This window comes from Chiroxiphia lanceolata, chromosome 2, assembly GCF_009829145.1.
Source record: "Chiroxiphia lanceolata isolate bChiLan1 chromosome 2, bChiLan1.pri, whole genome shotgun sequence".
In the NCBI taxonomy this organism is placed as follows: Eukaryota; Metazoa; Chordata; class Aves; order Passeriformes; family Pipridae; genus Chiroxiphia; species Chiroxiphia lanceolata.
The window spans coordinates 52,461,869-52,750,226 of record NC_045638.1 but is presented as its reverse complement, the minus strand read 5'-3'; the positions used below and the strand labels follow the sequence as shown (position 1 = coordinate 52,750,226).

Sequence of the window (288,358 nt, the reverse complement as noted above, 5' to 3'; positions counted from 1 at the left end):
CATTAGAGACTACAACACAAGGAGCTTTCACTGTCCTCATTTTCACATGGAACTCTGAAAGGAGACTTCCTGTTATTCTCAGTTCAGGCAGTTTTATACAGTTTTATACAGTTTTACACAGTTTTACACCTGTTATACAAGTGTTTTAGAGGAATAGGCATGTCCCATTTTCCTGATAGATAAACACACACACACAGACTTCCATCCAAAGATGAAAACATCAGTCAGGAGTCATTCGCTCTGTTGTTGTCATCTTCATTCTCTCTTCTCAAGTCCTTCCTCCAATAGCTGTTTTTTTTCCCTGTCTCATAGATGTGCGATTGCAGCTGAGCTGAGAGAACACTTGAGAGGAGTTTATGCTTTCTTCAATCTTACTTCTTCCTTCAATTTTTTTAGCATCTACAGGAAAGAGGAATAAAAAACCAGGGAAGCTAGTATCTGTCAGAAAGGAAAACCTACAGAAGGCCCTAAAAGGCCTTAAGAGACCTGGAGATAATGGCAAGGTCTCTATATCTCTGAATTTTCTAAGATGTATGCTCATCTGAGGCCAAGCTCTCCCACTAGTCTCTGGCAGAGAGACAAAGTTAGTGTTCTTCAACCAGCAGGTCATGTTATAGCTTCTCTATACTCATAGGCCAGTATTGAATTACCACTTCTGCTTTAATGTTGAAAATATTTCTTCAAAAACATTTTGATTAAAAGTTAAGTTCAAGTGAAAACAAAACCCATAGCTTCATAAGATAAGCAGTAACATATTTCTAACATATTTCTAAGAGAAAGAATAGAAGATGATTCAAAATAAAAAAAGAATCCTTCTGTTTTCCTGTCTAGAAATGCACAGGAATTTGGAAACATCAGTGTGAGGCTTTTCAGACAGCAATACGGTGCTTTATTTCAAATTGTAGAGGGTTGTATTTCTAGAAAATTAATTTCTCATTTTTACCACCATTATTAGTAAGCTGACAGCTATGGTGTCTGCATCAGTCACCTCTGAATCTTAATAACTTCTGTTTTCACCTACATTTCTACAGCTATGCCACAAGATATTTGCAAATACTAGTGATAAATATTTTAGGATGACCCAGCAATATCTCTAGGAGTTCAGAAAAGCTTTTATTCACCTTAAGTGGACCCCAAGTTCTAGGGAAAAATAAATAAACAAACAAGGGTACAAATTTGAGAACTAATACATATTAAAAAAAAAAAATGAAAACAAAAAAGAGGTTATTCACAGTCACTTTGATGTGACATTGTTACTTGGCTCAAAAATTTACCCAAACTGTTCTGAATATAGTATGAGGCCGACATGGACTTTGATTTCATCACTGGCCACACCTGCCATATTTTAGATAGTTGACATTTTTGCATTTTTATCTATTCTAAAATAATTAAAAAAAACCAAAACCCAAAGGATATGTTAATCTATATGAATAGCAATATTGTGTGGGCTGAATTGTCAGGTGTGTTGAAAATTTGCTGTACTACCATACCCAAAGGGTAGTGATCAATGACTCAACATATGACTGGTATCTAGTAACAAGCAAAGTATCCCAGGGGTCAATACTGGGGCTCATATTTTTCAACATCTTCATTAACAACGGGGATGATGACACAGATTGCACCCTCAGCAAATCTGCAGACAACACTGAATTTAAAGAGAATGGCTGAAATGAATGGCTGAGCTTTGGTCCAGAGGCACTTTGAGAAACCTGAGGGCTGGACCAACAAAAAGCTCATGATGCTCATCAAGGAAACTGCCAAGCTGCAAGCACAGCAGCCCAATGGACAGATCCACAGGTATCTACTGTTGAGTTAGTTTACAGAAGACACCACTAATACAAGCCAGCAGCAGGTTCACAAGCAAGGTGCATGAAGAGGAGCGTGCCCTGCAGCGGGCCCCTCTGTGTAGTGCAGATAAGGCTGAACCCTGAATGAAGTGTTCAGTGTGTGCCCACAGATCCAGAGTGACATGCTGATATGGTTTGAAGCTGGCTCCCTGCCAAGTCTCCAAACCTTACCACCATAAGTCCCCCCCCCCAAACCTCAGGGAGAAGAGGGAGAAAAACAACCAACTAAGAAAACCCGAAACGAGAGAGACAGCTAAAGTGATGTATATAAATATATTTACACTTATGTTACTATTGAAATATATACAATTTAAAATATATAGAATTTCACAAGGGAAGGGGAAGGGGGAAGGGAAAGGGAACAATACCAAAATAAAATATATGTATATATATATATATCCCAATCAGTAGCCCGAGATCTAGTAACAAAAGAGTTAGCAAAGAAAATATCCCACCACTCTCCTTGGGACAACCGAGAGTCGCTCCGGGACGATCACCGGCAACCTCCACCTCCCAAGGTCGACAAGGCCTTACCAGGCCTCGCTCCCCAACACGACAGACTCAACAGCAGGGAACCTGCACCTCCAAGCCGCCGGAAGGAAAGAGAGCGAAGACCTCTCCTCCTTTCTTCTTATAATCTGGCTTATGTAAAAATCGTAGGGAATACTGGGTAAATCTGGACCCTTCCTTGGTTACAAACTGGTCACCAAGGAAGGCCTAGCCCAAACCACCACACATGCGGAAACTGAAGAAAGATTTCCAGGTGGAAGCAGAGGTCTATGAAGATGGTCAGGGACTTACAGCTTACAGTTTTTGAAGAGAGAATGGGGTGGGCTTGTTTATTTTGTGAAGAAGAGACTAAAGGAGGATCAAACAGTAACCCACAATTGCCTGAGGTAGTTAGGAAGACAAGGAAGCCAAACTCTTCTGTCAGTGGCAGACAGTAACAAAGGCCAAGGGCCACAGGTTGTGGATTGTGAGTTTCCAGATGGGCATTAAGGAAAAAACTTTTTGTAGAGGGAACATGATGCCCAGAGTAGCTGTGGTCTTCAGCGCTCAGTGAGGCGTAGTCCTGGAGCACTTGGATTTACATTGGATGACTGCTCTCTTCCAATCAACAGGTTTGTGACTCTCACAGTTGTTTCTGTGACCACTGAAAGTGCGCATCAGCAATTTTTTAATCTGTATTTAACTATTAAACATAAGAATGTCTGTTAAAATTGAGGGGGATGGGAATAAGGACAGAAAACATTTGCTCGCACTGTCATGTCCGTCTGGAGCAAGATATTTCTATTCTCTGTGTCAATAATCTAGGGTCTCTGCAGGGACCATAGGCACAAGTCTACATGCACAACACATATGCACATCTGAGGAGGTCTCATGTAATACTCTTAGTCACAAGGAAGACATGGGAGTTCAAAATGAACAAACCAACTAGGACAACGAGGATAGAAACAGCAAGCTGACAAGGATCAAAGGCAGAAAACCCTTTGCACACCCTAAGGCTTGCAAAAAAAGCCATTCATAGCACACAGGAAGCAGGAAACCACAGACACATGTACACAGAAATCCCTTTCTGAGCAGGTTAGATTGAATGAGGATAATCATTTTAAGTTCCCAAATCGCCTGACTCCATATGGGGCTATCAAAAGCATTTTCAGTTTTATTCAAATCAATATTTTTTTCTGTAAAAATCTATGTGGAAAAGGGAAGCAAGAGTAGAGGAAGATGCAGTTAGTGAGCCCTGCGGAAGCCATCACAAGGATGGCTGTAGGAACTCAAGATGGTTGACTTTAGAAGCTAAGCCATGCCAAACAACTTGCAGATAAGGGGTACTAAAAATAGCTAGAGAAAAATTCTAGGTTTGCACATGGATTAAGAAAACTGCTGTTGCATTATTTTTTGCAATTATAATCTTTCTTTTCCCGAGTCTCCTACCTAAAAGCATAACAGTCAGTCTTCTAAACATACCTTTCCTTCATTTTTCCCTAACTTGTACTAGAGAGAAAAGTGACCCTAAGGGAAAATTCAGTGAGCCTCTGTCTTATAATGCATGTAAGCAACAGACAAATGCAGGTACACTTGAGGTGAGTCTGCAAAGAGTTAGTGTGGGAAAGCATGCTGTGGAATTTTGGGGAGGAAGTACCCTTCAACCAAAAACCCTGCCTGTTAAAAGCAAAAACTGAGGCACTCTCTGCAGACCCATAATGTGACCAGTGAAAATTTATTAAAAAATCACCTTTCCAAAGATGTTTGTTGTAAACCTGGCCTTCTAATATAATCAGAACACCTAGGATATTTGTTCATAATCTCCATGTTCTCCATCTTGATTTTCTTAGAAAATAATTTTAACATTTTCCTTTTTGAAAAAGAAACGTGTATCAGCATATCTTTACCGAGGACTTTCTTTCAGATTTCCAGAAGGGCCACTAAGTAGGATAAACAGAGGTTTATCAGGAGCAATCTGAGATATACAGACTTCTCCCAGAAGCACTAGCCAATGCAACTTGCATCCCCAGATCACATGCCACAGCCATTGTCCAGTTATATGATACCTATAACTGAATGGGGGCCATTATAAGTCCTCAAGAAACTAACTTTGCCTTAATCAAAAGCCAGATTGCTCTTCCTCTCAGCAGTACATCCTCATGGCATTTTTTGTCATGTTTCAAAGAAAAACTGACGCTGAATATACAGCAAAATATCCAAATCATAAGAAAGTTTCCTGTCACAACCCAGTGATTCTTAATTGGAATACCCACATGATTTTGGGTAAAATACCTGGGAGTAAGTGTAAACAATACATTACCATCACTGTCTTGCAGGCAGATCAGAAAATCCTGCTGCAATTTAGCTAATGTCAGGTTTCTTAGATGAACAATCTAAATTCTCCAGATAACTTTCCCATTAGAGGAATGGTGTTGCAAATCTATGTAACTGAATGAGGTTATTCAAGAAGCACCACATTTTGATAACAAAATCCTTTGTGATGATTACCTAATAGCCAGCATTTGTTCAAACACTTTTAATAGACCCTTTTTATCACATGCAAAAAGAATTTCAATGCTAGTTCAGTCTCCTGTTTCATTCTGTCATGAATCACTTCGTAGAGACATTTAGAAGTCAATAATCTACTGTAGCTTTGATGACAGGTGATTAATTTCTACATTTTAGAGACATAATAAGATTTAGCAATAAAAAGGCCTTGAAGTAACCTACCAAACAGCTTTAATCTCAGCCTTGGGACTGTTGCTAAATATGAACGCTTGTACACAAATGTAGATGATTTAAGTTAGTAGGGTTTATTGCAGACTTCTTGCCTTTTCATATTAATCTTGCTTTACAATCAGGCCATCTATACAATCAGTTTATACTGAATATTGTTTCTAATGCAGTACTTGGGGGAGGAAAGTAAGATTATTTACCCACAAGGGCTATATTCTACTGAAAACTAGTTATACATGCTTTCCATTATGCAGCTTACCAACACTCTTTGTGTGGCAAGGTTAGATGAGTAAAAAAAAAATTAGCAGACACACACAACTAGTCAGTACCTGCCTGCACAACCACGCAGAGCCCTCGGGGCTCAATCCATCACTCAATGAAACTGGTGGGAGTATTTTGTTAACATCAGTTGGCAGATCACTTTAACAGACATACTTGAATAAAAGAAGAAAATTCCAAGGTCTCCAGACATGTTCGGGTAGTAAATATGGAATACCTATATAGATCCTGATCTGACTTTTCTGAGCTTTTCCAAACATTGTCTGGATTCTCTTCTTTCAAAAGTGGGTTTATGCTAAAAACAGTATCTGGAAAAACTGAAAAATTACTATCTTAAAACCTCTCTTCTATGTTTTTTTTTATACATATTCAGGTATGCTTAATTTTTCTACTCAAATACTTCAGTCTGAAACCTTTCCACATAAAACACTAAACCTTCACTGAAATTCCCTTAGCCAGGAACCTCAAGATAAATTCACAGAATGGTTCTATGGGCTCCTTCTCTTGAGGAGAAGACACTGCTGTAGCAGCTACCGTAGAAAATCCATTTGCTAATGCCAAACTGTGAAGACTTTCTTAAACTCAATGGGGGGCCAACGTGTCTAGCCTACGTTACTATTTACTTGTGATCATATGTTTTTCTTTGTAAAAATAGACTAACAAAAAGCACAGAGAGTTCTAGTAGCTGGGCAGATAGAGCAAGACAATGAGTTCCTTTGTCTTTTTTGCAGTGTCCTAACTTCAGAGTGAACAGTCCCTGGGAAAAAGGTGACAGAGGAACTGAATTTCTCACATCTGAGGGCAGTGCTAAAATGCTGAAGGATATTTAAGGTATTGTGCTGCTCCTGCTCTGTGTTTTGTGAAGGGCAAAATGTTAGCAAAGAAGGAATGGGTTCTACTTCTCTCAGTATCTTAACGCATTTGGGGATGGATGAAGTAGAAGGGCAGAACTTCCACTCCTGAAGAAATGACACCCTCAGACATCATCTAAGCAAGCCCTAAAGATGGAAAAACTAAAAAAAAACCTAAAAAATAAAATTAAAAAAAAAATTAAAAAAAATCAAAACAAAACACGTGACAGAAGCAAAGGCAGAAAGGCAGCAATAACACCTCCTTCCTGTCAGCAGACTTTGGGAAGGAGGAACAGAGGCCTCAGCAATAATGACAAATGGTGTTTTATCAAAGACAAATGGTGGCAATATTGCATTTCACTAGCATCTATTAAGAAGCCATTTGAATTTTAAACTCATTTAAACTAAAGGAGATTTCAATGTCAGGAGATGTGGATAAAGATGTTTAAGACAAGTGCTAGGTGTGGGGGTAATTGAAAGGTTGGAAGGCGTGGGTGACAGGAACTGGTGATGGTGGTGGCGAATATGAAAGCAAGAATTCTGTGTGAGGGTATGGGTGGTAATTTTTGGCTAAATATAAGTTGATATCTCTGAGAGTTTCATGTTCTATCCATATTCCAAACCTGCATGAATGTAAGACATGAATGTATATGTTTTCTTCCTTTCCCACTGGAAGAACTCCTTAGGCACCTTTGTTGGAAAGGAGTTACAGTATACTCTGAGTAGGTCCCTGTTCTAGATGATCAGGAACAAGGACACTTTAGCCAAATATATCTCTCAGGCTTCTTTACAAACTTCAGGATTGAAGACTTATTCTTTTATTTTCTTCATTTTTCCTATTAAGTAACAGGAATGAAAATTCAGAAAATTCTGTTCATAAGATCTTGAATATAAGAACCTAACATTTAAGAAGTCCTGATTATCACAAAAGTTGTACAAAAAAGAAAATTAATATTTTTCAGACCTATAGAAGAATACTTGGAATAGCAAAGGTAGATAATGTGGGAAACAGAAGGAAAACAAGTATACGTGATTAGAATCTGAAGGCAAAGAAAACTCAAACTATGATTAAAGTCGATGTTGAGATATGACATAAAGGAGGGAAAAATGAGAATCAGAGCTCTCCAAACACGATGAAAGAAACAGAGGTCCTCTACAAATTTATGATGCGTAAGGGCCTAGCAGTTCTCACAAATACAGAATATACTTATTAATTTCAGTATTTTGGAATATAATTTTTAAACTTCAGATTTTCCAGTCTTTGTATCTCAGTAGGGGAAAGAGCTGATTCTCTATGTAAAGTAGCAAAATTGTGTGTGAGGACAAACACATATTGAGGAAATGAATCATAACAAGAGACTGGACATTTGAGGCAGATTAGATATATCAGATGGCAAATGGCAGACTGAGGTACCACAGTGGAGCTGTCTTTGCTGCAGAGCACGAGAAGAGTTATGACATTTATGCATTTTCATTTCTACAGGTGGGGATCTCAAATCATTCTGTGGGGTAGCCTCCTAGTATCTCTAATATGGTCCTGCTGTGGCATACAGTTGATATACTTCTGACTTGTCAAAAAAAAGGCACAAAACACACTTAAATCTCTTCATGGCCCTAGCATGAGACATTAAGTTTGAGCTGCTTGTAAATCTAACAGTTATTTCAGGATGTTATGTCCCAAATAACACATTGTATTTTCAGTTTCAAAAATTAATTTTTCTTTATAAACTATGATCTTTAATTCTCATGTATATTTCTTATTTTGAAGCAAATTATTTGAACTACTGTGCAAGGGCATTTCTTGTCAATTACTCTGCTGAATCAAATAATTTATGATAAAATTTGACCAAACATTCATTTTTTTAGATCTAAGGGATTGAATCCTGTCTCTGATCAGGTAAAAGAAGAAATAAAATGGCCTTTTTAGCCGTTAAAAATTCAACATATCATACCATTTTAAAATCTCTCCTTTTTCTGAAAGAAAATTACTAACCACATAAAATAACCCAACAGCTTGGTGGTTAAAGAATTTTCAAAGGAATTATAGCAGTTTCTGAAATTCTAATCTGCACCTTAACCCAGTGACCTTTTTTTCAGAGGAACATCCTACCTACTCTGCCCACTGTCAAGAGTTAGTAGTTTCTTTCACAAAAGTTTTGTGAATCTTCCACAGTTGATATTGTTGGTATGAGGACTATGATGCAAACATGTGTTTGTCACAAACAACTATTATTTCCTTTTTCTTTTACAGAAAAAAAAATTGAAAAAAAAAAATAAATTCCCAATTCTTCCTCAGCCCAAGGATGTAAGCAATGTATTAATAAATGTTCTAGTTATGACAGGTAAACCTGTTCTGTCCATGTTTTCTCCAACATGACTGTAAATCTCACTGTGTTTCTACATTTATAGTCTAGTTGCTTTTAAATAGACTATATCCCAAATATTTTAAGACATATGTGAAAATAAATGTTATTTAGATCTCCCCATTTAACCTTTCTACTCATATCTCTGCCCAGTAAAATAAGATGAAAATTTTGCTGGGTAAGAACTGTCTGGATGGCTGGGACCCAAGCGTTGTGGTGAATGCAGTCATGTCCAGCTGGCAAACAGTCATCAGTGGGTGTTCCCCAGGGCTCAGTATTGGGGATGGTTCTGTTTAACATCTTTATCAACAATCTGGATAAGGGGATTGAGTGCACCTTCAGTCCGTTTGCAGACAACACCAAGCTGGGCAGGAGTGTTGATCTACTGGAGGGTAGGAAGGCTCTGCAGAGGGATCTGGACAGGCTGGATTGATGGACCGAGGCTGCTCTTGGATCACAACAACCCCCTGCAGCACTACAGGTTTGGGGCAGAGTGGCTGGAAAGCTGGATGTTGGAAAGGAACCTGGGGATGCTGGTTGACAGCAACTGAACATGAGCCATCAGTGTGCCCAGGTGACCAACAAGGGCAGAAATAATGTGGCCAGTGATTGTCCCCCTGTACTTGAACTGATGAGGCTGCACGTTGAATCCTGTGTCCAGTTCTGGGTCCCTCACTACAAGAAGGACATTGGGGTGTGGAAGTGTGTCCAGAGAAGGGCAATGGAGCTGGTGAAGGGTCTGGAGCACGAGTCTTATGAGGAGTGGTTGAAGGAGCTGGGGTTGTTTAGCCTGGAGAAAAGGAGACTCAGAGGTGATTTTGTCACTCTCTACAACTACCTGAAATGAGGCTGTAGTGAGGTGGGGATCATCCTCTTCTGCTTTGTCTCAAGTGAAAGGATGAGAGGAAATGGCCTCAAGTTGCACCAGAGGAGATTTAGATTAGATATCAGGAAAAATTTCTTCATGTAATGGTTGTCAGGCATTGAAACGTAGGGCAGTGATCAAATCACCATCCCTGGAGATACTTCAAAGACATGTATATGTGGCACTTGGGGCATGGTTTAGTGGTGGATTTGGCAGTGCTGGGTTACTGGCTGGACTCAACCATCTTGAAGGTCTTTTCCAACCTAAACAATTCTAGGTTTTGATGAAAAGACTTGAAGATCATCCTGAAGACATGATGCACTAAAGCATGATTTGCTAGCTTTTTCAACATATGGGTTCAAACAAAGAGCAGCAGAACAGCATGTTGTAAGGTAAACATATGTAGGTATTCTTCCCAAGAATGCCAAGGCAGTGGAAGGATTAAAAGAAAGGTTTATTTCAGGACCACTTTTTTACAATATGGTGCATCAGGCCTTCAGGGGCAAAAGGCAAGTTCCTGCCCCCTCAGGGCCCCTTTTATCCTCTCTATTTCTCCTCCACCTTTCCAAGATCTCTGTACATGTCTCTTAGGGCTATCTCTCTCCTCTCACGTACCAGAGAGAGGCTGAGAACTTCTCGTGCTATGCAGGGGGTGAAGGGAAAGTATTGAAACTGCCTTAGAGAAAGAGTTACCATTTAGTCAGAAAGCCTTCCTAGCAAAAACCGAGTTCCTAACTTTACAATACAAACTCTTCTGGAGCTGTATCTATCCCTACAATGTGAAGGAAAACATGGGCTTCTGTGAAAAGAAAATGCAAGTCCTCCATCAAGAAAAGCACACAAGGTGAACTACATAGCAGACTGGTATCTACTCCAAAATGCACAGCAAATGTGATAGAAAGCACTGATCACAAAGGCACAGGTTCCTTGCATGCTATGCTCAGCATCTCCAAACTAACTCCAGCGTCACCCTTGACTGTACGAATCACAGATAAGTGCATTGTTCAAAATGAATGACATGGCTGAAACTGGAGCTAAAGTGCAATGAGATACCAATTACAGAATATGTTTTTTTGGATTGGATTCTTTAACATGGGTGTTTACACATCCAACATACCAACTTGCCTACATGAGCAAACTTTTTCAAACAACTTCATACTTAGTTTACTGCCATCTACCATCCCTTGATCTCCTTGAATATTATTTGCCAGGGGCTAAGTATTGGCTGAGTTGATTAAATGGCAAAGCTCCCACAGAATTCAGCATTCTCAGGTTTTTATCCAAACTGTCTTCTTATCCATGCATTTTACATTATTTCTTTTTATATTTCAAACTACTTTTTACAAGATTAGTTTAATTTTATTTCCTGTTGATACTCGAACCACTATAATGTCTTTTGGCTTTATCACCTGTACATTCTAATTTTCATGTCATCTCAATTTAGTATTATCTGTGAAATCTTTGTATTTTCATACCTTTAGAAGCATCAGAAGTAAAAGCTTAAAAAAACATTATTGTAAGGGCTATAACATATCATATGTGCATATCAATAGTAAATTGCAAAGAAACAACTAAACTTGTTAAAGTTGGACTTCTAGAATGAAGTCCATTCTAGTCCATAGTAAAATAATTTTAATTTTCAGTTAGATATATTAGCAGGCTGAGTCCATCACTGGGCTAAGCAGGAGAATAGAAATTTGGTATGCTGAGAAATTGCTATATGAAGAAGCTTAATACATACATCTGCTGCTGAAGCAAATGACAGTAGCTTCTCTGCAGGCCAAGTCTAGAAAAGCTAATGTTAGCAAGATGTGCAAGACTAAATAACAGGCATCAGGGTCATGCAACTTATTAAAATCAGTATTTTAAAAACTGCTTGCTTTAAACATTTACCTTGACATTGTAGATTATCTTTAATACCAAGACAGCTCTTGTTCAGTTGACCTCTATTTGAAGCAGCTAAATCCCAGATATATGATTGATTTTTGGTCTTCTCTATTCAAAGAAAAATATGAAGCAAAAATAAAGCTTCAATATATTTAAAATTTATGCTTGCAGAGACAGACTCTGGTGGAATTCATATAACTTCCTTTTGTGCTGAACAAGACAAGAAGGTTTGGCAAGATATATTTTAAGGGGACCTTCACCAACAGATAGCCTAGATGGTTATAATTAGCAATTTACCCCATTTCAACTATGTTTCATACAATTCACAGTCTCAGGGTTCTTTTTGACTTGGTGGCACTATTTAAACTGCTGATGTCCTCTGTAATACCTACTTTTGAGATAATGATATCCTGTTTGTAATTGTTGTCAAAGTTAACATGAACAGAGAAACTTAGGCTTCATGCAGAAATCTCTTAATTTAGTAATAAGAATTAATGACATAAAAATACTTTAATTTCAAATCATTAATCTTCCAGTACTGCTCTCAGAATTTGGACACCCTGGGAATCTAAAAGAAAAGCACAAACATTTCATACCCCTTATAAACACGTAGTTGTCCAAAACCTGAAGTTTCTCTAGGTATCAAGTAGCAGTACAACAAAATGCTTACTAAAAAGCTAACCCACAAGAACAAAAATTGTCAACCATGAATAACTGAAAGGTCCATTGTCTTCCCTTTACAGTCAGTTCAAATGATTCAAGCAAAACAATTTCCATGAGTGCAAAAGAAAAGCAAGCAACCTAAAAATCTCAGTATGGTATTTTAACAAAGTTTACTTTTTTCTCTTTTGGTGACTATTGAGCTCTTGATGCTTACTAATAAAACGTCAGTAATATCAGCACTAAAGTTTCGTTTTACCTGTCAGCAGATAAGTAACAGTTTAGTAATGCCTCAGGGTGATTGATGGCCAAGTAACAAAGAAATAGCTAGTACTATAAACCCTATTTACAACATGTAAGAAGAACCTTGAAAAGATAATACTATGGATTAACTTTGTGTTATTTTCTATACCTGTTATAAAATTTGTCACGGGGTCTTTAATTGCCTCATTTTCCATTTTTTATGGTCTTTGTCATGACAATAAGTTTTCACATAATTCACCGTCTGCTAGATTGCTTCAAACTGTGCAGCAGAAGTCTGAATGCATTGGAGATGCTTTAGCATGATCATCCAGCTTTTCAACCCTTGTTCACCTAGTTATAAAACTTGTGAAAGAAGAGTGATAGAAAATTTTATGCCCTCTAAATGAGCAGCCATTCCCCACCTGTTATTTTCACAATTTTACTTCTTCTCTTTCCCTTGGCTGTCCACTCAAGGACTACCTAATTCAATGGCAGAGGACTCAGACATGTCCAGGCCCCTTTGTAGTGCCAGTGAACCCCACATTTTTCACTGCAGTCTCCAGAACTCTGGGGTTTTCTAGTGATTCCATATTCCCCTTAAAGAAAGCTAAAGGAAGGGAAATCATGAAACAGGTTAGAAGATAAGTAAGATCCATAAACCTCATTTTTTCTCTCATATATTATAATTTTTAAGTCAGTTCCAAGTTGTTTTGGGATCTGATTTATGATTTTTTAAATGCCCATGGCTGGCAGTGTGGATGGTTATTGAAAAAGTTTGATATAAGATACTCAAAATCTTATGTTCCAGGAAAGACATTGATGGTTCCTGGTGCAGCCTCAGGAAAGCTTCCTTAGAGTGCATCTGGCAAAGTTCATGGTAAATGTTTTCTTCCCTCTCCAGCTGGCTCAGTGACTCCATTTCATCCTAAAAAGTTGTAGCTTGGCCTCAATTATTCACATTTGTCATATTTTGCCTACATTACAGCAATGTGATATTTGGACATAAAGACTTCAACACCTACGTCCAAAGGGAATGTAACAATACGTGTCACACATTACTGATGTTATACAGTTCACTGCAAACACATTTTATTTTTCTACAGCTCCCTACTGTATTGTTCAGACTTCAGCATACTAGAATATCATGCAAAGCGAAAGGATGAAGATAGTTTTTCTTTGGTATAATAGAACTTTCAAACTTCCTTCAACGTGAGTAGAACTTCACTCTTCAGAAGTCTTCTGGCAGTTCCACAACCATAAAACAGCATCCACAGAAAGAAGAACCACAACAGATTTCACATTGTTCAGTCAAATGTAAGTTCAGAAATCTTACATGGAATTCAGCCTGTGCAGAGATGGCAATGATGCAATGTAATAGTTCTTTTGGGAAATGACCAAAAACGTAGGTCACACCAGCAGGAAAAAATGCTTTACTGTCTGTAGCCAGTGCACTTATTAACTCTCAAGAGAATTTAAGTTCCACAATTTCCACTTCTGAGGAAAAACTGCAAATACGAAAGCAACATTTGTATTTCCAGCGAGCAAGCTCATTAGTGCTCAGTGAACAAATATCAGCTTCATTAAGAAGAAAAGTAATAATAATAATAGTAATAATAATAATAATAATCCATAAAAAAGAGCAGAATACAGATGATCACCTGACTCTTGCTGCATGTTTACACAGGAAAGGAAGGAGCCAATGTCATTCCTTCCTCTCCTATGCTGGCTAGTATGATGAGTAGTTAAGTCAGTGATGAGGAGGGAGGTGAGGTGCAGATGGAATGGATGGAAATTAGACATTTAACTGCAAGTATTATGTCTCATTCTCATTACTCATTATTTTTAGCAGTGTAGAGCCACCTTTTAAAGCACTTTTAAAGAGCAGAATGATATAAAAGCAAAAGAGCCTATGTTCCACAGTACAATAAAAAGTGAGCTTTCAAAAGAGTCACAGATACTGAGAAAATAGGTCTTCATGGTATACACGTGTCATGTGTACAGGTATCCATGACTATTACCTTGTGCCCGGTGTCCAACACCTGAAGTGTGCCCTGTGCTAGGTGATATGACTGAGCTGCATGGCTTGTGGCACTGCCCAGCCCTAGAGTCCAGATCTTTCCAGTGGCATGATGCAGGAGAGAGTTGAGCAACAATTTTAGCACAGCGAAGTGTTCTACCTCAGAACATCTGCAGTTGGGTTCCTTTGGATGAATAAAGTGGAAATGTCAAGATCTTAAATCACCTTCTGCTAAAATGGAACTCTGTGGAGGAATTTGTAGGATCGAAAGGCAAATGGAAAGAAAATAAACAATATTTGGGTGCCAAGAAAAGATTAGGAAATTCCTTCAAAAGGAGGAAGGGAAAGAAGGTTCCTCAGCTTTTGTCCTTACCCTGCGACTCCTAAGATTTGCATGATAAACTTGGATGTTACAAAAGAGACAGAATCCTCAGCATGACAGGCAGTAACATACATAAATTTGATCTCCCAAGAGCTGACTTTGGGGAAACATTGCCACATCTATATCTCATCTATGATCACTGTAGAAACTTCACTCAGTGTTCCCAGATAAAAAGTAGCAACCCAGGATCATTATAAAGGAAAAAAAAAAAAGAAATCCTGAAGATAATAAAGTATGCACTCATGTGTTCCATTCTTGAATATTCAAAAGCAAATTGGAAAACAAACATATATAGACTTTGTTTTAATTTATATTTAGCATATTTAGCATTCTTAGGCTTTCCTGGCAATGTGTACTAAGCAGTAGTTTATCAAGCCAGTTATTCAACAAGAAAATCCCTTATCTTGAACACTACCTCAACTTATTAGTTCATTATTTTGTTCCCAGAAAGAATGTGGGAATTTTAGTTTGTTGTGCATTTCATGCTAACCATACAGTAATAGGTCTGTTTAATGGAGGGGGAAAAAAACACAAGGAAAATATATTTAAAATGATACAATGAAGCATTGTTCCCTTAGTGTCATTGAACATGGGCCAACTATACCATTTGGGGTAAATACAGAGCTCTGACATTTAACTCTGATATTCCAGACTGATGTTTTCAAGGAGTCACATGCTCAGTAACTGCAGCACATTTACAATTGTCTTTGAAGTTTTAATCTCAGTTCATGCTACTAAATCACCATGAAGGTTTATTTTTAACTTGTTATATAAAATGTTAAAAAAAAAAATTCAAGGAAACATTTTCATGTATGAAATATGTCAAGTTGAAAGCTGCTAATTGTGTAACTTCAGTATAGTGGGGGGGTTTTAAGTTGGCTTCTTGAATTTTTATGCAAGAGAAAAAGAGTTTCTTGGTGTTTAGCAGTTTTCAGATTTTATTTTTAAGTTGTTTTAAGAAAAGAAGAATTTTAAATGTATCTATTGTGAAATATAAATAAGACTAGAACAAATTATCCCACTAAGCCTAATTTTCTCAATAAAGTTCTGAAAAAAAAATTATAGTGAAACTATAAAGAGAAAGGATAATGTACTATTACTGAATTGCTAACACATTCCAATATTTCAGTATTTATTTTAGAAAACCCGTTTTACTTAACATCATATACACCTCAGACAAACGAATTTCGCTTGGGATTGCTGTGGGAACAGGGTCTGAACAAAGCAAAACTAGTTGTAACCTGCTGTGACAAGAATTACTGTGTGTTGCTATCCAAACATGACGACATTTAATGCTTCCATTGAACTTCTGTAATGTGCAGTCATCAGTGCTGAAACTTCTCACATCCTCTGCCTCCCACTCATCTCTGCTTGGCATGGCTCTTCCTCTTCATCTCTAACCTCACTAAAGAGTGTTTACAGTCAGTATTGAGAATTTTCTTTCAAATCCATGTTAGATCTCTAGAATTGTCCTCTGCTGAAACTTCTTTCCCTGTGGCTTCGGTTTCCTCACTGGTGAAGGTCACATTCAACCTTTGTTTACTCGTCAAACATCTTCAAATCAAGTCTTCCTTTGATCATCCAGACAGTGTGCTGTTATAGTCCTTTTATTTCTTTGGTAGTCTTTCTGTTTGTTATGGTTTTGGGGTTTTTTTTTGTCTCTAGAGTCTCTCATTCAGCCTCTAACTTCGCGGGTGTAGAATGGTTAGGGTCCCTGCTCCCCTAACTTTAAGAAAATCTCAGGCACAAATGTGAATTCAGTGAGGAGGTGTATGCAGTTAAATCACAGCCAGCATATCTGGCCAGTAAAACTGATTTTCCTCTTTTCAGCACCACTTTCTAAGTTTCTAAGCCCTGTTCAGCAGAGCTAATACATTCTTATTTTTTTTTTGCTATTCCTTTTCAGCATCTATGGGCAGTAGCTTAGCCTAGATCCCAAATATCATGCTTATCACTCTGGTTGAAGTTATACTTAAATTTTGTAGATTTTCTATGTATATCTTCTTAATGACATGGCCTTTCTTACATATTCAAACAATTAGGAAATTTTGCCCAGAGTTTCATCATCTTGTTCTTTGATTATGGCAACATTTCATGACAAATGCAAGCCTCCCATTTATCTAGGCTGTTGTTTAGACCATATCACCTCTTTTTTAGAAATTCTTCCCCTAACAATATCATTTACTACCCAGGCCCTTCATGATCTAGCCACTCCACTATTTTTTCCCTCTGTGTTTCAGAGTGTCAGCTCCCAGCACTAGCCAGTGAACAGTGCCCATGCCCATCATTCAACTGTTGCATCCTCAAACACTTTCTTTTGTGCTAACCTTCATGCTTGGGAGCTCTCCATAAACATCCATCTTCAAATCCATTTATGCAAGGCCTATGAAAGACCTGGCAGCAGTTAGGTTGGTAGCGCTGGCAACTTCTCATCACACTGAGTTATACTTTCCTTCTACTCTCTCATCTGTCTATATCAATCTGCTGTGGTTTTTTAGTTTTGTTTCAGAACCTGATATATTCATCACCAACTTTTTGTTCTGATTTTATCCAGCACCTAGCAAAACTAGGACATGGCTCATGGCACTGGTTTATAGTAATTCAGATGATGGGGAAAGAACACAGCTTTTTCACCTCTATGAGAACAAGTTGAAGTTTTATTTCATGCATTGTCTATGAGATTATAAGCATCCTATTTTCAGATTACAGGACGCACATGCTAACATCCCCAAGGGATGGAAAACAGATTAAAGCTTCTGTCTCTCAATCCAGCTTTGTATCTTGATAAACCATCCTACTTGTTAAATTCGTAGCTTTAATGAAAGCTGTAAGATACCAAATGATGCTAATTGAGATGAACGATTGTATTAGACGCTGAGGAATGGGCTCAAAGGTCTCCATCTCAGCAGAGTAGCATTGTGCCCTATTATCATATTATCATACTGTTGAGCAGCAGTTTCCACTGAGTTTGGTGGCAAAACAAACTCTACAGAAACAGGATTTCTCTGAGATAAGCTTTGTTCAAGAGCACCACCTGAAGTAGAATCATCAGATTTATTTCACAGTTGATTAGGTCAAATTCTTTCAATGGATATCAGCATCTGCAGGTTGTAATGAAAATAAAAGTTCTGACATATCAAAGATAATGATAGAAACATTCCTTCTCAATCAGGATTTGTAACAGAGCATAAGCAGGCCCTTGAGAACCTCAGGAATCAACTGGCCTCAGGCAATATAAATGCTGGAACATGAATCCACTTATCACACTCAGAAATTACTTGTTTCAGCATAGAGCAGTGGGTTTGGATCCAGAAATTTACTGAAGGTCTCAAAGGGAAAAAGTATACAACTGTATGTAAATGTAGGACCTTTCTATAGGCCCAGAAAGTAAAACAACCCCAAAGGACTGAGTTGTCCCTTCCCCATCAGATTTAACATTGATTTTAACCTAGACTGATCTGTTTTCTTTTTACTATTTTGAAATACAAGATCCCATGAAGATATGGGCAGCCCTAGGTATTACACGAGAGACAGAAGAGAGAGCAGCAAATAGAGTACATCAGTTATTTCTAACAAGTGCATCAGGCTACTTCCTTGTTACAAAGAGATTCAACAAGATTAAAGTTAACTGCAGTTTCCCAAACAGTTTGATCAAAGCTGCAGCATTAACTTACTGTTTTCCTCATTTTTGCCTAAAAACTAAGAGCATTTTGCAAATAACTTATGAACAAAGTTAATTGCATTTCGAAGTTCTATTAACATGCAGTTTACCCTGAAATTTGAGGATGCAAATGCTTAGCTTTACTTTTCATATTCTAAGGATATGAAACAAAATGGAACATCTGTGAGAACAGGAATTTTCCATTTGAATTTTGAATATGAAAAATACAATCATGTCAGGCAAGGAAATGGGCTAATAAAGTACTCTTAGCACGGTATTTTCATTCAGGAGTTTATATCCCTTAGAAAGGTAGACCTAAATAGATGTAAATCAGATGAAGTTAATTATGAGGGAAAAGGGCCAGAAAGTTAGGAGAAGAAGAAGAAATATAATTAGTTTGACAGCAATGGCTGCCAGAAACAGCTTGCAAATCATGGAACTATGCAGGGATGAAAAGTTGAGCCTAAATTATGGTGAGACTGGGTCTCTCTAAATCACTGGGGAGCAAAATTATTTCAGTAGACCTTTAATTTTCAGTTATTGAAAGTCAACATCATGGCAAATAGCTGCAATGTTTTACAGCAGATCATCATGAAAGTATTTTATTTTTCATTTCCCAAAAATGCACGAAATTTTCGAACACAGGTGAAAATCAATCATCTCACCAATCACATAAAAAGCAGCTTCCTTCTCAAGTGAGGTATGGATTCACAGGATAATGAAGGAGATGCACAAAGTCATCTGCACGGAATATCTTGCACTTGTAGTGCCTTTAGCCAGGCGCTCCCAAATGCTGGACCAGTCATGAAGATGTATTACTTTAGCAAAGGTAGCAGCAGAACAATGAGGAAGGAATATTCATTAAAACAAGCAACCTCTTTCAACCCCCTAAGCCCATGCCCTACAATCCTACTCCGATGTCATTTTCTGAAGAGAGAATTTCCTTCTTGATCAGGTAACTGTGGGCTCCAGCACTAAAATAAGCAATAGCAACCTGATAAAGTTTTTGCAGTACCACATAGGACAAAATTCCTCCTGCTTTGCATGTTCTCCCTATCTATAACTATGTCTCTAGTCCCCAAAACAGTAATAAATACTGAGTATGAGGGTGAGACTCAAGTTCTGCTTTTTTCCAAAGCCTATAGACTGGGGAATGAGATGTTGGAAAGCAGCACTGTGGAAACGGACCTGGGGGTCCTGGTCGATGGCAAGTAGAATATGAGTCAGCAGTGCCCTGGTAGCCAGGAGGGCCAACCGTGTCCTGGGGATCATCAGGCAAAGCATCAGCAGACAGTTGCGGGAGGGGATTGTGCCGCTCTGCTCTGCACTGGTGCAGCCTCACCTTGAATATTGTGTGTAGTTTTGGGCAATATCAGAAAGATATGAAGCTATTAGAGAGCATCCAAATAAGGGCAACAAAGATGGTGAAGAGTTTGGAGGGGAAACCATATGAGGAGTGTCTGAGGTCACTTAGTCTGTTCAGCCTGGAGGAGACTGAGGGGAGACATCACTGCAGTTACAACTTCCTCATGAGGGGAAGAGGAGGGGCAGACACTGATCTCTTCTCTGTGGTGACCAGTGACAGGACCTGAGGGAATGGCCTGAAGTTATGTCAGGGAGGTTTAGGTTGGATATTGGGAAAAGGTTCTTCATCCAGAGGGTGGCTGTGTCCTGGAACAGGATCCCCAGGGAAGTGGTCACAGCACCAAGCCTGCCAGAGTTCAAGAGCTTGGATGATAGTCTCAGGCACGTGGTATGACTCTTGTGGATGGTCCTGTGCAGGACTAGGGGTTGGACTTGATGATCCTTGTGAGTCCCTTCCAACTCAGAATATTCTGTGGTTTTTCTGTGAAGTCTGCAAGCATTGACTGTTTGGAGCCCAAAATCTTTCCTGAGAACATGTACCAGTATTTTGCAAAAATTTCCTTTGGGTATCCAACCAGTGAAAAAGCTGAAGATAGAAATGCTGTCCACCTTCAAGATTCAGCTTTGACCCAGAGAATGTGAATTTACTCCGCTACTGCATAAAACGGGGCCAATACAAAAGCTCAAAAATTTTCCCATGAGTTTCCATACTGTCTGTTACCAAATACTCTGGCTCCTTCCAGACTCTAACAAGGATTGTTCTCAAGGAAAACACATAGAAATATCTGCAAGGAAGCATTTTCCAGTACTATTTTGGCTATAGTCACTCTTCCTTAGAGGTAGAGAATAAAGAATATGCCAAAGTATTTTAGCATTTTGGGATGTTTCAAACACTACTAGGGAGCTGAATCTTGTGCATCTTAGACATGTTAGCCCGCCAAAATATCCCTGGCTTTCTCTAGGACAACTTCTCAAGCCAAGTTGAAAGCTAAGCCTTTGTATTTGCTTAGTCCTTTACCAGATTGGTTGACCAGATTGGTATGACAATGCCAACAGAGTTTGGAGACATATATACTGTCCAGATTGGAAAAAAGTGACCTTCAGATGTCTTTGATCAACCTTAACATGAAAACAATTCCCAGTTACTATGAGATTGGATTCATATGAGTTTTGACTTGCAACTAGAACTGTGCAAATTATTTTCACTCAGTTGGCTCAGTCTCCAATTTTTTATCCTCCTAAATCTCTTTTTTTAAAACTTCTTTTTTATTTTTTTAATAGTAACAAATTCTTATTCCAAAAATTTGAAACATAAAAATTATTTTGTTCAAATTATGCATATTTTGAAAGATAATGTCTCCTTTTCCTGAATTCGACATTATTTTCAGAAAAGTACATTTATTGTATTATTAAAGATAATACAGCAAAAACAAAATGTCTGCTGGTAATTCTCAGGCACTGTCAATTCCATGAGCATGATTTCTTTATATTATTACTGTCAGTGACACCATTTTTACATTAATAATCAACCCACAAAGAATCAGATATTACAGATTTTTTAGACAGAAAAATAGAGAAGGAAAAATTAAGTATTTGTCTTTCAGCCTATGTACAAAACTCAAGAGAGGCTCAGAAATCTGCCTCAAAACTTGTTGCTTGTATACAGAAATGACCATTCTTCTTCAAAATATATATTGGAACCTCAAAGCTGGAGAATTTGTTTTCACAATCTGTAGTAAATATATTTCCTAGCAACCAAATCAGGATGGTAATGAACATTAAAGGTCACAGGATAATCTTTTGTCTTGTTTTAACTCCAAGTAGAGAGTTCTAAAGCTGCTGCTTTTTTGTTGGTTTTTGTTTGGTTGGATTTTGTTGTTGTTCTTTTCTTAATGAAAGCCCAAAAATGTGCACAAAAGAAATTTGGTGAACAAAAGCAGATGAAGAATTGTTAGGATGTCCAAAAGCAAAATAACAGGACAACGGTGGCAAAACTTATTGCTGTCTACTAAGTCCCTTCCCTTAACTGAAATTTTACAGTGTTTTAGTTCCCATGCTACTTTATGTAAAAATATGAAGGTTGACCTTAACTAGATCACACTCTTTGAGACTCTAAATCCCTCCATCGGATATAAGGACTCTTCAAAGAGGATAACCCTAATGCAAAATGAGATTATTCTGGACCCAGTTCAAGGGAATGAGCCAAGCATGATTAGCACCATAAGGCTGCACCTCCAGAACATCTTGTACAAACAGTATTAGAAATATTAAGTCAGGAAGACACAATGTGTACAAGGAAATACAAGCACAGTGATTTTAGGGAAGCTGACACTGATCGGAATTAAGTACTACAGAACACACTGATTCAAATTTCATAACAGTGTTACAGATATGCATAATAAAATTCCATAGGTCAAATCTACTTCCACAGATTTGGAAATGCCTACAAAAACAACACAAAAAAAAAAACAACCAGGAGAGGAGAATTAATCACCAATAATGCTGAAAAGACAAAAGTTCTCAACAATTTCTTCACCTCTGTCTTTAACAGCACTGTTGGGTCCCCAGCTTTTAGGACAGAAACTCAGGTTGATGCAACCACAAACCCACTGTCAGCGAAGGAAGAGTTGGTTTGTGAACTGTCCCAAGAGCTTTACCCCTACAAATTGATTGGCCCTGATGTTGTCCACCCAAAAGTGTTAAGAGACCTGGTTGATGTCATTGTGAGGACACTTTCCATAATATTTGAAAAGTTGTGGAGGTAGGACAATTGGAAGAAGACTAAGGTCACCTCCATTTACAAGAAGGGCTTAAAGGAGGATCTAGGAACTTATAGTATGGTCTTATTTCGGTCCTAAGGAATGTTATGGAACAAATCCTCTTGGGGGCTATCCAAAGTCAAGTGAAGCACATAATTGAGAAAAGTTGGAATGGATTCACCAAGGGCAAATCGTGCTCAACAAATCAGATCACTTTCTATGACAGAGTAACCTGATGGGTTGATTTGGGGTGAACAGTGAACATTGTCTACCTGGATTTGTCCAAGGTTTTCAATATGATTTCCCACAGTCTCCTCCTGGAGAAACTAATGCGTGAGGGTCTAGACAAGTGGTCTGTGTGGTGGGTGGGAACTGGCTGACAGGCTGCACCCAGAGGGTAGTGGCAAATACCTCCTTTTCATAACATAATCAATTATCAGTGTGCAGAGAGAAATAGCTGTAGAGAAAATTTCATCTTCGTCTCAGATACCTACAACATGTGGAGAGACATTGTCCCAGGAACTTTTGTCCGTGGACTGTGGAGGGAGTCAACATTACTTGCTTAGGCTGGGCAAGTTGGCTGGGACAGCCTCAGACTCTGAAAACTGTGGTTTATAACACATATGCCCTTTCCTCTATGCCTTCTACTGGCTAGAAATGTTACCCACATACAGCTTGCAGCCACACTGACCTTTCGTACCTTCTATGATTCCTGGCCTCCACCAGTGACTGCTGTAACACATGCAAACGACAACCTTTACACAGAAGCTACCAGAACCTCTACTTTTATGTGTCTTCCTCCTCCACTTCTTACAAAATTATGCAATGTCAACATATATATTTACCTGAAGCAAACCTATTAAAAATTAACGTTGTTTCACCTGTTGAATGAAAAATATTTATCACATTAAATGTTTAAATAGGCAGTGAAATTAAGTTCAACATTTATACTAAGATGTTTTTAAAGCTTCAAACACAAACAATCATAATAAAAAATGTTCTTGTTTAATCTACAAAATAAGTACATTTGATTTTAATTATCTGGATAATGACCAAGCAAGTACATCAGGCACATCTCTTCTAAGAGATAATGAAAGGAACAGAGGAGCAAACAATATCCCTGAGAATAGACCAACACGTTCTGACTCTAAAGATGACTCCAGTAATGAAAATCTGCCTGTTGCAAATGACTCATCTTCTGAGGACCGCACTGAAGATGTTGAAAATCGGGATGATGCATGTGAAAATAAAATTATCAATATGAAGATGAGGAACAGCAGTCTATCACTGAAGAGCTGTTTGATAATAATGAAACTGAGGAAACAGCTAGCAGTACAGAAACAAATGAAAGCAGAGTAAATGTCAGCGATTATAGTGAATCAGTAACTATTTCTTTACGTGAAAGTCGAAGAGATAGAAAACAGTGAGGAAATATACTAGACAGTGATGTTTCTGACTCAGTAATGAACTAAAAGGATTAAAAAGGTTAAACTATAAACAAACAAACAAGTAAATAAAAAACTTTGTTGATGAATGAAGGCTGCTAACACACTGCAGTCAGATCTAAGCAGCAATGCAGTGACATTATTACTATACCCAGATGTTGACAGGGTCTGAAAAGGGTGAATCAACTTGAAGTGTAGGTTCTTAGGCCCTCTTGAGATATGGCTCTTCGTCTTCACTGATATTAAGATTCATATTGACTATACAAGGAAATAATTTTCTGCTTATCTTAGGCTTCACATTAGCTGATAACACTAGCAGCAGTACTGATGAAAATGTACCTGATGTAACACTACCACAGGAAACTAATGATCATAATGAATCCACTTGCTGCTGAAGTACAAGGATGTAAGAACATACATCTGTTTACTAACACAACCAAACAAATAAAACCTAAAAGTAGATTTTTTTAAAATCCAAACAAGTGTTTTCATCACCAGTATCTTCCTTCTTGATAGATTTACTTATAGTCCTTCTTTTTCCCTCTTTAAATAATTTTTATTAATAATCTTTATAAACATTCATCTGTTTCTACCCCTCATTGACATATCACCAGAGAGATTACCAAAGACTTTCAGTTTCTATTAGCTTTATCTAATTGTCATTGTGTGATGGCTAAAGATAATCAGTGGATAACTGGTATAAAATATCGGTTCCTGAAGCAGTTAATGCTCTGTCAGACCTCTATTTAGAAGTTTTTAACTTGACCATAAATTGCCGTCTTCATCTGATTTCTAACTAGAAATATTATTTACAATATTCTGTTAAAGACTTTTAAGAACCAAAACAACTCAAAATTGTTCCTAAACTTTTAACCAAATGTGCCCTTCATAATTTCATAGTAGGTGTTGCTTTTTCTTTCTAAGCTTAATCACAGTGTTAAAGTGTTGGGCCATAGTTTAATTTTTAAACAACAGTAGAAAAAACAATACTAAAAGGAAGTTTTCTTCCACACAACACAAAACTAAATTATGAAACTCGTATGTTTTAGAAGCCACATCAAAACAAAACCACAGTAAAACAAAATAGGTTTAAAAGCAATTACATAAAAACATGAAAGAAAAGTGTTTTAGAACAGTAAATCATTAATCTTGCAGCTAAAAGCAGCAACTGAAGATGCAACGCATTCACAGCACACTGTGCTAATGGTTATCTATTGAAACTGTATAGACACCAAAGAGAATTCGTTCTTGTTTTAAAGTAAGAATTTTATCTCCAGGCGGAAAGAGGTTGATAGACATATTTTTTTTTTTTGAGAGGAAAGAGAAGATCTTTAGACCTGAACACGGTTTAGATAGGAAAGTCGAGGATGTGACTCAGCATAAGAAAATAATGCACTAACAGTTGAAAGGGTCAAGGAAGGCCAGAACACTAAAGTTGTAATTGAGGATGTGTCTAAAAGTGACTGAAACAGGAAAGACAACCAGGAGAGTGGAACTAATTTAAAAGCTAAGCCCATGAAGATGGTCAGAAAAAGTAGAGATGAACAAAAGTTACAGTTACAGGTGTAAACAATGCCACTGAACATAAAAGAGAAATAATGTGAGTAAAGGAACCATGTGGCATTCAACAGGTTTATGTATAGAGAAGGGAGACAAATGTTTGCTGAGACAGTTGTACAGGCAGTTGATTCCAGACACTGTTACTTCTCCAGTAGAATGAAGAGGATGGAAAAAATAGAAATGGCTAGTAGAAGCCACATGGAGATTTCAAGAAGATGATGAAAATCTATGGATGACAACAAATCTGTGAGGCCAAGACCAAAGACCATATAAACAGAGAATTTGAACAGGTTATAAAATAAGACAGAGAAGAGATAAGAAACATTGCTAGAAGAAAAAGAGGAAAACTAAAATGAAGGGAGAGACGTGTAAAACCAAAAGTCCAAGGAGGAAATATCTAACCTGTGATGACTGCTTTGACTCACCCCCTCCTCAAATAATGAAAAGATTTATGAGGTAGCTATCAGCTTCTTTACTCTGCCGTCTGAAGTTCTGAGGGAGAAAATAAGTATTAGTTTTTACCTTTCCCTTAAAAATATCACCAAGCAAATAGGATCAGGACAAAACTCTCAATTAAATTTTCCAAAATCTGTATGAATCACATGAGAATGCAAAAATAACAGATTCACTCTTCCTGGAGAAGCAGAGTTAAAAAAAAAAAAAAGATACAGAACTCTCATGTTTAGCAAAAGCAATGATGTAAATTGATGTTACCTGGTTACTGTGTGGTAAAGCATATTATATTTCAGAGTATTATCTGTATCATAATTCAGGTCAAAGAACACATTTAAGGCATCTTTTATGATTCTTGGGCAAACTTAGATGAATAAAGAATGAATTGAGTAGTTTTTGATACTACAGATGTGTAAAAATCAAAGGAAAAGAGTTTCCATTCACTCCTTTGAGCTTTCAGAATGCCTTTAGGTCTTTCCATTAGAAGACAGAAGTCCCTTACAAGTATCAGAAAACAATATTCCTTTGGGAGCAATTTGATATCTCTAATACAGTTACCCTTTTAAAAAAAAAAAAAGACTTTACTGATAAAAAAATTTGATGCATAAATTCTCAAGACAAAAAAAAACATTTTAGATCTCCTAGCTTTGCAAAGTCAAGCACACGAGAAGTGTGTTTTATTTGAAATAATACAAATTATCTTACATTATCTAACCATCTTGGCTGTGTAACCAAGCACTCCAAGGACTTGTCTGACTATTACAGAGGTAAGAATAGAACAGAAGAATTGCCAGTGCTATCCCACGGTTTTACAGAATACAAGCAGACAAAAAACACTCATGACACTGTTGAACACTGCTATTTAAACTAAATCCTCTTTCATATACAGAGGACTACTGCAACAACTGCAAAGCAACCCACATTTAGTATGTCTTTAAATATAACCAATATATGTATCAAGAAAGACGCCTCAGTTCAGTAGTGCTAATGCAGCTGTTTTTAAGACTAAAAGGGACAAGGTAGGTCACTAACATTAAGTGCCCACAGCTGTGAGCAGCAGTCACTGGATTCAAGGAAGTCTACTGAGCACCTATTTCAAAACCACCACACTCAAGAGGCTGCAGAACAGGTCCCTTCCCCATGTCATAAACTGTAAAACTAAAATGCAATCCAAGTTATAACGTGTCTAAGGGAGTTCTAGGCCTCTCCAAAGAGCAGAGTCATGGCCAATTTACCTACCTACATCCTCCTAGATACCTGGCCACACAACTTGCACAGAGAGGTACAAAACAACCCATATTTCACTGAAATGTGGTTCCCGAGACAAAAAAAAAAAAAATCAATTATTATTTTTAAATCTAGTAGTTGATTTAGTCCTAAATATTTTAAAGAGGCACACAGTCCAAGTACAGAAGATATTTTAAAGACCTTATAAGAACAAGTATGCTCTGCTCTACAGCTGTGATAGAGTTTTAGATTGCATTAAAAAATAAATTTTAAAGTTTAAAACTTAAAAAAAGCTTTCCTCTAGTAAGTTACTGTTATTGCTTAGTACCTGCTTTGCAGGTACCCAAGATGATGATTGTCTTCAGGAAAAAGAAGGAAGACTCTGCTAAGATTCCTCAGCAGACATGTAACACTATTACTACTGTCTCATTTTCATCTTTATTTTCCTTCATTTACTCCACAACAGTAGGATAGTTTTTTTCTGTCCTGAAATGTAAGAAGGAACCTTCTGAAGGTACTTTGTTAAGAACAGCTAATTCAACATTGCAGCTTTGCCTCCTCAGGCTTGGTACTGTTAAAGGTATTTATCTCAACCAACTTTAGCTATCTAAAATTTAAATTTCTCTCCTGAAGTGGATATCCAGCATCTTCTCAATAACTATAAGGAAGAAAAGCATATTCATAGGGTAAGCCACCCTAAAATAAATGCATAGGACAGATAAAGAAGGGGACTCTTTGAAACTAATCTTTAGGAGGACAAAATTTTTGGCCATTGCATGCGTAGTGCTGGATACTGGTGACTTGCAGGGCATTTCCAAATTTGAAGGAGGTGGGGGACAAAGGGGAGTAATCTGTTGTCTTGCTCTGTCATATGATTTCATTCAGACATGTACACACACATATGTACATAGAAACACAGAGTAGCTAATTGCACTCAGCAAATACAAGACTGCCAATGACTTTGACCACAATTTTTCAGCAAATACATTACCAGGGAAAGATTAGAGAATTGCTGTAACTGAATTTGTTTGGAATTAACACCTGACTTTTGAACACCTATGAAAAACTCTGCAGCCTCACTGAATGTCAGTGAGGCACCACTTACCGTGAGGTGTCACCTTCCTCCTCTCTTACCCTTCACAGTTAAAGCTGTGCTCCCTCTCCCCTCATGACCTAAGACCAGTTGTTAGAAAAACAAATCTTGGCAAATACAGGTAACCTTAGCATTCCCAGATCCAGTACTGAGTGTTGGATGGACACAGAGAGTGCTGGTGGGTGCTGTTCTGCGATGAGTGGCTGTACAGAGCATTTATAAATGCCTTTCTCTTCCTTCCATGTTTTTCCTTTGTATTTCCTTTTCTTTCCCTTTCTTTCCTTTTATTTCTCTCTCCCCCTCAGTTCCCATTGGAAGTTTGACATCAAATGACTGAGAATCTAAGTATGAAAACCTTAGTGCTGCTCCTTATTTAACTGCTGCCACCAAGACCACTGAAGTAGAATAGGAAGGGAAACAGTAATTTCCCCTTCGAAGCTTTGCTTTAGTGGTCCTGCCATGACAGCACTTCAAAGAGAAGCTGTTCCTTCCCTTCCCAGGCCAACTTCCACCCTCAGCAATTCTACAGAGCAGCTGGGCTCATTAAAGCCCTAACAGCACAGGAAATGGCACAAAGAACTAAATGAAGTTAAGCACTTAATTTATTTATTTTGATGTATGAATTAAACAACACTGTCATAAATCTGGTAGCAAATCCTGGCCACATCAGAAAAAGAAGCCAGCAAACATTTCCGAGGGAAAACTGAAAGTCCTTTTAGTTCTCCAGATAATAGTTTTTCTTTGGCAAACTCCATTCCAAACTCTACTTTACAACAGACTGATTTAGATCAAGGCAAAACTACAAAGAGGAAAATCCCTATGGAGAAGAGCCCAGACACTTTTTAAAACAACTGGATTCCAAAGCTGGACAATAAGCTAACAAAAGGATGCTACCTCTTTAAATAGTAGTTTTAACTCATCTCTCTCTAATTATTCATGTAAATTAAATTCTACAAGTGAAGAAAAATTCATAAAAGTCATACTTATTCATCTCAGAGGGAGATCCAGCATATGAATAGTGCCCATAACCTCGGAAGGTGAAATGTAGAAAATACCACAGGCAACTCCCACCTCAAGTTAACTGAACCAAAAAAGGGAGAATCCTGATGTGAAGGAGACTTGAAGGAGATCCTCCCTAATCACTTCTTAATAGACTTACAGTCCTGACAGAGGAAACAAATCAGGAATTCTGAGGACATGTAATTGTTAATCACTAGCATTCACTATCAAATTTAGTAAGAACTTAGAAGCACAGACAATGAACTTTATCACACGGAAAAATAAGGCTTATTGCTACGGGTATTCACAGACTTCTATAACGTACTAAAGCAAAACCTCCAGCCATGACAATGCCATTGTACTTCCATAGTTATTTATTTGCCTCCAGTGAAGAGAGGGTGGAAAAATCATTATCAGTTGTAATCAATATATTTCATGAGCAATTTTTTTTTCTGTAGGATTTAGCAATACTAGATTTATAGTTCTAACCTGTTCAAAATACTTATTAGACTTTCAGAAGATGAAACAGACTGAGCTTCCCTGGGAAACAAAAAGAAGACAATGAAAAAGAAATTGAATTAATAGCTCTTACCACATCACCACACCCTGTATTAATGAGCATTGTGTCAGAATGACATTGCAGCTTGGAAAGCTGACATTTAATATTTTTTTTTTCATATTTGGTCTCCTAGAAAAAGAACAGTGGAGTTTGCAAACAGGATAGTAGAAATCAGTTAGAATGTCTGTGGAATAAACCATGCAATATGACACAAAAATGGTCAAAAGTAGGAGGAAAACTATAATAAGGATAATTAGATATGTGTTTATTCAATGCCAAGCCAACAGACCCATACATGACTCCTTTTCGTTAAACCTGCCTGTCCAGAGGCATGAAAGCATACCACACTGGGATTTTCTGTGCTCAGAAAAGCTACACTATCAGAAGTGGTGCAACCCTGGTGAGGTTTCCAAATCATGTATGGCTTGTTGTTTTATTCCACTAAGCCTTTCCAATATAAATAGAGCTTATGCTGACAAAAGAGTTCTTTACTTACTAAAACTTCCTAAGCCAGGTCTTCAAACAGGAGCTCTATCAGTGAATGCAGGGGGTTTTTTCTTCATTATTGTCACTGACTAGGCTTCACCTTCTGTCAAAATGGAAATACTGTGAAAAGTAAAATGCCATTGTGGCAAGCACAAAATACAAGCCAAAATTTCTAGTATAGCCCTCACCCTAGTGAAATGGGTGAATACAATCAGAGTATATCCGTACCTGTATACAAGCACAGCTTTACTCTTTACAGAATGAAAAGTTCTTGTACAGAATTTACATATCCATATCCATATCTATAATCTGTATCTATATCTAATCTATATCTATCTATCTAGCTCACTATTCTGTACACATATGCATATAAACACACACATTTACCAAATGTGTATCTGCTAGTGTATACATAGTTAAGTTGCATTAGCGTAAGTATAGTAACACAAAATATAGATGACCCCTCCACCAGGCAAAGAGCAACACAGATTTCAAGGGGAAGTGGAGCCTCGTGCGGTACCAGAATTACAATGTTAGTCTGAGATGAAAGTTCCTAGAAACAGCTTTCCCTGTAATTGGGCCAGTTACTGGTTCCCCTTCAGTGAGTTTGCTGACAGGAGCCCCTATCCTCAGAAGGTTTGCTGCCTACAATATCCTACTTCAGCCTCTCCCTGCATCTAATTGCTGGCTTTCTTGCATTGCAGATGGAAAGGCTGATTGCCAGGTGTGAGGGATGGGATGGATTTTTCCCATACCAACAAACTGCTCTGTGTAGTTTGGGGTTTTCTTTTCTACATTCTACTGGTCTGGTTTTGTTGGTATTTAAGTGAGCATTCCTGAAACCTTGGGCAGCTCTACTGTGTTAGAAGGCTGGAAGGGCCCAAAGGGCTTTTCATCCCAGTAAGACAGCAGCAGGCGAATCCTGGGCATATATATATATATATATATAGCAGGACAAGGAATGTGTTTCTGCACCTTAACTGGTTCTTGTCTCACTGTGTCTTCTGTCCCAGCAGAGTCCTTTGTGATGGATAAGAGGAGGTATGGCTATTACTATATACCAAATTAGAACTTATTACTCCCATGTGAAATCCAATTTTGCCAGAAGCATTAGCTAGTTTAACTCCAGGGAGATTAACAGCTGTTAAATACAGCTATAGCATCCCCATTTAGCCAAGTAGCACATCTCTTAACCTGGTACAGACTTGGGGCTGGCTCTGCTCACATAGCAGCTCCTTAATAACACATTTCTTCTGGAATTTCAGAGGATATTGAAGGTTTTTCTGTGACCCTGCTGTTCTGAACTAATTTCTGGAAGGTTTATTTAGCTGTTCTGTTCCACAGAGCTGGGAAGTATAACTCTATACAAGGACAGGTAGGTCATGCAGGAGAATAACCCACCCTGTGGAGTCTGGGTGCTTGCTGTTCTTGGAGTCTTGCAGAAGCTTGTACAAAATCCTCCAAAGATTGCAAGTGAAATGCTGAAATTCCCCTCCCCATGATTGATAGATTTAACAGGCTCTCCCAAATTCATTTAGAACCAGCTAAACCTATCCAGTAGTAACAACATTAATGTGTCATACTTTCCCAGCACAGAAATAAACAGTATTTCTGAGAGGTCAACAAGGTAGAAAACTATTTTCTAGCAGTAAAATATTAAATTATGTCTGTTGCAACAGTTAGCCACAAAACTTCAAAAAATTTTCTCCAATTATTCCACATATCTTAAGTTTCTATTCCAGGGATTTATTCTGGTATAGTTAGACGATACATCAAAACTGGCCTTACAGATCAAAACTAGTTACAAACTTAACTATGAAGAGACTAGTATGTTTCCATAGTTAGCCCATCAAACAGGGAATGTACTTGTCAGCTAGTGAATGCATATACAATTATTCAGCAACGTTTAAAGGAGCAAAGGAATAAACATGATCAAAGAGCATCCAAGAATTAGGGATATATCATTTTAATCTCTGAAAATTGCACTACACATCAAATGCATGACAAATAGAATAAATAACAGACAAATCTGATTTATAAAGTTTGAATACCACCTAGGGGTTATGGTAACATCATGCAGCAAAAAAAAAATGCAGAATTTAAGAGTAAATATCACCTTCAAAATTCACCAATTTTTATTTTCTGTACTGCTGAAAATACATTTAAATGGATCTTGAAATCATGTCTTTCATGCATCCCCAGCTCCTATATGTGTTTTTCATTAACTGTTCATATCCCACAGATTGAGTTTCTAAGCCTTTGAAGGAAGTGTTTAAGCATCGGCAATAACCTATCCTGGTAACTATAATTACTTGGTTTTCTCCACACTCCTTCATGCATATTTTTAGTTGATTATAAAACTATAGTTATTCTTCCTTATCGCTGAAACTGAGCAGAGCTCCTAACAGACTCTTTAGGTACGTGTAAAACATGGGAAAAGTATGAGTGATTTCTGCTCTATGTTTGATCATACGGTTTTCAAACCTCACAACACTCATCTGCTCCAAGTGCTCATACCTCTGCGCAGGTGAGATAAGCCAGCGCAGTCTCCGTGGGTCCGTTTCCTTGCAGCTACACTGTTTCCTGGCTCATGGCACGCAGTATCAGCCTCTGGCATCTCCACGGATATGAAAGACTCACACAACAATTCTCCTTGTTATCAGGTGTTTGGATCTTGAGCTGTTCGATTGAATTACATCAACCATGGTGTATTTACACCAGTAGGATATCAAGACATTTGGGTATTTCTTTGACTTACAGAAATCTAGAAGGAACAAAGAAAGCAATCCTCGATGCAGCTCAGTTCAAAAGCAAAAAACACTGGCACACTTTTTGTGTTTGTTGCTGTGTATGTTAAAGCAAAATAACCAGCAGACAAAAAGCATGTCTAGGCTCTGCCTCAATTTTCTGTTTCATGCTAAGATTAAGATGTGGCTGTCACTTGTCCCTACTCTCACTTTATGCAGGATGAACCAGCTCAAAACCTGTTGGCAGAGTGAATATGCTGCTGTCTTTGAAGAAGGAGATCCATGAAGCCAGAAAGGACAATGTAGGTGAGACAACAGGATAAGACAGTGCAGCTTCTGTACAGTGCCATTAACAGAGTTTTACACATAACGCTATTTACAGACCCAAAGTCCTGTCCTTGCATATTTTATGTGAAGCTTCTGTGCAGCAAGACTGCAAATAAACATTCATATAAATAAAAGCCTAACATTAAAGAAGAAAGATGCTGGCATATCACTGTGTAAAGGATATCTGGCTCTCCTAACTAATGCAGCACTGAAATGGGACCTCAACTCACCTTTCAGGTGAATCTTCATAAACCCCTTACATCCACAAAAAAAAAAAAAGAAAAGAAAATTCCAGGCACAGACTCTACTTTTTTTTTTTTTAAAACAAGACCACTGAAAATTACAGACAATAGAAATTAAAGGGTTGATAGACCACTATCGTCCTTGCCCACTGGCAGGATATGTTATTTTCTTCAGGCTTGCACCTTGGCCAACAGCCTTTCTACTTCAGCAACTGTGTCTTTCCAGGTCCCTGAGAGAAATCTGGGGGAGTTTCCCCACTTCAGTGCTTTGGCTGCTTGTCAACTTCCTGCTTTCTGTGGGCACTCACCATACCCAGTACCCCACCAGTTCCACCCCCGTGGTGCCTCTCGATCCCTGCCTGCCAGCAGCAACACCTGTGAAAGTTTTCCCAGAACTTGCTCCCAGGGATGAGCCAAGGTCTCCCTGTTCTTTACACAGTACCCCACAACTCCCATGCATCCACCAAAATAAAGGAAAGAAATGCCTTCTTTTTGGCTGCCTTTCTTGGCTATCTCTTTAAAAGGAAGATGACATACATTGATGAAAAACTAGCCAGCAAAAGCATCAGCCAGGTGCCATCTATCACCGGTCTCCCTATCCTCAAGTAGCTGACAACTCAGCTTTATTCCCTCTCCTGCCCCGTAGCTCACCGTGTGTCTCGAAGCTCTCTGAAAACAGGTATTGATCCAAGCTGTTGCAAGGATAGAGCCTTTTGAGTAGCTCTGTGCCATCATTTTTCCTGAAGACCTGTTAATGCAGAAAGACTGGGTCAGCTGAGACTGAGCCTGGACTTAACCTGGGCAGGTGCAGGAGTGGCAGTGCCTGCCCCAGCTGAATACACCCAGGACACTCTCTCTGCAGGCTTACTGGCATGAAACATTTGCTTTCTACAAAGGTGTATTTTTTATTGCTCAGCCACTCTCAACCAGATTAAGGTTTTTTTATTACCTTCATCAACTTACTGTCACTTTCAATTTTACTGACTCATATTTAAGAACAATGCTAATTATTTTAATGTGCTTGCTGTAAATCTAGCCTATGCTAAGAGCTATAATGCAAATCATTTGCAATCTGAATCTTGAATTATAATTGAAAACAAATGCTTTGTATTATTTGTACTGCCATACTGTTCACAAACCAACAAGGATTGGGATGTGACTATAAGAATTACATCAAACACATAAAAAGATTGGCTTCCCATCTCTAATTAAAAAAAAAAATATTAACAAACGGATTGAGATTACAACAGGTCTTGTTGTTTCAGACATCTCTTCTAACAGACATGCAACATTAAACAAGGAAAGGGAAAAACCATCAACATAAAACAGTTAATACAGATAATTATCCTGGTGGTTTGGGTTTTTTCCCAAATAAATATAGATAATGTAGAACTAACAGGTCTTAGTATCAACTCCCTTTTGAGGTGCAGGGGCACAGGCAGCAGGCACTTTATAAACATTTCAGAAAATGCACTTCAAAAACTTTTCTGAAAAGACAAAGCTCTTGAATTTAGGAAAAAAAAATCCATTCTCTTCAGATTCTCCAGAAGCATTTAATCTAGGCTTTTATTTTTAAACTTTAAAGTTTTAAATAAAAAATATTAGTCCCTGGGTTAAAAAGAGATAAAAGGACTAAAATCTGCCTTCTAAAGACAAAGATATTACAGAAAATTTGTGGAGAGATTAATAATGTGTGCCTTTACTACATGTTAAAATGAGATATCAGTGACACCAAGTCACAAAACGGTCATAAGACAAGATCTTTGTATGATGATTTAGGGTTTGGGTTACAGAAACAAACGGTTGGAAAAAAAATCTATAGAATGTTAAACCAGCAAGAAAGAGTAGTCAAGAATAAATATGTGGCTATGGACAGGATTTTACCGTCTGCTGAGGAATTAAATACAAGAAACCAGTATCACAGGTGTTCTACTGTCCCTACTCTTGGCCTCATCCAACTGAGGATTTCACAGCCATGGCTTGGTCCAGAATGCTGGTGCTTGCTGTTATTATTTTTTTCACACATTTTGATTTAAAGACTCATTTTCAGTAACGCACAGGGAACCACAGCTAGGCCATTCTCTTCCGAGGCTGTTTATAGTGTGTCAGTCTGTACCTCTTAGACTACGGAGACCTGATGATATTAACTAACAGAGAAACAACCTGCTTACTGTCATGCAATAAGCTTATGTGATAAAAGAAATCAAACCCAAGACCCTCATCCTCAGCCTTTGTGCCAATAATAAGTAGCACTTTGATATGTAAAACAATAAAACAGTATTTCTCTACTTGTCACAATTACTAAGGGACATACTTTTGGGTAGGGATTGCTTCTATACAGCTGATTATCATTCCTAAGCATGTGTGATCTATTGTGATGAGATCAATATTACAAGGAATTTCTTCTTCTGCTGTTCACATTATTTTTGGTGAAAAGTTTTTTGAAAATATTTAAATCTTCTTTTGAAACTACGGCTTAACTTTCCATCCTGCACTTACAGCCCTAAATCTGGAAGACAATCTCTACCTTGCTTACAGGTATCTCAGATAAAGAAATTTCAAACAAATGTCTGTACCGTGTCCTTAAACACATAGATTCAGTGAGCAACTCATTTGATTCAGATTTGCAGACACTGGGACCTCAGAGACAAGCTCACTCCCTGAAGAGTGAAGGGAAAGAATAAGCAAGATGTCCTGTAGAAATAATATGGAAAAGCTTTTGGGGTTTTAGTGCCAGATTTATTGTATTGGTATGGTTCAAGGTGTCTTTTCATGCCAGGCTGACAACGGCACCAATATTCACTTTCACAAATACAGAAGAAGTGTCGGGGCATAGTCAATCGAGTTTACTGTTGGTAAATCCTGTTTAAACTGAGTATTGACATCAAATATTTTCTTATCATCCTGATCAAGGATGATCAAGGATGATCAAGAAGGGGGACACCTGAAATGCAAACCTAAATCTCCCCAAATGCAGGCTGCCTAGCATATTAGCTTTCCCTATAAAGCTCTACCACATCAAAGAAGTGTTTTTGACAAGGTATCTCTAGCAAGTTTGCTATTCCTCATGGCTAAAAACTGTAGTGCCCTCATAAAATTTGCTGTCTTGTCTAACTAATCTTACCCTATAGAACAGTTGAGGTCAGTTGCTGTGTCCTCGATGCAGCCTTAGAAGAGATGAAGCAATAACCTCTCTTCCCTCATTCCTTCCTCCTCTACTCTCTTTTCTGTTTTCACTACTCATGAGTACAAGGGTATATATGGTTTGTTATATCCACTGTACAGCAGAGTCTCCTTTTGTTTCTTTACTGCACAATCAATCAGCCTGTGAAAATAATTCTGCTTCTAGACCAACACAAAATTACTAGAGTAATTAATCTTGTTTCAAATTCTGACCATCTGTACAGAATCTCAAAAGACAGGTGCTTAAAATTATCTTTGAGAATACCTGTGGAAAAATACTGATCATCCAGCTATTTGCATACCTACCACATTAAACACAGAGAGGGGGAGCTTTGAAAATTCTGGCATAGATTTCAATGCTCTCTGCAATAATCTTAGATAAATTGCATTCTGCCTGTGCTTCAAAACCCCACTTCAAACACTTGTGCCAGCAAAATGCTGCCATTTTAATTCTGAGCAGTGGATCACCTGCTGAGTCCAATGTTAGGTCTAAAATTTTCTGTCATTTAAAAGCAGTCTTCTGACTTAAATATAAAATCAGTGGCTTACACATTGAATCATTATAAATTTCTTGCACCTTTTAAATCAATCAGTCAAGCTTACAAAGCAATGATTTAGAGAATCATAGCTCTGAGGCTTTGAGGCCTTTTTGTGCAAAAGCAATAAAAGTAAACCATTTTGTAGCTTTTAGGAATAGTGGTTAGTTTCCTTTTTCCTTCCCAAGGAGTATCCAGTTTTGAATAAGCAGGTTTACCACACTATTCAGTAAAAAATGCATTACTTAATTTTATTTCTAAACTCTAACAGAGAGAATAACACCAAAACATAATTTTTGTTCTGATTAAACGTAAAACTTGGTCTAAAATGATCCTTTACTCATAAGATAAATTATTTTCTGGCTAATCATGAAGACTGAAAATTCTAAATGCTTTTCAGTGGAAGGATAGCCAAAGAATTGCTGCACTGGTGGCAAAAGTAGTGCTACCTTGAATTAAGGATGCTTAGCATTTTCCATAAATACAACACTGTTTTCATCTGCTCATAACTTTGGCAGAGCTGAATCATGAAACTGCAATTTTCTATGCCTCTGCCTGGTTATAGCATGTTTGTTGGAGAAGAAGCAGCAATTCAGCAAAGGACTTCAGAAGTTTGCAAGAACAAGATTAGAGAAAATTTTTTATTCATGAAAACAGTATTTGACTCCATACATCTTCCACAAATTTTCCCATTTGGCTAAGGACCATTGGCCATCATTGTATTTTTTAGTTGCCTTCATAACCCCTTGTGTTGGATGAAAAATACATCTTTGTGACAAGTGGTGTAGTGTCTGATTTGCTCTGTCTGCTTACTTTTGCCTGTGCTTATACATATATATATATATACACTTATGTGTCTACATTGTTTATATATGTGTGTGTATATGTGTAGGTAAACACATATATAAATAATATATATGTATGTGTGTATATCGCTTTTTCTTTCCATCATCTCTACTCTGGATGAGGTGAAACTTCTGGAAAGAAAGGGCTGCATCTTTCCAGAGAATGAGATTTCTTTCCTGGGGAAGTTTTTGAAGCCGTTAAAGATGGGAAGACATAGGTATATTGAGAGTGGGCTGGGAGGTTCCTGAAGGAGTAAAGGACCTGATTGCAGTGAGGAGGGTGAGGGAAGCCACATCTGAGCTTTAGGGGTGACAGAAGGCAGGATAATTTTCATTACCAGAGGATCTGCATGGAATTTCTGTAGCCTTATGAGGAAATTAGTCTTGCCACTCTGGAAAGCCAGAATGGGGAAAACTAAGAATCAAACCAGAAAGACATAATACAGAGAGTGATATTTGGTTTTGACTTTATTATTATTATTATTTGGTGCCACTGAATATACTAGCTAAGGACAGAATTTTTTCTCGGGCTATCATTATATATTTAACCAAACCAAGCTTTACAAACTGGAAGCCCAAAGATGCATCCTGCCACTCTTGCTGCTCTGCAAGCTTGCTACGCAAGGGTCCAATGGAGTCCAGGTCTTGTTGCCCTCTATGTCCAAAGGCTGGAGCCCTTGCCCTAGTCTGGGATCTGCATCTGTCCCTCAGCTGCTGGTAGATCTATCAGCTTCTCAACTAGGTGCCCAGCTGATTCTCTGTAACACAAAAGAAGGAAGAGAGAGACTTTAGGGATCTGTGAGTCATTTTCCTCCTCTCAGCAGCACAAAGCGCCTTTGGCTGTGGACCTGGAGGTCTGTGCTCACATAGAGCATCCACATCCCTCACTCACTAGTGTGTTTCAAGAGAGAAAGAGGCACTGATAACAAAACATCACAGATAATTGCTTGATATTTGCTGTGATTTTTCCTGATGTGGGGTTGGTAATGGTGTGAGGAAACCATCACAGTGCAGGAGAAGCCACACACGATCAGCACAATATTCCATCTGTTTGAGTCATCTGCCTTTGATAGCATCTACCGCTGGTTAAATCAAGACATAATCTCACTAACAGGCAGCGACAAAATTTCCCCTGGAAAATAAGTTTTCCTGCCATCTCTGATGACTTGTACTTTAAACTATAAAATGGATAGGGACAGAATTATTTTATCGAACACAACAGCGCATATAGTCATTTTGTACAACTGTACTTTTAAGTTATACTCTTGCAACAAATGCCAGGTCCTTGGCTCCTGTCGACTTTTACAATAATGTGTTTCATATATTAATTATGCATTGTATAACAGAACATTTCCTTTGATCCATTTTAAATGTTGCTCTCTGACTGCATGGAGAGCTCCTTAGTCCTTGTGCAGTGCCAGGCAGGGGAGCAGCCAGCCCCCTCACCTGCACTTCTCTTGGCTTCAGTGAGACTGGGAAGTGCTCAGTCCCCCTGAAAACAAAAGGCTAATTGAGTGACTTCTTGTGCATTAAGGAGCCCAAACTTACACATTCTATGTTAAAACAATTCAGCAATTAAGCATAATCCATGATTTTCTTTTGCAATGACTGAGCCACTCCTGATTTCACATCAGTCAGTAGGTATTCTTGCTATTGTTTCAATGGTGTTTAAGTTATGTATGAAATTTATCATGCAAGCAATATAAAATCTATTTTTTACATAATGACCCTAAGACAAATTGTCTATAATTGATGGAAAGAAGATCTCCACATTTGATCATCTTCAGATTGGACCTATGGTTCATTTTGTTCCTAATATATACTTTTTTCCAGCAAATTTTACTTGTAATTCTCTGAGCTTTGTGCCTTTCTGCCTATCGTACTGCATTAACATAATTTTATTGATTTATATTTCTCATTCGTGTTAAACCGAAAAAAATTAAGAGCTTGCAGCAAATTAAATTCAGGTAGATATAACATCATAGGAGCAGTGTTTGAATAGAAACATGAATCAGGTAATAAATAGCTCTCTTTGATCATTGTTTTTAAAATCTCTTGAACCATACTTTGATTAGTTCTATTTAATATTTAACATCTGGTTAGTCAATTTCAATCTGCAACGACTGCTGGTGGAAAAATTCTATACTGACTAAATACATTTATAATACTACAAAGCTGACGTGTAATTGATTTTAGTTCCCATAAAAGGATTATGTTAACTTTTCTTAATCCATATATTAGGGTTTTGTGAAGTCCAGTGAATTCACACTAGGCAATCTAAGTATTTATTCCTCATCGATATTTTATGTAAAAAGGATAGGACTATATTTTAGCCTAAGTATTGCTTGCTAGTTTTTTCTCTGGAAAACAGCTAAAATGCAGAAAAGTGCTGCTGTAGCATTGGTGCAGTGAGGGACTGTTTGGTGTTCTCTGGCTTTATATTAGCCAAACAGAATCCTGCTGTACTGAAATTTGTCATAGCTGTAAACTACCAAAGATTGTTTCTCCATACACTACAGGAGTTGATAGATGTATTTTTTTTCATTTCCATAATTGAGCATAAAGTATGAAATTCTAACCTAGTTAAAGGCTTGATTTAGCCAGCATAGTATTTCAGACTGATGTGAGCTTAGGAAGCCATGAAAACTGCCAATAGCCACTGCTGCCCAAGTTAACTTAGGAAACTTGGTAATCTTGTTTATCTCCAGCCTAACAGAGTAAGTACTATATTAATATTAAATTTAAAGCCTTTATATGTCTTAAATAAATGCAGAATTCATAAAAAACAGGTCTTTACCTGTGTGAGGAGAGTTTATTTTATGAAAATTTCCCTGTTTAATTGATCAAGATCGTGTGCAGTGCTGTACGCAACAGTAATTAGAAGCATGAGATCAGGCAGTGCTGGTTGATAAGGACTACATTTCCTCTTTTGCCACAGAAAATCCATCCCTGATCTAGAACAGTAAATCAAAAAGGGCTTAATCCAAACATTGGCCCTAAAGTGAAGAATGAAACAATATCCATTCCACTACTTACTATTGGGTCAGGAACAAACACTTTGCTCCAGGGCCAAGTGCCAGGGACCACTTAACAGACACCCCTTCACAAGAAATTGTCTTAGAGAGAGGTGGTTGATGTAGTCTAATTTAGAGTGGGGGGCAACAGTGTGTTTATCACAGTAGTATCCACACAATTTTCAAGACTGATGCTCATTGATCATTCTGCTACACGAAATTCACATTACTCTTTCTTTCATTGTAATACTAAATAAATCACGGCAGCTTAAAATTACTGATCAAAATTATAAACACTTCTACCATTTCTGGGAACAAATGGAACTCCACGCAGTGTTTTTTCTCCTTACACTAGCTGTACTGCAGCAAATTTTAATTCTATTGCTCATAAAGTATCCCATCATATTTGTCTAGCTATTCCTTTAGGTTAAGACTAGCTCAAAGAAGTGTTATTCTGAGAGATTTGGTGAAGACGAACTTGGAAATGTGAATTGTGGGAAATATGAACCAGGATGTCAGTTCAGGCAAGGTGTACCTTTGACCCTTAGAAGCAAGGATGTCCATATGACTTTGTTGACTTTACTGGTATGTATTTGAGTACATATAGACTTTCAAGCACTAGATAGTGGTCTTGTGCCTCCTTCTCTTGGACTTAGGCACCTATTTTCCAACACAGCCCTTCAAAAGGCAGTAGATTTTTTTTTTAGTCTTGCACCTCGCCCTGTGTGTTCCTCATGGGAAAGAACCAGACATCATCTTGCAATCAAAAAATGAATTTCTGAGGCAGAAAATTACTAAGCGATAAGGATAATCCAAAAATTAGTGTCTCCTACAACCATAGCTCCTATTTTATGTTTCCATAAATTATTTTCCTCCGTTCTTTTATCTTCACTAGAATACAGATTTACTACATAATAGTAAAATTTATATGAACTAATAGGCAACTGCACTTTAAACTACTTGTTGATGTGAGTCTTCCCTCCCCCTCAAACTACTCATACTAATAAAAAAGGCAAGTCTTTCACTTTGGTTTGTCCAGGTCATCCAGAAAATCCCTCTGTTTTACACATAAACAACAATTTACACATTTGAGCCATACACACAAATGAGTATCGTACAGAGAAAAGATGAAAATGTCCGTTCCATTATGTCAGCTGTTGGCTACAGTCCAACACAAGGGCTTTTATATGTGATACACAAAATTTACCTTATTTGCAGTATTAAAAACACTTGAGCAACACTGAGGTATTTGGTTTGGAACTAGGACACTTCAGCCTTGAAAATAGTGGTTAATAATGGAAAGAGTTTATTCCTTAGCAGCAATGCTACATTGCTAGCTCTGAACACTTCTTTTTCAAAGTTACCATATGGTATATAAATGATACATGACTTTGGGGTGTATTTCCATGAAAAAAAAACTAGTCCAGCCTCTGTTCTACCTCTGAAACATCATCCCTTTATATATCTAGACAACTGAAATATAAATATATGACTAAATGTCCCTGTACATTGTTTGCCCAGTAGTGTTATCCTTTTCACAAGTCCTTGGTATAAGGTATGGACAAATTTCTACTGTTTTTACAGAACTCCTCCAAATAGTAAGTTTGAACAGATCCAATGTGGTTGATGCGTAAGGTAGCCAAGATCAATGCAAAAAGTCTTTCACCCACTGGTGTGGAACAACAGCCCCTGAACTGATAGAAAACCCCTAGGAGGGATATTTAAATCTTAAGTAAGTGGTCAGGTAAGTGCCTGCAGAAGCAAAAGGACAGATAACATATTTGGTATGCTAATAGAAACCTATTTACTGGAGGAAGTGACAAAACCATCAATCAAATCAGAAAGGGCTATTAAGAACCGTTAACTCCCTTTCATATGAGCAATGATTTCCATTGGGAAGTAAATAAATATTCATGACAGGGAGCAGTGAGAGAAATTTCACCAAAATTACACTCTGGCAAGGTTTCCACATTAGACAAATCTTTCGGAGAGACAGTTGGAAGACAGTTGGAAGAGCATGTTGGAAGGAGATTGAGTATTTAGAGAACTCTACACACAAGTCCCCAAAAAATCTATTTCTGTAATCTCTTTTCCTTCCTTGGAAATCTGTTGTAGATGTTGTATTTCAATATCTCCCACTAAGCTATCCAAAATTGAGTTTTTTAAGGATTTAAAGACCATTAATATCATTAGAAGGCTCCACCCCCTCATGCTTGTTTTGGTATCTTCTCAGAAATACCTTTTTATTATTCCAAAGATAAAAAATCTTGCAAAAGTTAATAGCAGATCCTGATATTCCACAACATTTGAAGACAAAGCTTGAGCTTTTTATGCAGATAATTCTGCCTACAGAGCTCTGAATTTAATACACAGTAAAAAAGGTTATTATGCATTTACAATATCTCAGAACCAGTTTGGAAAACAAACACTTGCTGGCTTTCCCTTTATTTATGTAAGAAAGAAATAAATGTTTGACTCCTATTTTCTCCTTTTAGGTTGACACATGGAAAGGCAAATTCTAGCTTCATATATCCCTACTCCACCTGTTCAGGAAAGGAGCATTTTTGTCCTTTTCTAAGAAAAAAAAAATCAATGCAAGTTAATAAATATAACAGCTCACATTGCATTAGTGCATTAGTAATGTAGCCTGAAATGAAATAACCTACTTACAAATATGGCAGCCTTCCACGCCAAGTTTCAACCTTGAGCAAATTTTTATAGTTAAGTTATGAACCTCTAAAATGATGACCTGTTCTTAATATACTATCTTAAATGTCTCCATCTTTACCATTTTCTTTTTTTTATCAATTAAGGGATATTTTTCAGATATCTTTGCAGAGCAGTTGCTAGCAGGGAGTTTGCTGATAAGAATAAATGCCTATGTCTTGTCTCAGTGCGTGGAAGAGATTTTTGCATAGAGAAGTGGAATATTTTGTCTGAGACATTGAGTGGAAAGAGGAAAAGGATACCCTGGCACATTTCCTTAAAAGCCATCTCCTCCTTTATCAAGGTTGCATGTCAAAATCACAGGAGGAAAAGATTTCTTCACTCCTTTATGTTGAAAGGGTTAGCAATTTGAGGAATGAAGATGACTTTTTTTTTTCTGTGAAGACTCACTGACCTTGTAAAGGGTTTGGGGGACGTTTTATTTTGCATATTTTCCTTCCTAGATGCATTGTAGTGGTCCAGATGTAGGTCTCTAAGACTGGTACTGAAAAGGTGAAAATATCTGTAAAACTTACCTGTAAAATTTAACTTCATCTTGTTGCTGGTGTGTAGCAAGGGTCAGGGACTTGAAAAGGACTAATGTAAGATTAAGGAAAAAGGTGGTGATTTTTATAGACTGAAGGGAAAAAAGTTCAATACCAAGGATCCAACTCCATTTAGTCACTCAAGTTAGGCACCAAGAGCCACCTCAAATGCCCCTAAGAAAGCTTACAGAGATGACCAGTATGATAAAAAATTTATGGAAAGCCCAAGGTGGATTGACAGCTGAAGACAGGAGAAAAGCCAGGCTACCTCATGGGACAGCAGTCTCATGCTCCAGCAGATAAGTTTTGCTTGTAGGGTAGGATTCAGTTTGAGATCAGATCTTCTATACGTCAGTGTCTATGTTTAGGTTCTCTACCTAAGTGAGGAGTTTAGTCTAATTGTCAATATCCAATACCATTTGAACTGCCTATGTGTTGGAAGAACCAGCTGCTGTTCCAGAAGTGTTCAGGTCTCCCTTGGGTCCCATGTCACACCTGCCAGTCCTATGTGTATAACAGGGATGTCTTAAAAGGCACAAGATGCCTCTTTTCGGACAATTGACTGATATCCTACATGTCTGAGCTCTTTTTACAGTCTGTACAAGTATAGTCTATAGAAACTAGAGAGCTATTTAGTTTGCTCTGAAATGGACATGCTAGGGGAAATTCATTTGCCCAAAGAAAGGCACTTGCAGCCATTTCAGAGGTCCTCATGAATCTGAGACATCCTCACAGGGCTGGTAGACATGATACAGAATTTTTGGGAAACTTATGGCCTCCTGGGGAAGCAACTGGAATTAGATGAAATCCCCCAGAGTGTCTGATATGACAGCATAAACCTATTTTTAGGCATGAATCTCACCAAAAGCCTTCTTTGAGTCAGTGGTAGCCTAGACGCCATACCCTGTGGACACCATACAGCGTGGCTCACCTGCTCATTCATAGGCAACCCTTCACTTTTGGGGTCTCCTAGGCATGCTGAACATTGACACAGGGAGTCAGAAATTACACAGAACCTATGGGAAACCCACATCCATCTGCCACTGCTACTTGAGTCCAAATTCTCAGGTAAATGCTGGAATATCTCAGGTAAATGCACGCCTGTGTGTGAGCAGCTGATCCTGGTCCTAAATATCTACAGGCTGTTAAGGACTTCTGGGGGGGGGAAGGCAGCTAAGGGGGGGGAGGTGTTTGTTTGTTTCTTTGTTGTTTTTTGTTATTTTTTAAATATCTACAAGAATAAAGGCAAGGTAAGAATAGGGGAACTGATTCTTAGTATCAAGAATCACCCTGAATACTGACTATATGCTAGGGAGACTATGCAATGGAAGTTCAAGAAAATCTCTGCCTCTCAGATGTGGAGGTGAAGAGACATTAACTGCAGCACTTTCAGTGAAGTTGAAAATTACTCTAAGTGCATCTACCCATTTTAAAACTTCAGTCTCAAGTGTCTGCTTTATTTTTTGTGTGCATCCTAGGCAGTAATTGACATTCACATAGGATATTTAGTCATGTTCAGCTGTGGCAACTGCACAAAACACTGCAAATCTGATTTGGATGACAGTCTAACACCAATTTCACTGTAGTTCTGACACAGCATCATCACACCTCAGTGAAAAACTGCACCATGCATTCAAGTCCTTAAAGGTATGAACCAAAGCACATGAATTTGCATACAGTGGTATCATCAGCTCTGGCCCTAAAACTGGCATTATTTCCAAATTGACCCTCAATTTACTGGTCATTAGCAAAATTACAGTCACAGTACGGTTACCAAATATATAATGTATCTGTATGTAATTACATTACTGCAGTTCATCTCATCCTAATGGACAAACAGGCAGAATCAAGTGCTACCACTTGATCTCCTTTGCATCCATTTCTGTTTCGTAAAAAGGTGTTGTATCAAACACCGTGTAATTGCTAAATCATTATTTGGAGGAAGGTACCCAGTCTCATGCCCATTGTCCTTATGAATGTGCACTTTCAGGCAAGGGACAGAGTTACTCTAAGCTGGCTAAACATCAATACCGTGACACAAAACAGCATTTTTTATCGTGATGCTGCATTAAACTAGCATAAAAAGTTCTTTACATTTCATTGAATAATATCTCATGAAAGCTCTCAAAAATAAAATGGTATTTTATGACATCACTAGTCATCTACAATTCCTTCATTCTAAAACCAGTAATATGTGGGCTTCAGGGAATTAGAGCTAATGCTGCTGTGTGATTCTGAAGGTTATGCCTAATGATTGTGGTTGCTAACTATTTCTGTTCTTTCCACACTGACAATCTACATCAAGACGAGAGCTGACTCGCTGGTCAAAGTCAGCCACATTCGCCCTTTGACCACTCTACAGTTCAGCCTTTTTTGTTATGGAAGCTGTGAGATGTGATTAGATTGTTGCTTCTCATAATATAAACAAAAAATGTATAGCTATCAAAACCCTTCATCTTCATTCAAAGATCTGAAAAATATTATAGTTACTGTCAGGTTTTAATAATGCAGATTTTTGGACCTTTCTTTGCAAATATCTACCTTTGAAAATATAAATATACACAGATGTAGACCAACTTATCAGAGTTGAAGTTTATCTCAGTTTTTACAGACATGGCAATAAACTTTTGAATTTTATGTGCTTTTAAAGATCAGTATTTTCAGGACCTTTAGAAATAAAAGAAAAGGAAGTGTTTGGAGTGAAACTATAAAAGCTGTCAGAGTAAGAGATATAAAATTAAATCTACAATTTTGTAACAAGATCAAAAGGGACCAACCTGGCCAGAAAATATAACAATAGAAATTCAGTAATTTTTTCCTATCTGATCATATTAAAATATATCTAAAAACTAGTGTAGAGAGATTTAGTTGCATAGGCAAGTCAATCAATAACTACTTCTTGCATCCCTGAGTGCTGCCTGAGAATGCTATCCATGTAAAAACCACTTAGGTTCCTAACAGATGAGAATTTGTGACCATATTACATGGATGGAATCTATTTGTTTTTACAACCAAAGAGATTATTCTCTGTCTGGATTTAGCCCAACCCAGGATAAATCCAATCTTTTTAATTGTTTGATTATCAGAATTTATATTCCCAATATAACTTAAAATGCCACTTTATGATCTTTCTTGATGTTGGCTTAGGGAAATATTTTCTATGTAAGTGTTTACTCACTAATTTTAATAACTGCAAAATGAATCATGTATTAGTCAAAACACAGGGTGAAGATAATTTCTGTATGTTCAGAGTACCTAGCTGTCCAGACTATATTGGCTACAGCCCCTTTATGAGCTTCTTTAGGAACCTAATAGAACATTTCAGTGGTTTGGATCACTGGGTGTATCTGTAGTCATTCTTGTCCCCTCTGAGTTGTAAAGCCCAAACTCAGTCACCTGTTTCTGAGTAGGAATGTGTGGGCACCACTGGAGCTCAGCTTTCCCACCTGGCTCAACATCTCTACTCTTGCCATAAGATAAAATCAGTCTGGAGAAGAACTGAAATATCCTACAGGAGGGACTGGGTGACCTTCAGTTCTGGAATACAAGAAATGGGTTGAAATGGATTACTGTAAAAAAATGGAAGGTCGGGTAACTAAGAACTAGTAACAAGAATTTGGATTATGAGTTGGGAGCTTACAAATTAGAAATGACAGAGGAGAAAGAACAGGATATGTCAGTCAATCACAGAATGCTTATATGTGTTTAAGCTGCAAAAAGCCAGTTCCTAGAGAGTATCAGGGAAGGTATATCTATCAGATATAGGAAAATATTAATGTCGTCAAGCACAATTCACATTTCACCTGGAATACTGTGTGTAACTCTGTTTGTTCAGGAAAGATGAATTCAAATGGGGAAAAAAGGTCTAGAGAAAGGCCAATAAAATAGTCAGGGAAATCAGAAGGAGTGACCTTCATGTCAGCAGCAGTTCTCCCAGCAGTAGCCCAGCCATGTGCTGTTCCTGACTATGTATCACTGCCCACTCTCGTCCGAGGACTTGGATTCCCAGACCTACCATCTTAGCTCCTGGACAATTCACCGAGGGAAAAGAACAGGGTTAGGATGTCTAACATGGATGTAGCCCATGTACATGATTTCAACTGGGGGGAAGTTGAAAGATCTCTCCTATTCTTCTGAGTACTGAGCTTTTGGAGTTGCCTTCTTAGAGAAAGAGTGAGGGCGTAATTTTTACTGGTTTCCAAGGGCACTATGGTAGGAGAACAATTAATATTACATGGCACAGAGCCCTTAAAAGCAAGGAGATGGACAGAGGACTGTCAGTGTGCCTTCCAGTCCTGTGTTCTTTTATGAGTTCCATACTTGTTTCTATGTATACGAAAGACTTCAGAGATTTATGTCATTTTTTATCTTTACTGCATTAAAAAAAAAAAAGTAATAGCACAGATCTAGAAGAGAAATATTCCTCCAAAGGAAGAAGAATGGATTCATAAAGCTTGGCAAATTACAGGCGTTGACAAATTAACTCTCTGGCTAAGAGATCAATATCAAGATTGTGCTGCAACTTGGGCTCCATTCCATGTGTCCCACAAAAGGCTAAACCCCCTGCTAAACTGTTCCTTTTTATTGTCATTTTAAATAAATGAATGACAATTTTTTCATTCAGAGGACCTAGGAGTAGCTAGTTGATATTTAGATCTCTCCTTTTGTATCTCACACAGAACACATAAATGTGTGCACACACATGGGTGTTTATATGTGTGAAAAAGATGTATAAAGTTGAATTAGTATTTATTATTTTAATGAGAATAATCCCCATGGTGCAGAACTGCTATTCTACTGAAAAGGCAACTGCTGTGTACTAGTTTATCTAAGAAATTTCAGTGATCATATTTATGAAAGCAATGTAGAAAAAAACAACATTTCAAAGAAGAAGTAGAAAGAGGTTGAGAAATGGTGCATTGAACTTGCCAGGGTTTGGCCCAGTATGTCCCCACAGGTTTTTCAGGCCAATTTCAGCTTGCCAGAAGATGTTCCATTCTTGTCCACATCAGAGTTTCCTAGCATATATATCTATATATTTTTGCACCAATGTAATTCCTGTGTTTCGCTTGGCCAAGACATTCTACCACTACTGGAATAATGTCCATCATTAAAAAGCAAAGTTCCCCACAGACCCCATACCCTGAAGAGAAGAATCAGAAGTCACCATTTTAGCAAATGGATAGAAAAAGAAGATCCATATGTGATAGTAGCCTTCAGATTCTTTGGATGGTTAGTATTTTAAGACAGTCATAAACTCAGCCTCACTGGCCTGTTAAAGAAGAATATGGCTGTCTTGCAGCACCAAAGCAGTGCAAAATGGATAGAGCACATCAGTGAAAATGGTCCCAGATGTCTTAAATAATAAAATAATATACTAAATGCTTTGCACTGCTAATGTGCCTCGTGCACACAGATCTCAAGGCACCTTACAGACATTAATGAATTAAGTCCTGTAAAGTGGGTAAGTATTATCCATATTATGCCCAAGGGGAAACTGAGAAACAAAGATGTAAGATGATGGTCCAGGAAGTCTGTGACAGGGGTGGGAATAGAACCAAGGTCTCCTGGTCCCCTCTTCAGGGCTGGAGCAACAAAATGCTCTCTAAATTCATCTGTCAGCTATTTTTTTTAAGTAAATTTAGTCCTTTTGAAATTGACAGCCCCAAACACTGAAGTACTCTTTTAAACCACAGTACAAGTACATCACCAGCACTGGCTGAGCACATCTTTTCCATGCTGTCTCAGTAATAAGCATCAACTGCACTTCTTTGGAGACTATGGGGTGCTCCTTTTGCATCCTTCCCATTCAGCTCTTAGATGTCCCAGTAGAGTTTATTGAACTACATTCAAGGTAGAGCTTGTTCAATGTGAGCTCGTAATAATAGCTGGTGACAAGTTGTTATTCAAACTGAGGACTGAGAGTGATACATTGTCACTTTTATACACTGTCCAGCCCACATTTAGCAGGGCAGATTTTTGCTCAAAAATCATATGTCAAATGCCTCAAAACTCACTAATATTATTAAGAAATTGGACAGTGGAGTTTATTTGTATCATCAAAACTTTGAACTCTATCACAACTAGCAACTAAATTAATGCCAGTTTTACTGGCACTGTCACAGAATCATTCAGGCATTAAGAGATCTCAGGATGTCTCTGGTCCAAGCACCTGCTGTTAGCCTCCATCGCTTCCAGGGTACAACGCTAGCTCAAGTTTAGCCCCCTTGCTCAGCAGAAACCTCAGCAATGGGGTAGATAGTGATTGAAGCTCTACTTGATGCATTTTGACTGTTTCAAATCTGTTGTGTTTCTACACAATGTTTCTGTGTTCTCATGTGCACCCTGTTCTCACTAACCCTGCCTGTCATACTGCCATACTGCCTTTTGCACTGCATCAGCCAAACCAGTCTCCTGATACATCCACCAGCTTTCCTGGGCATCTGAGCGGCCCATTCTTGAGCCTGAAGATGGTTGCTCTCAAAGACATGCCAGCTTTCCTAAGCTCCTTTTTCCCTTAAGGTTGCCTCCTACAGAATCTCACCTATTGCTTTTCTGAGAAAACCAAAGTCTGGCCACTCTGAGCCCATGGTCTGTTCTCTGCTGCTTACCTTCCTTGCTCCCTTTAAGATGTTGTAGAACACTGTTTAATAGCAGCTACACCAAAGACTACCATTGATTGTCACACCCCCTACCAGTTATTCCAGCAGGGCAGCACTTCACTTAGCATCTGTGTTAAAGTGGCTCCAGAAATCTCTTGGATTGCTTCTTTTCTACTTGTAAATTTTTGCAAGTCAAGTGATTAGGGTTCCTGAGTTTTCTGGGAGGCATTTTATAGGTACATTGGAGATGAGGCAAGTAGTGTCCCAAACTAACAGCACAGACCTTGCGATTTGGGACTTGAATTTACAACCCTCCTTCTCAAAACCAATTCTAATTAGCAATATGGTATTTTTCAAAATGAGATTAATTAACTAATGGCACCATTTCTTCAGAGGTGATACTGACACATTATCATTCAAAAGCTTTACATTTAAACTAGATACTTTCTGAAAAAAAATCATTAGCTATCAAAAACTTACAAGTTTAACATAGAAGCCACTTGGAAAAATTTTAAAGCATCTATTTTGTCAGACAAGCTTGCTTCAGATTCAAAGTTTATAAGTATGTCGCATTACCTGGAAAACCCACTCAACTCACGCATAAGCCACAAGGCACTCACAAGAAAAATTAGTCTTTGCTGAGCTAGGTTGGATTAAAATCAGTGACCTATAGGTAGAAAGCTTTGTACATCATTAGTGATTCCCCAGGGTAGCCCGGTAAACACTAATGTTATGCCTTCTAGAATGAAGCTTGTTTTCTGGAAAGATAAGCTTATTAATTCATTTTTTGACCTTTATTGAGCACTCAGGCAAGGTTGTCCACCCTCTGGACACAAAGATAATATCCACTGCATACATTGCTCTCAATGCCACACACGTTCTACAATTAAATATTTCAACCTCTTCCTAAACAATCCACTTCCATTAAGTAGTAAACAAGCACTGCAAAACCAAAAAAATTAGCCTAGATTGCTTCCAGAGTATGTATCACAAGTTATAAGTTCAGTCAATTTTGCAAGGAATTTGTATTAATTTCTGTGGGGTTTGTACATAGACACACCAAAACATTCTTGGAGTCATGGAAGATTTCACATTTTCAGTCTTGAGAGGCACTGTAACTGCATGGAGAGCTAGGAAAGAGAGCAGTAGCCTGATGCTTTCTCAGGAACCATCACTTCCTAGAAATATTACCAGACTCTGGATCTTGGTTCTTCGTGTTGCTAAACCCTCAGAACAGATTTTTCTATGGTTTTGGCCCAGGCCAAACAAATTTCTTCCAGACATTCCCAGGCATAATTTAGGAGCTAGCAAGTATCAAGGACCATGATTAAGTGGTAGCAATTTATATGTGGCTACCCTGGAGTGTAAAGATTTTAACAACATAGATGCCAGCCATTCCTTGTCAATTAGTCTTGGTGCCAGAGAGTAGTCCTAAAAATACTTAAAGTTTACCATTTTAGATCTGGTCTTGCAAAGACATAACACAGACTTCTCTTTTAAGGTTGCTGGAGTATTTAAAAGGCAATAGAATGAATATGGGACATTTTTGCTTTCTTTGGAAACAAATTGAGGACTAAGGATTGTAGATTTCACAGGCAAGCTTGATCATCTATAAAAATAAAACTCCAAGATTTGCATTTAAAACCATAAGTGATCATGGTGCTTCTTTAGGCACCATGGTCCACTCTGTTAACAAAAAGCTATGTAAACAGTGTGTGCTAAGAAAACACAATAAATGGTTTATTCCATTTGATATTAATTGCAGTACAATAAACAGCATGTGAGTCTGCCATAGTACAAGATGCACTGTTTATAGATTTAATTCAGTGACATTATCAAACTGTTATTTTTCTTATTTGTCAAATGTGTGAGCGATAGTTACCTAGAAAGATATTTAATAATAAAGATTATGGAGGACACAGAATTGAGTGAAAAAAAATCTCTTGGCTTGGAGCTCAGTGCAAGTCAACCTTGTGTGCAAGTTAAGGAATGAGAAAGAGGCATTTTCATCCAGAATCGATTATCAGAAATGATCCCACAGTCGTGGCCAAAATCACATTGCTCACAATAAGTTAAAAATACCTGGCTATTCTTTTAAGTGCCTATAGTTTTAGATTTAAGGGGGGAAAAAAAGTGTTCAAGTTCAATACAAGGAAGGAAGACTCCATCTTACTATGGCCTCTGCATTGCCCTACTTTCTTCTTGTCAATATCCTTTGTCCATGTCCCATAGCACCTTCCATGCCCATTTTGGTGCCTCTTCTCCTTAAATGTTTCTTTTCTTCGCTCTTCAGCACTCCTGTTTTCCCTTATCATTTCTCTACCTGCTCTTTTCTGTCATCCTTCTTTGTACTTAAGTCCAAGATTCAATAACAGATCTTCTCCCTCTTCCTCCTTTTACCTTGAAACAAAATGTCAATTTATACAAGCTAAGAAACTAGGCTCAGAACTTTAAAATTGTTCCTGTAATTTTTTCCTCTGAAATTATGTATAACACACAATGCAAAATTCCAGGGACACTGGCCAGAGGTGTAGGTAGTGAAATTGGTCTTGGACAGGAGGATAATTTCTGACGTAGTTACTCATAGTGACTGCAGTTTCATAATATATAGCTGGCTCCAGAAGTAAATGTCAGAAAAATAATTCTGTGACTATTTGCAAAATTACATACAGTTTAAATTGACTTCACATACTTCTTATATATTCATGGAAACCAAATACGAGTTAACAAGACTAATGCAGGTTTTTCTGCATTAATGCTTGAGGAAGAGGAGGTTTAAGCTAATATTAAGGATGTGAACATCTAAAGCACGCAGAATATTCTCTAGAGTTACTGTGTCAAGTGCGTAGACCGGTAAATGCAGAATTAGTAAACTGGCATATGGAATACATTGATTGCTTTTACATAACATAATACAACTTAAAACAAATGGTCAGTGTTCTTATAAATCTTTGCTAGTGCTTTTCCACAAAGACAATTAAATAATATAACAGCACCTTTCACTGCTACAAGCATGCAGTCACGAGCAACGGCTTTGTGATGAAAGAACATCACATTTTAATTCTTCAGACAGACACTAATTTTTAGTGGTCTACTTTCCTGTAAGAATGACACTTCGAACAAGTTAGCAGTAAGACCAAAAATGGAAAGTTTTCTGAAGTTTTTAGTCTTTCATACTTGATGACAGATTCAAAATCCTAGTGCTATTTTCAAGCCATCCTTTTGTATCTAGGACACAGCAGCCAACAGAGGAAAATATTACCATGATCAGTCTGTGCTGTAAAACACAATCTGATTTTAGTCATAAACTCACTGAAAACCTTTCCTAGATGATTCAATAAGACCTTTCAAATCACCTAGAATATTAAGCAAGTTGAAAAATATATCTTTGAAGAAGCTGCAATGCAAATATTCCAAAAGAAAAAAATTAAGCAATATCCACAAATAAAACGAGTCACTGAAAAATCGTTTGCTTAATTCTAATTAACAGTGTTTCTGTCAGCTCATATACAACTGGGTAGGCAGCGAATTATATTGATGCAGACAGGATTCCTGCTTTCAGTAAGAAATTATTCCTGTACCGTTAGCTAAAAATAAAAAGAGACATTCCTTTGTTTAGTTCTGGTTATTTCTCTATCAGAAATACACTGGAATAAGGAAAGTTGTTTTTACCATAGCACGGAGGCAGAAAGAACAGGAAAATGTAAGGCAACTGTTCTCTTATCTTCATGTACATCAATTGCATGTTATAAATTCCCTGCTGTTTGAGCACAGACAGAATCTCAAATGCACATATACTCTTGCTATTAGAAAGTATAAACCAAATAGTGATAAACAGTGACTATTTGTTGTTTAGATTTATTTTCTGAGTAATATAACTGGGTGGGAAAAAAACCAAGCTAGTATTGAAGGATGTATCATTTTTAATCTCAGTGCTTTGGCTACTGCCAACATCAGATAGCGTGTCATATTGCAATAATTCAAGGATCTCTCTATTAGTTTCTCTGAGCCTTTAAAGTAAACGAAGCTGTTACCACGGGAAATGTTAGGAACAGTCTCTAATTCTCCTCAGGACTGGGACTTAAATTTATTTTAAGGAGAAATTAAAGGTAAACTGTAGTTAACTTACATGCATTAATCTTTTTAGCCATTATTTTTTGATACACTGTCCAGTTGTGAGGATTCTTTCTTTTCAATGTCTGCAATAAGAATTACTGTTTCTTCCTTCTGCAGTTCAGATGTATTAGCAGCAGCGTATTTCAACCACGAGCTACTACCCAACTTTGGGAAGTGATATTCTCTAATTGCCCATCTCCAGCACTTACATGTACACGGTACTCAGAAAGGGTTAAGTGTTTGAATCCTCCGGAACAGTGTTTCCTAAAGAACAATAGAAAAATCATTAGTGTGTTAACAGAAACAATACCATACTTTTCTCTCTATTGTTTAACCTTTTGTCCACGTTACAAATATCTCAGTGTAGTTCTTATCTTTGACCTTGAGGGACTGTAGCTTTATCAGTGCTTCCGTTTAGATCACAGATGACCTTCAGCTGATATCATTGAGCCCTGACCTGCCTCAGTGATCTGCTCGCACAGAATACATATGCTGAACAGTGCTGGTGTGTGCAGTAGGGGTAAGTGAATTATTTACAAAAATTTGAGTTGACACCTTTTATCAAATGTGGAAAGATGAAGACAAAACAGCTGCTATTGCTGTCGTAAGCAATCTGCTGGTGATTGAATAAAAGTGTCAAGAAAATGGCTGCTTGATGGCCTTTTGTTCTCTCTCATCCAGCTTGATGTTAGTTTGAGCTGTCAGTTAGGAATCACGGCACAGTGATTTATCAATAGGCTGAGTGACCTTCCCGTGCAGGCGGTGCTACCGTGGGCAGACAGCACCCTCTGCTGCGGGCGGCGATCCCGCCGGCCGGCACCGCTTCCCAGAGGGAACGGGAATCTGAAATCATAGTCGCCTTCTCTTCTCTTTTTCTTTCCTTTTTTTTCTTTCTTCTTAATTTTCTGCCTGTGCTTCGTTTTTATCGTGTCTCGAAAGCTTAGCTGTGAACGCTTAAAAAAAAAAAAAAAAAAAGAAGGCGCTACAAACTGCACTACGGATTCCCAGGCTTTCTTCCTAACCAAAAAGGAAAGTACCAAGTGAATCAGTCACTGCTATTCGGGCAAAACAAACTTGCTGCAATTAGACAATGGGAAGGGGAAAGGCAGCGGCTCTCAGACAAGGCCACTTTGTGACGCGTATTTGAATCGTGCTGTTATCTCGCACCAGGTAATTCGCGCGTTACTCCCATTTATTCCAAAGCTCCGTATTTTGAAGCTGTATTTGCTCGCAAATAATGTCACGTAATAAAGTACTGACTCTCATGAAGTCACACTTAGTCGAACTTCCGTAACTAAAGAGGCTCTCGGGGTGCTTTACGCAATACACTTCTCTGCAACAAGCTGGTCCCCTTTCCACCCAGCGCGCCAGCTGGGAGCATCTTTCTCCTCTCACCGACCTCCCAGTGGCAGCTGATCCCAGCGGGGGTTTTGAACTTTTAGCACATCAGCCTGTGCTGGGTCTCCCCCCGCAGCAATGCCCCTGTCCGCCGCTCCCCGAGGGCCGCCCCGCACCCAAGGGAGCGGGGGCAGCGCCGGCGGCGGTGCGAGTCCAGGTGCGGGGTCCGGCCACGGGCAGCCTGAGCGCAGCCAGACCTGGCACCGTCTGCCTGTCGCTGCTGCGGTGGGCTCTGCCGATGCTGCCAGACCCCACCATACCTGCAGCTGGAGGGTGCTTTACACCCACGATTGATATTATCTAGTAATGGTTATTAGCAGCTTTCAAAGACATTCTCATAACAAATTGCTTTCTGGACCAGTTCTCTCTCTTCCAGCTTCTTTTCGTGTGTTTCTGTTAAGATTAAATTTTACTCAGTTTTTCCGTCACAGATTCATAGATTCACAGAATATTCTGAGTTGGAAGGGACACTAAATAATCTTCCTCTCTCACACTTTGTGGGACTGATATTCTTGTCCTGCACAGGACAGTGTAAGTTCCTTCCTTCGTTTCTGGAGAACTGATTTTTACTGCAGTTATCAGCTAACACAGCAATTTTTGATACTCTGAATATATTTTTTTTAATTATTATTAAGGCTAAAGTAATGACCAATATTTTTTCTTGAGGACTCTGCTTTTCCCATACACATGCATGCACACACAAGTCACCCTGGTTTTTTCCTAGCAGTGGATTAAAAGGAGAATTAGTGACTCAGGAGGACAAGTGTATATTTTCTCTATACATGCAGGGTTTAAAAGTAATTCTGTGGAAAAAGTTTTCCTTAAAAACTGCTGTGATAAAACAATGATTAAACACCCCAGCATCTGTCACTGCTGAGAAACAAGGTTTTTTGATTTTTCTGTCTTTTATTAGTTTTGCACAGCAGGGTCATTTTTTTTTTCTTAATGAAATAATTTATTTAATTGCTTCCTTTTAGGACCCAGACGTTAAACCTGCTCACAGACAAGGAGTCTGATTCAGCACTGTAGCTGAAGTGTAGTGAAGTTTTGTGAATTTTGTGTGTATTCATCCATGCCAGATCCTGTGGTTAGATCCATGCAGCAAGAAACTTTCACTGACACAAGGACCCAGACTCCAGGGCAGCACCAAAGAAATTTCATTTGGTCAAAGAGAGACATCCTCTTGGTGGCACACCAATGAAGATGACTAGTTGGCTGATGAGAATGATACAGTTCAAAGGATATCCTTGGAAATCCATTTTGTGTCCTAAATTGATGGAGTGCTAGAAAGAAAAGAAATATTTTATTTACAAAAAGACATGAATTTCTAGGTCTCTGTCTAAGGGAAGTGTAGTCAGTGGCTGAATAAAGGGTTCACATTCATGTAATTTTTATCAATGCTTTTCTGAAAAAAGCCACCTTTTTCAATTTATTTTTCATAGCAGTTTCGCTCATTTTCCCTGCCTTGGTTTCATGGGCATTGTTTCCTTTCCATTACTATCGAGTCAGAGCCAATGCTCTGAAATAGTACAGTTAACCACTGCTAGTCTGACAGAAGCGAATTCAGAATAATGGCCAACGTTTTCTAGGGAGACAATGTGTCTTGGTTGAAGCAGTTTTTGTGCTCACAACATGGCTACCAGCTCAGTGCTGAGAAACACCTTGCGGGCTTGGATGAAGGTTACCGAACTGCAAGTTGTGCGTAGGTCTTAAAAGCAAAGTTCTTTAGATCATGAGAGCCTGTAATAGGACATAAATGGACATTTCATCTATAAAATGCCTGCTCATACACTGTCCTCACACCACAGCTAATGCATCAAAACCTGAAATGGGTTCTATGTGACAATTTATTTCCCTGGTTACAGAAAATAATGTCTTGTAATATCAGTAGATTTTCTGTAGTACTTATGTGTTCTATTAAGATGTCTTGACAACCTGTATTGTGAGCTTTATTATCAGTTTATATTATTTCAATAAAAACTGTTATTATAGTTTGTATTTTCTTGTGTTCAAATGTTTATTCATTTAATTTTCTTGTTGCTTATGTGCTTACTTTATTTCTCTCAAACTTAATAGCTGGGAAAAAAACGTGTGTTGAATGCTGTAGTTAGAAAAGTCAGCAAAAGTATAGAGGGCATGCCTTTAGTGTTTATGATCATTTTCATAGGGATAGTGTTCATATTTCTAATGAAGATATTGGTTATTTGCATAAAACAGACATAGCAGATTCCATTGAAGGATCTGAAATAATTTTGAAAGCATTCAATGAGCACAGCTTCCTGAGGAGATAGGGACTTTTTAGATGTCACAGTGGTTCTGTCTATTAAGAATGCTACCCAGAACTTCTCCAATCAAGACACTGTTTTGCTTGTAAGAGCAAACTTAATTTTTAGGGTGACAATTTTGGTGCCAAAGCATCTTTTTCTCACCCTTGCTGTGCTTTATTCCTCCCCTTTTAAGACTCACATCTTCCACATGCAGAGGTACAGTTCTAGGGCTGTGGGGAAACTCCTCCATTGTCTTTGGGATATGATATAGATGTTCTTAAAGAACATCTGAAATGCATTTCACCCCTGGACTGGGGAACTACATGAGACTTCCCATTATCTCTTGCAGACTGAGTCTGTTGTTCATGACTGTAAGACACAGCCTGCAGGGACATGGTACAGCAGTTTAGAAGCAGAGTGAAGGGAGGACTGTTTCAAGCACAGTCCCAAGCAGACATTTCTGGGGGTATTTACAGAGCAATCAAAGTCCAATTTACCTTGCAGTGGGGATTTTCACCCCCAGTAAGTCTACCTCAAATTCGAGTGAATTTCAAATCCCTGAAACTATGTAAAAAATGCTTTTAAGATAAAGATTTGTCAGATTAATTCCTGAGAGATTCTATCCATGTCAGACATGTTCCATCACAACTGAAAATGTTTTTTCTTGCAACTGGAACTGGAATACAAGCTATCTAAATGTAGGTATCTACACTGCAGCTATTCCTATGTAAATAAGTCTCTTGGAAGGAAACAAGGAGACATATGGGATAAGGACCATGGGAAAAATTATTTGCAGGGAGACTGAGCGGATCTGGAGACAGAGAGCTTGGCAGGCAGCTCAGGAAAAGAGTTTCAACAGGAAGCTGGATGGTGGAAAAATGGAATTCACTCACCTGTTGTTGAAAATCCTGAGGGAAAGACACTGAGCATGATTGGTGGAGAAAATGGAGACCTGGTGCTAGAATTATGTGGAAAAGTGCAGCTTTGAGGAAGGGGGTAACTAAAGTACACATTTAGTGTGAAGCCATGCATGGATTGTGTCCAGAAGTACAGTCCTCCTAGAGAGCGTCAGGAAACCCAATACTCCCAGGTCTGCTGAGAGCCAATATCTGTGAAAACCACCACACTGCCCCCACAAGACATCTGCATTGTGAAACTATCTTTATTTGTATGCCCCACATAACTCACAATGTATTCAGTGAAGAGGATGAATCTGCTGCGCTAACAAGACAAACACAGTAATCTAGTATTCCTACCCATTAACTCAGGTGGCTAATGTTTTTGTGATTGATGTCCACCATCCAGAAAGCACTACTGATGGCTGTTCATACGACATAAAATGACATTTGTGCATGGGATTATTTTTCAGTTTATTGTCTTAGAAATAAGCCAAAATGTGGTGAAAGAACTTTACAAAACTCTGTCACTCAAAAACTGTGAAACATCAAACATAAGGTTGCCTCTGAGAACTCTAATTTACCCCTGAATTTTAAGCAGTCTTTAAATGGGTATCATCACAGTCTATTTTTTCCCCTGTTTTATTCAGTTCATGTTAAGATTAACGCTCAGTCAACAAATAGGTATTGAATATTATTGCCTCCTCACTGTTCAGCATATGGCCCAAGGTCTTGTTGCACACCATTCAAATTCTACTCTGAACATAGAATTATTTGTTTCCCCAAGGGCTTCTTTATAAAACTTTCCTAAATATTTCCTAGAGAGTAATGAGTTAACTTCTTAACACCTCTGGAAGATTCCCATTTTACAGTTGGGAATGATGGCACAAAGGATGTGGGGCCCAAAGTATTCACTAGTTTGCAACGTTCAGTTTAAGAACAACAGAACCAAGTATTTATGAGCATGTAGCATTCTACAATAAAATTACAATTTACCTCAATTTCAGCTGCGAGTGCTTATTGCTTCTGTAAACCAGACTCCAGACACCCATAACACAAAAACCACACAATTATTGACCACCTGTTCAGTGACTTGCCAAGCATCCCATAGGAATTCCCTGACAGATGCACAGATAGGGTAAAATTCCCTACGGTTGCATTCAGCTCCCTTAACCATGACACCTTCTTTCCTTTTTTTGCTATCTCTTATCTTGGCCACTATGCATGGGATTGTTTCATCAAATTTGAACCACCTAAAAGTTGGCCCTGAGCTGGTTGTCATGCCTCTCTGTTGACAACAGGGAGATTGGTGGAATCACTAAACTTCAGTAAGCATAAATGGGATGGGAGAGTAGGTGTCCGTCTTTTCCAACTGACTACAGAGAGATTCCAGAGTAGCTTAAGAATAAGCACCCCACATTTAGAAGGCTAATTTATGGTAAAATAAATCCTTCCCAGTATTAATTTATTTTCTGTAAGAAAATAAATATACAGCACCATTCTTCACAAAAAAATCTGGTAAATATCTGGTGGCCAGGTTCACTCTTTTAACTAAATATGGCAAAAATTATGAAGATGGAGCATATAAATAAAAATAGTCTCATAATGCATATGTCCAGTCAGGGTAAATTAAACCATAATCCCAGCTTTATATCAGTCTATGCAGCTTCTGAAAGTATAATCACATTGGTTTTCAGCATTGGTTCAGCGTTGCAAGTAAAACCCTGCTTAACTCAGGCAGGGCATGTCCTTGTCTCAGTCCTCTTTGTTATTTCTAATACACGTTACTGCCTGTATTACCACATTTTGTGATAACATGTTCTGTATCTTAACAGAGGGTGAAATTTTCAATCCACAGAGAGTCAGTTCAAACTCAAAGCCCAGGTCCAATTCTTTACTAAAGGCTATATGACCAGCAACCCTTAGATCAAATAGGATCACTGAGCTTGAATCCAGATTCTGGGAGAGTCTAGCAAATCAGTTCTTTCATAAGTGACTATGTTCTCTGTCTAACTAATAGAGAGAAACAGATGGTTTAAAAGACCTCCATAAAGTAACTCTGCCTACCTAAATCTAGGCATCTGGATCTTACCCCTGGAGTATGAGTCTTAGAATAACAAAAAGCAAAGTGCTTGACCCAGCCTTCTCCAAGCAAAAATCATCTTGAGCCTCTGATCTTAACAAAAACACTGAAATGTGCCAATAAATTCTGATGCTTTGGAAAAGCTGACGCAAGATGCCATAAAATGCCAAAAAAGTCACAAAAATCAGTAGAGAAGCCAGTATAGCCTTGATAAGAGATTACAGCTGAATATTTGGCATGAAAGAACTATCCAACTCGAACAAAAGTAAATGTGTACTGCTTATTTGTCATTATCACTCCTCTACATGGATTTTGCATCTTGGACAATTTACAGTTGCTATATCAAGTGTCTTACTCAGCTTTATATATTGCCTTTGTAATTTTACTGATATGAAATCATAGGGTGTTCTCCAACAGCAAGATCTTAGAGCACTGGCACAGATGTAGCAGAAAAGCAAGCTTAGTTCTGCTGGTTTGAACACCTGGTGCATCTCCAGATATCCACAACCAACTGTGCAACAACCAGGTGCACAATATCAACTACACACCTGAGGTGTATTAACTGTAGAAAGTGGCAGACTGCAGCTGCTGCTATCTCTTGTGGCAAAGAACGTGTGCTCATATCCCCAAAATAAGAATAATTGAGCAGAGCAAAAAAGGTAGGAATGCTGGTATAGTGTTCAGAGTGGGTTCCAGCTGAGTATATGCAAACATAATGAACAGAAAAACTCATCAATTTCTCACTAATGAATCTCCCAGGCTGACTCTTCATATATCAGATCTGTACAAAACTTCATCAAATGCAGGAAGAGAGACAGGTAGGTCTTGTCAGGATTTACAAAAGACACAGGAATACAGCTCATATCCAACATAGCATTGTCTCAGTGTGCTCCATTTATTTTTTCTAAGATGTTGTTCAAAAAGGTGCAGCCAGAGTCATCCATTTCATGGGTTAAAAAAGTTAATCTTTTCCTAACTACAATATTTTTTCTTTCATATTGTCTTCAATCTCTGTGTCTTCAGTTTGCAGGGATAGTTGTCTGCTTTAAATCTCATGTACCTATGCATCATGACTTCTTCATAAAAGGAATGTAGAATGTTGAATAATATGTAAATTTTATGTTGTAATGAATTGGGTCCTAAGATCTTTAAAGGTCAGACACCTGATATAATACATCATGTTCTTTAATATCAACTACAAAATAACCGTAATAAATTTTGCCACTACCATATCCTCACACACTGTTACCCACAAAGAAGCACCAAAGGAAATGTGTCATTTGTCAAAACATGTAGGGAAGGTGACGTGTGTACAAGTAATTTTAAAAGTACTGCTAAGGTTAAGCATAGTTATACAAGTTACAAGGTTGACTTTTGAGAGAAGTAACACATTGTCAATGAGCCTGTTGCTTAAATTCCCTAAAATATTCATAAAACCACAAGGTTATTTCTTTTACAGTGAATTCACATCTAATTAAATTCCTGTGTATTAAAACTAGGTAGCAGAAGCTAGCGTATGGCAAATTGAAATTATTGCTGTTGATGTAGAATTAACAAAACAAGAAGCTGTAACTAGCAAAACTAGTAAGCTGTAACAAACAAAACCAGTTTATTTTGTCACAAATTCAGTAAAGCCTGTAAGACCACTCTTTAGGCCCAAAAGTTAAACATGTTTAAATACCTTGTTGATCAGGAAAGTCATAGACACATGTTTCAATTTAAGCACATCCTTAAATGTTTAATATAAGAGGTACTGAGTGGTTAAGCTCAATAGGCATTTCCTTAGCAGACTATATCCTAGCAATATCAATGCTAACGGGGGGAGAGATGGACAAAAATGTGAAGTATACACCAGAATTTGCATACCGTGATGATGGTACCCTAGACTCCTTGGGCACACCATAGTGTCAAAAGGATAGGACAAGCACAAAAAAAAGTATGTGGTTCTCTGAAAAGGTTTGACAAAAATAGTATGTGAGATAATTTACTGCTTCTTCACAGTCTGCACAGGTAGACAGCAAAGCCAAGGACAAGCAGTACAAATATTCGCTGCTTTCTTCTCTCGCCCAATTTGTGCCTACATTCCTGTCTTTGAAATGTGAAGGCAGTGAACCGGTTACAAGCTATGTGAGTGGTGAAATCATGAAACTGTACTTTACAGAAATAATAAAAAATAGGAAGTGCCCCTGAACTTCTCAAAGATAGCAAAAGGAAACTCAGGATCATGTCAGCACAAGAAAAGATGTGTCCAGCCATAGGTAATGCCACGGAGAAGGTTTTGACACTTAACTAGAGGGAACTTCTTTCTAAGTCTAAAAAGGGTTTGCGGCTATACTATCTTCACCATCCTGCAATTCTAACAATATGGCATGCATTCCTGGTCTTCTTGTATGAGTCTCCTTGTATGGGTAATCTTTGTCCCACTGACACAGGGTAGGATTGAGTAAGATTTTGTGTCACATTCACTCAGATTTAGCCACAAGCAATGTGGTATCTACTTGAGAGCTAGGTGTCCATGTTCCAGTTATAGTCAACAGAAAGGTTCAGGGCTTGATTTATTTGCATATGTGGCAGCTTCTGCTGTCACCTGAGTCACTCTAAAGCATCCCAGTGAACCTCATGTTGCTACTTCAGGTCTCACCTCAAACGGAGCTGGGCATGTATGCATGAGGCATGAATGGTGCAAGTGACTATACTGTGAGCTTAAACACCTCATGAACACCTCATGTCTGTGATGTAGACATATACATCTAGATAACAGTCTCAGGGTGACTCCCACATTTGCTATTCCTTTGATAAGACCTAGTTAGCCGAGATCAAACTGTCCATCCCTTATAAATAATGGCCTCCAAACAGACTGTTTGTTGCTGGGAACATCTAGAAGTCAACATTCCAGGCAGGAGTGGTGAATGAAGAGGCGTGATTTCAGCCCTAATGAACGATTGCTTTCGCATTAAGCAAAAATGATGACAAGCTCTTGAACAGCTAAAGCTAGGAGGAATGATTGTGATGCTTAATCTTATGCAATTCTTTGTTGTCACTAGTACTGTTATAATTGATACTATTTCTCTGGTTCTATGGAGTTATAGTCATAGTCAATGGCAGAAAAATAGTCCCAGAAGAGAAAGCCCCTATAAACAGAAAGCGTAGATGGAAGGTTCCGTTTGGCCCTCTTGCAGCAGGAACAGATAGGCTTGAACAGAAACAGCATGAGAAACAGGGAAAAATCAATGAGATTTCACAGTCTGTATATTAGGCAGATTATACTTACCTACCTTGTAAAAGTCTTTGGAAAATTACTGTTCAAGCTTGTGCAGCATTTTACAGGGGATGAAATGTGCAAATTGTTACTTTTATACATATTTCCTAAGATACAGTCTTCTTTTGATACCAGCACATAACCATCATGTATTAAAGAAATAAGAGATTCCCCATTACTGTAAAACAGATGTATAATACAGGGTTAGCACCTGAAGACTATAATTCTAATTTTTCCATTTCATAAAGAAGACTTAATTCATAAATGTTAATGACACTGGGGAGTAACCGTCTTTTCCCTGGAGAAAGATTAGACCTTATGTCATATTGTATACTATTGGACTCAGTTTCAACCCGAGTTTTATCATCATGTACATTTGATGATTTTTTTAGAGTTGATTATATTCCACTTACGGAAAACATTTTCACTTACTTGAAAATTTTGTATTACAATATACATGACATAAACATAAATTTTTAACCAATAACATTTCTGTTAAGGCATTGCAGTTCACTCTCAAAGAGTGTATGTATACAACATATTTTTTTACTCGCTAGTGTTGTTTACCACAATGTGTGATGCACAATCTTCTAAAACTGTTTCCTAGATTTTAAATTAATTCTAATATAGGTTTATCAGTTCCTTGTTATGGTGCAGAACTTATATTAAATTCTGTGATCCATAAAATCTTTTTTTGAATGACACATAGTTTAGTTTTTCATTTAGAGGCTATAAAAGTGTTCACAAAAGTTATGTTGGAAAAAAAATGATTGAAAGTGCTAAAACACTGTACAGAATATAAAATCCTTTCATAGACTTTTTATGACACATGAAACATGAGTCTTAAAGGTTTAATGTTACTGACTTTTATACAAGGCTTTTTAATTCTTGATTCCAGTTATGGTTCTGCAAATGAACTGTGACATTAAAAAGAATCAGGCTGGAACTGCCTTAGCTCTCTCTCTAGATGAGTTTCTCCTGGCCATGAAGGGTTCACATAATCTGCCCCACCCTTCCCACATCTGGTTAGCACTAACTCACTACAGCAGCAGCCAAGTGTAAATCCTGCATTGCACTAAATCTGCTTGACACAACGCATCCTACTCAAATTTGTCATTTAGCTTAGGTGGGCTTATAAATTGTTAAGAAGGGTGAAGTGCTACTTAATTTCCCTTTCTCTTAATATTTAATAGTGTGCTACAACAATTGGGCACGTGATTTAATTGACTGAGTAGAGAACCAGCACTGATACATACTCCAAATCAAGAGAGACAAAACCAGTTATTCCATTATTTGCATAGGAGCGAAGAAGCTCATTCTATGGGGACAGCTGGAGGAACAGGTTCTTCCACCTTCTAACAGATAAAGGAAGACAAGTATTCATACACAGACCACTCTCCCAGCACAGCAGATTTTTCAGACCCTCCAAAGGAGTACTGTCACACATTTTTCCAGGAACTTCTATAGGTGGATCCGTCACTAGAAGACAATTATATGTGATATGCTCCCAGCCAAATGTAGACATGAGCAGGTTGGAGGGGTTCCCCAGCACATCAAGTGACCTGCAATACATATATCACATTAGGGACTGCTAATGGGAGAAGGAACTGCAGTTTTACTCTCCTTCAACACAGTTCTGCACAGGTACCTTGGATAATCCCATTTTGCCTGAAAAGCAGATCAGCTCCATTGGCCCAAGGATTTAGGGAGGGTTGAGAGTGTCTGAACCTGGGTTTTGTTTAATGTGGACATTTGCAGCTTACTGGTTCAACATGTATATCTGAGCAAGTTTTCTATACAAAATGAATAGAAAGAAAAGGGTATGACTAATCCCACCCTGAAATAAGTATTTTACACCACTAGAATGCCTATTTCTCTCCACTGAGTATAGAAGCAGCTAGGATGATGAGGTCAGGTGTAGATTTACATATTGGTACATAAAAGGGATCTTGGCCTTTGAGTCACTTCAACCTGACAGTAGCCAGTTGAGAGAACAGTGCAGTAGCAGACTGTGCCCAGGCAAGGGCTGAGTCTTACAATTATTCTGTTTGCATCTGATACTGTTTGCACCTCTACAACTAAAATCCCTTTGCCTCAAACACAATATGCCTGTCTCTACTTCTTAGTGAGAAGAGCCCTTGGCTCATGCAGAACTCTGCCCAGCTATCATTAGAGATAGAGAGCAAGTCAACATGGTTCCTTATTTGCACAAGTGGACAAGACAGGTGATTCCAAACTACGCTTAAATCCAAGCTCCAAACCTCTTTGGTTTACTTGTACTGGTACAGTCAAAAGTTGCAGGTGAAGAGAGATAAGATTATTCTAGGTTCTTCCTTCATTATTGTGTATGTAAGTTGTTGCAGCCTGTAATTTGTGATTGGTTGGGAGATTGTAAATTCTATGCATTATTCATTTCTTTAAGTATTATGTATTATGTCTCATATATGCAAACTCTGCTTTCCTATTGGTTATCATTTGGTGCATTGCACCAGTTATCCATATATGGTTAAAATTTTCATGCTCCGCTTTAACTCCACCTTTTGTTCTGGCACCTTCCTACCCCACATTATATAAGGCGGGAGCCATTTTATGTAAAAGCTTTTTCCTTGCCTACCTTTGATCTGTTCAGTTGCACCCTTTTTACTGCTCACCCTACAATAAAGCTGTCTTACCAATTCCACCCAAGAAGTTGTGGATGTGCTTATTTAACCAGTGTTCCCACAATAAGTCTCAATACAATTCCAGACAACATAGAAGATTAAGACTGAGTTTTTAAGGACAGTGCTCTGGTGCACTTTATTAAATAATGCTGTATACCTGGAAAACAGCCCATCACTAAATTGTTATGGTTTCTATCACTGCAATACATACAAATTCTGACCATAGCCTAGGTTCATATAGGCTATGTACTAGGCTATTTCCAAGAAAGAATAAAAAAGGAAAACTTTGATTCAGATAAAGCACTGTTACACAATAACTTTTAGGGGAGTACATTAAAAATCCTGTTGTTCAGTTGCTAAGACTTAGAAAACACAAAAATAATACCAAACTTTTTGGTTTTACCTATGTTTGTCAGAGAAGTAAACCTCAACTGCTGTTACTATGTAGTAAACCTGGATTAAAATACAGATACTTCTAGCATTTTCACTTAATACTGCAGCCACTGCTCTGCATTGTGTTTCCCACATTTTACAAACCTAGTCAAAAAGCAAGAGTAAAAAAAGTCACAAATATTTCACTAAAATGTTTCTTTTCCTTTTTCTCCAAGATACTTTTTTGTGTGCGCACTTACTTCTGCTATCCATGATTGTACAGTAAAAAATCTTTCAAAGTCTTCTATAAAATCAATTTCCAATCACATTTTTACAATCACATTATTAGTTTCTATTTAAAAATTATATCTAATATGTTACTATCTCAGAGTAGAAGAAAATGTATATACATCCAAGTTAAGAAGTTACCAACATCCTGATGGTCCTTTACCCTGTCATGTGCTTTAGCTTGCTAGTTGGTGCAAATGAGAAGAAGGTATGATTGGCTGGGGCTCAGTACCAATTTACTTTTGGTTTGATGGAATCAAAATATTTGCTGTAGATTCTCATGCTTGCTTTATACTTTATTACAAAATTATTATAGCTGTAATATGCACACTTAACCAATTTCAGTGTATGCCATACTTTAATTAGTGGATAGGAATCTCATGATTCTCTACAGGGTTCAAAAACCTCAATAAAAGTTTGCTAGCTTTTTTTTTTTTTTATCCAATTACCAAGTGGCAAAACCACATTTATATCAAAAGTTAATAGTGCATGATTGTGAAGCAGCAATCTAGTTCATGAACACTGTGTCCAGAAAATGCTATGGGCAATGTGATTCAGCTGCTGATGAAGAAAAATCCAATGCTGTTACCACAGTACATTGACCTATTCCAAACTAATTTCATAATTCCAAGTTTTGCATTAGTTGCTCTTGAAGATTTGACAAGCATATTTAGGGCAGAAAGAAAAAATGTTTACATTGTACATCAACATTAGCAACCAAACTTTATTTTCATTTTGATTTTTTAGGGGGTTTTTTTTAGATTTTCTCTAGAGAACATGCTTGAGTTGTGCTTGTGGGAAGAAATATATTTTTACAGTGTGAAGAAGAAGAAAAGAAAAATAAAGCTGTAAAGTGCTATAAAAAGCTGTCTGCTACAGGAGGAGTATTTCTCTCCTGACAGAAAAGCTCCATGTTCTTCTTCCAAAACCCTTTACTAAACTCAGAAACATTGATCCAGACATTTCTATTGCTTCCTTGCTCCACAGGTTGATTACATACTTCATGAAAACTCAGAACTGTTGTAAATTTTCAAACAAGAGAAATCATAGTGCTTATCTACACTGTAGCAGAATGGCATTTTCACTTTGCTTATAACTTTCCCACCCACCACTTCCATTCAGTCTAAGAACAGATTAAAATATTAAGTAATGTCAAATTGTAATGCAATGTAAATACAAATTAAAAGTAATGGCTTGCTCTCAAATAGCTCTAAAAGCAACCTTTTATTTTAGTAATTGGAAGAGTCCTTTTCCATGAAGTGCTGCAAAAAGTGTCAAAATTGTGATGAAAGAACCAAGGTCAAAACCTGGATGTTGTTGTTGTTGTTGTCAGTGCTTGGATATCAATTCCATTTAAAATACAACAGACAAGGTTTAGTCCCTGGTATAACTTTGCACTTTATCACTTTCAGGTACTCAGCTTGTGGCCTATTTGAAGTGCAGGAATACTGGAAAGGGGGGGTGTTTTCTTACAGTGGGTTATCTCACTGTGGGTTATCTCACTGTCTCCCTTTTCTCCTTACTCTTTCTCCAGGACTTTGCCACTTCAACATAGCCTTTTGGAGCTTCTTTCTATCCATTGAGTCAGAATGAACCCAAAAGTCAAAGCTGCATTTTTCTTTTTCCTTTTTTTTCTTCAATGTTGTTTTAATACATGACTGCTGAGGTGAGAAAATTATGCTTTCTCAAGTATTTTGATGAAGGGAACGTTAGAATTAAAAGAGCACCTAGACAGAATCATCTTTTGGGCATATGTGTTTATGAAAGAAGAAGGGATTTTTTTCATCCAAAAATCAAAAATACAAGAATCAAAATAATGGTTAACTACAGTAACAATGTTGAAAGCAATTGTAACCAGCAGGACTATATGAGAGAGACTGGAGCAGGACAAAAGATGTTTTCTTAAGCTATTGAATTAAGGTAGTGATAAAGGATAGGAGGAAGAGTGAAAAGATGCAGAACTACAAGATATCACAGAAATTTCTTTGTATTGAAAGAAGGAAGCTAACTCCTCGCCAAAATTCAGTAGAAGTGCCTAACCTGGATCAGTGCTGAAAACAAATAACCCAGAAAGAGTGACAGAGATGTAAAGCAGAGCAAGAGAGAATCAATGTTACAGGAAAGTAGGAATAACAGCCCTAGTAAGGAAAGCAGAGCTAGAGTTGTTAAGTCCAGCTGTTTGCTGTCCCAGTGTAGGTACTTGCTACTGGCTCCTATGCTTTCAGAATTCATTTTCGTTCTGTGTTCTTTTCTTGAAAGTTGCTTTTACCTCTTATTTACATTTTCTGCTTGTCCCTAAAATGCTTTTCAGGATATACAATCTTTTCTGTTAGATTAGGATGTTTTTCAAGATGTCTCCCCACATTCTTTGCATATAAGCTCTAATTTATGTATTTTTAGCTAAAGGAAATTCCAAGTCTCCTGTAGATGTAGATGACTTCGTTACCCTACTTGAAATTGCTCAACTTTGTCTTTTTTTTTTTAAATTAATATACCCAGCTACAGATATACTTCCATTGAATTCAATTTTAATCAAATTGTGATTGCTTGATCCAAGACCAGCTCTTCTATGATGTTTTCATTTTTCACTGAAAGAAAGTCTAAACTAGCACCATCTCTTAGTTCAGGAACAGTCGGTTAAAAAAAATCTGCTAGTATAGCAGTAAGTATCTAAATCCAATATAACAGATATGAAAACATCATCTCACACTCAGGTAAATATATGTTAGACATTACTAATAGCACTGTTGTGATCCCTTATTGTCCCACACTGTTCTTAATAAAAGATGAGCAGGGCCTTAGATGAAATTAGCAGATCAAAGGACATTTGTTTCCTTATAATTAATAGTTAAATTGCAGAACATTTAGACATAAGAATTTTGTGGATGCTTAATTGTTACCTGGGTTCAAATTGCAAAGGGACAAACTAATGAATAAAATATCAAAGTCTAACAAGTAAAAGATATGACTGTTACGCCCAAAAGTCCCTGAGCTGCAAAGGTATGCTGGGTATGTATCACTGCACGTACTTTTCTAGGCACTTGCTGTTGTCTGTGTTGGGACTGGGCTAATGGGAATTCTGTTTCAGTGTGATATAGTCATTCTTATATTGCTATTAGCACCACTCTGTTTAGTACAACTTGGCTTTGTCGTGTATTGGGAAAAAAAACTAACTCACGATGAATGAACTTATAATACTTTCCTTCTCTCTTACTTCAGTAGAGCATTGCACACAACTCAAAACAGAAGCCCTATACCAAGACTTCCTTTATCTTTGTTTTTTTTATAATTGTGGATCAAATTCTTTCTTTTCCCTGGAAGCACTCTCTCCAGGGATCTTCAAAGACATATATGCTTCATGTTGGAGGCTGAACCAGAAGGGTTGCAGCTGTAGGAGCCAGCTAACAGAGGCAAAGAATTTCTTTCCCTTGACTCTGCACCATTTACTATGCCTCCTCAATATTAATATTTTTCTAGATGGATACTTACATGCATCATTTCAAATGTTTAACAACCCCCCCAATATATTATTAAATATGGGGCCTGTGAAAAGCTGCTATTGACTAGTAGGATTTGAATCTTGTCCATGGTGTTGATCTATTCTGCCTGCAGAGGGAATTAAATTAATGTCAAAGTCTCCTGCCCAATACATATCTACATCCACAAAATGGAAAGCATCTTGATTCTTGCAATAGTGGCACCAAGCTGACTAAAATAATATCCTTTTCACTGCCATTATACTAACACAATATAATTGGGGAATTGCTAGAGTCCCTATATTTAATTTTAGTGCCTCTGCAAATGATCCTAATAGCCTAATGGCTAGATGCTGCTGTTGCTAATGCTGTTCAATTGACTAGGTTTCAAAGTGTATCAATGAGTCTTTTAAGTATCCACTAGAGCTGTAAGGTTTCAGATTACAGCTCTTAAACTATATGTGATCTCTAATGAAAAAAGAGGAAAAAAAGGAATTGATAAAGCAAGCTAAGCCAGCAAAGTCAGCAAAAATTGTGCAGGCGATCTAACTCCACTCTATAACCATGTGAGCATAGAAATTACATTTGGTCAGTAAATAATACACCTGGGAAAGTAAGCAACACTGCAAATAATAATCCATTTTTTAATAATTAAATCTTAGCTAGGTCCTTATTTGGTCACAATGATATTTTTTTTTCACAGAGCTATAAGTATAATCATGGGATTTGTAAAAAAAAAATGCCTTGTAGCTTTTTAGAAAATTAACACATATCTAGTATTGATCTTGATTTGTGCAAGTTAAAACAAGTCTCCTTGGGTAAAATATTCTTAAAGTCAATAATAGGCTGTAATCTCATGTGACACTAATGAAATAACACAAATGACAATTCATTTTTGTTTGCTTGTCTCCTCTTTAATGGATTGATAAATTTTGTTAAAGAAAAAAAGAAAACTAGATCTTGGTGCATAGTAGGCATATTTCTAAAACAGTTGATTGATTTTTTGAGTCATTTTTGAAGAAACAATCAATCTCAAGAATTCTTTCCTGAAACATATTTTAATGGCTGTTGATGTATGTTGTGCATAACACAAACACCCAAAATGCAGCGCTGAAGGTCTTAATCCAGCAAACACTTTACACTTGCCTCCCCCAAGCATTTGATTTCTCCAAACATACAAGCAGCTCCAGCTAGGCACAGCTGATTTCACAGATTTCAAGTTAAGCATATGTGTTTATAGATTCTAGCTTAAAAGAAGCTGAGATGTTACAGGAAACAATTCTGTCATGATCAGAGTTTCTCTCTGCGCAATGCCAGCTGTATTTATTTCAAATTACCTCAAATTAAAATTGCAGCTATTACCCTTTCTCAAGAGGCTGTATTTTGCAGCCTCTCAGAAAGAGAATAGGGAATGGTGAAAGTGCTGTCACAATAGTGCTAAGAACTACATGTATTTACTGAGACAAACAGAACAAATGTGAAACTATTCTTCTGCCAAAGACAATATTCCATCTCCTCAGTTATGGGAGAGGGAGAGAGAAAAATAAGCTAATTTACTCCACCTGTACAAATTGCTAAAAGGAAGTAGGGTTTCAAGGTGCTGAGATGCTTTTGAATTTTGTTGGTTAGGGCAAATATTTTCACAGGAGTAATCTTAGTAGTCTCAGCTGATATTTTGATGTTCACATAGCAAAGCTAAGAGCTCACTATATGGCAGAAAAAATAAAGTCTGAATGGGGAAATGGCACCAACCTATCTTTTCAGAGTGGAGGTGGATTTGAAAGAGCATTCACCAGCTGTGAGAGAGTTCTGCAAGTAGCACAACTGAAATTCTGTATTTGCACTAAAACATAGAGTTCCCATAGAAGGAATCTGATTTCTGAAAGAGAAAAGTCCACACTGAAATGGAAAAGTTCAGCTTCCCCCAGTGGTACATGCTCTTCCTCATCAAGAAATATTTAAACATTTCTTGAACAGGGGACAAACAGTCTCAATACATAACCACGATAATGCAATTCTGATTTTTTTTTAGAAAAAGGAACCAAAAAAACATTTACTGGACCAGAGTGTAAAGTGCTGTTGAATGCAGTAGAAATATTCACAGAATTGATCTATGAATAAACCAGCTACCCTTCTGCCCTGACAACTCCAGACACCTAGTTTCCTACGACCTTGTATCTGTGCTGTCCTTATCCCACAATTCCCAAGATTTAGACGTGACCCAACAGCACTGAACAGAAAATGAGCTAAACAAAGCAAAGCTATTTCCTCTTTTAAACAGAGCCTCCTTATTTTTTTCTTTAAACACTTAATTTCTAGGAAAAATTCCCTGCCCTACAGATTTTCTAGAGCAGGAAGAATATTGTCAGTGCCTGACAATTTTTTAATAAAAAGAAGGAATTGCTGCAAATAAACAATAAATTCATTACAAAATCAGAGTACTGCCAGTTTTTTAGTTTACTGCTTCTGAAGTCTAAGAAATCCTTTCTAGTTAACAAAAGCAAATACAATTTTTTTATGTAAACCATATCAATCTAACAAATTACACACCCCAAATCTCCTGTTTAAACCAGGTAAATTCACTAGCTAAACAAGTTTTCAGTGTTACTCCTCTGCTGTATAAAGATCTGTTCCTGAGACAGATTAACCTATATCCCTTCTGCTATCTGTAGGTATGCATTCACTATCTTCCTACCTCTTCAAGATTCAATTTAAAGAAACATTACTTGAATTACATTACCTATTAGGTCTTTCATTTTGTTTTTACCTTAAACAGCCCCGCTGCTAGTCTTAAGCTCCTAGAAATTCCATCTGGCCTCCCACCGTTCATTAAAACAAACACTGCCTATTTTATTATTTGCAGTCCTGCCATCCCTCTGCTGAAACAAAAGGGTAGATTGTCTGCTGCATGAGACACCTGGAAGGTGCACAAAGTACAAAGGCCAGAATTCAAAGGAGTTCCCAGTCTATTCAACAAGCAATTACTTCTGCTTCTGATGGGAGACTGTCATCTTCAAACACAAGGCATTCTTTGGAAAGATTAGTCCAAATTACATTTTATTACATTGGCCTGCTTGGACGGCCTAAACTTCATCTCATTCTTATTCTAATGGAATTCAATCAAGGGTATTAATATATTGTTTATGACATGTTTGGAGTTCTTGTGTTATCAGCATACATTCATGAGAGGAGCTTCAAACAGTATCAGATAACAGTGAGCTGTATGTTGGATGTTGTACAGCACAGGGGATTTTATCATCTTGTTGAACCAGTGGCAGTGATTAAATTAAACTGTCTGAACAAAGCTTTTGCATGTCAGGCTGTTGAATGGCAAAATGAGAGAGTGACACACTTCAAAGATCAAGGAGAGAGAGAGTTGAAAAATTACGTAACTTCTTATTTAATATACTGAATAACTGAACCATTGGCTGCCTGAGCTTTTACTAGAAAATAATCAGAACAAAACATTTCATGCATCCTAGCACTAATACACCGCGTGTGAATGCCAAGGTGCATACGATGTTCTCGTATCATTGTTCTCTCATCTCTGTGAGCATCATACTGAATCTCACCAGTTTTTCCCTGCCATGCTTTCAAAAAACTTTCAGAAAATTCGATTTATACCAATTTCTCCGACAGTTTAGTTTTCATATTTGTGAGGTCCAGAGGCAAAACTCTTAGATCTTCTCTAAAATGAGCAATACCAACATGCAAAATTTCATAGGCATGGGTAGGACTTTTTATAGGAATAAAAAGTGTTCATTAAAGCAAAGGCTAAAATATCCAGATCCCAGGTTCTTGAAATGCAAGCTGGCCCATATTACCTTTTAAGAAAAAAAAAAAGTGCTGATATGGAAAGACTGGTTGAAAGAAAAACCAAATTAATGGCCTACATACTATTGTCCCAGACTGTGTGGTTTCTGAAAATAACTACTTGAGACAAATTTCATTTGTATATGTGAGAGTTTTAATGTGTGCGGCATGATTTACAGTAGAGCATACAGCTTGCTGATATTTTTGGTATGAGCTCAGATATCTTCCTTCTACCAAGTCTTATGTAAACAAATCCTGCTACCATTTAATCTATTACACTGCAATGTCCATAAAAAATGACTTTCTTCTAAAATCCCAAATAAGGGAGTCCTAGATTTAAAATAAATAGGCTGAACCAAAAGGCAATTTCTGTTTACAAGGTTTAGCTGAATCTTCACAGAGGATGGATTATTGGCTGGGTATTCATTTTTTAAAATATTCATTGCTAGCATAAGTCAAGTTTTAAGAAACATCGGAATGATTTTCTTTCAGTTCTATGCAGAACCCCGAATAGGTCTTGACCTTGTCCACAATGTTAACATAATAAGAATCATCATTTCTTATCAATAATAATTTCATCTGATTACTTTACTTTGCACATTTAAACAAGCTTTACTATGCTTTCTGCATAAATAAATAAATTTCCTTTATTTATACAGCAAGATTAATTTGTTTTCATGTGCAAAAATGAAAGCGTTTTTATTTTTGCCAGAGCCGTGACTTAAAAGCTATCCTCTTCAAAACTTCCAGTGTTTTCATTTGATAGTAATATTCTTCCTTTTTGTAGAGCCATAGTGCAATGACATCCATTAACATTCAAAACTATAGAACACTTTCAAATTTAAATCAACTTGAGATGGTACAGTAGCAGAAATGGAGCCTGTGGGAAACAATTTTGAGAATAAACAGAGGACCAATCCATTAGAACACTGGTGGTACATATGTGTGCATACATGTTTGTATTTCATTGCAGCTCTATGAATAAATCAAGATTTAATATTTATGGTAAACAAGTTAAATAATAGACGTTTTGGTGCACTACAGTGCTCATGCAATAGTACAAAGACATCTAATTATCTGGTGTAGATTTAAGTACACATGTGTGTGTGCTTTTTTAAGAAAAAAACACACAATAACATAAACAGAAATATTTGTTTATGTTAGGCATTTCAGGAATATCAACCTATGCCGAATTTCAACTATATGTAGAATTCTTATTTTTTTTTAATCTTTCTCTGTTTTTGTCATTAAATAGCACTGCATATAAGAAAACTTTATAATCAAGTAACATGAAAAGTTGTACTTGCTCAGAAAATGTAATTGCTTAATTTTCTTTGCAAAAAGTAAATACCACATATTCGCTACTTTTAAGGCACAGGCAATCTAACCAAAATAATTAAACCATTTTACTAAATATCAAGTCTATTTTACTATTTTTCCAGGCCATATTTCAATTTATTTTTTCAAATAATTATACTTAAAATGCCTACATATCTAAAATGCCTATAAAAATGCTGGCTTTAGTATCATGCAAGTTCCTAAATTTGCTGAGATGAGCAGCATTATAGTGGAAGGAATTAAAGAGCTCTTCTCTTTAATTTCAGTTCTGCTACTAGAGAAGACCAAAAAATGGGTCTCATTATTCATGTGCACATTCATGTAAGACAATGAGAATGTGACCCAGGTTGTATACCAAGTTACTACATCCCCCTGTGTTGTAGGTTTTTTCAATCTATAGACTAGATTAAAAAGGCATAGTACTATGTTCACAGGTAACATATCTTTTATTGTTGCTAAGCATATGTATATATGCACAGCGCTTTGGGGCTTTATTCTTTTGCTTGCCTGATACAGGTGTAATTCACTAGTAAGGAGAGTGAAAGCATTGAATAGCCATCAGATTATAATAATAGTTTAGAATTTCCTCTGGCATCTTTTAGTTCCTATGTGATTTATGGAGACTTACCAAATCAGGTAACTTTCAGATGTTTGTAGTATAAGGTCCTCAGCATGTGAACATTTATTCATACAACCAATTCCACTGCACTCAGCAATATATGAGCAATGGTAGTTGTGCCTCCACAAATGAAATTCATCTGATCAATAATAAAAGGCTGTGTCTAGTTTAATCTAGATAATTAGCAGATTAATATATTTTGCTTTATCCACAAAACAAGTTAGACTGTGCCCCAAAATTGCCTCTCCACCAACAAACAAACATGCCTAAGGCAACCAGCTCAGCAGTAGACCTCATTAAGGCAAATGTGAAGTTAGACAAGGTGAATCTCCAAGCTAAATATATCCAAAGTCAGGTTATAGCATGAGGGAAGCAGGTCTCCATGTCAAACTATTGAAGTGCATGGGAATTCTTCTGTAACTTGTAAAAAAATAAATATCTTCAAGACAGAACTGTAATCCAAAGCAGGAATAAGATTAATGCTTTCATGGGCTATATAGGTAGGAAAGAATACATTGAGACATTCATTCCTTGTCATCAACTTTTCTTAAATGGGTTCACTTAAAATAATTGTAGTTTATGAATTATGTTCTCATCAGCAAAAATCATGCTGTGTTCCTAGACCTAAAATAAAACAGTGTTGTGCTTTGGTGGTATTATTCCCCACGGAAATGTTTCAGGAAAAATGACATTTCGTCTTCATTCCCTATATTGCTAAAGACTTCCAAACCCTAGATAGAGTCTGGGGAAAGCTGCTTGTGAATTTCTTTCCTTACCGTGCTATTCCATACAAAGTCATGCAGACACAGGATTAAATAGTTCCATATTCCATATTATAAGTGGAAACAGCAAACAGTGGAGTCTTGTTTGTCTAGAAAAAGCCTCATTTAGAAGAGAACTTTACAACATGACTCTGCAGCTAGAGGACACATTGCAACTAGAATGCTTAAGGAGTCCATTCCCATTCCTAATATCTAGGAATATATAAATTATTCCTAAACACAGATATTACAAGTGTTAGCACATCAATATAAAGCAAAGAAAAAGGCAGTTTAAAGTGTGCAAAAGGAGCTAGGCAACATTTTACTGCCTAAACTATATGCTTGCATTAATACTTGTGGTCAGAAACCATCATCAAGCATCAGTGCATGCCGGGTCATACAGGAAGGAAGCACTATTCTAACTGGCAGCCATAGCATGGATCAAAAGGCCAGAGTGATATGCTAATTTGGTTTAAGATGAATAAGCATGTCAGCCACAGCATTTTATGTAAAACAGAACTTGTGAAGTTTTACAATCAGGTAGGCACCAGAAAGGAATTACAGTAATCCACCTGGAGGTGACAGAATTACTATATATGGATTAAAATTTCAGCCGTGGCCTGAGAAAATATTATCCCCAACCCAGCAACAGCAAGCACATAAATGAGGAAAAGGTGTAGTGAGGACAGCATGTAAATGACCGCTAAAGAACACAAAGAGTAAAGTGACTATGATTACCTTTGGCAAGGGATACAGGGGAAAATATGTCTACAGACCAACAACACATTTGGTTGGTCTGTAGAAATCCATTTAAGTACTTCCATGTGTCTTTTATCTCCACAGTATCTGAAACACTTTTATACCTTTACCTGAAGGCTCTTATTCACCAATGCATTTAAACTGGCAATTTGAGATACATGCAGGAGAGCCAGAAAACTCTAGCTGGTGCCTAGCAAGAGAGAGGATCACTCCTACTAACTCGCAGCACAGGGCTGCAATAGGTGTTAGCTCCTGAATGCTCCTGAGAGGATTTTTCTTTTTCATATATAGTTTGACACTGATCTGTTCTGATAACAGTTCTTACTTCTTTGCATGCAAACACCATTGAGTAAAGGAGATCCAGCAAAATTACTGGTGTGCAACATGGCTGCCTACTTAAAAATGGAAAGTCACACTGACAGCATCCGGTGAACTTGGACTGAGGTGGCTATGAAAAAGCCTACAGAAGCAATTAAAATATTTGTTTAACATTCCACCTTAAACATTTGCACTCCAGCAAATACTTGTACAAGACTTGCAGCACTGGTTAGGCCTCTCACCTTTCAGTGAGAGAAATGGTACTCTACGCTGCTTACAGGGTGTTTATTTTGGACAGAGCTTTAAAACCTGAAGTTTGTGTTAAATGTATATACTAATGTTCCTGTGCTTCACTTTGCATGAGCAAGGAATTGCTGGGTGTCAATATAGCAAATAATTTTTCCTTAGGGAATTATGCTGAATATGGTGTGAATCTACTCTAAAACATAGATATATATACGACATCTGAAATACAAAGGTAATACAATTTGATAAATATGGATATAATTTGGTTTTCCTCAGCTGGGATAAGTTACATGTGGACAGGTGTTCTTTGGGGACATTCCTCATGAAACTGATCATCCTTATTCTATTGAATGCCAACAGGTACTTTAACACAGAAAACATTATCGCACATTCAGTGTCAAGTAGTTCAATGTTGTTCAACCAGGTGCTAAATAAGTGTCAAATACTAGGCTCCACACTTGGAATATGTGAGTTATAAACTAAAGATTAAGCAGGTATATTTCCCATGTAGATAACCGGGCATAAACCTTGTACTGCGTGGCAAACAGATAAACAAATAAGGCTTAAGTGTACAGGACCTAAACAAGTTGAGCTAGATTCACAGCTTTACTAACACATGAAAATAATTTTATAGGAAATACGCAACACAAACCCTCCAAAGCAGCAGGTATTGCTGCAATGGTATTCCATATATTCCTGCAAATTTTATGTTTTATTTGAATTTACTACAACTAGTAGTTCGATAAGCAAATGAGCATAAGAGATGTATGAGCCTCCTTACACAGTCTTGTAGTTTTTTAGTCACTGTCATTGTCAGTTCTCTGTCTTGCTACTCTTCTCTGTGTGTCAGATTTGAAATTGGCTTATGAACTTTTTCAGAACTTCATCAGAAGCTGCATTACACTAAAATAACTGTATCATCCCCCTTTTTCTTCTTGATTTTGATGATGAAACATTATAAATGTTCCTACCTTTCTGTCAGAAAAACGAATAACAGAATGTTTTCCCTCACATTTTAGTAGTTCAGGATGCTTTAAATGTTGCTAGGCTGTGTAGGAGCTGCTTAAGCTTCTCACTCTCCAATGGACGACTCTTACTTTCAAGAAACCTTTTGGACAACCAAAGAACATCATAGTCTTGGCCACCCCTTAGGCCACCTGGTTCTTGTGAGGTTTGTAGTCTGAGCACACGTTCAGCTTGTTCATAGGCAAAACCTGTGGACTACTGCAAAGCTTGTGAGAAAACATTTAGCTTGTGATAGTTTTAGGCTATGGGAAAAATAAACAAACAACAACAAAGTATATCTTTTAAGACCTTTTTTACGTAGTCTCCTCTAGACAAAAGAATCAACAAGACACTTGCAACAGTGCCATCTGGTGACTCCTGTACAGTCAGCCCTAACAAGAGTATTCATTTTAAACAGCTACAAGTTTGTAGCACAAAAGATACCCACAATAATTAGGAATGCCTTAATTCTCATTTTAACCAGTAAAAAAAATAATAGCATTTTCCTCCTTGTATACTGTCTGGGGTCAGGGAAGTGCTCTGACTACTTCCTATGGTACAAACGGGAGCTAAAAGAGCAAGACATAATTGTAGAAAATAGAAATATTAAAATATTACATCATATATTAGTATACACATACTATATACTACAATATATATATACTACAGTATACATATACTACAAAGGAGCTAGTTATGTACAGTTAAAGAAAACAGTGGCATTAAGCAAAACTTAAGCAAAAGAATTTCAGTCTAGTGTTCTGTATTTAAAAATCTGGAGAAATAAGATAATTCTTGAATTAGCACTAATATTGTACCATTCTTTTGAAAGGGAAACTGTGATGACTCAGGTAACTTAAGGCCAGTAAGCATCACAAAAGAGCCAGGAAAAATTAATGGAAAGGCTAATAAGCTGATGTGGGATTCAATTAATACAAAATTAAAGGAATGAATGTAATTAATGATGGTCAACATGGTTTTGTAGAAAATAGGTCTTGTTAAATAAAACTTACTTCATTCTTTGATGGGATTATTAATTTGGTTTATAATCAAGTCACCACTCTATCTGTAACTGCATGCTTTTGGACTTTCATGACTTACGACTTTAGAAATCCTGACGGCCTTTTATTTTTTTTTAAATGGCTTACACAATCCCAATAAAAGCTCCTTTCATGGGCTTGAGAAATGGCTAAACCATCCAAAATTCAGTTTCCAAAAGCAAAGACACTGTTGAGACTTGATTTTAATAAGGACAGGACACATACACAAGAACACGTTGTGGCCATATTGTATAATGAAAGATCACACACAAGCAGTACTACCCATCCTGATTTTAGCAGGGTGCTGCAAGGTTCAGTAGCTGAGCTGACACTTTGTCACGGATAACCTGGAACTAAATGAAAAAATTGTTGCTGATACAGTTTGTAGTTCACACAAAAGCTGGCAGAGTGGTAAATGTAAAGACAAGACAGACAGAAAGAGGGACTTTGATCTGTTCAGTGAAGTGGACCAATCCAAATTAAATTCATTTTAATGCAGACATATGAAAAGCTAAACAAATAGCAATAAGTCGGACCATCCTTGAAAAGTGGAGGACCAAGTTCTGCAAAACAGTAACTCCAGAAAGGACCTAAGGGATTACTGAGGAAGCATAAAGAAAAGGGAATCATGAGTGTGATACTGGAGCAAAACAGTGAATAGGACAGGCCGATCTTATCTCCACACAGCACAGGTGAGATTGCTATCAGACAGAAGGAAAGAAGGAAAAAAAAACCCCACAGGCTGCAGAGAAGACCAGAATGAGCACTGGAGAGAAAAACAAAAGTGTTTTACAGAAAGGAAAATCCTTTCAGCTTATCAAAAGGAAGATAGTGTGGTGACTTGATTATAATAGCTCCCTCAGGAGAAAATCCCACAGACTAAAGGGTTCTTTAGTTAAGAAGGAAAAAGCAGAACAAGCAGCTGCGTACTGAGCTTGAGCCAGATAAATTAAAACAAGAAATAAGGCTCACAAAGTTTAATAGTGGAGATGATTAACTATGGAACAAACCAACAAAGGAAGCAGTGGATACACTATCTCTATTAATGTCTTCAACTAAAGAATAAATGTCTTGTTGGATATGCTTTATCTAAACACAAGTTATTGAACTCAACAGAGAGGTTGTTGGGTGAAATTCAAAGGCTTGTGAAATACAGGAAGTCAGAGTAGGTGATCTAATGGGAATATTTGCAAAGACTAATCTTAGCCTCAGGATACTAGTCTCCTTGGGTTACCTTTTCAGTCAATAGAGTTTCCTTTAGACAGCAATTCAGAATAACTTTAGTGCTCTATTTGCCCCTCTCCACCAAGAGCTTGCCTCTTTCCACTGACTGCAGAGAAAAACAGAGGTTAAAGGATAGTTGAAATAATCTGGACTTTGTTTTTCTTTTTTCCACTAAAATACCACCATCATAAACTATAAAACTGCAATTTTATTAAATATTTGGAAAAGGGCTTAGTGGGTGAACTGTGGAGAGTAGCAGACTGGGGATGGGGACAGCTCTCTTTTCACTAATTAACCCTTGATAACCTCATCCAACTATGTTGGGAGCTACACCTTCTCCAAAAGATTATCTTCTACGGAGAGAGGCTGAAGATTAATATGGAACTTCTACCTTACCCCCTTAAATATCCTACTTTAGGAAATCTCCATCCTACCTCCATTCCCGTCTCATTTTGGAGACCACAGAGAAACAAGAGATTCAGAACCATATTTAGTGGGCAGAAATGAGCTCCTGGACAGAGGGCAGGTGAGAGTATTCATCCTGCCTCTACCTTCTATTTTCACTACTGGAAACAATAAGAGTTATTTTAATTCTTATGTAATCCACCAGATCTAATAAATGTGACTATTTATTTGGTATTTATTTTAAACTGTGATGCCTACTGTGGTACTCATACATCCATTGGTATATCCTCACCAAGGGAGGTATATCTTCCTATGCTACAGTTAGTCTATGTGCCACCCTTACCTTGATTGTGCCTTCTTGTCTTAAACACTGCAGATTGCTGACTAACTGCCAGGATGTACATAACATGAAAAGAGAAAAGCTAAAGTGGCTACTAACTACAAAGGGTGACAAAACTTCCTTCGGTGCAGTTTCTAAGACAGTTTGTGTAAATCTTATCGCTGTGAATGAAAGGAAAAAGACACCAGTACAGATTTGCTATACTGAAAACTGTCTTTGCTGTGGCCATTTTACTACTGGTATATTCCATATTAGTAAAATTTAAATGCATAAAATACAACATGTTAAGTGCTTAAACCTCAGTTCTCTCTTTTGTGAGCCAAAATCTTGCAATCGGTAGCACACATTTTTATTCTTCCTTCTAGTTTTAAAATGTTTTAAAAATAAATCAAAAGGTTAAATTGCAACAATCCTTCATTAAACTGGAAATTGATCCTAAAATACTATTTATTAGAATCCATGCAAAACTAACAGAGGGATATTTTACAGCGCTGCAGCAGTGGTTGCAAATCTTTGCCTGCCATCTAGTGGAATATGCAACAGTTTCCAGTAATGTTTCTATTTATTCTCTTATTTTGTGTTTTGCAAATATAGGAAGTGCATTAAAAAAAATTACTGAAGTAAACATGAAAAGCATGATAGTAGTACCCTCTTCATAAAATTATTAAGCAACAAACTCTAATTGCTGCGCAGACAAAAGAGTAATTTTTGTGGATACCAAGTTCTGTAACAGCTGATTATCCCAGAACCTGGGATAAAATAAGACAAGCTGAAAATAAGGCAAAGCGCTGCCCAAAATTTTTTTCCTACAGATTTTTTGCTAAACCTACAAACAGATGCCAAAAGTGACTTGGACACATCATAGGACAGTAATAACAAAAAGCAAATAAAAGTTGTATTTTAGACAAATGAAGAATATCTCTGATACGTGATCTCTCTCCACACAACACTGGCATACATGTGCCAACGCATTGGATACCTACACTGCACACTATAACATAAATAAAGAAGTTTGTACACCAGGACACAGAGCAGATTCAGGCATGCAGGATATTGCACAACTCCAGTTTCTCTGAGAGTTGGGCACATATTAGGACCAATCAAAGTAATTCTATCAGAACTGTTTCCAGGAGAAAAAGCACTCACCAAGAAAACTATTATTGAATACTGCCTAATTATCTTGGGGAAATATTGTAGAAATTACCCCCTCTAATAAGAGAATTAAAATTAAAGGGAGAGGAAAATGGTGAATTGTGGCAGATGTAGTTGGCAGAAGACCAAGCTCACAGTAAAGACATAGAACAACAAATTACAACACTATACTGAAGGAAAATCTCTGGAGTTTTAGTAAAATAGTTTTCTTTTTTACTTTAATTATTGTTATTTTTTAATATTTATATGAAGGAAAACAAGCTATTCTAACTACACTGTTGGGCCACTTGAAAGCTAAAGGATTTGCCCAAACAAAATCACGTCTTTGTCCTCCATCCAGCCACAGTTAAGATGGACAATGACCATATCCTCTGTCGGTTTATGTGCTGTATTGCTATTCTCACTAACTTCTGTAAAACTTCACAGAGTGCAAGTAAATGCTGAGTTTGGCCCAACATGTCGAAAAATGCATGGCTGCTGTAAAGTCATCTTATCAGATCAAATAGGCAGCCACAGATTGACAGAACCTGAGGGAATGGCCTGAAGTTGTGTCAGGGAAGGTTTAGGTTAGATATGAGAAAAAGGTTCTTCACCCAGAGGGTGGTTGGGTGCTGGAAGAGGCTCCTCAGGGAAGTGGTCACAGCACCAAGCTGACAGAGTTCAAGAAGCATTTAGGTGATACTCTCAGGCACATGGTGTGACTCTTGGGGATGGTCCTGTGCAGGGCCAGGAGTTGGACTCAATGATCCTTGTGGGTCCCTTCCAACTCAGTATGTTCTGTGATTCTGTGACAAAGAGTTGTAGCAGTAAATCTGCAGTATATGAGAAAACTGTTGTTTAAACATGTTTCAAAATGGCTTTTTGTAGTCTCTTTGCAAACACATGCTTCTTCTTCCCAACACCCCCCACAGCAACTGTTATCTCCCATGCAGGAGTGTCCTGGGAAGATGTCCTGGTCTTCTCATTGGACCTTGTTAACCCCTTCCTGTGATTGGGTGTTCCTGTAAACCCCTTGAGACTTGTAATTGGTTACTCTGTGAATCCTCCTAACCCTATAAATGTAATCCCCCCAACAATAAACTCTCTCTTCAAAGAGTGGCAGCTTTATTACTGGTATCATGCTTAGGAGTGAAATGCATAGCTAAAAATACCATGCTAAAAATGTAGGCCAGATTATCAGTCTGCATATGTGCCAGTTATTTTTCTGCCTTCAATATGAGTGCTATCAGCACAGCACATAGGAGTAAATAGCTGTGTGTGTACCTTGATGAGTTGTTCTATGCCTGAGAGTGGTTTTACTTGAACAGTGAAGCTAAACAGAACACTCACTTTCAAATTAGAAAAGCACTTGCTCTGAAAAGAGCCTGTTTTACTTCAGTCTGTATTTCTTTATATACAATATCCTATACAATTCAACTTGTACCCTGTATTCTCCCTAAGAGAATAGTGAGGTTCCTCTTTGTATGTCCTAGGAAATGATTGTTCAGATATTTTTGTTTGTATCTTTACTTCAAAATAACCACCTGCTGCTTACAATAGGCTTTGAGTTCAATGCAAGGTCACTGGTCACAAGAATTATTTTTATATTTTTCTGTCCTTCATTAGCTGTCCCCTCCCAAAATTATAATACATCCTGTTCACAATCATATGCCCCTATAAACTGGCTTGAGAACAAAACCAGGGTATGTAACAAGCAGCTTTCCAAGCAGGCAAGATGAAACATCGTAAGGAGCTTTCCTGGTAGCCCAGAAAAGAGGTACAAACCGAGAGCTGATGATTCAGCTCCTTGAAGTTGCATCCTCACAAGTTATGCCAACAGGCAGTGATGGCAGAAGGGGTTGGTGAACCTGTCTTACCAGTGCCAGCTTCAGTGCCGAATGCCAAGGCAATGTGACACCCTAAGTCTCTCTTTCCTGTATCTCCTGTCCATTAAATAGGAAGATAACAGTTGGTGTCTTCAAACATACCAATTTTGGATCTGGTGTACAAATAAAATAGTCATAATACATTCAAGATGGGATGTCCCTCACCCTCCTCAGACCTCCTTCCCTACTAAGGGTTCCTCCCAGCTGTCCCTAAGGGTTCCTTAGGGAACCACAGTATGGCTGGGCACCACCTCCTCCACTCCTTCATTTTCTATCTCCTTCACTGAAAGTTAAACGTGAGTGTTAAACTTCCGCTTGCCTACATAATGACACCACTGAGCTCTTTCAGAGATCCATTTTCATGAGCTGGTCTCTCCTTACATGTAAAAATTGGAGGTGAGAAAATAAGAATATTTATAAAGTGACAATAAAATGCCTAGACTTAATACATTCCAGATTTCCAGTTTAGATAATTAATAGTTGTGGTGTTTGGTTTTTTTGATCAGGTAATGTTTAAATATCTCAGAAAGCAGGCTTCCATTTATCTCACTGACAGAAACATCACTTGTATTCATACTAAATATTCCTAATTTTCTTCACATTACTTTTACTTAGAGCTGTTCTACATTGCCCTTCATGGACTCTGCAGTCAGAGGGAACCGCTACAGCCAGTGTTCCTGACACCCTTTAGAGAGGTATTGTAGACTTTGCACAAGAAACTGTATTAAAGCATGTCTTTTAGAACTATTGATTTTAACAACATCAAGCAGTAGCCAGTTTGCAATGTCAAAGTTTACTTACCTTCGCTCCTGGAAAGTTGTGCCATATTTTTAAAGTAATGGGTCTGGTATGTTTTCCCTGTCAGGTTAAAAAGATGTAGCCACAAGACTCCCTTTATGTTCAAGGCCATAACTAGGGTCATTATGCCTCTTCTCAACTTCTCTTTGAGAACCTGCACACTCCTAAGTTCTTTGAGAACTCATCAGGCTTGTTCTCCAGTTCTAAAAGAGCTTTATGGCTTCATTTAAGTTATCCTTGGACTTTCCTGCAGTATAAACAGTGGGTCTAGAAGCAGTGAACAGGACTATGGTTTTACTTCACTATTTCTACTTGACAAACCTATTTCCTATATATAAAAGGAACCATTTCCACAACTTCACAAAAACCTCACAGTAAAGCAGCTGTTCAGAATGCTTAAAAAAATCCTTCTCAAATTACCATTTTTCAAGTACTGAGACTTTGCTTTTAACATTTTTTAAAGGTTTTTTTTTTCAAATCTCAATCCCAAGGTAACATGACACCAAAACAACACGGTACATTTGTGCTTTTACTGAATGATGCCAATGGTGTTTAAAGTGAAAATTGTCCTGCATAAACTGGAACATACATCGACACAATCACAGAATCATAAAGGTTGGAAAAGACCTTTAAGATGAAGTCCAACCATCAACCCAGCAGCACTGCCACATTCACCACTAAACAACGTCCTGAAGTGCCATATCCACCCGTTTTGTGAACACTTCCAGGAATGGTGACTTCCCTGGGCACTCTGTTCCAATGCTTTAAAGCCCTTTCTGTGAAGAAATTTATCCTAACACCTAATCGAAACCACCCCTGGCACAACTTGAGGCCATTTCCTCTCCTCCTGTCTCTTTGTTACGTGACATTTTTTTGTCTTTCATTCTTTGCTGATGAAATCTCAAGTTCACCAGTTAGATGTTTGCTACTGCTGATGCTAGGTGACTGGTCTGCAATTCTGTTCTTGCTCTTGCACTTTTAAATGTTGAAATTACTTTGACATTCTTTGAAATACTGTTTCCAAACTTTAATTAAAAACTAGTATTTGTGGCTCAAAGAGCTGAATCCCTAATACTAAAGCCATGCCTACATCCCTAGCTCAGATCACAGAGAGTAATACAAAGCTCCACTGCTCAGCATTAGATCTCTTTAAAGCAGGTTGTCTACAGCCATACTAATTACCACCTTGTCACATGGGTCACTGCTGATTCTTAGGTTATTGTAATTTTTTTTGCCTTTTCTTTTAATTTAAAGTATATCAAATAATAAGGACTGCAGCATTTCTACAGCATGAAACTACGAGCATGTAAAAGCAGATGACTGTGTTTGAAGGTGAAGTGTTGGGGAAGAACAGGACCTGGTACACAGCCTGCTGGGAGCCGCCCCTGGAGTAAAGTATGAAACAGCAACAGCATACAAGTTAAACTCAGAAGGAACTAGTCATTTGAATCAAAAAGTGAGTCTAGGATTGAACCAGTATTTACTTACCCAGAGAACAGCAGGTGGGAAAGAACATTAGCTAACGTATATATACACCTTTCATGCATATAGACCTATTAGGGCAAGTGTCTTGGCCTAATCACCATTCAGGGTTTTTTTTGTTAACACATTTTTTTGGTTAACATGATTTTCTATGAAAAACTCCCTAATGTTACAATGGAGACTTCAGGATCATATGTTTATCTTCTTTTCTAGTACTAGCAATCTCATGTGAAGTTATTTTCTTACTTAAGTTTGTATTTCTAAAATGTAAAATTACAAGTGTCAGCAATCCAGGTAGTTATCAAGCATTCCATGCTCTCTGCATGATTGGATTCACAGCTGTGCTTAAGTTCTCAGAGCTTTGCTATATGTGACACTAAAGATACTTGGTGTAAGAATGAGAACCTGTAAGTGGTAGGCAGGACTGCATTTTATTCATGATCACTGAAAAAGAATGAGAATAAACAGTTCTTGCCCTAGGTCACCAGTGGTCCTTTGCAGGGTCTTCACTGGGTTGTGTGCTGCATGACTTAACCTCAAAAAAGGGACAAAGCAACAAAATTTCCCAGTTATAAAGTTAGTGAGGGTAGCAAGACTACTAGCAAACTGTGATGAACTGTAGAAACACACATAAGACTGATTAGGAAAGAAAATGGCCCGTGCATTTCAGCATAGACAAAAAATTATACACGTGTACTTTCACATATGAAAAAATAGCCTCTGAGCCTAACATTCCACTCAAGAGTGTTAACAATAGATAATGCCATGGAAAGAGCACAACATTTGGTTCATATTAAAAAAGCAAGTCAAATATCAGGAATTACTAGGAAAGGAATAAAGAACAAGAAAGTAAACAAACAGGCCAGTACTCAACTGCATGGTTAATGTTGCATGCAGTTTCGGTTCCCTTCTCAGAAAATAATATGAGACCCAGAAAAGTTTCAATGGACAGTAAATACAGAAGCTATTCTATGCCTTTGGTCACCCAGTAAGTATTTTAGCTAGTGCATTTCAGTTCAGAAGAGGAAATTTAAAAGTGACTGTAACATATCTGGAGAACATTGACTGGCACAGACATGGTAGATACAAGTTTACTATGCAGGGCATATTAAATTAAGCTAGTTCAAAATAAACAAGAAGTGGTAATTCTTTATGCAACAGACATGAATTGATAAAGGCTGCTGTTATTCGGGAAGCATATATAGTCCAAAGGAAACCGGACAAGTACTGGAAAATCGAGCATTGAGAGTTACTAGATAGACAAACCATATGATGTTCAGGAAAGCCTGGAAGACACTTAGAAGCTAGAACACAGAAGAAAAATAACCAAATGTGCTTCTATTGTTCTTACCCTTTCTCAGGCAGCTGCTTTTGACTACAAAAGAAACTACTGTGTTAGAAAAAAACAACTTTGGTCAGGACCTGTATAGCTATTCCTGTGTTTATCTTCAAGAGTTTCAAGAACATGTAAGTAAGGAGCACAGAGAAAAAGCACGTGCTGTTTGCTTGGCTTCTTAGTTAAACGTAGTAGAAGGTAGTGCGTGTTAGAAATATAGACAAGACTTCTCAGTCATCAGTGCTAAGTCTGAGCATTCATGTTCACATAATGGGGATGCTATTAAATGACAGACTTACCTTACAGCAGTAAATATTTCCAATGTGAAACTTCCTACTAGAGGGATTTTCTTTATTTCTTATCAGGAAGAAGAAACGAACACTTACTGTATTTGTTCTGGATGGTACCCCAAACCAAAACCCAGCAGGAGTTCTCTTACACCAGTTTTGAGAAACAACATGTTCTCCCTTAAGTATATTAACTAATATTAAGTAACCAATATTACCATTTAGTTCCATGTAATAATAGCAATAATGCATTTTTAGTTTTATAGACATCAAATTGAGGTTTCACATGTCAAAGACATGCCCTGCTTCTATAATTCTGCATGACAAATGGTCCACCAGAAAGTGTCTAAATGCATAAAAACTGTAAGCTTACTGATGGCAAAATGGTAGATGCAATTGGCAAAATGGTAGATGCAATTGGCAAAATGGTAGATGCAATTTACTGGACAGATCAAGAATTATATATATATATAATTTGTATAACTACATATCTTCTCATATTGCAATTGCAAGCTCTTTTTAAGCATTTCAATGACACAGAACCCAAACCAAAATCAAGCTAACAAGCTAGAAAACCCCCTGGAAATACATAAATGCAAAGTAGTCAATAGAGTGGCATTCAAGGGAAGTCATCACAATTTCCTGAATTACTCAAAGATCTGGTAATGAAGGAAAAGGAAATGCACCAGAAGAAATATGCATCCTAATAAAATGTCATTATTATTTTGGGCACATTTGATATAGTTTACTGAAAACTTTCAGGGTTTAAGTTACACAGGGTAATCTCACAGGTTTAGATGTGCCTCCTGAGAACAACAAGAATGCTCCACATGTCTTTTCTCTTTTTTGACATGTAGCCCTGAGTTTAGAGAAAATTAAGTAAAGAGCTAATTGCTAATTTGTGCTGATCTGACCTGGTGTCTTCATGATGTTTTACTGACTTTTCAGATTTCCTAAGATGAACTTCATTGTTGATATATTTTTATACTAAGGATATCTTACTGTTTAAAAAAAAAAAAAATGCACCCAATATTCAAGTCATGAACACTTAAAACCCTTTGTAAATTGGTGCTGTGAGTGTGCAAAATGACACTATTTATAAGTTCCTCAGCTTGGTTATCCAGAAGCTTTTATAGCATCCTCTTGCAATGATTTTTTGGACACTCTAACTGGAAATAAAAGTAAGTGATTCAGTGTAATATAAATATTTTTCTATTCTCCCTAGCAGCAATTTGAAGTATTTAGCCTCCTTGATTGCTTTTTGTAGAGCTATGACCTAGAGTGCATATGCTGTAAACTTTCAGAGTAGAAAGAACTTTTTAATCTCTGCACAAATATAACTTTTGGTTTAACAAGGATTCCAGGTTCATTTCCAAATGTGCTTCACTCTATTAACACTGGAGTTAATAGAGTTAACTGGAGTTAAAAGCTGCAGGTGAAGAATACACAAGAAACCACTTTCTTACAAAGTAGAATTTCTAGATGAAAGGATATTTACTGGAAATTAAGACTTCTTCTGGCACCAGTGAAGATTCCTAGTTCTAAACGAGAAGACAATTCTATACCAACTGACTGTTTAAGTCTCATTGATACCCATGAACCAAATCTGATGCTTCTCATTTATGCTTTGACTAAGAAATAACATACAGACTTAATATTTTTAGATCTAGTAGTTGGAACAAATGTAACAAATGTAGCATTTAATCTCCATAAAACATCCCACGTCATCTAGAATTTAAATTTACATACATTTCTGCATGGATAACTGAAGTACCTTTGTTACCTAAGTGAAACACTTTTCCCAGCAATTTGAAACAAAATCAAAAAGACAATTCATTACCTATATTATCAAAAATGCTTTACTTCTTATTTTCAAATTGATACTTAAATGACTGGCCTTGCTCTAATTAAAATAAAGTCAGTCTAGGCTTCATTCCTCTATGGTCCATAAAGCAAGGCTAAAATTGTACACGTAGTTTTTCATCAAAGCAAGAGATAAAACCCAGGATATACTAGCACTTCCAAAGGATGCATTAACAAAGCTGCATTCATTATAACAATATACATTGGTACGTGCTACTAAATTCAACAGACGTACAGTATCTGGCATGATTTTAAAAGTACTGGATGCCAAGGAAGAGCAATTGCACTATATTCACAAACAGTTCACAAAAATACCATGTAATGATATTACTGGTGAACTTATTAAAAAATTTTTCAAAGCTATTATATGCACCATTCTTTTGAATAATATTACAGAAATATTCTGAAACCTTTGCATGCACACTTATTTCATTTTTGTCTGAATAGTGGCAATCTTCAGAGCTCCTGTTAAGTTTATCTTGGCATTCTTCTCATGCAGAAATCTTTGCCCATATTAGCCTGTCATATTTTCAGCAGCCTAGAAGCAGAAAAAACATTTATTGCAAGTCACCAAAAGAGACATCATATATTAAATTTAATCTTTTCTTGTAACTATTTTAATTTTCCTAGAACTAAAAAAAAAACAAACCAAAAACCCTAAAAATGAAGAACTACTTATGAACATTTCTTTAATGAATACTCTTTTTTAAAAAAATAATGCTGTCGACTGCCACTATCCTTTTCTAAAATAGCCGCTCCTGTTTGCTCGTGTTAAATTTTATGTCCTGTATCTGAGCAACTTGTATCCTGTACATTTTACCCTAATGCTTTCAAGGAGTGCTCAAATGCATGAAAATGTTTACCTCTGGAGTTTACTACTTGATATAATTTGTGGTAATTATTATTCCCACTCATACAGATAAGCTATTGACACAAAACTTAGAAGAATTACACTAACTATAATTGTATAAATCACACTACCAATTATTTCATTAAGAACATTAGTATTTTTTATTACTGAATAACTCAACCCAACCAACAAGGCCCATTGTTGAAGACTGACATTGGAAAATTTTAGCCAGTTATGGGACAAAAAGTCAAAAGATAGCAAGAGGAATGCTACATCAGTAAAAGCAAATGAAAAAGTAAAACAGCCCTGAATTACTGAAATATGCATAGTTAAATTCATATGTATGCATGCATTTAAGCACAAATATAAAATATGCATGAGCATGAGTATAGAAAAATGTTAAGTTAAAAATAAAGTATGCAGTCTTCTAGAATAGAAGCAAGATATAGGTTTCCCCTCCACCTCCCAGAAATAAACAAGTAGAAGATCCACTAGAAAACAATTGTGATTGTGATGTTTAGGTGCACCATAAAGAATGAAAATCCTTTAAAAGTCAAGTGAGGATTTGTTTTTAAACCATTGTTACCCTCTACTAGTTAAACAGCAGGTAAATGCTAATATATGAAAAGCCTTATATATACACACATCATGAAATCCCCTCTTGCTGGTCTTTGGAAAGGTTCAAAGCACAGGTTAATGTGGTGAAAGCAATATGTGAAGATTACACTACCAAGCTGCACGTACCCATTTACAACTACTGCCGCGTACTGTTAAGTCTGAGGTTATAGAAATGAGGTCATATTGGTTAAAGGAGAAAGTAGCAATCTATTTGTGATATGATGCAGATGAGGGGGCAAATAGTGACTACAAATGCCCAGAATAAAAACCTGTGGGGTTTGGTTGTGGTTTTCGGGGGTTTTTTTGTTTTGTTTTGGTTTTTTTTGTTTGGTTGGTTTTTTGTTTGTTTTGGTTTGTTTTGGGTTTTTTTGTTTGTTTTTTCGTTTGTTTGCTTTTTTTATTTTTTCCCCCTCAAAAGAGTTAAACTATTTTATTTGTACCATTTCCAGCATCATGTTTAATTCAGTTGTATTTCATTGTCTTTTCCATGGAACAGTTAATTTCCTTGATTTAAACATGAATCATATCTTAAAGTACAATTTACAAATTGAAGAATAGCAAGTTGCACGTACATCCAACTCTTAAAAACAAATTTATAGGCTTTTTAAACAAAAGCATTACCTTTAGAGCTTCTGTAGCCTTGCGTAGTTCTTTAATAACAGATGACAATGCTTCTGGATTGATCCCTTGTTCACAAAGCCGCACACAAATAGACAATGTTTCCATATCCAAGCCAGTGTTTAATATTCTTGAAATCTCAAACAGAACTGCAACAGAAAAAATGAAAGCACTTTGGTCCCTACAGACTATGAAATTTCAATTATCAAAATCCTTATTCATCAACATTTAACTTCTACAGTAGAGTGTGAACATGGCAGCTGCCCATTGCAGTCTGAACTTCAAAAACAGCATTCATGTTCAGCTTTCCAGCACAAGCTAAAAGCTACAGCTTCCAACATAAACACCATGCTTTTCAGGTTCAGGAAACTTATTACTGGATAATGGGTTTTGAAAAGGTAAAAAAAAATAAGTGCAGAATTCAACAATTAACATGCTTACCAATTATGTAAAAGGTAGGCTATAAAAATACTGTACTTTTGAACTCCAGATACTGATGATGCCCTGCTGAAATGGACTGGGAAGCACATTGTTAAAGCTTTTATAGAGAACATCAGCAGTTTTCTAGCCACCTTCTTCCACAACTAAATCTGGCTTTAGGTCTAACATTAACACAAGTTTAATGATAAGCAATATTACTCAATTTTTATGTGTCCTGAATCAAGAGCAGCGCCCCACGTCTGTATGAGACCTTCCAGAGAAGGAGATTCCAGTCAGTTTTGTTAAAAATAGGTATCTCTCTCGTTCCTTCCTAAGTTTCTCTGGAAGGCCCCTTTTCTTTGATTCTCATAAACAGTTTGTCCCAGATGCAACAGAACAACTCACTGAGATTTTATTTCTGGTTTTTACAGTAACCTCCATCCTGAAGCTAAGCCCCAATACAGATTAATTTTGTACAGGTGTTACTCACGCAGTTTCTGTAACCAAACCTCCCCCAAGCTAGGGAAAAGTGAAGTACAAGGTCTTTCTCACCATGTAAAAGCATCATGGCAAGTGACTACTGTCCATTTGACAACTATGAAAATATTACTTGGTATACCAGTGACATCCTGCAGCGCACCCTCAGAGTCACACTTACCCAAGACAACCTAATGTATCCAGTCAGTTCCATTGAAGCCAAAGGGAAAAAAATCTCTACATGTTAAAATATTCTTGAAGCCCACACAAGTAGGTTGGATTAAGAATATGAACACGTTTAAGACATGAAAGCAGCCTGTCAGTCCAAAGTCCTATCTACAAGCCAGGAGGAGGAGAACTTTCATCCTTCTCCACCTAAAGACATTCTTTTTCATGCTGGCTTGAAAGCAAACCACTCCAAACACATTATACATGCATGCCCTGTCCATACAAAAGCATCTTCAACTAACAAACTGATGCAGTTGCAATAAAATGACATTGAACGTTCAAGAGCTACAGAACTAAGGACTGAAAACTTCCCAGACAGAAACAATTCTTACTTTTTTTAACCATTTAAAATCTATCAAAAATTTTACTAAGCATGTGACATATTTGAAAGCAGAGCAGTAAATATAACTGAAGAGAAGTTCCAATTTCTATGTCAGCAAGAACTGTGGTCACTAGTTGGGGCAGTGTCTTTGGCAGAGATATGTTGCAGTTTCTCCACAGTTCCGAGCTCTTAGCTCTGCAGAGAACAACCACTAAATATCTATGTCTATCCTAGATAAAAGATATACATTTTTACATGGGGAGCCTGGGCTCCTAAATCTGAAGATCAGTGCACTTTCCATATCTGTTCTCAAAAGCCTTTCTTTGTCTTTAAATCCACATATCATTCCTCCTGCCCAAAACATTCCTGCACAAATGGAGAGAATGGTAGTCAAGAACTTAAACTCTCTGTCCTTCCCAAACAAATCTCTCTCTGTCTGCACAAATTAGTCTTAACCTCTTGCAGCATCAGAGGAGCCGTAATTCTGCTAGTCCTGCCTTGCCTCCAGTAGCAGGTCAGAGAGTGAAGATCACTGGCTGAAATCCTAATTTTTACACCAGCTCAACTGGTGAAAGTCTTTGCTAAGAAACCCTTATGTAACTTCAAGAGAAGGGAAGATCCTGAGAAAATAACAAATGTAAAGCAACACCCCCTCGGATGTTCTCCTTAGCCTCTACACCCTCTAGGGTATTTCCAGAGAAAGTCTTTAAGAACACTCAGGGGATTTCTTGGCAGCTTTCCACTCTGCATATAAGGCCTAGGCCTAGGTATTTCATAGAATTTCAGAGTCTCACACTACACTAAGAAACAACTCCAGGATATACCAGCTTTGATTCCTCATAGTAAGGCCAGAAGAGTAAGTGAACACCTGACCTTTACTCACCTGCTCACGTTTCTTGGCTTATAAAACTCCAAAATATTTCCCAGCACTCCCAGTGCCACTACTCCCACGTTCCTCATCCCATAACAGTTTTGGGTTTTTTTTTGCGTCAGAAACTATTCTAATTCTGTAACACTGACGACTGTTCTCAAAGCTTTTTCACTACACTGTTTTGTTTCATTTGTTTGTTTTTTTATTTACTTTACTTTTGTTTTCTGACTTGAGCCATCTAGGAGAAGGAGGGTTCAGATCAGTTCAGGTACTGGTAGGGTTGGTCCTGCCTTTCCCTTCCACATACTTCGTTTCTCCCGGCTTAAATCCAAGACGCACAGAGCCAGGTAGCATAATTTGCCTTATCCGGTACAAATAACGAGAAAGTAGAGTAAATATATACGTACATTTAGAAACACTAAAACCCAACAGTATTCTCCATTAAGTACTTAGCTATCTAAAGATCCCCAAGAAAAGCCACTCGACGTCTAAATTCACTCGCACTACGCGGGTGTTTAAAGCGTTTCACACACTATGAATAACACGAACCAAAAAAGACATTGCTACGCGCTGCATCTTCCAGCAGCCGCAACCCGCACCCCTCTTCCCAGGAGAGGCGCCCGAGGCGTTCGCTTTCTCCTCCATCCTGACTAGGCGGAATCGAAGCTCTGGAGCTGCTTCTTAGCGTTGTTTCTTGGCCGCCGCCTCGTGTGCGTGCCCCTTCCCCACTTCTCTCACGTACCGTCCATGGTCTCCCGGACCGCGTTCAGGCTGGCGGCGTTGCTCGCCATGGCGACCCCGCACCGCCCTCACATCCCCTCCCCCGGAACCGGAACGCGCCCCAGCTCCGACCCCACGTGAGACTCCATGACAGCGGCACGGCCGGGAGGGCGGGCTTTCTTTCGAATTCGTGCAGCGGCACCCCTGACGATTGGCCCGTTCGAGAGAGAAGGAGCTCTGCCATTGGTCCGACGACGGAGGCCACGCGCCGTGATTGGTCAGAACGACCGGACGGGGCGGGGCTGTTTAAAGGGCCGCCCGGCGCGGCGGGGGCGGGAGCGGCGAGTGGTGCCTGATGAGCGAGCGAGCGGCGCGGCGGCAGCGGCCGGGTAACGGTGGCAGGTGTCTGTGCCCCCGACCTCGGCACCCGCGGCATCGCCCCCTCGGCACCCGGGGACTGGGAGAGCGGCTTGGCGCAGTGGCACCATCCCGGGGAGAAGAGTGAGAAGGGGCTAAGCGGGGACCCTCACGCGGGGCTCCCGTCCTGTTCGCCGCCGCGGGGGCGCGGGAGGTGCCCTGCAGCGGGAGGGAGCGGTGCCGCCCCCCGAAGCCCTCGAGGGCCGGGGTAGGCCCGGCCAGGCCAGTTGGGGCGGGGGAGGGTGGTCGGTTTTAGCGCCTGGGCCAAGCGGGACCTGCTCGGGGCGTTATTGCTGCCCCGGCCCGCGGGCGGCACCGCGCGTCCCCCTTCCCGCCGTCCGAGGTCCTCCCGCGGGCAGGGGATGCTGGACTGCTCCGGTGTGGAGGAAGGAGGGCGGGCGGGGAGAGAGAGAGAACCCCTCCTTATTCCCGAAGCCCCTGAGTGCCCGCACTTGGTGCGTGAGCTGCCCTCCAGCAACGTGTTTGGCTTCCTGACCGTTCTGTTTCTTCTAGTGGTTGTTCGTGGGTGGTTTTTTTGGTTGCTTGTTCTTTTGGTATTTGTTTGTTTGGTCTTTTTTTTAATTCCCTTTTTCATGCCCCTTCTTTTAGGTTCTGTTTATGTTTAATTGTTTATAGCAGCCTGATTTATCGGCTTTATGCTAGTAGGTCCAAGCCAAAGCTAACTTCGGTTTTGTTAGTCCTTTAAATGCTTCTGGCACCTTAAAGCAATTGATTGTCTCTTTCTAAAGCCTTCAACATGACCCTAAAATGTCAAAATTATGATTTCATTATTTCCCTTAATTTTTCATCTCCCTCTCTCTTTTTCAGGTGTAGCTTAGTGTTATGGGTGATACAGAAGAAGGTAAAATGCAGATAGCACCAGAAACTCCAGGACGAGTTGCAATCCTGAATCCATTTGAAAGTCCCAGTGATTATTACACTCTTCAGGAGCAGATTGTCTCCAGTCCTTCGGTCTTTAAGTCAACAAAATCCTCATCAGTAAGATCTAGTCTTTAGTTGTTTAACTATATATATGGAACGTTAATATTTTCAAATGCATTTAAAAGGATATTTTTTTAGTGTACTTCAATGTATATACTGGTAGCATTTGGAGTTTCTTCTCTTTACAGAAATATGCTGCTTTTAATACTAATATTGTTGCTTAGTCTTCCTACATTTCTAAATTTATCTAATTTAGTCCTTAGATATTAAGTGATTGAGTGCTAAAAAAGCCCCAGTTCCTAAATAATAAAACTTAGTTGCATTTCTGCTATGAGCTGTTTGTGCATTCAAATTATTGATTTTGTGTATATATAACTTGTTGTTGCAAATTACATTTTGGTTTTCAGTTGAAATTATTTGCTGGTAAGCAGTAGAGAAGATACTATGCTAATGAAATAAAAAGACTTGGTAGATAATTTTTCAAATGTATTTGAACAGTTCTTGCTAATTGTTAAATAAAGGGGTGAAGCTGCTTTATTTCTGACTTGGGTTTTGTTGTGCACTATGCACGGCATTATGAGAGGGACTTTGCAAGATGCATATGAGGTTGCAACTCTTCAGTCTTTGACATGGGAGGTGAAAGGAAGACTGCTCTTTTATTGGATAACATGGTTTAGGTACAGACACTGGGTGTTCATGGAACTACAATTTGGATTGTGGCAAGCTAGAAATGACTAAATTTTATACCAAGTTATGTATCTTTAGTGGATCTGTCCTCAGAAATTGAGAAGAAACTGACACCTCAGATTGTAAATATTAGCTATAACTTTCCATTTAATATTATCTTATAAATCACTGTAATACCACTACCAGGGTAAGAAGCTTGACTGACTTAATAATTTTCTTTTAAAAGTAGGTACTTTAAATAGAAACTCTTTTGATTGTTCGAAACTATATGGAAGCGGTGATTGTGTTGTTCCATTGAGATTAGTCCTGTAGTTCTATTTTTATCTTTTTAGAATAGTAAGCGTTAAGATGCCTGTTCCTTTTTTTTTTCAGACACCAGGAAAATTTAGATGGTCTATTGATCAGCTTGCTCTAATAAATCCTGTGGAAATTGACTCAGAAGATGTTCGACGCCAAGCGATGTATTTGAGCCATGCTAGGTAACTTTGCAATCTGTTTTTATGCAATTAACTTAGCATTGATACTAGAACACTGTTCTTTTGCTTTATTAACATTTCAGCATAGCATTAAAGACTTTTTATTGAAATCTTTTAACATAAATTTTTACACGTCTGTGATGTGGATATAATATTTAAATGAGGTTTCCTTGCTGTTCCTTCTTTTCGATGTTAAGAACCGCTGATCCACTCTGATTACAGTTTGAAAGACAGTCAGATAAAAGGAGTCAATGGAAGCAAGAAAATGTCTTGCCGGTGATTGTTACCAGGCTACCTCTTCTGTTCCTTGTTACAGCACAGTTTATCTTCTCTCAGTATTCCTCCTGCAGAAGGGTAGAGCTGGGAAAGCTACCTAGGGAAGCCAGCACTCCCTTTCAAAGGTATAGATTAGACTTAACGTGAAGGAGGGGGGACCAATGCTAGTTACTTGAAGTAGTCTGGGGACCTTATCTCAACTTTTCCCTTTCTTTGAAAATAGCTTTCGTGGGGAAAATGAGTAGGTAAAATAAGCTTGGTATTTGGAGTTTATCTTGAGGATAATTTTACATACCAGTAGTACAGAAGAACATGTCAAGTGAAGGTAGTCAAGGGAGGCCATTGTGGTGAACCCTGTAGACACTCGTGTATCTTTTTCAGATAAACTTCCACAAAGAATTGCACCTCGTGGCACGAAGCATCGTAGTAATAGGATAATAAACCAATCTTCCGTCCTGTCTAAATCAGGTCGCTCAGATCTAAGGGGCATCTAACTCCTCTCCAAGCAACCTGTTCCAGTGTTTCAACACCCTCCTCCTAAAAAATACTGTGAAATAGACTTACTGTTCTTAGTGTCTGATTGAACCTACATCTCTCTTTTTGAATAGGAAGAGCTGTAGAAGGAGTATAACTGTCCTCAGCTGTATCTGTGAATCACCGTGTCCTACTGTCAATGTTTTTGTTCCTAATAGCCTGGCCTTTCCTGGCCTTCCTCTAGCAGCCAGTAGGTTTCAGTCTCTAATGCTTTTTATATGTTATAAAGCCTTAAGCCTTATGTTTTTTAGGGAGTCAGTAACACTGTTTCTGGAAGCCTATTTGGACACACACAAACGGGCTTTAATCTAGATGGTTTAGGTGACAATTCCAATGATGATTAGTGACATGGCCTACAGATATGTGTTGTCTCAGTGGATCCTTTTAATCTGTCCCACTGTTTCATACCCACTGTGATTTTTTTTTTTAAGTCATTTCCTGTGACTAGAAAGAGGCTGGTTTGACTATGGGTAGATTTGCTGTGTCCATGCTTGCATGTTTTGGTGTAGTACAGATGGAGGTTGTTATTTCTGATGGCTGCAAGCTGTACATGGTTAAATGCATATCTGTATATGAGTGTGTGTGTGTAGGATTTTGCATGAAAACTTAATTTAGATTTCATAAATACAGTTTTATGGAAACAAAAGTGTCATAACTACAGCTCTTGATGTTAAAAGTTCGTGATAAAAGAATTGAGTTTTTGAAGCCCATGCATAATGTTACATGCGCTATATACTCTTGTTAAAAGAGTAATTAATTTATAATGCTTGTTATCAAGTAATTTTCTGAATTAATTGCAAACAACCACAAGCATAGGTAATTCCATGTATAACTATTTCAAATTGTGAAATCTCTATAATGTAGTAAAACAGTCTGAGGAGCAGCACAGTGTAAAAGCTTGGAAAAGTCTGAGTATGTATCACATATAGACTTGATTTTGTGTAGTATTACTGTTTCCATAAACTGGGCATCATCTATGTGCTGTCAGTTTATTAAACTGCTTATAAGATGTTTAGGAGAATGCTTTTGTGGCAGACTTGTTGGTGAAAAATAGTCTGTCAATAGCTGAGCAGACACACTGACACAGTCTTGTCCACAAACTTTCCCCTTCCTTTTTTATTTCTACTGATAGAAGTTGAATGTTTCTAAATTGGATGCTATGCTATTATTCGTTAATTATTAAAAGATATCTGTCTGCATCGTGCATACTTTGTGTCACAGTTGCAAGTGCTGTGTTGCTTGAAGTTGCATACAAGACTGGCTTGGTTTTATTCTTGTTAAATACATATGACAGTTTCACTTTGTTGTTTTCCTGGAGTTATGCACTGAAGAAAAAAGGTCCTCTTTTGCACTAACCAGTACTTTTAGTGGGAGCTGTTTTCCCAGTTCCTCTGTTTGCGTATTGTCATCCACTATGCATAAATATACAGTGATTGTATGCTTATTCTTTTTTGGTACAGTAGCTGAATTTTGTGCAAGTATCTTCATAGAACTGTCACTTTAGCATCATCTAGGTAGACATAATTGAAGATGGTGTGCCCAAGCACTGTAGATACATTCAAAGTGTGATAAGCATGAAAGAACAAACTGTGAAAGAGAATTTATGTATTAGGCACATCTGTGTGTGTTTGCTTAGCTAATGATCTTGTGTTGCCTGACTGATTTCTAAAATTATTCAAGGTTAATTCAAGTATACAATTTGTATATGAAACCATTATGCAGTTCTGCTAAGACAATGATGGACATTTGTAAGCTTCAAAAAATTTTACCATAAATTCCATAGTAGTAACTGAGTGAGACTAGGAGGTGACCATTAGAGGAAATATAAATATGGAATCTCACACATCATGGCTGAAGTAACTACAATATTTTTTTAAAAGATAGGTTAAAAGCTGCATAAGAGAATGTGTTCATTGTTAGAAACTGAAATATGACATTATATTCTAAACTGAAGAAAATATGGCAGACTATCTATTTGGCAGAGAGAACTCTGCTGGGAAAGTGGGCTGTGTCAGGAATTTGAGTTTGCAAATTCCAGGAGTGTCTTCAGTTGCCTTTCAGTTCCTTGTAGCCCAGTTTTTTATTCTGCCTGGTTTTATAGTGTAAGACTAATCTCACTATAGCTAATAGTAAAATCTATTTATATGACATTATTTTGGAAGATCAGTTGTGACTGAGTTTTTGTCTAGACTTGCTGATACAAGGATTAAATAGATGATTTGCAAATGTGTACTTATAAATGGTACAGATCTTTTTCAAATGAACTGCAAATTGCATTTATATTTCTAAATTTATAGTATAAAATGATTGTGCATAATAGTAAAAACAATCTTACAATTTAGGGTTTAGTGCAATTTCATTTGTAAAGTTCCTCTTGAGCATCTATAAATTATTATATGGTTGGACTTTACATTTTTTCTTACTTATGTGATGGTTTTGATAATTGAGTCGTCTTTCATTTGTTACTTAGAACTGATAAGGAGACTGAAGACAGAAGGCAAAAAGCTATTGAGGAGGTAATAAAACTTTGTGCTGTCAAATATTGTTTTGTTTTTTTGTCCAAAAAAGGTCCACATATATTATAGGATTTCAAAACCTATTATATTTCAGTAATAAAGTGATTTTGCATCCTCATCCGTTGTAGTTGGAATCCACATGTTGTTTTTCTTCCCATCCTTTTTCACACACCTGTGGGCCAAAACAACAGATTTTTTTCTTTCATGTAGCTTGGCGAGTGGTGATGTAGCTGTAAGCTAACTTATGAATAGTTGACTTCAGGTTACAAATAATGATTGAGCATTTGGGGGGTTACAGTAGCCGTTAGTGGTTTATTGCATTTTTAAAAATATTGCAGAATTTTGTGATTTCTTTTGTTCCTTCCAAAGTCTGCTTAGTTGGATGTACGACTTTATTGGGGTAGCTTGTATATATTTCCATCCATTTTTCGTTTTGTTTTTTACTATCCATTTGTATAGCAGAGAAAGACAAGTGTTTCAAATCTTCACTATAGAAATCTTAAATATAATTTCAATTTAAGAAAGGTAAAATAAGGCTCTGGTAAGCAAGTCTGTCAGTTTCTGTCTCTACAAACAAAATATATATTTTATGATTCCATCAAGGTGCTGTGTAGTTGACCTGCAGCTAAGATGTTCTGTTGTTCTAAATCTGCATTAAAAAGGGTATTTCTTGTTTGTGAGGCATAACCTAATGGATTCTGCAGCTGAACAGCTTGAAACCATGTCTCTTATAAAAATTATGTCTTTAATAGTTGTGTTTCAAGCTGAGTTTTTTTCATTTACTTTGAGTCTTGCATTTATTGTGAAAACAAGATTTGTTTCTTGAAGCTATGTAATAGTCTTCATCTCCTCAGCATCAGGGTGTTCCATAGTGAAACTGTGATGATAGATACAATTTCTGGTTCAAAGAAAAAGACTGAAATGCCAGTAACTCATAAATGTTTCACTGCTAACCAATTTGGCCAAATACATTAATAATGTTGCCAAAAAGCCTTGGATTATCACTTTTGCTGCAGTGGCTCTTTATCACTTCTGTGAAATAGCTCAGTTGTCAAAATACAACTTGACAAACTGAAAATTTGTAAAGAATTATTTTAAACTACTGTGCAACAAGTGAGGCAGTGACAGTTCAAATTTTTAAATGAGTAATTATTTTTAAATGAAACTTCAGTTTTCACTCTGAAAGATCTGCAGTGCTATGTGTCGTAAAGAATATGGGGGTCTTCGACTTATTTTTTTCTTTAATCTCTCTGAGCCTGAAATAATCAAATAAATTCTGCAGTTTTTCTCGTTCAGGGTACTGATCTAAATTTAAGTTGAGAATCACCAATTTTTTAAAAGTGCTGAGATGCTTATTTTTATTCTGCTCTAGTTTTTCACAAAAAGGCTCATAGTTCCTTCTCCTTGGATTGAACATGAAGGCAAACAAGTTTCTCAATTTAATTCAACTAAATGTAAGTTGCTTTTGTGTGTCTGTCCAAAATAGTTTATCTTTTGGAGAAATTATCAAACATAATTTGTTTCGATCTTAATTTAAATTTTAAGAACTGGTGATAAAATATGGCACAACCGATAGATTTTCAGCTGTTCTCTCCAAGTGCTCTCTTTAAGAATTATTTATTAATCAAGTCTTGTATAGTTTTTCCTTTTTATTATTTTTGGTTCTTGTTCTTAAATCTTTTTACTTTAATAAGCTTGTTTTTAACCAGTTTAATTTGCATACAGAATTGCACTGTTGATACTCGTAATAGCCAAGTCTTCTACTTTGCTTTTTATTTCTGATATTTGCATGTCCTCCTTATTCTGACTGCTTTCCTCACCATATAAGCATATGGGAAATGGAGTTCCATTTTTTTTTTTACCCTTGCTGCATAAATTCCTGTTGTTGTCTTAGTGTCGTGCTAACTCCTAGTCACTGCTCGTGGGTTTCCTAAGTTCATTATGGTTATGCCCATGTGAGATTTTATTCTTAATGCTGTTGTTACTGAAGTTTGTATATAACCAGCAGAATACATAGTAAATGGACTACAAGCTGGACATATGTCAGATATAAAATATTGTTGGGTAGGAAATTCTTAAATAAGTGGTGATTTTTCAAGATTTGGAAAAGCCTAAACTTAAATGTTTTTTATCAAGGAGATGCAGCTTGTGGATAGTGTATTTTTAATTGTCAGTTGTAAGATCATCATTTTCTGAGCAGACAGCATGAGCCACAATCTGAGATCTGGAAAAGTGAACAGTAAAGGAAGATGGTCTAATGTGTTCTTTAGCTGTATAAAAAACCTGAAATATTTCTTCGCCTCAAGTCCAGACTGAGTGATTTTATAGAAATGTTGTTCTACTTGAACACAGCCTGTTTAGCTAAGTGTAAACTAGTTTGTTTTAAATCTCTCTAATGTAGAGAAGGCTGCTGGAGACAAAGGTCTGAGCAACGCTGATGGTATTTCACTATGCTTTGTTTGAATAGAAAGGTGCTGAAATTCTCTTAATCAGCTATAATGGTAACCTTTTTTCAGTACATCTTTTTAATCTCTTCCAAACTTTGATGCAAAAGTTTTGTTTAGTTGTATTAAATGTTCTAACTCTATATGCAGTGCATGCTTAAATTTAAGTTCTTCTATGTTTTACAGCCATTGATCTAAATAACATTTCTCCGATTGGAAGACAGCTCAGCTTGCAGCCTGGAAAGAGCAATGGTGAGTAAAAGGCAATGTCTGAAATTAGAAGCTTTCTCTGAAGCAAAATAACCCATTTTAAATGGCTGTTTAATTTAAAAGGGGAATTATTTGTTTGTTAATATTCCTGTAGAAATAGTTTTTCTTGACCTGAATGATATTATTAATTTTAATGTCCATTTCTTAAAGTAATTTAATTCTGTTATACTCTCTGGTGTTTTTTCTGAAGTAAAAAATGAAGTCCCCTGTAAGACTGTGGGGCGCATTTTTTCCAACTCAGTGTATGCACTTTTTCTGAATTAAGAGGTGAATGTAAGCCTCAGGTTTATGGGTAAATTACAGTTTCAAGAAACTTCTAATGTGTTGGATTGTTAAGGGTTAGAGAATCTTGATTATTTTCTATGCCAAATAAATAGCAGAAAGCTTAATACATCTTTTAAACTGTATCATTTTAGATAAATAGGTAGTGTTTTTCCCCAGGGTAATTTGATGATTTTTCTCCCATTTCCTTTTGAATCCTTCCTTTCTTCAGAGACCTCTTTCCTCAGTTAACATAAAAGCCTCTAGAGAGGCATTCTTACAACACCTGGGTTTTTTATCTCTAGGCCTAATGTGCTGCATACAGTGTTGTCAAATCAGAATCACAGCTTTAATTAACACTTTTCCTTATTGCAGCTGTAATTTAAATAGCTCAATTGTGGTGCAGTTTGAAAGTGAATGTCTCTACAGTTTTAGTAAAAGGTCACTAAGCTAATTTTGTTGGTTTTATTCATTGCAGCTGCTTGTCAGACGGTACTGTCTTTGCCAGTGGATATTAATTTAGAGAAAATACTAGGTATGTCATGCAATATCTGTATTTATGAATGTCTAAATGTTTGCTAGGTGTTTTTGTCTTATGAAATACTGAGAACCAAATGAATGAACGAGTTTTAAGTATGTGTTCTAAATGGTCAGTGTGTTGCACAGGACGTGACTTAAATGATATGATTTGAGTGTGGACATAAAGACAGAGAAGGAGGGATATGGAGGACAACTGGAAATTGTTCAGTCTGGAGGATACTGAGGGGAGACCTCATTGCAGTGTACAGCTTCGTCATAAAGGGAAGCAGAGGGGCAGGCACTGATCTCTTCTTTGCGATGACCAGTGACAGGACCTGAGGGAATGGCCTAAGTTTTGTCAGGGGAGGTTTAGGTTGGATATTAGAACAAGGTTCTTTACCCAGAGGATGGTTAGGCACTGGAACAGGCTCCTCAGGGAAGTGGTCACAGCACCAAGCCTGCCAGAGTTCAAGAAGTGTTTGGATGATACTTTCAGGGACATGGTGTGACTCTTGGGGATGGTCCTGTGCAGGGCCAGGAGTTGGACTTGATGATCCTTGTGGGTCCCTTCCAACTCCGGATATTCTATGATTCTATGAAATTGATTAACAGTTAACAAATGCATAAAAGGTAGTAAGCAGAAGATAACTCCTGCCTCCCCCAAACAGAGCAGTTACTTAACTCAGCAGAGCTGTTTGACTTACAGATGACTGGTTGTGAGACTCATAGCCCAACCTTACCTTGAATAAAGCTGTGCTGTAACCCTGCCTTTAATTTAACTGAAACCATGGTGGTGACTAGAAGTTGTGTGGTAGCAAAAAAGCCATGACTGCTGAGTGAGGATGCAACAGAGGCAACAGTCCAAATTAACTCTCTGATTATAAATGCTACGTGAAGCAATTGCTGCCACCTTCTCAAGCTTCTCAGGCTAGAAAGGCCTGTTCTTACTGCTCGTATGGGAACAGTGGGTACAACCAGCTCAGGGGGTTTCATCTGCGTGCAGCTATCCCAGTATTGAATTTCACAACCCTGACTGTGGGTCATCAAAATTAAAATGGAAAAACGATACCATATCTGTTGCCTTTGTTTTTTGTCTTAACAAATGCTTCCATCAACACATAATTTTTGAGTTCATTAAAAATTTCTTCTACAAGGAATATCCAGTTAGAATAGAGCAAGAGGAAAAAAGTAAAATAATCTGGTAAGTTTTAGCGTATTTTAATGGGTCTCAGTTAACCTCTGTATAATTTCCTACTGTAAGCTGATAACTGCTTGGACTTTCTTCAAGTTGAAACTGGTTTGCCTCTGGATGTATTATGAAGACCATTTAAACACCTGGGAGACCTGAAAAAGAGTTTAGTTTTTCTTGGGTAGTAAAATAATCATTTTTGCACTTTTGCAACTCAGATGTGAGGAACTGGGAAAAGACCAATAAGTAGATGCTAGCCTATATATATACTTTTTTTTTTTTAAATCAGACCCTAGTATTAAGCAATGATAAGCAGAAGTGGAACCTTTGTGGACAGAGTGAACTTTTTGTAGTGGTAACAAGCAATCCTTTGGGATAGGTACCTAATTGGATTAATGATTTGCTGCATTGGTAAATTGGATTAAATGCTTTAATTTAGTTATATATCTCTCTGTAGTAAGATTTTTTTTTTCCTGTGTTCTTATTGGAAGCAACTTTTTCCTGTGATTTCTAGGTGAATATTTTAGAACTGAAGAATTTGCAGATCAGTCTCAGGAAAATCTAAGCTCTTCATCACTCAGAAGAAAGCTGTTTTTAGAGGAAAATGGAAGTGTATCTGCATGTTTGTCCCCTTCTCTGCATAGTCCATGTAGTAGTCAGCCACTTGGAGTGCTTTGTTCAATAGAATTATCTCCAGTCCGGTGCAGAAGCCCTCTGGACACATCTAGTTCAGTAAGTGGCCTGTTTTGTGGGCTGGATGGGATGCACTTTATGAGGGAGTAGGTGCTAGACTTAAGGATGGTGGTTTGTTTTTTTTTTTCCAAATTCAGAAAAAACTGTGTGAACTACAAGTATTGAAAGAATATATTACTGACTTTTTATTATTGGTATTATTGGAAGACATGAATTGTGGATCTTTGAATGCAGGGCTAAATGTACTTTTTTTTCTTTTCCGTTGACCGGAGTTTTCAGATGAATAGACATTTATTAGAACACAGAACATAATGACTGTTCTTTAATTGAAACAAAGTAAACCTTATTCCCGGGTGGACATAGCACAGCGGAACTGGTTTAGGTGATATGGTTTCATCTGTTTGGTGGCTGAAGTGCATGGGAAAAAACTACCCTAGGAATAGTGTGGCTTAAAAAAAAAGTTTACTGTGGTAACCTAGTAAAGAATTCCTATAACAGAATAGTAGTCATGTTCTTGCAGTATAATGCTCTTTTCTTAAGGAGAAATAGTTTCATGTTTTGCCTGCTGCTGAAGTAAGTAATTCAGAAAATATGGATTACATTAAAATATAAATAGTGGCTGACTTTCATCAGCATTGATATGAGCAAGAAATTTAGATCAGATACTTGACTAGATACACAGAGTTCTTAAATCTAATGGATAGAGTAGGCCTAGCTGGTATTATGTGACAGTTTGAGTCCATTGCTGTCTTCTCCTGTGTGGAGGCATAAGGTCCAGGTAAAGAGCTGCACTGAAATATTTAAGCTAAAGTAATGATAGAGATTGTCGCTGTAGAGAAGTAGTCTTTCTCAGTGCTACCATATTAAACTTTTGAATCAGAACACTTTGGAACACTTTTTATATATACATATTAACCAAAGTTAATGTTATGAAAATATGCTGTGTGGTTTTGATTTTTTTTTTTCTTCTTTTTTTTTTTTTTCTGAAGGGCCAGTTTTCTTCAAGTCCTATTCAGGGAGGAACAAGAGCTTATAGTCTGGGAAGTATAACCAGTCCCACATTTTCAGAGGGGTCTCCTGCACGTACTGGTTCTCCTACTTTTTCACCAATTGCTTTTCACATAAGAAAAACGCCACTCTCAGGTATGGTTTAAGTGTATATGTGTTATTCTTTCTTGAGTCATATATTTTTATTATAAAAATTTTTTATTATAAAAACTGCTGAATTCTTAAGGGAACCTGTTTCTGTTAGAAGACAAGTTATTATGCTTGGCAGACCAGCAGTCTCCTCCTATATGACACATTTACTGTTTAGCAGTGAAATATGTGAGACAATGAAATGTATATGCTTACAAAAAATCAACTAGGGAAAATATTTTAGAAGCAGACATTGAGACCTTATGGGAATGAAAAAAGTTAGAAGTGTTAATCTAGTGTGGGAGGGAGTTTAAAGCCACATGTCTGAACTGTCACAGTTCTGACTTGGCCCAACCTGAAGCATTTTAATGTCAATGGACAAAGAATGTTGAGATTCAGTTTTCAGATCATGCAGTCATGAAGATTATTTGAAATGAAACTGATTAATGAAGAAGTCACAAACATTTTGTGTCTTTGTTGCTCTAGAAAATGTCAGTATTTCATGCTGTGTCCATAACCTGGAAAGACTTTAACGCCACGTTTATGCGTGATTTTGATGTTATGAGCCTTTTGGTATTTAACACCATTATCTGTGGAGATTGCATATGTGTTTTCTCACTTGTTTGATCATCTTAAACTTTATTGCTGCCAAAAATTAAATACCTATAGAATATATGTATTGATACTTGTTTGGGAAAAACCCACAGAACCAGCCTTCACACATTTTCCTTTGAATACTGTGTAGTATTGACATTTGAAAATAGAAGGTCTCCAGTGCAGTAAACCGTGTCACAGAAAACAAATTTGGTGGTAAAAATGGGAAAGAAACTTGCCTTTACCATGATAGTTAAAATGTGCTGCTGGTTTGTTTGGTGTTTGGGGTTGTTCGTTTGATTTGGCTGGGAGACCGAGGTCAGTGAAATGCTATTTAGTTGGCTATAAATGATTCAGTGGACTGTAGGCCCTTGAGGATGATGAATTTTTTCTATTAGATATTATGTGGAATTTAGCTTTGTTGGTTTTTTTACAGACCAAAGAAAATTTACATTTCGTTCTCCAGATATTCCTTCTTCATCAAATAGAATGACACCGCCAAGTACAAGAAGTCCTTACATAGATGGTTGTTCTCCAATTAAAAATTGCTCTCCTATGAGGCTTGGAGCTTGTAGAGGGACTGCCCAGTATCAGACTTCTGTCATTAGAATACCAATTGCAGTTGAGACTCATGATGAGGATGAGGAAGACAAGGAAAATGCTTCTCCAGCAGAAGCTCGGTTCCCAGAAATGGATAATGGAATAAACTTATGTCAGGAAGACAGTGATACTTTTGCACATGGTACACATCTTGTGGTAGCAACTGTGTCTATTGCACCAGATCACTCAGAAGCTTGTCATCAAAGGTTGTCATCATTTCAGGATATAGAAGGCTTAAAAGAAAATAATACTGTAGATATGGCTGACGCAGCTGAAGTGTCAGAGGAAAACACTTGGATAAAAGAAACAATTGGCAATAGCAATACACCAATGACCAGCTTTATGACAGGCATTACTTTCAGTATTGAAAGCTCTCGGATGTGCATGTCACCTCTTGCCGAAAGCAGTGCAATTCCTTGTGACAACAGTAGTATTCAGGTAAAAATAAAATTTTTTTTTTGCTTCTCTGTAAAACTGAGCTGGACATAATAACTTTGAATACATATATTATTCTGGAAGTAATTATTATTTTCTTGTATTGGTTGTGGCATGCTGGTGGTATCATGACTTTTATCGCTTCCCTCCCATCCCGTCTTTGCTCTCAGTGGAGTCAGCAGAGCAATTACAAATTATTTTTGTGTAGCTCTCTACAGCAATACATTTAACTTAATCCAAGCTAATTCTGACAAACCTGCTTACAATTTGCTTTTGTTGTTAACTGATTGTAGTTGGTTTGTTGGATTAAGTTGTGTTAATCAAATAAATCATATCAAGTGTCTGAGGGATTTATTGGTATTACAATTACAGTACATTTTTCAAGCCCTGCTTCTTGATTTCAGGTGGACAGTGGTTACAACACACAGACTTATGGAAACAGCATTATGGATACTGCGGGGGCTGAAAACAGCTGCAGAGAAAATGATGTGAATACTGTAGTTTTTCAGAATAAATCTCAGATGCTTAGAACAAAGGTAGGAGTTAAATTGTGATACAAAAGTGAGAGGCTTCCCATCTAAAGCATCCATTCCCCATTTTGTTTGGTTCCAGGGAGCCTGAGGGGAGAGACAGTGAGGTGATATTAAAGATGTTAATATAGCGTCATTTCAAGTATGTCGAAAACGGAGAATAAACGCAGGAAAAATTATCTTAAGGTGGCGATAAAATTAATGTGTTTTATGACAAAGGCAGGTTTTTTCAGAGGAAACTGAGATATATATGTGAATGGTAGTTGTGAGGCTGCTCATGGCTTCAGATGTATTGGAGTCTGTCTCTTATTTTTGTTTCTGTTGTTCTTGCTGCTTTCTTTTATTGCTAAATTTTTAAATGTGTGCCTGTGGAGAAGGACATTTTTGGGGGAAAATTGTCCGCTGCTGACTTTCATAAACTCATCACTAAGTTTCTTACACCATACCTAGCATGCTGACTTGGTGAGGAACTTCCTGCTTGGGTACAGCACAAGTGCTTTGATGACCTATCTGATAAAAAACCTACAAAAGACAATACATATCTAGCAAGACTCCTAAACCAATAATATTGTGACTGATCAGAAGGAGTTCTACTTCTTGCAGAGAATTGGAAGCAAGGCTGTTTTCTTTGGAGAAGAGAGCAAAGATCATCTCCTCTCACTTAGTAATTATGGTATTATGGTCTTACAAACTTAGTAGTTTATAGTCTGCGACTTAGTGTTGTTTACAGCCCTTTAAGGGGAGACAATACTGACCCTTAGTATCAAATTATAAAAAAAATCCTCAAGTAGGCCCATTCAGCCCTGACTTCACTTCTGTATCTGACATGCTAATAGCCAACTCTCTGCCAAGGTGAAGTACAGACTGATGGCGTCTTACAGACCATCGACATCAAGTTCTGAACTCTGCTCATTTAAGACTAGGATAAATGTGCCCTTACAAAATTAAAAGGAGATGGATATTTTATCTTTAACATCTAAAAATATACATCTACTCTGAAGTCTTGCCCCAGTCACCCTGTTGGACGTGGATTAGATGTGTGAATGTACTTCCCAGAAAAAATTGTATAGTATCAAACCTGACCTAGAGGGACTCACCAATGTTATGCAGCTTTCTTTTCCCACTATTAGTCTTTCAGTTGCTAGATCCTGACTAAGCCCAATTTTGCATTTCAGATTAGTATTTAAGTATGAAAGCATTAAGTACTTCATTCAACTCTCACAAGAGAGAGAACCTCCAGAGAATGGAAATAAAAAAGCACAGACACTGCTGGCTGAAAGAATTGAGTCTGGCTCATTCAGAGCATGTGAGCTCTGAAAGGAGGTGGTTTTTGCTGACAGCATGTTTCAAAGATCTGTGCAGAGAAAACGTATTATTTCATTTCTTTCTCATTTCAGAAGGGGAGAGGTGGTACTTAAGGTACTTATTGTACTTGAGATTTTTAGATAGTAGGTTTGGATCTTATTTCTTATGGAGAATTTCTGTGAAAATGGTTTTAAAATTAACTTTTCCTTATTGATCTAGGAGTGTTCTGTTTTAAGCCATAAGGACAATCAGTTGCTGAGAGCTAAATCTCCAGAGACGCAATCCTGTTTCCAAAAGGCAAAAACACATACTACAATATTTGGAAAAAATGCAACTTGCAACATTTCTGCTTGGAAACATAAAAATGAAAATCAAGGTCAGGGATTTCACAAAACTGGTATGTAGTTTTTCTGATGGAGAATTTAAGTTGTGTTGTCTAATAAATTTTTATACATATGATCTCAGTTACCTGGATTATACCTACCTTTTTGCTTTGTTAATGCAAATGTAATAAATTGTCTGTTATATATTAAGGGAGTTTTTAAATAATGTGGGATTTTTCAGGTCTTATGAACAAATTTATTGGTATTATTAAGTGATCCTTTTTTGAAAATTAAGGTGTCTAGAGTTAGTACAGAGAAACAATACTTTTTTTTCAGAATTGTGTTCCTTCTGTGATTAGGGTAGATTCCATGAGGAACCTTGTCTTGAAAGTTTGGACATAGCTTCAACTTCCAGATGGGTATTTTAGATAGATTGAGCAAACCTAGGATAACTTGCATAGGAACAAATGTAACTGCAAAAACATTTTAAGATTTGTCCCTCCTAAAAGCATGAGGGACATTTTTTTTGTGGGGGAGAGAAAAAGGAAAGGAATATTAATTTTGATTTGGATTGCTTGTCCCCAGTCAGATTTATTGTGTGGCTTCATGAATACTAGCACTGGTACCAAGAGTGAGTCACTGAACAGAAATGAACTGCTGGGGGTGTGATGAGAGCAAACCCCAAAGTTTAGTTCTTTCAGTAATACAAAATAAGCTTTATGTCAAAAGCGGCTATTTAGCAGTTCTCTGAACAGCTTTTAGCTTGGTTTGACAGAAGGCTGCCTACCTGTCAGTTAGATTTACCATGTACTCGAGTAAAATGTATTATTGGTTATTTAAAATTAAATTGTAGTGTTGTTGCTTTAGTAATTGTATTAGTACTAACCTTGGAGCTGATCACCTGACTCCACCAGTGTCTCCTAAGAACACTTGTGTCCAAATTGATGCTCCAGTACACTTCGGAAGGAACCTAAGAAGGTGCACTAAGATTAATTGGTCTCAGTACATCCCTAAGAGAATGGTGCAGCCTTTCTTCTATCAAAGTAAACCATTACACTTTTACTTCTCTCTTATGTGTAATTTCCAGTATTGTTATGTTGCTTACAGAAATTACCAAAATATTTATATAAACCCTTAAAAATATAATTAACTTCTGCATGCCACTTATTTCAGAAAGTATTAATATAAACAAACCCTTGATGCTTTCAAGAAAATCATTGATGATTAAGTAATGAATTGAGGAGGGTCTAGAATCCCAGGAGGGTCTAGAATCCCAGAACTCCCTTTGTCTAATCAAATCAGATTTGGTTACATTTGATTGGATTTGTTTAAAAGAACCTTCTGGCATTTATAAATGTGAACGGCGAAAAAAAAAATCCATGTGGTAATCTTCTAGTCCTAGTGACTAAGAGGGGAAGAAGACATAAGGGAAGTACTGAGATTTCCGAGCTCTGTTTATGTAGAGCTCTGCAGTACATTTGTTGGGTTAATAAAAATCATAAGTCCGTTCTAATATGTATTCCAGGTGAAGTAGTCTGTCTTTCTTTCTTAGCAAGGATGTTCAGTCCCAGGGTGCTGGATGGCTGCTTTCTGTTCTATTCCACAACCCACAGAAAAGCTTGTACCAAAGTGATAGGTGGTGGCTGATGAGTAGCTATTGGCACACTAAGCCTGAAACCATTGGTCACACCTAAATTTGAAGGCAAAAGACAGCATTTTTTAAAACTCCTACTGTGAGCAGAATTGCATGGCATTAATATCAACATGTTAGACCTGAGACTTGCGTGTGTTGTTTGAATAGAACAGTTCTTGAAATATTTTCATTGATAATTCACCAATGAAGGCTTTCTGAAAAACATACTTAAGAAAAAGGGAAGCTTCTATACACAGCACTTGGTTTTACTTCTCACATTGCAGAAATAAATATAAAAAAATTTACTTTAGTTTTCTAACCAGCAACCATGATGTGCATTATATTTACTTCTGTAGCACTTTAATCACTATTTCTGTAATGCATATTGGATTTACAGTAATTGAATCTAGCATCCTAAATTATCCATTTCATGATCTTCAGCCAGTCCTCTACTAAAAGCTGGAAATACGCAGACTTGGTAACTTTTAGGGGATGAATTTTGTTAAAAGTAGGAAATGAACAATATACTTCATTGTATATGAACTTTATACAACAGAGCCTTCAAAATGTTCTTAGCTTGTAAGTTTTGTCACTCAAAAGCAGGACATAACTTGTCTAAGGTTTATAAGTTATGTATGAGCTTGTGTCTTTTCTGTTTCTCATGATAGTTTTCTTTAGCAATAATCAATTGAAAGGAGGAATTTCAGATTTCTGGACTGTACACAGGATTTATTTTTGCAACTATGATTACTAAAAATAGTACTGTTAATTTAAAGAATTTAAGAAGCAAATTATCTTTTTCTGAACTGTTCTGCATTATATATGTAATTAGGAATGGGTTATATTTTTTTAAATATTTTTTTTGAATTTTTAATAATATGTTCAATGATTGGAGGCTTTTGAAGTATTCACAAATAAAAAATCTATCATTAAAATATTTAATTTCACCCTGTATGAGTACGTTCTTAAAGGTCAGGGAAAAGTAACAGCAGAAGTGTGTGAATGGGAGAAGTAATTAAGGATCCCCCCAAGTAAATTGCCTGTATTTTCTGTCCTGTTTTGTAGTCTTCAGTTAGATGGGAAATATTTATTTTATGAAAACATGCATATTTTTTTATTGTGTTTTGTACAACAGATTTGGAGAAGAAACCTACTGTGCAAATTACCATGGAAATAACTTGACCATTCTGTTTCTGTAGTTGTTCTTAATGCATTGGTTGGCACACATTGCACAAAACGGTCATTGTTTACATTAAATTAATTTCAGTAGTTTTAATGAGAGTCCTTTAACATGTCTAATTGTAAATTGAGTAGAGGAACAGAATAAAGACATCTCTTTCATACCTATGTTGTTCAATTACTTCTTTCAGTTCGGAGGTGCTAAAGAGAATGCACTGAAGAGACAGACTTCTGTCAAGCTCTCAAATGGCCTTAAGGCTGTTAAAAAGAAACCCTACATTCATTCTTTCACTTTGCAGAAACATTTATTTTCACCCACAAGACAAAGGTGTAGATAATAGCTGGTTTTAAAAATACTGTTCTGCATACATAGTCATAAAAAAGTTGCTTTAAAAATTTTTTACAGATTATTAAAATACGTATTTAAAAACTAGTTTCTTGCATTTTGCCCATAGGGAAAAATAAGTAAATGCAAATAATTGTGTGACTTCTTGTTAACTTTTATATTCAGCTATTTTTGTAGCTTCTTTTTCTTTTTCTCTGGTTCATTCTCACTGCTTGCCTCTGTAGATGGATTTGCAGACACATCCATTCCTAGTATCTACAGTAAGGGGGAAAAAAAAAGAAGTCAAAACATTTTTTACTCAATTTTTTTCTATCCTGGTAAAACTTGAGTTTACTTGTACAAACTTTTACATACAGGGCGTCAACATCAGAACCTTTTGATTTAGAAAATCATCTGCTACAAGACAGTGTGGGAATCAGAACTGGGAAAAGATCAAATTTACAGAGCAAGACTATAGACTGGACCCAGAGATGTGTTTCTGTCTGTGAGACAGTATTTAAGTGGCTGGAACCTTTGGATGGACACAAAGGGAATGATCACTGCATGTGCATCTTATTCCTATATTCCTTTCTAACTAGAAAGGAAGACTAGTAACTGATATTTAGGATGATGGAGTATTTTGGATTAACCAGTACAGCCAATCGTGGATCAAGGGATAACCTCAAATTACAGCATTTATTTTGTTGTAGAGTAAGGACCTTCCCAGAAATTAGAACAAGTAGAATGGAAGAACAGGGGAAAAATACCCAAACCATCAGCTTGTATTAGTCTTACTTTGTGTCTGTTTTAAAAGTGTGTCCCTTGGACTGGAGTCACAGCTGCAGGAATGTTCCTGAGTCATGCCCCTAGCAGTAGCTCTGTTGGTGAGCTTCGTTGGTGAGCACAAACAAGGGGCAGCTCAGAAAGCGAATGCACAACAGAATACAACGGATCCTTTCTATTACAAATTTCATTATCTACTCCCAGTTTTTAAAAGCACAAGGATTAGTTTCAACTCAGTCCAGTCTGGGGAGGATGAACAGATGGAGAGCAGCCCTACCAAGAAGGACTTGGGGGTGCTGGTGGATGAGAGGCTGGACCATGAGCTGGCTATGTGTGCTTGCAACTCAGAAAGGCAGTTGTATCCTGGGCTGCATTGAAAGCAGAGTGGTCAGCAGGACAAGGGAGGTGATTTTGCCTCTCTACTCATCTCTGGTGAGATCCCATCTGGAGCACTGCATCCAGCTCTGGGGGGCCCATCACAGGAAAGACATGTTGAAATGAATACATAGGAGGGAAACCAAGATGATTAGAGGAATGGAGCACCTCTCCTATGAGGAAAGGCTGGGAGAATGGGGATTGCCCAGCCTGCAGAAGAGAAGGCTCCAGGTAGACCTTTGAGCAGCCTTCCAGTACCTGAAGGGAGCTACAAGAAGGCTGGAGAGGGACTTTTCACAAGAGCTTGTAGTGACAGGAGAAGTGGGAAGGGTTTTAAGTGGGCAGGTTTAGATTAGCTATTAGGAACAAATTCTTTACTGTGAGAGTGGTGAGACGCTGGAACAGGTTTCCTAGAGAAGCTGTAAATGCCCCATCCCTGGAGGTGTTCAAGGCCAGGTTGGATGGGGCCTTTGAGCAACCTGGTCCATTGGAAGGTGTCCCTGCCCATGGCAAGGGGGTTGAAACTAGATGATCTTTTAAGGTCCCTTCCAACCCAAACCATTCTATGGTTCAAGATAATAAAAGAGCTCAAAGATCAGAATATTTACATGCATTTGGAAACATGATTTCTCAAAGAAAAAAGAAATAATAATGTTTGACTGTATAAACAACAAGGAGCTCTTGCATATTTTGGGTTGTCTTTTTCCTCTGTGATTAGGGCTACTCAATTACTGCAACCATATGTTTACAAAGAAAGTCACATGTAACTTTAAGTGCACAATCTTGTAATGTCTTGCAAAATACTTAACAGGCCTAAGGTGTGAGACCAAGTGAAAAGCCCAGTGTCCCAGGTGCACTAATAAGCTGGAATTGAAAAGTCTTAAGCCAGAGGCAGTCACTAGGACATTACAGTTCTTACAACATTATCAAGAGAAAATTTTTATATTGTGGGAGTTGTAGGACAGAACTGCCATGACAGCCAGCAATTATACAGAGTTAACTTCTGAGCCACCCATCACACTGCAATTCACTGGAGCAAAAAGATCATATTGAGTTTTGGCAGATTTTCAAAGAGAGATTTGATTACAGAACAGTGAAATTCAAGATACTACTTCAGCAAATCATCACCTTTCCCATCAACAGAAATATCCCAATGGGCCCAGAACAGAAATTTAATTTAGATGCCTCTATTCTTTTCAACAGCCAGTGAAAGCAGACCTGTGTTCTACCGAGAGTGGATATGAAGCAATCATCACAAGCTCCTGCTAAATTGTTTTTCTTCTGGTTAAATTTCAATTTTACCACATGACAATTTTGTAACGTTACTGAAGGGTAATATGGTGCTGTGAATTTTGTGCCTTACCTTCGGTTCTACCAAGACCATCCGCATTTTCTGATGTTGGATGTTGGAATCATCTAACGTAATGTTCACTTTAACTTTATCAAATACATGTAATGTTGTGTCTTCCACAGTAAGTGATGGTACCTGAAAGTTTATATTTTGTATAAATACTTGCAATGTCTTATGTTTTTATAGAAATAAATATTTTTGTAGGAAAATTCAATCTTACATGTAAATAAAAATGGTCACAAATTAGTGCCACAATATCTGGTATACATAATTAGATATCAACAGTATCACAGAAACCACTGTCAGAACCTCTTTATTTAGATTTACAAATACTATAGCAGCACTACTACTATGGATTAATAAACTTGCATTTAGAAAAACCTCTTGTACCCTTCTAAATCCAACTACAATACACTTTAGTCATTCTGCTCAATTACCAAATAAAAAAATAAAGGTATTTAAGAACAAACCTTAAGAATAATAAGAACACACCTCATTGTTGTAATCCAGTTTTGGTGTTGGTTTGTCTTTTTCTTCAAAGAAGACTGTTCCTTCTAACCCATACTTAGGGATCAGAACCACAATTGCATTTTTTCTTACAAATAATATATATGCATCTTCATTTACTACTCCCTTGGTTTTGAAGAATAACTGTAACAAAAGTAAAATACAGAAATAAGAAAAAAAAACACTAGAACATTCTCTTCTGAATTACAGATATACTGCCTTAGAAAAATAAAACATTCAAATACCAATCTATACTTAATGAGAATTACACAGCATATATTGAAGGCAGATTTAAAAAAAAAAACATAAACCATTTATAACATTACTGTAGTATTAAGCATTCACCATCTTTATAAAAAACACAAAACCAAAAGACCTCTTCAAGATGCCATTATTCCAAATTTTTCAGAACAAGCAATGTAGCCTTTAAGCTTTTCCTCAAAGAAGCATCCCTCAGCCTTGATCATTTCTGCAGACCTGCTTGGTTTTGCACTATAAAGTACCAGGGTTCCCCCCCTTCCTTTAAAATCAACGTGAATGTCCATGGTTAACCCTGTAACATCTCAGGACTACTTACCTGTGTATGGAATGCAACAGATGCTCTTTGTGCATATTGTGCCATTTTATGTCGGTAATTGAGATTTTTACACATATCTGCTAGTTTATGTTTATCTGTCAGTTCTGGGTAAGTACTGTCTGCTCCTATGGCCACTGCCAAAAGCCGATGCACTATAATATCAGCATACCTGCAGAGATGAGGTTAAACGATCAATGACATAGCAAAACATATTTTTTGAAAATTAAAAAGTTTCTGAATATAAGTTTGTTTTTGTGAATCTTACAGATCTAAAAGTTTTTGTAATAATGACAGTGTGATGGCAACTCCCTGAATCAATCTTTGCTGACCAAAGATGCACTGCAGAGCCAGAATGAACTATACTGTTTTCTATATTGTGTCAATAGAACCTGTATTGTTGAATGCTTATAAAGAAGAAACAAAGTTTTATTTTTGGATTAAAGAATGTTTCACCATGGCATCTTAAACTAATCCCTCTCGCCTTTGTCATGAACTAGACAAATTTAGCGTAGGATAGTATTACAATGCCATTGATCTGCAAAACATAATCCCATTTGAACTTCTTAGTACATAACTTTTATTAGAACCTCAGCAAGGAACTTTTATTTAACACATCTAGTAGGAATTAAAATTACTATTTGGACCCTAGAAGTTCCCCAAATTATCCACATAGGAATTTTAATCCGCATGTAAAGACATTTCACTTGAGATGTTTCTAAGGAGCAAAAGATGATAACAGTTATTTTCCTCAAAACTCTGATAATTCTTGGTTAGAATTAAAAAAACAACCTACTTTTCAAAGTACGATTTCATTACAAGGCAACAGCTACAAAAGCAAGTTTCTAATTAGCAGTGTTTTCATATGTAAAGTACAGTCTCCTCAAAATTTAAACACAGCTTCCATCTAAAAAGTGAATAGGCAAACTCTGCCTCAGTATCTGGTTGAGATTAATGCTAACTGACCCCAAAGTGCATTCCTATGACAGAGATCTGTATTAGGGATATATTTCTATTACTTTTATGGGTCTTTTAAAAAAATGTACTAAATCTTAAGAGTTGTGGACAATAAATTTGGGAGCTTACATGAAGATGGATCATGATCTAAGCCACTGCTGTTTCAACTGAAATCTAACACTGAACAGAAACAGTACTTTGTTTCAAACAGAACACCACAATTTAAAATAGAATTTCTTCACAAATAAATAACTTCTTTTTGTTCTCTGAAGCTTCTGTAAAATAAAAGTACCTTCTAATAGGTGAGGTAAAGTGGGTATAAATAGGTGAAGCTAAGCCATAGTGATGAAAATCATTATCCATTCCAGAGCAGAAATAAACAGCTTGCATCATGCAACGAGTGGTCAGAATTCGCAACAGTGTATTTAGGTAGGGGAATGTAGGAGATTCAGCTTTGTCTAGTGATTCAGCTAAAGCCTTTGCTGAATCTGTCTTGATTTCCAAATTCTGAAACAAGAGAAGAAGAAATATAATAAAGGTCAGGTATTACTAGCAAATGTTAAGAGTATAAGCAGAAATGCAACAGCTACATCCATGGTAATCTTAGCAACTGGCACAGGTATCACACCTAATAACATAATGGAATGCAACTATTACAAAAATAAAAATCTACCCACGCACAGGTCCCTCCCTCATTCTTACTAGCGTTCTGTGCAAAAAATGAAATGTCATTAGCCTAGGAATTCAGAAAATACATCAATTCTCAATGAAAAAACACTGTATGCCAATATTACAAAGTTGCTTTTCTCCCCAAATAAATCAGAAGGAATATAATCCCCTCCATATTTATGCCACACAGAGATTTTCATCCAAGCACAAGGTAACTGACTTTGTTGTATTTCCTCCGCAAAATTATTATAAAAGTGATTTGTAAAACTAGTACTGTATGACAATTTGCTCCCCGTTTGCCAGTGTTCTCCGATAAAAATTCAGATAGTGTGAAAATATAGCGCATTTTAGATTTTCAGAAACACAAAGCAAGTTTCATCACAAGATCAGTTGAATGCTCTTTCCTTCGTGTACACCACTGACAACAAAGTATGATCCAGTGATCAAATTATGCCTGTATTTTGGTAAAATAATTGCATATTTAAAAAGTATAAATACAGCATATTAATACCTAATTGTGATGGCTGTGTCAAAAGTAGTGAAAACAACATTTTGGTTTATTTAAAAGAATGTTTATCTATGCACAGAAATTTACCTTTCCAATAAAACAGTACTTTAAAAATAATTTTCAGAGCACAAATGAAATCATTATCATTATTCCAATTTTATGCCAGTGGAAAATTAAATGGGCGAGGTTTCGGCTTGTCACACTGAGAGATTTTGGGAGTTTCTCTCTTGCCCTTAGGAAACCAGAAAAAAGGGGTGAGGAAAGAGTTGAAGGGAAAGTAAATATGGATGCACATCACAGTATCTACAAGTTAAAAGTTTAGCTCGAATAAAAGATCCTGAAACTGAAAAAATATTTTTTTTTTTGTTCAGACTTGTTTCAGGCTAAATAAACCTTTAGCTGATCTAAGGAGAAGATGGAAACCATAAACACATTTTCTTACTTCCTGACTTTGAGAGAAACATATTCGACTTGACTGACCAATTTTTAAGTAAATCAATAATGTATATGATCCAAAGCCAAAAACTGGCTCAAAAATCACACGTGACTTGGAGAGGAGAAACATTCACAGCATACAAGTGTTACAATACAAGACTTCAGAGAGTGATTTACTTTCTTAACCTAAGAAAGGGTTTAAAAAACTCAAGAGTCTTCCTTTCATCTAGAGGTACAATCATCTTGCTACAAGTATCAGCACTTTCAAAGGGTAACTGATACACTTTCAAAATACTGCTTTCCAACCCTTACTCTTGGATAAGTGGCCAACCAGAGAGAAAACATGGCTTTTCATAAGGCTTTTCATAATGAATTCACTTAATTAACATGGTAAAAACTTGCCTTGGACTTGGCAGCCTTCACAAGGATGTCATAATTTGATGGGGGAGGAGCAGGATGTTTCCGGAGCAAGGCAAACTCTGGGAACTCATCATAAATTTTTTGTGCTACAGAAATGTTGGCAAGCAACATAAACTCTTCAACCATGGAATTTGTTTCTCTATCGTGATAAAATATTTTATATTGTTAGAAAGGCATTAAATTATACATTTGAGTGCCTAATGAAGAAACATTTCACAATCCTAACAATATTTTATAATATTAACTAGTGGTTTTGATCATTTATACCCTTAGGCAAGCAATTCCAAGACTAAAAACATAACACTTATTAAGTTTCAAATATCGAGTCAGAAAAAACCTGAAATACTCTAAAATATCAAATTAAAGAAAAATGCTCTTTAAAAGGCCTGAAAAGGCCAACAGGTAAGCCTCTTGATTTCTTCCTAAGAGTACTGTCAAAATACTGCACCATTTTGCACACCAAAAAGTTGTGACTATACAGAACCTAGTGTAGATTTTAGCACAGAAACTAAGTAGTAGTATGTGAGACAGTATTTTATCTTCAGAAATTGAATCAATAGTCCTGTTACTAGAACTCCTCTGTAAAATTGTAGCACTGCATATGTGCCATAACTGCTCAGTTGTTCGTGAAGTTTCAGTAATCTCTAACTTGCAAGTTCTAATTTCTCTCCTTTGTTACTACCAGTAGAAAAGCACCACAGAGAAGCCAGTGGGATGCAGAGTTTGAAACTTAGTGCTCTGTTGAATCAGTACTAAATACACCAGTTCATATATGAAGAATACAGTTCAAAACTTGCTAAACAAGTAGTGGAGTACAGGAATTCTCTTCCAAGGATCAGCTTGCTCAGTGAAGTTGTCGATGTCCCATCCCTGGAAATATTCAAGGCCAGGTTGGGTGGGGCCTTGAGCAACCTGGTTTAGTGGAAGGTGTCCCTGCCCATGGCAGGAGAGTTGGAACTAGATGATCTTTAAAGGTCTCTTCCAACCCAAATCATCCTCTCATTCTATGACTGTCCTGCACTATTATAGGAACTTTGTACACTATTAACTGAACGTTTCTACTTAAACATGTCTTTAAATCAATCCCTACCCTGAATTAACTAATAAATAAAATGCATACTTGAGCTCCTTAGTCTGCAGATCAATAGGATCATGAGTCTCACTGTCCATGTGGAAACGAACTTCTGGTGACGAAAGTGTTAAGGCTCTGGAAGACAGTAAGTGGTATTAATGAATTACAGTAAAGCAGACAGAGCAGCTGAGCTGCAAGCCTGTACACAACATCTGAGTTTATCATGAAACTATAATTTAAAATTAGCAGAAATTGTGCAATTAATGTTCAAATTTGCAGAAACTGTCATGCTGATACATACCATAGTAGCTCCTAAAATTTCAAATGCTACTCCTCTGGTTGTGTTTTTATAATGACTTTAAGAGATCTATATTGCCTGATCTTGTGAAGAAAAAGTTAACATTTCAAGTTTATATTTTTGGGGAAATGAAGATAAGCATTTTTATGCAAATCAAAATTGGGACAAATACTTCTCTTTTATAAGATTTTTCACTAGAAAAATGGATACAGGACCATCATACATTTTAACTACAAAAAAAGTCAGAAAAAAAAGCAGGGAAAAAGGTAATAGGTACACTGCTTGGTTTACCCATTCTCGATTCTTTTCTTCTTCAGAATTTTTGCTAATTTGTTTAGTCCACGAAGGCTGGTAGTAATCTCATCATTCATAGTTGCTGAATCAATTCTCATCTGTGCTTCGGCATATGTAAGAGAAGCCTTGAAGAGGTTAAAAAAGGAGAGACATCAAGACACATAATTGAATACATAGTTCTGTCTTGCAGAAAGTGCAGCTTCCTGTCAAAGTTGGTTAGCAATAATATAAAGCTAAATGCCTGTCATCCTCAAAGAATAGTGGACAAATGAGGACAGATCTATGCAAGATGTTAAGAAATACCATGCATTTTATTGTTTTTTATGCTGATCAGAGATGTATTTTATACATCAGAGATCTAATTCTCAGAAATGTATTAAATATTTACAGTATTTAACTGAATCCACGGTATTTAACTAAAAATATAACTAGCTGGTATATATCCACCATGTCCTATATAGATCATATACCAAGTAACCATACACAAAAACATTGCAGCATTAGAGGCTTAAAAGAGGGCAAAATATAATATTTTCTTTATTTTTAGGATTCCACCATAATTTTGTAAGTCTAAGAAAATATAAATGAATAAGCAGAAAGAAAACTTATATTATCAAGTTTGTTGATCATTGTTTTTATAATACAGCTTTCAGCTTTTTTTCAGAAGTGTAATAATATTTATGTGACTAACCTTGGAATTAATAATGCTCTTTGTAAATCTGGTTTTTAGAATTTCAGCCTTGTGGTTCATCTCCCAAATACATGAAAATGCAAGTCTATAAGAGGAAGAAGGAGAGGAAAATCTGTTAAAATCCATACATAAACACATGTAGTTTCTTGTCAGGATCAAATTATGGATCATATGCATATACCTGTCCACATTAGATCTCAGGGAGCATAAGTTGGAACTAAGTAGCTCTGGAACCATATCAATCCTCTGTAAAGTAAAGAATAAAAATCATAAGTAGTTAAAAGTATATATTTTAACTTACTGATTTTTAATACTGAAAGCTTAGAGGTAATAGCGACTTTTTTTTTCTATGAAAGCTCAGATTTCTGAAAGAAAAGTATGCTACATTAAGGAAATCCATTCCAAGATCCATTTAAATTATCTTTTTTTTTTTAGTAACTGTTATTTCTGAAAAAATATTGTGGTCTGTAAGAAATAAGATAAACAGGACCAAGTTTACAGTGTTAACGAATGCAAATCATAGGAAACATCAGAGATTTAGCTATTATGAAAAAAACCCACAATGGAAAAGGCAAACCCAGGCCAATTCTGCAATTGCAGATTAGTATTAAAACAGTATTCCAGTTTCAGAGCCACATGTCAATAATGCTTCAAACAGGAGTTGAAAGGGATATTCTCCAGATAATGGATTTTAAAAGATAAAAAGGAGAAAAAAATGTCTTAGACAAATTAAGTGCAGCCTGAAGGAGTCTGCTTTTTTTTTTCCTCAATTCAGAATGTGTCTACTCCCAAGAAGTAAAAGGGGAAAGCAATGAAAATCCAACCACTTAATAGCACCAAAAGCTGTAGAAAACAATTACTTTTTCACACAGATATACTGTTGTTCCTCTTTTTACTGACTCCTCATCCAAAGCATTTCCTGGGCGAATGAAATGACTGACATCTGCAATATGTACACCGACCTGGAAAACAAGCATCCCGTTATGCATCTCATGAAACAGAAAGAGTTCTCAAAGAAACTTTCTCAAGTTTTTATTTACAACCCAACTTATTCATTGCCAGTTCCCTTCAGCAGCTCCTGTATTTACTAATAGGAATAGTTAAATCCTATCATACAGATATTAGAAAGGGAATAGTTGCAGCAATTATTCATAATAAGACGTGTACATTTAGGGGGAAGTTATATTCATTACCAATGCAACTCCTCTTTGCCTGGGGGCTCAAATAACCTCTCATTTTCTTCAAGGCTCACTATAAAGTTCTTACCTTCCATTTTGGCACACCCTGCTATTACAATTCTGAATTCCAAAAGGAAGACAATCTGACTAAATTAGATATAACGGGGTAGAGAGCTGGTGTTGAGCCTGTAGCTTTTTAATGCCTTTTTTTTTAAAATAAAATAATCATACCATAGGCATTATAGCAGTACCTTAGCTTTTTTTTTTCTGACAGTTTCTTATTCTAATAAGGATAAATATCCTTGTTTATAATACTTACCTAAAGCAGTAAAGACATTTTATGTTAATTTCCCATGACATACGAGGATAAACCAGGGTGAATTTAGAAGACACTAAATTCCCACACTGATGTAATGAAAATCAACTCCCTTTCTTTATTGCAATCTTGCAGCTGTGCAAACATCAGTACTTTATTATAACAGATCTGGAGCTTTGCTTATGTCATATACTATTCTATAGTCCTGTCATATATTATTCTACTCTATTACAATTACTGCGCTGTTTGCAAAATAAAGGAAGAAGTAAATGATTGGCTTGATACAATACCTCTATATTTCCATTTTCTATTTCTCTGCAATGTAATGCATCATCAATATCCGTACAGCCAGGAGGATCAACACTACAAACATTCAGATGCCTTAAGTCCTCCCTGTGTTTCATATCCTGAAATTTAAAATAAACAAAAAACTGTTTTCAAGAACACCTTCCATATCAAAGTAAAAACAATTATTTGAGAAAGACACATTACATAAGATTTTCCCAAGCAAGCATTTTCAAAATGCTTTTGTTTTGTTTTTCTTTAGGACAAGATTAAAACAGATATACAGAAACTACAATGATAGAAAAAATAAGACAGAAGATTATCGAGTAATAATTTTTTTGTTTTACAGCAATCAGGAAGAGGAACAGAACCATAATCTTGTTATGATCTTGGAATTAGCAGGACCAGGAATCAAGATTTTTTGAAGTGAAATTTTGACTCATGTCCAGATGGATGACTTGTTTTGGATATGACTGCTCTCAACTCTAGCTTTCTAAGGCTTAGATGTCTAGACAGTTGAAAGGAACTGCACACTTTGGAAGTATCTACCTCTGTACAATGGCTACAAAAAGGTCTCAAGTATCTAAGACTAGGCAACTGACTTTTAGCGAGCTAATTTACATGAAGATCCGTCCTTCTGTTTCCATTAAAAAAAAATAGAAGTAGGTAATAAATTATAATAAAAGTAGCCCACCTCCAAGAAATTAAAATGCACACACAAAAACACTCAGCCCACCCAGCCCAAATCAAAAACTATGCTCAAATTGTCCCCCGATGACATTTTCCCATAAATTCTAAAGCAACCATTTCCCATATTTAAGCTACTGGGGCGAACCTGAAATTCACTAACTGCATTTAAACAGAAATTTTCCTTCTAGAATTGCTTCTTTCTCTAATTACTGTACTATAGCAGAAATACATTTAAGTCTCCACACCTCAGATTATTTTGTCCGTGAAACAGGCTGCCACATTTGGTTACAAAGCTATTTTGCAAGATGAAAAACTCTTAGGGATGATTGGATAATTATTTGAATTGCAGCCTCCCGTTTGCAAAAACATTCTTTTATCTTTTTATTCTTTAATGAAACCTGTAATATGTTTTTTGTCTTAAAATGTTTATTCCCAGCAAACACAGTTTTAGCCAAAACCTAAAAACTTGCAGAGGTCTTGTTTCTATAGGGAATCCAGCTGAAAGTTCACCCTAAGACAAAACAGTCCTGGATAACATTTCTCCTATGTCTGGTGCATTGGAATATCCAAAGATGTCAGAGTTTGCTTTGAAACAGAAGGCACAGTAATTATTACAGTAATTTACAAATAATTACCTCTTCTGTAATGCTCCATGGCATTTTTGGTAGGAAACTAAGAACAGCCTGGGAAAAAGCCTGATGAGGGACATCATGTTCAAGTAGAAGAACTTCTGTCTCTGTCTCTTTATCTCCAGCACTTCCCAAATTCTTTACAAAATGACCCTGAGAAACAATATACATACACACATGCATACATCAAGTGATACCATTTGCCCAAAAATAAGTATTTGAGAACATTATCCCTTAGGTTACTCATATATTAAACTACCCAGTAAGAGCAATCTTTTTTCTTTAGTTAACTTACTCATCTTTAAGAGAGAAATTTCATTTTAAACGTTTATTTGATTCAGTAAGTCTGCACTGTGTACATCCCCCTCTTTTCCTCGAATGGCACTAAATTCTACATAGTTAAGGCAGAAAAAATTGTAAACATGAATTCTTTTTTTAAAGGAAGAAAAAACCGTTGCTGAATAAGCAGCAAAACTAATAAGCTCTAATTTCTCTATGGGTTTGCATTGTGTCACACTTTATTCCTCAATTCTGTCATCCCCTGCAGTAATGATTTGTCTTAATGCTTCTTCCATATATTCCACGTGCCTTTCATTTCTCTAAACTTGCATTAGTCACCTGTGCGCTCATTCTTAAAAGCTATGCATTCCTACACAAGCCACTGGAAGCCTCTTCAAAACCTAGCTAGTGTTCAACACAAATTGGCACTGGTGTCCTCAGTTTCTCATACAGCCTCCTATTTATTTACACTCAACTTCTAAGAAGTTAATTACCTGTAACTCAGTCCTACTGGCACTTTGATTTAATTTGGCCTGTGTGTTAAGTATCTGCCAGAACAGTGATCCGTATGTGTGAATGAGCAAAATCAGAGTGAAATATTCATATTTCTAGGAACCCAGACTAAAACAATCACAGAGTTACAGAATATGCTGAGCTGGGAGGGACCTGGAAGGATGATCGAGTCCAGCTCTCAGCCCTGCACAGGATAACCCCAAGAGTCACACCACATGCAAGGTGGTCCATGGTTAGTCTATATTAAGTATCTTAAGTAGCACATATATGTTTACTGCAGAACTGCATGAGTAAGCTTTCGAAGTATGATAATCCATAGCTGTTTTTTTTGAGGGAAGAGCAAACTACATCAATTAAGGACTTCCTTAATTTGCACCATTGAATGGCATTCAAATAACATAAAATTCATGTCAACGCTGTTCACAGTTGCTCAGTGTTGCAGATAATAAACATTTTATATATAATAACACATAAAAATCAGATAGCTAAAAGTTCAAAAGAAAATGCTTAAACTTACATTAGGATACCTGGAATTCCTGGGCCAACCATCAATAGCAACAATTATTCTTTGTCCTTCCAATGTTTCTGCTTGTCTGGTTTCTATTCGAATGCGAGGAATTCTGCGATCAGCTGGTGTAAACAAATGGCGCCTTGCCTATTAACAGCCAGAAAAAAACAACAATTAATTCCCAATTAAAGACAAAAACCAAAAACCTGCACCTCCAGGTTTATTTCTGGATTTATTAACTGGATTATTTCTTTACCTCTTTGATCTGTGATTTGGAAAGCATGCCACAATACGGTCGCCAGTTTCGTTTTATAATGCCCACTACTTTTCCTGTAGGTCTCAGCATGTCCTTGTTAACAGCAGTCTTCAGCTGGTAGGACACAAAGGTTAAAAATACAATGTTTAAAAATACATGTTTAAACTCATGTAAACATGTTTGACTACAGCACATACTTCAAGCCTTGGTAGTAACATTTTGTGTCTCATTATAATGCCATAAATTCTATTATAACCTCATAAATAGAACTATGCCTCCCTGTGCTTTTCATAACTTTTAGCATTTTCAGTAAGTGACACAACTTCTCAGTTGTGGAGTGAGTAGAGATAGTGGGACAAGACAGTATTTCTTTCCAGTCTTTTTCTGCTGTTCTTCATTTTTCTGAAATTATGTTCATTAAAAAAACCCAGACAAATAACAACCTCCATCTTATTTTACAACCTATTTTAATTTTCAGAAGTCCTTTTATGCTGCTTGAAAATTCGCCAGTAATTCTCAACATGATCATTAAAAAAATATTCCCATGACATTCAACTGAAGGATCATTTTTAAAGGAATGATCTTCTTGGTCAGGACATATGTGTGTGGACTGCGTGCACGTTAATTGCAATTACTGCAGGAAGCTGAGGAATATTTTACAACTGGTTCCAAATGTACTGCCTATAAAAGGTAACTGTCAGTGTAATACAACACCTGCTCCTATTCTAGCAAATCCTGATCTGCACATTGCTATACAGATTTACATTATTTCCTGACTACTACTCAGTAACTTTTGGATTTATTAAGTTTAACAAAGTAATGTGGGAATTTCTAACTGAGATTAATTAAAAAGTATCCATTCTATACATGATCATCTATTTAACACAACAGTACAACTACAAATTAAGTTTTACAACTTCTGTATTCACAGCCTATACAAAGTACGGATAAATCTAAAGCCTAACACTGTCAGGTACTGCAGACTGAATTTCTCTCTTAACATAACAGTTAGGTAAAATTATTTATTTCATACAATGTTTTCTTTCTCCTCTTCATTTTCTATGTCATCTTCATTCTGGCCATCATCTTGCAAGACCACTGAGGATGGTGCTACCCATTCATTTTTTTCCAACAGCTCCACGGCTACAATATCTTCATGAACTGCTCGGTTTAAATGTTTCAGTCCCTGAACAATTATCTGGATTTTTTAGAAAACAAAATGAAAATGCAAATATTCATGATGATAAACTCAGAACACCCAAATCAAAGCAGTGTAACAGAAGAGTAAACATGTATAACAGGCTCTGCACTCCAAAGAACATTACAAAGCATGTTTGTGACTCATTTTTTTTCCCCTCTGTCTAGGTTTCTTAGAGTACTGATGATCTTATTTCAGGATTCCAATTCCTTTTATAAAAAAATGTTTTTGGCAGGCTTGGGGACTCCACATACTACTGGGAAAGAGGAATAAAAGAGAGACAGAGAAGTATCTCCAGCTGCAACCACAAATAGGGAGAGAGGAGACAACTGCCACTGCTTGGAAACAGTGTCTGTACAACTGTATCAACTGAGAATTCAGCAGGGAGACAGATGGGTTGACTGCTGGGCAGGAAAAAGCCATCCCCTCCTCACCAAGCATGAAAACAGGAGGGGAAATAAAGCAAGAGAACCCCACAAAGCCTTATGACAGTTTTTTCTGAAAATCCTACTACACACTTGTTCCTTTGTCTTTCACCATATATTTCAAACTGATTTTAAAAACTGTTGAGTCAATTGAAAAACTATTAACAACCAAGACTCAGCTTTATTTTACCAATTACTTTATCAAACTCTAATTTTAAACACATTATTCTTTTTTCCACAAAGAGCACAGTCAGCATTTCAGTAGTCTACATCCATACAAAGAACAAATGAAAATGTCAGCAAAAACACTGAAAAAAACAAGAAGAGGAAAGATTACTAAAATGCTCCATTTTAACACACGTCACCATGAAAGAATTAAATTTTAAGTCATTACTGAGGCTAGTTAAAGTTCACAGCACAAAGATAAAATGAAAAATTCACCTCTCTGTTTTCTTCAGCATCTCCATGAACCCAAACAGTAGCTTCAAGATAATTCTCTCTGCTCGCCCTAAAAGTTCCTTGGAGGTAAATACCAGATTTTATTCCTTGCTGCAATTTGCTAAGAGGAATATGTTCTGGGAATATTATTTTTCCACTTTCTATTTCTTTCTTTAGGAAAAAAGGAGAAAAAATTTTCAATATTTTATATTCACGATTATTTCCAAACTGAGCTCAGGAACATGACGCTCAAGCTGAAACAAACTCCAAAATTGTAACTATGTGTAGGTAGGAATAAGCACAGTAATAAAAAACTACTACTAAGCAGTATTTTTTCTAATAAAGCATCAAAAGCATAAAAACCATAAAAACATGGCAATTCCAGCAACTCTTGTTTTCCTGCAGTTACTTAAAATGATACTGCATGAGTGGCATACACTTTTCATTTGTATATACTGACTAAACATACACTTAACAATAAAATACTAGTACAGTACTACATAGTGAAGAGTATGGCACAGAGTGTATACACTGTAAGCTATATGAAACATTATGAAAATACATTACTGTGACTAAGCTTTGGAGCACCCAAATGATCTACAGTTAGCTGCTGAGAAGATCATCTGAGCCTTCCACTTTCTTCCTGCTCTTACATGTTAAAGCTCTATTCTGTTAGAACTACGATGAAATGAACTTTCCCATTTTTTGTAGTGAGCGTTCAGCTCTATAAGTTTGTGTGTGAAAATATAAGTCTTGATTCTGACAAACACAAAGCACAAGGAAACAGAAGAGGATGTAGCTCATCTTTGAACTGCAGACTGCATTTATGTCAACTAAACTGATCACCACATGAAAATACTTTTGATCAATAAGTTAATAAACTTTCAAGTACACACAAACCAAAATCTAAGTAGTCAGCAACATATTTTGTTTTCATTTTGTTTCAATTATTTCTCATATTTATACACTTTATTTAAACCAACTGTTATTATTCTCATCGTCTCAAAGTTGCCTAAAGCAACTGGTTTTTTACAAATAACAAGACACCTACTAACAGGCATATAAGCAGCACTAAAAATGGCTGCAATGTTTCCTTTTTACTTTTCAGTTGACAAAAAGTTTAATTGCCAAAATGGGAATAGAGTCCAGAGCCCTCATATTCTAAACTGATGCTAATAGCCTGACATACAGTATCCAATATTATACTGCAAACCATTTCTGATTAATTTATTTTATAAAAAGAAAATAAAAACATACCCCTTCATCAGATACACAAGCAAGACGATCTACAAGCTCAGGATTAGCTGTCAAGCTTTTTATATACTCCTCACCTGCAAAAGCACACACATAAATATTTATGTGAGACATGCACAGGATTTAGGTATGAAAAGACTGCACAGTTTATCTGAACAATAAATTAAACATACATACTATTTCACTTACATGTATAAGCAGTTATCCCTTCCTCTAAAGCTTTCTCTTTATTAGTTCTGTCATTTGTTAAAAAGATAACTTGAATCTTCTCCTCATCCTCTATTTTCTTCAAGTGTTCATTGTACCAGGTTACTGCTACCCGAATGGCTCTGTCATTGCGGTCATTAGAAGTTTCTCCTCGCTTTTGCTCTATGTACGTTTCTCTAAATAAATTTTAAAAACAAAGGCGGGGTGTGACAAAACAAAAAAAATCCCAACATGTATCTCCACTCAGAAAAATTTTCCAGACAAACAAGATCAAGGCTGTGAGGCCAAAAGAATCATTACTCTACTCATTTTAAAATATGTGTACTGCTTCTTAGGCCACTGAAGGGCCAGGAGACAGACAGGTAAAGGAAAATAGGAAGAGTTAATTTCTAATACAACCTTCTCACAGACAATTGAAGAGGATTGCATTCAAGATGTTAGAACTGTGCATTCGAGATTCCTAAAACTATGATACTGTAGTATTGGAAATTAATTGTGAGCACAAATAAATGCAAATTCATTGCATCTTTATTTCTTAGAGCTTTCTGTCACTAACTTACTAACAGATTTTTGAATTCTGCTACAGACTGAGCTGACAATAAAGCATTAGAATATGCTTAAAAGGAAATGGAAAATCAGTATTCTATTGCTCAAGATAACAGTGCTATCTATACAGGTTATTCAATATTCCAATCCTCCTTTCATAACATATATATACTTATACTAATTATAAACAGAAAAGCTCCTGGAACGTGCAACTATCTCCCAACAGGATTCTTTAGAAGTACACAGTTCTATGCACACCAGTCTAATTTTTCTTCCTGGTCCACATGTTCCAGTTTTGTTTCCCACTTTTTTTTACCAGACATCAGCGCAACTTTGTTATACCCTATTCCACACCTTACCTATGATGCTCATTGGTGAAAGAATAGAAATGTTTTTCAGGGTTTTGAATCATGTCCCTAATTCGCTTGTATACTGGTGCACTCCGATTCCTGACTTCTTGTAAGACTGTCTGTAGCACAATGACATTCTTAATAACAGGATCTTCAAGGACGTCAATCTGAGGAACAAAATGGAAATGAATCAAAATTGCTGTTTAATTGTATCCAATAACAGGCCTTAAAATATTTGTTTGGTTAACACATAAGAAGCTAAATGGAATAATGAGTGGCACTCCTCCTGTCTTCTTCTCTCACTACTGGGAAACTGAACAGTGTATTAAGTTGCTTCCTCCTGTCATAGGAAAAAAAAAAAAAATCAAGTAGGATTTTCCATACTCTCCATGACCTGAATTTTCCTGGAGGAAAGAGAAGGACTTATTCTGACTTCCAACAAATTCATCCCCAACATACGCAGGTCTCCAAACAAATGTAAGGCCAATTGTACACTAGAAATTTTATTTATATAAAATGGGTTCCTGTAAATTGCAATCATAGTAAACAAAATACAACTATGCACGAGCTGACAGTAATCGGCCATAATTTACAGGCTGTATGGCATATGCCTTTGTGAGGAGTGCAAGCCATAAAATAGCACCTGAGCACTGTTACACAGTTGACAGGACATGCCTGGATGTGCATGTGTAGGCTTAAGTTCTCCAAAAATAATCCCACCATTGCACTGCAATTTTAATTTGCACAGAGTCAAACCAATTGGAATTCTGTTAGTTGCTCTTGTCTTTTAAAAGATGTTTTTCTTTTTTAAGGAAATTTGTTAAAAATTTGTCATCACTTTTCTTTGCTAACTCCTGACAGTCATGGTATGCAAAGATCCACACCAAGGACCAAGCAAGCTGTCAGCATAAAAGGATGAGAGCTCGACTTGCTAGGTTTGTGGTAAGGAACTGTGCAAACCCATCTCCAGAATGAGAAAGCAATAAGGTTCTAGAAGGTATAGCTAAAAGAATCAAAAGCAATGCCAGACCAAGCTTCCCTGACCTTGATGTTTAGATGACCTGAAAGATTTAGAGCCATATTCATTAGGGAAGAAATCCAATATTATTCTACGTACAAGATGAAGTACGAGGCCAAGCCTTACTTTTGAAAACCTGTTTCAGTTCCTAAGCAAATCCTTTCCCTACTGTTACCAAGATCTCCTAATCCCCACTTCTCCAGTTTGTGGCAGCATACCCTGGCACATTCTCAGAGTGCTCCACAGGATGCACATACAAACTTTACCAACAGACAACAAGAAGTCCATGTGTAACAGGCTGAAAACACCCTTTAATATGCTGTTTTGGGAAGAAAATCCTTACTTACAACTTTTGGGATGTAAAACTGCTAAAATACAAAAGTGTTGTGCCCCTCTTCTGAGTACTCCATGTCAGGATTCATTAATTACTTCCAGTCTCCAATGTCTGCTCAGGGCTATTCTACCTTCTACACAGGTATTCAAAAGCAACTAAAAAAAAAAAATTAAATGTCAATCTTAGGATTCCAATGTCTCCCAGGCTCAAAGTCTAGTGTCTGCACTGCTCAGACTCAAACCTTTGCACAACTACTGATGGGCTAAAGAGTAAAGTTTCTCCCACTGCTTCCAGAGTTGCATATGGGATGATTTTGCAGCCTCTATTCATCACACGAAATCAACATCACAGTATAGAGAACACAAACCTCCATTCTGAAAAACAGAAGAGGCATTTCGGGAAAATTCTGGTTGAGAAAAAAATTCAGTGACCACAAGAAGATCCCAATCACTGCTTCAGAGTCTACCGACTCACTCTGACTGTTTCCATACCCGCATCAAATCACAACGAGCAAAATAAATAAATGTTGTTGTTTACTCCTACCGTTCACAAAACAAGGCAGGAAAAACCAAAACCAAATAAGTAAAAAACCCCAACCCCCCGAAAACCCCAGAGCTAGAGTTGGTGATGCTGTAGCCCTCTGCTGAGGAGCTGGCAAGGAAAGAACGGAGTGGCCAGCCAGGGATCAAGTAGCCACAGGGAACAATGGGAGGAGCCAAGCCCACCGCGCGCTGCCAGACACCGGAAGCCCACGCGTAACGGGAGCGGGATAATTCACCCACACACGGATTCAACCAAGGCCGGAGCAGGAAGGGCTTGAGGCTCCACATGGAGCACGGCCGGGCCCAGAGGGAGGCGGCGGCGGCGGCGGGCCCTCCCCGGGGCCCGGGCCTGTCGCTCCGCTGAGGCGGTCGCCCATCTCATCGCTCCGTGCCGGAGCCGCTCACCTGGTGCAGAAGGAGGTTAGTGTCGGGCAGAAGGAAGTGCGGCCCGGGGCAGAGGCTGCTGCTGGCGCCGCTGGGACGCGCCTCCAGCCCGGGCGCGTTGGCGGTGCCGGTGGCGGGGGGGCAGAGGCGGCACGCGGCGGCGCCGCACGCGATGTCCTCGCGCAGGTAGTGCTCGCGCACCACCTTCACCACCGCGCCCGCCCGCGTGCGCTTCACGAACGTCCGCGAGGTCAGCATGGCGCGCGCGGGCCGCGGGAGCGGGCAGGGAAGCGCCGGGAGGCGGGAACGGCGCGGGAAGCGGCGCCCCCGTCGCCGCGGTGATGTCGTGCAGCCGCCCCGCCCCCGCCGCGCTGAGGGGAGGCGGAAGCGCGCGCGCGCGTGTTTCCGCAGCCGCCGCCGCCGCCGGTCGGGGTGTGCGGGGGCTGCCCCGGGGACCCACCGGGCTGGGTCAACGCCCCTCCGCAGTTACCGCTCTGCAGCTCGGGGCATCCGGTGGGCAGAACAGCATCCCCCCTTCCTGAACCGCCCCCGCCTGCCGTGGGGAAGGGAGGGTTGTGGCCCCGGAGAGCCCCCGCGGGGAGCAGCCCCGCTGTCGCTGCCCAGGCTCTGAGCGCGGCGTCTCCTCTCTCGACAGGGCTCTGAGCAGCGCCGTGTGTGAGAAACAACCGTGGTCTGTGCTTGGGGATTGTAAAAGTCCGTGTGGCTGCTGGGTCAACCAGCCTGGTAAGAACAGTGCAGCTACTGCTGCTGGGAAGGCAATCAGTGTTTGAAAGGAGCGTGTAGCGGTGTAGGGGTCGGCCTCTTCTCCCAGGCAAGTAAGGACAGGCCGAGAGGACACAGTCTTAAGCTGCGCCAGGGGAGGCTTAAGTTGGACATTAGGAGAAATTTCTTCACAGAAAGGATGATTAGACATCGAAATGGACTGTCCAGGGAGGTGGTGGACTCACCGTCCCCGAAGGTGTTTAAGGGAAGACTGGATGTGGCACTGAGTGCCACGTTTAGTTGACAAGATGCTGTTCGGTCATAGGTTGGACTCGATGGTCTCAGAGATCTTTTCCAACCTAAGTGATTCCGTGATCAAAGTATTCCTTTACCCTTTTATCTGGAAAGTCTGGTTATGCCTCTTACGGGATGTTCTCTTAGGTAGTATATGCCTCATGGGTCTCCTGAGTTTTTGGTGCATGCACTTCTGACAGCTTACACATCTTTATTTATCATACTAGTAAGCTAGATTCACACTGGTATTTAACTTATTGTGGTCAAAACCCTTGTTAATAGTTGTTTAACAAGAGAGTCCTTAGGCAACTACCCTCTTCAGAGCTTGTCAATATGTTTTTCTCAGGTGAAAAAAAAATAAATAGCAATGCTGAGGAGCATTACTTGATTAGTGGTCTAGTTTAACTGGTTAATTTTTCATAACGACATAATGCCTTTCATTTGTTTTGATTCTTGCTGTTAACTCTTCAAGGGGCTCATCTCAAACTATAGCTTAAAACCAGCTTTGCAAATAGTGGAAGAAAATGTCGCAAGAAAGCTCTAAGGAAACCAAGAAAGTAAACATTTCTAGCTCCTTGGAATCTGAAGATATTAGCTTAGAAACCACAATGCCAACTGATGATGTTTCTTCCTCTGAAGAGAAAGAAGGTACTGTAAAAATCACTAAGCAGCTGATTGAACGGAAGGAGTTGCTCCATAACCTTCAACTGCTTAAAATAGAATTATCTCAAAGAAACTTGATGATTGACAACTTGAAAGTGGAATATTTGACCAAGGTAAGGAGTGTTTCTCCTTTCATTGTATAATCTTTTGTTGATTTTGTTGCTTTTAGAGTATGGCAGAAACTTCTGTTCTGAAAAAATTTCTTTGAATTGCATGATGGAAGCCTGCTTAGATGGTTTGGTGGTTTTCTTTGGGTTTTGTTTGGGTTCTTTAATGAGAAGAAAAGGAAACAAAGATATAGGAAACTTAGCTGACTTATCCAAGTCATTATAAATAAATGAGGTGTGATCTAATTGGTTCTACCTTTTCTAAATACAAAGGAAAAACACCTGCTTCCTTTCAGAAATGAAGAATAATTTTGTCGCTGATGTTAGCAGCTTAATAGGGCTTTGAACATGAACTTGTGGAATTCTAGAAAAGTGATCTGAATACAATTTAATGATCTGTTAATAAAGATGTGGCTAGAATATACCAACATGCTAATAGTAGATTTTGTTGTGCACAGCTTCCTGTAAGATGCATGAAATTAAGAAAGGCATAAAAGCTTTGCCACATTTACATGCAGTTCATTTTTACAAGCTACTGTGGCTTTCATTGGCTTGCTGTTCTGAGTTTAAGCCTAATTTGAAAGTCATTGTACAAGTAGATATTTGGTTGAAAAAGCCCTAATTAAGAGCTAAGTCTTTTTTTATTTTTATTTCATTGGGACAAAATCCGTATCATATTCAATGAAGCCTTAACATATTTAGAGGTTTTGTTAGACAGTCATTGTTGCACTTCCCACAACATTGGGCTCTTCACTTTTTTCTCTCAAGCTGTTCTTTTTCGTAAAATATTTTTTAAAAATTACTAAGGTAACTTTTCTTCATTTTATACTTTATATTTAGATCGAGGAACTAGAAGAGAAGCTTAATGATGCAATCCATCAAAAGCAGCTGTTGTCTTTACAACTGGATAGTCAGTTGGCATTACAGCAAGAAGATGCTAGGTATGATGGAAGTAAAATTAAGAACTTCATCTTACCGTCCATTAATTAATTTAAATTTGTATAAATAAGTTATTAATGGAAGCAGATAATTATTAATTGCAGGAGTAGGATTTCTTTTGCAGATTATATTAGTATTTTCATTCTAAATATGTAATTTGCATATTTAATTTACATATAAGTAAATTTGAATTCACCTCTCACTGGCTGAAGTTTGTGGGTTTGATTTTATTGTTACCTTGATTCAACATTTAATAGGAAAGAAGAATAAAAATGTTCTTAAAACCAATAAAGAGCAAAAGGAGTAGGCAGAGGGAGCAGAATTTTCATCAGTTTAAACTGAATTTTTAGTAACTGTAGTGTAGATGACTTGGGAAAGGTAAGGGAATAATGTTTAGCATTTCCAGTCAAGATTGCAGATTTGTCAGAAATGCTTGCAGTTGATGATGTAGAAACTCACTTTCTATCCTAGTTTTCTGAAATATTTTTAGTTAATCTGTAGCTGAAAAATAGACTGACTAGAAGGCTTCTCCAAACTGCTTTGTCAATTAAATGTTTTAAAACACCTGTGAAAGAAGAGCATTATTTACATAGTCTTATGTTACAGTAAAGGGTGCACCAGCTTACAAATATGCCTAATTCAAAATCACATTCTTTAGTAAGGCTAGAACAGATTTAGGGATGTGAAGCCAGACCTGAGATTAGTTACAGCAGAGTTTTTCAGCTAAGAGCAGCTGTTTGTGTCAGAAAAACGTCTGTCACTCTGTATGCTTAGTTCCACCACAGTGGAATATTTTTATATTGGCCATACTTGAGTTATCTCGAGTACTCAGTAAAAATGTACTGATGTGCAAACTGTTATTAATAGGCATAAAAAAGTTGAACTACTTTCCTTTCCCCAGTCTTTCCATTAGTTTTCTTGACAGTCTTTTACTTCAATTTTCATCCTCATTTTGTAGAATTGTACACATTAAAGAATACATCCTCGTGTGGCTGATTTGCTCAGACTTTCTGTTGTCTTTTTTAAACCAGTGGGGCAGATGTCACCTTGTAGTATTAGCTAGTATTTTTTTATATTACTTCTAAAATAGTGCAGGAATGACTGTGTTGTAAAAAATTATTTCATTTGGATATGTTTTCAAGCGTTATAGCTAAAAAAAGTAGGTTATAGCTCCAAAAAAGTAGGTCAGTCATCTTTGATTTGAAGGTTGTGTGGAGACCTCATAGCAACCTTTCAGTATCTGAAGGGGGCCTACAGAGAAGCCAGAGAGAGACTCCTTGTCAAGAACTGTTGTAATAGGACAAAGAGTAAGGGGTAGAAATTGAAAGAAGGGAAATTTAGGTTAGATATTAGGAAGAAATTATTTACAGCGAGGGTGGTGAGACACTGGAACAGGTTGCCCAGGGAGATTGTGGATGCCCCATCTCTGGCAGTGTTCAAAGACAGGTTGGGTGGGGCTCTGAGCAACATGGTCTAGTGGGAGGTGTCCCTGTCCATGGCAGGGGAGACTGGGACTTGGATGACCTTTAAAAGTCCATTCCAACCCCTTAACATTCTATGATTCTATGATTTGAATAAAATAAACTAAACACTTTGAAGCATCATTAAGTGATGTGCAGTTTCTCTTGCTGTATAATACCTTGTCACTGGTGATAATAGTAGTGGTGGTGTTTTAAGGCTGGAAGTGAGGTTACTTGTTTTAATGTAATGGTGTTTGGTTTGTTTGTTGGTTGGTTTTTTTAAAAGGACCCCAACTTTGTATGTTACACTTGTTAGAAAATGAAGGGTTGTGTGTGAAACAGACCATGAGCATCCATGTGCTGAAACTTGATAAAACACAGGTTGAAGTTACTATTACTTTATTTGGTGATATAGTAGTTCCTTGGGGATTTTGTGGAAATGTTTTCTGCTTTTTGGTGTTTTAACCTTTCGATTGGTAAATTAAGATTTATTTATAAATTCAAGTCAGCATATGTGGAGATTGTCACTTCTCAGATTCAGCTTTGTGTTGTCAGTGACTATAAAGTTCCTGATTTTTTATATATGCTGTGTCTGATATGTTAGTGTAACCATGGTGGTATACACTTGTGCTAGTTAACTAAGCTGTGTAAATTTTCCCCTTTGCAAAATGAACACAACTCACTCCTTTGCCAGGGTATTCGAAGCTTTGTCACTTGTGTTACTCACTACTTAATGTCTTCTTTTTTCAAATGTTTTCAAATCAATCATGAAGAAAACATCAGGCTCTAATGAAACAAGAAATGGAAACTCTTTTATTGAGACAGAAGCAGCTGGAAGAAACAAATCATCAGTTGAGGGAGAGGGCTGGAAATATCCGTCATAGCTTGAGAGATTTGGAATTAACAGATGATTGCTATGAGAAGTTAAAGTCTCTTCCTGAAGATCAGCTTTCTATCTCTGAATATGTTTCTGTGAGTATTTTGCTTTGTATTAGTTTAAAATATAGGCTGTATCCTTGCTGCAAGTAGGTGAGCAGGCATATAGGTGCTTGGCTGCTGGGCAGGGTTAACCCACCACAAGCTATAAATTGATTGTACCTTAAATTGTCATTCTTATCTAAAGGATGATCTTGCAAAAGTCTCTTTTGAGAAGTTCCAAAACTTGGACTTTTGAAAGCAGCAGGAAGGGCTTGGGCCCTTCCTCATTATTACCCCCTAGATGTCTACTGTACCTACTGCCCTCTGCAGAAGTATTTGAGGGGTGTTTGTTGATTCCCACACCACAATGGTTGAAAAAGCAATATTTTTAACAGAAGTGGAAATCTGCGTCAGCTTACTTGAAATTGGCGTGCAGGAAGTTCGGGACTTCGGGAGCTGATTGACGGTACAAAAGACTATGTAGCCAGGCAGGACAGATACCAGGAGTTAGTAACCTTGTCAGCTGCTCTAAGTGAAGCTGTCACAGCACAATTAGGGTGCTTAGATTGTGAGTAGAAGGGGGGGGTCTCAAAAAGATATGAAGTGGGAGAGATGAGTAGCAGCCACCCTCTACTCTTAACCTACCTTTCTTTTCCTTTTGTGTTCAACAAGTAAATGCTACTTATGTCTGTGCCAAAAACTCTGCTACTTATGTGTTCAGTGAAACCCCTTTCTTCTTGACATGTCACGTTTTTCTTTTGAAGAAGTGACTTTTTTTGGCTGATTTTATTTTTTTTTTCCCCCGGAGAAGGCATTCTAAAGATGTGGTAAAATGCTGTTTGCTGCTGCTTCTCTTGGCAAGAGGATTAGTGTGAACCTGAAAGTATCAGTTAAACTTGGTGGTTTTTTATCTTTACTTTGAATTATTCAGCTGATGCAGATGCTGGGTGGCTACAGGACTGTTTTGCTTATCCTGTCTGTACATCCATTTGGCTTCTGACAGCTAGGTAAAGGATGTTGAAAGGAATGTTGTTTTCTGCTTTGCTTGCCTAAGGAAGAATTTTCTCTTTCTCAGGCATTTAAAATTTCTGGCTCCAGACTAACAGTATAGTCTACTGATATTAGGGTAAAATTTTCCTTGGCAAGAAAGGGTCCTCCTTAGACAACTTGAGCAAGAAATTTTCAGACTTTTTTTTTTTAATCATTTATAAAATACTGTCTTACAATTTTCAGGATAGAAGTAAACATGTATACAATGCTTAGACTTTGTTTGAAACCTGGTATAATGGACAAACAGCAGGAAGAGCTTAAATGGAGATTTTGTATATAGAGATATTTCAAGTTTAAAATACTGGAATTAAAGCAAATGTGAGATGTTTTTTACTGTTTTTCCACAAAAGGGTGGAGTAATGACATGTTAGAACAAGGACTAGGTAATATTTAATGATGACAACTGAAAAATTATGTTTTAAGCATCTTTCTCTGAAAATCATACTTTTCTGGTTTTTTAATTTAAAAGTAAAAATTCAGATTTTTCAGACTTTTTTTTTTACCACTTAAAAGAGTGATTTTTTTTTTAGAAGCAGTGTATGCAAAATTTTATAATACTTCAGGCCATTAAGTATTTTGGCTGCCAAGCACCAGTTCAGTTTGTTCAGTAAAGTGAACCTCTTGTGTATTCTGTCATAAAAAAAAAATAAAAAATTGTAGCAAGGTGTTTAAAAACAGTATCTGCAAATTCTGTTTGATCTTATTTTAATTGCTGTGTCTTTCAGTTGTATCACTTTGCTAACTGCAGCTCAGTTGCTGTTTGTCTAAGAATGCAGTTAACTGATCCAACTGCTTTCACATAACTTCATTTAACAGAAGCCAACTTTTTCATCCTCTGCACCCACCTATTTTTAGGTTAATTCTAGTTTTCCCTAAAACGTGGTGGGCACATGCAAAGAGTTTTTTAAAAATTGCCAGGAAAATAGTAACTCTTTGCTTATAGCACATTGATATAAACCTGTAATTTCTAAGATATGTTTTGGAAATCTCATTTCCAGTAATTTCTTTCTGCTCTATTGAGTTGGCAAGAGGCAATGTCTGCTTTGACTATTGAGTTACATGAATGTTTATTGGTCATCAAACTAGCTAAATAACAGTAACACTTGAATTTCTGCTACAGCCTCACCCCCATCTGCTGCATTCATTTACACTTTCTTGTTACCATGTAATTATCTTTTCTTGGGAGGGCTGTGCAAATACATTTATTCTTGATACCTGTATCCCATGATATCTTGGTTTCTACTGGGAAATCTGTTTTAAGGTGGTTGTGGTTTGAGAAGTAAATGTGGTATGATAGCATAAGTTAAGTTTCCTAGGGCAGTTGCAGTAAAAATACAAGAGCTTACTGGAAAAGCAGGTGTGAAAAAAACACAATGATTTAAATGGTTACCAATTAGTGATAATCAAGGTTATTTTTTTGTATTAAGAATGACCAATTGAATCATCAGATGCTGCAGTTAAAACTACAAATCCTCATTTTCCAGTCATGTTGCACACTTGCCTTATTGTATAAAGCAAACTACATCTATGTTTACATGACAAATTTCCATGGCTTCTGTGTTTTTAGAATTGTATGCTGTCAATTACATGAAATACACCTGAAACTTTTCTTTGTCTTCTGCTACTTACAGGTAGCAAAACCGAGACCTGGCTTCCTTCTGCATGGAAGTGTAGGACATGTTGCTATTGAATGGTCACTTTATTTGTGCTTTCTTGCTTGTATTCTTTAATCATATATCAAACAAAGCATTAGTGATGGAGGGTATGCAGTAGGCTTTTGCATGAAAACAGTGCCTAATTAACTATTCTTTCCACCATCCCCCAAAACCAATATTTTAAGGTATTAAGTTAATCTGAGAGTAATAACCTCTCTGTATGTGTGGGGTGGTGTATACCAAAAAAGCTTTCTTTTTTGTTTTGTCTCTTTTTGCTTTTTACTACTGACTTTGTGGTTTTACTACTGTATTTTCTAGTCTATTTTTTCTTGGTCAGTAGAAATGTTCTGAAAAAGTTTTATGGATGTGACACTTAATATGCCTGTTAATAAAGTGGGGGAAGAGAGCAGAGTATGTGTTGCAGATTTTAATATATTTTTAATCCTTTTACAAGGATTTTTTGGTCTCAATTTAGCAGAGTCAAGTCTTTCAGAGACCTAGTTGCCTGATGCAGCTGAATCCATATAGCAAGATATTACTGCTGAAGGTGTGTGTGGGGGGGGTGTGTGTGTCACAGTTCTTCCTGGTTATGTGCTGTTCCTGCTTTCCTGCACTGGCTCTTGCATTTTTCTTGGTGCAAATTCAGCACACTGAACTGGCAGAAAACAAAAATTAATCTCTCACCATTTCTACACACCTCATAAAAATTTATGTTAGCTTGGGGGACGTTAGCGAGTTAAGTTGGTTATTGCTAAATAGGTTTTTGGTTTGTTTGGGTTTGGTTTTTTCTCTTTTTACATTGTTAATCAAATAGGCTCTAGGTTTGGCACAAATAAGTGTATGGGGCCATGTGGTTTATTAGCAACCTTTTTTTTATTTTCTTTTTTTATTTGGGAAGCCTGACTTGGACCTGCCTTAGTTGAACAGCAATGTAATCTTTACCTTTATTCTTCTCTTTTGTTCAGTGCCGAACATATTTTGATTATTTCTTAGCTGATGCTGTCAAAGGTTGAAGAAAGATGCTGGTTTTGCTGTAACGTTTCCTTCACCGCATCCCAACTCCCCAGCCAGGTTTCTGTCGTGCTCTAGAAATAACTTGGTGAATTATTACCATAAAATGTTGAGCTGATTTGTTTTTAGGATTATAATCTTGCAATTGCAATTCTGTTAGTCTCAATTTTGAATATATATCTTGTTCTTCTAGGTCCGATTTTATGAAGTAGTCCATTCCTTACGAAAAGAGCTAAATGATCTACAGATGAAAAAGGGGAGTCTAACAGAAGAACTAAGTGGGTACAAATCCCAACTGAAGTCTCTGACAGAGGTCTGTACTTCTGAGTTATCTCAGTTAAGAAACTGTGTAAATATGTATATTGTGAAAACCTCATTCTCCAAATCATTATTCAAGATATAGAAGCTTTTTTCCTATATAAAAACTACTGGGGGGAGAAGAGGGCAGAGAGGGAGGAAGGGAGGGAAAGGAGAAACATGGTATATACATTTCTGTATAATAGCTAATTTTATGCCATGGCTACCCTGCAAGATGTACTCATGAGACTGTTCAGGGTACTCTCTTACCAGCTGTCTGGTGCTTTCTGAGGGCAAGGTTCAAGGTGGGGAAGCTGAGACAGGAGATCCACCCAGCAGCAGGCGAAGACACCATGATGATTCAGTGTATAGTTTTTGAGATGTGATGTCTTGGTAGTAATTTGCTTCACCTTTTATATTAATGATATAAAAACGGATTTTTAATAATTCTTTGTGGTTGCATTTTCTTCGCTATGCTTTTCAACTTTTTATATTTTAATTTTCCTATTTATTTCTGTACTAAAGAGAAAGATAATTTGATTTCAAGTAAAGGTTAAACACCAGAAGTAGAGAAACAAATGATATAAATATATTTAATTTTTATTTTCAAAGAGCAAAGGAGTTGAAACAGTATAAGAATAATGTTGTTTTTAAGGTATTTATAGTATTTTTAGCATGTATATAGCCAGGGTAATTTGTGTTTTAGCTTAGTTCCACATAAATGTGGAGTTGGGATAACATAGTTTTAGGTACCCGTAGTATATTTATCAAAGTCTTGGCTATCAGGGACTTTAAATGCCACTGTCATTTTACTACTTCTGAGAATATTTTTTTATTTATCACCTTTTTCTGCCTCTGAAATTTACTTACGGAATAAGCAAGTGTATGAGAAATTATTTACATAAGATTATCTTGTGAAATTATTTTAATTTCTCTTTTTGATTGAATTAGAAAAAGTAGCCAATAAAATGTGTGCATTTATGTGGTTCAGCATTATTTTGTAATATCTCTGGTCATAACTGAGATTAAATTAATCCTGTTCATTTTGTCTTACATAAGCATTTTCCTTCATTGTACATTTAATATGCTCTGATTTAATAAAATTATTCAGAAGGATTTAGCCTTCTGAGATTTGACTGACATCTATATTAATTTTTGCCGAAGCAAATTAACAAGACAGTAGATAACAATAATTAAAGTTGTGCTAGAAACAATTTTCTCGGTACATTGACCTTTAATACAGAAACTTCCAGTTTTGTTCTTTTTACACCACATGGTGGCAGTATCCACCTTTCCCATTGATCCGTTTTTCCAAGTTTGAAATGTGCTGTGCTTTGCTTTTATCTCTGCAAAAGAAACACTGAAATGTTGCCTATGTTGAACTGAGGTGCTTCTTTAAATGCCTATACTCTATTTACATGCTTAAAGTGAGAGGCAATTAGTAAAAATTAATAACTCTCTAGGAAAAAAAAATCAGGGAAGAGATCCAGATGTTGAAATGTCACAAAATTCTCAAGTTTCAGATAAGATCACTTAGTACAGTTCTTCAATAGGTACAAAAAAACCACCCAAACCCAAATCTTTATCCTATATGTTACACATAGCAATGGTGTGGTTTGGGTATTTAATGAAAAGTGACCTGATATGAGGTATTTTTAAGAACCTCTGTAGTTTGATTCTGGCAAGTTCAGATTTGACCCTGTGACTTGGTGTCACTGTAACAAGGCACCTCAGGCTGTTACAGATATTAAGTGAAGAGGAGCATCATTGATATGTAAATGTACTTTAGAATCTGTAATGTACTTGGTCCACTGAAGCTGGCATGCCTACCATCTCTTGCAGTTTATGAAGAAGTGATTTCAAGGGGTACTGCTGGAGTAACTTATTTATTTGAGCTCCTTCAATAAGGTCAAACGTTATTGCAAGGAAATTTATCAGTAGGAAATAAATTTTTGTTAATAGCCTTACCTAAGCTCTTATACTCTTCTTTACTGGAAGTGTTTTTTGGGGTTTTTTTTGGTATTTCAATCATTCTTTTTTTCCAGGTACGTGAAACATGGTTACTTAAGTTTCTTGCCTGTCATTTAATAATTTATACTCTTTGAAACCTTCTTCTGGGTTTCCATTCCTTAAGTTTTCTCCAACCCCTGCAATATTTCTGTTTTCTACATGGCTTATCAACAAAGTGTCTATTCTGAGTTTAAAGCTTCTTTAGGAACTAATAATACAGACATTTGAAATACAAAATCATTGAAGTTAAGATAATTGGGTTTTTTGGGTTTTTTTCTGTGTGAGAATAAACCACTTTCTACAATAAGCATTCCTTTTTTTTTTCTACTGTTGCAGATAATTAAGGCTCTTCCTAATGAGTTTCAACATGGGATTTTTCCCTCTTTGTGGAACACGGAAAGAACAAAAAATATGTTTACCCCAAATCTTTCTATTAACTACTAATGGCTTAGGGAAGGGGGATTTTGCTGGCTTTTCTGATTGTTCATGGCTGACTGTCTGGGTATCAGTAAGTTCTATGCATGTAAATATTCACCCAGAGAATTAGTTCTAGGCTCATAGGAAAGTCTATCTAGCCAACAAAGAATTGAAAAAGTTTGAAGGAAATTTCAAACTTATCTTAATATGTTAAGTCAACTCTAGGAAAGTTTAAATGTGAAATGAATTCATCAAATAAGACAACCATTGCCTGACATCAGTTCTGTTTTTTTGTGACAGGATGGCTGCATTCCTTTAATTTGGTCAAGGGAGATGAGCTGTAATTTTAGTCTTCTTGTTTCATAGTGTGAATGTAAGAGACTTAATTTATTTTGTTTTCTCTATCATGAGCCTGTATATACTGTTTTGTGAGAAAATAAAGCAGACTAGTTTTATGCTCTGAATGCTGTCATGATGAGCCAGTATTCTGGCTCAGTATTAGTTATATAAAATCAGGTATTCAAACCCATTAAATCTTTTTTTGCTACATAGTGCTATTTTTTAATTTTTTTTTTTTTCTGGAGGGTGGAAGGGAACCATACCAAACAGAAACCAATCATACTTGGTTTTGGCACAACAGACCTGGCCTGACCTTGTGAGTGCAGTGGCCTGATATTGTGGCCTCTCAGCCAACTGAGCTTATAAGCAGCTGTACCAGATAGGAAGCTTGATTCTGTAAAAATTGAATTATCGTTGTAGCCTTCTAGAAACTAATCTTCTAAGACTTGATAAATCCACTTGTTCTTTATCTCTAGGCAATTCATTAATTCATTTGTATTAGAAAAACTTTTATTTCTGACTTTAGGGCATGAAACACATCTTCTGAATGTTTGTCACCTTTATTTGTACTCAAGGTGTATGAAAATATATTTTGTTTGTTCAGAAGGGGCAGGAGGTCCTAAGTGTGTGTTAGCCTCTGTTAGCACTCATTTAGTTCTTAGTGTGCTGAAAAGTGAGACCACTAAAACTCTTGACTTTGTAAATTTTTCTTGTTGACCGTGTGTGGCTGCTCTTAGCACTTAATCAAAGGCTGCTGAATCTGTAACACAGACCCAGCCGGGCAAGGAGCTGCTTCTAACAACTGGTAGCAGAAAATAGTGTGTGAAGACTGGTTTCTAGCACTGGAACATAGTCTGATAAACACAGCTAGTGTCAAAAGATATTTGTTGCCACTTTCTGTTTTCACAGTGGTAAGTATAAGTGGTTCTGCTGTACAGCTGCTAAGTTAATGGCTCTCTATGCACAATTGTTGCATCTGATTCTAGGTACAGCAGCCACAGACCGGGAGGAGGCAGTGGAACTGGTAAAATGATGCTCTTGTATTGCAGTGCTGACTGACTTGTTACTCAGTGTGTAGTACAGGCTCGTTGTAGTCCTCCTTTTACAGTGCTTAGTACTTCAAGTTTCAGTAATGTTGGTACCACCACCTTAGGAGGTACAGATAGAAAAGGAAGTCCAGCTATAGTGGTGTATTACCAGGAGCTTCCCAGAAACAAAACCAGCTTCTGATGTGTGTGTTCCCATGCAGAACATCAGTTTACTATTTTCAGAGTTGTTTGCTTCCAGAGTGGTCAGAACCTTCCCTCAAACAGATGTAATTTACTACTCATGAGTTGCTCTCAAGACTGAGAGAGAGTCTAGGAAGGAAACCTTGCTTTTCTTTATAGCTTTAGAAGATTAAGTATTGCTTTCTTCTTCTGGCTAGGAGTTTCTTGGCAGTGTTTTCCTGGAATTTGGTCTTGATACAGATTTATCAGGGTTTCCTTTCCTCAGTTATTTTTTCTGTAAAGTTGTCTTCAGGACTTGGAATAAAATTTATAGTATGACAGTATCTAAAACCTATGGTAAGCCTAAAGAGAAAGCTGGTTATGTGTAGGACAGAGATCTCTTCTAAGGCTTTGTCTCTGAATCAGGATTAGTAGCTGTCAAGTTTTGCTAGACATAACTAACAGTTTGCTCTCTGATAATATTTTCCAGCTGGAGGAAAAGCCCGTCTATAGTCTTCAGAGAATAAACCAAGCTTTTGCACTCAAAGGATCAGTTGGCACTAGATGTATCTGAATGTTAGAAAACTGCGGCTGTTCTTGGTACTCCAGAAGGACTGTGATCCCTCAGATTTAAAGACTGCAGTCTAGAACACTTCCCCAGCCCCCTGACACCACTTCTTTCAAGCAGTGCCTTGATTACTTGGTTTTCTTAACTCTCTCTAGAAAGGACAGATGAGGCCTCAGTCTTAGATGAAGTACATGCTTTTTTTTCCTCCCATTTGTTGTTCTTAATATTGTTCCGGAAAAAAAGCTGCAAAGAAGATCCTCTACCAGTAATTATGAGCTTGAGGGAGCAGTTTAACATTTGCAAGACTCAAGGAAATGATTTATCTATGAAAGTTCCCTTTTCTGTCCAATATCTTTCTAACTCTTTCGATACATAGCTGTGGCTCATATTGACTGCTAGCTGTTCAGAAGTACCCAATGGTTTAATTATACTACTCTGTAATGTAATGATCTCAAGGATTCTTTTCACCTGAGAATATTTCACTGGAGATTCTAGTAAGCTCAGATCTAGAGAAAGAGCTTTTTTCCCCCCTACTTTCTTTTTCTATAGAAGCACTTAGGCCAAAGCTTTTCTTTCTTACTTTTCTTGTAGAGTTTCTCTATTTTGGAGTAGCTCGACAGTTTTATTTCTAATTTCTGTGGGCAGATAGTAACTCCTCTACAATTCTTGGCAGATTACCAATTTCATATCAATGTACTAGAGGTGTCTTATTCATCCAATTATGTATAGCTTCTTCCTGACATTGGAGCAGTTGTATTGCAATAAATAATATATTTACCAATAGTTTTTGAATGCAGACTGTGTAAACAATTAAAGCAAAATGTCATCTTTACCAAGGAGCAGCACCTCATCCAAGTAACTTGAGGGAATTGGTTTTCACATCACAATCATACAGTAGCTTTGTATTTGTCTAGGGCCTTTAGGTACCTTAGTATATGAACAAAATGCTGGCCTGTGTAAGTAATTCTTCAAAGATAAAGATCTTTTTAAAAAAGCTTTTTAAAAGCAGGATCACTTTCTTCCACAGGGTTATCTGTAGACAGTGTGAAGAAGTCATGCTACTTCTGCTTGACTGGCTGGTTAATCTTTTCCCTGCATTTCTGTTTATCTTCTTATCCCTGAAGGCTTTTTGAAAGATCAGCTAATCCCTACCATGTATTAGGTGTCACTAACTTTGTTCAAAAAATATGTCACCTAGTTTTTGTACTTGCAATTGAGGTAGATGTTCATTTTGGTGACTGCTGTAAACTGCTATTCATTCGAGATTGAGGATAACAGTGAAGCTCAATATCGTTAAACTGAGGTCTGCCATTAGGTCTTTAGTTTCTCTGCCAGTCTGGGTTTTAAGAGGTGCAGATCATTACTTTGGAATCTTGCTTGAAACATCCGTGTGTTGACAGTGTTTATAAACCAAATTGAAGCACTTCTTGGTAGGGACTGGTTCACATGCTCTGTGGAAAGTACCTGTACTGGTTGATACTGGTTCTCTTAAACAGCTCTGTCAAGAATTTCTTTGGGCAATGTTTGCCTATCTGTCTCACAGAGGACAGGTTTGGTTTTTTGTTTGTTTTAAACATCTCGTCAGTCTGAGTTGCTGCTCTCTGCAGTAGCAAAGAATTCTTAAGAAACTGAAGAAAAGCCACGTGGTGTTGGGATTATTATTGCAATCACATTCAGTGTGAGGAAGTACTGTTTGTCCTTTAATTATTTTGTTGTTTGTGGGCTTACTTAGGTTATTTTTATTTATTGGTATTTGCAAGACCTCATTCCTGTACTTAAAGGGCTCTGTATCTTGATTCTTTTATAAGCCCCTTTTTTACTTCAGCAGGACAAAGCTGTTCATCAAGACTTTCAAGCTAGCTCTTGAAGATAAATTGAAAGATAAAGCTGTTCCATAGCATATACCTTAAAATCAGTTTAGGATATATGGACATTGTTATAAACTAAATTAACTTCATTACATGCAAAACAAACCTTATTCTTCCTAAGCACAGGCAGTCTGATTGTGTGTCTTTAAGATGTATTGCTATGGAAGTCCAGAAGCCTGTGTATCTGCTACCTGGATTTATGCATACCATACAGATTTTTTTTGTGTTAGCCTATTTACAGCCTAGAACGACTATTAGCTTTGTCACGTTTCTTTGACACCTACTTTGACACCTTAAAATTAGGTAGATGAAAAACAGTGACCTGTGCAGTATAATTAGTGTTTCTTCAGGAATTATATTAAATCTTTAAAAAACAAACATAACAAACCCACATACTTAAGGTATATCATAGTATCGCTTTTCAAAAGCAGAACTTAACTTCCCTTCCCTGACGTTACCATATTGTTACATGACATTAATAACTGATTTGTTAAATAAAATTCAAAACTAAATTTGTGGCTGAGGTATTAGAAGGAACTCATTTTGTAGATATTTAACCGTTCTGTTAATTGGTGCTTTAAAGCTGTTTATGAAAAATTTGTCCAGGGATTACCCAATTTAATTTTATAATTTAGGTAGTTGTCTTCTAGCTGCCAGATGTGTAATACTGTAGGAGCTTCAGTAGCCCACTCAGTGAAGAGTGTATGAATTCCAGCTTGATATTAGCAGCAGTATGACACAGGATATCCACAAAAGAATTTTATTCTAAACTTAATCTTTCAATTTGCACTTAAATGTTAAGTGCCCTTACAGACATTTCCTATTGCAGGGTGAGTCATGTTTGCACTGCACAGCAGGGTAGTAACACCATTATGTTACAGATTTGAAACTCTAGCTAACTTGTGGACAACAGCTCTTAAAAATGTCTGACAGAGACTTTACTGTTACATTTTTATAAATAATGGCATGTTAATTGATTTAAGAAGAAAGTGTTCTATAGTGGTAATTTGCTGAATGTGTACCTGTTAATTAGGGTAAACATAAAATTAAGCTGTATACGTACCAGTATGTGTTAGGATGAGTAACAATCATGTCTTTAAATAATGGGGTTTTAATGATAGACCATCCAGAACTGTCTTTTCTTGTTGTTGTGATTTTTGAGATTGTGACCTAATGTGATTTTAGTTAAAGTGAAAATTACTAGGTTTGTGAAATATAAAAAGAAATTATTCTTTTTTATTAACAGAATAGTTACAGTATGTTTAGTAGCTTAGAGAGCTTTTCTGTAGTGTCATACGAGTATTTAGGTGTGTTTTTTCAAGAAGGCATTCTGTCAGTCTTTCAGTTGATGGTGCCTGTGAAGTTGATCAGTGTCTTTATGTCATACAGTCTATATAGGCTGTTGCCCTAAACGGCTGTATATATGAGAGTTATGTGTCTTGGAAGTTGTGCTAATAGACAAATGCATTATAAAAAATAGGCACATTAATCAAGTATTTATATATAGAGGATAGCTTCCTGCTCCGGCTGGTAAATGAGTTTACCAGGGGTGGGGGCCCACTAGACTGGCTCTTCACAAACAAAGAGGAGCTGGTGGGAGATGTGGTGGTTGGAGACCATCTGGGGCACAGTGACAATGAAATAATAGAGTTTTCAATACTCAGGGATGCAAAGAGGGCCATCAATAAAACTTCTACCCTGGACTTCCCCAGGGCAGATTTTGGCCTACTCAGAAGACTGGTTCAGAGTGTACCCTGGGAAACAACCCTTGAAAACAAAGGGGTCCAGGAGGAATGGACATGCTCCAGGAAGCAAGTCTTGAAAGCACAGGAGCAGGCTGTCTCAGTGTGGCGAAAGACAAGCCAGTGGGGAAGATGACCGGTCTGGCTGAACAGGGAGATTTTAAAGGAAATTAGGGGGGAAAAGAGAGCCTACCAACTATGGAAAAAAGGACTGGCTACTCAGTAAGAGTTTAGGAATATAGTTAGGTCGTGTAGAAAGAAAATTAGAGAGACAAAGGCACACTTTGAACTCAATCTAGCCACTGCTGTTAGGGATAAGAAGAAATGCTTCTACAAATACATCAATAGCAAAAGGAGGGGCAAGGAAAACCTCCATTCTTTGTTGAACATGGGAGGAACATAGTCACCAAAGATGAGGAAAAAGCTGAGGTGCTTAACATCTCTTCACCTCAGTTTTCAACAGTAAGACAGGTTGTCCTCTGGACAACTGGCTTCCAGAACTGGTAGACAGAGACAGGAAGCCGAATAGCCCCCCTGTAATCCAGGAGGAAACAGCCACCTGCTGAGCCACTTGGATCCTCACAAGTCCATGGGACGAGATGGGATCCATCCTAGGGTGATGAGGGAGCTGGCGGAAGAGCTCACCAAGCCGCTCTCCATCATTTACCGACAGTCCTGGCTCACTGGGGAGGTCCCAGATGATTGGAAGTTGGCAAATGTCACACCAATCCACAAAAAGGGCCGGAAGAAGGACCCGGAAAACTACAGGCCTGTCAGCCTGACCTCAGTGCCTGGCAAGGTTATGGAGCAGATCATCCTCAGTGCAATCACACAACACCTACAGGATAGACAAAGGATCAGACCCAGCCAGCACAGGTTTAGGAAGGGCAGGTCCTGTCTGACCAACCTGATCTCCTTTTATGATCAGTTGACCTGTCTGGTGGATGAGGGGAAGGCTGTGGATGTGGTCTATCAGGACTTCAGCAAAGGCTTTGACATTGTCTCCCACAGCATTCTCCTGAAAAAGCTGGCAGCCCCCGGCTTGGACAGGGGCACTCTCTGCTGGGTTAGGAACTGGCTGGAGGGCCGGGCCCAGAGAGTGGTGGTGAACGGTGCTGCATCCAGTGGTGTCCCCCAGGGATCAGTGTTGGGCCCAGTTCTATTTAATATCTTTACTGATGATCTGGATGAGGGGATTGAGTCCACCATCAGCAAATTTGCAGGTGACGCTAAACTGGGGGGGAGTGTTGATCTGCTGCAAGGCAGGAGGGCTCTGCAGAGGAACCTGGACAAGCTGGAGAGATGGTCTGATTCCAACGGGATGAGGTTCAACAAGGCCAAGTGCCGAGTCCTACACTTTGGCCACAACAACCCCATGCAGCGCTACAGGCTGGGGACAGAGTGGCTGGAGAGCAGCCAGGCAGAAAGGGACCTGGGAGTTTGGATTGACAGGAAGCTGAACATGAGCCAGCAGTGTGCCCAGGTGGCCAAGAAGGCCAATGGCATCCTGGGCTGTATCAGGAAGTGTGACCAACAGGTCCAAGGGAGTGATTCTTCCCCTGTACTCAGTGCTGGTGAGGCCACACCTCGAGTCCTGTGTCCAGTTCTGGTCCCCTCAGTTCAGGAAGGATATTGAGGTGTTGGAGCAGGTCCAGAGAAGAGCAACAAGGCTGGTGAAGGGACTGGAGCACAAGTCCTAAGAGGAGAGACTGAGGGAGCTGGGATGGTTTAGCCTGGAGAAGAGGAGGCTCAGGAGAGACCTCATCACTTCCTACAACTCCCTGACAGGAGGGTGTAGCCAGGTGAGTGTCGGTCTCTTCTCCCAGGCAACCAGAACAAGAGGGCACGGTCTTAAGCTCTGCCAGGGGAGGTTTAGGTTGGATATCAGGAAGAAATTTTTTACAGAGAGAGTAATCAGGCATTGGAATGGGCTGCCCGGGGAAGTGGTGGATTCTCCGTCCCTGGAGGCTTTTAAGATGAGGCTGGATGTGGCACTTAGTGCCATGGTCTAGTAACCACAGCAGTGTTGGATCAAGAGTTGGACTTTATGATCTCATAGGTCTTTTCCAACATGGTTGATTCTATGATTCTATTTATAATAAGATAAAAATAAGTTGAGTATCAGTATCGCTGGTTACTTTGTGAAGTGTACTAAATTTCCAAATACTGAGACAAATGAAAATACTCCCATGTAAATATTCGTAAGAGATCTTCACAAAACTTAGTTTGTAATTGCTTTAAGTAAATAGCAGTATAGCTGTGATCATTTCAAAATGTCTTACTTTCTAGAGCTATGAAGATGAGAGGAAGAGTCGGTCAGAGCTTGAGGTTAGATGCCAGCGTTTAACACTGGAACTGGCTGATACCAAGCAGATGATTCAGCAAGGTGATTACAGACAAGAGAATTATGATAAAGTAAAATCGTAAGTATCTCTATAATTAAAGTGTTAAAATAACGTACAAATATTAATAGATAAACATCAACCTTGATTGACTAGAGATTTTAGTTTTATTTTTGACTTGCGCACACCACAGATATTTTTCCTTTCCTCAGTCCACTAACGGTTCAATTATCTCCTGTAGTATATTGCAGACATAAAATGAACAACATTTTGAAAACTGATGCATCAAATTATCTTCCTAAAAATTTGTATTTTGAGATTTACTGTGTTTTCAGAAGAGCCTAGCAGTCTCTTTGCAACTAAGGAAGTGGGAGCTGTTGATGCCAAGCATCTTGGAACAAGTACTCTTTTTTTTTCCTAGTTTAAAAGCAGAGTTCTAACAAAAGGCCATATGCTCTACTCTGTGGTGCCTACAGAGTGAATTAAGAGGGTAGGACCTTGGGAATTAATATTTACAATTTAAGATATTCTTATAGTCATAAATTTGAAAGGGCTGTTATGAGAAGTCTTTGTCAGACAATTTTAGGATTACCTTAGTGGATTGGTTTAACTGCAGGAAGTTGCAGCATGTTTCTTTTTAAAATACAGATTTTTACAGTTCTAGCCAAGGTTTTGAATGTCCATCTTGCAAAAAACAATTGCAAAATAGTGAAAACGGACTTCTTATAAATACACTCATAGACATATACTTCACAGTCCAGCTCCCAAAAGGCTTTTTTAGTGTGTTTGCAAGTACAAGAAATATCGCCTTTGGCACATATGTTGGGAAATGGATTAAAAAATGGGGATTATAAATAGAAAACACCCTGCCAGCTCCTTAGTTGTTCATACAGAATGAACTCAGGCAGAGTTACTGACAAAAATGACTTTGCCACTAAGTCATTTGAAGGAGAGTATGTCTTCTGGATTCACAGCTCTTCTGGTTTGCAGCTATATGTACTAAGACAACCTTGGAATCTACCTGGCAGCTTGTTACAAATAGGATGGACTGATCCTATGGCTTGCTTCCTATGTGCAACTGCATCTTAATAAGTGGATTGTAATAACGTTCATGTGAATGGCCCCAGTGTTTAGTAGTGTGCATTTAAAATAGTCTTGAGTTGAGAAAAGCATGAATGAACGTGCCAAAACTATATATGAGAGAGTAGGTTGTATTCATCTGTGTAGGCACAGATGAAGGGGAGGGGAGAGCACTGTTGGCATGACTGTATGAGGGAGGATATTTGGGAACACTTCAGGAGTTAATCACTTCCAGGTTTGTTTCTGCCTTTAAAAAATGCTATGTCAGATCTTCTAGTTCTGCTGCCCTACAAGTTATCTCAGTTTTAAAGCTATGCTATACTTAATATAAGTTTGGTTAGCTTTTTTCTGAACTGTAAGCTCATACTGGCTCATTCATTTCCCTGTTCTGACAGGGTTAGAGTGGAGACACAGAGATGCTTCTTTGTGCATATGGAAAGCACTCTTGTTCAGGACACTAACATAATTTTTGCAGCTGTGTCATGTATATTTTAAACATGAGTAGTACAACCCTCTCTAGTATCAAGGGACTGTATACAAAGGAGAACAGCAACTGAGTACAAGTATATAATTCTTTCTGTTTGATGAGGAAGATGGGAACGAACTTTCTTCACTGTTTCATCGGGCTTCAATATCTGCAAAAGATTCAAGAGAATGTAATGGAAAATAACATCAAAAGCTTGGTAAAGCTAAAGCTGTGGATAAGGGTACTTGCAGTTCATTGCTAAGAGGGGAGCCCAAAGTTACGCTAAAGAAGAATAATCAGAGGAGGATGAAATAATTTAGGATGGGAATTGAAGATTATTGTAATAGAACTTTCTTTGTTTCTAAGTATTTAAATAATCCTAAATTGTTTCATATAATAAGGTATTGTTCTAGGTGTTAATAACTGAAAAAGTAAGATTATCAGTAACTACCCTATGGAAGAAGTCAGTGTCATGAACTGAAATAAGGTTGAGAAGTTACAGATGCACAGGAATCTTGTTCATTACACTTTGTGCATCTAATAGTTTCACTTTGTTTTAACAGTGAACGTGATGTATTTGAGCATGAATTATCAGAACTCAGAAGAAAATATGAAATATTAGAAGTGTCATACAAAGCACAAGCTAAAGAAAGAAATGACTTAGCAAAAGAGGTAAATATAAAGTTCTTACTTTAGTATTTGTGCATTTCTTCACCTCAGGAATTTGATTCTTTGTCTAATCAAGTCTGTCAGGATCGTGGAATAATTTAATTAGAATGGTCTTCAGGAGACCAGCTGCTCCAACCTTCCCATGCAATGCAGAAAAAGATTAGGTCAGGTTGCTTAAGGCTTTGTCAAGTTTTTAATATCTCCAAAGATGGAGATTGCACAGCCTTTTGGACAATCTGTTCCAGTATTTGTTTGCCTTCTTTGTGCAAATATTTTTGTAGAAGCTAATCAGAGTTGTTGCAGCTTTTTTCTGTTGCATCTTGTCCTGTCACTATGTACTGCCAAGAGTCTGGATTTTTCTATGCATTCCACTTGGATAAGTGAAGATAACAATAGGATTTTCCTTGACCAGATTTCTCTCAACCCCTTTTGCATCATGTGCTGCAGTCCACGACTATCTTGGTAGAGCTCTTCTGGTCTCTGCCAGAGAATAAATGGCTCTTCAGGTGCAGAGGGGTTCTTATCTTTGTTAGAATTCCAGTGAGTTGTGATCCAGATAGGTCAGTCATTTTATTCAAATCTCAACCATTACCATTCTGGTAACACTAGTTTTGCACAGGAGAATACGTTTCTGCTTCTCCAAGGACATTCCAAGAGGCAGAGGCCTGCCAGATCAAAAGAAATGCCCCTTGCTGCTTCTCCGTTCAATAATTCATTCATCCAAGAGTCACAAATTGTGTGCAGTGATGGACATGTATTATAACTTTTGGGTCAAGGGACTCAAAAAGAAACGTATGTAGAGAACGTTTCCAAGTTCACTGCCTTGATCTATAGGACTTGTGATGGTTTATATCAGTACAAGCTTCCATTACTCAGTATGCACTTTCACTGTTTCTGCATCAAATTGTTCATAGGGAGGATTGCCTCACTGAACCTCCAGGATGAATTTCTCACCTTAAGTAAGCTAATTAGGATAGAATCATCCAAAACTATTAGCATTGCTAAGGGATTTTCCCCTTCCTATCTTGTAGGTGTAACTTTGCAACAGCTTTTCAGGAGGGAGAATAGACCTTTACTGAATCCCAAGAAAGAAAGAAACCTTTTCAGTTTATATCATCATTGACTGATTATCAGATGGTTCGTAGCTCAGTGCAACTTGAATGCAAAAGTAGGACTATTTTTAAGCTGTGCTTTTGTACAGAAATTATTCCAGGAAACACCAAAAGAAATAGAGGAAATAATGGATTAGCTGTTCTGAAATAATTTATGAATTTATTTTTTAATATCATTTGAAAGGCACTGCATGAGAAGGTTGTTCTTGTCTTCTGCACTGGTTCAGGGTAGAATAATATTGAGGATTTGTTGTGTGTTAACACTTTAGCATCTGAATACATGAAACAGATTCCTCCTGAAAGTATCCAGGAGAGATTGTACTCCTTAGTGTCTCTGTATAACAATATTACATATAAAATAGTGGCCATAATTTCCACTTGAAAGATGGTACTGCTCTGCCTAATTTTACAGGTAGACGTAGAGATTGTCAGAAACATTAGGGAAAAAACTGAGTTTCTACTAGAAAATACCTTTTATGTTCTGCTCTTTGATATCAGTCTGAAGGCTTTGTTAGGCTGTTTATTCCTCAGTGTTCTATCACTGTTAGAGGACATCAAAAGGCAAGTTTGTTCTCCACATATAACAGTGGCCAAAAAAAGTATTGTTGCGTACATCAAGTTTGTATGTACGCATCAAATACTGTAGTATAGCAAAAACAATGGCTTTTTTGATTAACTTTATACTAAATTAATGTGAGAGTGAATAAAAGTAGCACTAATCTCCTGGAAGGTCCTGCTGGTTTTTGTGTATACTGATGTAGCATCACAAGTCCTGGATTGGAGGAGCATCCAATTGTAAGTGTTTGACAGAGTATTTGTTCTGGGGGGGACTAATTATAGGAGCAGTAACTGCTTTCTTTCTTCGTGCAGTAATCCAGGATGTCTGTTCACTCTGTATATATATATAGATATAGATATAGATATAGATATAGATATATATAACCTGTTATTTGGAGAGAGAGCACAGTTATGTTTTTCTCACAGAAGAGAGTTAAAATGAAATTGCAAATATGTGTACATAGGTTAAATACTTACCTTGAAGTTCATGTTAAAGTGTTCTTTTTAATACCTTTTATAGCTGGCAACCATACAACAATCCCTCAACTTGTTGCAAAAAGATAAAGATTATCTTAATCGCCAGAACATGGAGCTTAGTGTTCGCTGTGCACATGAAGAAGATCGTCTTGAAAGACTTCAGATTCAGCTAGAGGATGCCAAAAAAGCTAGGGAAGAAATGTATGAAAAATATGTTACATCCAGGCAAGTTATTGTGTGTTCACTTTTATCTGTAGACAAGTTATTTAATAGTTTTCCCTTGCTTCTTGCACAAATCCTGTTTCATTAATTTTATTTTTCAGAAAGTAAGTCCATATATATTTAACTAGAAGCAGAAACAGTTTTCTTGGGTCCTAATGTGTATCAGGAAAATTTTTTTAAACCTTTGATATAAGACCATAGTAGTGAAGATGTCAGCATTGAAAGTTTATGGCAATTAATCTCATAGGTTTGCACAGAACTTTAGAAAGGTAACTGTAGTTAATTGCAAAAGAGACTAAAACTCTTTAAAGTGCATATGTTACATATTTGACCTCCCACCACCACAAATTACCTTTATTAAAAGCAAGAGTATTTGATAGACAACCTAAATTATTATTGCAGAATAAAATATACAGTTGTCACAAATGTTAAATATAGTATGTTTTGTATCAGCTACTAGAGCTATCAGTCTTTCATATCGTGAGCTTGAATACGGATTCCCTAAGTGTAGCCTTGGGAAATAGATCTATCACTGTATGCTAGCCACTGCTGAATAGCATCAAATCTCTATGCTCTTTGCACAGAGATGGGGTGGGATGTCGAACAGGAAACATTACACTGCTCAGCTACGTGTCTTGCTATATATGTAATGCTGTACCACAAAATTTCATAGAATCATAGTTGGAAGGGACCCATAAGGAATACTGAATCTAACTCTCTGCTCCTTGCAGTACTGTCCAATACTAAATCGTATGACTAAGAGCATCATCCAATTCAAGGTTATTTAGTTCATGTTATTTCCCTACAGCTAGATGACAAAAGATATTGTTTCAATGTATATCCCAAAATTACATCAAATGTTTGCCTATATGCACTGCATTAATGAAAATAAACCTATTTTTTGGTTAGTAATGTCCTTAAAAGGACGCCCATGGATTGAATGATTAAGCTAAGAGTATGAAGTAGGTTCATCTTCTCTTCAGCCTCTTCCTTGTATTTGAATCAAGAAGATGGAACTGAAAATAGTATCTATAAATCTTGTGTCCTTGTATAATTAAGATGCAGTGTGCTAATATGACTCTCCTGTAATACAGCTAAAATATGAAGTGTTATTTAAGGGAAAGAAGGCCACTGGATTGAAATGATCAGCTACGAGTTCTAGCCCATATCAGAACTGTTTTAAATACTATTTTTCCTTTCAATGCAGTCACTTCAAGCTTTTTAATTTGTTTTGCATGTTTATATCTCAGAACCATGTTCACGTGGAACTTCTACATTTTAAATAGGTTTTTAAGTTATACTTTTAAATGGTGTTTTAAGAAGTCATGTACATCTGAGCAGTCTTCCTCTAGAATCCTATTTATTTGACAAATAAATTAGAGAGGTACAAAAGTAGACAAGAAAAAAATGTACCAGCTAATGTATATTCTACAGTCCTCAGTGGTTTCTGGAGGTGACACCAGTTTGGGTAATAAACTTCTATTTGCTACATCTTGAAGAATCTGAGGCTTTTTAATGCTTTCTTCATATCTGGATCTCTTTGAGCTGCTGTAATTCAGGAATGAAGATGAATAAAACAAACCCAGGTATCTATTTTCAGAAATAAAGAGTAAGTCACCTTCTGGTCGCTGTCAGAACTGCCGGCATTGGGGTACTGCAATTAGAAAATTACAGACTTCAGGAAATGTGAGGCATTAACCTGCCAAGTTTTTAAAGAGATACATTTCGAAATAGGTTGAGATTATGGCGCGACAAATCACCTGTAGCTTATAGCTACAGTTCTTAGGAATCCATATATAAGCACAGACCAACAAAAATTATTTCCCTTTAAATGTGTAATCTTAAAACACGGTTCATATTTGCATTGCAATACTCAGATCATGTTTAGTTTATTCACACTATAAATCCTTATTAGTAATAGCCCTGGAAAGAAGCTCATTAAAGGTCTACAACCTCAAGAAGGCATAACAACTTGATGAGGCAAACCATTTCTAAAGACTGTAACAACAGGTCAGGAATAAAAATTACAAAGGGACTTTTTGCAGGGGCATGTAGTGATAGGACAAGGGGGAATGGCTTCAAACTGACAGTAGGTTTAGATTAGATATTAGGAAGAAATTCCTCATTGTGAGCATGGTGAGGCACTGAAACAGGCTTCCCAGAGAGGCTGTGGATGCCCCATCCCTGGAGGTGTTCAAGGCCAGGTTGGTCCAGTGAAAGGTGTCTCTACCCATGACAGGGGGCTTGGAACTAGATGATCTTTAGGGTCCATTTCAACCCAAACCATTCTGTCATGATTCTCTTATTCTTAATGATGATCCTTTGCTTAGGCAGCAACTCATTTGGTGTTTATTTAAATGCATTGACAGGGCAGTCAAGCTGTGTAATCAGAACATGCTCTTTACTATACCACAGGTTTATTTTAGTCCTCATAAACATAAGCATCACTTTGAACTGTCTTACGGTGACATCACTGTGGATGTTCATGACTTTTCCAGATACTTCTAATTTTTTCAGTGAACCCTCCTGACTTTTAGCTGTCTTGCCATGGGAGGGAAGGTGTAATTTCTGCAATGTCAGAAATCTTTTTTTTGGCAAGTAGTAATGGTAATAGCAAATTGTCTAACTACCAAGAAAATGGTAATACTCATTGATCCTGCGCATAAGAATTCCATCCTTATGTTCTGATTGTCAACATTCTTTTCTTCGCTTTTTTCTTCATATTGAGCCATATAACACATAAAGAACACAAAGTTTATAATGGGGGGACCCTTGCATTCCAATACAGCATGTTTTTTGGTTCGGTTTTGGTTAGGTTCTTTTTTTTTCCTGATAAACCTCTTAATTGTGTCCAAGATCTTCATACGTTATTTGCTGTAGTGCAGCACAATTGAGGAAGGAGAAGAGAAAAATTTACTTTTACCTTAAAGGGTGAGTTGAAATTCAGGGTCTCAATAAGAAGAAAACAGGAAAACCTGACAGCAAGATTTCTGACATTTCAATATTTTGGGGCTTTTAGTTAATGTGAAGGAGTTTTTGGCTAGCTCAAGTACAGATTTTTGAAAACTGTGGACTGTCACACAACTGGAAATCAGAAGAAATCTAAGACCTTTTATGGTTGTAAATGCACATTTCTTCATAATATGCTTTTTTTTCCAAACCTGTAATTTCTATCAGTTGCTTCATTGCTGATTGATTATTCTTGAACATTAATTAGATGCTATAAAATTTTGACATTCCTTAGTTGTTAAATACTTACAACATAAACCTTTTTTTGTAGTTTTGTAGGAGAGATTCTTTATGGGATTCCCTACAATCTGTCATGTGTTTCCAAAGTTACAAAATATGTCAATATTTCTCTGAAATTAAATTCTTTGTCCTGGTATCCTCTGATATCTGTTGCTTTAAAATTTTCTTATGTATTTTAAATAACTTACATGCCACATTAACAGTATAAATTCCCAAATCGTGGGGTTTTTTGACTTCACAAATCTCTGCATGTAATCTTCAATGTTTCTTGTAATGTTTTTTCCCCTATATGAGGTGCAAATAGTAGTAGTATATGAGGTGCAAATAGTAGTCAAAGAAGTCTTGTAGTAGCGTGGCAGTATTGCAAGTCAGTAAGTTTAATCAATCCATATCTAATAAGGAAGAGGAAAGTGAGGGTTTGGGGTTTTTTAAGTAGTGAAGTAATATAAGCACTTAGAGACTGACAAAGAATTTCTGGAAGAATGTTAAGCTTAATGTTATGTGATTAATCAATATCACATTACTTTAAAAATTTAAGCAGTATGCAGAAAGCTTTTATTTATTCCCAGTTAAATATTTTTTATTCCTGATTGATTTTCATTTAATTTGTGTAACAGTATAGGCTGATATGTATTTCAAGTAATTTGAGAGGTAAATGAGTAAGGATTGAAATAAAATGTAAAGCCCTCTGCCCTAGCTGTAGAACTGTACCTAAAGTTTTGATATTTTGACCAGTGCAATGTATTTGTTTATTTACAGAGATCACTATAAAACAGAATATGAAAAGAGACTGCATGAAGAGTTGGAGCAAATAAGGTTGAAAACAAACCAAGAAATTGAGCAACTAAGAAGCACTTCAAAAGAGATGTATGAACGTGAAAACAGGTAAATAAGATGTAGGCAATAACCTAATCAGAGCAGAAATGACCAAGCACTGTTTTGTGCTTAGTTATAATCCTAATTGACTGACTCTCTGAGAGGTGTTCAAAATCTAACAACTTAAGGTCATTTGTAAAACTGATGAGAATCTTTTAAACACTGAAATGAATTTACACTTATAAAGTAAATACATGGTGTTATATTTATTATCAAGTGATGGTCATCCCAAATTATCAGTTGAAAAGGATTATTAAAATTCATGTTCTAGATAAACATTGGTGGTTTGAAGTTTGTTCAGATACATAATGTTAGTTAATTAATACAGAATGCGTTAGTTTGCCTGTCATGCTTATATGGGCAGTCTTGAAGCTGTGCCAAGAATCCAGAAGAGGTGGTGTTGATGCAGGAAATAAGGCAGAAAAAGAATGAGGGAAACCAATAAGACTTATGCCTTTATAAAATAAATCTAATTGAGATTGTTTACGGCATGACGATTCAAAAAAAAAACAACGTGGATTTCGTGTCAATTACTATCAAATTCTCTTTTGAAGAAAATTCTAGTCCTGCAAAGACCTGCATATTGAATTTTGTGAGTGTGTCGACTGGTTGAATACCACAGTTACAGGGATCTAGGGATTTGGACCTTGGCACTGGATTTCTTTTTTAGCTTGTGTTTTGGCTGTTTTATTCCTTTAAAATGGGAGGATTGTTTAATAATTAATTATAACTTCATTGTAGATGTCCTGAAAGTGTTGTGTGGAGAAGGAATTGATGGTAGTAAAAAGATATTTATGGCATAAGCATCTGTTCCTCTAATAGGTAGTTTTGTTACTGCTGGGAAGAGTGGAAAAAAAAAAACATGACTTCTGCTGTCTGTCTTCAGTCAACTGAAATGTTCTAATTAAAAAAAAGTTACATCATGGTGTAGTTTTGCAAGTGTGAGTAAAATATATACGCATACATACACATCTACACCACTTCCTGTATGCCAATCTCTTTTGAATTACAAAGTAGAAATTTAAACATGCACTGTTTGTGGAGATTTGACAAGGGTCTGTATATCATTGAGAAAGCTACTGAAAGATGTTTCATTTCTATCTGGAACTGATTTACAGTCTTGTTCCTCATTTTGAAACAATTACTTCTGAAATGTAAATCCTTTAGATTTGCCTTCATGTTTTACAGAAACAAAAAGGCTTTTTATCATATGCTCTTTCTATAAAATACAAAAGAAATCCACCATAAGACAATCTGCCTCAATGGCAAGACAAAGGGAAACCCAAATTGCTAGCAAAGCAATTGGCAGTGAATTTGTATGATGTGCTGAGATGCTGATTGTGACTGAAAATAAAGATGCTGGTTTCATCCTCAAGCTCAAAGAATGGAATGGTATTACAGCTGAGCTAATCTAATATTCAGTTGCGTTTATTCTTTACCACTTTGCCAAGCCTGATGAGTCTGATATTTCCCTTGAATTTATTGGTGCTTATTTTACATTTGGATGAGTCTTCGAGAAACTAAAATGGAAGGGGGGACACCAATAAAAAAGTGATGCTTTCATTCCTAATTTATTTGGCATCAGTTTCACTTGTTTGGTTGTTGTGAGCACTGGCTATGTTTGCATTAGCAAGCATGAGTGAATTCACAGGACATGTGACTGTCTGCGTGGGGTTTGGCGTTGGATTAACTGGAGTCTGTTCCCGTAGATAAACACAATTTAGTCATTTTGAGCATGAGATGCTCTCCCTGAGCACGTTTTCTGACTTGGTTCAATCTGACTGGAATCCAGTTTGTGCATTCTAGAATAGTTTAGGGATATGAACCGAAGTGCAATAAATGGCAATTGCCAAGAGGTTTGTTTAAAAAGCTAGCACAGAAGCCCTTGAGCTTCTGTCTTCCCTGTTCTCATTCCACCTTTTTTTTCCCCCCATACCCATTCTGGAATCTCTAGGTAGTATTTCTGTCCCACTTTAAAAGGGTACTTTCACTTGTGTGGTAGGCTGGGTAGATACCTGACGGTCCATACGGCCTCTTTGTGCAGCCATCAGGCAGGCACTTCACCTCTTCTGAAACCACAGTCTCACAATCTGAAAACTGGCAGCATTGTTAATGTGCATCTTGGCTCTCTAGAAGATATTACAACAGAAGTTACATCACATCTGTGGTTGTCATCTTGTTGGTTGAATAGTAATGACTTGTGTCCTTTTTTTCCTCCTATTGCGTTTTCAATTGATTAGCTGTTCAGCTAAGCAAAACAGTCTATTCTCTAAATGAGTCTCTGTTTATCTCCTACCACTTGATCTTTATCCCATTTCTGTTACTCTAGTCTTAAGGATACAACACTTGACACCTACTATGAGATATAATATGCTTGATCTTTATGCTGTTAACAAAATTTATTGTCATGTTCCCATATTTTGGTAAGAGTCAGTTTTAAAGAATCTAATCTCAAGGTCAGTCCCTGAATTTCTGCACTAAATTCTGTAGCACAGTAACTCTATTTTTAAAGAAAATTTTCATTTTCCTCTCATAACCAGTTAGCTGCTACATAATTCTAATTCTGATTTTTCTAAGTAACTTTTCTGTTTCTGTGCATTACTTTGAATTCAGAAAAGTGCCAGTCTAGAAAATAGTCTTCAAAACAAAAATTATATACCTTTAGTGTGGCTAAAATGACCTAGGATAACATTTACATGGGCTTAATAACTTTGTTTTCCTTTATATCTTGACTCTTCTATTTTCTTCAAAACTTGCCTGAGCCTATAACTTCACTTTGCTTTAAGAAGGTTGCTTTGGGGAATGGGGAGAGAAACAACTACCGTGGGAAGATCTTTGTTGCATCTACATTAGGAGTTTAGTTCAGATGAAGAATGTGGTGTTAAAGTGAAACCCCCTAGTCATTGCGGTTAGCCAGGGTTTTTGCTTGCCTTGCAGTTTGTGCTTGAATGTGCTCACATTTGTAGCACATGAACAGGATTTCTTTCAGATGAAACAAAATTGAAAGGAATCTTTAAGATCATCTAGTATATTCCAAATGCTAGTGAATGTTCAGGTCACAGAAGCAAACCAGGGGTAAAGTAAAATCCTCAAAACCAGTCATAACGTAGGTGTCCTTAGCGACCACTCAGCTCTGAAAATTGGCTGGTGCTGTGTTGCACTAAATACTGGACATAGAGCTTTTAAACACTATCTAAGCAATAGATACAGTTTATTGCAGTGTTAACCTGGAGTCTGCTTGTAGTATAACAGACTATTAATAACTGTAAAATGTTTTAACATAAATACTATCAGTATTATTCTTCATATCATATCATTCATGTCAGTGGAATAAAAGAGGTGGCTTGCACTTCTTGACTGATCCTTGGTTTAAACAAAAGAAGAAAAAATATCAATTGATTGTAATAAAATATTTGTTAGAACCCAGGAGACATCAATGATACGCAATAACCTATATATCAGAGTAACTAGACAATTGGTTGTAAGTGGAAGTAGGATTTCTATGCCCAGCTAATCTTTTCTTGCTCTGTCATAAAAGTTGTGAATCATCTCAGCTAGGTGGACAGCATTCCTGTAGCTATTAGTGAAGTACCAAGCAAAATTATTGCAATTTATTTAATTCCTGAAAAAAAATATTCTATAGTTCTAGTATTCTAGAATAATTTGGATTATATGATTCTGTGTATAAATAGGTAATTTGGTCATTGGTTTTTAGAATTTCAGAGCTGAAAGCTTTGCTGGTATATATGAAAGTAACGTCACGTAAAGCCTCTGTAATAAGTAGGCATATAGAAAGACAGATCTTTCTACTATTTTGTGAGAGTTGAAGATGGTAGTATTGAAATTCAGATCAAGCAGTAGGAATTAATTAAGCAAAACAGTCTTCTTCCTAACTGGTTCTTAACAGAATAACTTTTGTTTCCTTCAGAAATTTGAGAGAAGCAAGAGATAATGCTGTTGCTGAAAAAGAAAGAGCGGTTATTGCTGAGAAGGATGCTTTAAGAAAGTACAATCAACTCTTAGAACAGTAAGTGTCTTTAAAATGCATATAATAAATCTAAAGATGTAACTATGTTTATATGTAGGAATTTTAGATAGGAGGAAGTACTGGCTTTCTGCTTATAAAGAACAAATTGAATTACAAACATTTTGTTTAATTTAAGTTACAGGCTTAACTCTTGTAGTAAAATTTTCCCCTTACCAGTGCAGCAACAATATGAAAGTTTGATTCTTCTCCTACACTCCTGTAAAGACAAGCAAACATAATTATTCATCTCATAGCAAAAATGGATTTCATACTGTGCAGTAGCAGTGGTCAAAGTGTGAACCTGTTCTGTTGTGGTTTCTTTTGCTTTAGTTGAAAGTAGAAAATCATTTTATATGATGACTTCAAGTAATAGTTTTTATAAAGTGTGGATAGAGAGCAGTAGCTATAAGCAATTAAGCTTGCTACGTACTTCTTTTTTTACTGCTGCCCCTTTCACGTTCCATGTATAAAATATGTGTCTTTACAAACGTACAATTCGATTCATACGGAGAAAGAAACTGTGATTGATTTTCTGCAGTATTTACAAGCAGTCTTACTTTCCTGTTCTTCAACACTTTTTCCTTACTTTTTGTAAATTTAGTGTATTAGCTGTGGTAAGTTATGAGGAAAACTATGGACAGTAATCAAAGTTGATCAGGCTAAGTTTGTCATGTGTCCTTAATATTGGATTTAATTCATTGTTTAACCTAAATACGTTTTTTCTGAAATGAAGAGATTGGTTTATTAACCAACTGTGAAGTTGTTGAAGAAAGTACTAAATCAATCTTTTTTTCTCTAAATACTTTTTAAAATGTCATTAACTTAAGCATAGGCATGAATTTATTAAAACTTTTAATTTTTATGTATAACTCCTAAATTGCACTGGTGATACTACTGAAGAAATAGCATTGCTTAAGGACTGAAAAAATGTCATTACTAGCTAGTGAAACAACAGAAGTAGTTCTAGAGTAAGCAGAACGGGTCAGAAGGCTTTATATCCACATTGGGTTTCTGGGATTTGACTTCAGATTAATTCTAGTTCAGGCTGAATGGGCCCAAGGGTGTGGAATGCCTGTTAGTGGTTAGAGTGCTTTGTGGGTGTTCTTGGATTCTCAAAAACGAATTCAGTTTGCAAGCTCTGAGATGATGGCTCCACAATACAAATGTGGAAATCAAAGCCAGTTAAGTGAGGACAACCAGGAAACTTGGTTCCAAACTACCAGAGTCAAAATAAAATGCTAATGTGAGTCCTACCTTTCACTGTGGTGATATTTACTAAGACATGTGGGGGGTTCATATATAACTGGAAACTCTTCTGGAAAATAGGTCTGGTGTATGATAATTTGAGTATGCACTTCTATTTAATGAAAATACCAGCTTTCAATTCTATATTTATTTTCAAACTTAAGAACCATGGACAAAATACTTCTCTGCTGTATTTCCACTTGTATAATGTGTAGTATTTTTTCATATCGTTGCTTGATTTTGAGGAGGGAAGTTTCCCTGCAATCAGAAACATAAGAACCTTTTTTGATGCACTTATGCTTCTGTGCTCCTGTAGCTTTTTCCAGTGATAAGCCCTCCAATTAAGTAAAAATCTCCTTACCTCATCTTAAATAAATTCAAAAGTTGATTAATATGGGGTTTTGGAGTTCTAAGATTGTTGCTCAGAAGAGCATGTTTTTCTGCTTGGGAAAATGGAAAACCCATACTATGCTTCTTTAAAATGTAGGTGTCTCTCTTTAAAGCTACCTCACTTCTAACCACACTACAGATGTTAAGATTGGGACTTTCTCCACATTCCAAATCAACTACCTAAATGATCTACAAAGTAACTAACTGGCATGTTGAGATGGTATAAATACCTTAATTTAAGACCCCAGATTCTGAATTCACTGTGAACTGACATGTGACAGTTCTGTGGAGCAAAGAAATTTTGTGATATCAGCAGAAACCCCTAAGATTAAAAAGGAGTACCTGTATTGTCCAGTTCTATATTTAAGTGGTTATAACAGCTTGTTCTACTTTAGTGAAAACAAGATGACTCATCGTAGTTACCACTGGTATCATAATCTATATAAACAAACATGTTTGAAAGCTTCAGAAAAATGTGGAATGTTGACTGGCCTGAATGGTTGTTAAATAAAGCCCCTGGCAAATCTTGTGATCAGAAGTGTAACTAATACCCAATTTTCTAGTCAAGTGCAGTTATTTTCATTTTTCTTACTGATGTTTGTGATAGCTTTCTGTGAACAGCTCTTTACAAATGCCAAGAAAATACCAAAGTGATAATATTCATGAAAGATTTACACTGAGAAAGGATCTGCTGTTTCAACCTCAAAGTAGATCACGGTGATATCAGGATGTAAGTTTTGTGGCTCACTTTGCTATTACACAGCTGTAAATTCTGTGTGAGAATCCATGTTTCATTTACCCATGACAATGAAAAAAAATTATTTGATATTTTAGATTAAACTGTTGTCAATGTCACACATGTTCTAAAAGACTAGAACCAAATAGAAACATTTTCACTTTGTTTTAAACTGTTGGTGGACTTTTTTCTAATTTTAAAGCTGTATTACTGTGATTTAAAGTGTCTGGGGGTTGAACAAGGAGAGCAATTCTGTAATAGCTCCATCATCTATGACATAGTTAAGTGTAGATGCTAAATATGTTCCAGCTTTTCCTTCTCTTGAATATTCCTGGAGTGTTATTTTGAAACTATTGGCTGTTAATCTGTTACTTCTCCTTGCCAAAAATGCCAAAACACCACCAACGGAAACAACGAATAGTAGAATGAATGCATTGTGGTTTTATATCAGGCTTTTTCCTGATGTTTAAATTTTCTAGTTTTGTGAAAGGTGCAGCATCAAACTGAAATGGTTCCTTTGGTCAAAGTGGAGTTTAAGGTCAAAAATGGGGTGAACTCATAGTAGAGCACTTCACCTCAGAGGACATCTACAAGAACCATCTTTTGTCTTTGGTTGTTGACTTCCTTAAACTTCCTTTAAAGAAGTAAAATGTCTTTTTCCAGGACTCAACTCTATCAGTGGGAACTGGTTTGAAAATTCTAGAATTACTGGGAACACAAGGGAAATTCATGGTTAGTGTGATTTTACAAAATCTTATTTTTCTTAGTGACAAAAAAATTTGTGCTCTGTTATAGCTGATTGCCACTCATGTGATGTACTCAAGGTGATTTTTCTTTTCCTGTCTTTGTGATGATAAAGTGAGAAATGTAGAGTAATGAAGAAAAACAAAATAGGCATGCAGTAAACAGAAGAAGGCTTCAAGAAAACTGTGTTGTGGCAATGCTATTCCTTCAACTTTGCAGTGGACACTATTCATAAAAAACCCTTGGTCTTGGTAAAAGCTAATGGGAGGTTTAAATTCCTATCTCTGTCCATGAGGTAATAGGATATTTTTAAGTACATACTTTTTTTCTTATTTGAATGTGCACAGATGATGAAAGGACATTTTTGTACAATGTTTTTGGAATTCTGTTAAGTTAGGATGATGACTACAAAAATGATTTAGACCCTTAGGTTTGTTCTATAAAGATTTCAAAGCATTTTGGATTATTATTATTTAAACATTTCTGGATTGGTGTACATAGCTATTTAAAATTATGAGATTTTTAGTGGATGATCTGCTGCAGGTAAAAATACCTTTAGGAGTATTTCTAGTGTCTCTATTTAGAAATGGCTTTCTCAAATAAAAAGCAAAATAGAATAAAGGTCATTTACATTTATAGCCTTTGTCTATGCTACATAGGTTAAGAGAAGTATGCAAAAAGTTCTCTGCTTATTTGTATTTACTGATTTAATGCTTTTCCTTCCAGTCAGCTGCAAGATGCATATACATTTTGGAGACTTAATTTTAGTCTCTCCATAATCTTTATAATTTGAATCTCTTTTTATCCCTATTTTCTTTGTTCTTCATAATTGTGGTACATTTTTTTAAATTCACTTGGAGCTGAATGTTATCTGATTTTAGTCATGTCTTAAACTTTGTAGGTCATGGAGAGATGGGATTAATCCTGTTTATCAAACAGGTTTTTAAATTAGATGAAATTAAGATCTCTTTATCTTCTTATTAATTGCACACAAGCCTAGAGGACTATGTTAGGTGAGAAAATAATTGGATAGATTTACTGAATAAATAATTGTTCTGCTTTGCATTTAGAATATCTGCAGAGCATGCGGGAATCTCATTATTAGTTTTTCATTTATTATGTTAAACATTCATTGTTAATAGAAACATTAAAATTAATTATTTTCCCATTCTGTTAACATATTTTTATAACCTGACTGCAGTGACAGGATTCTAATATTACAGTTATTAAGTCAATGTATTTAAGTGCTGGAGTTCTTGGTAATATTTAAATAAGGGCTTATTATCTCTTCAAGAATATTTATATACAATGAAGATTTCAATAACGAATTAAAAAGAGATCCATACTGAAAACTGCTGGCCAAAATATTTCTTTGGCAAAGCTGCCATCACTCTATATTAAAAACTACTGTCATAGTCTTTTACTCCCTGGACATGGCTGCTACATTTGTGTATGAATTGCTTTGTAATCCCTTGAATTCCAGAGCTATGTAGGTCTTGAAAATCACTACCACTTTAAATCTTCAGTTTCAATTAACATCTTTAATGTATTCTAAAATGCTTTTTTCGTAATAATAATTTGCCGGTGCTGTATTCATTTATGATTTCTATGATATTATGTGTATGTGTAATTTTATAACACTTAGAATTTCTGTTAGAATAAAGCCAAGCCCTTCACTGTTATTCTTAGACTTTGTCTAGATTTCAGCCCTAGCCAAAGTAACTACTGCACATTTCCTGTAAAACTACCTTCATCTTGTTCTCTTGATTAAAAGGTAAAGTATGAGGTACAGCTAAAAGAATAAAATTCCATGAATGTCATGGAAATTACTGAAAATCCTCTCGAAAATTCAGAATCAATGCAAAGAAGCCAGTGAAAGGATCAGGAGTAATAATATGATGGAGAACCAATGAAAAAGTCCATTTCCCAGGTGACTGGGTCTAGTTTCTTTCCAAGCTGTAGAAGCAGCACTGAAATCCATAACAAAACAAGTCTGTGCATTTTATGTTTCTACTGAAATGACCAGGGAGGCTCCTACTCTTTTCCTTTTCTTCTAAGGATATGTTTATTTGAACTTTACATCTTGCTGTATAATTCTAGGATGCATTTTAATAAACAGAAGGAGAAAACCTAATTAACTGAATTGATTAAACAGATGAATAAAGCTATTAGGAAGACTGCACACTTTCTAGGGCATGCCTAGTTGTCTTTGGTTGTTAGATTCCTAATCAGGATCTCGAAATTTTACATTCTTAGCTAAGATAGTGTTCTTCCAGAATGGATGCTTTGAGCCCTGTAACCATTCACCTCATAACTGTAACCGTCTTGATGTTGTAGAATTATCAACATGAAGACTCATAGGAATGCTAAGTTAGTCTAATGTCTGACCTTCCTGAGCTTCAGTACATCTGGAACGCAGGCTTTGAAGTTTATTCTCTTGCTGTGCAAGGAATGTTCAGTGATTATATTTATAGCTCTAAAAATCTTTTTATTTCAGAAGCTCTTGTCCCAGCTCCTAAGCAATAATTCTCACAAAATATTATTAGCTTCTGAGGTATGCTTTGGAAAGGTTGTAATATGAACACATCCTCATATCATAAAGATTTTCCTTAAGCCTTGACATTCTCATTTTATCTGTTGATTTCCCACTAGCCAAAAGGTCTTAATCTTAAAATATTATGATTAGTAGAAACAAAATATTAAAATTCTGTGATGGCTATTATGCTGAGTACCTAAGAAACTATTTGTTCTTTTATGTCCTTAAGTTTTTTTACTAGCCTGGAAAGATTGAAAATATATCAATTGAGAACGAATTTGAAAGCAGTTATAAATACCTTCAAAGAGGCATTCTGTGATATAAGGGTGCTGCTGCTTAGACTTCATAAAGTTCTTGAATTATAAGGTTGAAACTTCCACTGCAGTCCATGATTTTGCTGTGATTGCTAGTATTCCTCATGTACACACCTGTTTTGTGACTCACTGCACACAGCTTCTCATTAATGGTCAGCACTGCCAGGGTGAATGAGTAGGGATCCTTTGGAACTCATTACCAAATCATGTTTCAGATGCTAAAAGTTTACATGGGTTCAAAAGGAGACAGGAAGAGCTCAGAGATAAATCTGAGAATCGCTTTACAAGTAGAAAACACATCCAATTCAAGAAATGCTTAAGCTAGAAATAGTTTAACATAGTGTCAGAGGATTAGGGAGAAATACAATCTATGCAGAACTTTTCTTGTTTTTCTCAAAACATACACTTTTGGCTACAGTTGGGAGACAGGTTTATCAGGCTACATGGGCCTTTCATCTTACACACTACACCTATTCTATGTAGAACAGAATAGAAGCTATGGAACACGGGAATTTCTCAGCCTTTTAACTGCATGTGCTTAGTGTCCCTTTGAAAAGGTGACATTACATGGATGTAATGACGAGATATAAATGAAAGCATTTATCTGAAGAAGTTGGTAATGTGATTTTATTTGGTGTTATGTCAGTTTATCTATGCAAATAGTATTTACTTCTGGAGTGTTTCTAATCATTTGAGCTTGAAAGATTAAATTTGTGCATTAAGTGACCCAAAGCACTAACATTTCAATTGCAAGTGAGAAAAGAATCTGTTTTCGGAAAATACCGAGTATATGTTTTTTAGAATACAAAAGAAAAACACGTTACAAATAACAACATGACCATAAATATATACAGGGATTGTTAGTTGCATGAATTTACCAAAATTGTGTATTATAATTCCTAATCTGAAGCTAAATTCTACAAAGCCAGAGATACTGTATTTTCTGTATGTCTGTACAAAAATTTGATATTCAAATGATGACTATTTATATAATACTGTATTTCAACCTAATAAAACCATAGAAGTTTTAACAATAATTATCTTCTGTAATTACATTCAGAGGCTGTGGTTACATTCTTATTATTCTCTGGAAAAGGATGTGATTCTATTCTCATATCTGGATATTGAACTCTGAAGAACAGTGTCCGAATAGGTGCTTGTGTGGTTTGAGAAGGCAGTTAAGAGTTTTGTGATCTTACGTTATGAACCTCATGGGAAACTCATGGGAAACTCTGCAATGTTTATCATGAAGACTTAATATTTATGAGTAAGAGCTTGGGACTGAGTTTTGGCCAGAGCTTGTCTTCTGCAGAATCATATTGGAAGTGGTGAGAAAATGTTAGGTGTAACTGAATGTTAGGTGTAACTGAAAGCGGTTAGGCTGGTCCTTATTTCCATGGTGGGGATACCTGTTCCTGTGAGTAACTCTTACAAATAAGGAAATTGGTGGTATATAGTTCTGGAATGAAGGATAGCTAGTCCATTTGTAAATGGGTGAAAGACTGTGAGTAGATGAAGGACCATCATGGTGTTCATGCTCCCAAAAGTGTACATCAGCAAGCCAAGGAGGCCGTAAGCCACAAGGAGCTGTTTGCCTTGTACATTACTCCATCCAGCATTCAATATGCCTAATTAATCACATCAAGGACTTCCTGAAAGAGAGGTATGTGTGATATTTGCATGTAGTGCTTGCAACTGGTGAAACCAGTGTTCACAACTGATGGAACAACCATACAAGTTCTTGCAGCCTGTTTGTTGCTTTCTCTCTTCATGAGATTGGCTTGTTGCGTGACCAGTGCCTTGATGAGGGGAGAATGGAAAGACCAGGCTTGGAAGGCTGACTTCCCTTTTATATGGTCTTGTTTCTAGATAAGATTGCATCAAGAATGTATCTCAGACTTTGTCAAGGTTGACTCAGAGAGTTGTTTACATACAGGGAAACCAGTAAATTTATTTTGAAACTGTATGTCTTCAGCACTGAAGTATTGCATCACATATTGGATAGTGAGAAGGCCATGTCCTTCAGTTTACTCAGGGCAAAGCTATTTAGATAATTTTTACAGCTGTTTGTGTTCCTGGCTAAATGATCTAAAGGCACAGTTGTGCCTACTTATATGACTATGTGGGTAACTCTGTAAGCATATTCTGTGAAACCAGCAAAATGAACATGCAATTAATGTTCAATGCACAGTTAACCAGAGTTCAAAAGTTTACTAGGGAATACCTTGATCCTGGGTAGCTGAAGGGTGGCAACGTGACATGTCAGCAACATTTTTGCCAAACATTATTTAGCCATAGTGACACTTAGACGTGACATGACATTTGAATCGTGAGGATGCCAAGAGGGTGGTACCACTTTGAGCTATTTATCCTAGTGAGGGGAAACAGGATTTAGATTAAATAAAAAAAAAAAAAAGCACTTAGAACTTTAGCAAGACCAAAGTGAGACAGGAACATTTGTTCTGGATGGGCCGCTGAGGTGAGCACAGTGAAAGCAGATGTGCTGGCCTGCTCCTGATGGTGGCTGGTGGTCATTAGTGAGAGGATTTCTAATTCTGTGGGAGGAGTGTGGTGAGAAGCAGTAAGGACACAGAACTTGATGACTGAATAAACCCATCCAAGATGGAATGGAGGGATCCATATGAAAGAATAAATCAAGGGACCTTACTACAAGCGATAAAGGGCTTCTGCAGTTCTTACCACTACATAGAATTCATAAGGTGCTCATATGCACCTATACTGCCAGCCCTTTCTTATGAGCCCTGTTTAATAGCAGGTTTTCCTACTTGAAAAGAAACAAATGTTGACAAACTGGAGATAATGTTGCACGGACCACCCTGCAGACTCATGAAGCATGGACAGTATAGAGAATGGGGGGGGGGGGAGGTGCCCCTTCGAGGTATTCCAGAAGCAAAAAAATTGCCATAGTTTATGCCAGCTTCTCACTCATGGAATAAACAAGCTTGAGAAACTTTCTCTTAAAGGGAGGTAAACTTCTTCTGTCAAGTGGCATTGAAGTTATAGAAATAAATGTACTAGAAATAGATTCCTTTGAGATGAAGCTTGGGTACTACCTCAAATGCGTATAGCTGTCAGGCATTTAGACTTTTCATAAAACATTAGATTTCATAATATACATGTTAAAGTGTAAATATACGTACTTGCACTTACAACCCTATATGTGTATCTTTTCTAAAATTTAAGTATTGGATATATTGTTAAAATGCTGCAGCTGTTGGCTAACATTTTAATATAAATACTACTGCATGTGTATGCATGCATATAATGTAGTTAAAGCTTTGATGTCGAACCTGTCATCTGGAATTGTTTTCATAGACATTCTAATTGTTTCATGGAAAGTGTTTGTTGCCATGGATAGACAGATATAGAAGTGCACTGATTCATCCCTTCTGAAATTTTGCTTAATGTTTGCTCTGATTTTTCTGAGATCTTAACCTCTTCCATTCCAGAAATAGAATCTAGATTATAAGTTGCAAGATGCTTCAAAAAGTTGCATCTTCCCATTTTACCTTGGATACATTGCTTGGGTCACTAGAATTACTTGGGGATTATAGAAAGTGGAAGAATTTGTCCCATTCAAAACCCAAAGGGGAGAAGGTTTTATTTGTGCAAAATGGTACTGTAAGTAAATGAGGGTAATTAGAAACCCTAGTCCTTCTCTTATCTTCATATGTCACTCACTTCAGGTAATTAACTGACTCCTGAATCTCCGAGTATACTCAGTATAGAGTGTTTCTCTGAATGGTAAAAGACAAGCAAAGTGTGACTGATGTAAATCCCATGCCCAGCGTGTGAAATGCCCAGCATCAGCTGGAGTGGGGCCTTTATTGATACCTTAGTTCTAAGATTTTTAGACCTAAAACCATGTGAGGAAATATTGTATCTTTTTTATCTGTTGCATGTTCCTCTAGGATATTTTTGTTTTTGTAGACAGTGTACTTTATAGAAGCTAGTGAGGCTGGGTTTTTTGGTTTTAGATTTGTCCTTTAGGATTCTGTTCCTAAAGGTTTCACAAGGTGTGAAATCTGAGTCTAATTTTCTGTGTCAGAATTCTGGTTTTTTTCCAAAGTATTCTATATGTGTTGGTAAGTGGGGTACATTTCAGGTTTATTTTCTTGGTGCCAGATGAATTCTTTTTTTCAAAGAAAGAAAAAACTTTTTAAAGTAGTGCATTCACTGCAAGGTATTTGTATTATTAAAGTGTGCAGATGAATAGAAACTAGTTGACATGCTCAAGTTAGAAAAGAGCTACCTTATGGTGATTTATTTGCCTGCCAGGGCTTTCCCCCAACCCCTTCCCCCAAATCTTCCTTTTGTCCTTTGTCTGAAATGGTTCTCTGTTTGTACAGAACAGCTTTATTAAACAGTTTTAGTTTAGCCATTAGAGTAAGTAAAAAAGATTGGAATCTTTTTTTTATTGCTAAATTGATATCTTTTGGCAGAATTATTAATTATTTTTAAAGACAGTTCTTGCATTTATCTTTGTAAGTCTCTTTTCTTATGCCAGCTGTCTGAATCTTTTCATAAACTGCATGTATTTTCCATGATTATTTTAAAATATAATGTTTACTGGAAGGGAAGTCTAGTGAATTCCCACAGATGAAGTGTGAGTGTATTTCTCCCACTTGTAAATGAGTTCTTATTTCCTACAGTACATATTCTGGTACCACAGTGAGTCATTTTCAACATGTTTTAGTTTAGCTTCTAAAGGATTTAAAAACTTGGCAGATACGTGTAAATGAATGTTACATCCAGTTTTAGAAACTGCTTCCAAATAGTATTTTACTAAAATGAAGACCGTGAATAGACCTTTCAGAATGCAGAAGTGTCCTTTGTGATAAGCCTAAAAGCATTTACAGGGGTCTTTTCTTTTGGATTGTTTGTTACTGGGTTTTTTTCCCCACCTTTAGCATGTTTTGGTTTAACCATCCTGTAAAATAGGGAGAATACTTTTGTGAAAAAACCTTAAGATTTACAGGCAGTTTGTTGTAATTGAATATTTTAGCCAGGCAAGTAATTAACTTCTTCAAGTATATTAACTGAATTTTGCAAAGTTTCATGCTTTTTTATTTTATAATTTTTCAATTTTATAACTTTTTCAAAATAAATATAATGCCATCTCTGCTTTAATATGGTATCATTTAAGTTTATATATCCATTTCCCACTTTAATCTGTTTCTCATATGTTACCTTAATTCAACTGTTAGAAAAGGACTCAAGACTAAATAGTTTGTGTGCCTCAAAGAGACCTGATTAATGGGGGTGGAGTAGGAGTGAGAGGAAAAGGAGGGAGGCAGACCAGCCATACTTATATTTAAAAATAAAAAACAATAGCCAAAATCTCCAGCAAAAAATCGCCAGTGTTTCATTTCTGATAAAGTTTATTTTCATTTGTCTTTACTTAAAGAATATTTCTTGTTTTTACTTCATTACCCTGGCTTCCTAGCATCTGGAACATTTATTATAATGGAACCTTATATACTTTGCTCACGTGTGATACCGATGCTTAGATGCACTCACATTTCTGCAGTCGGGCTTTGAATACCACCCTAATTTTTTTCCAGTTGTTCACAGCATTTGTTTTATCTGTTTAATATGCATGGTAGGGATAACTTTGCAAATTTCTGATTATCCTCTGTTCCAACTTTAACCATCTGTATGTTGTCCATGATGCAACACCATATTATCAGTAAGGTTTTACTGTAATTATCACCCTTAAAAATGTCTTAACTTTTTATTAGACTCAGAAGAAGATGGGGAAAACATATAAACTTGGATTACTAAGTCTTTCATTCAGAGATTTCCTGGAATCCCTTTTCACTTCATTGTATAAAATATAAAGGAAACGTATTTCAAAACTCTTCTCCCTATCACTCACCCCCAAATTGGTCTTTAATATAGTAAATTTTTATCAAGGAGAAATCGTAAAAAGAGAGGAAGAAGTTAGTTTAGGGGATTTAGAGACTTAATTATTTTGTCAGACAAATACATTTTTGTCCTTCCATTATGTCTTAAATTTTGAACCTTGTAGAAAATTGATGATAGGCAAAAGAGTAAAGGTAATAAAGATGAGGGATGAGGAAAGGAATAGTGTAAATAAAAAAAGAGAAAACAAAACAGTCATGAAAACTTGACAGAGTGTGATTCATCTGAGTGTAGAATATATAGTGCAGTTTGCCAGTCTTTCTCTTTGGAAGAGTTGTCTAAGCCAGGCAAAGACAAAACAGTTGCATGAAGGTAAGTAGAAGGCATGTGTTGCAGTCAATGGCAGAGTCCATTTCTTTGTCTCTGTATAGCTAATTGCAGAGATGGAAACTGTGAATCTTCTTGATATTAATTTATTTGAAATGTGTTTTGTTTAGTACTAGTTGAACATCTTCCAATTCTGACACTGAAAACCTTTGAACATCCATTTTCAGAGAACTCAGTTTTGTTCATACCACTGTTTCAGAATTTTGTGATCTTTTTGAAGCATTTTTTAAATGTAATAGACTTTAGACTTTGGATGAGTTCAAACATTAGTTCCTGAGAAAAGTAAGTAAATGCAGCATGGATTTCAGTACACTGTTTACTGTGGCTTTCATCAGTCTTCTCTAACTTTAAATGCCAGTGCCAGGATGGGATCATGTCCATAAGGTACTTGCTTCTTTCCATTGACTTCTAGAGGGAGTTTACACAACTCAGATGTGGCTCAGATGTACCCACACCATAAACAGTGGAAGCTAGGTGAGTCGAGACTCACCTGGCTTTTCTGAGTTAAAGTAGTTCTGCATAGACTCTTTTCATAAATTTGTGGGCTTTGCACCTTTTATCCTTTACCATCATTCTTACTGAGTCCTCCTCCAATGCAGAATCTTTAAGCCTTTAAGCATTTCCCAAAGGCTGGTCATGAAATTGAATGTTTTTATTATGAAGTATTATATGGCTTGTATGCTGCTGTGGTGGGGGTTTTTTGGGGGTTTTTTTGTAAAGAACTCTCCTGTCTTCCGTGGTTGGAAGTATTTTGATTGACAGAAGTTCAGTCAGTGTAGGTCTAGAGTTGTGATTATACAAAGGATTAGATCTGGTTAATAAAACTACAGAAGGTTGGAAGATACCACGATCCTTCAAAATTTTCAGTCTTAGCTATCTTACAGTAGCTCTTGCCACACCCAAATGAAGAAGAAGCTTACATTTGTCTTTTTAGAGAAAAGAAAAGACAGAGAAAAATTGGATAGTACACCATACCAGTTTTGTAATATAAAATGCATAGGTCTCTTCGGGTCTAAATGTGGCAGCACTATTAAAAAAAATATGCTGTAACTCTGTGTATTGGGTTTGCATGGCAAGATGTTGGTAGCAGGGACCTACCAGAGTGGCTTCTGTGAGAAGCTTCTAGAAGCTTTCCTGTTGTCCAATAGAACCAATGCCAACTGGCTCCAGGATGGACCCACAACCAACCAGTCAGCGAAGGTGGTAGTGCCTCTGGGGTAATGTATTTGAGAAGGGGGAAAGTTACCACAGGGGAGCAATTACAGCTGGAGAGAGGAGTGAGAATATGTGAGAGAAACAACTGTGCAGACACCAAGGTGAGAGAAGGAGGAGGGGGAGGAGGTGCTCCAGACACTGGAGCTAAGATTCCCCTGCAGTCCATGGTGAGGACCATGGTGAAGCAGGCTGTTCCCCTGCAACCCGTGGAGATCCATGGTAGCCCGTGGAGTGGGAGATGGTTGCTCAAAGAAAGTTGTGACCCTATGGGAAGCCCACACTGGAGCAGGTTTGCCGTCAGGACTTGTGACCTTGCAGGGGCCCCTTGCTGGAGCACTCTGTTCCTGAAGAACTGCACCTGTGGGAAGGACCCACATTAGAAGAGTTTGTGGAGGGCTGTCTCCCATGGATGGGAACTCATGCTGGAGCAAAAGGGAAGAGTGTGAGGAGTCCTCCACCTGAGGAGGAAGGAGTAACAGGGACAATGTGTGATGAACTGACCGCAACCCCCATTCCCCATTGCACTGCACCACTGGGAGGGTGGAGGTAGAGAAAGTTGGGAGTAAAGTCCAAGAAGAAGGGAGGGATGGGGGGGAATGTGGTTTACTTGAAGATTTGGGTTTGTTTCTCATTATCCTTTTCTGATTTGATTGGTAATAAGTTAAATTAATTTTTCCCCAAGTTGAGTGTGTTTTGCCCGTGATGGTAACTGGGGACTGATCTCTCCCTGTCCTTATTTCAACCCATGAACCTTTCATTATATTTCTTCTATCCAGTCCAGATGCAGAAGGCATCCAGCCAGGGGCAACCCACCCCTTTTAGAATGTATGTGGTTGGTAAGTACAGGTTTTGCACATGCTAATGGCTTTTCAGCAGGTTGTCATAGTGTTATCTAGGGGCAGATTTTCCATGACTTAGAGTCCAGTGAAGTCTTACCAATTCCTCCTGTTCTCAAGCACCACCTAACCTCAGAGGCACTTAAAATCAGTCTGCATTCCAAGTTGGAGCGCATCTAGGTAGAGGTCCTTTTGCATGCTCGGAAGTCTCCTGGTTTGGAAAGTTAAGTGCTTATTTTGATATGGTAGGGAGGTGCTTTGACTCTGTTCAAGTCCCTGAAGGGCCTGTTTTTATTAGGTCATGGCTAACTCATTCAAAATCATTGAGTTCACTCCAGAACACTATTAGAAGAGGAGGTAATGGCTAAGCTTTGCCTCTTTTGTAATGTGCCTCAAGTACTTCCCAGGAAGTTTAAGACCCTTGTCCTTTCTCTCTGTCTCCCTAGTTATTAAACAGGTTTTGGTGTAACCTGGAAGTTATGTCAATTTACCTGGAATTAATAGCAACAAGTCTTGATGCACATAATGCATAAGTTTAACAAAATACAACAAAAGAGGAAAAATAAAGAAATTCTGGGGATTGTTTGGTGAAAGTCAGTCGAACAGATTCTCAAAAGAATATAAAAATGCAATTAAAATATGACTTTCAAGGTCTTTTAGCTAGGTAATTACCTTTTTTGTACTTCTTTTTCCATTATTAGAAGAAGAAAAACCTCCAAACCTTACAAATGTGTTATCAGGTTTATAAACCTTGGGTTTAGAGTGAGCCTTTTGAATCATTGATTCTTTTGTCATTGCGTGAAACCATCTTTTCATAAATTAAACTCTGAACTGTACTATTCCTTTTGGAAGCTATTCTAGTTGTTATATTCAGATGGGATTTTAATTTCTGTTTTAAGATTATTTTTTCATGGTTTATAACATGGAGTTCTGATGATAGCACTAGTCCTTAAATATCTGTTGTTTTGCCCTCTTAAAATCTTAGTCAGACTTTGTTTTTCTAGATTGTAGCTTATTTGACTTCTCATGGGATAGATTCCATGTTCTCTTGGACATCTAAGTACCATTTCTTTTAATCTTGACCTCCCTTTAACACAGATAACTGGAATTCTGAATAATGTTTCAGATAATTTCCTGCTCTATCTTGTATGATACCATCATTTCCATTAGATGTACCTTAGTGATTCCTGGAACTGTGTGTCTTTGGCATAGATGGGTCATGTTAGCAGTTTAGTTGTCCTAGTATCATGAAACAAATCTAGATCCTTTTCCTCAGTCTGCTTTGTCTTCTAAGAGTCTGGATGAAGAGAACCACCACCTTAAGTTTCCTAGCCTTGCTCTAAGTCTTGCATTTGCATAAACATTCTTATTTGTTTTGTGATTAGGTTACATTATTATTATTCTGTAAGAATCACACTCTCCAGCATACCAGAGAAGCACAACACTGGAAGATGCGCAGTCATTTTGCTCCAAATACTCAACATGAGGTACAGTTCAGCTAAATGTAGTACTTGTGCTGAGTACACTTACAAAGGAGCTGCAAATGTCTGTTATTATCATTCCTGAAACATGTTTTTAATCTACACTTCAGATCTTCAGCTATTCAATGATGTGTCAATAGCATACAAAACTTGAATTGCTAAAAAAAAGTAAGGAAACAGGTTTCAAAAATTGTCATTTTAGCACTGGTGTATGATGCTAATCAGAGTGAGCTTGCATTACTGAGTTGGGTGAATATAACATTTGTGAAAAGTGCAAATACTTTCAAGTTGTTTCTTGTTCTCATCATTTAACAGGTCATACAAGGCTGTCAGGGCATTTTTTTTCTGTATTAGTTAGTTATGAAAAATCATAAAACAAATTGCACTGGTTTCTTAGTAATTTTTGTACTTGCCTAAGTTTTAACTCTTCTGTGCATTTTATTTAGCAGCAACCAGATTTAGTTATTATGGAAATGTTGAGTAACACTCCTTTTTTTTTTTGTCTTTTAGAAATACTTAGGTTTTAGTCACTTATTTTTTGCTAATTACTAGTCATATGGGCTATCTTTCTGTGTCCTATTAAACAGAAAATATTTGTAAGAATGCCTTTTTACTACACTATGGGTTTAAGGAAGAGAATAATATAAATTATGTTACAGTTCAAACAATATGTTTAAGCTTTCAGTTGCATGCTACACTTGGAGATTTTACCTGTGTATTATAGCTCATATATGAAGTGAGTAGACATGTTTAAGCATCACTTCTTAAATTCACTCATCATATTAGTACTTGATATTTTTCCATAATATTTGCAGTTCTGACAGCTTTTATACTTACTTGCCTTGGCCTTCCTACTCGTTACCACCCTACAAAATAAACCTTTGTATATTCAAATTGATGCCAAGTTGCCAGCAGTACAAATTATAATGGATGATTCATAATGCAAGCTCTTAGAGCATTTAGTAGCGTGCTAGTACATTCCTATGAAATGACAGTCGGAGAACTTTATATATGTAAATGTATGATCCTGGAAAAAAGATTCTTTGTTGATCTTGCTTGTGTGCATATTCCATATCAGTTCAGTGATCTTTAATACAGTTAGAAAGTAGTCATTTTCTGTTACTGTCACATTAATTCTGAAATAGGAAATGAACTATTTTAAAACAATCTTCTGAGCTGAATTTGCTTGAAAAATAGAACCAGGATATATTTTCCAAAATTACAAATAAGTTTGTCTATCTGTGGAGGGAATATAATGAAGGAGAATCTCCTCAAATAAGGAAAAAAAAGGTAGCTGAAATGTGATTGTTCCACATGAAAGAAGAATAGTTTTCCCAGTGCAACACTGATGCATATAAATGGTTTTCTAGATCTTCATGGAAATGTGCGTTCTATCCCTGCCAACTGAATTGTGCTCAAGACCTCTTCCTTTTGCTATTTTTGTAATTTTTTTCAAATTACAGTTTCAGAAATGGCCACTTTATTGCATACTAATAATGATAATACTTTGAGAACTAATAATACGTATAGAAGTAATAATACTTTGGGAATGCCATGTTAAATACAGTTCATTTGGCACACATGTAAAATTTCACTATTGAAACTCAGTAGCAAAACTCTGGAACACAAAGAAACATTTTAAATAGTACTGTAGATAGGTTTTTCTCAAGTCACTTCAATGTCAAATAGTATCTCTATTTCCTTTTTTTAATTGTTTTTTCTTTTTTTTTTAAACTGTTTTGCTCTTTGGTGTTCTTTTGAAAGTCCCAATCTGTGCTTTTCTTTTTTTTTTTTTGAAGCTGCATAAACTAATTTGAAGTCAGTGAGAAATGTAGAATGAGAACTGTACATGCTGTTAGAGCAGTGGAAACTGAAATTCATAGGAGAATAGTACCAAAGCACTAGGTATTGCTGCAATTGGTGTTGCAATTTAAAGTAAAAAAATCTGACCAAAATATTTGCAGTAGCAATAGACTTTTCTTTATTAAATCCATAAAAATAAGTGAAAATGCAAGTTATAATTCTCCTTCTAGTGTATATTTTAATTACTTTCCTATTTGCAAAGTTCATGGTTCTATTTTATGTCTATGTAAGAGTACCAAATACTTAAGTATGCTGTTTATTTTATTAATCATATTGCATGCTGTATTTGATCATGATCTGAGAGAAGCATTGAATTACTTTAAACACATGCTTTAGATTCCTATAGATCCATAGTACAGTTGTTGAACATACCCTGCATTTCTAAAGAAGCAAAAAAAGATTGCTCACATTCATACAAGAGTTTGCTTCCAAGCCAAGAATGACAGATGCTGTTACAGCTGAAAAATGTAGTGTTTTAGGAAAACACTCAAACAGTAGTTAACTTAGGTCAAAGTAAAAAAAAAAATAATGTAAGATGCTTTTATCTAAACTGGAGTTAAAGGTACTTGAAGTGTAGATGTTGGTTGTAGAAATTGTCAAGGATTATCTTCCAATTCAGTAAATGTGCAATATCTGAATGAACAAAATAGTTTTGTTCTCTGTCTTTAATGGTTTCAAATGTGTCTAATTCCTTGTATTTCACATTTTAAGTAAATATATTTCCAAGAGTCTTTTTTATTCTTTGTATTTTCATGTTGTAGAGTATGTGTAAATGATAGCATACCAAGGAATGGTGAAGAGAGGAGTTGTCTGAACATAATCCAAACTTTTGTGGCCTGGATTTGACTTCCCTGTGCCAAAACAACATATTTGTCCTATTTTAATGCTGACACAAACAGCTAGAGTCTTTAAATTCATTCCATGTGCTACAGAGAATAATTCAAATGAGAGATTGGTTGTCATTTTTAGCAAGAATATAAGGTAATAAGAGTAAATGGAAATTTGGAAAGTAAAGGAAAAATATTAATAAGACAGAAGTACTGAATTATATAGCATTATATAACATATTAATGTCATGTCTAGCATTAATACACACTTTTAGAAACACAAAAAGTGGTCATGGCATACACTCAGCAGTGTAGCACTTAATGGAGTAAAAATCCTGGCACACACTATTGCACTTACATGGTGACAGTTTTGGTTCCTACAATGCTAAAAATGTATATGACTGTACTTTAAGAAAAAGACTTGTTCTGAATTTTATTAAAGTCCCTAATTATGGCATAGAACTAATGACTTCTGAATTCTGTCAAAGTCATTAACTTTACAAACCTACAAGTAATTCTTTACAGTCCAGCAAGGGAAAGGTATTTCTTTTTACTGACACACACACGCACAAAAAAATCTGTACTTGTAAAAAGTTTTATTCTTTCATTAATTTATAATGTGATAATGTGTGTGGTGGTAAGTGGCAAATAACCAATAATTCATTGACTTCAAAAAGAGATTATATTTTATATAAACAAGCAGGTTCTGTTGAGTTGTATTATATTCTGTGGCTGGGAAAGAGAGATTCATAAAGAACATTTCCTTCTATTTTGAGGAAGCTATTTTAAGATGGGATAAAATACTAAATATTCTGTATCTTCCCAGTTTTGGTGTTACAGGCAGAGTTGAATTAGCTTGATATTTTTTATTTTTCTGAAGGAGAGAATTTCCCTTGAAAGTTCAAAGAAAATTGTTCAAACACCTTAAGCCACAGGCCACATCAAAAATCTCTGCTTAGAATTTGACACGTATCTAGAATGCTGTTTCTCTCAAAGCATATATTCTTTGCTCTTACCAAAATATTTTAATTCAAACAAGAATTCAGGAAAGTCATTCACTTAATGTGGGTCAAACAAGCTAATCTCTGTGGTTACTTTTGGCTATATGTAAGACTATGTATACAGAGTTCCTTGTGTTTTTGAATGAATCTGTTCTAACTGTATACTAGTCTGCACATATACCGTTATTAGTTTCGTCACAAAGTTAAGTGAAGACTAATTTACTGTCCTGCTTAGCTTATGTGTTGACTGGAGTCTTTGAAAATTCTCTTCATTCTTGAAAGCCCAGACATGTATTTGAAAACCTGCTGTGGCCAATTGAATTTCAAATCTCAGCACTACGTCTCTAGAAGTCACATCTTTTTAATGAAATACTGATTCCCTTAGTATTCATCTCCACGTATGTACATTCATACACTCAAGTCTAAGGACACTTTTCTTTGTTTATCAGTATTCATGCATGTCACCTACTATCCACAGTCCTATATTCTCATACTTCTCTTTCAACATGAAGCCAAGGATAGAGCGTGAGTTCCAGAACTATATTGTGGTTTCTACTTTATCTTCACTTCTCCAGGGTTATCACCTCCACTGGTAGCTTTCTCACTGACAGTAACTTTCTCAAATTTGACACTAATGTTTTTTGCTTACTCTGCTTCAAAGAGGGACATTTCATGCAAGGTTCAAAACATTGACAAAGAAAAACTATTATTAAAAACTCCAGAAAGAGTCTTTTCTGAAAAGAGTCTGTGACAAAACCAGGAAACTTGGATGGAAGTCCTATTTTGAGTAAAAGTGATTTTGAACTTCACTTCCAAAGACTTTCACTCCCATGACAGAGACCTTTTAACTTCATCTAAGAACTTAATTCCAGTAATCTGCTGATGTAAGGCTTAAGCTTCGCTGTGGAGGACAGTTTACATTTCCATATCCCTGGAATTTAGGAATCAGAAATAAGTATTCACAAAGTCCTCTGCCTGTAAGTTCAGAATCATTATATAAATAATGATGGAGTGACACTATTCTCATATAATTTACTAAAAAAAGGCAAAATGAGATCTCCTCACTTAGGAATAACTGATCAAATTGAATTGGTTCATCATCTGATAGGAGTGTTGAATGAATTAGTAAATAGGTTTGCTTGTTCCCAACTGAAAGATAATTAAAGTGAGGAGTGATGATTTAAGACCTATTTTCAAAGAACTTGGAGACAACACAAGATTAGACACCAACGGGAAGTAAATGTAAGTATTTCTCTTCAAATTTGGACAAATCAGGAATGAATTTGAGAAGGATTTTTTATTTTCTTGCTGGGAAAGCTGCTGAGTGTTTTTCCTAGTTGCTTTTGCTGACCAGAATCATCTGTACAGTAAATTCACACCACCCTGTAACCGTGAGGATTCTGCAAATGGAAAGATAACTAATAAAGTTTTTACTAGTATTCTTCCTATCAGGAGTACCTCTAGATTGTCAGTTTTCCTACTCATTGAAGTCATTGGATAGTGTGATATGATGAAGTATTTTTCAATGTGTGTGTCTGAGTCAATCGGATTCTTGACTTACTTCATGGTTAGGTCACTGACCTTTTTTGAGATAACTGTGGCTAGTGCTTTATCACTTATTGCAGTTTGAAATGTTTGTCCCTTTAACTCTGTTAGGCAGAAAGAAGAATTCCTTTCCCTTTTATTTTTCTGCAGGGAAGTTATACACCACTTGTATAGCTGTTGTGCTTTCATTTGATATTAATAGATTTCAAACTTCTAAATACTTTTTTAACATGTTGCAGAGTGATCCTAGGGAACCTCGATGCCTCAGAGCTCTCATTGGATGAAAAAACTCTAATACTTTTAATCATAATCTAGTAATTCCTGTGTCACTATGATGGTTCCCAGCACAAGTTCACCCCTGAGATTTGCACTGAAGATCACCAGTTTTAACTCAAGAAACCTTTATGCTTTGTGTTGCTTTCAGGATGGTAATTCTGCAGTTTTTATTGAAGATTCCCTACCCATACACATGGTGTTTTTGTGGGGAATACAGCTTGGAGTCACTAACATTGTGGATATTCTGAAGCAATTTACCTGCAACTTTTCTTTAAGGTGTAATTTCTGTATGCATGTTTGCAGTGCACGCTGTTTATTGCTTGCCTTTGAATGTCAGTTTATGGTTACCAGGAATTTCGAGATTGGGAAGAAGTGAAAATATGGGCCAAACTCCACTCCGTTTATGTAACAGCAGTCAAAGTATTAGACTGTGTGCCCCATTAGTATTGCTAAGACAAGCATACTTCAGTGTCATGTACCTATGAACACTGCATTGTCAAGAACAGCTGACAGTATGCAGATTTTCTTGTTTTCTGAAAGACTGACTCCATTTTGAATTAAGGCAAGTTGAACTATTACCCTATTAGGTAGTTTTAGATTAAGCCTAAAGTCTGGTTCTAACCTGGTTCAGACTCTTAACTGTGGAAGAATGGAATGCTGAGCATGAAGCTCAGAGTGGAATACAGTTTAAAATACTTTGCAAGAATATTAAACAACTCCATCTCCTGAAACCTTATTGTAGTAAAGAAGGCAAAAGAATTGCGAATTGCACATCACACAAAACAAGGTTGACTGAAGTACAGTGGTAACTAGACTGTTTTTCAGTCATGACCTAAATATTCACACAGAACCAGTAACTAGCGTGGTCAGATTGAAGTACAACAGTTCATTCTTCCAGTTTTAAAGGGAGTTAACTTTTCCTACCTATTCAATGGAAGGAATAGGAAGCCCCCATTCAATGGAAGTCTTTCTTGTAAACCATAAGAATGCAAAGGGTTAAAGCCATGTTTTAGCATACTGTTCAGTGAATGGGGTCCTTTATCAAAGGAGTTAAGTTCCCTCTAACATATCATATTGTTAACATTTCCATCTGCTGTTCAGTGAGTACAAGAATTGCATCTGCAGTTACTTCCCTAGTAATGTGATAAATATAACCATATTCTAGGACTCCTAGCAGAAAGAATGGATGGTGGCAGGGATGAAATGATGCAAGCACTGAACACATAGAGTAGCAGGAGTTTTCTCTTTCTTCCTCAATAAAAAGACGTACTACTCAGTTGGGACAGGGAATATTTGGAGATCAGGAGTGTCTTGTCCACAAGTCCCATTAGGGGAAAAGATGCAAAGGAACAAACATTTGTTTTCAAGTCCACTACAAGAAGAAGGAAAATTTTATTTCTCAGGTGTGGTTATTGCAGGGGTTGTGATAGTTCAGCTGAAGAAAGAATTGTTAAAATGGTGAGAGAGAACAGAGAAAATGGGAGGGAAATAGAAAAATTAAGACCTGGATTTTGTTCTTTTTTAACTGCTTTCCACAATACTAGTCTTTGAAATTAATAAGTTGAGTAATAAAGGCAAAGTTGTGTCTGTCTATAAAAATTTCGTAAAACTTGTCAGATGACTGATAAAATACAGAAAAGTATGTTGTGAGAGCAAATATGCTCAAGAGTGGAGACAGCTTGGAGTTAACTGATTATTTTTCACAGTAGTTACTGCATTTTTGAAGTATTTTCACATTTTACATGCCTCAGCAGGTAATATAGGATAATTTGATAACTGAAGAATTTATTGGGATAGGCTGCTTTATAGAAAGTTTAGATTCATTGCACTTTTTCTTGTTTGCAAATGAAGAGAAATGAGATTGTTTCATTAGTGTCATAAACAACATGGTGATGTATCTGTTCAGGATTCATTTATTACTCCACTTGAAGATTTTAAAAGCATGCAGAATGTGACTGTAACTCCTTCCTTTTGTTTTGGGCTGCAAGAGTATCTTCCATATTCTCTAGTGCTATTAATGCCATTGTCTGTGTGTTTATTGTTCTTACAACATCTTCAGAAGATTCTCTGGTTGATTTGAAAGATTGGTACAGTTCAGAAAAATAATTTTTAGAAACAGTATATGTTTCATTCCTGAATAATGACACACACACTTTAAGACTTTAAGACAAACTAGCCGAAATACCATTGATGAGCTTTTTTTTTTTTAAGTCATGAATGAAGATCGGTCTTCACTCTGTCTCCTTTGTTTTCCCATTAATGGTAATGTTAATATGGTTCCAATTACTGTCACTGCATAGGAAAGGATATTTTACATCTCTTACTTGAAAGAAGACAGATCCAGTAGTGCTCCCCTACCCCCTGGTTGTCTGTCAGTCATTTTAGTATGCTTTGATTTTGGAAGACCCCTCTCTGCTGTTACCATTGCTGTGTCTTTCCATCCTTTTCTAACAAAAACTCCCCTGAGCTGCCTAGTTGCACTGAAGCATACCTGATGGCCTACAGGCACCTAAATGGAAGTTCTTTTAAGTTCTGAAAGACAGATGGAAAACCATGGATTTTTCCAGTATCATACTTTGTGTAAAACAACTGCTGGAAGTACACTTATAGCAATCTTTGGTACATAATTTTTCATATATTAATAGCTACTGTGTAGCATTCAATTACTAATAAGGAAATGCAGATTATCTTGTGTTTGAGCATCCTTATTTGAGAGGAACAAATGTTTTTTGTAAACAGCAAGCTCAGTAATGGCCAACAGTGTACTCTGACAACGTCCTGTGTTGTATTAGCAGCACAATAGTCAAGACATCAAGGAACATCCATTTTGGGGACATGTCAATACAAGCAACATAATGATAAACTGGAGTGAATGTAGTAGAGAGCCACCAGAACGGTCAGGGCTGGAGCATTTGCCCTGTGAGGAAGGGCTGAGGAGGGGTTTGTTCAGTCTGGCTCTGGGGTGCCTGTCAGCAGTGTTCCTAGAGCCTACAAGTGTGGAGATGGAGCCAGGCCCTTCACAGCAGGGCATGGTAGGGGGATGAGAGAGCATCAGTTGAAACAGGAGATTCTGACTTTGTATAAGGACAGTCTTTTCACTAAAGCCAAGCATGAGCAGTCTCCATCCCTGAGTTTTCAAGACCCAAGTGGCTAAAACTTTGAGTAACCTGGTGTGATTTTATAGGTGACCTTGCTCTGAGCGCAGTGTTGGGCTAGATACCCTCTGAAATCCCATCCAATCTGAATTATTTAATAATTGTTTTGCATTTGCATCATTGAGATCTTATTTTTAAGGGGTAATTTTACTGAGGAATAAATGGAATATTAGGCAGCAATACAGTGGCCTCTCATAAGTCATTGCAAACACCAAGGCCATCCATTACATTAATTTTTAGAGAAGAAGTTGCTTTGCTGTCCCTCATTGCTAACTGTAGCACTTGTAGGAACATCTCCTTGACAGATAACAAGGTATGCCTGTACTTTGAACTCTGCTTATCAGGAAATCAAACCTGTTATGTATGATATAAAGGACATAGCAATCATTTGCTAAATTATGGCAGTTTGAACCCTAACCTTCTCACCTACTCTGCCTGGTTTTCAGTGGGGAAAAGGGAGGGGGAGTAAGCAGTCTCTCTGCTAATATAGTGGTTACATATGTCTTTTCGTATGTCAGAGGAGCTTTGTCTGATGGTCTCCCAGTTAGCCTCATCTCAAAAGATTTGCCCCCACTTTCTCATTTCTCTCCCTGTCCTTTTCTGGGAAGCTTCAATGATAACCTTTCCTTTTCTTATTTTTTCATACAAAAAGCTCCATAACTATATGGAGCAGAATTTTAGTTTTTGTATTCTTAGTTACATAAAAGTTGCATTTATGGAGTTAAGAACTTACATATTTGTATGTTTGTTTCTGTTTTAAGGAGGTATATGGCATTCCAAACATTTTTCTTCTGCTTGTAGCTGTCTGTGATTTTAATGCTTTTTAGATTTTCTTTGTTAAAAAGAGACAGTTATTGCTGTTGTCACTGATATAACTGGTGTTCTGTCAGTCATATTGACTTTTTCTCTTTTTGCATTAATGGAATTAAAAATCATAGAGTAATTATCTTTTATTAAGTATATAATTACATCTAAAAATATCTTAGTGAATTTTCTATTAAATCAGAGGAATGGCAGCATATACAGCCACAGACAAAAGCTATTGTGGAGGGTAGAAGATAAGGTTGCTGATACATATTTAAGTTTCTTTTCTTCATAAACAGTGTAGAATTTTTTTATGTTTCTAATGTGTAAAATGTGATTTGAATTTCATTATTTAGACTGTTATTTTTGTTACTCTCAGTCTCTGGTTTACTGCAAAAGTTTTATCAAAGTTGTATGAGATGGTTAATTGCCTTTTGCTCGGTAGTAATTTCTTTATAGGTCTACAACGTATCTGTATACCCCCTGCATGACCCGTAATATTCTTTCAAAATATCTTTGCATTCCAGTTTTAATTTTATGGTTTTTAACTTTAATAAACTGCTTATGCAACCTAGTTTGTAGAAAGAATAGCAAAGGGAAAAGGTTGGAGAGAAAAGTATATGCAATGTACAGATCAATGTGTTCACAATGTAAATCTTCTAAATAATAGAAAAGGCAACTAACTTTGAAAGTATGAACACCCAGAGAGTTTATTTCCGTAAGTCACATTCCACTTATGCGTTTATGGTTTAGACTTGACCTATGTGTGTATATCAGAAGTCGTCAGCAACTTCTTTTCAGTGTCTGCAGAAGTTTAAAGTTTGTGACTTAAGATATTTTTTTAAAAAATAGTTGAAACATCTACTAGCTTTAGCAAAGAAGGTTTTATGATTTCTTTCAGAGTTTGGGTTTTGTGTGTATGTATGTACATGTGTGTTTGGGTGCACTGTTCTTTATTCACCATGACACTAGTGTGGATTAATTAGTTAAAGAAAAAAATCTATTTAAGAAAAAAATCTATTAAAGAAAAAATCTATTCCCTGGAGAGGATCTACACTGTATTAGGAATATTGACTGATTGTTCACCTTAAGAACTTCATGTAAATTTGATAGTTTAGTTACAGTTATGTCATGTTTCTTTAATTATCAATCTTACATTTGTTTCAGCTACCATCTAGAAGAATTATTTCCCTAGCTTATCAGTGAAGGGAATGCATAGAAATGCATACCAAGGGGCAGTTTGAGCTGACAGGGTCAGTAATGTTACATCAGAATGTATTTGAGCCATGTAAAGTCAAACTACCTGCACATATTGGCACTCTGAAACCTGCCAGAGTACTGAATTAGCCTATACACAGAAAATGTGACTAAAGACATAATGAGGTTTTAATAAATATACTTTGGGTTCTTTACTCTTGGATTAAAATGTGTTCAATACAGAAAACCATATTGCAGAGCAGGGACTGTTTTCAATCTGTCACTTCAAAGTGATATTTTTTTAGTGAAGTTTTTATTTGTTTGAGCAAAGATGTTGATTAGGCAATGAAAAATCTAATCATGCCTATTCTGCTGCTTGTCCAGATGTTCAGTCCACCTCAGTTCAGCATGGTTTTCATACTTTCAAGATTGGCGACTTTTGCCATTTTATGTGCTAGTGCAGACAGATGCAAAAGATAGCTTTGTGCAGTGTATCAAGGCTGTGCCAGAAACAGTAGAACTGTTCAGCTTCTGACTTCTTTTGGCTTTGGGTGCTGCTGTCTGCACCCTTTAGCTTGGCTATGTTTCCGCTTTAGATGGTTGCCCTGGACTTTGGAGAATTCTGAAGCTATTTCCTGTGGTATCTCTTCACTAGGCTTTAGAGAACTCATTTCATAGCCTTTCTATTTGAAAAAGATGAATCTTTTATCTTTCTTTGGGCTTATTTTGAAGCTTCATTCAAGGGATCTTGTGAGGTGGTAATTTCCATTTTTGGATTCACAAACTAGTTATCTCTGTACCTAAATCTTCTGAAATAGCTGATCTGGTAGGTATTCCCTGACCAACCATGTATACTCATGATTCCTATGTTTCACATTTGTATAGTTCTTTATAGATTTAGAACTCATCATCCCCAGAAACATAAATAAGAACACAAGGTTATACATCTTGACTAATGTACCTAGGCAAAAAGAAAAGCAGCTACCATTAGATTCCTAAAAAGTACCAAGGTGACTCTATTCTCCTGTTTATGTATCTAAAAATAGTTTTTGAGGAGGAAGCAGTGGAATTATATCACATCCCTTATTATATGTTTATTGGTATCTTCGGATCCTTTCTTTTTATTAAGGATGCTGTTACTAATGTCTTCATACTGATAAAGTTGAGTTAGATTATTTGAATAGATAGTGTGTTTATTTCATTGAAACACATAAAAAAGAGTTAATCAGGACTCTGTTTACTCAAATAGGCTAATAACAGTCTAGGTAAGTGACTCTGAGCAAACTAAGCATGCATCAGCAGCACTGAACTATCAGAGTTGCAACCACACCCTGTTTCACTTTTTAAAAAAAGCATGACAGGAGTTGCTCTTCTTTTTTTAAAGTAGCCCAAAATTAATAATTTCACTTTTAGGAAGTGAAAGACTAGATTTGACATCCATCAGAGCTCCAGGATTGAGAGAAAACTCCCTACTGAAGTTCTTTTATGAAATTCTCATGACTGAAGTGTAACTCACAGGCATAGGCTAGGCTGAAGCAGTCTCTACCAATATTGTTGAAGCTGTGTCTCAGTTCAGGAGCTAATCTTAAGGTTTACAGAATCAGAGTCAAATAAAAGGAAGCACTATTGCATAGTCCAGAGACAAGGAAACAAAAAAGTATTTCAGTCCCTGTCAATCAGCATGATTCAGCAGATATATCTGAAGCAGACACATCTTTTATATTGTTTATTCTTCCAGTTCTTAAGAGATGTAACACTCATCATGGTAATTAGCTCACTGTAGCTGTTGTAGAGGAATTAACAGAGATAAGCAGTTGCCTATATAGTAATTCATCATGACGCGCCTTTTAGATGTATATTCTGCTGCTCCACCTTTAACTTTGCTCTTTCCGAGTCATGTAACAGGTTAGTGAGAAGATCGGTGCAGCAGCTAACCTGTTTCTTTCTATGGAATAAGGCATAGGAATACATGGGAAGTATGCATGTTCTCATCAGGTGATGCAGGGAAATGTGTCCAGCCCTGGTGTATTCTGGGCATTAGTCTAGTTAGGATAGAAGGAATACATGGGTTCTACATGCTGAAGAACTCCTGTTTATTGCAAAACGAATTTTGAGTTTAGGTGTCCTGAAGCTACAGGTAGTGTAAACCAGATGTTTATCTTGCTGAGTCTGGATGTTTGGAACTAGCGCTTCCTACACACCGTGAAATACTGTGTGGAAGTATTGCCTCCAAGGAATTTGTTTTGACAGAATGAGGATCAGAGGCCAATGCAAAATAAATGCTTAGAATGCTGCAAAACACAAAAATCTGCTTTGAAGCAAGCAGCTTTAAACAAAGCTTCTAAGCTTTCTCTCGCAGATTTTACTGAATCACATGCAAGAGTACTGTATGTTTAATTACTTGATACGAAGCAAATGTGACATCTGGTAAGAACTTACATGTTAAATCAAGTTTCCCCTTTAGCATTTAAGCTATGTGTTTCTGGATTTTTTTTTTTAATTACAACCTTAACCAGGAATAGTGTGCTATAAAAAAATCTCAGCATGTTGTTTGGGGAAAATAAATATTAAGTGAAAATTATATCAGCAAACAAATTTTTCATTGTTTAAACAATTTGTAGATGACGTGCTTCATCTTCTGTTTTGTCATTATACTCAGAACTTTTTTGTTGTTTGTTGAAGGTATTTAAATGTATTGTTACTAAGTGCATTGTTATTTTAGACCAGATCAGAAATAAATTATTTGCAAGGCATGAATGAAGCAAACAATAGTACAAAAGACTGAAGTGCCTATAAACTTAGTGTGAAAATCTTCATAAAATATGTGTATTTAAATGAAGAATGACAGTTTTCTTACTCATTTTGTAGTAAATATTAGAGCAGACTTTCAGTTTGTGAAACCAGCTAGATATATAACTCATCTGACTAATGTGCAGTGCTGGAAAAGCTGAACAATGAAAGCATTTGAAACTACGGATCAGAGTTCCTACATTTGCAGTTACTTAATGGCTAGCGTGTGAATGCAGTTCCGGGGAAATTTTTGATTGCTCAGAAAGGAGCCAACCAGTTTTTAATACCAAGGATCAACAAGAGAACCAGTGGAAGCCAGATCCTTTGAATGCCAGTGTTTGAACTGGAGTCTCACAGTTTGCTGCATGTAAGGACAGCGTTTGTGCAGTCTGTGGCATGACTTTAATTTAATTTAGGCCTATCTAGACCACTGTTACTCCAGTGACTCCAAGTGGGACAATGAAGAGTAAGGAAAATTCAGTTCTGTGCTTTTGTACTTAGCTTGGGAATCTTTGGACGTGAGGAAACCTTAACAGCCAGACTCAGTTGCAGAAGGTGACAAAGTTAAACTGGGATTTGAACCTCATATTACAAGAAGTCTGGGTAGGATTTGATGAAGGATGCTAAATGACAAGGTGACATAGGATTAGAGACAAAAGAAAACCAGAATTAGGAGAGTAGGGCTACAAGATAAGAATGGAAGTTGAATAAGATATGAACATAGGTAAGAAGAAAAACATGCCCTGTGTATAAAGAATGAAAATAGAATTGGAATTCAGAAGACATCAGGGCTGGTGCTGGGACAGAGAGGGAGAAGGGCAGAAACATTAGAGGACATGTTGGGACTGGAAGTAGGTTTGCAATAGGTTAGGGAGGAAATGTCTGTAGCATTTAGGTTGTGTTGCAAATTTGGCACTGAAACAAAGCACAGACATTTGTACAAATAGAAGAGTATATTCTAATTATTTTAAAAATCTTAAATCTGGAACTGACTCAGCTGTGGACTCTGGATGATTTCAAAACTTACAGGGTTTTCTTAATATTTTTAAACTTGCAAATAATTTCTAAAATATATCCCCAAAAACTTCAGGTTGGTATAATCAGGTTTGCAAAATTAGAAAGGGTTGGTGTTTTGTATCGTGTTGGTAGGACTTCCTTTGGAAGACATATTATTTGTATTTGCTTGGCATTCTTTCTTATTAGTAAGCTTAACACTAGGATTTGCTGCTTCTGGGATGCTTCATTTTACAAATTTATTGTCTTCTAATGTACTTCATTGTTCAATTACATTTTTGAGTACTGCTGTACATCTCAGGTTTTGTAAATGGGATAGACAATGGTAAAAAAGAGTCTATTTCAGTTAGTTAAAAACATTACAGTTGCTGTCTCATGTAAGAAGTTGGAAATGCTAAGTGAATCTCACTTTACACATACATGATAGAAATCTTTGATTATCAATATTAGGTTAGGCTGTGCTGATGGGTTTTGTAGTTCCTCCATTCAAAAAAAACAGTTGGTTGCCATACTTTCTTCTGTATACACACTGCATGATTTTACCATGAAATCTTTCCGTTTGCTCTCATTTTATGCAGATTTTGACAAATTATTATTTCATTATCCACTGTTTGCAAAAACAAACTCCTCTGATTTGAAAAATCTTTAAACCATCCTTACAAACCAGAGTGTAAGTCCCTCTCTGAGTACTTCATCTTCTACTTTACTCTAGAAATAACTTTTTTTATAAGCATTGTGTGTCTGCATTAGCAATCTTCAGGCATCATTGACTGGTCAGCCTAATGGCACAGAGACATAATGAAGCTGGAACCTCGTTCTAGATGATATGTTTTTTCTTTTCCATTCTTTTTCATTGGCTCAATCTGTAATTTCCCTTTCATTCTCAACCCTCATTCTTCTATGAGATTAAAATCTCTACTCTTTCATTATATCAAGTTTGCTAAAATTTCTTGATGGAGAAAAATCCTGCAGACCCACATTCCACAGGGTTTTTTTCCGTAATAGTAGTATTAAAGCATAGGGTGGTTTTGTTTTCTTTTGTTTTCCCTTAGAGACCATCTAGGCAGATGAAGGAATGTGTTTCAGCACATTGTGTTACATGACTCTATACACACATGCACACACACTTGTGCTGAAATAGTAGCCAAGAAACCAGAGATACTATCTGGCCAAGTAAAAGCAAATTTGACAAAGAAACTCTGAATGGTGCTACGGTGGAGGAGTTACTAGTCCGATCAACAGTGTGGTAAGGTCAAAAGAAAACTGACCCTTGGTAACCTTGTCAGTACAAAACAGATCACGCACATGTAAGCTGCTTCAAATTTCCAAAACAAAGCAGAAAAAAAATAAATCTCTGAAGTTACTGTTCATGACTGGGTTGAGAAGCATGCTCTGGAAGCGCCCAGTTGATTAAGTAGAATCATCAGAGAGCTACAGACTTCTCTGGAAAGTATAGAAAATAGATATAGAGAAGTACCTACTTCTGCTTTGCATAAGTGTATGCGTGTTTCTGGTGTGGAAGCTCAGTACAGCACAGATCATTGAACCTCAGACTAATCCAAGGTCTGAAGCTGTGGACAGGAAGGTATTGTTTGTGTTGAGATGGAAGGTGCGAATTTGTTGTTTAGAGTCGATAAATATGACTAGTAATTAAATAAATTTGTGGGTTTCACTGCACTGTTGGCTGGATGGCATGTATCTTTGTGAAGACTTACTCATTTTGGAGCAAAGCATTCTTCCCAGGATTGTAACCAATGTGTATACCAGAAAAGATTTAGTGTCATGTCTGCAGCCAATCATGTACAAAATATGGAGAATTCAAAAGTGCTGAATTTTTTTTTTATGATAAAATGAAAATAGGGACATACAGTCAGGAAGGAATGATGAAATACTTAAATTATCAGCACTTGAAAAGCGTGCCCAAACAAAAATGACAGTAGTAGTCGATATCTAGATAGGTCACTGGCATTTAGCAGTTTGAGTGCAGTAACACTGAGAACAAATGTCTTACTATTGAAAAAGAAAATTGTTTTTAAAAGAAAAACCTTTTCATGAGCTCAGTAAGCAGAACTTCCAATCTCAGCCTGTGTGGGAACAATCTCATTCAGGCATTGGACTGTTTACACATACACAGATGTCTTCAGAGTGATTATCAGGGGCATCATAATGGCACCTGTTTGTTCTATTCAAGTTAATTCCAGTGAAAATTGCTTCCTCTTTGTGCCTTAGAAACATTCCTACATCTGAAATCCTCAGGGAAAATATCTGAAGTAATCCCCTTGTTTTTGTTAAACACTCTCAATCCCACCTAAAGATAAGGTGCTAAATAGAATGGAATTGTGTTGCAACTGCAATTTGACAAATGGCGACTAACACAACAGCCATGCTGGGTTAGAGTAAAGGTTCATCTGGCAATCTAACTATTTGTTTTTAAGTGGCTTCGGTGTGAGAAGTACCATCTTCCACTTACTAGTTATCAAAGGATTTCTCTGCTGCAAGTTGTTCAGTGTTCTCTTGAGAAAGTGTTAATTTTTAGCATCCCCAACATCTTATGGTAAGGAATTTCACAGCTTTCATGTATGAATAGCAACTTATATTTGTTTACATTCTACCTCATTAGTTGCTTTCTCATTCATCTATGCGAAAATACTGTCGACTTCTATTTTCGTTCTCCATGCTGCTCATGATGTTACAGGCTTCCTATTTCTTCCTTTTCCCTCTCTTTTCCAAGCTGTAGAGTCCTAGCTTGCTGAAGTAATTTATTCCACACAGTGTGATTGTGTAAGTGTGCAATGTTCCTTGTTGTCAAAGGCAGTCCTAACTACCCTTCTCTGATGCTTTGCCAGCTCTATTCCTTGTGAGGTGAAGTACTAGGATGGTTGTCAGCACTCAGTAATGCAAGCAGCAACAGTGATTTCTGTATTTTCTCTTGCTTTTACAGTAATTCCCAAAATGCTAGTTTTGAGCATTATTTAAAACGGAACCAAAGTTTTAATGGATTTATCTATTATAATCCCAGAGTCTCAGTCATGAATGAAAACAGTCAGCTAGGAGTTCATCACTCTATGTAGATGGTTAGGAGCATTTTTAAAACCTGTGATTTACTTTGCATATATCTCCTTTAATTTCATATCTTATTTAATGCTAAGATTCATGAGGTTTTCTACTGTTCTTCACCTCACCCTAATTTTCTACAGTCCAATAATTTAGTATTCTATCAGCAAACCTTTTTATGCCTCATTTTTGAGATTGTCTGTTAAGTAGAATGAATGAGTAAAACAGATGAAGTCCACCTCTGAGTGGAATATTATTTATCTGTCACTTGAAATTACATTGTAGTGATTTTCTCAAAGTTATACTTCATTTCTTGTTTTTTTGAAGGACCTGTGGTTCTGAGTGACTGTGGAAATTAATACACCATTGTGGTCTGACAGTTCTTCATGTCTCTGGGTGCAGGAAAAAGCAGTGTAGCTGATATTCATGATATCCCAAGGGATGCACCATTGATATCACTGATGTCTAATACCACTTCTCCCTATCACATGTAACACATGGTGGTAAAGAGAGGAGATATTTCCTTAGTATCTCTCCCAGAAAAAGACTTCATTACATGCATTTGTGTGCCAAGAAACAGATTCATATTGATCTAGCATTTTTAAAAATAAGAAAAATAAGGTATACTGTGAGGTCATTGTCATTTGATTATTAACTACATATTTAGGAAAACCATAGACTGAGTTTTCCATACATTGTGTTGCATTGTCATAATATTGAATTTTCCTAATGATGTTTCAAATACAGGTTACAATAGTTACATAGATAACCATACTAATACCTATGAAACTCTTCAAAATTCTGTATTGGTTCTTGAAATTTATACCTGCAATGAACAGAACTAGCATATATTCTGTGTTTGCTTATTTTTGAATCATTAAAACTTATTTTTTCATTTTCCTTTCAGGTACAGACAAATGCAGCTTGGCACAGAAAGCAAAGTAGCTGAACTTCTTCACCAAAGTAAGTTAAAGTCCTTTGAAACTGAACATGTTCAACTCCTGCAACAAGAAACAGCTAAGAATCTTTCACAGTGCCAAATGGAATGTGAGAAATATCAGAGAAAACTGGAGGTATGTTATATATAACGAGACATTTTATCGGGCATTATACAGTTGTTTTCAATTAGAATTTAAAATGGAAAAATTTGGGGGGAAAGTAACAAAGAACATAACATGGATGAATTAGTATCTCCACCAAATTCTGCCGAGGTAGGATGGAACGACAAAGCTTATTAAGTTTCATCACTTTAGTGGAGAATAAGACTTCGGAGAGAGGAAGAAGGCAAAACAATCTCTCATGGAGAGATGTTGAAGAGAGTGCATCATTCATGTGAGGTGTATATATATCTGCTTGTATCACAAAACTGCTTATGTCAGTCTATGTGATAATTGTAGGGAAAGAAGACAGTTTCACCAGATCAGTTACAGTGAATTCAGTATCATTATTTAAAACTAGGATCTGTAATAGCACTGTTACATAATAAAATACTTTTTATTGATATGCAATTCTGGAACAAATTTTTACAACTAAAAAAAGTGAACATGGTGTGTACAGAATTGAAAAGACCTAACCTTGCTTCTTCTAGCATGGTAGGTTGACCTTGGTTGGGTGCCAGACACCCATTCAGCCACTCTCATTCCTCTTCCTGAAGAGAATGGGGCTGAGGTAAATAAGTCTAATAAGTCTATAAAGTACATGGGTTGGTATAAAGATAGGGAGATCACTTACCAGTTACCATCATGGACAAAACAGATTTGACCTGGGGAAAACTAATTTCACTTATTACCAATTGACACACATTTAGATGATGGGAAACAAAGACAAAAACTGAAACATCTTTCCCCAATCCATTCTCTTATGTGTTAACTTTCCTCCATTTCTGACTCTTGTACCTCCCTGTCCCACAGCACTGCAGGGAGGGATGGGAAATGGGGGTTTGAGTCAGTCCTTAACAACTCTTCTCCATGGTTCTTTCTCCTCACACTTCTATCCTGTGGATCCTCTGGGCTGCTTTTTCCTTCAGGAGAAAATCTCATACTTGGGCTCTCCAGAGGTTGCAGTGCCTTTGGTGCATGTCTGCCTGCTCCAACCTGGGATCCTTATGGACTGTAGTGTGGACATCTGCTTCGGTGTGCTTTCATGGTCTGCAGGAGGGCAACCTGCTTCACCGTGGGCTGCAAGGCAACCTCTGCTCTGGCACATGGAGCCTCTCCTCCCCTCCTTCCCTCACCTTAGTGTCAGCACCATGGATGTTTCTCACATTTTTTCCTTCACTCCTCACTACCATGCAGCATTTTTGTCCTTAATTAAATACAGTTTCCTGGAGGTGCCACCGCTTTGGCTGAGAGGCACAATCTGGGCACCTGCATCCTGAATGACTATTTGCATAGACCTGAATGACTGCTTATCTCTACAAGCTTAGAATTTATTATCTTTCAAACATGTACTTCCAAAAATGTATCGTATCCTGTTCACTTGTTTTAGTCTTGGAAATGTGAGTATTCCGCAGAGAAAACTTACTTTAAAACAATATTTCTTTACCTGTCCACGGTTAGTCCCAAAATCATATCATGGAGTCCAGTTTGTGAGATTTAAATGAGATTGTCAGTGTATGTTTAAATCAAATATCAGGGCAGAAACTGGAAGGGTAGAAGAAAGTGCCAGCAATGGCAGCCTTTGTTTTTTGGAAAGGATGCCAATCTTCAGGTCCCAGGAACTATAGAGTGGAAACAGAGAGTTTTAGATAGACTGTAATTTTTTGTTTTGTCTGTATTGGGACATTCAGATACTGGCTCATGAGGTTGGTTGTGGTCACAAGCACTGCAAATGCCAGTTTTGCTAGACTTAGAGGTTGCTAAACAGAGTTTTAATTGCACAGACATGTGAAACTTGGAGAATGTAGTTCAATTTGAGTTATATTTTCGTTTTCTTTGTGGATATTTATTTGATGTGATTATAACTTGAATATTTGACTTTCAATTCCACTAACACTTTTGGCACTTCTTTTTCTCTTTAGAGAGACACTTTTCAGCCAGTGCTCTTTCATGAAGAAATGTTCTTGCAGAACTTAAATATTTGATGTCTGAAGTTTTTTCTTTTGTTCCTTATGATTGAAAATTTTTTATTTCCTTTCTTAAATATAACATTTATGTACTAAGGTTTTTTCCTTACCTTTCTTCTAGAATACTAATCTTTATTCATAATGTGGTCACTAGTGTCTTGTGGCTCAACTACAGCTGGTTTGTGAACTAACTCTTACTTTTATTTGGGGTGTAGAGTAGTTTCTCTTGCTGACTAGGAAACAGATTGTTTATATGCTGCTGAGCCTAAACCTATACGTTTATTTCTTCTGTGACACTAGACTGATCTTTTTATATTCTGGTGGCTTGTTTCTCTAAGCATTTTGCATTCTTTAGTGGTGTTGACAGTGAATCTGGTATTACTGCTGTGTACACTATTCATATATTTCTGTATCTCAAGATCTGTATTCACTTGTCATTCTGAATGTGTGTGATTTTTACTTAGGAAATTAGTATTAAATTTAGCTGCAGTACCCACTTGGTTATTACATTACCTGTTTTGGTGAGATTTTTCTGCAAAGCATGTAGATTACTATTTTATTTCTCAAGAATTTGCTTATTCCAGTTTGTTGTATATTTATGTGGTCAGTGTTGTTTCCTATTATAAAGCACTCTATCAAACTTTAGTTATTATACAGGCCTTCATAACTTTTACTTTTGAACATGAGGTTTTTGTGTTTAAAAAAATTGATAAACTGAAATCTGAATCCCATTAAAGCAACAAAAATAATTGCATTTACACTATTCTGACTACTGTGTGTAAATTTTTTTAGTTGTTACCTTGATTTTCCTAACTTTAAAATTCTTGCAGCTTTTTCAGTGATTCTTACAGTTACACCTTTGGAGATAGGCATAAGTGATATTACCCGAGACTGTAATCTGTGCAAAATCATATAATCGAAAAAAATAACTGCTTTTTAAAGTATTTTAATCTTTTCTGTGCAAAAGTTACATGAAATATTTAATATCCTACTGCTATGCATTTTACATGTATTTTACCACTTTCAAAAGTAGCTGTAATGCTGAATCTCTGGTATTTTCATTATTCATTCTCATAGGTGCTTACGAAGGAATTTTATAGTCTTCAGGCTTCTAGTGAAACACGCATTATTGAGCTTCAAACACAGAATTCGGAGTTTCAAGCAAGACTAGATACTTACGAAAAACTTGAAAAAGAGCTCGATGAGATAATATTGCAAACAGCAGAAAGTAAGTTCTGTGACGAGTTATACTCTGTCTGGGGGTGTTTCTGGCATTATGACAAGATTTCTTTTTTCTCATGGCACTTGGAAAGTAATACAGTGCCTGTCATTCTCCTTCCTTATGCCTGACAAGACAGTAATTATTTTGATGAAAATATTAATGACAGGTTTCTAAATGTGTCTGTAAATGTGTATCAAACATCCATATGTCTAAGTTTATGTTTATTAAAAATCATCTCAGTATTCTGTCATTTCTCTTTTCCTTATTCTGATAATCCATTATAATTGGATATGGTTTTTAGGATTCTGCTGTTATTTATTTTAAATATTAGGAAACCCTCTTTCTTGACAGACAAATACAGGTTTCGTAATACATGATTAATGTGAATTGTTTAATTGATTGGAAGGGGAGGAAAATTCTTCCATGTGTTGTATTAATAATAATTGGATACTAAGTACTTGTTTGTTGCAGCTAAATCTGTATTGAGTACTAAACCATGGTTTAAATTCATATCTGATTAGTCTTGAACATATTTGTGTCTGATTAGCAAAAATAAAAATGTCTGCTCCCAAACACAGCAAAATTTCTGTAAAACCTTTATTGATTTGATTCTGAGCCTAAATGAGTCCACAAAGCAAGTAATTTCTAATTTGAAACTCTGACTCTAATCTTGAAGTCTTTTAGCCTGTTCGTAAATAGAGTACAATTCTAAACTAGAATAGAGTAAGATTTTAAACTAATTCAACTATCTTCTTAACCTTTTCTCTTTCTTTACTCCTCAAAAAATATTCACAATTTATGTGTTCCAGGTAGAAGATCATTTCATAAACTTTATATGCAAAGAACAGTGTATATTAAAGTATGTATTACCAAGATGCAGTGATGTGAGGGTATTTTTAGTAATTAGACTGCACGTAATTTATTAATTTTATACACTGCAGCTTGTATTTAGAATGGCCTGACTACCCAAAGGTTCCAGTGTGACTATAAGCACATTTGCTATATACATCTTTATATTTTTTTGGTAACATGTTTTTGGAAGTGTATATAGAAACTTGTCTAAGGAGTATTTATGTATTAATAAAGAATTTTTGGATCTTACCTTAATTTTTTCCAAGGAGAAGATGGAGTTCAGAATGCTGGTTTTTGTTCACTGGTTTATATTTTCTTATGCATCTTAGGATGGCATTAAAGATTTTACAGAACTAAATCATTCTTAGCTTCTTCTTAAGTATCTATTTTAATTACAATTTACAGTCTATGCTACAATATGACTTCGAGAAATAAAAGTTTCCAAACGAACTGTTCTCTTAGAATATAATTACTTCATTTTCTGAATTCATTGGAGAAAAAAAGGCGTTACGATTTAATATTATTTCAATTTACTTTTTATTTAATAATGAACTTTCTATTATTATAGTGTACTTGATATAGAAAGTTAGGATTAATACTACTACTAGTACTAAGACTAGTATCTGAGGGAAAATAGAAGAAAAAAAGTTGGGTTTTTTTTTAAGAAACACTTTGAAGGGGAAGACAGATATACTTCTTCCTGTGTCTCAAATTATGTCCTGATATTTACATGTCAAAAATAACTAAAGGTAGAAAAATAGTTGAAAGGAAATGTAAGTATTTTTCAAATTGAATATATTATGGAAAAACTTCAGTCTGTCTTCTGGGGAATATAACTTAGACTGAGACATTGTGTGGAAGACAATTTTAACTTTCTATGAATTTTAGCGATAATAAGGATTAGTCTTCAGTCCTGTGGTCACTTCTTTATATTTAAATAGCATATAACATTTTTTTGTTTTTCTTGAGTCATAAAACCTCCACTGTTTTACAATATGTGGGGATGCCAGTGGAGGTTGGGTTCTCTGGAATTTTTAATAAACTGTGTGTTTGCACATGTGAGGTGGCTTTTGTCATATCATATATAAATAATGTATAATATTATATATATTAGAAATAATAAATATATAAACTTTTTAATTTTTCCTTTGGAAAATGTGCATGTGGAAGAGATCACTGAATTTGTACTGTGAGTAACCCATCATTATGCCTCACTTTTTTAATATTGAAATGATATGAAACAGACTATTCAGGAAGCTATCAAGAATTTATATACCCGCTTCTTATAGCGTCTAAGTGGTTTCCACACAAATAACAAAAGTAAACATTCTTGACATTTATCTAGTCTTCCTTTTCAGGGTGAAATCTTCACTAGCGTTTTTTTGCTGTAGACTAGTTGTTTGATTTTTTTCTTGCTTCCATGGTTAGTATCTTCCTAAGAAAAAGGACAAACCTATCGATATCCTCACAATGGCACTTTTTTGCCAAGTAACGTATAAAACTGTCGTTAATAAGTGTCCGCTAACTTGTAAAATGTATGTTTTCCATCACGCAGTCAGGTGAAGAACCTGAAATGTCAGAAGAGAAGAGAAGCACACACTGATACAGAACATTACCTTGACTTGATACCTACAACATTTCAATTTTTTTGTGCTTGTTTGCATGATCTGACATTTACTGAACACTTCTGACAGATACGAATTTACAGGGCAGGCTCTCACTGATGTTTTTCTGCAACATGCAACACTGAATTTGTGATCAAAAAGAAGGGTATTGACAAAGGCAAGCTAAATTACTTTTATGTTTTCCTGAACCATAAGTGTTTAACAGCACTGGAGAGTTCCCTGTCATATTTAAAACAGCCCTGAAGTTCTGGTGCATTTGTAATGCCACATTAGTAAACTTTTTCTGTCATACTTACTGGAATTTCTCCATTGTTTTTCACATAACTAGATATGTGACTTATCATAAATGCTCTACTAGAGGTTTTTATCTTTCTTCAATGTGTTTTAAGAATCCTTTTTTAAAATAGCATTACGAGGGTATTAGGCAAGTGAGGACAGAAACTATAGCATTGTGCAAGTTGTTGAGAAGTGAAGGTATTTCTGATTTTGAGGTACTTGAGCATTAGGAAAGATGAGTCAGATAGGACTCTTATGTCATTTCCTCAGTTTGTTTCTCCTGTTCCCAACTACTTGATTCATCAAAGCTGTTGTGTGCTGCCATGGCTGGTGTTCACTTGTCCTCTCTCCTTCTCTCCTGCCACTCCCCTTTTCTCATTGTCCCCCTTTACCCCTCTTCACTGTCCCCATCTCTCTGCCCCTGCCTTTAACTCACACACACACTTCTTTTTTTCTTTCTTTTTTTTTTTTTTCTGTCCCACTTCATCTTACAGGAGAGAGGAAGCCTGAATTTCACAAGCTGAAATATGAAAATCTGTACATAATTTTAATCTTGCTGCAACTGGGATTTCTTTTCAAAGCAATTGTAATGTGTTTAAATTCCTTAGAAATGCATTTTCAAAAATCAATCCTCTATGGAGGCAGAGATTATTTTTTATATTTTTACTTTGCATAAACATAAGAATCTCCTTCTTGCCCTTCTCTGAAGATGTTTATGACATTTGTTTTCCTCAAATGTGAAATTTCTGATCACCACAGTCTTTCAAAAATAATAGTTAGCAGCCTCACAGTGACATCAGCTTCCTCAGCAACATCAGATGTGTCCCTTCTGGTCCCATGGGCTTCGTTATGTCCTGTCACCTTAAACAGTTCCTAATTTTATCTTCCTCTACATCCTCATATATGCACAGAAAATTAATTCTTTAGAAAAAAAACTTAAACAGTCTAATCCTCTACTGCTGAATTGAACTTATACTACTAGTATGTATTTTGTGACCATACCAATAGTATGAATATTGAAAGCCTCTGAACTCCTTTCCTTTTCTTTCTTATTGCATGTCTTATGTTAATCATAAAAATAAAGTGTTGTAAGAAATTAAAGTATGGCACTGTATTAATGTTATTTGTGAACAAAATTGTTCCATTTAAGTCCAGAATGTTATACCAACTGAAAATTTAGCTTCTAGAAAAATATTTTTGCATGTGTAGAGTTATAAATAGAATTGCTTAGAAATTTATAAGTTCCGGCACTGTATTTCAACAGTACCTTTTTGCAATTTTTTTCAGTGGAAGATGAATTTGAAGCTGAAAGGGTTCTCTTCTCATATGGATATGGTGCTAATGTTCCTACAACAGCCAAAAGACGACTAAAGCAAAGGTAAAGAAAAGCACCTCCTGAATTTACTTATTCAAGATAAACTAAATGAAGATAAGTGCGTTATATTTTCTCTTGGAATCCATCCAGTTTGATTAACATAAGGAGGTTTTTTAATTACGTAAGTATATGGGAATAGATTGAGGACTAGGACCTGTTAATGTGGTTGATGCATATGAATGAGCATATACATGTTTTTCTAAGTCTTTTTAAGATCTCTTTTTGTTGACTTTCAGAAAGATTAATTTTAATTCTATAAAACTAAGCAGCTGTAAAAACAGGTTAGTTACATTCTTTACATTTATATAATAGGAAATATATTGCTAATACTGTAAAGGTTATTGTATTTAATGGTCAGAAAAACACGTTTGTCAGGAAATTAGGAAAGACAAGTTTTCAGAACATCACTATTTCATCTTTATGACTACAGGATCTGATTCCACTTACATTTTTTCTGTTTGCACTGATTTGGCCAATTTGATAATTTGATCAATAGATTAAAATGACTTGTAGGTGAACAACATACCTCTTGATCATACTCATTTTTAAATAATAAATTTATATTATGCATTGCCTTTAAGAAATAATACTAATGTTTGAATGACTCATTGTGAGCCCATGTGTTGTGGCTATGACTCACTTCTCCCAGGCAACTAGCAACAGGACAAGAGGAAATTACCTCAAGCTATGCCATGGGAGGTTCAGGTTGGACAATTTCTCCATAGAAGGGGTTGTCGAGCATTGGAACAGACTGCCCAGGAAGGTGGTGGAGTCACCATCCCAAGAAGGATTCAAGAAATGACTGGATGTGGTACTTAGTGCCATGGTCTAGTTAACAATGTGGTGTTCAGTCATAGGTTGGACTGGATCTTGGGGGTCTTTTCCAACTTTAATGATTCTGTGAATGTGGATTTATTCATAATACTTTTAAACTGTGACCACAGTAAAACCTCTGCTGTTGTTCAAAATTAGGATGGTAGTTCTCCTAGGATGAGGCTTATTCCACATGATCCAAGTGCGCCTATAATTGCTCAAGTACAGGAAAGTCAGCTGCATGATTGTGCTAGTGGTAGGTTTTGACCAAAATGAGAAACTCCACCATCGTTGGTGGGCACACCAAGACATACACCATAGATTCACAGTGTACATTTCTATCATTCAGAAGGTTTAATTGCAGTTTTTGTAATTTATAGCTGTTTTTTTACTACAAGTATTATTTTTTTTAGTTGGGTTTGTCTTTTTAACCCTCACCTTCTCCATGACAAAGAATATTTAATGTCAAAAGTTACTAATGAGAATTAAGGGCAAATGATGGTCTGTTCAAATTTTTAGCAAAGATTTATGGGCCACCTACTATTTCTTCTGCCCTATATATTTGTTTTCAAATGTTGTCGATATGATTGTCAATCAGATTAGACCTATTGTGGACCGAGTTACATATTGCTGACTACCATAAAAGATTTTATGTAGTACTTAACTTAAGCATGGCTTAATTTGCTCTTTTAAACCTCTTCAGATTGTTTCCTTGTAAGATTTCTCTTTATACTGCATAAAAATGAAGAAGAAGAAAACAACAGAGGTGTGGGGGTGTGGGAAAAAAACTTCCATAACCCTGTTGTAGGTCTGGTTTAGGAGACTGTTGAGAGTCCTGTAAGTCCATTTCCTAAAACTTCAGTTTCTTTCTCCTTTGTCAATAGTTTGGGAACTTCTCTGAGTTTCAGCCTATATCCTTGTTTTTCCCCACCTTATTAGATTAGATTAGATTAGATTAGATTAGATTAGATTAGATTAGATTAGATTAGATTAGATTAGATTATTTACATACAAAAGAATTGTGCTAAATCACTGCTGAATACTGAATCTGATGATCAGTAGGCTAGGATTTCAGATATGCTTGGAAGACACTTTCTGAGCTTAGAAGTGGCTCTGTCATTCAGAATGTCATTGTTCCAAAAGGCATTGACTAATAAAACTGATTTAATCCTTCATAATGATGTTGGACACTTCATAGACTTTCTCTATCTTTTAGAATTAAAAAAGCCATAGAAGTCTGTGTACGGTTTACCTGCTGTTTTGATTCAAGGAAAACTGCCATGCAGAAAATGTGTGTGTTGCCTTTGGCTCCCAGAGTTTTAAGCAAAAACTCTGTGACACAAACTTCTATGTTTAGAGCCATTAAAGAAACACAGATAAGTTTTCTGCTCTCTAGGATTGCTCTGGAGTCCACTACCTGCTCTTTAGTCCCTGATATATGGGATCCTAAATGAAGGGCTCTTTTAAGTTCACATCATGCACTTCAATTTCTGAAACTTTGTACAAAACCTGCATTTTCAAGCATAGGGCATTGTGGGGTCTGTACTTCTTTGCCTACTTGCCAATAACAACTATTTCATTACTTTGGACATAGGCACTGTTCACCCATAGTACTAAACTAAACACCCTTGGGAACACTCTGAAGCATCAAGACCAAATGGCTTGTAGTATCCCATTTCCATAAAACTAAATTCTCACTGTGGGTTAAGCTGCATGTAAACGACGCATTGGCAATGATTTGCTTGCCCATGCTAACTTTTCAGCCACGCCTAGGAACTGCTTGGGAGAGTGTAAATGAGAAAATGCAGAATACTACCAGAGTGACTCTAGTGGTTTGCTAACAATAAATTATCACATTCTCGAGCACTGCATAATTTTCTAGTATAGTTATAATAAAAGGTTTCCAGAATAAAATGTCTTTGCAGATCAGTCCCTTTGTGCCTTTGCTTTAAATTAAAACTAGTCAAAAAATGTATCAATGAGTATGCTTGAAAGGCGTATTTGTGTTATCCTTAAATACTTGCAAATTCAGGTCAAGTTCACTGAGTAGTTGTAGCTGGGAAAATTAAAATGGGCTGCATTCCTAAAGTTGCCATGGGAAGGTGTCCAAGTTTTCCCTTACACTCTAATAGCTACTAGTCAAAGAAGTGGCTCATTTTCTCCTTTGTGCTAGATGAGAACTTCACACATATCTCATATCTCCTAAACAAAAATCTAAATAACTAGTTAGGAGAATTAACTTCTGTTTTTCTCAGTTACTGTTTACACAACCTAATGCTTCTTGTAGGAGGAACTGAGAGAACCAACCTCATGGTAAAAGCTATTGAAAATTGCAGGTAATTCCTCTCACAATAGGCAAAAGTAAAAGATTTTTACATGAAAGGGTAGGTTTATAACACAGATGAAAAATATTAAGACTTCTTCCAAATCTAAAAGTGTATTCCATTTTACTGAGGAGGAGGTGGAAGTTACGACTGGTCAAATTTTCAGAGAAACTTTGTACACTCAACTAGCTTTACACAGTGTAAACCTCAGCTTGAGGGTAAATATAATCTCCCTATCAGTCTGCTTTAGACCAGTTATCCTCTCATAGATTCCGTATTATTGTCAAGAACTGGTTGTGGAGTTATTCAAGAACCCTCTGGATGCAATCCCGTGCAATGTGCTCTGGGATGACCCTGCTTGAGCGGGGAGGTTGGACCAAATGACCCACTGTGGTCCCTTCCATGTCCTTCTGTGATACTGTGATTAATAATAGTTTGGAAGACTAGGTTAGATGTCTGGAAGTAAGCCCTGCAATTGCATATTGAATCTGCCTATGGATCTGTGCTGTTAAATTGATGATAAACTCTTGATTTTGGACATGAAGTGTGCAAGAGATTGAGGATCTTATTTTCAACTAGGTTGTTAAGTGTCCCAATAATCCTTTCTCTTCAAGGTAATTTGCGACTGTATGTAAGAGTTTATTTTTAAAAAGTGGCAATAACATTTAATTATTTAGCATATTAAATGTCAGACAAAACAATTTTGCTTCTGTTTTGAAAATGATAAAATACTACATTTTTCAGTGTCCCGCTATGAAATGTATATTGATGTGTGTTTTTTTAAACTGTTATTTAAGGAGAAGCCTGTTACAGTGATTCTGTGAAGTTGCTAAAAAGTAAATACTCATAATTAGATGAAGCATTTTGACAGTATTGCTGCAACTGTATAGTACCGGAAAAATTATATAGGTAATTACTTTGTATAAAATACTACAATTGGCATAACTGTGGGAATGCTGTTTCAGTGCTTTTAAATTTTGTAATATTTTCATTGTTTTTCTAAATCATGTTTAACTATGTAGATGATATATATTAGTATTTAAGCATTGGTGAGAAATTAAGGCAATCAAGTTCTGCAATATGATGTGAGAATTTCTTTTACCTATTTTGGAAAATAGACCTAAGTTGGAAAAAGTTCAACTTGAGCTTGATTTTTATTGGTACAGTGTTCACTTGGCAAGAAGATTACTGCAACTAGAAAAGCAAAACTCATTGCTTGTAAAAGATCTGGAACATCAGAAGGAACAAGTAACACAGATTTCACAAGAGGTAAATTACTGCTACACAAAAATTCAAATCAGTAGAAACTCTAAACATTGCAGAAGAGCTGTTCATAAAATGAAATGTTTATTATCTATTTGATGTAAAAAATGGCCTCATAATTAACCAAAACTCTATGATAAAAGTTTTCAAAGAAGTTTTTATTGTATTTTGAAACTAATATTGAAAGAGGGATTATTTTAGAGGCTAAACAAGAACGTGAGGCAGACAGAGAGCATTTTGATTTCTGAACAGAAGACCAGCTAGCCAGACTAGTTTATTCCGTTTGATACTTAATTGTTCAATGAATACATTGTTGCTTTTTATACAGCTTTTCTCTTAAATCACTTTCTAAGACATTTCTGTAAATCCTTTTCTACAATTGTTCAGTTTTTGAGTCAATTTTTGTTACAATGAATTTAATTTAATGGTCTTTTAAAATTCTGTATATAATATCTGAAATTACATATTAGTTCAACTTGGAGAACAAACACTAAACAAAACTTAGCTTGAAATGTTCCAGAATTAGGACAAACTAATTTTATGAAGTATTTTCAAGACTGTCTTTTAACTTTCTTTAGGAACCAAAGAACAACTATGTTTTCTACTATATATTGCCACTATGGAATTTCTAGGCTTACAATTTCAGGAATGTGACTTAACAGTTTGATTTTTAAAGCCGTGGTAGTTATAAATTAGGATTACTACACCCAAGTACTCCACTGGGCAAATATTTGAATTTTCTACATATTTTTAAATTATGAATTTTATGTACATCATATGTATATATATGATTATATATAGTATTTTAATGAAAGATACATGAACAGTGAAGTCTTTTTTTTTTTAACCAATATGTATTCTTCTTAAGTATATCATAGTAATTTGTATTTAACTGAAACATATTCTTTCAAATCTTTACTTGCAGACATCAGGAAATTGGTGAATCTATTGCTTGGTATTCTTCCCTATCACTGTTCTTTATCTTTAATCTTCAATCTTTCTGGTTTTCACGTCAATACGTTTCTTACCCACGTTAGTTTTATATTTGCTTCTAGATCACTGATGAAAGATTGAGTACCAGTGACCTTAGTTCAAATTCTGGCAAAATTCCACTAGAACATCTTCACCTCATTTTTATTCTGCCATTAAATTCTTGATTTTTATCATTTAATTTTATAGTTTAGATCTGAATGTAATCCAGTACAAAGTTAAATGTTTTACAGATAGCTAGTGCGCAGTCTACTAGCATCAAACTCTTATGTGTAAATAAAATCTTTTAAGACCTGCTTTCAGTTAAACTCATGTCTGGCATTCAGAACTGAACACTTCAGCAGATTTATTTCTTCCTTTTTTTAATTTTGCATATGATTATAGGTAATTTGTTTGATAATAATTACTTATGCCATACTGCTTGCCATCCTTCAGTATGTGCACAAGGAGTTTACACTTGAGAACATAGTGGAGTGGAAGGTAGTCCATTGTTCTCATGTTACACAAGCTGATCATCTGACTTGTTTTCAAACAGATGGCAAAAATTTTATTGAAAACTTCTGTGTTTTCATCAGCATTATATACAGTTTTACTGTATCTCTGCCATATTGGGTTGTACTGTTTCTAGAATTTATTTGCTCCCATTTTTTGTCTGCTGGTATCAACTTCCCCCTTGAAGTTGTAGCTCCTGTGGTAAATTTCCTGCATTTCATATTTTATGCTGATTGCTATTTATTATCTTTTTTTATATAGTTAAAGTTCTTAAACTTGTGTTGCTGTCTTTAAATCATTCCCTGAGCCAAGACAGATTTTTACTCCAACCTGTTGTAACTTTCTTGATTTTTATTTTTTTTAAGAACAAAAGAGAGATCCTGTAAACTACAGTATGCTTAGGGAGCCCATTATTATTCTTTTGATTGACAGTTTGTTCAGTCATTTAGAAGAAATCTAGAAAATGGATAAAAAGTTGAGGCAAAAGTGATTATATCAGCTCTTAGTTTTGAATTTGCATTAAATACTGCTATTTCGGTGCAGTATTTAAGATAAAACTGGGTTTTGTTAGCTTTTTAAAGGAGGGTAGAAAAGAAAAATAATTCAATAACTAAAATGGATGCTCTAAGACACTTCTTTTGGTCTGTCCTTGAAACAATTGCGGTTGAGCTTTACAGAAAGAAATCATATTGATCCTCTGGGAAGGTTCAGCATTACCAAGAAGAAAATACTGACTTCTCCATAATTTCATTCATTTTAAGGAAGTCTGATATACTGTACTTACTTCAAAGTTGGAACCCTATGAAAAAACTCAGCTACTGAGTCAGTCTTCTCTTAGTCCTATTATAGTTTGTCAGGTTTCACTTAACTGCAGGATCCTATCTATTTTGACGGTGTGATACAGCATTAGAAAAGAATTTTTCCTTAAAGTCCTGTTTCTGATGCTTTGTATAGCAGTGACCTGCAGTGTTAAAGTAGGTATTGAGAATTTCTTTCTACTAGAGAGGGTTTGTTGCCCATGCCTAGGACAAACGGAATAAAGGAATTCTCATGACCTGATCCAAGAAAGATCCTCAGCTAGTGATAATCCATTTATTGCCTCTGCAACTCACTTTGTTATTCTCAGTTTAAGTGGAAGCCTATATATCAGCTTCTGCAAAGTAGTGATCTGTAAGTACTACATCTAGAGTCCAATCTAAATTTTGGAATTAATTCACTTTGCAGAGATTTGAATAGCAGTGCCACAACTGATAGATGGAGTCCCTTTTGTCTAGAAGGCTAATATGGTCTTTGGGTAACTTAAAAAGCAACTAGCAAGTCGGTATATAAAAAAAATGGTACTCTGAATGAAGAAATTAATTAGCTGAGTAGTGGGCTTGCCGCTGAATGCCTTTTTTGAGCCTTCACTGTGACATTGTATTTTTTCATGACTTACGTGTACTCCAGCTGCTGAAACTACTAAATCTTATTGTGTGATCTTAATTCTGTACATAATTTAGTGAATGATCTTGTTATATTGCTCAAGATGCAGACCATATCATGCAAGACTTTTAAACTTAGTGATCCTAATTTGTTCAGGGAAGAAGGCTAGTTTATTTCCTACTTATGAGAATGACAGTTACTTTATACTAGTCTTTTAAGCATCTTGTTGGATTTTGCTGTTCATATAGAGTAATGGATTAGAAGAAAGGGTTTTTTTTTTTTCCATTTGGACTGTATTTTTATCTAGATTCAATTTCTGAGCTGAAAATTCCATTGTAATAGTATACTGTTTTTAAAAAGTCACCAGTCAATAACACCACAAACAGAGGTATTGACTGTACTTATTTTTTTTTAATCAATGGAAGCTGTTACATTAAAACTCTTGAAAATGTAGATTTGGAAAGTGTAGAGAGTAGCATGATTGCAGTGAAAATAACATATAATCAGAACAGAAAATGGGGAGGATAATATACTACTTATTAATTTAAAGGTGGTTTGTTTCCCCTTCTTTTTGTTTGGGATGTATATTATTATGCAACTGGTAAAAATCAATAATATCTAATAGTAATTCAATAATAATCAAGTAATTGTGCTTTATAAATTATAAAATTTTTAGTAGTAATACCTTTTTTTTTGGCAGCTTGACAGAGCAAATTCTTTGTTGAACCAAGCACAACAGCCGTACAAATATCTCATTGAAACTGTGCAACAGAGAGATTCTCAAATAAGTCTACAGAAAGAACATATTACACAACTTGAAAAAGATGTCAGGTAATTAAAATCACTATTTCTATTTTCACTTTCTCTTGAATTGAAAGTGAAATTACTTATGTGTTTATCATTAAGAAAAAATGTTGCAGTTGGCCACATTTGCAGTGATGTTAACACTTCATCATTGATGAACTCCAGTCTTTATGCTGGAACTCTAGTATCTGTGATTTTACTCATAATGTCAGAAAAAGGGGCTTTACGTTTGGAAAAGCAGCTATGACAGTCAAGTTTAAAGTGAATTTGGAGTTGAGAAGAGCTCCCATGAAGCAGAGGAAAATTCAGGAGATTAAAAGGAAAGAATGACACACCAGATGTACAAAAGTAAAAAATAAAGAAATATAATCAGAGAAAAATAATAGACTAGTCCACCAGCAAAGGTTATTTTAGACATAAGTAGAGCTTATTCTCTAGTGGAGGCTCTCTGATTTGCTGTTACATTTGTCTGTCAGAACTCTCTGACCACTGACCAACTTCCCAGCATCATACAGTTTTAGATGATGGCAATAGGAAAATGTCTTTCATTATTCACATAGTAGTCCAAAAGTCTCTCAAAAGCTAGAAAAGAAAGGAAGTAAATAGATGAGGTCATTTCTGAAAGTGTATGTTTCATGCTTTAAAATATGTAAGAACTTGAATGCATTATTAACATTAATTTTCTGGAGTTTGCAGTGGCTCATTGCAAATAATCTCAATGCCCAGGTATTCGTCTTAAATTTAGCCTACAAATTAAGGTACCTAAATTAGGGATTGAGGTCAACTTTCCTTAGTAATTCATGGTGGAAGTGACATCTCCAAAAAGCAATTCAGATTTTGGATGGAGTGAGTCATTTCCTAGAGATGCCTGTTACTTTCCATTAACTGTAAAGGGAACTTTTTTCATCTTAAAGTACCTCAGGTTAAGGAAGAAAATGGATCTTCCCCACAGTGTGACCATTCATGGTAAACGTACCAGCAGTATTCTACTGTGGGGAGCTGGGGTGTGCTCACCACTAGTCTCTGTTCCTGTAAAGGAAAGTGTGGTCTGACAAAAAAATATTGTAGCAAAAAAAAGTAACACTTTGTACATCAAATATTTTGGTAAGAAGTTTTTTTCCTCTAGTTTCCAATATTCCTCGTAAACTAAAAACAGCTATTATTCCCCTAGTTTGCCTTGTTTCATAGGCCAGTGAAATTCTTGGAAACAGTCTAATATCTCAGGGCTTTTGGTACAATTTGTAGTCTCTAATTTTGCTATTCATAACTCCACGTTTAAAACAAAGGTCCTAAATTGCTGGTATTCCCCAGCACACAAGAGAAATCATAATCTGGTATAAACTGGTAATGTTGGTCCTTTGCTTTCCCATAAGTGAGAGGAATGTTAAAGGAAGAGATTTCTAACCAGGGAACCATTACATTCAAGCAGTCTTTTGTCATGAGGATAACCCTTTGGAATCTGCTGGATTGCAGATTGGAAACTGATGACAGTTTTAAATTAAAATATCCTTTAGGTGATTTCAGATTACTTTGTGGCCGAGTCTAACTCCCAGCTATTCCAGAACTGAATTAGAATGGGATTTAAGTAAATTAATGATAATCCCTAGCAAATATATGCCAAGTGAAGCTGTGCTGGATCAAAAGATTTAGCCCACTATTCCTAACCCTCTTAGTTTATTAAACAGCATTTTGTTGCTTTGTGTGTGGAATATTTTTGAGAGTATGAGTTCAGAGAATTAATGCTCCTCAAGGAGAGCCCTAAATTCTGCAGATAATGTTGGTGTTATTAGAAAAGCATTAGTGAAAACACTAAACATGGTTTATGAAGCCTGGTTTCTCTGTATCTCAGAGCTGAGGGAAAATTTTAATATTTGTAAGACCATTTAAAAAAAATTGTTCTTTCAACCGTTACCTGTAATTAATAGTTAATACTGCAATTCTGCAGAAGCCTCTCTAAGTTGAGGTTTAATTTGTGCTACAGTTACACAAAGTATGGGTTTTGTTTTAATTTTAAATACAATAAATGCATTAGTTGTATTTCTAAAAACCAATTTCACAAGTACCAGCTAACAGGAAAAGTGTTTGAATTCTTGTTTTCAGACTGATTTTTAAAAATACTAGTGATTTTTTTAAATATATTTTTTTAAATCTTATATTTGAGTACCAGACTCTAGATAAATCAATGTAATATCAATATACCTGCACCCTCGTAATCAAGACCGAATACTTAGTTTTACCCTTACAGCTGCCCTATGCTTGATCATGATTTTCCTTCCTTTTTGTGTGCAGAATCTGTGGTGGAGGAATGTTCTTTTCGTGTTGTGTTTTTATGTCATCTGCTCATCAAGAAAGACGGTTCTGCATTATGTAAATCATGGATTCCCTAAGCAGAGGAGTCATAGCTGTGTTATCAGTGCCAGTGTTCTGTATCACGTCTCACTTGAGTGTGGAGGGATCAGCAAGGACTAATTTGCAAGTGAATGTACTTTTTTAGTCTTAATCCATAATTGGCTTCTGTACACAGTGATCACAGCCAATAATCTTTTTAGAACATACTCCTAGGGTGATTAGGTTCCAGCAGATTTCCAAGGATGATGAGTCAGTACTTTCTTACAACCTGCAATAATTTGTATTTCCATGTCTTTTGAGAAGTTTGTTTGTTGCTACTGGATGTGAGTTTGATTCTATGATGAAATAGACCGTCCTGTTGAAATCAGCTCAAGAGGAAGGCAATTATGAGGAAGGCTATCTATGACTGAAATCTTATTTTGGATGTTCTTGGGCCATCTATGACTGAAATCTCATTTTGGATGTTCTTGGACCATATCTTTACCAATTTTTCACAAAATGGCCTAAAGTCACTTATAATGTGGTCCCTTTACAGGCAACAGATGTGTTCAGGATTCTCCACACTCATAATTCTATTAAAGTGTCATTTCTGACAGCAGTTATTTCTGCAACAGGAATGGGACAGATTCAGGCAGACCATTTTGATATAATATTTTTGAGAAGTCCTTTCAACATGGTCTTCAAAGTTCACTTCCACTGGAGCAACTTACATGCCTTCATCATTAAGTATCATTACATCTAGAGTAAAGGCTGTCTTTGAGACCCTCCATATCCAAATGTCTTCCTCACTTGGAAGGACTGTTCAAATAATGCACAAGATTGCTTGTGTCAATAACTGTCAAACTGAATCACAGAATGGTGTGGATTGGAAGAGACCTCTGAAGATCATCTAGTTCCACCCCTCTGCCATGGGTAAGGACATCTTCCACTTAGACCAGGTTGCCCATAGCCCCATCCAACTTCTCACTGAAAGGAAAGGAGTAGTCAAAATACTTACCAGACAGAATTAATCTCTTAAAGTACTATACTCTATCAGAACTGGAGATACTTTAGTGGCTTACTGAGAAGTGTGTCTGTTCTGGACATCTTTCACACAGCTCTGTGGGTCTTTAGCCGTACCTTCACTAGGAACTGCAAGAGCTGTTGTGGTTGGGGTAAGTGCTTAGCTGAGCAACTGTTATAGCTGTTAGTTATTTGCATGAACAACTTTGGGACCCATTGCCAGATTATTAAAGGTGTGGTGATGTCACTGCTTAGATTCTGTGTGAAGGCACAAGTTTATTACCACTCAAAGACAAAAGGAGAGGTTGTTTAGGGGTAATGGAAGCTCTGTTAGGTGTTGCCCACACCTAATGTTCACTTGCAGTCTCATTCCCATACCCTTAGAATTCTCCCAGACATGCCATGGGCTGTGCTGGCACTTGGCCTTGAAGAGAACTCGATGGCTCTGGAAGCAGAACACTTGTGCACTGAGCCAATGCACCTGCATATATGTTTCAGATACAAAACCTCTGGTATTGAGTAACAGAGCATCTGCAGGGTAAATTTATAGGTGGTCCACATGTATCAAAATATTCTGTTAAGTAACTTCTTATTTATGTTAGACCACGTAGCACTCTCATTAATGAAAGCAAATAGCACTGGTTAATAAGAGTAGTGCTATGTGTGAGGATGACTCCTTGCTACTATGAAGAAATCTCTCTAGCATACAGTTCTTTAGTCAGAAACGAAAATAACACATTTGGCATTCCTTTTGAAAAGAAATGCTTGTAACTGTCATGCTGTGGGAAAACAAATCTCTGAATTTCATTCTTATGTGTATAGTGAAGTAATTGTAGTTTTAGTACATAATTTTCTGCTAAAAACATCTAGGTTTATAAATAACTGGAGACATTAAACAGGACTTCACTCATAAAGAGAGGATATTTATTTTAAATGCAGTTACTTACTCAAATTTCTCAGTACCAGTGGCTGGTTTTAAAAGAGGTTCACTTACCCAAAAGCACTCCTCAAAAGCCTTAACTGTGTGGCAAATCTAGAAGACACATAAGGATTTTGCTCACTAAGAAGCTTTGTACTGAAATGTTCCTTACCTAAACATTTTGGGTTCTCTAATTGCCATCCAAACATAAAACTTGGCATACAGTGTTAGATAAGTTTTTCCCATCACGGAGTGGCAATGAGCTTTTTATAAGAATATTACCATTCTGCGAAATATGTATCATTTATTCCAATGCTACTTCAGTTTACCTGAGAAATGGTCCAAGCAAAATTTATAGAAATAAAGAATTTTCTCTACATTTTCTGACCTGTAATACTACTTTTAAAAAATTGTTTGGATTTTTTTTTTTCAGTTTGAAAAAGTAGTTTCAATTTGGACACTTCATGGATATTTTTTTAATAAAATTTTTTAACCCTCCTGAAGCATTCCAATTAAAATCATTAAGCAATACTCTCCTAAATCTATTTTAAAATCTGAGCTGTGGTCATTTGCCTGCACAATGGGAGAGCACTAATTCGTCATGTATTCTTTCTTCTAAAGAACTTTTATTTGCAAAACTTTTTATACCTCACTTTCTAACTATGTGACTTAAAAACGAAATTTGACTTAGATTAATAATTAACCATCTGCTCCAAACTATTCATCTGTAATTGGCAGAGAAGGGGTAGCTTCACTATATGGCTATATTATATATTCCATTTCATGTACAAAACCTTCACATATACTATTTGTGTTAGATTTTTTCGATGGTAATATTTGTATCTGAATATAAAATGCAAAAAAATAATTTGAGATTGGGCTATTCAACTTCATGCTGTAAGCAGAAATGAACAGAAAGGCACAATCCTTATTTCTTACAGCATTTGGAGCACACAGTTCAGTGAAAAAGAAACCTGCTTTTTTTTTGAACTGAATAGAAGTAATAATAAAACCCAGTGATGTATTAAACCATGTTTATTTAGTCTGTTCAGTATTCAGAATATTTAATAATAGAAGCTTCTGAACAGGATAGTAGCTAGTATATTTAAACTTAAGCATTAACATGACTTAATTGCCCAAATTGAAAAGGGTAGTCTGAAACTGGGAAATGTTAGTATCCATTCTCTAGAAAAATTATGTAACCTAAAAATGTCTTACTTGTAAAATCCAAGCTACTTTGGCTTTAGATCCTGAGTGAAGAAAACAAACAAGCCAGTGGTTGCTATGAGCAATGTGTATGTATATGACAAGTATTTTGTGGTAAGTCCTGCATTCCTGGTACCTGGATTCATACCTGGCTAAGCTTTAAAAGCATGACGGAATGAAACTGAATATTCTCCCAGACATTTCAGTTTCTTCTAGAAAAGCACATAGAAAAAGCAGGAGCTGCACTGCTTTTCAGTTGGTGCTCCAACCTGTACTTTTGGGGCTACAGTTGTAGCCCCCACATCTCACAAAGGGCAACTTCTCCACACGCAGAGTGAGGCAATCAGTGACCAGGACCGTGGAACACAGCGTGGTCTACGCTTGGTCAAGAAGATCTTGTCTCTTCAGATCAAAGTTATAACTCTTGAGCTGCAGTGTGAGAAGCTGGTTTGTCTAGACTCATAGATTGTGGTTTCAGAATCACAGCAAGGCAGTTAAGGCCATCCGTCACCAAATGGAGCACTCTCATCCTTGCCTTCAGCTGTGGGTCTCCACTGTACATGGTAAATCCAGTTGTTTTGGTGATCCATGTGAAAAATACCCTTTAAAAATACTCCAGCTTCCATCCAGATCAGTGAAAGGGCCTACTTAACATGGTCACAAATTTTGCAGTACCAACACGAAGAGCAGATTACCAGAATGTGGTAAGGGAAGGATTATCTTTCAGCAACAGTTTTCACTTAGGTCATCTGAAAGTAATTGTAAAGCTGCTCTCTGATTTGTTGCACTGTCAGTTAAAACTGGATCAGGTTAAACTACTCTTTGATGAAAGTGTAAGGTAGTTTAAAGCTAGAACCTCTTTGCTGATGTCCAAGACGCTGGTTCAGAACATTTTTAAAACAGTGACTGAAATGGTCAGTCTTCTTCCCAAAACAGAACTTTTGAAGGTATTTCTGCTTTACATAGTCATTACAGGTGTGAATATATTATCATTCTGTCTGGTAACTGCTTTCTTGCTCTGTTACATGTATATATGCCTCTTGAGCAGTATTCTTTCAGAAGTACAGGATTTATTCCCTTCTATCTGCAATGATGAAAAAGCATAAGTATTGCAAAACTACTAAATCTAAAGTCTGCATATGCTTTGGTAATTATATATTAGTATGTATGACAGAAAACACATCAAGTGCTACTGAATGTTATAGAGTCTATGTCCTATATTTGCCTATAAACAAAGAAATTTAGAACTGCTTCACATGGATCAGTCATGTCACACAGTTTCAGAAGTAGAATAGGTTCTGTTCTGTAGATGAAATTGAACCTGAACATGAACTTCTGGTTAAGTCATAAACAGTGATGTTTATGCTTATTCAGTACACTATCTAAGTCATTGAGAAACTTTTATTATTGCTTCTCTAATAAGTTTGCCAGCCTCTTGAAGGATTAGTTTATGTTCTTAGGAAATACAGAAATCCATGACAAAGTGACATACCAATAAATTACAACACACGAACCCAGGAAAAAAATAGTACAGCAATTTCATCGTGATTAAAAATGTAACAGAAAAAAACCCACTTGAAAATATTAAAATATCTTTATAGCTTTTCATAAATGTTACTGCTTTCCTTTTAAATAACTGAAACAGCTTAGCAATTTGGCAAAAGCATACAGTTTTTTTCTGAGAATTAATGAATGCCTAGAAGGAATTGACACTCATAATTTACAATACAGGGCTTGCAAGGAACTGCCAGAAAATCTCTGGGGCAAAGGAGGATGTTCCTTATTTGAAACAAGCGGGTGATACATGGCCAATTAAAGATTGATTTATTTTCTTGATCATTTCTGGATCAAATACTGGAAATATTAAATAATCTGTGTTTACAACATGTGTAATTGCTCCATTCCATTTATAAAATTTTAATACATTTGCTTTTGAACTCCTGACCTGTGTTCAGTATTACATATTTGCACTCCATATGCAGAATTGCATTTTTCATAATTCTTGATTTATGTTACAGTTTATATTGTACAACCTATTTATTTAAGTCATGCTCATGGCATATATAACATTGGTCTTCCAAGAAAATCTCTGTGGCTATTTTAACAAACTAAATGCATGCATTAGTCTGAAGTTTATTGTTAGAAACTCATGTTGGGGCTAAGTGTGAAAATACATTTAATTATAATAGAACTGCTGCCTGGAATCATGATATGTATGGTAAACAGTTCAAATGTTCATATTCTAAAAGTACAAAACAAATGAACAATTAGAGTTAAACTTGACATTGTGCTAATAAAGCATGCCTTCATGCTAAAACAGTTTTCATACTTGGTTCATAGGACAAATTTGATCCCATGCATTATCCTGGAATAAAAAATAATAAAAATACATTTACAATTTTCACAGAAACTACACAGCTAAAAGAGGAAGAGCTGGAAGTTATTCTTCCTTCAATTTGCTATTTTCAGAATTCTAAATACAGTAGTATAAAAAGAGGTGGTACCGAGAACAGTGTGTGTTGCTACTAGTGATGAATACAACAAAGAAATCCACATTTTGATATAGAAGTGTAGATATAAGGAGCCTTACTTTGCTTATAAAATAAGCTCATTTTCCCTTGAAGAAACCAAGAGATAATTATAGAATATTCTGATAATTAAATTACCCTTCAGAGAAAAAAACAAAACAAAACATTTTATGAAGGCTTTGAATAGTTTTTCTGTTTGACTAAAATAAGATTTTGTGTATATCAGTACATTCAGGCCCATTTATAAAAATTTCAGTGCTTGAATATAGAAAAGGATCATTAGATACAATTACTCAAGCAGACTTTTATTGTTGCCAGTATCTAGCTTTAGAAAATGCATGTTTCAGCCAGAATACGAGATTAAAAGAGATTATCTGTTGCTATTACTGCATTTCCTATCCTCTTTTTACCAGTCTTTTAAATAAAGAAAAGACAGCTTTGCTGCGTGTCAAGAATCAAATGGCAGCAGATTTGGAGAGACTTCTAAATGACCGTGAGGTAATCTTCATCTTTTAGCATTACTACCATAAGTGCACTTTTTCTCTCCTGGGCCTTAAACCATGGAGAAAAAATCGGTTTCCTTTGGTTTGATTTTTGGGGCTTTTTTGTCTGTGTCGTTTTGAGAAACACAGGTGATTGTGTCTGTCAGGTACTGGAGAGGGTCTCAGTTGTACTCTCAGTTGCTAAATTCTCTCTGATGATTTAGTCTCTGTCCTTTTTTTTCTTTTGTATCCAACAGACATGCATTGCAACATGTTTAGAATTTTCAAGCATTTAGCAGGTATCTAGATAAAGATGATGAAATTGATACACTTGTAATCTGCAAGGCCTGTATGTGCCACAATATGCCCCAGGATCTCTTTGTGCTCCCCGATCCTTGCAACCAAAACCTGGACCAAAACATTGTGCAATTCATTTCCAATACATTAATTTGAATTTCTTTTCAAGTCCAAAACAGGGGTTGGGGAGAGGAAACAGGACAGTAGTTACACAGATTTCATTGAGACAAGAGTCCGGGTAATTTTTTATGTACTTACCTGACATGGTAAGAGAGGAGATAAGGAGATTCCTTTCAAGGAATCTACAACTCCCCTAAATTATCCTGTCAGAGGTTGCATTATCACTCATTCTATTACATTATTTTCATAGAAAACTGACTATCCCTGCCCCTCTTGAAGTCCTCTCACTGCACTTCCAAAATTGTTCTCCATCATCTACTTTTCATGCTATTCCCCACATTCCATTCAGTAAACTAAAACTCATGTCATTAATTGGTCCAAACCAGTTTGTCTCTCCTGAGCACTTAAAAAACTACTTTTTCTTAGAACCAAAACAAAATAATTTTACTGACAGCTGAGTCTGAGTCTCAACTTAAATGAAGACTGTTCTAATTCCGTTCCCTGAGTGCAGAACTCAAATGTGAAACAATCACCTAAAAGTAAAAAGAAAGCAAGTTCTTAAATCATGTCATTTCTTTTCTGAATTGCACTGCATGTTTGCCTGATACAATTTCCTCATAGAACAGTTTTTGCCATTAACTCTCTAAATTGATTGAAGTACATGTGAAGTTCCATGCATAAGAGATTAAAAGTCAAGTTTCAGAAGAGAATAATTGAACATACTTCTCCAAACTGCAGGTGTCATTGACCTGGCAGGAACATCTGCAGGTGCATCAGAAGTAATCATTCAATAGCTGTTATTTCTGATGTCTGTATCCACATGCATATTTAAATATTAAATTCAAGGCTGAAACAAAGGCAGATGTTTGGCTTGGATTGGATTTGGGTTGAATTTTTTCATTTGGATTTTTGGAGGGGGTTTTGTTATTTTTTTGTTTGTGTGAAATGCACTGGTCTCTATTAATGTAACTGCAACTGGAAAAAGGGAAAGATTGTACCCATCTTTAAAAAGGGTAGACAGGAGGACCCTGGGAACTACCGAACTGTCAGCCTCACCCCGTGCCTGGGAAAATCTTTGAACAGATCCTCCTAGAAGCTCTGCTAAGGCATGTGGAGGACAGGGAGGTGATTTGAGACAGCTGGCATGGCTTCAGCAAGGGCAAGTCCTGCCTGACCAACCTAGTGCCCTTCTGTGATGGAGTGACCACATCAGTGGACATGGGAAGGGCTACCGATGTCATTTATCTGGACTTCTGTAAGGCCTTTGACATGGTCCCCCACAACATCCTTCTCTCTAAGCTAATGAGAGATGAATTTGATGGGTGGACTGTTAAGTGGGTAAGGAATTGGTTGGAAGGTCACATCCAGAGGGTAGTGGTCAACAGCTCAGAGTCCTGATGGACATCAGTGACAAGTGGTGTTCCTCAAGGAGTCTGTAATGGGACCAGTGTTATTTAGTATCTTCATTAATGACAGAGACAGATCAAGTGCACCCTCAGCACCAAGCTGAGGGGTGCAGCTGACACACCTGAAGGATGGGATGCCGTCCAGAGGGACCTGGACAAACAAGTGGACCCATGGGAATCTCATGGGGTTTAACAAGAGGAAGTGCAAGGAAACTGCTGCTGGATTGGGGCAACCCCTGCTATCAGTACAATCTGGGGAGGATGAACAGATTGAGAGCAGGCCTGCTGAGAAGGACTTGGGGTTGCTGGTGGATGAGAGGCTGGATGTGAGCCAGCAATGTGTGCTCACAGCCCAGAAAGGCAGCCATGTCCTGTGCTGCATCAAAAGCAGCCTGGCCAGCAGGGTGAGGAAGAGGATTCTACCCCTCTATTGTGCTCTGGTGAGACCCCATCTGGAGCACTGCATCCAGCTCTGGGGTCCCCAGCACAGGAAGGACATTGACCTGTTGGAGCAAGTCCAGAGGAAGGACACCAAGATGATCAGAGGGCTGGAGCAGCTTTCCTATAAGGAAAGGCTGAGAGAATTGGGATTGTTCAGCCTGGAAAAGAGAAGGCTTCAGAGTGACCTAATTCTGGCCTTCCAGTACCTGAAAGCAGCCAGCAAGAAAGATGGAGAGAGATTTTTCACAAGGGCATGTAGTGATAGGATAAGGGGGAATGGTTTCAAACTAAAAGAGAGGAGGTTTAGATTAGTTACTGGAAGAAATTAATTTCTGTGAGGGTGATGAGGACTGGAACAGTTTGCCCAGAGAGGTTATGGATGCCCCATCCCTGGAAGTGTGATGGCCAGGTTGGATGGGGCTTTGAGCATTCTGGTCTCATGGAAGGTGTCCTTGCCCATGGCCGGGGGCTTGGAACTAGATGATCCCTTCCAATCCAAACCATTTTGTGATTTAAACATTTCTAGATAATTTCTAAGCCTTATTATTATATTCATGCTTTATCATATTCTTATATTAATTATATGAAAAATACTGTGAGGAAACATAATTCTATAAAAATGTAGTGGATTTTCTATGATAGGCTCTTAGCAGGCTGATTTCAAATTAATTTCTTTCAAAGTTTCCTGTTCCTAGTCCTTCTCTCCCAAGTAGGGCTGCTGCCAAATAGTTATGTTCTCAAAGTAGTTACGCCTTGGGTTCCTCATTTTAGTAGTGTCATTGACATGCATTGCAGCTAATTACAAACAGTAGAAAATTATAAAGAAAGGTAAAGTTTAGTAATGTTTTCTAAGAAAGCTGTAAAAGTTCTAACTCAAAGGTGTGCAACATTGTTTACATCCAAACAACATTAGTCCCTATAAGTACCCTCGTAATCTCTTCCTAATATGGGCTTGATTAAAAGAGAAAGCAAATACTTGAGTCTGAAACAGAGTTTATCTTTGATGTTCCTCATACCCTGAATGTTTGAATTGAGCAAATATTTCCAAAATTATTGCTGTTTTCTCAAATTTCTTTTTACATCTGTTAAAAATAGGCCACATTAGTCATACTGGTTTTGCCAAACAGTGATAATGGTTTTTAAAGACACCTATGCAGAAAAGGATATAAACACTAAAAAAGAAACATTAGAAGTCTCATATTTGAGAGAAGAAAATTACAAAATGCCAGTACTATGCACAAAAATAACACCTAAGAAACAAAAGAATAAGCTAAAATTGCTTCCAGAAAATGTGTGAAAATAACAAATAGCTTTTTGTTTGTGTGTGTATGTTTAAATTCTGTCGTTTCTGTTTATTCCTAGTGCAGCCTTTTATTTTTTACTTTTAATATGTACTTCTTCCATTAGTTTTACGGTCTTTGAATTTCTCTAAAAGGCAGTTATCTCATGCTTTGAAATCTTTGTACAGGATAGGGCAACTTAGTTTGTAGTGAGTTAGTCTTCAATTATATTTTTTTTGTTATCATAATAAAAAAGTTAAATTTTCTTATCTTGAGTTAGTAAAGAGTTAACTGCATTTAAACAAGGTGTGTGTTTTTAAATAAAAGTGATATGCAGCCTGTAAATACAGATTTATGCAACTGGAAAAAAACTATGAATTATGGGTTTATGTGTTGTGTTCGTCCTATCATGTAAAATGGTTCCTATCAGTCTCATTTAGTCATTGCACATACAAAGCTGTCATGTCTTGTTAGGAATTATCTTGTTGTCTTCATGTTTGCAAGTAGAACATTAGAATTCTTGAACAGATAAACCCAAGATATTCATATTTAACATAAAATGAAGTTTAGGTATGTTAAAAATACAAGCAAAATGCCAGAACAATGTTAGTGCTCTCTTCCAACATGTTTCAATAAGTGTACAGTTTTGACTTAAGGTATTCCAGCCTGTGTGGTCTCAGAATGCATTAACTCTTTTTAATGCAATGTTAGAGTTTGAGGGATTGGGGGTTTTTATTTCTATCTTTTTGTGATATCAGCTGGATTCATAATGTTGCTTGGGAGGCAATTATAGCATTTTATACACTTTTTAAGAAAAGAACTTACATTCATGTTTAATCTTACTTCTCTTTTCACAGATTTTAATTTTGGAGGAAAAAAGTTAAACTTTGAATCTTGAAAGAATTTATATAGGACTCTTATATGAGCTCTTTTATTACAGGAAAAAAATGACACTAGATATTAATGTAATAAAATAGCTCATTATTTAAAATTATGTAGACATCTAATTTGATGATGATTATTATATTTTGCTGTGGGAAATCAAAGTGAAAACTAGTCACTATACAAAGTCTTTAAAGTTTATGTCTACCCATGAAGGAGAATAATGGAAGCTTTTATTTTTTTCAGCTATATTCTTGTCCTGCTACTTCCTTTTTTTCTGAATTAATTATTAAATGAACATGGAAAACTTTTTAATCCAGCTTTTCATTTAGATCTCTGAGAATCAGCTGGTGGGATAAAATTTATCTTCTTCATATAGATAAATGCAAACTTTCCTATTTGAGAGGGAGCTCAATGGCATTATCTTGAATGATCAGTATCCAGGATCATGTTGAGATTATGTTCTTAGAGGTTCATAATAAAGCCTTCCCTGTGCCACTGCCATCTCTCAAGGAACTGAGGTACGCAGTATCCTGGTGCCATTTTTAAGTCCCTTCATGCAAGACAGCAAGTACAGTTAGTACAGCCAATTTTTTCAGTTGATTTTAGAATAAACTATTTTATTTGTTTTGCAAGATATTATTTGTTTTTCCAGATTCATCAGAAGAGCATAACACATTGTTTGGAGGAACAATAGAGTCTCCCATTAATAAGCTTCTAGTAAACAGTGTGGGGTTTTTTTTAAAAAAGAGTATTTCAAATCCAGATTAATTTTTTTTTAGCATTATTATTTGTAGTCTGTGTTCTCTTTTTAATCAGCTGAACTTTACACTTTTGACCCTCTAACTAGGATAACCAAACTACACCAAAAAACCCCCCTAAGTTGTAGTCTTGATTCTTCCCACTAACTAACTAACTGTACCTCTTATCCCAGAGTTGGACTTTGTTGCCCTAGAGTCTTTGTACAGTCAGGGAAGCACAGATAGAGAAGGATGTTCCTTAAAAGCATAAATCTAGATGAAATTATACTTTATGCATGAGTTGACCCCATAGCTATAACACTGCCTTACCTCTTTACTCCTGATTCTCCTCCTACCTCCTCCTCTTGCACAAACTCTGACACATCTCTAATGCTGCACTGGGACCATTCAAATCACTGAACAGAAACCCAACCTGGCCAAAAAAAGAAAACTACAAAATGGCTGGCTGTTAGGTTAGCAGTTTGAATCATCTTTGGAAAGAGTCCAGCAAGGAAAAAAGCAAGTAAAAATATTTGTGTGTCAGTATTACTTACCTGTGCTAAAGAGGGCATTTTGTGTCCAAAACTGTTGAGTATAGCACACCAACCTCTGTGCTATCCTTTATCTGCATCCAAACTTTATCCTGTTGTGCACATAATGGGAATCTATAACTTAAAGGCACTGAAGTACAGTTCTCTGTTTAGTGCTAAAGTTAAGTGGGATGAATCCACTAAATCTTTTATAGCTGAAGCTCTTGATCCATGATTCCTTTTATCTAGTTTGTTGCATTTTTTTTTCCTTCCAACAGTCAGCCTTTGACTAAAAGAAACATTTACCATGAACGCTGTGATCTTGCCTTTCATGCTCCATGCAGTTGTTAGTATTTTGTAACATCAGAAGTGCAATTCTAGACTTTATCCATTGGCTTTCAAACTTCAGATGAAAACTTGGAAGGGCAGTCTGTCAGCACTCAGATGTTTGGCAAGAAGTTTTAGTAATAATTTCCTGAGGTTACATTTAAGAGGTTATAAATTTGCTATGCTTTGATGTATAGCATTGTAGTATTTCTTCAGATATTTAAGATGCAGATGTGTCATAGTAAAAAAAACTAATAATGTACACAAATCTATTTTAGCTTTTCCAATTCAAAGTCCAGAGTGTAGAAACTGACTTCTAAAATCTTGAAAATTAACAAACTGGTTTTTATATTTTTAATGTGGAGTTCATAATGAATTGGGGTTTGGGGGGGAAAAAAAAGCAGAGCAAGTCGAACAAATGGAGGGATTCTTTTTATGTTTTAAATAGAAATATTCTAGGAGACTTGAAAACAAAAAATGAGACAGTGGTATAAGAGACCACAATAGGAAACTTTGGTAGGTGTTCCTGCAAGTGCTAAGATCAGTTTCCATTTGTATGAATATAAGGGACTTAATTTACATTATCTATTTTTTTTAACTGCTTGAAGTCACCAGTATCTGATGTCTCGCAATATGGTAATTTTCAACCTATAAAAGTAAAACTAATACTGCGAAACTGTCGTAGTAAGAAATAAAAGGTTAAAAATTAGGACATAAATGGTGCAAATTAGGACTGTTTACAACAGTCATTAATTTCCCATAACACAATTGTTTATGCAGACATTGATATTTATCAGCACATGAATATTATATCCTGGTTAAAAAGATATGACAACCTGCCGATATTTTATCTCCTTTACACATCTGTGCACTCAGGGTGCACTAGCAGCTGTGCATACAAGTGATAGAATGTAAACTTGCTGAACTAGTCACCTGCCTTATTGACACATTCATGTGTTACTGCGCCAAAGCTCTTCAGCTGAAGTTAGCAACCAGAAACCAGGCTCTGGCTGTCTGCTGGGAACAAAGTAGAAAACATGTACTAGTACTTTAAATAAACCTATTTGATATCAATCAGTTAAATGGCTACAGACACATGAGGTTTGATTGCTTTTTGTTTACTTAAGGCCAGTTAGCTTATGTCAGTAAATTGTCGTGTCACTCAAATTGAGTGTTAAATCTGTCTAAATATGTGTACATGAATTGGTAGGAATCTTTGAACAGATTGGGTTAAAATTTATTTTGGTTAGCCTTTGCAAGCTTCTATTCTATTTAAAACATATTAAAGTATAAAAACCTCTCACTGAGCTGTTGTTGCTGAAAATACTAGGTTAATATTAAAATGCTAATTGCCCAAGTGACTACTATGTTGAACTTATTTTCCAGTTGCCAGGTCAGAAACTTTCCACATCTGATGTGTAACTCAGCATTTATGAGTAAATGTGATGTTTTTCCTCTACAACCTCGTAACTCTACCCCTTCCAGGTTTTCACACTTTCTTATCATAATGTCAAAATAATCCTGTTTAATAACTGACTACTTCTCTGGCCTTCACCACAGTAACTGCACACCTATCTCACAAATATTATACCCACAACTTAGAGCAGAAAACTATCCCTGATTTGCAGAAGGAACAATCAAAATAAAAGAAGTGGTGCTTTGCCCAAATCTCCCCAGTTTGTGGTAGAGGTTAAGAGTTCATGTGTCCTAATGTAGTATCTTAATCACAGGCATTCTTTGTTTCTTACATATTTAAGTTCAAAAGCCTGAAAAGAAAATCTCCTTAATGTTTATTTTGCCTAACTAGACACAAATTAACTCTTTTCTCTAAGTCATCTTCTTATATTGGAACTGACTGCAATTTGGAAGTAGTTTCACAAACAAATTACATTTTCACTTTGTTTCATTCTGAGAATTTACATACACTTTTAATCCATGTCTCCTGAAAAAGGCCACTTTCCAAAGACCTGCAAGTCTATGAATAATTAAATCTTAAAAATTTAAAATATAAATGAAAAAAAAATGTCTTGAGCTGTAGAATGGATATTTTATATTTTTTGTATCATATTTTCTGGGTGGAAAAAAAGATAAACTTCACAGCAGGCTGGAGGTCTCATGTGAATGAGATTAAAAGTCTAGTTTATCTCGTCCAAGCAAGTAGAAGATCTGGTAAGGTGCAAGAAAAGGATATAAACATAAGGCAACATTGTGTAGGTAATAGATGTGTACAGAGAAAAAGACCGAACAGGTGAGAGAGAAAGGAGATATTAAGAACAGAAAACAGTTATTTCATTGTCTTTAAAATGTAGAAAATCTGACTTTTTTTGGTTTTTGATAAATAGCTGCCAAATGCACTCTCCAGTTGTGTTTAAGATTGGAGAGAGTCCACAGGATCAAGCAGGAGGAATAGCTAATAATTAGTCCTGTTAGGATATGCATAGTTTGTTAATAGCCCTAAGAGTTTTTTTCAGAGCTTCTATAAACTATCAGGCTAAGGTTTCCAAGGATTTATGTAAATCTTTATGAATGTTAGACTTTAAACATGGCCATGTGAATTATCAGAATTCTGTGACGTTGTTCACAGTGTCTGAGAATCTAGAATAGGCTCAAGTGATTGCATTCATCTCATGTCAGTATCCTACACAAAACCCTAGTACTTCTCAATAGTTAGCCCTTTATCTGGCGCGCAAAAATGAAATGAAAGTCAGATGGTTTTATTGTTTTTTTCATCTTTTGTGGAGAGGCAAGGTTTCTTGAAGTATCTCTGCTCTACTTTACTTTGACCAGTTACTCCTTTATTCCCATGTTTATCTTTTTTGCTTTCACATTGCCTATGGGACCTGCCCCTCACTGCTAAGTTTTCTGTGCCCAAAGTTTAATTCTGTCTCAGCAATGACCTTGAGAATTCCAGATGAGTTTTCAGCATTTCATTATTAGTCATACTTTAAAGTCTGGCTAATACTATCTTTAGCTGTAATTAAGTTATGCTGAAGAAGATTGACTAGGAATAACCTAGGACAGAAAGCCAATGTGTTGGATTTAGGAACCTGGAGAGTAGCAGCTGCCATCTGCAAAAAACAGAGGTAGAGAGAAGTTCAGACGCTCATAAAAAGCTTTGGAGTCATAAGGGGGAGGGCAGTACGTGTTAAATCAGGGATGGAAGCTTAGTGGATAAAAGGAGAAAACCGCTTTGTTGGAGGAGAGGGGAAGGAAGAGGTATCTGCAGGGGTTTGGAAGACACGAGTGAAAAGATGTGATTGGTAACAGGTGCCATCAAACAATCTCTATCGCTGCCTCTTCCCCCTCTTTTCTGTGTAAAAAGATTGTACACGATAATGTCAAAATTATTTGTGTTTCTAAAGTGAACGACTTCCTGCTCCTCTATGTGCTGCAACTTGTTTTATATAAAATAAATGCTGATGTACAATGCTTAGCTCTTTTTAAATGTTAAGCCAGAGAGTAATTATCATTTTTCTTATGCTACGTTTATGTTCCAAGATTCTAGTTTCTATTAATGTTCTGCATGTTTTCTAAGTAGATTACAGGGACATTTCTGCATCATAAGTAAGCCCCGGAGCTATTCTCGGCTTTAAGCTTGGAGAAACAAAGTGACATTTACATTGCTAGTCGAGTGTAGAGAAGTTCCTGGCTCATCTTTTACAAAGAAAAATACTCTCCTAAGCAGTATTTCTCATTTTTTGTTATTTATTTTGTTTCTGTCAAGCTTTAATAAACGATGAATTCCAAATAGTGCTGAATTTAGGAAAAGGGAGGACTTAACGGCTGCATACATTCATTCTTTTCTTGGAGCTGTGTTATTCAGAATGTGTTACTATTTTCATATGTATTCTTGAAAGAATTATCTTTCCATTCACACTGAGCAGTTGGGTACTAAACAGGAAGTTTCATAGGGAAAATTCAACTTATGTATGGATTATGGGATGGAGTTGGCATGTGGATTTTAAATTACACATTTTTAAAAGAGCCAGAATCAGTTAAAGTGATAAACATTTAAACAAGAAATTGTTAGCTGTTGATCAATTTGAAATTGTTCAGATTTTCTTAACATTTAATCAATGTTATACTCCTTTTTTCTGTACTGGTTATGAATATTTCTATCACATTCTGGTGCATATCTAACTTCATAAAAATTTTACTTTTATTCACTTTATGGTAGCATTTGAATATTTCCAAGTGGAAAGTGAATTTAAATACTCTGTAAGAAATAACAAAGACTTAGGGAGAACCAAACTAGAATATTACCTTCTCAGAAAATACAGTAACTTCTACATAATAATTTATGAAAATAAAGGCGTTTTGACATATTAGCATTTTAGCATCCATTTCCTGTAAGCATACTTCCTAAAGAAAGCATACATTTTATTAAACTTTAATTTGAGTAAATGAATGTCACAATAGCTCAGATTAAAACAGTATTGGGGGAATTAGTTACAATTACAAATATACTTCTGATTCTCAATACAAAAGTGAAAAAAAATTAAGAATTTAATATGCAAGTTCTGAATTATGAGGCAAATTATTTCCTGGTTTTGTTAAGTTAGGAAGATTTAACTGTTAAGAACAAATTCAAGACACAGCTGAAATAGGCAGAGATTTTTATGTATCTGAAAAAACAGAAGCTGTTCACTGCAATGACTGGGCCATTTTATTGTTGGCACAGTTCTAATGCATTCACCTTATAAAACTGCAAGTAGTTTGTAGATCCATATAGTCACAGATCTGTCAGTTCATTTTAAGTTTTTATATGCACTGGGATATAGAGAATTTGTGAATTAAGTGTAGTGCAGAGAAGCTATCAACATCCTGCATATGGTCTGGCATCTTTCCACCACCCAGTTATCAGGTTCATTTGTTTGATCAGGACATTTCATACTGTCTTCCAGTTCCCAGCTTTACAGTGTATATCCATGTGCCTAAGATGACCATATGTGCAATTCTTACACCAGAATTATTGCTGACTTCTCATATTTCCAGGACAGCTGCAATTAGGATGCAACTATGTCAAATACACTCTGCCTTATTTGAAGGATTGAACCATGACTTGTGATGTTTTCTTAATTTCATAGACAGTTGTTAAAATCTTCTTTGAGCTCTGTTGTGCATGTACATTCTACTCCTGATAGGCACAAGCTCAAAGAGTTCCACTGTTGAACCCGAATTTGCACCAGTTGTGCCACTGTATCCAATCCATCTGCAGTCTTAAATAGTGGAATGGACTGACTTACTTGCTTTATTTTGCTGTCACATCAAAATGGCACTTCCGTAGTGCCTTTCTCCTATTTCACATTTTCTCATCATTCATGTTACTGCCCAGTGTTGTTAAATGTGTGCTAATAGTCTTGGTCTTTTTTCCATTTTGAGCTAAAAAAGGGAGAAATAATTTCATGTTGTAGGCAATCTTCTGCAGTGTGTCTCTGGGAGAAATAAAACCCACGAAGAACAGTTCTAAAATAATGCTTTGTCTGAATTGTCAGTAGTTTTGAAGAGGAGACATTGTAGGTACTACTTTTTCTCAAGAATCTCATTCCTTGATAAGGACACATATGTCTCTTTTCTCCAGTGCACTCCAAAGTTCAAGTGTCATACTCAAATTTTTTCTTCACAGTGCTGTATACAAGTCATTGTGTATGTTGAAAGGTAGAATCTGGTTCTACTTCAGTCATCTAGCCTGTTGTTCTCTAGAAATATGTTTATGCCAGCAGTCTGTACAGAGAGCTTCGTTTGTTTACCTCTGTATTAACTGGTGAACTCCAGTGCTATTAACAAGTACTGCCAGTGTAAAGATGATCTGAGAAGCTGTTTGTCAAGTGACAAAGTAGCAGAGATGGATCTTGCCTAATTTTAAAAATCTGTAGTATAGATATCTGCATCTGAAAATCGTCTAGTGATTTGTAGTCAGAAAAGAAAAACAGGCACCATTATGGTGTGATTTAACATATCTTCATTTAAAATGAGCAAAATTAATATTACCTTTGAATTTCTAACCAACAGCTATATAGAGGGATCAGACAAGCTAGTTTGCCTAGGCTTAAATATTATTACCTAAGATACCTAAAGGACAACGTGAGGAAATCCAACCACGTATCCAGTCACATGTTCCAAAGCCAAACTGCAACCAGAGTTCTCACAAAGATCCCTCTCCATCTTAGTATCAGTGATTAAGTGATACAACTTTATTTTTAACACACCTTTATTTTCACAGAAAGTTACAGTAGGAGTGTAAGGAGGATCCAAGTAAGGAAATGCACAGGACTTCATAGAGGGCAATACCTAGTATTTTCACTACCATCACCTGATATGCCCATCAAGCTTGACCCTAGTGAACACCTTGAGACAGATGACTATGAAGATGGTTACTTCTGAACCACCCTGCCCTGCCCTTTCTCATATTAAGATCACTTTCTCTCAAGAAGGAGTTATAGGAAGTATAAAAGGTTTTTTTCTCTCTGAATCTCTCTATGAACACTTGTGTATTGAACATGAACTTTTAATTCTTGAGAGACTTGAGAAATCATTCTGAAATAAGCTCTTTATAGGACACTACCAAAGGGATATAGCATTCTTAAGTGCTGGTTTAGGTTTCTCAAATCAGTGTTCTTTAATATACCCATAGCCTCATTTTCTGAACTCTGCTTTTCCCTGTGCAGACTTGTTTGAAGACTACAATAGCTGCCTAAATGGGAGGATATGTGCATGTGAAGACAGATTTCACTGACTTGCCATGAACATGTTTTTCATCCCAGTATGGCTGTTTTCCCTCACTTGCATGTTCTATTATATGGATTGGTTTTATTGTTGTTGTTATTTTAGAAATTAATGTAGTCACCAGACTGCTAAAGTCAAACCTATTATTTGGCTTCCATATTGAGAAGAGTTGAGTCTCTGGGCTGAAGTTGTAGTGTACTAAATCTCTTTTTGAAGCAATTTTTTGTTCAGTTCCTTTCATGTGTGGGAGATGTACAGTCAACTGTTCTTGGACCTAAAGACAATGCTGTAATCTCTCAAATTTCTCCAGACTGTATACATATTTTTGTTTTGAGTTATAATTTAACCACATGGGGACCATATGGCATTTAAAGTGAGGAATACAAGCTTTCCAAAGGAGGTCCTGAACATCCATGCTTTGCTCTCACAGTAGAGGAGACTTACGGATTGGGAGTAGGAATGAAATTGTCATGTTAGTGCTTGACTTACAAATTTTGAGAGACCTTAACTTTTGAGCAGCATCTCTGAGGAAGGAAACCTCTAGTTTTATCTCTCTTTCAACTGATTTTTCTGATTTTGTGAGTGAGATTGGTTTTCTTTTTTAAAGATGATAGTGTTTAGTGCCTTTTCTGTGCTTCCATTCTTTCACTGTTATGCTATTTTCTTCTCTGGGAACACTTGCCAGTCATCAAAATTCAGTGGTTCTGCCAGAACCTGATACATTTTCTAGGACAGAAATCTTGTTCAGCTTTCACAGTACAAATTCTCTGCTTCAAAATGGAGTTATAATCCAAGGTGAAGTTTGCAACTGTAAATTCATAAAGGTATGCAGTCATAAATTGCATATAGAATTCCTAAATTCTATATGCAAAGCTAAAAGTAGAATACCATTCATCATGGTAAAGGTTCGGTTAACTGCACATGCTGTTATCAGAGTCACTTTGGCTTGAGAGGATATTTAACCATGGGCTTTACTGCACAACAAAGGAGTCCGATGGATCTGGCATCCTTCGGCTTCTTCTGTGGTTATTTTAGTGATATGAAAAAGCCATTAGATTTACCATCCAAATTAACTATGTTCAGACCACAAAGGTAGATAGTTCTTCCTACTGAGGATTTCCAGCTGTTCAGACTAATCTACATAAAGCTTCTTTTTAAGATCATTTTATGGCGATTATTTGAGGTGCAAGACATCCCTGCCATAAGAACATAAGAATTGACGTGTATGTAATTGATTCTTGTAAGCCAGTTGTTCTTTTTCTTTTGCATCTGCTCCCAGAGCATGACATATAAATATGTATCATTTTAACTGTTTATATAGATTCACATATTTATTTTAATTGTAGACACACATATATAATGTTAAGTGCCATTGTGAGTTTTTGAGTGTACACAGAGGATTCTTTCTTCCTTTAATTATAGTTACATGACAGAGACAGTAAAAAAAAAAAAAATTATACTCTTAACAATTCACTGAAAAGAAATGAGACTCTTGATAAATGCCTATTGTGCTTAATGTAGGCAATTTTTTTCATGTGTTTCATCAATTATAGTTACATGATAAAACAGCTCCTTTTTATGCCTCAATCGTTTTCCCTGTCAGACAGTTGTTTTCCATTTTGTTTTGATGATCTAAATTATGGTTCTGTTATAATATTTAATATTATACTAATTTTGAATTATGAAAGTATAAGATGCTCTTTTTGTACATGTATGTGTGAACATGTATCAAGGACATCAAAAACAATGTAAACAGAGATCCCTTTATAGTGTCTATAACTCAAATACATTTATAAGGCTGCATGCCTTATTTTTGCATTTGCGAATCTTTTTTTCCTAGTTGCATTGCTAGTTTAAGGAATCAAATTTTATCCTTTATATTCCAATACTGATCTTCAGTCTCTCTTTTTCTAAGTACTATTTTAATTATCCATAATAAACAGGTAAAACCAATTTTAAATAAAGTATAACTTATTTTTACTTTTGCTTTAAAATCAAACATCATAATAAAACTCTCATATTTTTCCAAAATATGAGTAATATGAGCAGGTAACATCCAACTATTTTTCCTTTTTTATCTTAACTTTTAAAAATTACTTACACTCCTTTGTTTTGGTTCCTCTTACACTATTTTAAAGCTTGATGATTTTCAGTTAGTTCCACAACACCAACACTGATAGCATTGAGCTTAATAAATTAGCAAGGTAGAATTTGGAAAATATGCCAAATCAGAAAACATTTTAATTAACGAACACCATGGGAAAGACTGATGTCTATCTGTTGTCTGTACCTAAATATGGAATCACAGAATCATTAAGGTTGGAAAAGACCTCCAAGATCATTGAATTCAATCTTTGTATCTCCTTCTCTGTTTGTATATTGCCACACAAAATTGCTTTTGCTATTTTTAACTAAGGTTGTTGGACATATCTTACTAAACATAAACGGAAATAAGCAAGTAATTTCTTCTGATACTATTTACAGTGCAATACATGTTACCTTACTTCACCTTCCTTCTATGTTGCTCCCTGTGTTCTCAGTCCGCTCATTTTAATCACTTATTTTGAATTCTGGCTACTTTCTGGTTATGTATGCAAAATTTCCAATTATTCTTTTTTAGTTAAAGTAATCTTCATTAAATGTGAATTGATATGCATGAGTAAGTGCAATAATACAGGATGTCAGATTGTTCCAGAGTATGAATATATGTTTTGGAAAACTTAAACAAGTAGATAATCTGTGGTGTGAAAGCTTGTTCTAAAAATGCAGTTCTTTTTTAAAAATTAATTTGATCCTTCCAATATACGTGCAAGGGGAATTATGATTGTACATTGGCTATTCAGGACGAAAGTTGTTTGAAGTAGAAGTCTGAGAAAAGTAAATGATAGGGATAGTGACATGAGAAATGGATTCAGTTTATGACAACTAAATTTAGGTATCAAAATGGAGGTGTCTGTGGTGAAGTGTCTTCCTTTGCTTTATAGCTAAAAGCAGCCTAGTCAATATGTAGTGTTGTTACAACATGATTCAGCCGGCATACCAACAGGCATCCCAGTTCTGAATGGAGTCACTTTCCCAGCTACATTTCCGTAATAGGAAATTAGATTCTTAGCTCGTGTTTAGATACTTACTTTTAGATACATCAATTTAGGTGTTATAAGTTTGAATGAAATCCCACTTAATGTGTCACACAGCTCATTACTTTGATTTTTGGCACTTGTACTGGTATGCAGAGCAGGTTAGCATTCCTAACAAAAATTCATCAGGTTTCTATGGACAGACTTTCAAAATATTTAATAATACAGTCTTGATACTTGTTTGTATGGGTGACACTAATTGTACATAAACACTGTTTTTGTGCCAGCCGCATAGTATTTAATTTTTTTCCTTGTGTCATCTTAACCCACCTTTTCTTGCTAACTGCATTGTTTTCCATGTGTCCACACTGCCACGTCCCCACAGAATATTGCATAAGCGGTGAGCGGGTGCTTGTGTTCCTGGAGTTTGTGACAATGAGACTCACTGAGCCCAGAGAGGAACTGGGTGAATCCACTCACAGGTGTCAGGTACTCGTAATGCTCCCAAGAAGGATTGCTGTCTGGCTCTCTAAAGCCAAATCCCTCAGACCTGGAAGCATCAACACAGTGACACACAGTTTGCCTGGCGTCACTTGCTTAGATGTCCAGGAGCCAGCATGGCAAAGATCAAATACTTCCACAGGGAAATTGGGAAATGCAGAACTTTAGCAACACTGTTTTCTACAGTGCACTGAGTAACTGAAGGGAATATTGTAAGTAAACAATTTGCACAGCTCTGCATGGACTCGACACAGTGAAAATATATAAAAAATATTAATCATCCCTTCCTCTTCACATCTTCCTTTCCTTAGCTTATCCTGAAACTAGTACATATCCTTCTACACAAAAGATTTTTCCCATCTGCTTTAAACTCTAATACCTACTTTCCCCTTTTTTCACAAGGTCCTGTTCCCATTGGAACAAGTTCACACCCAATCTCCAGAGCTGCTTTTTCCTTGCTAGCTTTTTAGACCAACTTGCAAGATCTTAGGATTGGAAAATCATATTAATGGAATCTGAGTAGCATGCCAACAGTAGCAGGTAGTGCTAATGACTCTTGTTTAGAACTTAAAAGTGAAGGTAAGGATTAAGATTGTTTTCAGGAGCAGAGAAATCTAAAGATATGGTTAAAATTTTTGCAGTTCAAGGTGGAACTTTGTTTTCAGTATTTCCTTGGTTGAAAACAGCAAATCTCTTGCAAATGTGTTGGGTCGATTTTCTTTCCTTGTTTAGCGATACACATACCAGTGATTCTGCTGGATTCAGTGTTTCTTGTGCTGTTTTGCCAGGTTTGGGTTTGCCCACTAAATGTGGAGGGGGTTTAGAACAAATATTAAGGAACCTTAGCTAAATCCTCATGATAAATTTCTCTGTGATGCCAAAATAACTTAATCGCTGTGGACTAATTTTTCATCCCTAGTCCCTGTCATTCCTTCCTATAGCTTCACATTAGAGAATCCTCCTGTCACAGGGGAAGACTGTGTGAGAGCTGACTCTCCAGGGCCTATTCCAAGTCTGAACACAGACAGTGCTGTCAAGTACAGGACAGATTCTTTAAAGTAGAGAAGACTTTAGACTGCCAAGTGGATCTTGATACAAGAGAATTTGACCCTACACATACAAGTTTCAGCTCTGTTTCTGAAATAAATCTGTGTGACAGTTTTGGGGGTTTGCCTTGTTCAAACATGCAACTATTTGGTCCACAGAATAATGCAGCTTAAGTATAGGAACAGCATTTGCTAATGTCAAAACATTGTTTATGTACAATTTAATCTCCTGTGATGGTGTATTTATTGCTGTATACTCACTTGAGTTATTTTCATCAAGAAATTCTGTCTATGTGTCTCTTTGGCAACATCTTTGCAGAGCTTACAACTTTGAAAAACATGTTGGCATCAGCTATGCAGTCCTTTTAAACAGCTGCTCTGCAGTCATGCTGTTTCAACATGCCACCACACATGGCTGAATTATGCAAATAGTTAATATTAAATGACTGAGATACAAGAACAATTTGTACACTCGATAAAGCCAGTCTGTGGAGTGTAACATCCATTCATGTAACTGAGTTAGTGTGCGACAATTTAAAGGCTACAGCGTGATTCTTTTGACTTTGTATCTTGTACTAAAAGCAGCAGTGGACAGAGAGAAGGTATATGGCAGGAATGTTTTAAAAGGCTGAGGCCTTTTTTTAACTCATTACTAATAATGCAATGAAAATAGAATGTGCATCAATGTAATTTTCTGGCAAGTATTAAGAAATAGGTAAGATGTAACAAATGTTTGTCGTTCAGCTGTAAGTATGAATTGCCCTGTTCTGGTTGAGCGATAAGATAAAATGTTAATTATAAAGAATGTTAATGCAGTAACAGTATTGCTTATTGAAGACAACACCATTTGTAAAAAGCAAGAAAACAAAAACAATAATAGTTTTAAAAAAATGTAACGTCTTAAAATTTACCTTGAAAGGCTTTTCTACTGGCTTTTCTGTTCTACAGTACTGAATACTCTAAATAATAATAATAGTAGTAGTAATAATAATAATTCATGCTTTAAATTCTGTAATTTCCATGGACCAGAAGGGGAACATTAGGCACTAAGTGTGATGCAAGATGACAAAAGAAGATGTCCAGTTAAAGTCAGAAAATGCTATTTTTTTCCTTTTTCACTCTACTGTACATTTTGAATAATCTCTTTTGTTCAGCTAAGTAGTAAGGAAAGATTACTTTTTTAATTAATCCAAATTGATTTCAAAGCAAATTATTAGGATATCCAGAAAATGTCTGCATTTCTATATGTTGTCATTTTTCTTTTCCCATGTTGGAACTTTAATTTTCCACAAAATTTCTTTTCCATTCTGATCCTGTTTCTACTGTACATCCTCTAAAGGTTTTTCATTGGTTTTTTTCTTTTCTAATCTGGATATAAAGACACATATGTGTCTCTAGTAATGTATTTATATGATTTCTGTGCAAGTAATAGTGCTCAAAAGTCCAGTTTGTCACAGTCATTCAAATTAGATTTGTAAACTCTCTCAGCCTGACAAAATAAGTGCAAATAAATTCTTTTGAATTAAATGGAAGTTTAAATTAAAAGAGATAGTGGGTTCCTATTGTACAGTAAATGTTCTCTTTTGCTGCCTTTAAGCAAGACAAAATTTGAGTTATGTAAATCCTCCGTGCCCATTTTATTTTTTTACTTTTACTGGGGTCCAATTAGTAATCTTATTAATTATAGCAAGTATATGTTCATTCTTGTTATCTTTGCTGATCCACTTATACATTTAGTTTGGTGAATATAAAGTTATTATTAACAAATAAATATTTAATAAGTTCAAATGTAATTTAACTGAATAACTTAGCATTATTCTTTTGTGGTTTTATAGGAACTAGCCACAATGAAGCAGATTCTAATTAGTCTGCATGGTAAACGCTATGAACAAAATCTACCTCAGTCTCATACTGATGTAAGAAGTGCAACGGGAAAAAACAAATCAAACCCTTCAGTAAAACTGCTGCCAGAACATGAAGAAGAAAATATATTTACACCTAAGCCAACATTATTTGTAAGTACTATGGTAAGAGTAAGTGCCATAAACTTTTTTGATAATTCTTCTCACTTTTTAAAAAGAAAAACACGAGTTCATATGTCAAGGAGATGTATAATTAATTCAGCTAAGTACTTGCAGCTCTTTATGAAGTGGTCAACATTGAGGAGATAAATTACAGTTTTTGATGTTATTTAGCTATTTGATACTTTCTGCATCTTAAGTTCACAGCAAACTAGGTCTTTTTTTAAAAAAAATTGTAATATTTCAATACTAAGAGTGGTTAGCAAAATTTTAATAGTTGTAGGGATTCACAGACTGTGTATTATTTTAAATCTATCATGATCATGTATGAGTGGAGTGTGTGCATATATATTGAGAAGCAGGAGTGAGGAAATAGGTGTATTTATGTATACTTATAGTCATGTATATATGTATATTAATGTGTATGTGTCTAAATATATATTAAAAAAATGGAAGATTAGTATTGATATCACCTCTGTTGCTAAGGATACCTGATATTATAAACCCCTGTTTTATTCCTTCAGAAACTAAATGCTTGGATTTTAATACATGAAGTGGCCCACTTCAGATTGAGTGCCTCTGGTATTTGAAAGCTTCATGAAAATGGTTTAGAAGTTTCTGACTATGGCTGTGTCTGAACTGATTCAAGAGAGACAAGTTGCAATGCTGAATCTCAAAACAAATCATGACTCCTATTAACAGTTCATGATGCTACTTTTCTGTAGGGTGTATCCACACTACAGAGCATATGTGCTTTTGTGGTCTGAATATGAGGTTTGGATATTTTTCTTTTCTTTTCCTGGTGGAGACTTTAATATTCGGTGTCTTAAACAATATGAGGTTTGTGTTGCAGCAGACCAGACACTGGGTTTATAACACAAAATGTAGAAAATGGCTGCATCTCTTGGACATGATGTGAGAGCATTGGGGGATTTTAGGGGTTCAGAATTTGCTTGGATAGCTTATGAGACTAAACAGAGGCTTACCCAGTGCTGTCTCATTCACAGTCCTTTTGGTAGTGCTAAATCATACTGCTCGAACTTTGTCTTTGATGGAGCTGTTCAGTAATCCAAAACATGAGAAAACAATTAGTTTGCATAGATGATCCAGGGTTTCAGTGCGTAATCTGTCCTGTCTTCCTTAGGGATATAGATGGCATAGGTTTTCTTGTTAGATAGGGAAAAGAAATTAGTAGTCCTGTGAAAATTCTGCTAGTTTAGGTCAATTTCTAGAATTTTTAAAGCTTGCACAGATAGAGCAGATTTATTTTTGTAACTGAATTCTTCAAAATTAATAAAGTAGATCTTTAAATTGAATGGTTACTAAGTCTTGGAGGAAAGAATGAATAGAGAGCAGACAGAAAATGGAACTAGAAAGTTTAAGGACAAAAGACTAAAGAGATGGTATTCACTAACTCAAGAGATTATACCCAACCCTGAAAGCAGAATAGTCCGTACTGTGTTCCACCTCCACTTCATTAGTTTTATTTCTATAAAAACTAAAACTATTTTGTTTTATACAAACCACCACTGAATTTGCAACAAGAATGTTAAGCAATCCTGACTCTGTAGCAGTAGCCCATAGGATTATGAAGGCAAGGCAGAGTTGCTCACGGATAATTCTCTGCAATTAAAATACTGTCTACAGTGTCAGAAAACTCCTGAATTCTTTTATTTTTATTTATCATTTTTTAAGAACTAAATTTCTGCATAAAGTGTTGGTCAGTTTTGGCACACCTAAGATCTCTTTGCTAAGTTCCATTCTCTTCTCAACTGGGAAAGTCAGATGATGTTATTTCAAATGAAACCTATTTATGACACAGTTATGCATGTTTTCGTTGGGATGGATATTTTTAAAAATCATTTAGTTTTTACTGTATAGTCTGCTTTTTATAACCTGGAAATAGGGAGGTTTTAATACAGATATATTATAATAGTAACCTTAAATGCATACTTTTGTTTTTAATATTTGCATTTAAGCAAAAAACTCAATTATCCCTGCAAACTACAGAAGAAGGAAAGAGACTTTAGTGTAGATTGCATGTTTTTCTCTGATGTTCACTGCCTCACAATTAAATGTTCTTTATTTTACAGACAAACAAAGAGGCACCTGTATGGTACAAGAAACTGCAGAAGAAAACATAACCATAGCATTTTCCAGAAGTATTCAAAAGAATTCTTTGGGGAGCTTTTCTTCAAAGGAAGTTATTTTCACCATAATGATGCCCTTTTTACCATAAAAGCAAACAACTCTTTTGGTTTTAGCAGCTGTTTTGGTTCTTTTATAACTGTCAAATAATCTTATGCTTCATAAAATAATTTTTAGATCTGTCATGTGAATAAAATGTGTGTGTAAAATGTGTGGAAATAATGTGTGCAGTGATTTTACTAACATATATTTGAATTTTAAAAGATAAATAAACATTAGCATGTTGTACACATTTATATCTGGGCAGTTAAAGGACATGTTATTCAGAGTGTTCAAATGAATGCATGTTTCAGCTTTTTTATATTATTTTTCTTGGACCCTGTGTTTCATGCCACATTCCTTGCAACTGTTTGGACTTACAGAAATTTAAAAAATATACATGATTTAGCATTAAACTATATCCTACTTTCTATGAAGGAAATTCATGTCAGCTGGAAAAAAAATTACTTATCAGCTTTGATTTGTAGTTTGTCATTTGATGTCATTTGTATAACCAAACAGGCATTAAAAATACTCTAAAGAAGCAATAAAATGCATCCTAATTATCGGCACTGATACTTAATGGGCTAGATAGTAGTGTAGTTACATCAATGAAATAATAAAAAAAGAACACTGATGTGTGAGTACTATAAGGCTGTAATGGTGAAATGGGTAACTTGCCATATTTAATTGTATGAAAATAAGCCCCATCTTCCAAGAAGACATTCTACTTATTTATTCTACTCCACCATCTATTTTGACTATAGAAAAGTTCTCTAATATTTTAAAGCACTTTTGACTGCATATGGTTTATTTCTATATATAACATAAATATTGATTATATTGTTTTAAGTACTGCATACTGAAAATATTGCTTGAATTTCATTTAAGAGAAAGCTCCTTTTTCTTAGCTTCTTTTTCCTTGACAATATCTCTTCAATCGATTATTTGTTCCTACCTGGACACGAACAGTAATTATTTACTCTATAATACTGAGTTATATCAAGCTTAAGATTCCCAGATACACTTTTCTTCATTTTCCAAACAGCAATTTGAAGCACTGCAATACCTCCTCTGCTCCAGGAAAGCTTCAATTTCTTTAATTTTCCTTTTTTAGTTCTGAGAGAGTGAGGTAAAAATGCTAGCAATTACACATCACAGGTTTAAAATTATCATTTTGTGACTGAGGGAGGCCAAGTGTGTAGATAATATCTTTTATTAGGCTTTTCACTGGGGAAGAAAATCACACAAACCTGTCAGTATAGACATTTCTGAATAACTTTGGTTTCCTGAAGTCTCGGTTTTATTTAATTTATATTTTTATGTGAATAGAATCCTTAAGTTTTATTTCCCATGAAACAGCTCCTATATGCAGACAGTAATTTTGTAGTTTGCAATAGATACTTCATAATGAATCAGTCCCCAGTTTAACTTCCCAGACTATCCAGTTTGTCTGTTATCAATTAATAATTAAATTGTATTATCTAGAAGGACTGTGAGCTATTTTAGCTAGATACTAGCTGGAATCTTAAGTATTTACTCTTTGTTCTCCTATAGTATCCTTATGGACAAACTGGTGAGATAAGGACTGTAAGGTGGATGGAAAATTGGCTGACACACCAACCTGCAGAAAATGTGATTAACAATGTGAAGTCCAACTGGAATAGCAGCATCCCTTGGCAAGTTCATAGGCAATACCAAATTTGGGGGACTAGTCTATACACTGGAGGGCAAGGTCCAGAGGACCTCAACAGACTGGAAATTGGGTCCACAAGAACGGGATGAAGTTTAACAAAAGTAATTGCAGTCCCACATTGAGGATGGAATAACCCCATATGCCAATACTGCTGCAAAGCAGCTTGGCAGGAACAGACCTTAAGGTCCTACTGGACAATAAATGGAATACGAGTCAGCAGTGTGCCAGCCAGCTGCATCCTGGGTGGCATTACCAACAGGATAGGCAGCGAATGCAGGGAAGTGATTTTTTCTGTTTGGTACATGAGAGATCACATCTGGAGCACTGCATCTAGTTTTGGGCTTGTTCAAGAAAGACATTGACTGACATATTGCTGTGAGTCTAGCAGAGGTGCACCAAGATGATCAGGAGCTAAAGAACTGATGTAGAAGGGGAGGCTGAAAGAACGGGATTCATACAGCCTTAAGATTAGAGGATTTAGGGGAGGAACTTGTTGCAGTCTCCAACTACCTAAGAGACAGCAGAGCCTCTCAGAGGTGCACAGCAATAGCTTAAGAGACAATGGACACAGGATGGAGCGCTAGAAAACTCAATTAGCTCTTATGAAAAGTATTTTTACTGTAAGGGTGGTCAAATACTGGAACAGGTTGTCTAGAGAGGTGGTGGAATCTTCATGCTTGGAGATATTCAGAACTCAACTGGACAAAGTCCTGAGCAAGCTGGTATAATTGGACCTGACTTTGAGATAGACTAGATAACTGATTTTCAGAATTCTTGTCCAACCTAAATTACTCTATAGTGTTATTTCTAAATATACTGATATAGTGACACTTATTGCTTCTTACCTTCCAAAAGACAAAATTCTGTTTAATTATTCTATGGAAATACAGGAAACACAAGAACATTTTGACTCTTACAGAATTGTGCATTATAAAGTTCTGTGTCCTCCATGCAGTCCAATTTTCTAAGAAGGCTGCCAGAATATTAGGCTGATTTATGGTGAAATTTTATTAACATTTAAACAGTTCTTCAGATGACAAAGTGACATATTCTGACAAAGGATTGTGGTTTTTTGGTTTGTTTATTTTTTTTTAATTACTGAGGTCCATCTTTAGATGTGCAAAAATAAAAGTAATTTGTTAGAATACACTGATAACATATAATGTTGTTGGCAAGTTCTTGTAATCGATGTAGGCCTTTTGTAAATCTTCTCAATATGGTTTTTTTTCCAGTTGAAGATTTTGTATTTTTCCTGTGATTCCTCACTAGACTCCAAGGCTATAATTAATTATCTAGGAGGAGATCTTCTAAGCTTCTCATGAGAAAGCTAGAATGTCACTTAAATATAACTATTCAAACGTAAGATGCCCTACAGCAAAAATTAATTAAGCTTTTTACTCTTTAAGTAGTGAAAAGGTGCAGTTGCATTACCTGTGCAGCACTTTTACTGATGTTCTTTCCCACAAACATAGTTGTCAAATGAATTGTTCCAAAATTCTTCTTCATGGTCTTTGCAGTCTCCCATTGTAGCAGACCTTGTGTCAATGATGTGTGAGTCAAAAATAATGAAGTAAAGAGAAATTTCTAAGGCCAGTCATGCATGTAAGTAACTTGTGACTGAAGTGCCAACCCACATAATCATCCTCAGTTCCTCTTTTTCAAACCAAAGGCAGCAAAGCCTAAATAAATCTCTATCCACTATTACATTTCGTGGTACATTAAGTAGGTGTTACTTAAGTGATAAGTTTTGTAAATATAGGGGTTGAACTGAAAAGAAGGAAGGACAGTGGTTTAGAGCAGGTTAGGATGTTTTTCCTTATTTTTTAACACTGTAATTGCTTTCTTTCCTTTCTGTCCCTTGTTTGAACCAAAGAACCTTTAGTGCATCAAGGTAATCTCTTATTTGAGGAAAAAATTGAAAACATATAATTACTTTATTTTTAATAAGGATCTAAACTTTTATGGCCTATTGCTGAATCCTCTGGTCATAATTCACTGGCAATGTAGTTTCTAAATATTTTCTGTACAAAGAAGCAATATGTCATTGGGATTTGTAGTCTTCATCCATTTCAGGATTCTCTGTACAAAACAGTGATGAAACCTTGTGAAAGATGAAAAACTGTAAATTCAAATATTAATTGTCTGAGTATTTGTCAGTATCTCTGGAATTTCCTGCCTCTTATACATTAGCTGTTATTTTCTGCCTCAGTTATACTTTTGTAGGATACCTAGTTCCAGAAAAAAAAGAGGAACACTTAAGTCTATTAAACCTCTGACATCTGCAAGACGATCAGGCAGAATTCTTTTACTCCTGATAAGCATTCATCAACTTCCATGTTTTTGAAAGAGATGACTCAGAAAACATGGCACTGTAGAAACAAATTATTACCTTTTGAAAAAGTATTTATGTTATTATATATGTGTGCCTCAATCAACTGTCAGTTTGTAGCACATTTACATGAAAACAGATTTATACACAACAATTTGAGTCTGTAACATCCTGTCATCTTTCAGGGTTGTGCTCGTTAGGGAGATCTACTGAGGAAAGCATTTCTCTCCCTGTTAACATTACATTTAATAGATCACATGCCAGACTTTTTACTGAGTCAAAGAAATGTATCCCTAGTATTTTCCTATAGCAAAGAATATCAAGAATCTGTATTCATTCTCAACCTTTGAAAATGAAATAAGTATCTCTGGAAGATCAAGTTTTGCTTAGTGTCTTTGGGCAATATTATCCCCTTCTTAAATTCCTAGGATTGACTGGGAACCCTTGACCTTTAAAATGCATGCTTCCGTAGCTTAAGTAAGGCAGTTACACTTGGGGTATTTCGGACTGAAGCTGGGCAGCAATTGACAGCAGTATGGGGTGCCAGCTCTCAGGGGACAGCATCGCTAGCGGAAATGTACAGGAGTTGGGAATTAGGGCAGAGGGAGTGGCGAGTGCTGCAGAAGCTTTGAGCAGTAGAAGAAGTAGGTACAGTTCGTCGCAGATGTCAGACCCTCTGCAGCTCTTTAAGCCCTCTGCTGACAGCACAAGAACCACGAACTTGCTTCCACAGAATTCATTTTGAAGAATTCCCCGGGTTTCTTTCCTCACTGATAAGTTTTCCATAACAGTAAATACTTGTGGGGTTTGTTTCTTGTTTTTTCTTTCTGAGAGAGACAGAGACTTTTTCTCAGGACACTGGAACTAGATTCAAAAAAATGGTGAATTTCAATCAGCTTACCCTTTAAAGGATGAAGGGGACTAAAATTCCCAGCAAATTTCATCCCCATAAAAGGAGCAAATGGCAGAAGTATTAAATGTAAAAAGTTAGGATTGATCATGGAAATAGCTTTTACTCAAAAACTTACATGTTTTCACAGACTGTTTGCCCTTTTTGAAGATACTACAGAAATAACCACTGTAAAAGAGAATGCCGCTTTGACTGAAGTAATAGAATCAACTTTGTTTGACCATGAATAATTGAAGTCTTTGTGTTAATGCTCCTTTTAAGGGAGTAGTGGATCAGTAAATGTAACTTAATTGCAGGAAAAGTCTTATGGATGGAATTTATGACTGTATTTCAATGAAAGTCTTTTCATTTTTCCTTTTGGTTCAATAGAAAAAGGATTACTTAGATTATTCACTGTTGCAGCTGAAATTGTTAGCAATTCCCAGTGGTCCTGTTTTTCGTGATTCTAGAGATACATATTGTGGCATGCAAGACTGTCTTTTGGTTTTTTATTCAGTTTTTTAGAAGAATTTGTTTATTTTGTGTGTTATTTTTACGTAGATCTAGCAATATAGTGCTTGACTTCTACAAGGGAAGTTTTATATAAAATGTATGTGTGAATATACATGTGAATACAGGATTGTTACCCAAGTAGAGTGGTCCTTTTTAAAAGAAAGTTGAAAATATTCCCACTGAGTTCTCTCTGAGGCCTTGAGAGAGGGTCAGTTCTGTGCCCAAGCATTCTCATGCTCCCCATCGCAGGTATAGTCCCACACATACAGGACACTTATCACTCTGTGCTTCACAGGCCTGCAGTTTCCAAGCACACAACTCCCAGTGCCAGTGGAGCAGTCATCTGGAGCTACATGTAAGGCATTCACAAAAAAATTAATATCACTCATCTCATCTGTGGTATTGTGGGAATTCTAAGCAAGGGAAAAATACAAGATTTTGATGCAGTCTATTCACTTGTCTTTTTTCCTTCCTGGAGGTTAGCATATAAATAGCATTCCAGTGAGTCTTGACTTTTGGGAAACAGTCTGCAAGTCCTACAAGGATGGCTAAATCCTTTTTTTCTGATACTTCATCAGAGATATTCTGTGTTCAGGTACTGACCAGACAACTCCAAAGAGATCATTAGGCACCACTTCTTGCACATTAATCTTTATTTTATTAACTTATTATTTAAATACTAAGTCCCCAGAATTCACTCAGTCTTTATGAGTAAAGGAGTACGTGCTTGAAAGTAACAATGAGCAGTAAAGGGACCAACACGTCAGTGACTTGAATCTTACTGAATTAGCACATTCCTTGTCATTTTGTGTCATTTCTGTCATTATTGCAGTAATTAAAGTTGCAGAATTGCTTTTGTGCCATTCAGAAGGGAATGGAGAACAATAACAGTGTTTACCAGCAGCAGGAGGGAGCTTACCTTTCTTTCTCAACCCTGTAAAATCTCTGCAGGCTAATCTCACTGGCAGCCAGGATGCCCTCCTACACAATGAGACTGTCTGAAACCTCCCTTAGGGAAACCTGAGAGAGCTGATTAGATCTCTTGTCCATGAAAATCAAATAGCCAATACTATGAAATATAGCAGTTTTTCATTCTGATGTGTCATTTCAAATCTGTGCAGGCTGAAACCTTTGTCAAATATATTCACACCATGATAGTAATTCTGAGATAGCTGAATAATTTAAAAAATTTTCAGAGTATTTTCAAACCAATAAACTCTGTGAAATTACAAAGAAACAAACTATGTAAAGTTCTTATGTTTCCAGGTGCAGTAATATCAAGATCTTTAATAATTCGCTATTATTCTTTTGTAGTTGTAAACTTAAATGTTATGTATATATACGTACACATTTTTAACATAAATGTAAGTTAAATTATTTGAGTTTAATTATATTTATTTTTAATACAAAGCAAAATATTTTTCTGTGAGCATCCATGTTTAAGGTGCTTTTGGTCATGAATTACATGACAATAAAGTATCTGCAAATTAATTTTATTTTAAAATATATAACTGTACTGCATCATCATCATGGGCTTGTCTGATCTACTGTGCTGGCTCTAGGAATTGTAAGATTTGTGACAGAAAGGTGCAAACTCCCCATGGGCCAACAGTGGACAGCACCACATTTACTGATTTGAATTACAGCCCTAGTTTTCATAAAAATATACATTATCTTTCATAAGCAAGCTTCCAGATTCACTGGATTTTTCTAGAAACAGGATTACCTGATCCAGCTTCTCAGCTATATTTTTTGTTATTCTTTCATGTAAGAGATTTTCCGTGTTCTATATTCTTATCGCTTCTATCTAATTTCTGAAAATATAAAGATGTAACCATAAGGTTCTCTTGCTTGGGTGCCCCTCAGCCATGGAGGTACCAAAAGCAGACATATGCTGGCATTCTCAGACATCACCTAGGCTTGTCCTAGTCCTGACAACACAAAGTCCTACTTCTACACAGAGAGATGACAGTACTAACATTTCTTCACTCTGTATGAAATAACAATTGTTGGGTTTGCAATAGGAACAAGCATGATCCTGAATGTGGATTTATTAGAGCAAAAACAGTTTGAACAAACCTGGTAAAGGCTATTGGCTTCACAGTGCTCTGTAGTCATTATACTGCTTCCATAAGAAAATGAGTATGTACCATTTTCCTCAGGTAGCGGATTGGATTTAATCTGATCAACCCTGATGAGTGTTCACAGAAGTTAACTTTGGGTAAGATAATGATGGGGGCATTTCTGAAGAAAGGAGTGACCTTCAGCCCTTCAGCTTTGAAAAGAAACTGCCAAGACAACATTCAGAGCTTCCAGTCTATTAGCTTGAGGTACCTTCTACAGACCATATAAAGCTCCAAAGTACTGATAGGGTACTGAATTTAATATATGCCTCTTCCTTCGTTTTCTAATGTATACTTTAAAAAATGCCAGTTTTCTAGTTTTTATTTATCCCATCCTTAAGTACCTGACTTCATGAAAGAGTAAGGAACCTTTGACAAATATTAGAGAGTATGGATGCCATGACTACTTGAACACTTGACTTTGCAAAGGTTAGAACTTTTCAGTTGTATTTTGCCAGTTAGAGTACATTTAATACAATAAAACAAAATAGGGCCATAGCATTTGATGGAGGGTGGATATTTAAAAATGTAATGCATTAGTGATTAACAAAGTAATTGTAGAGTGGAATTCCTTAAGCTGCATAATTCAGTGAATAGGCAACTTTTTTGGCTGTTTGGTTATTACTTAGCTTTCTGTGAGCCCAGTTTTCACTCCTGCATTCAGAGTAGAGGGAGGTGGGCATTACATCACACTGTGCCTCAGAGTGATATTTTTGAAGGAAATACTGACATGAAACTAGTTTAACGATACCAAAATGTCCTTGGGATAAAGAACATAGAGCTTTTATTTATATTTTTAAATTAGATACCAGGAAAGCTTATTGACACTGCTTCATACTATAAATAACGTCACCTGGATTGGAAGTACTGCAGTGGATTGTTGCAAAATGCTTCTGTTGATAGAACACAGTGGACCAAGCTGGTCTAACCTACTATGATTAATTATTTCATAGGTCAATTTCACTATCTTCAAATAATTGTTTTAATGTAAGATTTAAAATAGCAGGAATGGATGCAGGTGTGATATTGATGAAAGACGGTTTGTGCAATTGCAACCTGCTCTATTTGCATCATCTGGTTATGCTAATATGAAGCAAAAGGAAACAAGGTAACTTCTTTTTCCCTTCCACTTTTACTTCTTTTACTTGTCAGTGAAGTCACCTCTGAATGTAAAACTTAAAATTTTTAAAACTGTAGTCCTGCACAGTAAGACACTTTAAAACATGTAGAACAGGATGTTTGTCCTGGTCCTGACAAAATGCATGTTTTAATATTAGTTTATTTCTCTTGTGCAATAAAATAGATTTTTTTTCCCCACATGTTACATGCAGTTATGTAGTATCTTATGGTGATTTGTACCCAACACTGTGTGCCAGATTTATGAATCATTAGGCCTTACTCTTGAATCACACAGAAACAAGGTTTTCTAGTAATTAAAAGAAGCTTTGTATTTTGTTACTCTACAAAGTTATCAGTATGCAATCTAAAGAGAAAGAAGCCTTGTTTTGTTAAAAGATTGAATCAACTTTTCCTCTCCTTTATCTTATTTATATCTTTCAAGTAGCACAGGGATTAAGACGTTGTTAAAGTCTTGCCTCATCCAACTTGCCACATTACTTACGAGTTCGTGCGTAAGCAAGCTCTGTAGCTTAACTAAGCATGTTATGAACCGGTCAGGTAAACACATTTTAAATGAGCTGTACATTCATGAACAGCAGTTTTCCATACCATAACACAATAGGCATAGACCAAACTTCCATTAAGTCACCCAGCAACAAGAATACTTATGGGTCAAATGTGAATATCCTAATACATAAATGGTTTTATCTAGAGCAGCTCTAGTAAAAAAAAAACAAAAACAAAACAAAACAACAACAACAACAACAACAAAACAAAGTATCATTAGAATGGAGAAAGGTTTTTATATTGGTTTCTTGTTCTGAAAATATTTCTTTTTATTTATTTAATAATGCAAAAAGCATTTTCAAAAACAAATTATGAAAAGAACTTTTAGAAAAATATTAGTATATTACAAGTGGAAACTAGCTAAGCTGATTGTAACATATGACTGCAAATTAAATGACTCTTTTTGAAAAACAATATCCTTAATTACTTGAATAAATTAATATCCTTAAAATAGGTGCAGAATAAAGCTGAATTGAATATTGTACTGAATATTTTGTTGCATGCTTTACCAGCATGTTTTGTAGAAAATAATCTGACACTTGAAGCTATGAGTGCCAGTGTTAACAAAGTGTTTCATGTTTTTCTCACTGAAAAATTATTCACTTCTGTTGATCAGGCTCTAAATATTTTCAGAAAGGCAAAAAATGATGAGGGGAAAAAAGCAACATTATGTTAATTAACTGTTTAACTATGTTGAATATTATTTGCCATAATCTATTACTTAATGTATGCCTGAAAACTTAAATTAAAAACATTCTAAAGGACTTTGAATGATCTGCAGCTCCTGGGAATAATATAGTTAGCAAAACTAGGATGAGATATGTAATACTGTCCTATGTCATTAGATATTTTAACTTATGTAACATTTGATTTGACTTCTTTTTTAATGGACAAGTGACTTATTTGAGAAGAGGGATGTTTCTGTGTTTATGCATTTTGATAGATGTATACCCCTTCTAAAGACATATTGTGAGCAAACATTTGAGTCATCACCAATACCCACTGTCATTTTTCACCTATCATCTTATTTCTAGATCGTTGCAATGTTGGCAAATCTCTCATTTTCTGACTACGCTTTACCTCAAGTAAATTAAACTAAACAAACTGTGTGGAGGCAGTTCCTTCCTTGATGGAAAGTGTTCATCACGAGGCAAATAGAAACCATGGAAGGTGGATGCAGCTGTGCCTTTTCATTACATTACACAATTAAAAATACAGAAATTTCCTCACCCAGGAAGATCAATATTGTCATCAACCCCTAAGCAAACAGGAGACAGGACTTGTGCAGCCACATTTTATCAAGGCTGATCAGCTTCCTCGTAGTGGAGCACTGAAGTCTTTGAGGTTGGTAGCGTTTGGTTCATTCATCTTTCTTATTGGTCAGCTTGTGATGGCCACTAAACACAACAGATGCTCTGGCGAGCTTTTAGCTTCCCTAGTGAGTCCAAATACATTCTCTAATTTCTGGGGTTTTGATGATCAGGATTTTAAACATTCTCATCACAAAAAGACATTCCTCTTCTATGGAGTGATTGACGAAAAATCAAGCACACATTCATAAGTTTTCTTGGGAAGCACCTTTCAGACTCCTGGCTCACCCTTCTACTGCAACCTGAGGCATGTTTTTGTAATCTCTACTTTGCTGTTACACCTCCTGACAAGTGACATCTAGTTATTCAGCTCACTTATTGAAAGATGTTCAATGTGTCTTCACTGGAGGGCAAACCTCAATTAGTCTTGAGGCAGATGCATAGAAAATCAGTACTTGCTATTGAGATTTTTTTTAAATTACTCATTTATTCCTAAACTTCTTTTTTCTTCAAAAAATGTCAGTCAAGTTACCAGGATATGTTGAAGAATGGTAATGGTCACGTGAGTTATTACCCTTATTATTAAGCAAGTGAGAACACTGTACTAATTTTAATATCCTCTGACTGACTGAAAATCCTACTTTTGCTGCTGCTGCATTTGTTTCTGATAGCAGAAAGGCTAGTTCCTTCTGGTTATTGGGGTTTTTTTCTCCCCAAGGGTATAATGTTTAGACAGACAGGATATGCTAACTAATTCTTTGTGCTCCTTTGAGTTGGGGTGACTCCTCTCCACAGATCATGGATTTGGGGTGCGCAACAGCAAAAATGGAGCAACAAATTTACTTTAATTAGGAATTCCTGGGCTATGGTGCGCATGCCAACAGTGTTCTGTAGGCTGCTTCTGTGTGATTCTCAAATACTAACAAAAAAGATCCATTGGACCACAAGCAGTGATAGTCAAGCAACCTCACTGTGGGAGACTGATCAACATTGAAATTGTCTAGATTTAACTCCAGTCAATCAACCTCCAGCCTTGGTAGATCTTTATCTGATAACTCAAAGAATCCATTTTCACAGTTTCTTCTCTATTTAGGCATCTATACTGCACATAAATTTTAAGTGTGTATTTTTTTTAAAATTATTATTTATTTTTATTAAAAAATAAAAGGAGGAGGCATAAGTAGGAGGGGGGCATAAGTAAGTAAGACTGAAAACTGCATTGTTAAAATGAGCCCCTCAGTTTACTGCACGGTCCATCCAGAATTATGGTGTTCCAAGGGAAGTAGTGTCTGCCACCATCTTGAGGCCCAGCTCTCTCCATTGCCTACACACCAAATAGTTCAATAGATACTAGAAGTGCATGCAGGCTCAACAGCTAAGTGTGAGGGAGTGATTTCACCCCCTCTTGAACTGCGGATGCTAAAAAAGATTGAGCATTTCAGTGAAACACCCTCCCTGGTGCCAGTTACAGTATAACAGCTCTCTGAGGTTCACTTTACATATTTAGGCATCTAAGATTTTCATCTTTTTGGCCATCTGAGGAATCTAGCTAACTAGCTATAATTAAGCCATGAACCTTTTCATGTCTTCATATATATCTATACTGGAAGATGTACAGTTTAGAAGCATCCCACATGCCAAGGAATGTAGGGATTTTTAGTTTCAGTAGACAGCATTCCCACCTTCATTATTTATTTCTCCCCCACACTTAATCTCCTCAATAAAGCTAATCAACTATTATGTTGGTACACAGCTTGTTGTTAAAAACTGATCCCCCTACATGAGATCTTTTACACCAACCTGGCAATATTCCATTTGAAAAAAAGTTGAGACTTGTCAGTTAGGAATTTTAGTCAAAAATGATGAGCTGAATCCAGTCATACACTTTGAAAAAAATGTGTTTTGCATAAACTCTGTTATCTTTTGTGACCAACTTTATTCAAAGTTACTTCAACAAAGTCTTGTTTTTCATAAGCATATAATGAATGAAATTATATTATCTTTCTATTTTAATAAATACCCACACTGAGTGTTCACATGAAGCTGCTCAAATTAATGTCCCAGTGCAACTTTAGAACTACCTACATCATTTAATTTACACTTTCTAAGTATTGGTTCTAACTCTAGCTTTCTTAACAGTCTTCTGGAACATATCTAATATTCAAACAATTACTAAATATCAATCCTGAAAACTCACTGACCATCTCTTTTAAAATTCGTGGTGTGAGGTTATCCAGACATATTCATCTAAGACCATAACTAGTAGCTGTTTTAATATGCTCTTGAATTACTGTTGAAATGTATTTTGTCATTATGCGATACAAATATATTTCCTCCTCTTTCCCCAAGTGCAGCACAGGAATATTTAGCATGTTTTTTCTCCTTGCTTATCAACAGTTCTACAGCTTTTATCTAAAACCAGACAATTGTTAGAGTTCTTAATACATTTTATGGACTTCTTTTAGATGATCTTTTCAATGCAGGTCACTGACTATTTAGGCATCTTTCTTCCTCCATATTATTTTTCCATAATCACCGCCATCAGTTATATTTGCTGCTACTAGTTCTTTTCCCAGCTGTTGAGTGTCTATAATTATAACTGCTTTACAAAATGCCCTCTAAGGAGGCAGGAGGAAAGAGGTCGTTCTTTTCAAGAGGGGGTGTTTTGAGTTCTGTGGGATTGAAGACTTTGAGAACTGTACTCACCTCACTCAGCCTACTATTTATTTCTGTTTTGTCTAATGTAGAATTCACCTATGCTGGATGTAAGTCTGTTTGAGTACGGAGATATATTTTAGTTTTACGAATTACGAACACACTAGCGCTAATAGCACGAGCTCTCTTGCTTCACCACTAAGGGTATAGCTACATGACACCCTGAAATTGAGCTTTCTACACTTCCTCTGAATGGGGCAGTTCAGGTGCCACAGGAAACATCAGCCACACAGGCTCATTAGCTTCTCTGGACAGCCAAAGCGGTCTGTCAGGCTCTCTGCACTGCTCCCAGTATTGCAGTAAGCAGCACACTCTACCCTGCAGATATTAGGCTCTGAAGGCCCCAGGATCATCTTTGTGCACCTCATAGTCAGTTGATTAAGGAGCTTATCCTTTCTTCCCCTACTTGAAAGAACATAGCATAAGAAGTGCAGGAATTTTTTCTGACCACATCCCTTAATTATTTTTGCTCTCAACATCAGGATTTAGTTCCAAATGAGCATTCATTTCCCTACCTCATTATGCTCCTAGTGACTGTTAAGCCAGTAGCATGTCATTGCTTTAATGTCCTCCTAGCTTGTCCAGCCAGACCATCCCCTCTGGCACAACCAAGCCTGTGAAGGCTCCATCTCCCACCTGACAGACCAGGATTTCACAAGACCCGAAGGACTCTCTACTACATTTTTTCTCTAATCAGGAGATTTCAGAAAAAATACGCAATTACGGCAGCTTTAGAGTTAGCGTTTATTAACAGATTCTCAGAATAACATTCTGGAGCCAAAAAATGCTTTCTTTAGTAGTAAAGAATGTGGGTTTGTCTCATATATTCAAGCAGTTAAAACATCAGCATAAAACCACCTATTGCTAACAAGCATTGCCAACAGCATTTGCTTCTATAAAGCAGGCAAGCCACCGTGTTGGATGGGGGAGGTGGAAGAAAAGAATGGTGGTGGCTCCCACCAAACTTCCAAGTGACGGGAAAACCACCTTTCCAAAAATTGTGAATGTTATTTCCTAAGTAGGCATTTTAATTAATCTTGTCTAATTGCTCCACATGTATAGATTTCCATCTGCTCTAATAGTACATAAATAATTAAATGACATGCTTAAGGGGCATGTCATTGTCGTTTCTGGCCCTACCATGCAACAAGTCAGAGCCGAGCAGCTGTATGACAATGGATGAAAATATAGGAAAGACTCATCTCCTAAAGCTGAGTCAGTGACCTGTTGTTCTCAAAAACACCTGTTGTAATAAACAGCCTCCAGTTCAGATATACATTAAACCTATAGAGGTCAAAAAAATGAAACTGGTAACAATAAAAGATTTTTCTGTATTTTTGCTTCTCAGATGGGCCAAAAATATTTGAAATGTACCTGAAACCTAGTAATATGAGGCTGTTACCTAAAGTTAAGACTCTCTAATATCTGACTAAAGATTGGGTTCAGATACTGAGTAAGATGTCTTGTTTGCTCCAGACAGGTTGATGATTCTTAATCCAAGAATTCAAGTAATGAGCAGTTGAAGTTTCCATCTTGAAACATCTGTTCTGCCAAGTCAGCACTGGCCTTGATAAATAGCAAATCAGACTGATGCATGCAAGTGTATACACACATGCTCAAGTTAAACTTGAGGGAAAATACTTGAACAGATCTCTGCATAGACGGATTTATATAATTAATCTGTAATTAGGCTTTATACAGTGCAGACTGACTCAGGTCAAAACACAGAAAATGCAGACATGGTAGGATCTTTACCTGTTGCTGCAAAAAGATTTTTCAAAGGTTGTTTGTGGGTAAGTTTACATACCTTCATTTAGTTGTCACAAACCTTCCCTGCTATTCTAAATTACTCATCTATAGTGCAAGAAAAATATGTTTAGCTAAAGGATAAAAACAAACCACAAGTACAATTGCATTTGAGTGTTTTTAGCAATCTTAGCAAACTTCAAACATAACTTTAAAAGTTTTGCTTAATTTTTACCTGTGCAAAAGAGAACCTTGCACACACCTCTCATTTTACAAAGTCTGTACCAAGCTTTGCAATGGTGACTCTCCCTGGGCCTGTAAGATAATAATTTCTCTTGCAGTTTTTTTTCTTTATATTCTAAAAAAATGTCAAATCCAGTTCTCTAATGCTGAAGTCACTCTGTTGAGAAGGTTTCTACCAGGCCGGATGTACCAATTCAATTCCATTAACAAAAATGCCAAGCTGGTTCAGGAAAGTACACCCTTCATTCCCAGCAGTACAGCAAAGAAAGCCTGAGGAACTGCACTGGAAACAGGAAGGTTTGACAAAACTGTCCTCTAGGGTATACAGGGGGCTTTGACAAAATGAAATCTCGCTTTCTGTACATGCTTCACAACAAAGCCTTGTCCAAGGGGAACTAGGGGCATTTTCCTGATTGTAAGGCTTTGCACGCTAGAGCAGAAAGGTGAAACGGGATGACTACTGGAATCTTAAGAGAGGAAAGAAGTCAAGAAGAAATGTGTTTTTCCTCAAAATGCCAGGCTGAAATAGTTAGGGGAGTGCCATTTGTAATTTCAGCAGGAATATCCTTTTCTCCATATAGTCTATCACAGTATTTCTGGTGAAGTAAAATGAAAAGTGGGAACTGGGCTTGCCTTTCATAAGCAAAGGGAACACCTCTGTATATTAATCCTGAAACAGCAACAGATAAAGGTACACAGCAATAGACTGTCACTTCATGATTTCCCACATTCGCTTTAACAGAAAGTCACCCTGCTACATTCCTCGTTGTGGTGGTGCTGTATTATATAGCACAAGTGGCATTTGCAAAGCCTGTCATGAGTTAAGATGGTACCTTGTGGCTAGTGCTATCCTGTCTTGGAAAGTTAGAATGAGAAAAACGACGACTTTCTTAAAGTAAAAGGATTGTACTGGCTCTCTTTTGAAAGTCAGAAGTAAAAAGAGAAACCATTTCTCCCCTTGAGGAGATGGAGTCTAATGAGTGGTCAAAAGTACAGACAGCTACTATTTTACAAGAAGAAAGTTAATTTCCACTTCTCTAGTATGTTTATGTGAAAAAATAAGGTGGATATTTTCTGACTCAGAATAGGCCTCTGAATGTGCTAAAAGCTCCTGAAATTATTATCAGACATCTTCCTGTGGCTTTCAAGCCTGGCTTAGTTCAGATGAGGTCCTCAGTTTTCCCTCACCTCATCATTATGAAACAACTTGTCCATGTCTTTCCACTCCTTCCCTACCCCTCCAAACAACACATGTGCAGGTCCCCATCAACTCTGGCCCTACTCCTCCCACCAGGACAGTGGGACACAAGTACCCTTCCTTAGGAGGTGTGTCTGGTGGAGCTGATGAGTTAAGAAACCAGGGAGCCTGTCTCTGTCCTGCCCCTCTGCCAAACTCCTTTGCTCCCAACCCCACTCCCACAAGGCTCCTCCACTGCCAAGCTCCCGACCGCCTGGGACTTGACATTTGTTCTTGTTTTCTCCTGTCTCCCCTAATGGGTATAGCACTACTAAGCGAATAGGAATGTACAGAACAAGAGAGTTCAAAGTAATTGAGTCTACATTCATTCAGAAAGCCTGGATCCTTGCCCGCTCAGAACCTGCAGCATTTACATAGTTTCAGAATGTTTAACCCTTTTTCCCTGAACCTAGTAACGTTCTTTGGAGTGCAGAGCGTTGCAGTTCTCTTACCAGCGACCATGGACACTGAAAGGTGTCTTTCACATCCCTAGCTCTAGGTGCTTACCACTCAAGGCTTTATTTCTCCTTTTTTTGCTCTGCAGGACAGTAACTAAAGACCTTGAGTTGTTATTTTTATAAGATGCTCAGGGAATTGTGTTGCAGAGGAATGACCACTTACTGTAACTCCTGAACGTGTCTGCCAGAAGTCTTACTTACACAAACAGGGCCGACCTGGGTTGAAAAGAGCTTACTTGTTTTTCTGCTGCAAATTTGTCTATTAAGGTGTAAATTCACCTCTAACTGTCTGCAAAATCAGTGAAGAAGCAGAAACATTCCAAAATTATTATAGCTGTAAACTCTTTTTTTAATTCTAAATATATTCTCATTTCAATTTAATTTAGAAGATGATATTAGCTGGCAGTTTATTACTGACTTTAAATTTGTAAATAATAATGATTTGTTCAAAAGTATAAAATCTAATAACAATGGAAATTCTTAAAATGAGCTATCAAATAATTTCTCTGTCTAGATCTAAAAGTGCATTTAGACTGTCTGTAAGATAAATAGTGCAGCACTGTGTAGGTCAGATAAGCAGTGATCCTGATCAGGAACAAGAGTCAATCTGTTTAATTGTTAGTGACAGTAGAAATGTCAAAATAAAACATCACCCTTTAAAAATTATGTAGTCCTTAGTAATCTTCCATTTGATTGTTCCTTGACAAAAGACTGTAGGACCTGGCCCATCATTAGCACAAAAACATGGTGATGAGATTGGATTTATTTATCTGTATTAAAACACATTCAGAGATGTTTTTGAAGATGTTTAAAGTATACACAAAGCTTTACTCAGTGACACCATTCTAATTAACCCGCCAAAGCATTTGCTAGAGCAGACCCTTCAACAATGTACGTATATAAAACAAAACAAAAAAACCCCAAATTCTGAAATTATCTGTTTACCATTCACATAAGGAGATGGAGGGAAAACATACAATTAAAGTATGCGAGTCTCAGAAACATTTCAGTTGCTACAGCCATACAATTCACAGAAATGTCTGAAAGATAGTGGTATATGTACTAATCAGATGCTGTCTAGCCCTATGTTGTGCCTGATCTAGAAGAATTAGTTTCCAGACAGCCTAGTGTAGTATTGCTAGTTTTGCATTTTTAAAGCTGTTAAAAAGCAGTTTATACTAAACTTGTCCTTTCAGAGGGTCAAAAACGTAGTTTGGAGCCTAACTGGCTTAATACAGGCGACATGACGGGCATTCAAAAACTGTAGTTTGAAGTATAGCCCTAAACTAGGGTTATGCGAAGGGCATTCACACAAAAACAAGACATGATTTAAAAATCTGTTGGTTAAAACACCTGCTTATAGGCTTGAGTGAGGAAAGAGATGCCAGCCATGAGTCTTCAGAAAAGGACACTGAAGATTCATTGTCTAAATGCAAATACGTATTAGTGTTAGTGGATGGAAATTAGCCTGCACGGCTTTAAATGCTACGCTGACGGGAGTAGTCGGATCTGCATTAGTAATAACAAGCATCGAGCGGCTACGTATTGCTAAACAGACAGTTTGTTTAAAGACGTTATGCTGAGCTCTTTCCTGGTTCTGTAATTAGTTGTCTACATGCAGGCTCTGAGATATCCTACTCGCTGTGGACTGGGCGGCAAAGAGGAGGAGTGCCAGGTTGACCAGGAAAAAAATGCTTTTTTACGTTTTTAAAAAAGAGCTTTATCTGTAAATGATAGGGGATAAATGCGGGGAGGGGGAGGTTGCAACATGACTGTGGATTCACAGACTCTCTCCCTGCAAACCGAGAGTGCAGAGCTGGTAGAGCCAGGAAAAAGGTGGAAAGTTTGTGCTTTTTTTCCAAGGCTCCACTACATGCTGTACTTTTCCCATACGACGTGATCCCGCCGGTGTTGCACGAAAGGACAGCGACGCTCCTTTTTCTCTTCCTTCAGCGAAACATGCGGGAGCTTAGCTCATCGTCCTGTGTCTACGAGGAAATATGCTTTGCGTCGAAACCACACCTCAAAACAAGTAAATAGAAACTTGTCTCATCCAAGGGGGGGGGGGGTGTAGGAAGAGACGAGACAATCCTCGCTACCTCTTTTCCTCTACCTGTCTTCCTTCTCATCTGCGATATTTCTGTGATACGTTGAAAAACAGCATTTTCATAGCGTAGGGGGGCTGTATATCGCAGTGCTGAAATTTATTATCAGCAGGTTTTGAGTACGAGTTGCCTTCGGGACAAAAAATAATAAATCTGAATGACTGCCTTTAAAACCCTTTTGAAGATGAAAGGTAGGACAAGACGGTTGTTTTAAAGTGCCCACATTAGCAGCGCTTCTTTACAAGACTATAAATAATAGTGAAAGCACGAGAGGGGCCTCGGCGGACCGCCGCACTTGCTGAAAACCCGCTCCTACTCCACGGCGAGCATCGCGCCCGCCGACCCTGCCCGAGGACCCTGCGCCGGGCACCGCTCCCTGGCTGCTGCCTGGGTGATACCGCCGGGGTCGGGTCGGGGTCGGGGTCGGGGTCGGGGCCGGGGTCAGGGTCGGTACCGGGACCGCTCTGCGCCGCCGCCTCGGCCGCGCTCGCCGGTGCCGCCGCTGCGGGGCAGGGCCGGATCGGGCCGGGCCGGGCGGCGGGGAGGAGCTGCCCGCGCTCCCCGTAGGCAGGGCGGGCGGCAGGGCCGGCCCCCTTCGCCGGTCTGGGTGGGGTGTAGGGGGGGCCGGGGGTGGAGTAGGGTGAAATAGAGGCGGGCGTGTGTCACCGGGTAGATACCCGCGGCCAGGTACAGGGGGAGGCACTGACGACAGCGGAGTGGATGCGCTCTGGGCTGGGGCTCCTGGGCACTGAGCGTACGAGCAGCCGCCGCCCGCCCGCCCGCCCGGAGCCGCCCGCGGGTCAGTCGCTCTGTGCCGGGGCGGGCAGACCGTCCGCGCCGCGCCCGCCGCCAGCCTCATGGCCACCAGGGTGCTGACCATGAGTGCCCGCCTGGGGCCCGTGCAGCAGCCCGAGGAGCCGGTGTTCGCGCAGCTCAAGCCCGTGCTAGGCGCCCGGGAGGCAGCGATCTTCCCCGGGGAGGACCTGAAGCAGCAGCCGCCGCCCCAGCAGCCGCAGCAGCACCCTGGGGGCGGCGGGGGCGGCGGCGCGACCCTGCCGGCGGAGGAGATGGTGCAGGTAGGCTGCGGGCACCCCCTCCCAGCCCGCCGGTGGGCGCTGGGTCCCCGCACAGCCCGCCGGCCGTCGCGCCTCGCCCGGGCGGGAGCGACCGCTGCGGAGGGGGCGGGTGGGACTGGGTGGGGCCGAGCCGCGGGGCGAGGGCGGCGGACACTGAGGTGCGGGGCTGCGGCGGCAGCGGCGGGCTGTGTGTATGTGCGTGTGTGTGTGCGTGTGTGTACGTGTATGTGTGCACGTGTATGTGTGCGTGTGTGTATGTGTGTGCGGGGGAGCGGCCTCACTGCCCGTGCGGAGCGGGAGCGCTCCCGCGTTCCCGCCGGCGGAGCTGTGCGCGGCGGCCGGGGCCGAGGCGGGGCGCGGGCTCCGCGGGCCGTCCCGCGGCGGACGGGGGGAGCGGGGCTGCCCCCGCGGCTGTGTTGAAAGCTACAGCTGCTGCCTTCGCACTTGCCCGGCGGCAGAATTAGAGCGGCCGCCTGTCCTCCTCGCCCACGCAGGGAGTCATGTTCGGAAAGGGGGGGGGGGGGGGGGGGGGCGAGAGCACACGACACACGGGGTAAGGGGGGACTTCCCGGGATTTTCTGACTATCCCAGGAGGCTGTTTGGGAGCGGATCCACAGGCAAACAGCTGGAGCAGCTAAAAGCGGGAAGACGCCAGTCGCAGCCGGGCTCCAGCCCGCGGACGGTGCCCGTTCCAGGGGCGGCTCCCCGCGCCCCTGTGGGACGCCCGCGCCCTCCGGGCCGGCGGGAGCCCCCGGTGCCGCAGCGGGCTATCGGGCGCTGCGTTTCGGTGGTGTCTTCCCCAGCGAGTAAATAACTCACGGCTTCAAAGCGAGCTACCCTCGGCTCGTAAACAAGAGCTAGAAAAAGTAGTCTGGCATGTCGAGGCAGATCCAGATCAAAGAGTCGGGAAGGCGGCTCCGTTTGTTTGTGGTGTTTACTGGGGGTCTTTGAAGAAAGGTCCTAAAATCCGCTTTCGGGCAGAGTTGCTGTTTGTCAGCTGCTTTCTCTTGCGGGGTGCTAAACGGGTCTGGTATGAGCGCTCTCTTGACAGGGCAGGGGGGAATGTAGCATTTGCCCATTGGAGAGTGCGTGATAAATGTTTTGCCGATGACTGTACACCAGTAATGTATAGGGCTCCAGCCACCCACGGATTCCCTCGCACCACTGCGCTAAGAGAATGATTTTCCAGTAATTAAAGAGCTCTCCGAGGACTGAGGCATGGATCGGGACATATTCATCATGCTATTAGCCAATTGTACACTGCACAGATTATTACTGATTTGAGCGTAGTCCTGGAGACACTTTACACAGAGAGTACTCTGATGCAGTCAACCCCTCTTCTTGTTATTCAATATTATTAATAACTTTACACTTTGGTGTCATATTTCTAATCAAATACTGTTCTTTTATGGATGAAAAATCCTGGAAGTGTAGAAATATATATAGGTATATATAAGTGTTATTTGAAGTATTAGCATTCAAATAGCCAGCTGAGGATGTGGCTTTTAGAGTTAGCATTTCAAAGAAAAGCGGGTGAAACAGATAGGCAGTCACCCTGCTCCAGCAGTGAATTCCATAGCAGGAGATCTGCAGATTAGGCACAGCGCCTGTCACTTCTGTGCCTCGCACTATCTTGTAGGCATAAAAGATGAAAAGTTTGTGTATGCTGAAACATCAGATCGATCTTAATGTCTGAATGACTTATGCCACGACTTTATCTCCTTGTCCTTGATGATGTTGATCAGTGTGTGATTATAAAAGACAGGTTCTCATTAGTGTGAGTGTTCATAACTTCTTCTGTAGGTGTCTTGCGGCTGGCTGAAAAGTACTGCCTTTTATTTGCGAAGCCTCACATGACTTGCATGCCGTCGTCTTTCTTGGTTGGTAACAAATCATGTGGATTATGGTCTGTTTTGTCTTTGTAGACAAGATGTGAAATGGAGAAATACTTGGCACCTCAGCTCCCGCCTGTTCCTGTCATCCCCGAACATAAGAAATACAGAAGAGACAGTGCCTCGGTTGTAGACCAGTTTTTCACTGACAGCGAAGGGTTGCCTTACAGCATCAACATGAACGTCTTCCTCCCCGACATTAGCCATCTGAGAACTGGCCTGTACAAATCTCAGCGACCCTGTGTAACCCACATCAAGACAGAGCCGGTCACCATCTTCAGTCACCAGAACGAAACTACTGCCCCTGCCCCTACTCCCACTCAGGCCCTCCCCGAATTTACCAGCATCTTCAGCTCCCACCAAACTCCTGATGTGAACAACATTTTCATCAAGCAGGAGCTTCCAACTCCAGATGTTCATCTTTCTGTCACACCCCAGCAAGGCCAGCTGTATCAGCTCTTGAGCTCACCGGATTTAGATATGCCCAACACTACTACTCAGGCAGCCGTGATGGACTCCCTAAACAATGTCTCCATGCCATCAGCCATGGCGGGCCTTAACACGCTCTCCTCGGCTGTTCCACAGACTGCAATGAAACAGTTCCAGGGTATCCCCCCCTGTAGCTACACCATGCCAAACCAGTTTCTGCAGCAGCAGGCCACTTACTTCCCTCCTTCGCCCCCAAGCTCAGAGCCTGGAAGTCCAGACAGACAAGCAGAGATGCTGCAGAATTTAACCCCCCCTCCATCATATGCCGCAACTATAGCTTCTAAGCTGGCGATTCACAATCCAAACTTACCAGCGACTCTGCCCATAACCCCCCAGAACATCCAACCGGTCAGATACAACAGGAGAAGTAACCCAGATTTGGAGAAAAGACGTATCCACTACTGTGACTATCCTGGTAAGCAATCTATGCCAGAAAATCCCAGCCCTTACAATAAAAAGAGTGTGAATAATCATGGATGAGGTATAAGTGGTTTTTCTTTAGCTGTTGTCTACACCTAGAACTAAATAGTTTCTTGTCAAAGTAGAATTTTTCTTTTCTTTGTTGTTTTATTTTGAATGGGACATTTTCACATTCTTTAAATGACATATACTGTTTTCTTCATGTCATTTGTCGTTCTCTTAAACAACTGAGTTCATTTTACCATGTTACAAAATTTTTACTCTACAGAAAATAAAAAAATTATGTCCTTTGCTAATGTAAGTCAGTGTGACTATGCAGCTCCTGCTCTCATTCTTCCAGTACCTGTGGTGGAGCAGCGGCTAAGTTTGTCCAAAGCAGTACAACTCAGTTTGAATCTTCTGGCACTGAAAGAATCATTTTGGCTCCTAGCAGCTGAGGCCATGACCATATCTTCCCTGTTATGAACAGGAGATTCAGCTGCCCTCAAAAATCCATTAAAACCATCTCTGAAAATTGCCCACAGGTAGATTGTCTTCAGCCTCTCCTTCTCTTACACTGAAGGGGAAGAGGGACCTGACTGTAAACTGTGCCTCCATGTAGTACGTAATCCCAGATACAAGATGTTCACACTCGTTGTAGTGCAGAGAGAAATTGCTGCTCGTGGTTGCTCTTCCCCCTGAGCAACACAACTCTGGGTGGTGTAGCACCCATTCGGTGTGCAGTGTGGTAAGTGCTCAGTGGAAGAGTTACGCTGAGCCCCGGGTGACAATGACACCAAGTCTGGCTTGATCAAGTCCTCTGGGAAATTTTTAAAAGATGAAGCCCCCTGCTGAGTTGTTAATTTACGTAGCAGGTGTAACTGTACATAGATTGTAGCAGCTCTACCAGAAACATACGTGTTTTTTTCTGTGTGAAGCAGCATATCCCTAGGAGCTTTCTATGTAAAATTTTACTTCTAAATGACAAAGATGATGCCAGAAAGTAGTAAACTTAAAGGTGTCCAGATAGTACCCCAGCACTGACTGAGGAAGTTTAAATGTAATGTGAAGTGTTCCTCTTCTCCCTACTGAAGCCTCTCTGCTTTTTTGTTTTGGTTTAGGCTGCACAAAAGTTTATACAAAGTCTTCTCACTTAAAAGCACACCTGAGAACTCACACAGGTATGTATTCACTCTCTTACTGTCTGTTGTTCGTTCATGGCTGACATTTTTTGAGAATGCAAGCATGTTTGGTCTGCCATCTCCTCCCTGTTTTCTCTTGAGTGGTATAGGTACAAACTGGCAGTTCAGTTAAGAAATATTTAGAGATTGGTCAATGAAAAGAAAAATTGCTTTTATTAATGCAGTTTTGTTAAACCTTTTATAATACAGAACTCACAATAGCTGAGAATAAAGCAGATGGAAACTTCTCTTTTCAATCTAAAATACCATTAACGTGTTAAAAAATAGACTTTTTCCCCCTTGAATAATGAATTAAGCATAGTAAACATATTCTTTTAAAGATTTATCTAAGTAGATGGAATTTTCTGGTTTGGGTTTTTTCTCTTTGACCTTTTAGAATTCTTTAATCTTAGAATTTTTCAGAAACATCATGAAAACTCCCAAGATAATGTCCATTTACTTCGTCCTTGGCGTTAAGTGTGTTTTATTATTTTTTTTGAAAGACAAGTAGTTGTACATACTTCTTTTAAAAAAGCTACAACATAATTTCATTTTTTTTTTGTCAGTGAATGACATTAAAGTGGAGACAATTAAAAGTGTCAGTGAGTCACACTTGTTTTTTGTACCTTGATCAAACTCCACCTGCAGCTGCAGAGACAGTCTTCGTTCTCGGGCCCGCACGGAGTGGAGCTGGGGATGGTGTTGCTTGTGTGTAGGTGCAGGAGCACCTACATGCAGAGGACAGTGTTGGGAGGTGGAACTGCCCTAGGTGCTCTTCCTGAGCATTCACCTGCTGAGGCGGGGAGAAGAAGGAAAGAGGGAAACGGGGAGAAAAACTCACCACTAGGACATCGGAAGCTAGTACCGTTCTTTGCCAGGATTTTAGAACAGAACTGCTCATGCTAAATCAGTGAAAAGTATCAAATCAAATGAGAGGGCTGCAGCTCCTGTTTTTAAAGCTGAGTATGAGCCTGGTGTTTTTTATGCATGGACGTTGAATCAGAGCAAAACACAAATCACAGTTCAAGCAACTTTGTTATTGAAGCAGGCTGTCAGTGCGATGCCTGTGCCATTCAAGTAAGGAGTAAGTTTAAACCAGAAGTCAAAACAAAACTTGTCGTGAGATGAGATCTAACAAAATGTTTCACTATCTCTATGGAAACAAGGCTTTCTGTTCAGCAGCTATTTAGAATGGATCGTTAGATTATCGTAAAGAAATTGAGTATCTCCAGGCTAAACGTTACTAAGGAAATTTTTTTTTTTGATAAATGAAAGTTATCTGTGTTGCAGTCACAGTGAAAAATTGAAAGCAGCTGTACAAAGATTATTGCTTTGAATTAGTAAGAGACTAAACACAAACGCTATTAAAAATACTTTTTATATGTAATCACTCATTAGCAGTAAGTTTAGAAAGAAAGGAATATTTTCATGAGGATGTAGATGTGAGTAGTGTTGGAGAGTAGAAACCCCTTTTAATAAATAATCTGTAAATTTAAGACTGTGCAATTTCCACTTACGCACTTCAGCTAGGAACTAAATACCAGTTTTAAATATCTCATTTACTATTATATAATAGCTAGAAAGGGGAATAAAAGCAAAGCTTTAGTCTAAAAATTACCATTACATCAGCATTTGAAATGAACACTTTTTCTTTTTTAAATCAATTTATATCTTTTTTGCACCTTGAGTAGTAACGACGTTAGGGTTTACAAAGTTAATACGTGTGTGCATAGAAATACATCCCATGTTGCTAACATATATTGCTTAGGGTGACTAATGTTTATTGTTGCCTTCACTTTTTTACCTAGAAATGTGGATAGATGTGCAAAGGTCAAAGGAACTGATGTATTCATGAAAACAAGAATGTTGTTTTAGATAAAAATCAAGTGAATTTAAGCAGGTCTGTAATGCAAAGGGTCTTCTGGGGAGGTGAATGAAGGGATAAACTGTCTAAAGCGTGCATTACATGCAAGAATGTGAGTCCGTATCCTGTTACCTGCAATATTTCAGAGTTTGGATTAGTTTAACTCTCTTGAATATTCACTTCATAATTGAAGATTTTCAGCACTGAATGTGATCTCTGCCTTAACATATGGTTGAAGTGTGTATTAAGAGCCAGATCTCTGACTTAACATTAAATCGATTAATGAATGTTAAAGTAAAGGGGTGCAAACTCAGGGAAACCTGAGAAGTTGCTCAGCTCCCCCAGGAGTGCTGGGGAATCTCGCTATTGATTTCCAAAGGACTCAATGCCGAGGGCTAAATTAGGGAGTGTGCCTCTGTGCATCCCATCCCCCTGAACTGTGAATTCATACAGCACTAATAAGTTTTGATTTTTTTAGTTTAAATTTTTTTTAAAGGACTTTTGTGAAGCTTTTACCTTCAAAGTCTAAAGCAAATGTCACGTAATCCATTTTAATAAAGTTGTGTGTGATATTCTTTCAAATCCCTTCAGGGATAGCAGACCTGTTTATCTGGCTAAACCCGTTCTTTAGTAATCATGGACCACTGAAGTTGTTCTCTCCTTATTCTTAGTTTCTTAACAATACCTTTTAAAATTGGCTGCAGTCTCTTTCTCATCCCAACCAGTCCCCACCCTTCTCAGCAATCTGTCATCTTAAAATAAAAGAGCCTGCAGCAAAGGTTGTCTGCCATTAAAAGTCAAGACAGACCTTATGGTTTTCCTTTTGTATTGGAAAATCTCAACCTTTTCACGGTATTTATTTAGCAACCTTTCCCTTCTGAAAGTTTTTCCCTGGGTTTAGTAGATGTTCTTTGAGAGCAAAGCTAAGGGGAATGTTATTTTTGATAGGTGGAATGTAGGCTGTAGTCTTTTCTTTTTCAATTGGGATATGAACACGCTGTCAGACTTTGTGAGGTACATTTAAATAAAACTGTAGGAAATGGGCAAGAGGAAAATCCCATGTATTTTTCTTCTTAAGTGTTCCCAAGGTGTTTATCTTACACCAAGTCAGGTGGTATAAGCTAATATAGTTATGCTGATTTAATGCAATTACTCTGGACTCTTGCTGTATTCCCATTAAGAGCTATGTATTTGTACCAGTTGCAGAGACAGGCACACATTTTTCTTCCTCTGTCTAATGCTTTAGCATTGGTAAATGATGAAATAGATTTTAGTTCAAAACTGGTAACCCCAAACCAGAATATGAACAAAGATTCAAATGTTGAAAAGATGCTAACGCTTTTTATCCATTTCCATGCAGGTGTCTGATACATTGTAATACCTTAAAACATTTCCTTTTAAAATAACTTTACCTGTTCATCGTGGAACAAGTTTCTTTTTATGCCCGGCATTGTGCAACTATGGTATAAAATATGTGAGGGAATTATGCATTTATCGCAGGCCGTTCAGCAGTAAAACCACCTTAAACCTTTGGCATAACAGCTATATATCCAACTTAAAAAACCTGCCAAATATCAGTGAAAAGCAGTTACTTGCATATAGCAGATAAACTTCATTCAGTTCCTTTTCTGGCATCCGAGTATATAAATATATATATCACGTAATCATTTAGCAACAGTGGCCCTGTGACTTACCCTTTTGGATTTCTTTATATGTTAAAGATTGGATTGTGGAAATTAAGTGTTTGACATGTGGGTGCCTGGAATACCCTACCTGCAACACTGCAGAACTGCTGGCTCCAGGGGTTTTTTAATTATTATTTCTGTGAACAGCTGCACGCTTCAGAATTGCGTATGTTTTTTAGAGGAAAATCTGTCATTGTTTTGAACGCATCAAGGCATGCACATTGCGGACATTTTCCAGCTGCATATTGGTTTTCTGTATACAGAGTCTTTGTACAGGCATGTTCTCTGGTCACATGATGGGCTTGCCATTAATAGTTTCTAGCATTAACTGCAGAACTATTTCATCTCTATCTATAGATCTAGTTTGGATTTAGTGATGGGAAGTGGAAGCCAAGATAAGTCAAGAGAAATGGCATTTCTCTAAATGAGATGCACTCAAAATGCTTCCACTGTCCCTAGTTATTTCAAATTTTTATATAGGCATGGAACAGCTGCTGGCTTGTGCAGTTCCTCAAGGTGTTAAACGTTTTTTTTATTTTAGATTTCTGCCTCGATAGATCCAAAATTAGATTGATGGTACAACAGAATTAGAACCAGTTGTGTGCAGTGGACTTGAGCAGTCCCTAGGACTTGGTGCTCTTTAGGGACACTTGTTAAAGGTGGTACCATATCGAATTGCCCAGGAATTCAGGATGCCTATTGTTGAGAAGGAAAAATAGGTAGTAGTTTGACTCCTGGTGGAAGAAAAGCACCTTGTGAAAACATGTATCAACTCAAATCATCCTGAGACTCTGGTGAGGGATTTCGCTCAGGGAGCACAAATGAGGAATGGAGGCCCCAAAAGACTCTGCTTTGCTCATGGTTGCAGCCGTCTGTGCATATAGCAAACCTCATCCTGGAAAAATCTTTGCATTATGAAAACAGATACTAAGTAATATTTCTGTGCAGACCCCGCTTCTTTGACCTGTTAGATGAGTCAGTTGCACAGATTATACTTTAAGGAGCTGTCAGTAAATGCCATCATTGATAGAGACCTTAAGGAAAAGTGGAAGAGAGTTAAATAAAACTGTTGACAAAGTGCATTAAAGTGCAGTGTTGCTAGACAGTGCAGAAGAGTATGTTAGCATCTTTTATTTATGAATTCTTCTAAATCCATTAGTTGCCTGTGTGAGAAATGGAAGTACATTATTTTCCTGTGCAAACCACAGTTTAAGGGAAAATAATGCATTTTTTTTTCAAACACTTTGTGAACAATTGCAAACCTTGGGATTAATTGATCTGGTTCTTTATCTGTAGTCAGAAGCTAAATGAGAAGTGTTAGAATGTGTTGTTCAAAAGAAGGTGAAATTTTAGCAACCTAAAACTATATTCTAATTAAATATTACTGATCATTCACATCAGCATACAATTTTTACGAATCAGGAATTAAATTCTAAGGTGTCAGGTGAGGGGTATTCAGATTTTAGATCCTGAGAAGAAAAGCCTAATATTTTCTTTTTGATTAAAAGCCTAGAAAGTCCCTCTAAGCATGAAAGCTTAAAAAAACTGTTGTTTCTGTGAATTACTCCCTGAGAGGATTAAACTTCAGTTCCAAGATATTTGATTCCTGATAAGGAAACTGTTGACCTAAGAGACTGACTTTAAATATAGTTCATTTTGAGACCGCCCTCCATAGGCTAATATAGTCCCAAGATTCACAGCAATTGCCAGTGATTAAAACTTTCCATTATTTGATCAGACATTCCTTATTGTAATTAATTTCTGAGCTTGACTGGGATGATTGACTCCTGCTTCCAGCCGGAGTAGTGTGTTGCTTGTTGTTTGTTAGATGACCTGCACCTCCCATTGGTGAAAGATTAGAAACATTTGAGTAATGTCCTAGTTTAGTCTGAGTATCTTGGTAGCAGCATTCCTGTCCTGTCAGGCTGCATTATTTATATTCAGTGATCTCTAACAACTCTGATTAAGGACATATTAAAACCTTTGATTTTGGCAAGTGTACAGTGCTTTGCTTTGAGTTAAAATAGCTTTTGTGCTTCGCTTTAGTTTTTAATTTTTTTTTTTTTGTGTGTCTGCGTGCATACAGTAGATGGAAATCTGGAAGTCTACAGTACATGTTTAATAAATTCCATTTTAAGAGCACCTCTTATCTGACTGCACAAAAGCCAGTGTTACTGGTGAGAGAGCTAAAGAGCTGTTCTTGTACCACAGGCATAGGTTAGGAAATGTGTTCTTAGGAAATGCGTAGACACAGCCATGCACCCCAGATGGCATGGATTTCTTACAAACCTACTTTAAAAAAATTCCTTTCCTCTCTGTTCGCATACCTCTTTGAAGAGAGACCACCTCTGTTAAGACAGAATGTTATACCAGAAAGAAAATAAACCATTGCACAGGCCAGTCAAGATTCCCCAGTAATCCTTGAACTGCATAAGACAACACTTACCAAAATAAATGTGCTTCAAGAAGTGATGGGAGCCCTGCGAAGGTAATTCCTCTCCGGTCAGAAAGTAGATGATGCACAGTTTCTTTTCAGTCCTCTTTGCTCACCACTCAGTTATCTTTTATTCCTGTCCATGCTTGATTTATCAGTGATCGGACTTCAAGGGCTCAATAGCTCTGTGTTAAAAAATTCCTCAAAATGCTGTTTCATTGTGAAGTAGTACCTAATGGTCACACTCCAGCCATTACTATACTAGGTAGTGGCTTTATCACATTTTAAAACGTGCAGCATATGCTGCTCATTCATATCATTGATGGGATGGATGTTTCAAGGACTAAATTTGTTTTGTCACTCACAAAATAAGCTGGACATACCTTGCCTGCTGCCAGGCCTCTTGGACAACTGAGAATTTTGGTGCACTAAAGAGCTTTTAAACACCCAAGGGATTATTTGTTTTGAAACTTCAGCTTTCTGTTCTTTCTCAAAAAAAAAAAACCACAACCCAAGTATAAACCAAGAAGCTGCTTTTAATGACGACTGCAGCACTTGGTCAATGGCAGAAGGAAGGTCTGATTTTAACTAAACATTGGGAGCAAAACACATTTGAACAAGTGCAGGCATACACCCAAGTAACTACTTTCCGGTCCAGTCAGTCTGGAAGAGACCAGAGTTTAAAACTGTGGTGCCGTGAGCTAGAGAAACACTATTTCAAGCAAACTAAAATAGAAAAAAAAATTTTGTTTGTTCTTATTTTTTTTCTAAAAATTTAAGGCTATAGCATGTCGGGGAATTAAGATGACTGATGATAACCTGTGAAAAATTTGAAAACAAATTCACTGGAAAGCTTTGAGACAACATAAATATTTTTAATAATCTGGTTTGAAACTGAACATGATAAAGGTTCTGTACATAACTGATGCAGTTATGGTGCGGAAACTTCTGCTTTACCTGCCACCTTTTTATCATACCTAGCTGAAAATTTTTTAAGGCCAGACACTTGCCACTAGAAATAGTTCCATAATAAACACGAGTAATATTAAAATGGAAAGACTGGCGGAGGGTATCTTTATAGTTTCTTACAAGATGTAATCAGGTGTTGTGTTTTTGGAGTCTTTGAAAAGCATACTACTTTTTATTTGTCAAGGAAGCTCCAAACTTGCTGTTCTGACAAAAATTTCTGATAGCAAACAAGTGAAGTTGCAGGCGTTGCCTGGTGTAATACCTGTATTTGGATTTCTGCATACCAATAGAGTTACCTAACTTTAGGTTTGAAAATCCAGCCCTTGCTGTTTACAGCTTTATATTTAAAGAAAGCCGTCCTAGCGGTGAATTGCAGAAATAAAGTCATAAATCTCTTCAGTGAAATAAGGAAGTTTATTTTCTTCTTAATAGGGAAATTCATCAATAATGGAAGCTTTCAGTGACTTGTTTTTTCCAAACAGAATTTTAAACAGAAACATGTTCTTGCATAGAGGCTGCATGTCGAAGATAGAGGGTGTCTTCAGAATGACCGTCACCCCCGCACTGGTGGCACTGTGCCTTACCCAAATGAGCATGGCCATGAGCGTCACTGCCAGCGACTAGAATTAGTGTTTGGAAAGCAGTTGGTGCATTTTGACATGGCTAAATCACAAGAAGATAAATTAAAGGGAAAAGAGGCAACACAGTGTGTTTACTGGTCCAGACCACTCTCCTGTGGTATTGATAAGAAACCCGAACCTTGGGATCTACCTTGAGGAAGTTTTATCTGTTGAAGTGAGTGGTTAGGTTAGCATGTTACATGTGGATATCTACATATCTTTTTGACATCCTTGCGATCTCATAGCATTGTAAATAATTTTTTGTAACGGCCACATTGCAAGCAAAATAACCTCCTTTCAGGTTAAGCTGCCTTATCTCCTGGTAGGTGCTTTCTGTAAAAGAGCTTCCAAACTAAACATTAGAGCTTAAAATTTCTGTGCGCAAGTACAAGTCTCTTTCTCGTGCTCCACAAATGTATTTTTTTTACACTGGAGAGTGGATACGTATTAAGAGCTCAAGAACTTAAAGATATATTTTGTGATGTATAAGCCTAGCAAAATATTTTAAATCAGTGATACTGGATGGAGGTTATGCAGAAATCCAATTAAACTTATGAAATCCCTATCCTGTTGAAGTCTAATTTAAAGGAAAGCAGTTCTGTTTCCCAGAAGTGCTGCGTATAATATTTCTGGCTAGGGAAAAAAGGGTTGGAGTGTGCTATTTGGCTGGAAATCGGTACCAGCTTCCTTCATGGTGTTTTAGTTGAACAGTGTTGACATTCTAACAAATCCCATGGAAGCTCCCCTGAAGTGGAGGAGTTAGCTGTTTTCTTGCTTTTACAGTGAAATATCTGTTTGATACCGCGGTCGTGTTCCAGAAAACCAAGCCGTACTGCCTTCATATTTGATGACCAGTGGCATTCTTGGTTTAACACCCTATAGAAGCCCTAAATTGCTGGAGGAAAACCAAATATTTCTAAAACTTTACTGCTACTGTATTTCTCACAATCATTAAAGTAAACAAATCTTACATTACTACGTAGCCAACGAAAACAGTGGATAAAGGGTTCAGTGTCCCTTGTTGTATATACCTGCTTTTTAAAAAAATAAATCTTCGACCCAGATTTCTCAGAGCTTTAAAGTCAGCATAGCAAAGAAGTAGATCACTTCAGAAAATATGTAATGTGAGGTGCTTTTTCCCTCTCTTGCAGGAACTTAAACCAAATTCTTATTTCTGCTAAGTGACAAAAAGCATGTGTATAGGTTGAGAGAGAGAAAATACTACCAGATAGTTGTTCTTCTGCTTGCTCCAAAGGAGTGAAAATAATCTCCACCTACTTTTTCTTGCCCCTGCTTCCTCCTTGCCCAAAAGGAAAACATTTGAAATTGAGTCAGTTCTTAAATAGAACTTTCCAACGGAAACTAGCATTACAAACATAGATATTCAGTATTTTACCCCTAGGATTTATTCAGAATGGTCCGGGCCTCTACACTGGCACTAAAAATACATTTTCCAGTTCTCACTGTTGGCCAAAGCAGGGGTTAAAAGCAGCATTCTGACCTTAATTTCCAGTACATAAAAGTAACACTGTTAAAACAATCTGTGTAAGGCAGCAACCCCTCTGTTCATCCATCCCTGAGCAGTGCTTGGTTTAGCTCAGGTCTGCAGCAGTCTGCCGGCAGGGAAGAGCGGTGCTATTCCGCATGTAGCTTTTCCCCTGAGCAACGCTGTTGCCCAGGAGGATTCTGGCTGTGGCTGGCACTGAAGTGACCGTGACAGTGTGGTAAGTGTCAAGATAGTGTCTCTGTGAAGTTGAGTGCCCTGGAGTTTGATGGGCATTCTGATCGCTGGACTCGACATTGGCTTGGATGCTGTTGCACCCAGCAAGGTACAGGCTTCACTGCTGCCCCAGCTGCTGGCAGTTTGTGTGCTAGGAGCCTTCGTATCACTGCTGACACTGCTCGCACATGAGGAAAAGTTTTAATGGAGGACAGCTTCTTTTTCTGTTTGTACTCTGACAGGGTCAGGTACCACCCACACAGGACAACTTTGAGGCTGCTTTTTCAATGCAGTGTAGTCCAGCACTTGGTGAAAGTTGCATGTACTTCATATCTCCTTGATGCTTGGAAATAGATTTTAATCTCCGGGTCCCCATTCCGGTCTGGTCTGGATATTTCTAGGCTTTTATTAACTAGTGCTATTTTCCTGCCCTCTTTACCTTTTCTGTCATTCCTTGTGTAATTCTGCAAAATGTAAGAGCAAACATTTGGAGTAGATAGAGGCCTAACTATGTATATGCTCTCCCTGGGCAGTGAGGGGGGGCAGGATCACAAGACTGGGAGTTCAGCATCAAGTATAAAGTTGGCAGTTTTAAGTGAAGACTTTTAAAGAAGAGTTTAAAGCTAGTAGAAAGAAATGAGAAAAATAAATAAATACACTGGCTTTAAGATGCTTCAAATGCAGGAGTAATGCTTTTGTGTAACCTCTGTGTGTGCATGTGTGTTTTAAAGCAAAGTGTTCTCAGATCTCCCTGGTGCTGTGCCTGTTGATCAGCAACAGTCTTTTACAGACACCCTTAGTAACCCAGTTAAAATACATCCATATATATAGTGCAAAAGATCCCTCACTGAAGAGGGACCTTTCCTGTCATTCTACTGTGAAGACCAAATGTGTAATCTGGCTTCTCTGGTGTTACAAAAGCTTTACACACTGAGTTTGAATGAAATTTTTATTTTAGCCTACAGTATGTGTTGCACAGAGCAAAAAACAATCCTATATGATAGACCATTCAGTCTTCAATCAGCATCAGAATTTACTCAGAGTAAATTCAGCTATGGCAGAAATCTGTGATAATTTGTGTTCTGCTTTGCGATCCACCAAATAATTATAAATTCTGTGAGAGGTGATGCCAGGCTCTTGTTGTTCTTAAGGGATGTTACATTTCCACCATGATTTCAATAAATCCTAGTTGCTGTTTTTGCAAAGAGGTGGTTGGGTGGTTAGTTTTTCTTGCAGAGGTCTGGTTATTGTTGTGACCCTGCTAACATGAAGCCACATCCCCCTTGTGAGCAAAGGGCTGGTTCTGCGCTCAGTAGGAGATGAAAAGTTTCTAGTCGATCAGAAGAAGCAGTAGAAACTCCCAGACAAAAACATTTTCATAATTTCATCTGCATGATAAATAAGGACTTTTGAAGTAATGTTTTGGAGTTTCTCAGATGGTGTTACCTGCATAGCTTATGCATAATAAACAGATTGCAGGATGTGGGCTTCTCTCTTTTTTCCACATGCTTGTCTGATGGTAAAAAATGGAAAAGCAGGAGGCACTCAATAGTGCAATAGGACTGAGACTGTGAGGGTAAAGGTCTGAGACCAGTGGAGAGGTAGAAGAAGTTAGAAAGGCCTTTTTGGAATGCTCGGCTTGGTTGTATTTCTGCTCCAGATGAAGCTACTGCCACAGAAGTCATCATGGCTTTGTGAATTTATATTTCTCCCATTTCAACAAACACTTGTAAATTGTAGGCATGCTTAAAATACTGTGTTTATAGTTCTAAAATGGATGAATGCAAACATTTGAGGTGCTTGGACGAGTGTATTCAAGATTAGGTGGATATTTTGAAGTTGCATTCAGAGCTGCTGTAACACAGCACGTTTTCAGAGATGCCATGCTCCCCTACATCAGTACAGACTGCTAGAAACAGCAGGCACTTTCCACCTCTAAAATATGGCTATTTAAGCACCTTATTGTAGACATTTCATTCTGAAAATGGGTGCTTTGAACTTGAAGTTGCCTTCACCTATATATAGCTAGCCTCAAGCAGGATACCACACGTTTTTATTGCTTGTTACATTTTAGAAAATACTATCCTCATTGTGTTTGTATCACACTGTGCCCCTTTCTTCACACATCAGAAGCTCTTGAACAGATCTGCACACTACAAAGAATCTTCGTAGAAGTCTTCCTTCCCATTTCAGACCTCTTGAAAAAGCTCTGTATAACTTACCCATTTTTCAAAGGTGCAAGCATAAGTTACAAACTTGGCTAGATTGTCACGTGAGGCTGCTTTTTTTTCCTACTCCCTGTCATACTGGAGTGAGTGTAAAGGAATGTATTTCGGTCTCATAGAGGCTTCTTAACTCTGCATTTCTGTACCATAGCTGTCTCTAATTTGCATTTGGAAGTTTCTTACATTTTACTGAGGTATTAAATCACGCTTTCAAGAACAAAATTTGCTGAAAAAAACAAAGGGGCTGCTTGTTTGGGGCCTGATGAATAGAGCTGCAAATAACTGGGAGGCATCAGCTCCTTGTTTGTCATTTGTTTCTTCAAATGGAAGAGCAGTGCTGTTTGATGCGATCTCTCATCGGTTTTCTTTGCTAAAGAGTGATGGCTGACAGTTTCGCTTCTCTGTGCTCTCTTTCAGGTGAGAAACCATACAAGTGCACATGGGAAGGCTGCGACTGGAGATTTGCTCGATCGGATGAACTAACGCGCCACTACAGGAAGCACACGGGGGCAAAGCCCTTCCAGTGTGCCGTCTGCAATCGGAGCTTCTCCCGCTCCGATCACCTGGCTCTCCACATGAAGAGACATCAGAACTAAAACCTGGACTTGTCATTGAGGCTGTTTTATATCTATGCAATTTCCTATTGACTCTCAACATACAACTGAAATTAGTTTAATTTTTGAGTATGGGTTATCCATTTAAAAGAAATCTCAAAAGAAACTGGAAATGTATATTTTGTATATTTATGCGGGAAAAGGGAAGACACTGTATCACAATACCGGAGTGTTTGGTCATTTGTTTGCTTTCATAATGTATATGGCTTTAGTCAGCAGGTTCATCTCTTTACAAGTATTATATCTCAACACATTGCAGCTTCATACATATTTTTTCCTCTTGCGGTGTTTTGACCAAAGCACTGTCATTATGGTGACAATGTTTGGTAAACAAATTAATGAGAGGATGCAGATGAATGCACACAGTGGAAAAGCCATAAACTGTAATCTGTCGGGTTTTTACTGGACATATTAAGTACGTGTGTTTTGTGTTGTTTTTTTTTTTAATGTTAAGCCGTTCTGTGGATATAAAATACATAGAAAAATTCATAAACAGCCATAGAACAAAATACTTTGTTCTGTGTGTTGCATGTTTGCTATGACAAAGATTTTGTAAATATGCAGATCAGCTTTTTTAGGTTTATTACGAAAGTTTTCTAAGAAACATCTGAAAAAAGCAGTTGTTTTACATTTGATAACATGGCACATTTATGAAAAAAAGTTACTTATATACCTCTGAAAACAGAACCAACTTAGCTTCATTTTTCTTAAGAGAACTGAGCTAAGCCTTTCAGATGTTTTATACCTGTTAACTCAATGGTGTGCACTGAATATTCAAAGCAGGATTTTGTTTTCAAATTGCTTAAAAGGGCAAAACATGCAGAATGAACTGTAAAGTCAATGTCGGAAGCTGAAATAACGGGGATAGTTAAAATGAACACAGAATGTTAAACCTCTTACTATAAGCTAAACTTAGTATCTCTTTAAAAAGAAGGATTTAGGATGCAGTTTCCATACACAGACATGTTAAGCTGGTTCAGCACCAGTATGATCTAGTTTGATGTGGATATTGCATGTAATTTACTAGGAGGTAAAGGATACAGTAGTTTTGTTTAAAATTACAGTGCAGTTTAGTTAATCCACTGTTCAGATTGACACACGCAGGGGAAAATTTACTGCTGACAAAAGTAGCTGAAACTCCACTGAAGTCAAAGAAATGGTGCCCTTTTTTGCTAACAATGACTTTGATCCACCGTGCTCAGCCTTGAAATAGGAGATGGAGGGCCAAAGATGAGGTTAGACCGGGTAGGATTTGGCCAGACAACAGGAGGAAACCAAACAAAATAGTAAGTGTCTGAACTTCACAAGCCGTAATATTAAGCTGTCAACCAAAGCCTAGAATAGACAATCAAAATACCAAAAAAGGGTCTTGCAGGAAACCCTGCTTTGTTAAAACTGTTATTTGTCTTTATTTATTTGTGGTATATGATAGACTCTTTTTTTTTTTAAAGACAATTTTACGTATACTTGATAAATTATAGTTTTGTTTGTTATAGTTAGAAATGTTGCTCTTAATGTAAATAGTTGACAAATGATGTAAATAATTTTGTAAGGCTTCAAATGTTTATACGTGGAAACACATGCATAAATTGGTTGCTGTTTTGCTTCTTTTGCCTCCCCCTTACCTTATTTTTGTATTGTGGTATTTCCTATGCAAATGATGGAGCAAACAGCTGTATAGTTGTAGAATGTTTTGAGAGAGAATGAAATGGTTTATATATAAAGACTCTTTTTTTTTTTTTTTTTTTTTGCAAAATAAAACAAAGTGCCTAATGTGTGTGTGTGTGCGTGCATGTGCTCTCTCTAGCTCCCGACAATGAAAGTTCTGTGTTTTTGCAGTGGGAGCTGGAAATCATGGCAATATTAAGCAAAGAGTGTCTGTTCTGCATAGGAGGGGCTGCCTCTTTGGAAAATACCTGGCACTTCTGCCTCCTGCCCTGATGAAAATAATAAATGTGAAGGGATAAAGGGTGGTGCTTTTCTGCCATCTGAACTTTAAAGGAAGTGTATGGTTGCCTGAAAACGGTTGCAATTGTCCATCTACAGTAGCATGATTGGAAATCAAAGGTTGGGTGTATAGAGGTATACAAATTCTTTCCCACTTTCAAAATGGTTAAAACCTATTCACACTCATCAGCAGTGGTGCCCAAAAGACGTTTCTCCCCAGAAAGGTGCTTTCATGCCCTAGAAAGGCAGGAAGGTCCCATAATAGCACTATACAATGCCTGCCACAGCAGTATCTCCTTTTCAGTATTTCTCCCTTGGGAGAAGGAAGTGTAGTTCACTTGAAAAATTTGAGTGGATGTGTATGTTGAAATTGGGATGGGGGTACATCTGTCGTCTTCTCCTTTTCTCCAAACTTAAAAAAACCAGGCATGCTGGACTTTTTAGAAGAAATTTATCTTAAACTAATAAAAGAATCAATTTAAATACAATTTATGAACAAATTATGATAATCCAATTAAATTAATTATAAATTTATTCAAAATTCCATTATTTTCTTGTAAACTCTGACTCATAAATCCTTTCTTGAATTTCTCTGTTCTTTCCTTACAATCAAACTTTGATTTTTTTTAAATTAACTTTTCCCTCTTAATTAGCCTTTCCCCTATGTCAGCTAATCCATCCTTTTAAAAAATACCTAGGGTAGCGTGAACAAAGTCAGTGAAGATGTTAATTACCAAGAAAATCTCCCTGCATCTCACTAACTGCATAACTGTAAAGATAAGGGCGATGTTTTGGGGAATAGGGAGAGACCTCCCAGAAGCATTGCTGT

At 37.0% G+C, this 288,358-nt stretch overlaps 5 protein-coding genes across 22 annotated transcripts; 3 read left to right on the top strand and 2 right to left on the bottom strand.

Moving 5' to 3' along the window:
- Nucleotides 1-91,296: 91,296 nt before the first annotated feature.
- MZT1 (mitotic spindle organizing protein 1) lies at nucleotides 91,297-97,719 on the bottom strand. Its single transcript, XM_032680526.1, has 3 exons — nucleotides 97,586-97,719; nucleotides 94,529-94,674; nucleotides 91,297-92,977 (listed from the first exon to the last, which is right to left on the bottom strand). Exons 1-3 carry the CDS (start codon nucleotides 97,632-97,634, stop codon nucleotides 92,954-92,956), a joined length of 219 nt encoding a protein of 72 aa, XP_032536417.1. The 5' UTR covers nucleotides 97,635-97,719; the 3' UTR covers nucleotides 91,297-92,953.
- Nucleotides 97,720-97,887: 168 nt separating this feature from the next.
- Nucleotides 97,888-132,083, top strand: BORA (BORA aurora kinase A activator). Of its 12 annotated transcripts, none has more exons than XM_032678401.1 (13): nucleotides 97,888-98,064; nucleotides 98,809-98,979; nucleotides 99,982-100,088; nucleotides 103,366-103,411; nucleotides 104,784-104,865; nucleotides 106,042-106,107; nucleotides 106,865-106,921; nucleotides 108,609-108,826; nucleotides 109,777-109,930; nucleotides 110,955-111,556; nucleotides 111,958-112,089; nucleotides 113,608-113,785; nucleotides 131,870-132,083. In XM_032678401.1, exons 2-13 carry the CDS (start codon nucleotides 98,824-98,826, stop codon nucleotides 131,905-131,907), a joined length of 1,836 nt encoding a protein of 611 aa, XP_032534292.1. In that variant the 5' UTR covers nucleotides 97,888-98,064; nucleotides 98,809-98,823; the 3' UTR covers nucleotides 131,908-132,083. The 12 variants fall into 12 exon arrangements, with proteins under 12 accessions (XP_032534292.1, XP_032534296.1, XP_032534293.1 ...); XM_032678405.1 differs by lacking the exon at nucleotides 131,870-132,083 and adding an exon at nucleotides 131,802-131,833; XM_032678402.1 differs by lacking the exon at nucleotides 131,870-132,083 and adding an exon at nucleotides 120,709-120,755.
- DIS3 (DIS3 homolog, exosome endoribonuclease and 3'-5' exoribonuclease) lies at nucleotides 116,515-137,390 on the bottom strand. The gene is made up of 21 exons (XM_032678387.1): nucleotides 137,154-137,390; nucleotides 134,864-135,021; nucleotides 133,941-134,134; nucleotides 133,755-133,828; nucleotides 132,501-132,668; nucleotides 131,470-131,634; nucleotides 130,437-130,550; nucleotides 130,190-130,327; nucleotides 128,887-129,033; nucleotides 127,567-127,683; nucleotides 126,643-126,744; nucleotides 125,964-126,028; nucleotides 125,783-125,867; nucleotides 125,089-125,216; nucleotides 124,548-124,634; nucleotides 123,410-123,566; nucleotides 121,688-121,902; nucleotides 120,442-120,610; nucleotides 119,850-120,008; nucleotides 119,370-119,492; nucleotides 116,515-117,124 (listed from the first exon to the last, which is right to left on the bottom strand). Exons 1-21 carry the CDS (start codon nucleotides 137,388-137,390, stop codon nucleotides 117,035-117,037), a joined length of 2,892 nt encoding a protein of 963 aa, XP_032534278.1. The 3' UTR covers nucleotides 116,515-117,034.
- Nucleotides 136,972-249,819, top strand: PIBF1 (progesterone immunomodulatory binding factor 1). 6 transcript variants are annotated; one of them, XM_032678389.1, is made up of 19 exons: nucleotides 136,972-137,168; nucleotides 137,788-137,876; nucleotides 138,622-138,925; nucleotides 139,760-139,860; nucleotides 142,092-142,290; nucleotides 146,146-146,265; nucleotides 156,691-156,824; nucleotides 158,853-158,961; nucleotides 161,149-161,330; nucleotides 165,336-165,461; nucleotides 169,381-169,479; nucleotides 203,683-203,848; nucleotides 206,917-207,067; nucleotides 211,102-211,192; nucleotides 215,493-215,595; nucleotides 219,194-219,324; nucleotides 227,715-227,799; nucleotides 246,992-247,183; nucleotides 249,271-249,819. In XM_032678389.1, the coding sequence occupies exons 3-19, from the start codon at nucleotides 138,674-138,676 to the stop codon at nucleotides 249,319-249,321; spliced, it is 2,292 nt and encodes a 763-aa protein (XP_032534280.1). In that variant the 5' UTR covers nucleotides 136,972-137,168; nucleotides 137,788-137,876; nucleotides 138,622-138,673; the 3' UTR covers nucleotides 249,322-249,819. The 6 variants fall into 6 exon arrangements, with proteins under 6 accessions (XP_032534280.1, XP_032534281.1, XP_032534282.1 ...); XM_032678391.1 differs by lacking the exon at nucleotides 136,972-137,168 and adding an exon at nucleotides 137,551-137,645 and having other exon boundaries at nucleotides 246,992-247,171; XM_032678388.1 differs by lacking the exon at nucleotides 136,972-137,168 and adding an exon at nucleotides 137,551-137,645.
- Nucleotides 249,820-268,531: 18,712 nt separating this feature from the next.
- KLF5 (Kruppel like factor 5) lies at nucleotides 268,532-287,357 on the top strand. Of its 2 annotated transcripts, none has more exons than XM_032680862.1 (4): nucleotides 268,532-268,605; nucleotides 271,416-272,286; nucleotides 273,392-273,451; nucleotides 285,386-286,192. In XM_032680862.1, exons 2-4 carry the CDS (start codon nucleotides 271,428-271,430, stop codon nucleotides 285,562-285,564), a joined length of 1,098 nt encoding a protein of 365 aa, XP_032536753.1. In that variant the 5' UTR covers nucleotides 268,532-268,605; nucleotides 271,416-271,427; the 3' UTR covers nucleotides 285,565-286,192. The 2 variants fall into 2 exon arrangements, with proteins under 2 accessions (XP_032536753.1, XP_032536752.1); XM_032680861.1 differs by lacking the exon at nucleotides 268,532-268,605 and adding an exon at nucleotides 269,272-269,490 and having other exon boundaries at nucleotides 285,386-287,357.
- Nucleotides 287,358-288,358: the final 1,001 nt, after the last annotated feature.

Bases quoted from the DNA above. Each gene is read 5' to 3' on its own strand.
- MZT1 (XM_032680526.1), bottom strand. From the start codon at position 97,634: ATGGCGAGCAACGCCGCCAGCCTGAACGCGGTCCGGGAGACCATGGAC. The intron at 94,675-97,585 runs GTACGTGAGAGA...TTTCTGTTGCAG, and splicing joins GGTCCGGGAGACCATGGACG to TTCTGTTTGAGATTTCAAGA. The intron at 92,978-94,528 runs GTAATGCTTTTG...TTCTGCTTCTAG, and splicing joins AGGCTACAGAAGCTCTAAAG to GCTGCTGAAAATATGACAGG.
- BORA (XM_032678395.1), top strand. From the start codon at position 98,824: ATGGGTGATACAGAAGAAGGTAAAATGCAGATAGCACCAGAAACTCCA. The intron at 100,089-103,365 runs GTAACTTTGCAA...TTTGTTACTTAG, and splicing joins ATGTATTTGAGCCATGCTAG to AACTGATAAGGAGACTGAAG. The intron at 106,922-108,608 runs GTATGTCATGCA...TGTGATTTCTAG, and splicing joins TAATTTAGAGAAAATACTAG to GTGAATATTTTAGAACTGAA.
- DIS3 (XM_032678387.1), bottom strand. From the start codon at position 137,390: ATGCTGACCTCGCGGACGTTCGTGAAGCGCACGCGGGCGGGCGCGGTG. The intron at 134,135-134,863 runs GTAAGGTGTGGA...AAATTTATTTAG, and splicing joins TTCACCAATGAGCATCATAG to AGAAACGTACATAGAGCAAA. The intron at 129,034-130,189 runs GTAAGTTTAAGC...ATTGTTTCTCAG, and splicing joins GGAATTCCAGGTATCCTAAT to GGTCATTTTGTAAAGAATTT.
- PIBF1 (XM_032678390.1), top strand. From the start codon at position 138,674: ATGTCGCAAGAAAGCTCTAAGGAAACCAAGAAAGTAAACATTTCTAGC. The intron at 138,926-139,759 runs GTAAGGAGTGTT...CTTTATATTTAG, and splicing joins AAGTGGAATATTTGACCAAG to ATCGAGGAACTAGAAGAGAA. The intron at 158,962-161,148 runs GTAAATATAAAG...TACCTTTTATAG, and splicing joins GAAATGACTTAGCAAAAGAG to CTGGCAACCATACAACAATC.
- KLF5 (XM_032680861.1), top strand. From the start codon at position 269,272: ATGGCCACCAGGGTGCTGACCATGAGTGCCCGCCTGGGGCCCGTGCAG. The intron at 269,491-271,415 runs GTAGGCTGCGGG...TTGTCTTTGTAG, and splicing joins CGGCGGAGGAGATGGTGCAG to ACAAGATGTGAAATGGAGAA. The intron at 273,452-285,385 runs GTATGTATTCAC...GCTCTCTTTCAG, and splicing joins ACACCTGAGAACTCACACAG to GTGAGAAACCATACAAGTGC.